This window comes from Mesoplodon mirus, assembly GCF_964341445.2.
Source record: "Mesoplodon mirus genome assembly, chromosome: 11".
In the NCBI taxonomy this organism is placed as follows: domain Eukaryota; kingdom Metazoa; phylum Chordata; class Mammalia; order Artiodactyla; family Ziphiidae; genus Mesoplodon; species Mesoplodon mirus.
This window is the reverse complement of record NC_138987.1, coordinates 91,120,404-91,408,761: the sequence shown is the minus strand read 5'-3', so window position 1 is coordinate 91,408,761 and position 288,358 is coordinate 91,120,404. Positions and strand designations below refer to the sequence as shown.

Genomic DNA, 288,358 nt, shown 5'->3' with positions numbered 1-288,358 from the left:
GCCACCTACTGATCTGGAGTGCTGTCTTTCTTCTGTCTCTCCTTGCTCTTAGTGTGCAGGGGCCAATTTTAGATTTCACCTGGGGAGCTCTCAACTTTGAGAACCAACAGACCAAATTCCCAGTTAACTTCATATTTGTCCTCTATTGGGAAACCAGATGGCTGGAGATGGGAAGGGGTGAAGTCAACATTACGGGGTCTAGTCTGTTTCCTGAAACATCTTCGCTGCATGGGAGACACAATAAATGCTTGATGAAAGGATGAATGGGTGAGTGACTGTGAGAACAAGCACTCTTGTACTGCCTCTGGAAGCCTGCTCTAACCCTTTTTGTGAAGATAACATAAGCAAACATTCACCCTCAATCCCAATTCAGTGAAGTAGCTATATATTTTATTTGATAAAATAAATTTATTCTTTCCTCATTCTTTTGCATAGAATTGGTACAATGATTATGGTAGCCTGAAAGAAGATACTGTGGTGAGCAGATCACCCCCAACTTCTTTAGATCAGAAGCACTCTTCCCGAATGTCTGAGTCCATTCAGGCTGCAATAACAAAATACCATAGACTGAGTGGCTTATAAACAACAAAAATTTATATCTCATGGTTCTGGAGGCTGGAAGTCTGAGACCAGGGTGCCAGTATGGTTGAGTGAGGGTCCTCTTCTGGGTGGCAAACTTCTAATTGTATCCTTACATAGTGGAAGGGGAAGGAAACTCTCTGGGATCTCTTATAAAGGCACTAATCCCATTCACAAGGGTTCCACCCTCCTGACCTAATCACCTCCCAAAGAGCCCATCTCCTAATACCATCACATTGGGTGTTGGAATTTAATATATGAATCCTTGGGTACACAAACACTCAGACTATAGCACCCCAGCTTCTGGGTGTGTTGACAGATTACAGCTCTTAGCAGAATTCCCACTCATTAACTTCAAACCCAGAGACTGTCCTCTGCTAAGGAGAGTCACCTTGACCACAATCACATGCTTTCCTGTGTGTGGCTTGCATCAAATGATCAACATCAGGGTATAAAGGCCCCACCCCCATTCTCCAATTTGGGATAATTCTGCAAGGACATTTCAGCACCAAATAACCCCATGGGATGACCTGGATATTGTGTGACTATATCACATCCCAGCTTTTCCTTCTGCCCAATCCTACTTTCTTCATTTCCTCACAGGTCCTAAGAACACCCCCCAGTAAACTTTCTGCAAGGAAATTCAGTCTCAGAGTCTTCTTTCTGGGAAACATGACCTGTAACACTACATTTTAAATTAATTAATTTATTTATTTATTTATTTTTGGCTGTGTTGGGTCTTCATTGTTGCGCGCGGGCTTTCTCTAGTTGTGGAGAGCAGGGGCTACTCTTCGTTGTGGTGCACAGGCTTCTCACTGAGGTGGCTTCTCTTGCTGTGGAGCATGGGCTCGATGTGCATGGGCTTCAATAGTTGTGGCACGTGGGCTCCGTAGTTGTGGCTCACGGGTTCTAGAGTGCAGGCTCATAAGTTGTGGTGCACAGGCTTAGTTGCTCCCCAGGATGTGGGATCTTCCCAGACCAGGGCTTGAACCATGTCCCCTGCATTGGCAGGAGGATTCTTAACCACTGTGCCACCAGGTAAGTCTGACACTACATATTTGTTAATTTTTAAATTCTTACTTCACTACAGCTGGAATTATGTCAAATCTTATCTATTTTTTCTTCCTCAAGCCCAGGCTAAAACCATGTTACTGTATTAAGACTAGTAGGTCTAATGTAGCAATTGAATCCTGCTATTAAGACTTAGTGCAACTGTTTGTACAACGACACATTAAAGTCTGGATTCCACACAATTTTTCAGAACCTATACATGTAGCTTAACCGCCTCATCCTTCACTCTCCCTTACCTTCTGCTCCTAGAGTCACTCAGATATTTCACTGTGAAGCTCACAGAAACAATGACCTCTGGTTGCAGAATGGAAAGAAAAAGAATGACACCCTATGGCCTATCTTGGAAATGATTTGAATGAGGGTGAATCTCATGCTTGTTTACAAAGGTATGATTTTAAAATTCATTTGTTTCTTTGATTTCTTGAGTACCATTTCTTCAAAGGTTCAAAACTTGAAAGAAGTTTTATACATCCTTCTTTTTCTATTCTTAGGTCTCTGTATGTAAAAGTGCCGTACTTAGAAGCATGTGTCAGATATATCCCACATCCTGTTCTATTTTCCTTGCTTAGGAAACCAGATCCTTCCAGAAAGGTGAAATAAATAGGACTGGTTCCAGACTCAATTGTGAAGTAAAGTTTGTCCATGATGAGCCTCTCCCCTTTTGTGGTAGACTCTGTCCCTTTGTTGTTTCTCTTCCCCAGCTCCGGGGCTCCTCAGCCCACTGCCAGCCTCCCATCCATCCCTCTACACAGCACCCCCTTCTCCTTTATCCAGCTTTCTCTGTCCTAAAGTTCTCTGAATCAGTCTGATGGCTTCCATGTTGCCTGTTGTCACTACAACTGAAACGTACCTGTTCTATAGCTCATCACCCAAGGCCAAATTTTCTCTCTAAGGAGGCAATTTTGCCTGACATTCTTGTAGTTGATTAGTAAGTATTTAAATGAATGAATGAATATATGAATAAATGAACTGTTCTCTAATAATGCACCACTTGGTACCCATCTTATCCCTCCACACCCAAGGTATACGTGTATTAATAAGGGCCTGATAAAGACAGTATGCCTTCCTTTGTAGCATGACCAAACTAGGTGAGTTGGGAGAGAAATCTCATGACAGGTGCGTGTGAGAGGATTGTATTAACCATATGTTTCTGATGCTTTGACATCTGGGGCCTTGCTGACCCTGGAGAGATTGCTCCTCCCAGAGCTAGCCAATCCTAGACGTAGTAAACAACTCATCTGCTAGAGTTTCTTTCATATGCAAATTAACAAGTCCATATTCTGTACCCATACCACCTCCTTTACTGAACTCTCACAAGGCTCTTACACTCTGGGACAAAATCTGTTTACCCTAATAACACCAGGGCCATGTTCAGGGCAACCAGGGACAGCTTCTATGGCCCAGAGTCTGCTGAAATTATTCAAACCAGCCAATCCTGCTTACTCTAGCTTGACTGTTCCTTCCCACAAAAGCCACAATGAAGGCTCTTGCCCATATTTCCCCCTTGTTTCTTCTGTCTCCTAACCAATGCTGGTGTTTCCCCATGTGACCATTTGTGACACGGCATGTGCCCTCCTCTTGGGAACTGTGAGTAACAAACTATCTTTTCAATGGCAATCATCTCCTGATCTGTTGGCTTCACCATACATGGATAATAATAAAGTCTACATTTAAAAAATTATTTCAAGGAAGGAGGGGGTGTAGCTCAGTGGTAGAGCACATGCTTAGCATACATGAGGCCATGGGTTCAACTCCCAGCCCCTCCATGTTTGATTGATTAACAAAAACACAAAACTTTAAAAGTTATTTCAACTACTTCTCCTGAAGGAAGCCTTTCCTTTGCCATAAGTTCTGACAATTGGAGAAATGACCATTACCCAGAGAAGACAGAGTAGCATTAAACCAAAAAATAAAAGTAATGACAAACTTACTTAATATGTATTATCACTCTGAGATCTCAAAAAATCCTATGAATTATTATTGTATTATCTTCAGTGAACTGAAGTTCTAAGATAGAAAGTGGTTTTTCCAAGGTCACAAAGCCACAGGCACGGAAGAGGTGAGACTCATATATAAACTTTCCTGGCATTCCTCTGACTCATGCCCTCCTCCCACTCCTGCCTTCTGTTGTAGTCTTCCAAACCTTCTAATAGATTTTACAAAGTTCTATTGTATAACATCACCACTTCCTTCATCCTCTAAGGAAAAATGTATGGCAGTCTTGCCAGCTAGGACCAATAAATGACTCCACAATGAAAAATAGTCGTGATATATCTAGATATTTCAACAACAATATGGCCTTGCGAAAATGAATCTAGAGTCTTAGGAAGATATTACTCAAAGACAGTGAAGATCTAGAGATGACAGAAGTTTATAATACTAAGTGTGATCTTTAGTGAATGAATGAGAACCTTTATAAATCTCTTCTTTTGAAAGAAGTTCCATTCTTTGGTCATAACTCCTGTACAAAGAACAAGACTGACTGTGAAGAAGACAGACAAAAATATCTTTCAGTTCTGGAGAAACATAAACTGAGAAGGAATAATTAAATTAAATACCATAAAGATAAAAAGGCACATACAAAGTACTATGTATAGTAAAATCACTATTTGAAGGTAATCAAGCAGAAAAATACACTGTAAAAATGTAAGACCTATTGTCAGAAGACTTCAAGTAAAATATTTGAAAAATTAACTCAATATTGAATAAAATATAGCTCATGGGAATTTATGTTTTAGCGTTTACCAGATTCCTATGATAGTCTGGAATCCCATTATTTTAAGCAAAGAAAGAGGGAACTTTGAAAAAGAGGGAAGAGAGAAAATAATAAAGTCAATCAAATGACTTGGAAATTTTTTAAAAAGGTGAAAAGTTTGGATTATGAGTATGGAGGAAAGAAGATTGGATAAGGGGCTTAAGACCAACCAGTAAGGAGTTAAAGGGACCATTTAGTGATGGTGATTGGCAGCTGTTAAAAATTTCCACTCAGTACAGGTAAGAAGAAATGAGCTCGTGGCTACTGGACCTCAGCTGGATATCAGGAAGAATTTCCTGACTGTAAATGTCAAGAGTTCTGGTTTGCAGTATCAAAGGGAGGCTTCTGGGATGTGCCTATCCCAGGAATATTTTTTCCAGCCTTAAGCAGGAGACTGTTTGGGTGGTTTTCAGTAGACCTGTGGATGGATGAGATGGGCTTCTCAGAATCTACTGGTCTCGTGTTGCCGAGGGGTGTACCATACACAGTTGTTTTCACAGAGTCCATGCCAGCAGCTGACTCCCAGCTCAGTGGCCATGGAGATTTCCCCCCAGGGAGGAACAACTAAGTCTTTCAGTCTCTGTTCCCCACTTGGACAAGTCCTTAGGTATACACTGTAGTTTTTCAGCTCTTCAGCACTTAGGTACTTTGCTTTGGAGCCAAGGGCCTCCTGGGAACAATGCCTTGTCTGTGTGTTCACAGTAACAGCCTGTGGGCCAGAGACACTCAGCCAAACTCTCCCACCATTCCACAAGGCCTGGATTGCACACTTTACCTGCAATAATCCACGTTTAGCCAGCCCCAGCTCGCCCCTGGGGCCAAGTTCCCCCCTCCTACCCCTTCTCCAACCTTTTACCTAATTTGATTCCCATAGCTCCTCTGCCACATTTATACCAACCCTCATGCAAGATGGTCTCTACCAGCTCCCATCCCACCCACAGTGAACGATAAAACATTAGTGGCTCATGGCCTGACTCTAACAGTAGATACCAAAGGGGGAGGTCCATTCTGCTGAGTTGGGTGGCGGGGTATTTATAAGGGGTTTGGTCTGCAAAGAGATGCCAGTCTTTTCCTATAACATGATGGCCTTTTATTTATCATGCAGCTGTTGATTTATATGGGGAGTTAGGAACTCGAAACAAGCATAGAGTTTTTACACGGTCTGTTTCTGCTGAGTTCAGAGACTTGGAAATATCATTTGACTTCTGGCAAAAAGACAATTTCAGGAAGGCGTTTAAAACCATCTTTCTGTCCTTGACCCTGAGTCATAGAGGGACATGGGCTTATGAGGAAAGCAGAGTTTCAACCCTTAGGCAACCCTACAAGAGGTTGTGTGTAAGTCGCGTGCAGTATACGGATTCAATATCAAATGACCCACCAGAACAATCTCCCTCTAGGAATGTTGCCCCTTCGTAGCAGTAGCGCAGTATTTCTCATAAAGCCTCCATCCAGTGGTATGTATGACAGTGCATGGGCCTACTCAGTATGAATGCAGAAGAGAAAATCAGAAGGGTAGAGGAAATTTAAAAGAAAGGGAAAGTAGAGTCAATGAGATTTTAAGGAACAAACTGGAACCGTGCGTGTGTGTGTGTGTGTGTGTGTGTGTGCGTGTGCGTGTACATGTATGTGTAAAGTCTGGTGATCCTGTTTACTGTCTCTGAGGTTTGGGTCACCCCTTTTTATTCGGCATAAAGTAGCTACTTGGTCCTACACAGAAGAAGCAGGGAGAAATCATAGTTCCATCTTTGACGTCTTTTCTTCTGATTCATGATTTTCTCTCTGAAAAACACCATGAGACTGATATTCAGATTTGGAGTCCACTCTTGTTTTTGAACTCTGAGATTAGCAAATTGAGCTATTTAATTCCTCCTGAAAGTCCTAAATCCATCTTCAATTTTTATCTCATGGACTCCTCATATGGATTTACTTGTTTCCCATTGATGTTGTACACAGAATGGTAAAATCCAAAATTCAGCTCCTTTGAATATGCAAGACCTTTCCAAAAATGTTTTTGGAGTTCTGTTCCCATGACTATATCTTAAAAAGCATCCCAACTCTGACCATCATATCCTCCTATCCCTTTACTCTTTTCTTTTTTTACACTGATACCATTTTTTCACCTTTAATATTGATAAAGATCAGAAAGCTTGAGAACACATTGTGTGGACAAAGTTTGGGTAAAACAGACTTTTGTTTATATTATTGGGGGATGAGAAACAGCTGGAAAAAAACTGGAAACCATCTAAATATCTATCAATAAGAGAATAGTTAAATAAATCATGGTCCATCAATACATTAAAATTCTGTGTAGTTGGTTAATAAACTATAAGAAAGTTTTCACACATGAAATGATACTTCATGTTAAGTAAAAGAGTCAAGCTGTACAATAATATACAATAGTGTATAATAATACTCTGTCAATTATGCAAAAGAAGAGGGTAAGTGCATGTATTTATATGCACATTTCCTATCCCTTTACTCTTAATCAAATCCAGTGGAGGTCAAAGAATTTTTATTCAACAGGAAATTAAAGGGACCAAGAGGGGAAACAAACCTCAACTTGCTTAACCTGTAGTCTCACACTTACCAACCTCTTCCCTTTCAGGAATCCATCACAAAAGTTTTGCACGTGCTCTACTGAGACTTCCGTTATGGGCAGTGTATCCCACACATCATCCAGAGTCTGGTAAATTGCCAATGCAGGCAGCTGAGACTTCTTTAGTTTGAAAAATGATATCACCTTCCCATTTTGCTTCACACCACTGTCCACCAGAATAAAAAGAATCTGCAGTTGGAGAAGTTTGGAAAAGAAAGATCTCTCTGAGGCTCTCGGGGGGAAGAGACACCTTGTGATTGTTGGAGTTTACACTGATGGAACTTAGGGTCTGTGCCACACAATTTAAAACTTCATTGACTTAAAATGAATTTCTTCTTATTTTGCATTGTTTTGGTTTTTTACCCCTTTGATCGGGTTTATTTAATTTTAAGACCATAGAACTGGAAGAGACTTTAGGAGTTAGGTAAGGGAGAAAGTATGGCCTATTGGCTAAATGTGGAGAATTCTTTTTAAATGTTACCTGTAGTACTTTCTACCTGTGTGACTTTGGGTACATTACTCAGCTTCCCTGAGATTAGGTGTTCTCATTGGAAAAATGGGCTTTTGTTGGGGGAGATTGAATGAGAGAATGGATTTAATATTTCTAGTACAGTTTTTAGCATATAGTAAGTGCTTGAAAACTGTTAACTACTTTATATTATTAAATCAAACCTTCGGCCCAAAGTGGAAATCTTCTTGATAATAGTCTAGAGAGTTATCTACGTTTAGTAACACTGAAAACTTCCAGTTCTAGGGAAACAACCACCAAAAAGTCAGCTTGTTTTATTACCAGACAGCCCTTGTCATCAAGGTCTCTAATTCAATGCAGTAGCCTTGAAGTGGTTGAAGTTTTAGTATTTCAGTAACATAAGCAGAACAGCACAAAATAGGGAAGGGAAAGAAATAAATATTTATTGGACATCCAGTGGGCACTAGATACCTGACAGGTGTTTTAGATGAGAAATAAGCCCTGAGGTCTAAAACTTCAGAGTTCATAGCAAGGAGTAAATAAATCGTGACTAATAGGTGATTTTTATTTTCAGTTTCTTTGGGTCTTTATTTTCTCTGCACCCATCAAGGCATAAAAAAAGAAATAGACTTAATGCTAATGGAAGATATGATTAAATACATCTTTAATAGTATAAAATATATCTTAAGTTTTAAATCAGAGTAATGGGATTTATTATGCCCCAGGTCTCACTTTGTTATCTCTTAACCTGATGTATTTTCCTCATTTATCTCACTTCCCTGGTCCCATCTCCCTTTTTCTAGTGTCTTGTTGCTGAATATTCAAAAAGGTATTTCCCAGTCCAGACTTACCTTCCCCTGGAAGAGCTTAGCTGCTTCCTGGTATCTGTGCAAGCTTTCTTCATACTCTGGGGAGGCCTTGTTCATCATCAGTAGAAGATGAATTGGAATCATACTATCAAATAGGCCAATTACAGTCTGGGAAATTGAAATGTATTGAAGTAGAATGAAAGTGAAAAGGAGGGAAAAAAAACATTAGTGACAACCGGTGAATAGGTACACTAGAACATAAATGAGAGCTGTCCATCCATCACATTAGTGGCAACTCCGCCAAGATGGTTCTGAGTGAGTCTCACCCTCTGGTTTACATGCAACTGTGTAGTTTTCTCCTCTCCACACTGAATAGGGCTGAGCTGAGTAACCAAAGGGATATTGCAGTAATGCTGGAGGGTGACTCCAAGGTTAGGTCATAGAAGACATAGTGGCTTCTGCCTTGTTCTCACTCATATCACTTATTCTCTTATACTGGTCACTCAAGCAGTCTTATGAAGAGATTCACATGGCAAGGAGCTAAGGCCTCCTGCTAACAACCAGCACTGACTTGTCTGTGATTGAGCCATCTTGGAAGCAAACTCTTCAGCCCCAGTCAAACCTTCCCATGATTGCCTCCCTGACCAATGGCTGCCATTTCACATGATTCCCCAGATTTGCAGCATCTAACCCTAGCCACTCCCAAATGGTTGACCCACAGAAACTGTGCGAGACAATCCATTTTTTTTCTGTTCTAAGTTGTTAAATTTTGGAGTAAGCTGTTATGCATCAATAGGTAACAAATACATCATGGAACATTTTAGTCACCTTTTAAACCCCTTTTCATGTTGCAAGAACAGCCAGATGCACTTACAATGTGGACTTTGCATGTTAGTAGTGTATACTTTTGAGTGCTTACGATGTGCTGGGCACTGTTTTCAGGTCTTTATGTGTAAGAACTAATTTAATCCTCAAAGTCCCAGTTTTATAAAAGAAGAAATTGAGGCTCAAGATCTCCTAAAGTCATGAAAGTGTTGAACTGCGATTCACAGCAAGCAGTGTGGCTCCAGAGTCCATGATCTTAACCAGCAGGGTGTACTGCCCCATACACAGCTGATGGCAAATCCTCAACAAAACCAATTCAGCCCTCAGCATGGTTGAATCAGACCACCTCAGGTCAGCCATAAGGGAAGCTCTTCAGGAGACCAGAGGCATTGGCCCTTTTTTGCTGATTAGAGATGGTCATTCCCCAGGACGTTGTCAGTGATGGAGGGGAGGGGACAGCTGTGAACCAGAGGGAGGAGAGAAGATAGAGTGTAAAACCCTGGCACGGGTTCCCTTCATTTCCCTTTCCTGAAATAGTGCTGCAACTGTCGCTATTTTAAACGAAATCCCATTCCTTTTCACCCCTCGCTTCTAAATACAGAAAGCACTGCTGTAAAACTAGCATGTGCACAAGAAGAGAGAGTGTGGTGTGTTAAGGCATCTTTGGGCAGAGTCCCAGGGTGGTGGGAAGGTGAGCAACTAGGTAGGATCCTTCCAGAAGCTACACACTACTCTGTAGAGATTTTTTTCAGCTCTACTGGCCAACATGTAGGTAAGGAGAATTCAGTGAGTTCTTTCCCAAAACTTTCTCCCTGGAGTTTCAAACCAGGTCTTACATTTTAAGTTTGGGAGATTGGATGCTAAATAATTGTCTCTTGTTCTACTAGATTCTGCTACTTAAATTTAGAGCATGCATCTGCTCTCCTAGAGTGGAGCTGGAGAATAAATCTTGAGAAGAGTCAAAAAAATCAAAGCTGAGGAGTCAAACGATATAGTTGTCTTAGCAGAAGGGATTGAACACAGCAGAAGTGATTAGTTTAATTCTAATAGATTAAACAGCTGGACTTTCACCTTGAAGCCAAGTATTGAGTGTGTGCCTTAAAAGTGCACAGGAGGCCAACTACATGGCTATGAATTTCTGCCCAGTTGCTACTGATACGAACCTTTGTACCAGCGACAGATGAGAAACAACTATAGTAGTGTGGGCAGGTCACCAGTTGAGAAAAACTACTTTTCGGAAATGTACAAGTCACAATAAAAGTTGAACTTGCTTCTCTAAAGAAATTATTTCCTAATTTCTTCTTGATGTGATTTGCTGTCACTACTAATATGGAACTTAACAAATGTCATTGGTCTATAAGATTAGAGATGGACCAGGCATCAGAGCTCAGGAAGGCTAGTCCTTGCGTCTGCCCTCGTTCACCTGCAGAACTCCAGGACCCTGGACCATAAGTTCAGGGACTGGAAGATCATCTTTTCTGGTCCCACATTCACTCCTGGCAGCTTTATAGACACAATGACCAGAATGATGATGGTCTAGGAGAAAAATGCCTTTTCAATTATTGCTGCCAACACCCCTGAGGTGCGTGTGTTTGGAATCCTGGCAGAAGTGGAAATGGAGTCACCATTCCATGGAGAAAAACATGGTGTGAGAGGTGGACAGGAACTTAGTCAACAGGAAAAGGGGTGTCTTCTGTCGAAGGCTGTGTGGGGCAATGAAAACACCACAGGACTCAGTCAGACAGACCAGTCATAAAAAAATCAGGGCCAGGGCTGTCACTGAAGCTCAAATTCCTAGTCATATGGCCTTGAGGAAGTTACTTCACTTTTCTGAACTCCCATTTCCTCTCCAGTAGAAGAGGAATAGACAATATGAGCTAATGCAGCATCAGTTAAATTTTCTGACTTAAAAGATGCCTTTTCCACTTACTGTGTAATCTTGAATGTTGTTTGGAACTTAAGAGTTCTCTATGAAATGGACATAATAATTTCCTCTCTTCTACCTCAAAGAATCTCTGTGAGTATTAAATGAGAAAATGGTGTGAAAGGGCTTTCTAAGTTCTAAAAAGCATGACATGCATATAAAGTACTGTTACTAGAGAACGCATAGCATTTCTGAGCTGATGTAGATCACTGGAAATCAACACTCCATCAGTCTATGATTTACGTACAGGAAGGCGAAAGGCAGGACATGCAAGGTAATTCTAGAAGCTGTAGAGTGTTAGAAGGCCAGCAGGACAGGTGGACCAGCACCTTCACCCAGGTTTCAGGCAGCATGCAACACCCAAGGAAGACAAACCCAGAAAGAAACCCGAGACCCCTTGAGGGTCTAGGCCAGACCAGGAAATGTTAGTTACTAGTCCACAAGGAGATAGGCACAGAAAATGGGAATAGGTGTATAAAAACTTTAAAGAAATTTTACGTCGTTGCGACATCCAAATACGTGATTGGTGGGCTTTGTTTTTAAACATTTCATTCGTCTATTAATTTACTTTTATTGTATTTTACAAAAGTATTGGCCACCAATGCTTTAGGAAAACAAAATGGACCTTCAGCATTTTTGCAATTGTGGCAAGCTCACAATCTTGCTGCCTTCACTGAACTCTCTCAGGTAACCAAACTCAGAAGTTTTTTTTTTTTTTAATTAATTAATTTATTTATTTATTTTGCGGTACACGGGCCTCTCACTGCTGTGGCCTCTCCCGTTGCGGAGCACAGGCTCCAGACGCGCAGGCTCAGCGGCCATGGCTAACGGGCCCAGCTGCTCCGCGGCATGTGGGATCTTCCCAGACCGGGGCACGAACCCGTGTCCCCTGCATCGGCAGGTGGACTCTCAACCACTGTGCCACCAGGGAAGCCCCAGAAGTTTTGAATTAGTCACCCCAGCACTGCACTCTCTCTTTCTTACTAGTCATGTGACGTCATTTAACTTTTCTGTTTCTTTCTTTGTTGTGTAAGGACAAGTCTATCAATCTTAAGGGTTGTAGAGGGATGGCAACATAAACAACTAGGTGTTCAATTAATGGTGGTTAATATTATTATTGGTCAAAAGATCAGAACTCCTGGAGGAAAGGATTTCTGCTATGAAGGCAAGTACCCTCCCTGACATAGGGACTTAAGGGTCTGCAGACAGGGGATATTTACCATAGGGTTATACTCTGTCACCAAGTGGAGGTTGTTTCTCTCAATGAAATGGCTTAACTTGGTAGCATCCATGCTTTCAATGTCTTCACTCTTTAAATCCAGTTGTTTGTTATCCACCTGGGTCACACAAAAAGGATAAAATTGTCACTGTCTTCATTCATCAATAAATGTTTCTAGACTATTTACCACATGTCAGGCACTAACTAGAGCTCTAAAGACAGAAAGGTAAATAAGAAATGTTCCCTGCCCTCTAGGAACACACTGTCCTGTGGGACACAGAGAAGTAAACAGAAACATCACACAGAATGCGGCTAGTGTCATCACAGACCCATTTGTCACCTAAGGAAGAGCAGAAAAACTCCCAGGAAGAGGCAGCTCCACAAGAATGGCTAAGACTTGTTCAGATGAATGAGGATGGGGGTGGGATTTTAAATAAAGAACAGTATTTGCCAAAGGCAAAAAGATGCGAGGTGCCCATTCTAGAAGCTGCAGTTTGTTTAGCTTGACTCTAGCAGTAGATGTTAAGTGCGGGTAGAAGAGAGACATAGACAGTGGGGTAGGCAGGGCAAATTCCCAAAGAGCCTTGAAGTCAAGGTAGGTAGATTAAACTCTAACCTGAAGGCAAGGGGAGACACTTACAGGATCAGATTTATGTTTTATTTATGTACCCTTCTAATGTGAAATAAAACATACATATAGAGAAAAGCACAAAACAGAAAATATAAACCTCAGTAAATGATCACAGAACAAATAACTGTGGAACCACCACTCAGGGAAAGAAATAGAACATTGCCAGAATGCCTGAAGCTCTCTGTGATCCTTTCTAATCAATAATCCATTAGTTTTCTGCCAAAGTGACCATTATCCTGACTTATGATGACCATCTTCATCCTTTCCTTTATAGTTTTACTGCTTAAAAATGCATCTCTTAATGTTATAGTTTAGTTTCATCTTTTTAAAAACATTATGTAAGTGGAAACAAACTATTTTTTGTATGTGTATCTCAATTCTTTTGCTTAAAATTTTGTTTATAAGAGCCATCCATGTTATTGCATTTAGCTATAGTTTGTTCATTTTCCTTGCTCTATAATATCTAATTGTATAAATATGCAAAGCATTTATTCATTTTACTACTGATGAAAATTTAGACTGTTTTCAGCTTCTGGTTATTAAAATAAGGCTGCAATGAACACTCTTGTTCATTTCTCTTGGTACTCATGTCTCTATATCTGTTGGGCATGTATCTAGGATTAGGATTTGATTGTAGGATATGTGTATTTTTGACATGTATTTTGATGTGTGTTTGGGAGACAATGCCAGACTATTTTCTAAAATGGACAATAATGTACATTTGCATCTGTACTGTTGGAAATGTCCCATTGTTCCACATCCTTGCCAACACTTGGCATTATCCTCGAATAATTTTGATAATAATGAATAATTTTATTCATTTTGGTGAATATCTGGTAGTATCTCACTGTGGTTTCACTTGTATTTCTCTGATTAACCAGTTGTATATCCATTTCTTTGAAGTGTGTTCAAGTCACTTGCCTATTTTTCTAATGAGTTGATCCTTTCTTTGCTGATTTGAAGATGTTTTATATATTCTGGATATGAACCCTTTGTGGTTTTATATTATATATCTTTTCTCACTGGGGACTTCCCTTTTAATGGTGACTGCATATGAACAGAAGGTAATTTCAATGTTGTCAAGTTATCAGCCTTTTCCTATAACTCGTGTGTGTTTTTGTTTCATTTTGTTTAAAGTGCTTTGACTACACCAAAGTTTTGAATATATTCTCTTATTTTATCTCCTAGAAACATTATTATTTTGTCATTCACAATGGATCTAAAATCTACCTGGGACTCATTTTTTCTTCCTTCTTAAAATGATGCTTAGATTCTGATTTTTAGTATTACTCTTCTCTAAAATACATGTTTAAATCTCCATATTTCCCTTTATAAGGCTATGGATGCCTTCTAAATTCATAAAATTTTTATGTATATTTTATTATCATTCAATTCAAAATGTTTTCTAATTTCTGTTCTTATTTTTTCTCTAACCTATTGGTTATTTAGAAGTGTATTTTTTAATTTCAAAATGTAAGATTTTTGGGTTATATGCTTGTTTTTGATTTCCAGCTTAATTTCTACATTTTATTTTTATTATTTGTCAACTTCTGTATATGTGATATGTGTCCTTAAAATTATGCATATATTATAGTTTTTGAATACAGTATTCTGCATATGCTCATCAGGACACTTAGTTAATTTATAATTCAAATTATATATATATATATTTTTTGTTTTGTTTTGTTTTGACTAGCTTATTCTCTCAATAGAGGAGTGTCAAAATCTCCCAGTATGATTGTGGACTTAACCATTTTTTCTTACAATTCTGTCAGTTTCTTCTTATATATTCTCAAGTCATGTATGCAGATTTAGAATTGGTAAATCTTCCGGGCAAATTAAAATTGTTGTCTTTATGAAGTGTCCTTCTTTATCCCTAGGGATGCTCATTGCAATAAAAGACTATTTTGTTCATACTAGTATACTTATACCAGCATTCTTTTAGAAGTGTTTACATGGCATATCTCCATCTTTTTACTTTCAACCTATCTTTATACTTTACATATGTCCCTATTTTTTAAAACATTGTATCTCTTGTAGAAAGCACATAGTTTTATTTTTAAATCCAGTCTGATAATCTTTGCCTTTTAATTGGATTATTTTTATATAATGTAATTACTAATATATTTAATTAAATATGCATTTTTCCATTGGTTCTGCCTGTTCCAAATCTCATTTTCCTTCATTTTTGGCCTACTTTGAATCCATTGAGCACTTTTTATTATGTCTTCTTTCTCTTTTCTTTGATTCAGAAGTTACACACGCTATAATTATTCTCCTAAGGATCACCAGCATGTGTTACAACATGCATACTTTACTTATCAGAATCTAATATTAGCTGGCAATTCTACCTTCTTCTTGGATAATGCAGACATTAGAACATTCTAATACGCTTTACTTCCTTCCAAATCAGTCCATGGCCCACACTCAAGACTTACAGGTGATTATTGTTCTGTGTGTTAATTCTAAGTCTCACAAGACATTTTTATTATTGTTATATAATCAATATACATTTACATTTATGCATATATTTACATTTTAGTTTCTCTTCATTTCTTCCTGCATTTTTGAGCTTCTATCTGGAAATTTTTTCCCTCTGCCCAGAGAACACATTTAGTATTTCCTTTAGAATGAGTTAGATCTGTTGGGTGACATATTCTTTCAGTTTGATTGTTTAAAATATGCTTATTTCACCTTTAGTTTTGAAGGTTATTTTTGCTGGGGGTAGCATTCTTTGTTAAGAGTTATTTTCTTTCAGTTTTTGAAAGATATAATTATTTGTATTCTACATTCCATTCTTTCTATTGAGAAGTCATCTGAGAATCTTAGTATTACCCTTTGAGCTTACTTTGAAGGTCATTTTTTTAACCTGATTTAAGATTTTTCTCTTTTTCTTTGACTTTCTGTTATTATACTATGGCATGGCTACGGGTAAATTCTATAGATGATACATATATATAATTATATATGTGTGCAGGTGTATGTAGTGTGTGTGTGTGTATATATATATATGTCTATGCGTGTGTGTGTATTTATATATTCATATATGATCGGGGCTGAAGTGACTCAAATCTGTGCTGCAGCTCTTCGGAGGCCTGATCTACTTATGGTTCATCTTTGATTTTAGGGTATTTCTCTTTAGGGTCCAAAGTAGAGCAAAGGATGTCTTACTAGTTTTACCTCCTACTTCCTCTTGTGGTCCCTGAACTCCAACATTTAATTTTCTGGCTCCTTGAATATTGCAAAAATGCTAATAAACCTCTCAGCCTCTCTGCTGCTCCTTCTACAACTGGCTAAATCCCCCAGATGAAAAGCAGTCCAAATACAGGGTTCATCTTTTTGGGTTTCCATTTTATTTTAGATCGTAGCCTAGACATTCCCCCTTCTCTTGCTGGTTCTCTAAGGTCTTTCTTTAAAATATTTTTTTTTGCTCAGCTTTTTCAAAAAAATTATCCTTAGTGGAAGGGATTGTCTAGTTACCTGGTCTGTTATCCCAGATTTGAATTTTAGAGCTGCCTTTCCATGATACTCAGGTATGTTGAAAGATAGGATGTCATATTGCCAAACATTTTTCCCAGAAGTTTCCCATTCCCCTCTCCCATCTCCTCATGCCCATAGAGACAGAAGATAAAGCTTCCATCACCCACAGCAACTACGCCTACAGATAAAACTGTCAGGGCCAGATCCTGAACAATTCTGCTTCCTGAAATAGTTTGGGTCACTTTTTTTTTTTTTTTTTTTTTGTGGTACGCGGGCCTCTCACTGTTGTGGCCTCTCCCGTTGCAGAGCACAGGCTCCGGACGCGCAGGCTCAGCGGCCACGGCTCACGGGCCCAGCCGCTCCATGGCATGTGGGATCTTCCCGGACCGGGGCATGAACCCATGTCCCCTGCATCGGCAGGAGGACTCTCAACCACTGTGCCACCAGGGGAGCCCAGTTTGGGTCACTTTTGAGATCTTTGGGCCACCAACACTTGAACACTCCTTAACTGTTTCCCTTTATCTGCTGTCTTATATCGGTCCTACCCCATCAGATCTTGCCCTGGATCAGAACCATCTTCTATTTTTCTCTTCTTTTCTTTGAGGTGGTCTCTCACTGGGTTAGTTAAAAGCCATATGAACCTCCAAGAAACCCAATGCACTCTTTATGGTTAATTTTATTAATTCGGAGTCTATTTAGTCATATCTGGGTATTTCTCTTATAATCCATTTGTGTTCAATTATTTGTTGAGTGCCTGCTGTATATTAGGTACTGAGGCCCAGAAGTGCTGACCTCACTCAGATGGCAATTTAATCACTTTTTTTCATGATTGTTTTTCACAACCCAAACTTATGAAATACATAATGCCGAGGTACAGAAAATGTTTGTCTTTCAAAAAAAGAATTTTGAAAAAAATTCAACGAAACCACAGGATATTTTAAAAGGTGAGCTCCTTTTGCATATTTAATTTTGTTTTAAAATTCACAAAGTTTCAGTAGAAAGTTTGGGGCAGAAATATAAAAGCAGGAGAAAAAAGTCTTCCTAGGTGGAGTCCTTGCCCACCTTTCTCCCATCCCTCTCCTCTAGTTGGTAGAGAAGAAAGTGAACACAAAGGATCTTAAAAGCTGCTTAAGGCCTGCTTTGCCACCTGACATGTCTCCATCCTAAGGCTTTGCTAATTGTGCAACCATCAAAATCGTCATTATAATCACAACCAGTGTCCTTTTAATCTTTAATACGTTAAAATACTTCCTGAATATTTTTCTGGAAACTTGCAGGTCTGGTGTCTAAGCTCAGGGGACAGAGCTGTGGTCTGAGCCAGGAGTTCCTCCCTTTCTGCTCCCTTTTCCAGGCAAACCCTCACATTTCCCAGAACAAGACGAACAGGAAACGCCAGCTCCTCCAGGTGTTTCTGGACTTAAGGAATGCTGTATACTGGAAGCACCGCGGTTAAGCGCGGTGATAACATTCTCTAAGAAGCAAACAGCTTTAATAAAAACCACCCTCCTGAAGCCTTTCCAGTTGGTTGGGCTTCTTTGAACGAAACATACCCGATTATTTTTCTATTTCTTAAACCAAAAAACTCTGGAACGTTCATGTGTAAGGTTCCTGGAAACAACATTTGAAAGGAATTCTTTCTCCTGTAAAGGGAATTTATTTGCCTAATGCACTGGAAAGAAAACCCAACCCTGGAACCAAGAGTGGGGAAAAATTTTTACATATTTTTCCAGTTTTTGGAAAGAATTTTCCTTGAAAAATCATATTATTTTTCTCCCCAAGCAAAGAGGCACCAGAATAAAAACAGTAAACAGTAAACCAGAAGGGTTGTCACCTTACAATATAATTTTGAGGTTCCCCAAGGGAATCAGATGTGGATTATTTTATGTTTCAGACACTGTGTCCTACCAATGGATTTCATCACTCCTTTTCTGCTTATTAGTATTCCAGCAATATTCCTTTGAATTCTGCTCAATTTCTCTAATTAACAAACCAACAGTTCATAAAACATATTAAAGTTATCTTAGTTTACACCAGTTACAATGTTAAATATCTGGGCTATCATGGAGAAATCATTTGTTTAACAAATGCCCTCATGTCTCTGGGTTTTTTTTTTTTTTTTTTACATCTTTATTGGAGTATAATTGCTTTACAATGGTGTGTTAGTTTCTGCTCTACAACAAAGTGAATCAGCTATACATATACATATATCCCCATACATCCTCCCTCTTGCGTCTTCCTCCCACCCTCCTTATCCCACCCTTGTGCTATGCGGCTGGTCCTCTGGGTTGTTTTTATAAGTTGCTTAGCTTACCATATACTTGGTAAATATATACTTTAGAAAAAATATTTAAAAATTTGACGTATCTTACTTCTTGCCTTTCTTATCAGTTTATTTTTATGCACTGGTTTCTTCTGATTCTCTGCTTGGAAAGGTGCATTTCTTATAATAGGTTTCCAAGGAATAATTGTGAAAGGCATGAAAGGATGCCTCTACTGTGTTTCCATCACTGTCCCACTGGGTCAAAGTTAGGCTAATTATACCTCTTTTTTGGCATGTGGGATATTAGTTCCCCAACCAGGTATCAAACCTGCACCCCCTGCACTGGAAGCACAGAGTCTTAACCACTGGACCACCAGGGAAGTCCCTATATTTCTTAAAATAGAAGTGATTGAGAATACCCAAAATGAGGTAAACATTCAAATAATATCTGAAATTCCAGTTTAGGACAGGCTCATGGCTTATTCAACATGGGATTACATCTCTGTTGGGGCAACATTAAGAGTCCTGTTGAGAGTGGTGAGGGTTGCTATCACTCTCGCAAAAGACAAGCTCTGTCCTCACACAGACAGGTTGTCATACACAACTTACTATTGCTCCATTTTACATTTTTCCCAATCGCATGTATATAGTTGGCCTGCACTATTTTGGCAGGTGATGCGTTCCATAAATATAGCATTTGTCAGTCTCTCATCTCTCCAACATAGTTGTCAACTCATATTCCCACTTATTATTTCAGCTTATTTCTAAACACGTTCTTACAGTGGAAATTTACTGTAGGGACAAATTCTGAAATTTCTTTGCCAAAATATGCCATGCCTAGATTAGCTCTTGAGAAATAATCCTGGGGTTTGATTAAATAATGCCAGGGAAATAGAGAAATGGTTTAGGAGAAAGTGTGTTTCTTTTCTTTTTTTTTTTAAGTCTTTAGAATGAGGAGCATTAGAGTAAATAGAATCTAGGTGTAAAAACATCGGTTTTCTTTATCCATTCATCTGTTGATGGACACTTAGGTTGCTTCCATGTCCTGGCTATTGTAAATAGAGCTGCAATGAACATTTTGGTACATGACTCTTTTTGAATTATGATTTTCTCAGGGTATATGCCCAGTAGTGGGATTGCTGGGTCGTATGGTAGTTCTATTTTTAGTTTTTTAAGGAACCTCCATACTGTTCTCCATAGTGGCTATATCAATTTATATTCCCACTGACAGTGCAAGAGGGTTCCCTTTTCTCCACACCCTCTCCAGCATTTATTGTTTCTAGATATTTTGATGATGGCCATTCTGACTGGTGTGAGATGATATCTCATTGTAGTTTTGATTTGCATTTCTCTAATGATTAATGATGTTGAACATTCTTTCATGTGTTTGTTGGCAATCTGTATATCTTCTTTGGAGAAATGTCTATTTAGGTCTTCTGCCCATTTTTGGATTGGGTTGTTTGTTTTTTTGTTATGAGCTGCATGAGCTGCTTGTAAATTTTGGAGATTAATCCTTTGTCAGTTGTTTCATTTGCAAATATTTTCTCCCATTCTGAGGGCTGTCTTTTGGTCTTGTTTACGGTTTCCTTTGCTGTGGCACATATATACAATGGAATATTACTCAGTCATAAAAAGAAATGAAATTGAGTTATTTATAGTGAGGTAGATGGACCTAGAGTCTGTCATACAGAGTGAAGTAAGTCAGAAAAAGAAAAACAAATACCGTATGCTAACACACATATATGGAATCTAAGAAAAAAAAAAAGAAAAGCTCATGAAGAACCTTGGGGTAACACAGGAATAAAAACACAGACCTACTAGAACATGGACTTGAGGATATGGGGAGTGGGAAGGGTAAGCTGTGACAAAGTGAGAGAGTGGCATGGACATATATACACTACCAAACGTAAAATAGATAGCTAGTAGGAAGTAGCCGCATAGCACAGGGAGATCAACTAGGTGGTTTGTGACCACCTAGAGGGGTGGGATAGGGAGGGTGGGAGGGAGGGAGATGCAAGAGGGAAGAGATATGGGAGCATATGTATATGTATAACTGATTCACTTTGTTATAAAGCAGAAACCAACATGCCATTGTAAAGCAATTATACTCCAATAAAGATGTTAAAAAAAAAAAAGATGCCTAGGGCTTCCCTGGTGGCGCAGTGGTTGAGAGTCTGCCTGCCGATGCAGAGGACACGGGTTCGTGCCCCCGTCCGGGAGGATCCCACATGCCACGGAGCAGCTGGGCCCGTGAGCCATGGCCGCTGGGCCTGCGCGTCTGGAGCCTGTGCCCCGCAACGGGAGAGGCCACAACAGTGAGAGGGCCGCGTACCGCAAAAAAAAAAAAAAAAAAAAAAGATGCCTAGTTGCTGGGGGAGGATTTGGATTGGAAGAATAAAAATAATAGCTAACCTATCTTAAAAAAAACCAAAAGAAACCCAACAATACACTTTTATTATCTTCAGTTTTGGAGGTCAGAAATCCAATATGAGTTTCATTGAACTAAAATCAAGATGTTGGTAGACCTCCCAGAAGCTCTAGTGAAGAAAGACATTTTCTTGCCTTTTCCAGCTTCTAGAGACCATAGCCATTCACTGGCCCCTTTATCCATCTTCAGAGCCAGCACCATAGATAGCATCTTCTCTCCTCTTGGACCTCCTGTATCCCCCTCATAAGCATTGTTGAGATTACATTGGGCCCACCAAGATAATCCAGGATAATCTCTTCATCCAGGATTCTTAATCACATCTGCAAAGTCCCTTTTGCCACATAAAGTAACATATTCACAGGTTCCAGGGATTAGAATGTTGAAATACTCATGTTTTCTCTAAAACATTATATGTTAACCAAAAACTAAATCAGATAATAAAAAAATATATATATATATTTTTGCGGTACATGGGTCTCTCACTGTTGTGACCTCTCCCATTGCGGAGCACAGGCTCCAGACACGCAGGCTCAGTGGCCATGGCTCACAGGCCCAGCCGCTCTGCGGCATGTGGGATCTTCCCAGACCGGGGCACAAACCCGTGTCCCTTGCATCGGCAGGTGGACTCTCAACCACTGCGCCACCAGGGAAGCCCAATAAAAATATTTTTAAGAAATAGAAAAAGAAAAAAAAATCGGTTTTCTTCAAGGTTAAATACTGTATAAAGTCACTATAATATGGTAGAAATGGTAGCTTTGGAGTCGGCCATGCTGGGGATGAATCAGATGTCTGTGACTCTTTAGTTGTGAGAGTCTAGATACTGGAATCAATCTCATGGAACTTTAGTTTCCTTATTGATAATGCAGGGATAATAATAATAATTTCATCAGAGTCTAGTGAGAATTCAATGGTAGAACCTTGGGAAACACCTGGCAGAGTGCCTATCGTAAATTAGGCACAAAACCAAACACATGGAGAGAGAGGCATGGACATATATACACTACCAAACGTAAGGTAGATAGATAGTGGGAAGCAGCCACATAACACAGGGAGATCAGCTCGGTGCTTTGTGACCACCTAGAGGGGTGGGATAGGGAGGGTGGGAGGGAGGGAGACACAAGAGGGAAGAGATATGGGAACAGATGTATATGTATGATTGATTCACTTTGTTATAAAGCAGAAACCAAAAAAAAAAAAAAAAAAAAAAAGCCATGAAATTCTAGACCTTAGATGAAAGTAGGTACCAGAAGATTGCAACTGGCTCATGTTTCCCAGTGTTAAAAAGAGGAGTCTTAAATGCAGACGTAAAAGGGTCTCCTCATGGGCCTACATAGAGTCCACAGAGACCAACTGGCAGGAGTCAGTAAAGACCATGTCCCTCATGTAAGGACATCCATTAGCTCCCAGACCACCCCTGCAGGACTCAGGAAATGACCATTGTTTCTAAACACTGGGATCATCTTCTGAAGGGCATGATCTTATTGTGTGATGTTTTCTGAATCTGTTAAAAGCAGAAACTAACCACCATTGTAAAGCAATTATACTCCAATAAAGATGTTAAAAAAAAAAAGTTTTTTCAGTGCAGAAATTTGAAATACACCACAATTTTAAAAACCCTAAAAAAAAAAAAAAAGAATAGTCTTGGTTGATGTTCTTTAAAAAAAAAAAAAAAAAAAAGTTATTCCAAACTCCTGAACAATAATCCTAGTAAAATTTGGACTGAATTTTTGAAAGTGTAAACTGAGAAAAAAAATGTTTATCTAAAAGCTGTCACCGCAGAAGCTGAACCTGTCCCAGACCTGCCAATGGAGTAGGGCAGAAGCCAGGGTGCTTGTTTTTGGTATGGAACATAAATAATCTTGTCCCCAGAGGTTCCAAGAGTTCACTCAGAGTAGGTCTGTCACTAGTGGGAAACAATAAACAGATTCTAAAGGAGAGCGAGCAGCTCTGGGAAGTCATCAACAGGGCTTTGTAAAGAATAAATTGTAAACAGAGGTAGTGCGTCCATTACAGGTTGTAAAGCCTGCAGAGACATTGGAAGCACCAGCACTTGTTTTTCTTCCCCACGTGTGTATCCTGGTGGTACTAGGACTTTAAATCAGGCTTTCAGAAGATCTATAACCAACAAACTGGGGAAGAAGTACTTGTGGATCTGTAGCTAATTAGAATTTTTGTACTGATAGGTTGCTATACATAGTTCAACAGTACAATGAAATGCATTAGTGTAACCTTCCATATCTTTTCTTTTTTTAAATTTTTTTACTGAAGTATAGTTGATTTACAATGTTGTGTTAGTTTCTGGTGTATAGCAAATTGATTCAGTTTTATATATGTATATTTTCATATTCTTTTCCATTATGGTTTATTACAGGATATTGTATATAGTTCCCTGTGTTATACAGTAAGCCCTTGTTGGTTATCTATTTTATATATAGTCTGTATCTTTCTCACCAAAGCTCTTCACAGAAGAGTTTGATTTCATCCTATTTTACAGTGCAAAGCTGCAACTGCTGTCCAGGTGGGGGAAGAATTGCTGAAGGGACTCAGGCATCTTCAGACATATTTTTAGGAGTGAGTAAGTTCTGAAAACACTTTCTGAGTGTCTTCTAGGTACCAGAGACATACTGTAGACCTTGGAATACAAAGATGAATAAGTCATGGTTTCTGCCCTTGAATAGCTCATGGTCTAGTGGGGTAAAAGGTGAGACAGACACAGAAATACATGACATGCCTTATAAAGTGGTAAATGAAAACAGAGACATGGACGTTTAGAGGAATAGTTAGGCCAATTTGGAGATTCCAGGGAGGCTTTCTGAAGGATAAGCTGCTTGAACGGATTCACTGGGATATGAGGAGGAGTTAGCTGGGTGAGGCTGTGACAGGGGCCCTGCCGGGAGCTGGCATTCTGAGCAGAGAAATGGCCTGTGTGACTTGGTGGAACTATGCTGTGTATAGTTGGGTATCGAGAGGGTAGAGCCCAGGATGGCAATGTGCTAGAAAAGGGAATGGAGAAGTAGGTAGTGCCACGTCATAAAAACTACATGTTTAAATATCTTGATTTTGCTCTCTTAAGACATGGGGAATATTGAAGAGTTTTTAAGAAAGCCGTGTCATGGTCAAATTTCCATTTTATAGCCATCATTGTGACACCAACCTAGAAACTTTAAGAAGTAGTAAAGGGAGATCTATGAAGAAGATATTGAAAATGTTTATGCCAAAGATGCTAAGAATCTAAGCAAGGAGTAAAATAGAAAGAGTGGAGGAGAACATAGGCTCAGTAGGGTAGGAGGTATGATTGGTAAAGGTTAGATACTGAATGAACACAGCCATTCAGTAAGACAGTGTTTTAGAGGGAAGAACATGGTTCAGCAGGTGCAAATGACAAATTCAGTTTTGACAAACTTAAGACTGCAGTGCTTATGAGGATATTCAAACAGTTATATCCAGCAGGCATTTGAATCACAGGAGAGGTCCAGGCTAGAGGTAAAACATTCCAAATCCTCAACAAACACATCAATCGTCAAACACGAGAAAGAATTATATCACTGAAGGATTACACATTCATTCAGTAATTGATTCCTCCACAGGCATAGTACAGAGGAATTTAAGGCAGTGAAAATACTGGGATACAGTAATGATAGATTCACGTCATTATATATTTGTCCAAAACCATAGACCATAGGACACCAAGAGTGAACCATGAAGTAAACTATGGAATTTGGGTGATTAAGATGTTTCAGTGTAGTTTCATCAGTTGTGACAAATGTACCACTCTGGAGGGGGATGTTGATAATGGGGGAGATCATGTATGTATGGGGCAGGAGATAAGAGGAATCTCTATGTCTTTCTCTTAATTTTGCTCTGAACCTAAAACTGCTCCAAGTAAATATTTTTTCAAAAAGTAAAAAAAAAAATTGTTCATTCACATATTCATCTATTCACCAAACATTTATGAGTATCTGCTACATGACAGGCACTTTTAAAGGCTCGGTGGTTGAAGTAATGAACAAGACAGTCTTTGCCCCCATGGAGCATGGATTATATAACCTACATTGGGAAGAGCATTGAGTCAGGCTGTAGTACGGGGGGAGGAAGAAAATATCCCAGGGAGATGAAAAGAAGAGGTGGACCAGGAGAAGGAGGTTCCTACGTCAAGGGAAGAGAGAATATTAAAGAGAAAAGAGAGGCCAACAATGTCAAATATGGCAGAAATGTTCAGTAAAATAAGACTTAAAGGGTATTCATTGGATTTGGAAATATGGAAGCCACCCTGAACTGGATGAAAGCAGTTTTAATGGAGTGGTACATAAACTAGGTAGTTTAAGGGCTTCAAGAACGTTGGAGACACTGAGTAGAAAATACATTTAAAAGACAGTTGGATGGGGAATATGAGATAGGTAGGATGGAGGTGAGAGCAGGAAGGACCTTCAGTCCAGAAATCTTGAAACTTTAACTTTTGCTCAGTTTCTCATTTCCAGTGGACTCTGGTCATTTTCACCTTGGTGTTCCACCAACAATGTAAACTCAGCAACAAAATAAAGCATCAGAAATCCCTATTTCTGTTATGCCCTCACTATTCCTAGGTACCCTGGCTTTAAACCTCGCCTCCTTTCCATAATTTTGATATCTAATCTTTGCAGGACCTGCCTTTTCTTCACTTTCTGCTGCTACGTCTTTGCTACAGATCCTTAGTACATGATCTATGTTGTCAACCTAATAAAAGTTCTCTCTACTCTTGTCTCTTTGCCTAACAATGTCTGACTCATTGCTGCCAAAATAATTTTGTGAACATATTTCTGTTCATATTATTCCCCTGTTCTAAAGGCTTGAGGGGCTGCCTAGTGCCAACCAACTTAAGTGCAAACCCTTTAAGCTGGTATTCAAATTTCCTCGCAATATGGTTCCAATCAAGCTTCCCTGTCTTTTATTCATTTTCCCAAAACATGTTCCCTGAGATACAGTCAAGTTGGCCTGATCACTGTTTCCCAAGTTTATTTTTTTTCCCCCATGTTGGCCATGAATTCTCCTCTATTTTGTCCAAATTTTGTCTGTTCTTTAATCCCAGTTCAGTTGTCTCCTTCATAATTTATTTTGGTCAGAATTCCTACCCTGCCTTTATCATTTGAACCCTTGTAATATTTTATCCATGGTGATGCTCTTTGTATTATAGATACGTGCATATTACGTTTACAATCTCTACTATATTTGTAAGATCTATGAGAGGGGGGAATATACTCAATGTGTTTTTATTATCATTATCTTGCATAGCGCACAGAGTAGTTGTTGCCACATGTTTGATGAATGTAAGTGAACTCTCAAAGGTATGAAAGTATAAAATTTTAGAGCTCACAGTGACCTTACTGATGATATGGTCAAACTCTTTTATTTTATAGATGAAAGAACTGAAGTGAAAAAATGTTCAGTGACCTGCCCAAGTCACACGGCTGGTCGGTGACAAGGCAGTGCTCCAAATCTTATGTCCTGACCCTCAGTCCAGGTTTCTTCTCATTTCATGACAGCTTCTGTTTAGGAAGCTTGAGTTGAGCCATTGTCCTTGTCATCATGGTCCCTGACTCAGGCAGCACCATTAGTGTTCAAGACCTAGACTCCTTCCTGGTCTCAGAAGTCTGTACATCCACAACTCAAGGAAAAACTGGGAGAAGGCTGGAGCTGCCCACCTGACTTACCAGACGAAAGAGGGAAATGGTGTTCCCAGTAACACTGTAGTGGGCCAGAACCTCGGAGGCAGTGCTGATTCCAAATGACACATCTTGGAAATTTTTCACCAGACTGTGGAATAGGGACACTGCTGGTACTTCTAAATCCTAAAAACGAGAAGAAAAAAACCCCACAGGTTGTTTTTGGAGGAGAGAGACAGAGAAAAAGACTAGGGAGTCGAAATGTGTTCACTCATATCAGAAATCATAGTGTCCAGTGAGACAACATTGACCTCTAAAAATGCAGCCTGGATTTGCAGCGACACTGTTGAATTTTCCAGGCTGGGTGGGTTAATAGGTAACTATAACACTGTGGCTAAGCCTGGGACTCTTGTCTGGCTTTACCATAGAACTTTCAGTTTATTAGTAGCTGAGAGGGGTCTCAAAATCATAGAGACCTGCAGAGTTGGGCTGCACTGTCATTGATATACCAGAGGGGACAAATATTTGGGGAATAATTTGTGGAAGAAAAAAGAAATGCAAAAATCAGAAATAGGTGCTGTCGCCATCATCAAGAAATCTAGAAACAATAAATGCTGGAGAGGGTGTGGAGAAAAGGGAACCCTCTTGCACTGCTGGTGGGAATGTGAATTGGTACAGCCACTATGGAGAACAGTATGGAGGTTCCTTAAAAAACTACAAATAGAATTACCATATGACCCAGCAATCCCACTACTAGGCATATACCCTGAGAAAACCATAATTCAAAAAGAGGCATGTACCAAAATGTTCATTGCAGCTCTATTCACAATAGCCCGGAGCTGGAAACAACCTAAGTGTCCATCATCGGATGAATGGGTAAAGAAGATGTGGCACATATATACAATGGAATATTACTCAGCCACAAAAAGAAACGAAACTGAGCTATTTGTAATGAGGTGGATAGACCTAGAGTCTGTCATACAGAGTGAAGTAAGTCAGAAAGAGAAAGACAAATACCGTATGCTAACACATATATACGGAATTAAAAAAAAAAATGTCATGAAGAACCTAGGGGTAAAACGGGAATAAAGACACAGACCTACTTGAGAATGGACTTGAGGATATGGGGAGGGGGAAGGGTAAGCTGTGACAAAGCGAAAGAGAGGCATGGACATATATACACTACCAAACGTAAGGTAGATAGATAGTGGGAAGCAGCCGCAGAGCACAGGGAGATCAGCTCGGTGCTTTGTGACTGCCTGGAGGGGTGGGATGGGGAGGGTGGGAGGGAGGGAGATGCATGAGGGAAGGGATGTGGGAACAGATGTATATGTATGACTGATTCACTCTGTTATAAAGCAGAAACTAATAAAAATAAATAAATAAATAAAAATAAAAAAAAATAAAAAAAAAAGAAAGAAATAGGTGCTGTCAAAAGGGCCAAAAAAGAAAATAATAAAAATAAGAGAAATTAGAGTGGAAGCTTAGAAGGTTTATTAACAAAGGCTTGTGTAGGATGTAGAGGAACAGTCAGTCCTCTTTCCACTGTGTGTTAGCCATCAAGATACTGTTCATGCTTTGGTCCAATTCTAGGACCCAGGCCTGCAAGACAGAGCAGGGAAGCCTATTTTGAGTGATGATTCCAGTCCTTCTATAACAAGCTGGCATTTCCCTGCTGTCATGTGACCTTTGTCCTCAGCAGCTCCAGGCAATAAACTAGAGTGAATGTATTTGTCCCTTACATCTCTAGCTAGAGAAGGAGATGTGCTAAGAGAAAAGATCATGGTTAGCCTTGCGTCTGGGGTCAAGCAGAGGGAGTTGGCACCTTGCTCATCCCAAAGGGTGTGTGGAGTTCATTCGAGGTCATGAACAATTGGTCATCAAGGCTTCCTCTTTTTTTATTCTGCTCTTTAGAATGGAATTGCTCGTGAATCAAACAACGACACCCGGTGGTCATTTAAGTTATTGCACCCAACTCCACTTCCTTGGCACTCCTGCCTGTCTGAGGGTGGCTGTTTTTGTCTACAGTTCAGATCTTTCATCACTGAAAAATTTGCTCCCCGGTCTTCCTACCCGACTTACATCTCATCAAGGCTATTTCCAGCTGTGTACACAGAATAGACAGGGTGATGATGAGTTGGAATTAATGAATGGAAACAAGACAAGAAGGTCTGCCAGGAGAGAGCAGGGGCTTGATCAGCTGTGAGAATCTCCAGATATTGCCTCCAGGCAAATAGAAAAATGCTGGAATGATGCCTTCTCCTTTATGGCTGCTTTTCTTAGCCAGGAAGCCAATCTGGAAGATGGAGGCTAACACCTTCAATATACAAAATGCCATCCTTATTCAACATTTCAGAGCAAATAAAGAGAAAGAAGCATAGGGGACTACTTATTTGGTAAGAGGCTCTAGACTGGAGGCAACTATTGACAAATGCGTTGCCTGATGATAGAAGTTGGGTTACTCTGGCCCCTGCCTCAGAAATTCAGATACTGTCTGAAGCTTCAAAGCATCCACAGATGGGGAGACCCAGTCGGCAGTCTCAGAACTCTTGAAGAAAGTGTGAGGAAGACATAATTCAGAGACTGGGAATGGCTAGAAATTGAGAGATCTTGATGGACAAGCTTAAATCAGACTCTGTACCCTTTGGCTGCTAAGGCAGTGTCATCTGGCCAGCAGGTGACTAACGTGGCTCCCTTAAGGTAGAATATTTCTGGTTCTTTGGAGGAACGACAGCGGGGGGTATCTGGACAAACCTGGAAGAAGCCTATGACAGCCACCTCAGCAGCAGCGACGAATTCCATGGCAGCCTGGACATCTGTGAGCCGCAAGGGTTCCCGGGCACCGGGACCATCTAGGCAGAGACAGAGGAGGGTGGGGGGAGAGAGAGAGAGACAGAAGTTTTGGGCGTACTGAGTAGCGAAGAAGCAGCTCTAAATCATAAGGGCATCTCTACTTTTTCTCTTCATACTAAGGCCAATGAGATTTAGGAGTGCAGTTATCATTCCAAGGCTTTATTTGTTTATTTTTTACTAACATGGGGAGGGGAGTCCCCACAAGATAGCCTATTTCTGAAGGAGAATGCCAGATTAGGTGAGGCAGATCTTTGTCCAGCATCTCCTGGGAAGTTTCCTAGGTTTGGAGGACAAATACCCAGAGCCCTATCATGCTCCCTTCCCTTCTTCCAACAACACTTTCACCCCATGGTGCTCTTTTCTTTTACCTGAGGATTCCTGAACTTCTGCAGCAACTTCCGGGGATAGTTTGCATGTGAAGAGACATAACAGATACAGGCGTCTGAACAGCATGGCCCCCGTTTCCCTGCTGCTGCTCCGGGCCCCGGCCGTGGTGTCTGCGGCTGCCGATTCAGGGCAGCCCACTCTTTAGCTGACTGTGGTGTTAGTCAAGCTCTGGGAACTTTGCAGCTGGCTCTGGGATGGGGGACCTTCAACTTCTGAGATACGAGATGGAGTTCAGTGACAGGGCCTCAGAACAAAATCAGCTAGAAGAAAGTCAGGTCAGTTCATTTAATTTTTTTTTTTTTTGGTACGTGGGCCTCTCACTGTTGTGGCCTCTCCCGTTGCGGAGCGCAGGCTCCGGACGCGCAGGCTCAGCGGTCATGGCTCACGGGCCCATCGGCTCCGCAGCATGTGGGATCTTCCCAGACTGGGGCATGAACCCGTGTCCCCTGCATCGGCAGGCGGACTCTCAGCCACTGCGCCACTAGGGAAGCCCAGGTCAGTTCATTTAAATAAAATATTCTATGCTGGGTATTGACCTATGCACTAGAGATACAATGATAACTGTGACCTGATCACCTCTCCCAGCCTAGATTGTTTATGTGAAAAATGGGCAAATGAACAGATCGTTTAAATATAAAATGGAAAGTGATTATAACATTGGGAAACTCACAGTGTGCTAGGAGAGGATGAACTAAGGACATTTTAAACACTGGTGGGGTCCAGTGAAGGCTTTCTTCCTGCTGGGGGTGCCTAAACAGAGTCCTGGGTAAATAAAATTTTAAGAAGCAACGAAGGTGGAAAGGGAGTTTCTGTAAGGAGCCAAAGCACATAGATGTAAACGTGGTGTGAGAGAGAGAATTATTAGTAATTTAGTATTACCAGAAAAGGGAATGATAAATCCAGGCAGAAAGGCACGCTGGGACCAGATCGCAGGGGGCTTTATATTCTAAGTGTAGGAACTTGTCTTATTTCGTAGGTGATGGGAAGCCACTGAAAGGTCTTATTCAGGAGAGAAACAGTGCCTGATGTGGCCCAGGTGCCTGTGGAAATTCGAGAGACTCTCACAGGCAGAAGGATATATAAGTCTCAAGCTTAGTAGAAACTTCTATATGATAATACTATAAAATAAAATAAATTGAGATTTCCTACCATTCCTATCCTGAAAGCTCATTGCCCATCGCACTGGAACAGGGGAACAAAACTGTTCCCAATGATGTAACACCACGTGTACAGTGCTCTGAGGAAACTCATGAATGGGAACCATCCGGTTACCATATTTGTTTGAAGGAAGAAAGCAAAGAAATGAGGGTCTCAATCGGATCATACAACTGTTTTATTCTTGTACTCTTGTGCTGTTTACAGTGTCTCCCAATAAAGAAGAACCCCAGTTGGCAGGGAATGTGATTAGGGACCTTCAGTGAACCAGCAGCAACCACAGGAGAATCCAGGGATGGGACGGAGATACAGGGACCCAAGGCACAAGGACTGTTAAGTGCTAGTTTGCCCACTTCCTGGCCTCTAGTTGCTCGAATGGGAATAAAAGAGGGAATATTAAATGATTGTCTATTGGGATGGAGAACTGGGGAGATCTGGCTGTGAGAGGGTATCAGAAGCGTGGGGGCAGGATTAAAGCCTGGGTTTTAAGCATCTTGCTCGGGGGACCACTGTGAGAGACAGTGTGGGAGAGGACGCAGCGATAAGAGAAGGTGGAGGTTGCTGGAGAAGGGGCTCAGCTGTGGTCAGGGAGGAGGGGCGGGGCTCTTCTGGGTGGCAAAGGTAGGGAAAGGGATGGGCAGGGGCGCTCATTCCGTCCAGTCCTTCTTGATGGACAGGCTCCACTCCCAGGTAAGGTGGTCGTGCTTGTCATCATCCGTGAAGAAGGATTTGTTGTGGTAAGTGCCTCGAGCCAGCATGCCCTTGGGGGCCTCCTCAGTTGGAGTCAGAAACTCATACTCCTCTGGCCGAGGCCCATAGCTGCCAACCATGAATGTTGCTTTATCCACTAGGAAGAAAGAAAAGTTCATTAGGGTGAAAGCCTGGTAGAGGGAAAACAAACACTGCACACTGAAGAATTTGGAGCACAGCTCACTGTGATCAAAGCCCACAGCAATGGTTTCCAATCCTGGCTAAACACCAGATTTACCTGGGGCAACTTTTTTTTTTTCTCTTAAAAACATTTTTTTAAAAAGTGGAGTTCTTTTTAATAATACACTGTTCTTTGACCCACTCCCAAAGATTAGTGATCTGCTGTGGGTCCCAAGAATCAGTGTCTTTAAAACACATTACAGCTGATTTTGAGATTCAGGAAGGTGGGGAATCAGTGCCCTAAATCCATGGGGATCAAGACTCTTTTTATGGAGATGTAGCAGATTATACCATAAAAAATGTCCCAGGTGGTCAAAAGGTACAAACTTCTGGTTATAAGCTAAGTAAGTCCTGGGGATGTAATGTACAGCATGGTGACCATAGTTAACAGTACTCTAGTGTATATTTGGAAGTTGCTGAGAGAGTTGATATTAAAAGTTCTCAACACAAGAAAAAAGCATTGTAACTATCTGTGGTGATGGGTATTAACTAAACTTTTGGTAATCATTTTGCAGTGTATACATATATCAGATCATTATGCTATAAGCCTCAAAATGGTACAATGTTATATGTCAATTCTATCTCCATAAAAAAATATCTCCAACTAGTTGAGACCTGAGTTCTGGCTTCAGCTCTGCAACTACCTAACACTTTGGAGCCTCTCTTTCTTTTCTATATAATGAACTTCAAGGGTCTTCTATCTACAAACTATCATTCTATGAACAGTTGGAGGAGATAAGGTAACAGCTGGGGATCAGAATGAACAGAATTCATGGATGGAATAATTAAATGAAAGGAAAAACCAATAGTTTGGTTAAAAAAATAGTGATGAACTGGGACAGATGGTAAAAATAGCCAACCAAAGTTATTAACAGGTAACTGGGATATATATTAAGAATAGTAGGCTGGGCTTCCCTGGTGGCGCAGTGGTTGAGAGTCCACCTGCCGATGCAGGGGACACGGGTTCATGCCCCGGTCTGGGAGGATCCCACATGCCGCGGAGCGGCTGGGCTCGTGAGCCATGGCCGCTGGGCCTGCGCGTCTGGAGCCTGTGCTCCGCAACGGGAGAGGCCACAACAGTGAGAGGCTCGCCTACCGCAAAAAAAAAAAAAAAGAATAGTAGGGATTAGAAAGTATAAGTAAAGGTAGGCAGGCAGGTGACATTTAGTTGGCTGTTGTTTTGAATAAGCTTGTAGGAACAGCTACAGACACCTCATCGACCTCTTGCCCGAGTGAAGCACCACAGTCTTTACGCCCAAAGGAAAATAATAAACTGAACTATTTTTTTTCATGAGACCAGGTATTGGAAGGATCAACCAAGGTCTTTCAGGTTAACAGTCTTCTGTGGCATTTGAGTCACTGAGTGGTTCTCTATGTCATGCAAATTGATCAGTGTCTTCCCTAGCCCTCATTGATTGGTTTGGAGGAACTGACCTACACATTATTGTTTCACACTTCTGGGGGATGCTGTGTGACACCTTCAGGTAAAAGGGAACTTTACAGGTCTTCCCTGGTGGCGCAGTGGTTGAGAGTCCGCCTGCCGATGCAGGGGACACGGGTTCGTGCCCCGGTCCAGGAAGATCCCACATGCCGTGGAGCGGCTGGGTCCGTGAGCCATGGCCGCTGAGCCTGCGCATCTGGAGCCTGTGCTCCGCAACGGGAGAGGCCACAACAGTGAGAGGCCCGCGTACCGCAAAAAAAAAAAAAAAAAAAAAAAAAAAAAAAATGCTAATAACCTGAAGTTTAAGTGTCAGTGAGAAGCAGAGTTTGGGACAGTGGAAAGTGTGGATACTTTACCTTTCACCCCAGTCCGGTAGGTGTGTTGAACATATTTCAGTCCTGACACAATATCCTTGTTCACCTGTAGGTGGGAAGGATCCAAGCGATTCAGATTAGAGAGGATCTTTCATTTTTCCTCATCTTTCATGCTGATCCTACCTAGCTGAGGCTTCTCTGAGGACAAAAGGACTGAAGATTTGATTCAGAATAAGTTACTACTGTCTTTTAGCGTGGTGATGAGGCAGACGTTGGAGAGAGGAGGTCACAAGACTCAACGTTACCAATCTGGTTGTAACTGTCTAATCCTGTGATTTTTGGTGTCAGGGATGGGATGGTTAATTACAACATTGTCTCAATATTCTTCATTACATTTCCCCTTCCTCAATGGTCCAGAGAATGGTCTTGATCTCCCCTCCCTGATATTACTGGCCAGAAGACCATCCTTGTTTTAGGTTACAAAGGTACCAGTGGAAATTATTGTGTAAATATCTGAAAAATCCTAACTTCAGAAATGATCCACCTAACATACGAAAAACAAACAAAGAGAAAAGTCGTAATGGAAAATCAGGTCTAGAAGATGACTTTGCCTGTAATGTAACTGTGATTGGAGTCTAGAGATGAGGAGATGGGTCACAGGAAAACATCCCCCTCATATGTAAATAATGGGTGAAATCCATTTGCATCTGGCAAGTATTTTGGATGGCTGTCATTTTCAGACGTTGTCTGAGATCTTGCCACTTTCCCGAGCTTTTCAAAGAAAATTTACTAAAGCAGAATGAAAATATAGACAGCCCAAGCACTTTGTTTTTCCATGATTCATTCTACCTAGGACTGAACTGGTCTCTCTGTTAATTTTATACAGTGGTCATGTTTATACAAACAAATTAAAGTGGGCATGGCAGCATTAGCTGGATGGCTTGGTTAATTGTTCACCGATGTAAGAATTAAAGCATCTTAAAAATAGTTTCTCCTCAACAATAGGTAGGACTCCCTTTTTGTTTTGGACAGAGTAGTTAAAGCAATCTGTCAGTGCTACATTTTGTTTTGTTGGCAATGAGGTAGCATAGCAGTGAATTCTGCCAGCTGAGGTTTGAAAGTGTCACTCAGTAAAATCTGTAGCATAAACCTACCAAAAGCAGACAGAATGAAAACAGCTTCATTGAAGAAACTGTGATGAAATGAAACTCAAACTTTCTAATTCCTCTGACCTCTACATGTGACTCATAGAAATAGGAAAAATGAATGCATCTTTCTAGAAGTCTCTAAGCTGGTCTTCTGGGCCTAGTAGAAGATGTGGTCTGGTGGTTAAAAGACCAAAAAACAGGAATGGTGGCAGAGTAGTAAATAAGGGCTTTAAAATAAAGAGACTCCTGTTTTTCTACTGCTCGATAGAGTGTTCATTTAATATAAATATGGTTGAGACAGACGAAAGAAAAGTATAAATATTCCTAGTTATTCTCTTCCTCTGCTTGCACATCCCTCCCAATTGTCTTTTCCACCCCAGGAAAAGACAGTTTACTGGGAGCATGAATAAAAGTGAGGGCCATGGAAATCCCATATACCACATCTCCTTGGGAGGCAGAAGGAAAAGGGGAAGAAACTCAAAGAACCATCCCAGTTTTGGGACAGTGTTGTTAAGTTTTGAGGAAGAAAGAGAAGAACTTTGAGAACAACTAAGAGAGTGAATGAAAGAGGATTCTAGGGTGTGTTGCTGGTGTTACGAATGCAAACTTTCCTGGACATTTTTCAAGAGACATCAGTAAAGATTTCAATCACTTTCCAATTACATATTTTCAGTTTTGAACTGGGGTTTCTTCCTCGATCCACGCTGGGACAGGCCACAGGGCGGTTCGACTTTATGTGGGTTACACATAGAGAGTGATGTTTCCCTGTTAGAGACAAGGCCAAATCTCTGAAGTGGATGGGACCTGAAAACTGCTTTCTGTGCCCACCTCCTCCATCGCCTTCATGTGTAATCCTGACTGCCGAGGACCCAACCCCGGCCTTCTCACCCATGGCAGAAGCCCATGCACCAGACCTTTCCTTCTCATCTTATTCACATCAACATTTTCTTTTTGAATTTTATTTATTTATTTTTATACAGCAGGTTCCTATTAGTTATCTATCTTATACATATTAATGTATATGTGTCAATCCCAACTGCTTATTAAATTGAAAAATTAAGGCAGTAGCATTAATGATTCGAAATTGGACTGATGTGAAACCCATTTGAAGCATATTTGGATACAATGCCTTACTAAACTCTCAGGTGCTTTAGTAATAAATACAGGAAACAAGTAAGTGACTATTATAGAGTGTCTATTATAGAGTAGGCGTCAACAAATATTTTCAGAAGGAAATTATTTTGAGGCATATTTGTATGTGGTGGGGAATGATTGTCCAAAGACCCTGAATCATATCCTGAACCTTTGAGAAAGAAGGGCTGGTGTGCAAATAGAGAGGGCAGATGGGGTCTTTGTTGGTGGAGCCCAAGCCCTGGAGGAAGTGACCAAGTGGGAGTGAGGGGCAACCAAGGCACATATAAGCAATTAAATGCAAACAGTGAATTTCTAACTCATTTGTTTTCAAAGTCAAGGTTACTTTTCTCCTTGATTTTGGTTGCTTGCTGGGATATGGGCCTATTCACTCTATGTCAGTTTATCTCCTATTTAGTTTTGCTCTTACTTGTTTACCTGCTCTACAACTAAGTTGTAATTTCCAGTTATTTATCAAGCACCACACCCCCTGGATTTATATATCTTTGAGCAATTATAGCTGAGGCTCTAGCTGTTCTATTCTCTTTTCCTATTAATTGATTCATTCATTTATCTATTTCTCAATGAATAGTCATGAAATATCTACCATTTACAAAGTTTTGCTTGAAATATTGCAAAGAAGGGATAGATAGTCTCTCCCTATCTCAAGGTGTTTAGGCTGAATAGGGGAGAAATGATACAAGTGGTATAATACAAAGTAATGTGTGTCTTGTGGATGTGAGTATTAGAAGGTCCCAGGAGAGGGATCCCATTGGCTTCAGTGATCAAGGGAGAGTCCAAGGGAAGGGTCCTGGCTGGAAGAAGGCATGAAGCAAAGGTGCACCTGTAACAGGTAGAGCCCAGGATTGGGGAGAGGACAGTCCAGGGAAAAAAAGAGAAATAAACAAAAAGTATGCCAACGTGATAATGCAAGAAATTTGATTTTTTCTTCCTCTGATTATAGGAAGGATTTAAACTTTATTAAAACATACAAAACGAGATACTTACTTTGAAGTTAATTTTGACTCTATATTCAACCCCTTCCTTTAGCACAAAGGTTTCTTTTTTGAGGGCTTCCAGATCCCCTGTAGAAGTGGATTTTGAAAGAGTTAATTCTCCTCAGAAGGACATTCACAAGGAGATGAATGAAGTTGAAGCTCCAGAGCCACTTGCTGGGCTCCTCAGAGCAACATGGTCCACATGGTCCTCAAGTCAAAGAATGTCTGAGATTAGTTGCTGCACAAACACATTTGAAATGCCTGAAATCTTGCAGCCAGATGTGAAAGAAAAGTGATAGAGCTTTTCCCCAAGTTTGACTGCAACCTTAAGAATATGTAAGACGTTATGGTTAAAGACTCCGCCCCCACCCCTCAAATAAAGAAATAGGAGAAAAATATTATATGAGTGCCAGCTATTTGTTTTTGTAGATTTGTTAGCATCTGTGGTGTTTTCTAGCTTTAAAAAATGTACTCATTTGGTTCCTTTTTATCATTCTAAAAAAATTTCACTTTGGTACTTAATTTTGCTTTTGCATTTGCAATTTCATATTATTTTTCTTAAGGAAAAGGAAACATCACTTAAGTTATAAAAGCTTCAGGCTCCATAAAACTGAGAACTGCCCCTAATTCCTGTACCCTGGTCAGAGAGGTGATCTTTCTCTGCTCCTCTCCCAATGTGATCCTGTATAATTTGACATTCGGGGTGACTCTGTGTGTGTGTGTGTGTGTGTGTGTGTGTGTGTATGTTTTGCACAGTTCTGTGCAGCTGCTTCACGTACAGAGTTGGTACCAGCATCCTATGTATACATCTGGGATTCACCTCCATAGCTCTTTTGTGACAGAAACCTGAATTTGGTTTTCTTGCTGCTGGGAAAAGAGGACAGAGACCAAGTTTTCCCTGCAACATCATCAAGCCCTTCTGAACAGAGCAGGTTTCCTTAGCGCCAATTCAGACCTTATCTTGCAAAATGATGGCTGTACCAGGTAACTTTATGCAATTTCACACAGGAAGAGGTCTGAGGTCTGATGAGAGAGAGAGAGAGAGAGTTTCTCTCTTGGAGATATGCTAGAACGTGGAGGTAGTTGAATGTATGCTGTAATGATTTCGGTTGAATAGGAAGTGTGTCTTAGCCTCCAATTTCCTCTCTCTGACAAAAAGCCCATATAAGGTAAACAGTGGATGTGTCCTGTGTGAGGGGAACCACCTCCTGGCTGCTAAGCCTACTGTTCTAGAGTCATGCTATATTCTGTCTCATGAGTCCATGTTTTTGAATCTGGTAATAATTGTTTGTATTTTACTAAGACCTGCCTTTCATACCCCCAACCCCTAGCTCAGTGGTCCTTTCCTCATTCCTCCCATTTGCCAGTTTTCCCCAAATCAGCCCCCTTCCCATCTCTCCTCATTTCCTCCAGACCTAAGTCTCAGGAAAGGACTTGACCCTTGTCACAATAAAGTGAAAGAAAATAACATGTTCATTTGTACATCTTTAGTGGGGGAAGTTGCTTCTTTAAAAGAATCAGAGCTTTAAGTTAAATAATGTGTATTTAACAGTGGAATTCCTAGCATTATTCAGGAGGTCTTAGATTGCTTCCTGTCTTCAGGTAAGTTCTGTAGCTGAGGTAAGGTCAATATTTTCTCTAATGTTTAGATGGTATAAATATTACCATTTCAGAAGCATACAGCTTGCTTCTTAACATTTCCATCAGCAGTCTTTTTACACAAATAGTAATTCTCCTGCTACCATGTGGAGATAAAAATCTGAAGTAAATATGATACAGGTAGATATATCCAGTACTTACACCTGACCCCTTTTCAAGTAGAGACAGAGACTGGGCTTTTCATTAAGCACAGTAAATACTGTGAAAACTATGATTTGCGAACTGGTCTCAGCATACCTTACTAGAATTCACTTTACCAGGATTTCTCTTTTTTTTTTGCTGAGACAGAGGACAAAAACCAGTGATGCTGTTAGGCGCCACTGAACAGAACAGATGTGTCCACTTACCAGTGAGGTCCATGGTGATTGGTCCTGGGGCACTTTCACAAACCAGGGTAAGACGGGTGACAGTGACATTGGGGGCTGTTGGGTCTGCAGGATTCAAAAGGGAATGTAAGCACAGAGAGAAGGTATTTACGCACTTTGTGTGTGTGTGTGTGTGTGCACATTTAAAGTAGGAGAGAGAGAGAAGATAAAAAAGAAAAGGGATATCTCCATCTGGAGGAGAAATAGAAATGGAAGTGGCAGATTCACCATGCTTGGTCTTAGTGGCCTTATAAATTCCAGTGATGCTATTTCTGCTTCAGGTACTTGTAGGTCCATCTCAATCATCAACAGCAGACATTTCCTGAGTGGCTATGTGTACTCTGCTGGTTAGTCGCGGCCCATCCATATCTTTGGGCTATGTCTTAGTCCGCCATTGCGTACGTGTATGTGGAAGAGATGGTTATTTAGGTAAGGAGTGAGAACGAGAAAGAGAAGAAAAAGAGAGAATGTGAGCAATCGTGGAGAGAATACAATTCTGAGTGGTAGTCTGACATTCCTTCTAAACCCTCCCTATGTGTTATTTTTATCTATTTCAATGTTAACTTGCACCTTATCTCCGAAGAAAACTTAATTATCTGGTCCATAACTTGATTCGGCACATAGAGATTGCACCTCACTCACTTAACCCTGGAGGCACTTGGTACACTTTCCTTTGCAACTGCTCCTGAGTAGCTGAAATGTCTGCCTTGTCAGTGCCCCTCCACCTGCCCCCCATCTCGGCACACACACACCTTCTACCACAGGACCGTCCCCCAGGAGCGTTTTCTTGTACTTAGCTAGACTTTCATCATCTTTGTCCATCTCCTGCAACTCCTTCAGGGACTTCTGTGGTGGAGGCTTGTAACTGAGCTTGCCATCCAGCTCCTCCTCCTCCTCCTCCAGGTGTGGTTCTGGGGCCTTTTCAGTCATTTTGATCTAGAGAGAGAGGGAGGGAGAGAAAGAAAGAGCGAGAGAGAGGACGGTCTATTAGCCAAAAGTCAGCGGATATGAGCGATGTTTGTGGGGCTGTTCTTAGCATTATTTTTGCCCTAATGAACTTGTGTAATTGTCAGTGATTTTCCAGATTTTCCCCTAATTCAGCCTCATTCTATTTCACAAAATAAGGATATAATGCATTCCAGGCTTTCCTTTCACATGCCTGAATGTTACCATACTGTGATGAGTCCCTCCTGCTCACTGAATGAAACTGACAGAAAAAAAGTAACTCTTTGGGAATCCTGTAAAACAAGGGAAACAACATAGCACAGCTGTCCTGGATGATAATGAGTGGCCCTAGCTCATATACTTATAGAAATTATCACAGTCCTCCAAATCCAGCCAGCCTTGCCAGTGTCAAAGTGCTCAGTGTGTACAATCCCAGTTATGATGGTTTCAAGTACATGCTAAAAAAAGTTAGCTCTTTCCCATTCATTGAATCTTTCTCTGAACTCCTGCAAGAGCTCAAAGGTTAACTCATGAGAAGTTGTAGGTCCCTGTGATACCTGCCTGAGTGTCTGATTGTTTTTCACCCAACACTGCTAATAATTCCTTGAGGGCAGGTACTAAGTGTTGTGTTTCTCTTGAATCTCCCAAGACACTGGAAGAGTTCAGCCATTTTATAAGCGTTCATTCATTGACTTAATAGGTTCCATATATAAAGATCTTCTGTTCTTTTGAAATGACACAAAATAGCAAAGGACTCTAAATCCTCCAGACAAATTGTAACTGTGTCTTTAGTACCTTCTATCAATTTCCACTTCCCTTTTAGTACCTCTCTACCCTCTCGAGATTTCCCCTGACTGACCTTATGCTCTAAGACCTCACCTGGGCATACTCTAGGGTCTGTCTTCTTCCATCATCATTTATATTTACTTGTTTTGTGTTAAAACATTGAGGGAAGATCTAATAAAATTATTCACATATAAGTGTTGATGAATGAATGATAAATTCAAAAATTATTCCTCTTAGGGCATGTATAGTCAGAGCTTTTCAGAGCTGAAATGACCCTTAGAGGTAATATATTCCAAACCCTAATTTAATCATTGAGAACCTTGAAACCCAGAGGTTAAAAGAATTGCCCAAGTTCACATAGAGGGGTGAGATGCCTTGTCTTAATAAATTAGAGGAAGAAATCTCTACTGGAAGAATTTCAGGCCCCATGGTTGGGAGCAATGGAGCTATTTGGGGAAACAAGGGAGATATTTGGAGAAGGAGATGATGTCCTGATTTCCTTTTGTTCTGCTCTGAGGGTAACTCTCTTCCCTGTCTTGGGTAAAGGCTTTAGTGCTGGAAGTGGCAGAACACTAAGTAAATACCTATCACATCTCATCCTGAGTGACTCTTCAAATCTCTATGAAGTCCCCTGAGAGTGAAGCTGTGTCTGGCCAAAGTCAGTTAGGGTCTTGAGTCTCAATGTCACTATTATTGGCAACAGGAAGAAAAATAATTTGGAAGTGAAGCCAAACAAAAGCAGTTTTAACAGAATAAAAAAAAAGGAAGGAAAAGAAATCATATCTCCTGGCTCATCAGTCCTCTTCCAGCAAAAGAACAAGCCAAACACTGTGACTCTTGATCAACTCTGAAAACAGTACTGCAATGCCCAGGTCCACTTCCTGTGTAGGCAGGAAGCATGTAGGCCTGTTCCTATGGCAACTCTTGCTTCAGCTACAGAACCAGCTCCACTCAGAGTTGAGCCTCTAGAGAAGATCACAATAAACAGAGTGACTAACTCAACTCATGTTACAAACAACACTCAGGGAAAGTGAATGAACTGGTTGGAAAAACAGTGAAGGATGCAGTGGGTGGAGGTTGTAGGTTGTGGGTAGTTTAAGGACAACCATTAAGCCACACATAAAGAGCAACCCAGAGGAGACTAATCAGATGAGACAGGTTCTCCTCTGGAGCCTGACCAGATATCCAGGGTAGAGGTCACATAAGAAACCTGCAGACAGAGCATCAGGAAAGCTATCTACAGATGAAAGCATCTCAGCCTGCATAGGCAGGACTTTCTGGAATATATTGCTTGGTTCTAACAAGTCATGTGCTTGAAGTTTGACCATGAGATGAAGACATCACAGTAGATCAAGGTGACTTTACTAACCTAGGGAGCTGTAATTCTGCACCCTCAAATATCAATTTTGAAAAGAGAGAGAGAGAGATAGAGACAGAGACAGAGAGACAGAGACAGAGAGACAGAGAGAGAAAGATCTGGTCTAGGACAGCATTTCCTAACTTCTCACAGTGTAATCATTGACAAGTCAATTTATCTGTCATCTAGAGCTTGATCTTTTCATTAGTGAATCTGAGACTTGTGTCACTTTTAAATTTCCTTGATTCATTACAGATACAATAATTGCTCTATAAAAATGATCCAAAAGGGCTTTCCTGGTGGCTCAGTGGTTGAGAGTCCGCCTGCCGATGCAGGGGACACGGGTTCCTGCCCCGGTCCGGGAACACATGCCGCGGAGCGGCTGGGCCCGTGAGCCATGGCCGCTGAGCCTGAGTGTCCGGAGCCTGTGCTCTGCTATAGGAGAGGCCACAACAGTTAGAGGCCCGTGTACCGCAAAAAAAAAAAAAAAAAGAAAAAAGAGCCAAAAATTTATTTAAAAACATTGAAGATCAGAGGATAATGTGGGATTACTATAGTCAAGAGGAGGAAATTCGGGACTACATGAAAATAATTTGGTCTAATTATATAGCATAAAAAAAAAGAGATATGAAGTCAGATGACCCCAAACCAGTTCACTCTGAAGAGCTGATTGGAAAAAAAGACGAAAATGTCAAAATATGGCAAATAAAGGACTGGAAACCACTTCTCAGGGAAAGGCCTTTTTAAAGCAAAATTAAGGTCACAAATATATGATGAGCATCCAGTATTTACAAGACACTGTACTTTAGTACATACTGATATTTAAGTTATTCTCCAAAGTGGAGAAAACATTGGAGGAAGAGCAATCTAGCCATATCAAAAAGCCCAGCTTGTTTGACTGATGGTTCTTAATCTTTTTGGAGATTACAAAGCTGTTTAAAAATCGGGTAAGGGTCATGGTCCTCATAAAAGGAAAAATGGAAAAAGCCCATGAAATTGTGCATGCAGTACAGGGGTTCATGGACTCCTGAAGTCCTTTGTAGATTCTACTGAAGTCCATGATTAAGAGTTTGACCTCGAAACTGTAACTTTTGGAAACAATGAAGCAGAGCGTTGAGTGTTAAAGGGGAAGCTTGCTTGTCTCTGAAGCCTGGCCAGACCAATGACACACTCAGCCTCAAGCCAAGGGTACTGTCTGTGAACCTGAAACTTTGGCTCTCTGAAGCAGGAGAAGATACCAGGTAACATCTGGATCTGACCACAAGCCCAGCAGAAGAGTGATGGTGCACAGGGGGCAGTTTTAGGGAAGAGTTCTGGGTCAATTTATTTGATTTTGGATAATTATTCCCTCACTGAACTAGGCCTCATCATGCATGAGTTTTCATTCTGACTTTGCCACTAACTAGCTGTAACCCTGTGAGCAAATGTTCCAGCTGCTGTGATCTTCCTTTCCTCATCTTGGGAAGTGAGGGGTTAGGGTAGACCATCTCTAGGTGCTTTCCTTTTCTAAGGCCTTTACTTGTAGTCAAGTGTCAGCTAAATTGCCATTCAATTACCTTATTTCACCGGTGTATATAAGAGACAACCTACCTCTGTTTTACTATTTCAAATTTATGTGAATTCCCCAAAGATCCTACATTTTCAATTTCACAGTTCATTTCCAGGGAACTTCAGATCCTCCCAAAGCCCCAACTGGTTTATATATCTTGACAATGGTTTCCCAGACTACCTGTGTGTGTATATTGAACTACAAATACAGTTTTCCTTTTTTTTTTTTTAAAATAATTTTTACTGTTTTTTTTTTTTTTTTTTTTTTTTTTTTGGCTGCACCGTGCAGCTTGCAGTATCTCAGTTCCCGGACCATGGCAGTGAAAGCCCAGAATCCTAACCCCTAGGCCACCAGGGAACTCCCTCATTTTTCTCTTTTCCATTTTATGGGTGCTGCTGAAGTGAAAATAGGAATTTTATGGAAATTCCAGACTTTTTTCTAATCTCATCATCTAAAGAACAGCTGGCTTTGTAATTGATGATAATAATTCTAACAGTTATCACACAAATGTTAACCGCTGTCATGAGGATTATCTCATTTAGTCCTCACCACAACCTTAAGGACGGCCGTTATCATCATTCCCTTCTAGAGATCAGGAACCTAAAGGTGAGGTAAGTAACTTGCCCAAGACTTGTTGTGTAAGTGGCAGAATGAATATGTGAGCCCGGGTGGCCTGACCTGAGGCTCTACGCTCTGTCGCTCTGTCGCTCCAGCTTTCTTTATTAAGAAGTAATAATGAAACTGGAGAGATCTGGAGAGCTCGGTTGGTCATTGTGGGAATCTCCCTGGGGGGTGCACAGGCAAAGGTAAGTGCTGCTTTGCAAAACTCTGCAGGGCGGCTTTAGCAAGTCAGGGAAGTGTCACATAAAGAGGGTTTCAGTGCAACTAGGCTCCATGTCCCCTTGCGCAAGTCACTAAACCTCTGCTCCAGTTTTGGTCTCTGCAAAATGAGATCGTTGCGTTAAAAGATCTCTGAGACCCCTTCATAATTCGATGACCCTAATGCTCCTAAGTTAAAGAAGGCTGTAAAACAAGAAAGGGAAAGAGGAAGTGGAGGTGAGGTTGGGGAGAACCCAGCCCATTGGCATAGAACATTCTTGTTGGGGTCTGCTTACCTCCCTCTGCAGCTCACCCCCACAAAGAGCAGGGTTGTTTTGTTTGTTTCTTTCTTTGTAGGGTGTTTTTGACTTTGGTTCTTTACACAGTAGAAGTGAAATGGAGAATTATCAATTTTATATTTCATAAGGCCCCAAAGCACATGTGCTTTTTTTTTTAATGTGCTCACCACTCTAGTTATCTATTTCCTGCTTCACAGATGCCTACACATGTGAATTTTCACAGCAAACCCACACACACCCATGTTTAGTATTCAGTGAAACAGTGCCAAGATTTAGATGGGCTGAGGCAGGAACTTAATCCTCTCTGGCTCAATTAAAATGACGAATTAAATTAGGGTGGGTACTCATGGTATGAGTATAACATAGCACAAGTCGGTGTCTTTGCTTACAAATTCAGTGAAATTTCCAAGACACTGAAAGTGAAATGCACTTGAGATTTTACCAGTCTCCAGGATGGAGCACACTCTTCTGGTTCATTAATGCAGTTCTAAATAAGTGGAGGGCAAGAAAAGGTAAAACTCTTGAGTTTAGATGAAACACATCACCTGGTTAATTCATAGAAAGATGACCCTGTATGTCTCCTGGGACTTGAACTTCGAGACCAATGGACCAGAAATTCAAAATGTGCATCCACGATTGACTTTTTATGGGACTTAAGCCAGTTATTAACCTCATTGAGCCCAAGTTTTTCCACCAGTAAAGTGGGAATAATAATCTTTCTTTATAGGATTGAAGAGTGGGAGAAAACATGAAAAGTTCTTGGACTATCCTGGTCAATAGTAGATGTTCAATAACACTCTATTCCCTTCCTCTCCTCCCTTCCTGGTGACGCTGTCTGTTTTGCTACAGTTTCAGCTTCAGCAAGGTAACTGACTGCCAGATCCCAATGCTTTCTTCTGGATCTGCAGTGTTGACAAGGTCATCTCCTTCCTTCTTAAAAATAGATTTTGTCTCTTTGAGGAGTACAAAAGAGACAAGAAGTTCTGGGAATTGCAAGGATTGTTTATGAACTGAGTCAGCCATAAAATAGGACTGTCACTATTATATTTCTTTAAAAAGCTATTTAATTTTAGATTCTATTTATTGCTCCCTTTCATAAGTGAAGTCAGGGGTCACTCTGTGAATGATGGGAAATGACAGGAGACACAGGCACAGCTAATGGAGAGAATTGCCTCTGGCTCTGGAGCAAAGCACAGTGGAGACTTAACTCATGCCCCAAAGTTGCCAGATCATGCTTCTAGATGCACAGGCCGGGAGTATTAGATAAAAGAGTAAAGTGGAGGGAGAGAGAGAGAGAAATGTGGAAGTAACAGAAGTAGGGGATTTCCATCAGAGAAGTACCTATGTGAGCATCAGCATTCCCTGTCATCTTTGTCTCCCAATATCCAGGATATGCCCACTTTCCCCAAATCTGGGGTTGTAGCTTTACAGAAGGTCATGGAGAGCTGGACCATCTCAGAGCCAGTTGAGGAGGATTTGGGTCTGCTTTGCTGTCTACGTGGTTATTTGGCTCATTTGGGGAGTCCAAGTTTATCCTTCAGGACTCCAGAAGCTGTCTTGGTTCTGGATTCCTTTCTGGTGTGTCACTATTCCCTAGTGACCTAGAGGAATTGGTGCTTCCAAAAAGCAGCTGAGAGCTGCTTTTTACCACCTCGGCCCCACCAAGAACATCTGAAACTGCAGTGCTGGATAAGAGGAACCAACCCAATACCTGAGAGGACAGTGTCTTGTTACATACAATAAACATTAAGATCAATCAGAGGAGGGTACAGATTCCTAGAAGCAGAATTCTTTAGCATTTCCCTTGAAATAATTAGTTCCCAAGAAATAATACGTCATTCCTTCCTGGACATTCATAGTACAGTTGGTCTTCTGCTGATACTGAGGGCACGGGACTCAGAGCATCCATAGATTTTAGTATCAAGGAAGAAAGGGGGTGGTCCTAGGACCAATGCCCCAGGACACCCAGATTCATATGCAAAAGGAGAGAGAACTCAGCGGATGCATTCAACTTTCCTGAGCCTCTACTGTGTGAAGTCACTCTACTTCCACAAACATTCATTTTAAATAATCCTCAAAGAAAACTGCATTAAGGCAGCCATTATTGGGCAAAAGACTACACTGCAACTACTCGATCCATTCACAGAGGTTTTAAATTAAGCATGAAAAGTTAGACAGAAGTAGAGACAATTTTTATAAGCACAAATGGTGACTATCGGCCCCTCTAAGAAAACCCAAGTGAATTTTTACAAGCTCTGGCTGTGGAAACCAGAGTGTGTGCAAACCAGCAGGGAGGGACCCAGTGATTCTTCATTGAATGGATAAATGTTGAAGTTTCAGGAGTAACATGAGACCCATTTCTGGGGATGCCAGTATGGACTCTAACCCAAGATCCTGGGTGACAATAACACTGACCCAGGAACAAGGATGCTCAGAATGTGGGATTAAAGAATACTTCTTCCATGCGCATTTCCTAAAATGTCCCTCTGAGGCATTGTAGCTACTGGTTCTTTTTTGCACCAGTGTGTGACCTTAGCCAAGTCACTGAACACTTCTGAGCCTTCCTGTCCTCTCAGAATTCAGATTTATAAATTTCTCATACCAGACCTGACACAAAGAAGGCCCTCCACTTACGTTGTTTCTCTTTCTCTATCTGCTAAATTTTTACTCCCCCCAAGGCACCTCTCTTCCTGCCAGCTGAAGTTTGGAATTTATTGCGCTCCCATGAATTGGTCGGGGCCCTCATCTTTGCATCAGATTGACTCTGCTGTTCTGAGTTTCCACTGAAAACAGAACCTTGACATTGCTCAGAGGATACTTCCTGAGGGACAAACTCAAGTTCTCCCAAATAAGGACCAAATTCCAATGCCTGGAAGATGCCAGCATTTGTTCGGCTATAACGTGGTTATTCCACGTGTGCTGGATCTGTGCGGTATGGATGGGGAATGAACAATTCCCTCAGAAGTCCACACATCTCAGGAAATAATAAGATGATCTTACTATGCCTGTGTCATATCTGGATCTGGGAGGGATGTTTCCTTATAAATGTAATGAAACAAAGCAATGGCAAAGGTGAATGATGGTTGCCTATGACTGAACTCTCTGGGGCCAGCACAGACCGCTTGATTTCCTTTGCTTGATCATTCCTGCACTGAGGCTCCAACATGCTAACCCCGAATTCAGTGGTTCTTGGTCTCTACGTGAAGGGGTGACTATGGGACCTCCATGTAGGAGCAATCTGCATTCCCCGACCCTGAGCAGAAGAACAGCTCAGAGTTTATCAGACCCATGCCACAAGTTACCCTAGGTCCAGAGTTTAATTACAGACCACTTTCTAAAACATGCTGCCTAGGACATCCTCTAAAAAGGAAGAAAGTATTTCAGGTCACACCTAAAGCACTTCTCATGGCTGCCAAATTCAGACCCTGACATTTTGAAGGCCCACTGACTGGGGGTCCTATCTGAGTCCACTTGGACTTTTCTAGAATGTATCTCTTAATAAATTGTTTGGTGTCTTCTGTGTTTGCTTTTAGTTCTCTCAGAGGTAAAGAGATGGTCTTTGGCAACAACAGCACTTATCTTTTTGCCCATCTCACTGGCTTTTGCTAATGGTAGAAATGCTATCCCTGTAGAGTGATGAGTAAATAGCCATGCTCCCCCCTGGATAATTAAATCCCACTGTACCCTAGGGGAGGCTTTCATTATGCATTTCTCTTATATCCCCAGAAAATTCTTCAGTGGAAAAGAGCTTAATATTTGACAACTTTGAACCTTTTTTTTTTCTTTTCAACCAGTCTCTTTAAAGTCTGCCTATAAACAGGAAACCACACATCTCCACCCCAGCAGAAACCCACCATCCACCAACGCGTTTCGTATCAGTTTGGATCTACAGTCTTTTTGCTTCTGAGCTTGGCGAGATGCCGGCTCCAACCTTGTAGGAACCTGGCCAGGCACGCCCGGTGGGTACACGCAAAGCCCTTTTCCAGGACATCCAGAATTTATCTCCTGGGCTGCAGCACTCACCCTCCCTCACCGAGGTGCCTCCCCTGAGTCACTGCTGCTACACCCGGCTCTGACTTCCCCTTCTCTGAAGCCTCCTAGTACTTTCTTTTCATAAAGTTTGTTTTAAAGAGGCACAACCCCTCTCAAAAAAATAAACCGTAGAGGACTGCAGTCTGGTGTAGAGATTCCTCCATTTGTCTGTGCTGACCTGTAGCCTCCCCTACCCTGAAGGTATTTCAACTTACATTCAGGGGTTCACGTCTCCGTCCTGGGTGCCTCTGTCTCTCAAGGCTGACTTCTGAGCACTGGCAGTTAGAACAGGAAGGAAGTTGTGAGAAAAAAAAAAAAAAGTTTTAAACCTACTTGAAGAGGAAACCCTGGGCTGTCTCAAATCCTGTTCCTTTGCGCTGTGTATCTCTTGATCAGCCAACTCTGAACAGCATTCCTGACAATTCATAGCACATGTGAGAGCATGGCCACCCATGTGAACACGGATATACCTGAGTGTTCAGACAAGGGTCCGGAGCTTATAACTGTGCGTCCTATGAATAATTGTGTGGATATGTCTAAAAATCAAGTCATTTCAGTGCGTACGCTTCTGAGGCAAGTAATCTAAAACCAGTAGCAGAAAATTCACATAGGCCTTACTTTGTATCACTAACTTCTGTTCCTCTGGGGTCTCTGCCAGCTTCCTTATCAGCCAGATATTTTGAAAGTTGGCTGGCAGCGAATGCAGGGTGCTAAGAAATTATGAATTTTAACTACATGTATTTAGCCCTAAATCTTGAAATTTGTCCTCAAACTGAGCTTTAGAGTTTTGTCGGTCATAATTTCAAGACGTAGCGTGTATTCAAGCACAAACCATCAAATGTTATTTATTGTAGTTTTCACTAATTTTTCTCTTCAATTAAAAGAAGCCAAAGCACTGTTTTGATTAAACCTAGGAATGCAGATTACAAAATAAAACTTCATTAATTCATAGTCTTCTAACTGAGAACTTGTTATAATTTAACAAGTGCTAAAACTGACTTTGTACCTTATTTGAGGAAATGGCTTGTGAAGTAATTTAAATGGGAACAAGTTGCAGAGGCCATATTTAAATCATTTGAGGGAACAGTTTTTAAAGCACCCAAGCCACATTTTCACTATACATTTCCATTGTTGTTGCCAATAATAAATGCTTATTTATATTAATATTTCAATATTCAGTATTTACATTGTTCTAATATGTTTAGAGCTGACTAATTATGCAAACTGACATTTATTATGAGAAACTGACATTTATTTTGTAGTCAGTTAAATGTAGTGCATTTTGTTCACTTCATTTAGTAAATTGATGCCACCAACTAGATCTTATCCTTAGTCAATGGAACTGAAATAAGTAAGGAGGTGGTGGTCATCTGATGGGAGAAAAGAGATTAATCTAGAAAAACATGAAAAGGAACACAGTATAGAATTAAAATTAATAAAAGTGAGGAAAACCAAATACAGATTTAGTCTATAAATTTCAAAATGATGTAGATAGAACATAGCCTTTGAAACAAAGTATCTGACCGTATTATAAATAAAAGCAAATATTAACTTACACAGAAGATAGTAAAGTTTGTAACTCAGAGCTCTCAAGAAGGGACATATTTCTTCTTTCAATAATATTTTTTGAGCATATAATTCCTCCTAGGTATTGTTCTAGACACTGCACCTAGATACACTGTTTATAAATACAAGGTATCTAGATACAGCAGTAGGCAACAGACAATCTCAAAATCTCTGCTCTCTTGTGGAATTTATGTTCTAGGGGAGACACACAATTGAAAAATAACATAGAATAACATAGGTAGAGTTACCATATGATCCAGCAATCCCACTCCTGGGCACATATCCAAAAAAAGTGAAAACTGTAATTCAAAAAGATACATGCACCCCAATGTTCACAGCAGCACTATTTACAGTAGCCATGACATGGAAGCAAACTAAATGTCCATCGAGAGATGAATGGATAAAGAAGACATGGTATATATATATAGAAGGTATATATAGACATAGTATATATATATATGATGGAATATTACTCAGCCATTAAAAAGAATGAAATAATGTCATTTGCAGCAACATGAATGGACATAGAGACTGTCATATGAAGTGAAGTAAGTCAGACAGAGAAAGACAAGTATCATATGATATCACTTATATGTGGAATCTAAAAAAAATGATACAAATGAACTTATTTACAAAACAGAAAAAGGCTCATAGATGTAGAAAACAAACTTATGGTTACCAAAGGGGAAAGGAGGAGGGAGGGATAAATTAGGAGCTTGGGATTAACAGATACACACTACTGTACATAAAATAGATAAACAACAAGGACCTACTATATAGCACAGGGAACTATATTCAGTATCTTTTAATAACTTATACTGGAAAAGAATCAGGTGTACAGAAGGATCTGTATACCTGAAACTAACACAACATTGTAACTCAACTATACTTCAATAAAAAACAACAACATAGGTAGAATAGATTATTTGGAACAAGAAGGATTTGAAAAATTGGGAGTGGTAGATTCAATGGTTGCCAGTACCCATTTCTCATGCTATTAGGGAAGCCATCACTATTCAAACAGGGCATTTTTTTTCTTTTAAACCCAATATGTCCTCACAATTTTTCTTAATGCACTGCTTTAGGCACAGACATTGGAAGGTATGGAAGCCCCTAAAAGTGTCTGTAAAAGAAATATGTATGTATGCAGTGTGTGTACATTTATTGGGGGAGGAGAGAGAATTCATAGCTTTCATCAAATTTTCAAGGAGGTCCGTGACCTCAAATGAATTAAGAGTTGCTAATGTAGAATAGAGCCTCTTCTTGATGAAATAATGATGGACTTTCAGTAAATAGGAGGACAATTGCCATATTCTTCTAAAATATCCTCCAGCATCACAGTCAGGGTTGGGATCCACTTGAAATTACCATTTCTCATTTTCTTCTGTTGCAGTTCATTTTTCACATGTATTTTTATCTGATGAGTAAACTGAGATTAAGAGATTCCGTCAAGAAGATTAACACAGCAGACACCCCCCTTCTAGCCCATGCTGACAAAGATGTGCTATGTACCAAGGCTCCCATCTCCATATCTGAGCTTCTGCAAGTGTACGAAAATGCCTGTCATGGTAGTAAGATGCTCTTACTCTAAGGACCTTAGGTCTGTAATGCCAAATGAAATCAACGGAACTGGGAAATTTGCACAGGAATTTCCGGAAAACAATCAAAACTTTTAAGTATTTTCCAGCTTTCCTTTGCTACTATAAGGATACTGAAATGTAAATTCTAGGCAAATTTTCCATGGTACCTGCGCCATGAGCCTGAAAAAGTGACGGATGACTGCAGACTGTTGAAACTTCCCCTTTCTGCAGAGACATATTTCGTTTTTTTTTTTTTTTTTAATTTAAAAAGCATAGATTAAGCATTCTATTAACCAGCATTTTAAAAGCACCTTCTAGGGACATCATATGATACTAAATAAGGCCTTCCACAGACTTAAACTAGATGCATTTGAAATAAAATAGATATAAAGATCTATATCTAAATAAATAGAAAAAAGAAAAGGAAGTTCTAAAAGTTGAGAATAAAGAGAGTTGAGATTGTCTTGGAAGTTACTCCCAAGGCTGTAGCAGACAACAGATTTAGCAGACAATCAATAGTGTGATGTGTCAGATGGTGGGAGAGTGGACAATTCAACTTTGGACTCTCTCAGTAATACTGCCCTGATCACATGTATATATTGTACTATTAGAATGTGGGCTAGCCGTGCTAGATGACACATGGAGTATTATGTTAATGCAGACACAGTATTTCAAGAAAAATGTTGGCTAACTACATACATTCTAGATGAGACCAACAAGCTTGGTGGGGAAGTGGAGGAGGGCTGACCAGAGGGAAAATTCTAGGAACTATCAGAATAATTACTGAAGAAACTAAGGATGTTTAAGCCAGGAGAAGAGAAGTTCACAGTGTTGGTGAAAATGCTATTGACATTGCAGAAATCACCAGCATCAACTCTAAATACATCCATCATGACCCAAAATTGTCTGAGCTCAAAACTAGCATTATTCTCTCATCATTCGATGGAGTAAAAACTTGAATGTTGCATTTCCCTCCCTTCCCCCCAAAGTAGACCATGCACTGCTAGGTCATAGCACAGGGCCTGGGGTCTAACGGCTTCTTGCCTTCAGAGGTGCCATCAGGATCTGAGTCTGAGGACTGAACTTGTTCTTAGGGAGTCTTCTCTTTTGGCATGGTGCTTTTATATTAAGCAGAGAAGAAGAAAGACAATTCAGAGGGCTCATCTCCCCTGCAGGGAAGAAATTTCTCTCTGCCAGTGACAAGTTCTGAGAGAGTCACAGAGTGGTAGGACCTGTCATTTTGGACCAGAGCTTTTACCTCTTCGGAGCAGTTCCTCAGAGCTATGTGAGAGGCTGACTCCCAGGCTAGAGTCCTCAGTAAGATCCCTGGATAAAATTTAACTCACAAATTTTAGGCTGTGCAAATTTTCTTCAGTCGACAGACATCTCAAAGGAACTCTTCAACTTCAGTCCTCAAAGAGATGTGGGATTTGCATCTCACCATTGCCTCCACCCACCTGCACAGACATATTTCTTGGAGGCTACAAATAGGGAAAATAAACTCTCAGGGAAGACTTTCTGCCCCAAGAGCTAGTCATTCTGCAATGTGTCCTTGAGGCCCAAACAGCACCTGGGGTGGAGGGGAGAGCTGCAGTTCAGGCAGATGTCCTGCCTCTGTGTCTTCCTGTCCTTGTATCCTAGGACAATGGTTTCACACCTTTGAGCCTCAGTTTTCTCTTCTGTAAAAGAAGGCTGATACCAAACTTCGGCGTTGCTGGAAGGGTTGGAAATAATGTGTGAGAAATCATATAGCAGCATCCCTACTTCAGAGTAAGTGCTCAATAAATGGACCAGCCTAAGAAAATCATCACCACCATCACATTCTGATCCTTATTACTGCAGAGCAAATGTTAGAATAACTAGAAAAGAGTCATTTTCATCTCAATGCTTATAATCACCCTGCATGCATATCCAATATTACCTCTTTTCCACTGCTGATCCAAAACAAGTGTGTAATTTTTTTCTGAACCCCTAGAGTGTGCACTGTTTATACAAATATAATTTACTACCTTAGTAAACACTGCCATGTATTATTTAGTGATTATTTTATGAATATTAGTCTCATTTCTCCACCCAAATACACATTGCAGGAGGAAAGGTCTGTGTTTTACATAACTTGTAGTCTTTGGAATACCCAGTGTAAGACTTGACCAAATCATGCCAGAATTGAAATTCTTTAGTAGAAGTATATCTATCTAAACTAGACAGAATTACCTACATTCTACCCCTGATTCCATCTCCTTCCTGTGGTGAGAATATTGCCTTGGGGAAGGATGAGGATGAGTATGGTCACGTGTTTGCAGGGATCAATGAGACCAACCTTTCTTTTTCTTCCTTTCTTTCATATATATGACATTTTAACTACATTATTCAGGGTTCCATAACCTTGGCATAAAGACTCATTTCTTAATTCCACAAACCCTTTATCTTTCCCAGTCCACACCATGCCACAACCTGTGCACAGGTACAGAGATAAACAAGACACAGAACTAGACCTGTGCAGCTAGTCCTAGTTGCCAACGATGTAATGGGGGAAAACAGAAATAAACAAATGGAAAACTTTTTGTGAGCTTAAGAAAAGTAATATACATGGGGTATTATGAGAGCACTAAGGATATCAAAGAAGGCTTCTTGGAGGAAGTGACTACAATGCTCAATCTCAAAGGATAGTAGGTGTTGGGTTGTTGACATGGGGAGGGTTGGAAGGGGAGGAGAAGGCATTTAAGGAAAGCGGAAACATGAGCAAAGGAGTGGCATCCTAAAATAATGTGGTACGTGCAGGGGATTACAAGGAAGCAGCTCAGGGTGGCTGGACCTCAAAGTGCACATTACATAAGGAGGAGAAGCATGCCTGGAACGGGGTAGGTGCAGGTCCAGGTCACAGTGGACCCCTTACACTATGTAAACAAGGAGCTTGGCCTTGATCCTGTCCGTGATCAGAGCCATTGAAAGTGAAGGAGGATCGATTTTGTGTTTTCCTTTGCAGTTTACTCTGGTAGCTGTGTAGATGGAGTCGATGAGAACAAAACCAGTTTGGAGACTGTTTAGGCCTGAACTAGAGACAGAGGTGATCAGATTCGAGAAAGATTTAGGTGCAATTGGCATGGCTCAGTGATGAATGAGATGTGAAGGATGAGAGTGAGGAGGAGGGAGGAATCACAGATGACTTATGGGTTTCTTGCTTGGATGAGTGGGTCCTTGGTAGGAATACCAGCTGAGATAGAGAACACAAAGGAATGAATAGAGGTATTGGGGGAGTAATGACTTGAGTTTGGACATGTTGAGTATTGAGTTTGAATGACACTGGGTCATTTCTAGGAAGTGATTTCAGACAGTAAGTGTGATGTATAAAACTGGATTTCAACCTTAATGATTTACACTTCATCAGGCTACGGGCAGTAGTTTAAACCAGGTTACCCAAAGTGCGGTCTGAGGATCAGCAGATCAGCATCACCCAGGAATTTGTTAGAAATGCAAATTCTTAGGCCTGATTTCAGAACTATTGTATCAGAATCTCAGGGGTTGGGGCCAGGAAGTTGTTTTAAAAAAACTCTGCAGGTAAATTTAAAGTTTGAGAAACACTGGTTTAATTATGTAAATGGATGAGATCTCCCATTGCTGAACTCACTTATTAGTTTTAGGAAGGTTTTAAAATATAGAGTCCTTAGGATTTTCTAATCATGTCATCTGTGCATAGAAACAGTTTTCTTCCTTTGTTTCCAGTCTTTGTGGTTTCTATTATTTTATGCCTGATTGCACTGGCCAGAACTTTCAGTACCGTGTTGATAAAAGTGATGAGAGCAGACGTCCTTGACTTGTTCCCGAGCTTAAAGAGAAAGCATTCAGCCTTTCATAATTAAATATGATGTAACTGTAGGGTTTTTGTAGATGGTCTTTATTAGTTTCCCTCTATTTCTAGTTTTTTGAGAGTTTTTATTATGAATGGCTGCCAGATTTTGTGAAATGGTTTTTCTGCATCAGTTAGTATGATCATAGAAATTTTCTTCTTTAGTCTGTTGATATAGTGAATTATGTTGATTGAGTTTTGAATATTGAACAAATCTTGCGTATATGGAATAAATCCCACTTGGTCTTGACGTATTAGTATTTTTATATATTGCTGTATTGGATATGCTAATATTTTAAGGAATTTTACATCTAAATTCATGGGCGATATTGGTCTGTATTTTTCCTTTTTACTGTTTTTGTTTGATTTTGGTGTGAAAAGTTTCATGTGGGAAAGGGTGAAGGGGTCAATTGTATGGTGATAGATGGTAACTAGATAACTAGACTTGTGGTGATCACTTTGTAGTGTATACAGATGTTAAACTATAATTCTTACACCTGAATCTTACATAAAAATAATTTTAAAAACTCATGAGGGTAAAACTGGCCTCATAAAATGAGTGGGGAAGTCTACCTTTCTTTCTATTTTCTGAAAGAGAATATTGTATTTTTAACGAAGTTATTGTTTCAAGATTAATAACGTTGTTCTGGAGAATCCCTTAGCATGGTAGGGTGTTAAGGGAAGGAGGGACTGGCCTTGTGCATTCCTCCTTCACATTTAGAGTGTTCCTCTCTAGGGTCCATTGTGCATTAGTAGAGTGGGAAGCTCAGTCTAGTAGATTCAAAATGTGAAGGAGATGCGTTTTTGACGTGTGTCTTCTGACTCACTGGTATTTTAAGAAACACTAAAGAAAGATTAGAGATTAGCACTTGTGTAAGCAGCTTATAGGACAGATAAAATCTTAATTACTTTCTAATTACTTAGTACCTGCCCTTTAACTCTTTCCCTATATATAATTAACAAGACTTTCCCATCCATCAGAAAGGATTAAGAGCCAAGGATTATAGAGCTATGGAACAAAGATTATTTTTTTAAAAAGTATTTTATGATATTTAGATTTAAAATGGACATATAGGAAGACTCACTCTCTGTGGTGCACAATTCTATAGGTTTGGCCAAATGCATAGAGTTGTATATCCACCACTATGATCTAGATACCAAATCATTCCATAACCCTTCAAAAATTCCTTTCATTTCCCTTTATAGTCAACTCTTCCTCTCAACCCCTGGCAGCCACCAATCTATTCTCCAGCCCTATAGTTCTGCCTTTTTGAGAATATCATAAATAAAATCAGACAGTCTAGAGTCTTTTGACTTTGGATTCTTTCACTTAGCAAAATGTGTTTAATATTCATCTATTAAATAACGTTATTACATTTATGTCACTCCATCCATCTATAAATCTTCTATTTCCCCCCCCCCCAACAAGGTTCCTGCTGGCTTTGTTTCTTTTGTCTGTGAAATCCAGGCCCCCCCAAGCTTCCTCCAGGAAATTACTTGGTTATTGATCACCTTGTTTATAGCTGTGTGACCCTATTACCTGATTGATAAGATCTGAGATAGATAACTGACCAAAAGTTCACCACACTAGGCAAGGCAATGACCAATGGAGTGACCTGGTAGAAGAACTCTGTCCAACAGAGGCAGGGGGTGTTGATTGACTGGCTAGTCTACTCCAATCCTCTAAGACTCGATAGAAGTAGTGGAGGCAGAGCAGAAAGAGCAGCCACTTGGAACAGGGAAACACGATGCACCTCCTGAAGATACCAGGTGACCAGGTCTTTAGAACTGCAGGGTCTTGAACAATGTTTCATTCTCCACATAGCCTTGCTGAAGCTGACTGTGTTCCTTGTCTTTCATACTCCTCCTTGTATCCCATACTTTTACTCTTGTCATCATTGTTTCTTTCTAGATGTTCAACATTTTCTTCTTCTGTCATTTCCTTTCTGTTTCAAGAACTTCCTTTATTATTCTTTTCAGGTATTTTGATGACAGGTTCTTTTAATCTTCCTTTGTCTGAGGATGTCTTTATTTCCTCTTCATTCCTGAAGGATCAATTCACTTGATAATAGAATTCAGAGTTGACAGTTCTTTTCTTTCAGGATGTGAAAAATGTGCCACTTCCTTCTGGTTTCCACTGTTTCTGATGAGAAGTCCTCTGTCCTTCACCAAAGAAATGGAGAATGTGGGAGGGTTTGACAGATAAGCATCAAGACATCCATGGGTCTGGTGTGTAGGAGTAGAGAAAGATGTGAAAAATAATGGAGACAAAGGAGGGAGTGGAAAGACCCATCCAGAGACAAAACACCCTGCTGCCTCTGCAAGGTGTTTGCTGTCTTCAGAATTCCTCTAATTTTGGTAAATACCAAGGGGAAGATTACTGAAAATAACCCTTAAGCTGGTTAGCTGCCTATGTAATCTGCTTGGGGCTTCAGGTTAAGAATCATTCCCTGCCTAGAAAGGATAAATTGATCTTCTTTCTCTATAATCTCATGGAGTACAATTCTCTTATAAGTAACAGTTTAGAGAAGCACACTGTAGTTCACTAGCAATGCATGAGAGTAACCAGCAACACAGGCATCTCGGTCCAGGTCTGCTTTGCTGTAGTGGAGTAGAAAGATAGCTGAATAAACAAGATATTTGCAGGGTTGGGCCTTGCTCCTGGCTCCCCTACTCACTTTATATACAATCTTGAATAAAATATTTAATTTCTTTATGACAAATTTGTCAAAAGAGCTTAATGATGCTGGCATATGAGTTAAGGTCTATTCAAAACTGTATAAAGTGATGTACAAATTCATATTAGTGGCTCAATGCAATTGGAAGATGGGTGTCAAGTGTCCCACTGAAGGGGATTGTAGTCTGGACCCTACACCCTGAAGTGTTTGGTGCGAAAGATCCAGCAATCAATTCTCAAATAAATATCATCAGTTAAGAGTTCCCAGCTATCACTTGTGCTCTTTCTCTGTCACGTATCACTGAATTTTAGGTTATTCCTGATTTGTGGTTTCATCTGTCTGAGAAAATGCATATAACACCGATTAGGGAGAGATACTGGTATTTCTCAATGGCACTGCTCACACGATCAATGTCTCCAATGAAGCAGGGGACACTGTGAGAATTATGTGATCATCTGTGTGTGTATATGTGTGTGTGTGTGTGACAGAAAGAGAGAGGAGAGAGAGAGACAGTATGCAAGGGCTTGTGTGTGTCAGGAAAAGGGAAGAATGGGGGGGTAAGGACTAAAGGTAACAATGGGGAAGGAAAAGAGATATTGAACTACAATCTGCAAGTCTCCCCTTGGAAATCAACACTTTGTGTGTGTTTGTGAATTCAATACCTATTTATGGACAGGAGAGAGCCCAAGTCAGTTTGTAAGAACATCCAATTAACAGAAAAGCCTGTCCCAGTCTCACCCCACACTCTTCCAGCTTCTTTGCACCTGGGCAGATGCTCCTAAGCCTATGATGATGCGCTTAGGTAGCATGAGGGTATTACAGAGAGATAAATCAGGATGCAAAGGCCCTTTATTCATCTACTGTGAAGAAGGCAACTGGACAGCTCATCGGAGAAACACTCAGCTCTGTGAGTATTTCTCAACTTCTGGAGAGTTTAAGCAGGATATAATCAAAGGGCTTTTGTTTGCGGGGGGAGGGGGGTTCGATTTGGCTCTAAAACAAAGAAATGGAAGAAAAGAACACACTGAACCTGTGGGCCTGGTCCAGGGCTGGGGATGGAAATGGGAGAAATCATGGAGGAAATACACCCAAACATCCTTATAATGCCATGTGACAAGCTAATAAGTGAAATTTGATTATTACAAGGTCATTGCAAAGCTTGATTACTAAATTCACTTAGAAGCAACCCAAAACTGACCCTCCCTTTTGGTGGCTCCATAGCAAACAGTTTTCTGGGAAAGGAGGGATCTGGGGCACTAAATGACCACAGAGCACACAGCTCTTTACTCCCAGGGTGTGCTTGAAAACTTAGTCCAGGCACCAAGAGGCTGATGTGGGAGCATGAGGATGAGGATCCCAGAACCAGTGGGGGAATGACCGCAGTGCAGCACAGGTGTGCTAAACCATCTCCCTCCGAGGTTAAAATGTTTGTTTGCTCCTAGCTGAAGCAAGGTACTTGCTGGATTTTTGTTTTTGTTTTTCTTATGGCTTTGGTTTGGGTCTTCCTTGGCTCTCCAAATTATTAGATTCTCTCTGCCTCAGCAGGACCCTGGGTGACGTTTATAGGTCCAACCACATCATTGGAGGAAATTGCTCCTTCGCCTATATTCTCCCCATCCTCATCCATCAACAAGGGAACCGTCTATCTGCCCATATCTTTGCTGAGAAAGAGGGAACTCGAAACCTAGGGCGATCATAGTAGCGTTAGAGAACCTGACTCAAGAACCTTCAGAAACTGTCCTTCCTTAGCTGGAATTTATGGAGCATCATCTGTAGCTTCCTACAGCTGAGCTCTGCTGCCTTGGGTCTAAGGCCACAGTAACCTCAGTTCCCTCAAACCTATGCCTTGAAATCTTACATTGCTGCATCCACTTTCTGCAGAGGAACAGCTTGTAATTTTCAAAAGCGGAAGGGCTAACAGTGTTTTAAAAACAGGGAAAACATTCTGTCTCACAAAGGAATGAATTACTTGGCACTTTGGGAGGCAAAAATGTGAAACCTCTGCTTGCAGCTAAAATCAAGTGTGATACTAGGTTCAGGATTATTCAGCTTCCAGGGATGCCCTTGGAGTTCTTAGGAAAGCGTGGTCAGGATAAGTTCAGCTGTAGGTGATACCTGTGGCCGACAGGACTGATTTCCAAGGCAGGACAAGGTCATATTTGTTCTGCTCATCCCAAAGATATTCCAGGGAAAACTGGAGGGTAAATCTATGACAAAAAACACCCTAGGGATTGGTTGAGTGTCCTAGGTACTCAAAAATGAAATATTGTGCTCAAAATGCACAATAAATGTAAAGACAGTTATTATTCATAGTGCAAATCCTGAGGGCCATGAGGATTCAGGGATTAGCCAGGCAACTGTTACATAACCCTTTCCAAGGACAATTCTTTTATGTAACCTATCACACTTGGAATTAGACAGGAACTCGATCCAAGCCTAGAGAAACTTGCCACTGCAATTTCAGAATTATATAAACATGCAAAAGAAACTCACCAGAGAAAAGGGGAAGTGTAATCAGGGGTACATAGAAGAAATTTAAGTTCTTTGGGGTTGCTGTTAGGGTTGTCAAAGGAATCCAAAGAAGTCGTCTTAAGACAGAATTTTGAGAGCAAAAATAAGTTAATAGTTGGGGCATTTGAAGGATGCAGAGGATTACCCAGCAAGTGCAGGTAGCAATTACCTCTCTGGTGCTTGACAAGGACCCTTCAGCGGATGGCCTGGAGGAAGGGGTGTGGGAGTCCAGGTGAACCTATGTCGAAACCATAAATTTGTTTGCAGGGTTTCCTTGTCTGTCAGAAGGTCTACTATAAAAAGGTTACACCTTTTTGAGTATTTTTCACCAAACACTCTACATTATTCCCTCTTATTTTCCCCATTACCCTAAAAAGAAGATACTATTTGATTCATTTTATAGATGGAGTGAGACCTAGAGAGGTTATGCAACTTATCCAAGGTCACATAAACAGTTTTGTGGAGCAGGAATTTGAGATTATTTCTATTTGATTCTAAAGCATCTACTCTTTACACTGTTTTGACCCCTAAAGGGTGATTTGACTGATTAAGGTTACCTTAGACCCTCACATTATAGACTTTGGGTCTAACATAGTAGGATCCCAGTTAGAGTTGCCAGATAACATAGAAGATGCCTAGATAAATTTGAATTTCAGATAAACAACAACAAGACAAGTTTCTAAGTATAAGTACATACCATGAAATATTTGGGATATATTTATACTAGAAAAAAAATCATTTGTTGTATAGCTGAAATTCAAATTTAACTGGTCTTACTGTATTTTTATTTGCTAAATGTGGTGATCCTAAGCCTAGTAGGCTCTCTAGATTAAACAAAGGAAAGTTTGTAGTTTCTTACTGCTTTGAAAGAATTGGTAAGTCCAAAAGCTTGATCTGAGGGAAATTCTCTAATTTTCCTCTGTGGCTTTGGCAGAGCTGGGATGTGTCAGCTACTGGTGGCCCAGTCAGAGAGTAATGCTGCTCTCGGCGGCCTGCCTAGCCATTCCCATGGTCCCAACCACACTTGGGAGAGGCACAAACTTTGCCTGTTTACCAGGGCGGGAGAGGGCCCGCAGCACAAGAACTGGATTCAGGGCATAGAGGAGCTGGCAGCGTATTTTCTAAAGCCACTGAGGGCTTTATGAGGTGAAGATCAGCTGATGCTTTACCTATAGTTTGACGGAGAAGGTCACAGGGTCAGGATCTCAGGACCCAAGGTTCAAAGTATTAGTTCTCTTTATTTATTTATTCACTCATCTGACAAATATGTAGATGGCATACCTACTATGGGCCGGGTACTGTTGTAGGTTCTGAGGCTACAGAAATGAACAAAGGGGCTTCCCTGGTGGCGCAGTGGTTGAGAGTCCACCTGCCGATGCAGGGGACACGGGTTCGTGCCCCGGTCCGGGAAGATCCCACATGCCGCGGAGCGGCTGGGCCCGTGAGCCATGGCCGCTGAGCCTGTGCATCCGGGGCTGGTGCTCCGCAACGGGAGAGGCCACAACAGTGAGAGGCCCGCGTACCGCAAAAAAAAAAAAAAAAAATCTTTAGCTTAGCATAAATCATGCTAATTTGTTATTACATGTTATTGTCACACGTAATAAAAATTTGTTATGTTCTTTTATTTGTACTTGAAGAATGACTATGTACATTTTTGTAGCTAAAATGAAAGCCTGGGAAAATTATATTGGATAGCTCCTTGATTTAGATAGGAGAAAATGTTGAAGATTTCTGAGAAATAGGTGGCTAGAAAACTTTATATCTGGATGTGGAGTTAAAGCACACATTTACTACTTAATCACCCCACACTGTCTTCTGTGTGTTTGTGTTTGTGTGTGCGTGTATTGGGATGTATTGAACACTTCCATGGTGTCAGTATACCAGGTTCAGAGTTTCCCCTATCCAGACTACTACACTGTCATCCCCAGAGCTAGGATAGAATTCTCTGGATCACATGAGAAGTAAATAAAATAAGGACCATAAAGAACAAAGACCATAAAAAATGTGTCAGTAAACATTCAGAGTCAGGTTATTTTACAGCTAGATGGAAAAATATGTAAAGCTTAAAGAATTTTTCAGTGCTGCAAAGACTATAGATATTCTTTAGTTCATTTCTCTCCCTTTATAGATGGTAGAACTGGTGATCAAACAGAAGGACATCATTATAATAAATTCACATAGAAAGTTAGTGGCAGATTTATTGGAGCAACAAATCCACCCAGATTTTTGAACTCTATCAGTTGCCAGTTTATATCCCACTCTACTGAGCGCCTCCCTTGATTTATACCACATTCTCTTAAAAATCCCTTTAAAAGATAACTTCTCCCTTTTGGTGTCAACACAAGATACTGAGCTTCTTTATCAAGGTGCTTTTCTCCCTACCTCCAGTTTATTGTCAGGGTCTAATAAGTAATAGTTCTCATACCTTGAAGGGTCTTCTTTTTTTCTCTTACTGTCTAAGGAGCCTGAAAGAAAACCATCAGCCCCCCAAGGACCGGCAGAATGAGTGACAATTCTACTTTGGCCCCTCCAACTTCAAACCAAGGTCCCACCACCCCACGCAAAGGACCCCCCAAGTTCAAGCAGAGGCAGACTCGTCAGTTCAAGAGCAAGCCTCCTAAGAAAGGTGTGAAAGGGTAAGACCAAGATTAAAGAGAAGACTTTCTATTGTTTTTTTCCCTCCATATGGCTGATTCACTTTGTTGTACAACAGAAACTAACACAGTATTGTAAACCAATTACACTCCAATAAAGATCTATAAAAAAAAAAGAGTGCTTTGGTTTTAAGAAATTAATGCTCACAATATTAAATAGACTTATAAACATTTCCAACCCCACCCTCTGTTTTCCTATCTAACAGAATCTTTGCTGAATCATGTTTTCAGTCCTGGAATCCTTTCTCTGTCAGCTCCCAGATCTACAGCCAGAATTAACATGGAAAATGGAAACTTCACAGTGACCTTCGACTTGACCTTTCAGACTTTTCTTGACCACTCTCCTTCATTGATGTAACCTGTGCTTTAATCTGGAACACAGAAACACTGGCCACTTCTAGAACATAACATTTATTTTTATGGCTTCAAATCTCTCTTCAGTTCTTTGTTTTCCTCTTTCTCTTCTTGGCAAAATCTTGTTTATTTTCAACACACACTCATGTTAATTTCTTCTGAAAGGCATTGCTGACTCCCTTAGACAAACATTATCATTACTTCCATGTTTGCATTTTGTACATTCAGCGATGGTAACTTGTGTTATTTTATATTACACTTATTTCTTGTCATCTGTTCCCTGAGACTGAGATTCCTCAGAGAAAATTTGTGTGTTTGTTTTTTTCCTTAACTCCCAGGGGCTAACACAGGGACATAGTAGATGCTTAATATGTACTTTTGGATAAACTAAACAAATGGATAAATTAATCATTTTAATGACTTTCATATTGCTTTCTCATTCCAATTTCTATTTTAAAAAGTGGAGCTTGACTAAATTGCCCCACTGATCTCTTTTTTTTTTTTTTCTGGCTCTCAATTGTCTTGAGTTAAATTTTTACAGAGGGGAAACTATCCCTCCTCTGGGACACATTGTCTAAAACCTGCCTGAGTGCCATTTCCTTTGCCCCAGCTCAATGCAGACAGAAGGGATTTCTCAAATACAAAAACTTAAACTTCTCTTTCTTTCTCTTTGAATCAGGAAACTCTTCACATGACTTATTACAGGATCCTTTGGCTCCGATATCAGCTAATTTCTCTTGCATTTTTTTCCACAGGTTTGGAGATGACAATCCGGGCATGGAAGGACTAGGAACAGGTGAGCCACCCAAAGATTTCAGTGAATTTTACCCTTGGACTTTCACCTTTTTTTCTACTTCAGGCCACATGGGGCAGTTGAAAGTTACCAGAAATACCTAAGGCAGCAGATTCGTTAAAGACCTAGAAAAGTGGGGTGTTAATTTAACTTCCTAAATAAGTATGTGTGTGTCCAGAGGCTATAACTCTAAAAGAAATCAGACTTGCCCCAAAGTTTAATAAATCTCCGTGTTTTGTTAAATACTCTTGAGGGCTTACAATGATGAATTGTAGTCTTTCACAGTAGAAGGATTCTTAGAGTGAGTCTAGACCAACTTTATTTTTCAGAAGAGAAATCTGAGACATAGAGGAATTAAGTGACAATCTGAGGCCACAGAATGAGGTACTGGAAACAAGGGTGGGGCCAGGAAAGCCTTTCCACTCTACAGGGCCAACCACTCCCTCACCTACTTCCTTTTTTCACACATCCTCTGGCATCCAGAACAGGGCCCTACATACTGAAAGTATCCTGTACAATATTTTTTAATTGGCTAGAATTTTTATTTGTTGGATAATGCATGCAAATTACTGCATATCCTTTTTAAAAAAATTATTTATTCTATTTATTTATTTTTGGCTGCACTGAAAGTATCCGGTACAACACTTTTTAATTGGCTAGAATTTTTATTTGTTGGCTAATGCATGCAAATTACTGCATATCCTTTTAAAAAAATTATTTATTCTATTTATTTATTTTTGGCTGCACTGGGTCTCTGCTGCTTCACACGGGATCTCTCTAGCTGCGGAGAGCAGGGACCGCTCCTCGCCGGGGTGCGCGGGCTTCTCACTGCGGTGGCCTCTCCCATTGCGGAGCTTGGCCTCTAGGGGCGCGTGCTCAGCAGTCGTGCCTCGCGGGCTCCAGAGCTCAGGCCCAACAGTTGTGGCGCAGGGGCCCAGTTGCTCCACGGCATGTGGTGTCCTCCCAGACCGGGGCTCGAACCCATGTCCCCTGCACCTGCAGGCGGACTCCCAACCACTGCTCCAGCAGGGAAGCATGTCCTTTTAAAAATTAATAGATGTGGGGCTTCCCTGGTGGCGCAGTGGTTGAGAGTCCGCTTGCCGATTCAGGGGACATGGGTTCATGCCCCGGTCTGGGAAGATCCCACATACCGCGGAGAGGCTGGGCCCGTGAGCCATGGCCACTGAGCCTGTGCGTCCAGAGCCTGTGCTCCAGGAGAGGCCACAACAGTGAGAGGCCTGCGTACCAAAAAGAAAAAAAAAATTAATAGACGTTATTTTTTAGAGCATTTTTAGGTTTATAGGAAAATTAAACAGAAAGTACAGAGTTCCTATAGACCCCCTCTGCCACCTTCCTCCCCCTGTACATCGTTTCCCTTATTATTAACATCTTGCATTATCGTGGGGCATTTGTTATACTTCATGAACCAATATTAATACATTGTTATTAACTGAAATAGCTTGTTCATTCTTTGTGTTGTCCAGTTCCATGAGTTTTGACAAATGCACAATATCCTGTATCCACCATTACAGGTTCTTTCAGAATACCATCACTAGCCCCCCAAATCTCTTGTGCTCTACCTGTTCATCCCTTTCTCCCCATAAACTTCTGACAACCACTAATCTTTTTATTGTCTCTATAGTTTTGCCTTTTCCGGATGGTCCTACTGTTGGAATCATATAGTATGAGTTCTTTCACTTAGTAATATTTATCTAAGCTCAAGCCATGTCTTTACATGGTTTGATAGTGCATTTCTTTTTATCACTGAATATTTCATTATATGGTTGTCTCACAGTTTATTTATCCTATTGATAAGCATCTTGATTGCTTCCAAGTTTTGGCAATTATGAATAAAGCTGCTATAAACTTCCTTGTGCAGGTTTTTGTGTAGCCACATGTTTCCAGCTCATCCAATACACTTTTGATAAATGGTGGCACTCATAGCAATCAGTGTCCTTTCCGGGCAACTCTCAGTATATCTACTTTTTCTTGTCTAATGCCACTCCTCGGATCTCAAATAGAATTTCTAGCCACTTCTATAAACCTCATATGCTACTCTTTTAAATCAAGTGCTTCTCTATTTTGGCCAGGTGTGTATAAGACCAGCAAATTCACTTTTGACTCTGGAATATATCCTTAACTCTGCCAACAGATTTGGAATAGTGGCAAAAGGTTTATACTGATGGAAATTCTGAAGTCTTTGATCTGGTTCTAGTCCAGTCTCTACAACTGTGTGATTTTTTTGCTGGGTGTTTAATCACTCTGGGTATCAGCCAGCTTCCCTGTAATTTGGGAACAATAATATCTTATTGCTGATGCAAGAGACTGGATGAGATGATGCCTTGAGATCACTTCTCAGTATGCAGTGGGATATAGGCATTTCAGAATGTAAAGGAGCTTAAGAGCAGTCAGAGAAGCCCAAGGAACACATCTGGATTGGTAAGGAGTAAGGAGACTGGATTTCCAGACCATGGGAATTTAAAGCACCCCTATTTCTCACTTTAACCCTTGGCCTAACTAGAATTCCACCTCTGTTCCCTCTTTAGTGGTTTTGTGAGACTCTGTGTGATCAGAGAGCTACACTCCCACAGGATAGTCCCAGTCAAAAGCCTTGGATCATCTCCCCAAAAAGGATGCAGAATAAAACCAACACAAATACCTTGGGAGCCTGTTCTGGGGGAATCAGAGCCCTGCAGAGGATTAAACAACTGGTCTGATCCTTCCTGGGATGAAGGGCCATTCTAGACAACTTCCCGGTCATCTGGACAGCATATGGAAGGGAGGGCTGGGGGGTCTCTGCCTGAAGGATGCCCTTTTGAGCAGAAGAGGCTCTCCTAGGGGTGAGATTGGCTTATAAGTTCTTCTTTTTTCCCTTGCAGATATCACGGTGATCTGTCCTTGGGAGGCATTCAGCCACTTGGAGGTGCACGAGCTCGCTCAGTTTGGGATCGTCTGAGGCACCAGAGGCTCTGCCACTCTCAACAGCATCTGCTGTAACTTTGGTTACTTCTGCCCTATTGATCTGCCAGAGTCTTGACATACAGCTGTCGGAAGTGGTTTCTTTGGCTTACACAGTCATTTCCCTTAAGTTACTACTAAGAGCTCTCTTAGTGTCAGACTCTCTCACGCAGTATAGTTTAGCTCAGAATAGCGGGTGAAATCAGCTTTTCATAGGGCCTTTCAAACATTACTACTTTTTCCTATCAGCTGGTTAGAAGTCTTCAGTATTTCTCTAAAGTTTAAGTCTTTCAAATCTGTTTTTGCTAGGCATTAATTATGATTGGTATTAGGCTTTTAAGATACCATTTATGTCACTCCTCTACCTTTTTCTTTAATAAAGGAGATACCTTGAATCTCATGATGAAGTTGTATTAAATGCTATATGCAAATATCTGATGCCCTGTTCTGAGACCCAATTAAACAAAGAAGGCAGAGTCACAAAGGAAATAAGCACAGTGCATGCAAAAGAGCATAGGATTAAGAGTCAAGTTCTGATTCTGCTTTGTAACTTTGTAAATCACGGCCTCTCTGGGTCTAAATTTTACTGGACTAGGTTATCCTTGAGATCTGATGCAGCTTTAAATCGTACAGTTCTGAGTTGGTGGCAAACTGGAGATTTAAACTCAAGACTCTGAACCTTCTGAGTGCCTTGATTCAGTTGATTGAAAAGATTTGTATCCTTTAAAGTTTAGACTCAGAGGCAAAAGATAGGTAGTGGAATCGGAAAAATAAGATAATGGTTTGCTTCACCAGTGGAGTATTGTCCAATGTAATGTGCACATAGCTATCTTTCCCCGATACTTTCAAGGCAATTGTGCAATTCAAGGGCTGCCTCTGTCTGACTTGGATGCTTTGGGTACTAGCAGTATTAACTTCTTCATTTCAGTTTTGTAATTTGTGGCAAAAGAATGGAGTAAATTAACTGAAAAGAGAGGCAGGATGATAGAGGGGAAAGAGATGTGGGTTCTAATCCTGACGCCATCATTTTGGGCAAAGATCTCACTCTTGAAATCCTCCAGTTTGCCTGAATTAAGTAATCTAAGGTTCACGGTAGCAATAAATTCTGTGACTTTGTCTGAGCACGGGAATGAGAGATGCTCAGCACTGGAGAACATTTCTTCGGAACATTTCTTCTGCTGCAGGCTCTGCACTCACTGTTTTGCACAAATGACATTGTTACCTTCTGGCCAGAAATCTAAAAGCCCAAGGGACACATCTGGATTGGAATGGGGTAAGGACACTGGGTTTCCAGATCATGGAAATTTAAAGCATGCCTATTTTTCATTTTAACCCTTGGCCCAACTAGAATTCCACTTTGTTACCTCCTCATGTTACCGAGTCCAAGCTCGTATTTCTCACTGCATGATAGGCCAAAAAAGGGGCAAGGAAGAGCGACTTTATTCAGAAAGCCAGCAGACCTAGAAGATGGTGGACCAGTGTCCCAAAGAACCATCTTGTCCAGGTTTGCATGCTAGTTTCTTTTTCTTTTAAATTGGGGTATAGTTGTTTTACAATGTTGTGTTAGTTTCTACTGTACAGAGAACTGAAGTGGAGTTCCCTGTGCTATACAGCAGGTTCTTATTAGTTATCTATTTTATACATATTAGTGTATATATGTCAATCCCAGTCTCCCAATTCATTCCACATCCCGCATTTCCCCCTTTGTGTCCATACATTTTTTCTCTACATCTGTGTCTCTATTTCCGCCTTGCAAACAGGTTCATCTGTACCATTTTTCTAGATTCCACGTATATGGATGCTAGTTTCTTTTCTAGAAAAAAGTGGGGGAGGTGTGAGGAGGTAAAGTGAAAAAGGTGATAAATTGTTGCAAATATTTTCTGGTCCTGGCCAGACTCTGGAGGGGATTGTTAATTTCTTCTTTCCTGTAGCCATTCACAGGTGGCCTAGTCAGGATGTTTCCTCTGAGCTTAAACAAAGGCATTTTTGCTTAACATTCAGGCATGGGAGCCAGGCTTCAGAGACGGGCCATTATGCATACTTTAAGTTATAGGTAACATCCCTTTAGTGATTAACTTGTAGCAAAAGCAATAAAATACAAAGGTTAAAGTAAAAGAAACAGATCCAGTATGGAGTCAGATTTGTTCTTCCCTATTACACTTAGTGAAAAATGAAAAGTATAAAAGAAAAAGTAGGGTATAAATTCAAAAGTGAAACCATGACATGCAAGGAGTGTAGTGGTAAGGATGTTTTCCCCGCAGCAGGAGCTCATGCCTCCACCCATGTGCCTGTTTTTGAGCAGCTTCTCCGTTTGGCAGCCAGAACCTTCAGTCTGCACTTGCTCATCCCAGTGGAAGGGTGTGCCTTTCACTTAGGGATGCCTGTGCTCTTCTCCAGCTGGGGAGATCTGTCCACATTTGGCTGACTTTGCAAATGTTTCCTAAACATGAAGCAATAATGCTGACACAATAGAATTCACCCAAAGGAACGTAGCCAATGGCCAGGATGGAGAAGGATCTAGAAACCATGCTACGTGAAGAACTGTTGAAGAATGCATAATATTTAGTCTGGAAGAGAAAATGTTCATTGTCAATAAATTTTTTAAAAGTTGCAATGAACAGATGGAGCAGACCTGTTTCATGTAGGATTCTAGTATTTAGTAGTAAGCTAGAATAGATATAATTTATTTGTTTCCAGTTTTATTGAGATATAACTGACATACAATAGTGTATAAATTTCAGGTATACAGCATAATGATTTGACTTACATACATCATGAAATGATTATCACAATAAGTTTAGTGAACAGCTGTCATCTCATATAGATAGAAAATTAAAGAAATAGAAAAAAATGTTTTTCTTGTATGAGAGAACTCTTAGAATTTACTCTTAATAATTTTCATGTATAACATACAGCAGCATTAATTATATTTATTATATTGTACCTTACATCCCCAGTACTAATTTATCTTATAACTGCAAGTTTGTATCTTTTGATTGCCTTCATCCAATTCCCTCTCTTCCCATCCCCCCACCCCCCTTGGTTACCACAAATCTGATCTCTTTTTCTATGAGTTTGTTTGTTTGATTTTGAAGTACATTTGACCTACTACAATGTTAGTTCCTGTTACGAAGCATAGTGTAGAATAGACATAATTTAAAGCTTATTCAAGCACTAGAATTTTGTTCTTTCTATTCCTAAATTCTAATTCTATCTTTTCTATTATTTTTAATAAGACACAAGAAAACCTTTATTACACAAATAGCACATGTGAAAGAGATAAAGGTGAATTATTATCCCCATCAAAATCCCGGGAGCAGAGATGCCGTACTCAAACAGAGTAACTGGGGAAATTTTAACAAAGGGACTGTTTACAAAGGCTTGGGAAGGATTAAGGAGAATCTACAAAAGGTAATAGAGTAAATTGGGGCTAGCAACAATTTGGGGGCTACGTGACAAACCTAGATCTGGAGGAACCCTAAGAGGTCAGCTCTAATCATAAGGAAGTGCACCCCCCAACCCCGAGAGGGAGGTGGTCTTCAGTAGTAAGATACAGCCAACCCACCGTGATCCCATGGGTAATCAGGAGGGGTGGGAGTGAGGCTAATTAATACCCCAATGTTGTTCTCCCATCCTCTACTTTTCTGTTGTTGCCTCCCATCGGATAAACCTAACTTGAAGTCAGGAGGCAAAGGAGCCCATTGGTGTGGTGAGTAGGGTTCACCTTCAACACCAAAGATCAGGTGGAGAAGGGTGGAGAATGGATGTTAAGGGGCAAATTGGACATAGCCAGTAGAGCAATGGTATCAAAGAACAGACACTCTTTGTCAACCAGTGATCTTTACTTAGAGTTGGGAAATAGCATGGTTACATTTAAAACCTCCAAAGTTGATTCTAATATAAACCCCAGAAGTGGAGGAAGCGCAATGTCAAATAGGAAGAACACAATAGATGAAAAAGAGCAATTGCAGAAGGGAGTTCTCGTAGAAGTTTAGGGTTTGGAGGATTTTTTTGAAAGAGCCACTGAGAATCTCTTGTCATAAACACATGCAGTTTGGACCTCACACCAGGTTTTCTGAAGAAGAATCTCCAAGGAAAAGATCTTAGAATCTATATTTTTAATATGGGTCCCCAATGCTTCTTAATTTGTGTCAGTTTGAAAACACTGATGTGGTCCAAGCCTATATTTTAAACATTGGGAATTAGCGAATTCTTAGCTTATTGCCATCCAGGGACTGATTTAACTGGCTCTGAGGTTGTAGGTAGATGTGCCCCTGGGCTGAACAGCTGGTGTTTGTCAGGTGGAGTAAAATAGAAGCTTTGTTCGCACCCAGACACTCCAAGGACAAAGCTAGTGGCAGAAGCTGAGCTCTGCTGAAGAGATAAGGTACCCACACCTGAGATCAAGGAAGACCCGCCCGTCTGCCCAAGCATAGGAAGCCTCCTTGGGGGTCAAAAAGGGAGGGAGCGCCACCCCATAATAAGTGTGGACATGCACCCACAGGCCTCTGCAGTGGGATCCATCCTAGCAAAAATTTGCGCACACATGTTGGGGAGTACCCTAGGGCAGGTCAGGTGTGAAAAAAGAAACAGGATCATTGGCCAAAGGTAAACAAAGACCTGGAAGAACCGTCCTATATAAGGGATTTAAATCACCTCCTTACCGCCCTTCTCATTAGGAATGATGCCCATACCCTTTCTCTCTGGGTGTGTATTTCTGCCTAGCTTCTGACTTTAAATAAATAAACTGCTTCTCTGTGGGCTCTCCCATACCTTGTGCTGTGTCTCTATTAATATACTTTGTACCTGTTTTTACAGTTTTTGCCTTCTTGAAATATTCTTACTTTCACTGGGGGTAAGAGCCAGGGGAAGTTTGCTTCAAGCCTCTTGCCCCTGGTGGTCTAGTGGCTAGAATTCCTGGTCTTCATCCAGGCTACACAGGTCCAATTCCCGGACAGGGAACTAAGGTCCCTCTTCAGGAACGCTCACTGCTTTCTCTCCGAGATCAGTTCCACTTGCCCCCAAAACATATGTAATATGGGTGAGAACAGGGGCTAATAGTCATGTGTTCTGACTCTCAGACCGTTGTGTGGACTAATGAGATAGACGATGCCTCCCTCCTCCACACCTAACCCAGTTAAGTGCTTCTGCAGTTGCAGAGAATGTCAGAGAGTCCAGAATCTAAGTGTTGGACAAATTCCAAGAAGCTAGAGCCAAACAGCCACCATTATTCCCAGGGGTGACTCCTTGCCATTGCCTGGCGTGGCCACCCTCCCTCTACAGCCTCTGTCACTCCCTGTCCTCATCTGCTTCCTCTGACGGGAGTAGGTAGACCAGGGAGAATGAGAGATTTTTCTGGGCAGGTGAGGCAGTGACCTTCACTTACCCTCCACCCCTTTCCTATTTGTTTGCATCCTTGGGTAGAGGTTGGGGTTGATGTAGATACCAACCCCCATTCCAGAGTTCCTAGCATTACAGTTAGAGCAGAAAACTGTATATAAGGAGAAAGTGTTCCTCTGGTGTACACACCCCAGGCAAAGAGACACAGTTGCTATTAAACAATTGCCACTCTGCTGTTGTAAAAAGATCAAGAATCACCATAAACTGAGGAAAGGAGAGCATTTTCTCAACAACTAGAGAAGCAAAGGGAAAAGATACACAGACAAGAATAATCAATAAGTCCAATATTTAGCACAAGAGGAAAAACAATCACACAAGACTGAGCAACATAAAAGCTAATATTATGAGAACTGAGCAGATATGACACTGAATTATTTCAAAGAGAGAAACAGAAGAGAACTTCTGTTTTATAAAAGGCCAGAGGGGAAGGCTTATACAGGCCATAAAAATTGTGTTTGTGTAAACTAACATGTGCTTTTTTTTTTTTAAACATCTTTATTGGAGTATAATTGCTTTACAATGGTGTGTTAGTTTCTGCTGTATAACAAAGTGAATCAAATATACGTATACATACATCCCCATATCTCTTCCCGCTTGCATCTCCCTCCCACCCTCCCTATCCCACCCCTCTAGGTGGTCACAAAGCATGGAGCTGATCTCCCTGTGCTATGCGGCTGTTTCCCACTAGCTTTTTTTTTTTTTTTTTTTTTTTTTTTGCGGGACGCGGGCCTCCCACTGCTGTGGCCTCTCCCGCCGCGGAGCACAGGCTCCAGACGCGCAGGCTCAGCGGCCATGGCCCACGGGCCCAGCTGCTCCGCGGCACGCGGGATCCTCCCAGACCGGGGCACAAACCCACGTCCCCTGCATCGGCAGGCGGACCCCCAACCACTGCGCCACCAGGGAAGCACACTAGCTGTCTATTTTACATTTGGTAGTGTATATATGTCCATGCCACTCTCTCACTTCGTCCCAGCTTACCCCTTCCCCCTCCCCGTGTCCTCAAGTGCATTCTCTAGCTCTGTGTGTTTATTCCTGTCCTGTCCCTAGGTTCTTTAGAAGCATTTTTTTTTTTTTAGATTCCATACATATGTGTTAGCATACGGTATTTATTTTTCTCTTTTTGTAACTTGAAATGAGCTGCTTGACTTCTCGCTTCATTAGGGCAGAGTCAGGCTGCTGAAAACTGAAATTTAAAAGCGAGAATCGTGTAGACAATTGTCCACACCAGTGGACACCATCTTCTTGAGGCAAAGCAGTCAGGAGCGCTCTGTTCTGCCTGGCCCTGCCACAGAGCACCTACTAGGTAATCAACTAATTCACTCGTCTTCTTGGGGCTCAATGTTTGAGGATTAAAGAAAGGATATTGGATGAAATAATTGCCAAGGACCCTTCCAGTATAAAACTCTAAAACTCAGGTAATAAATCTAAACATATTTCAAACATGAGCAAACCATTCTCTTTATGGCCAGAGGTCCAAGGCCCTGAGACTGTTTCCAGTTTTTTTCAGAATGAGCGGTTAACTACTTTCCTTTCACATTTCTCCACGGTCCCCTAAACCAAATCATGCATAATGCTGCCACCTGCTGTCATGAATGAACACTTCATGAACCCTGGGAAGACCATTTCTATTAGACTTTGGAATCCATTGAGCTAATTCTGAATTCATTCCCCCTTATTGACCAGTTTGAACTTGTTGTGCTACTTGGCTGTCCATGTTTATCATGTACATGTTTGTCTATGTACAAGATGAACATTAAAAGAGTATACAAGTGAATACAGTACAACGATAAGTCTCTTTTCTACCCAATGCCCTATGTCCATAATCCAATATGACTGTTGTCCTTAAGAAAAGGGGAATTTGTGGCTGAGTAGTATTCCATTAAATATATATACTACATCTTTATCCATTCATCGGTTGGTGGACATTTAGGTTGCTTCCATATCTTGGCTATTGTGCTGCAATGAACATTGTGGTGCGTGTATCTTTCTGAACTATGGTTTTCTCTGGATATATGCCCAGGAGTGGGATTGCAGGATTATCTGGTAACTCTCTTTTTACTTTTTAAAGGAACCTCCATAATGTTCTCCATAGTGGTTGTACCAATTTACATTTCTGCCAACAGTGTAAGAGAGTTCCTTTTTCTCCACACCTTCTCCAGCATTTATTATTTGTAGACTTTTTGATGATGGCCATTCTGACCAACGTAAGGTGATACCTCATTGTAGTTTTGATTTGCATTTCTCTAATAATTAGCGATATTGAGCATCTTTTCATGTGTTTGTGGGCCATTTGTATGTCTTCTTTGGAGAAATGTCTATTTAGATCTGCTGCCCATTTTTTAGATATTACTCAGCCATAAAAAAAGGATGAAATAATGCCATTTGTAGCAACATGGATGGGCCTAGAGATTATCATACTAAGTGAAGTAAGCCAGATAAAGACAAATATCATATGATATCGCTTATATGTGGACTCTAAAAAAAAAGCTACGAATGAGCTTATTTACAAAACAGAAAGAGACTCACAGACATAGAAAACCAACTTATGGTTACCAAAGGAGAAAGGGGAGGGGGAGGGATAAATTAGGAGTTTGGGATTGACAGATACACACTACTGTATATAAAATAGTTCATCCACAAGGACCTACTATATAGCACAGGGAACTCTACTCAATATTTTGTAGTAACTTATAAGGGGAAAAAATCTGCAAAAGAATATATATATATCTGAATCACTGTGCTGTACACCTGAAACTAACATGGTATTGTAAGTCAACTCTACTTTGATTAATAAATGAGAAAACAATAGAAAAGATTAAGAAAAAATGAAAAAAGGGAATTGGGACACAGACACAGACAAACACAGGGAAGATGGCCATGTGGCAATAAAGGTAGAGACAGAAGTTATACTGTCATAACTAAGGAACATCTGGTACTATCAGAAGCTGGATGAAGCAAGGAAAGATGCTTCCCTAGAGGTTTGAGGGAATATGGCCTGACCAAAACCTTCATATCAGACTCTAGCCTTCAAAATTGTGAGAGAATTAATTTTCCTTGTTTTAAGTCACCCAGTTGGTGACACTTTGTTACGGAAGCCTGATTTGCCTTTGTTATGGCAGTGTCATAGGAAATGAATATACTTGGTTAAGTTTTGAAAGGAATACAAAAGATAGTTATTTCTTCAGTCACCAAATTTTTTAAGCACCAATTTATGTCAGGTGCTCTTGCTAAGTGCTGCAGACATGATAAGGAACAAAACCAGACATAGTCTCTAGCTTCGTGGTACTTACCCTCTAGTTGGGAAGAAATACTTGAAACAAAATTGACATATAAAAATATTTCAACTGTGGTAAGGCCTGTAAGTATTTGTGGCACATAAATCTATAGGTGTATATAGTGGGGAAATAACCGGGTAATGTTGTCAGGACAGACTTTCTTGAAGAAATGACAACTGAAGTGAAATCTGGAGGGAAAATACAATTATGTAGATACTGGAGTAATGAAGGCGTGGCTGATGGGAGCACACCAGGCAGAGAGCAGAGTGCATACAAGGGCCCGAGGCAGGAGTGAGGCTGGCAACGGCAAGGAATTGAACAAAGCAATTAACAAGTGTAGGGAGGCAGTGGGAACACAGTGCAAGACCAGACAGAAACAGAAAATGTCAGACACTTTGTGTCTCATAGGCCATGCCAAGAATTAGACCTTTATTTATCCATTCTAAGAGAATGGAGGAGAAAGTCAAGGTATACAAGTTTAGTCTAAAGAAAACAGCTGGTAGCTGAGGGTGGGTTTGTACATGAATGTGTCCTGGGTTCTTCCCACTTAGATTATCCTGTGTCCTGAGAGCCAGGGAAGAGAGGCCTTAACCAAAGACCATGTTGCTGAAATCTGGGTGAAGAAATTAAGAGGACAAGGGAGCATGAGGATATTCAAACCCTTGGGTGCTGCAGCTTCAATAGTTCAGAAGGAGTGCTCCAGACACCCCCAATGTAAGCAGCACCAGCAACATCTGCATCTTTGGGAGCCGACATTGCCCCAAAGAACCCATCCCCCCTCAAGAGGGAGGAAAGGAAAATGGTACAAAAACTGTGGTGGTCAGTTTTATGTACTAACTTGGCAAGGCTACAGTGTTGAGTTATTCAGTCAAACACTAGGTATGGCTGTGAAAGTATTTTGTAGGTGTGATTAACATCTACAATCAGCTGACTTAAATAAAAGAGATCATCTTTGCTAATCTAGGTGGGCCTGACCTAATCAGTTGCAACACTTTCAGAGTAGTACTGAAGTTTCCCTGGAGAAGAAACCTGGTTGTGGACCTGCTTTAGAGTTTCTAGACTGCCCTAAAGATTTCAGTCTTGCTAATCAACTCCCACAATCACGTACATTAATTTCTGCCATAAAATTATTTATTTATTTGAAATATAGTTGATTTACAACGTTGTGTTAGCTCCAGGTGTACAGTGAAGTGACTCATATATATATATATATATATATATATATATTATATGTATATATATTATATGTATATATCTATACATATAATATATATAGATTCTTTTTTAGATTCTTTTCCCTTATAGGTTATTACAAAATATTGAGTAGGGTTCCCTGGGCTTTACAGTAGGTCCTTGTTGGTTATCTATTTTATATGTAGTAGTGTGAGTATGTTAACCCCAAACTCCTAATTTATCCCTCTGTGTTTATATCCTAGTTGTTGTGTTTCTGCGGCAGAACATTGGCTGATACAGAAATGAAGGTGTAACAGGTTTGGCTGATGAAGCACCTGCCAGGAATCTCAGAAATAGCTGGAAGGCATAGGGGAATGAGCAGCAGACTGCACTTCCTACTGTGATAATGGAGGTCCAAAGCAGAGAATTTGGTTTTGTGATCGTTATTTTGAACATGTTTACACTCAGGCTGTTAGGACTTCTGACAATGCAATTCACTTGCTGTTGGAGAGGTTTGGTTAATGCTTGAAGGTTAGGGAAGGTAAGCCTGGTTTCTGGGTGTGGTTGATGGCCATACTGAACTTTTCCTCAAAATATTTCTCTTGGTTCTTTATGCTGTGTAGTTTCTACCAGCAAGTCTAAGACAATTATAAAGCAAAATAAGGGCAGATTCTTTATAGAACTGGACTTATACTGCCATCTTGTGGATATTTAGATTTGCAATCTAGTGCTGACAAGAACAAATATGTAGACGAATAAATAAATATGCACATACTTTCTTAAGATATGTGAAGACTGGAAGAGACTTTAGATTATTCACTGATGCCCTCATTTTACTGAAGAAAAAGCCTGAGGTCCAGAGGGTGAAATGACTAGTCACTCATGATATTTTCGTTTGGTTAATCTGATGGGCAATTTCGATACATCAGCCATGTTCTCCTTTCAAGCTCAGTAATGAAGACTATGTAAGTCCCAGGCTGGACGGATATGAGATTTGGAGTGAGAATAAAGATAGGATGAGGTTCAGGAATAGGGATGAGGCTGATGGATGGTTCTTAATACATTATTTTCTTGTGAGTTACATGAAACATTTAAATAGCAACGTATTATAGTTTTTGTTTGTTTGTTTGTTTTTTGGCTACTTGCAGGATCTTAGTTCCCTGATCAGGGATCAAACCCCCGCCCCCTGCAGTGGAAACGTGGAGTCCTAACCACTGAACCACCAGGGAATTCCCTTAATACATTATTTTATTACAAAATTAGTGTTATAAAACCAGTGTAAAAATGCATTTCATAAAACTAAAGAGCTTATTCCAAACAGCAAAGTACCCATTATACTCTTTCTGTTCTCCACTTCCTAGAGTTGACTCCTTAACTGCTTCTATTTTTCACCTTCTTGTAGTTACCACAACTTTAAGTAATAGATTTATACCTTTATTTAATTAAACAACATTTAGAGACTCCCTGCTATAAAAGATGAGATATTAACTTATACCATTGGCTACTTTCCCCATCCATTCTTATTCCCTAAATTCAATCCTTAATATTTTTAGGTCTCATTGATTATCACTATAATTTTGAAAATATAGTTCAAGTGGTATTTCTTCTTCCATCAGCTTCAGTCATTGTCTCGAATCTTTGCTTACTTAGGATGAGACTGTTAGTGCCTTTATGCCTCCCTCTGACTTTCCTTCCTCTTTTCCCCATTCTGTCACCACAACTTTTCTTTTACATTCTCACAGTTTTTAGCATTAGTTTTCTGTTCACTAGCCCTACATGAACCGTATATATTTTTTCCTATATATTGATTCTAAAAGCAGAACTAATCAACAGCAGTTCCATTATTAGGACCATATAATTTTATTTGTTTCAAGCAAGGCCAAGTAGCATGCTTTAGAAAACATTCTCCCCTCCATCCATTCAATGTCTACATTTCCAGGCTGCTCAGTGGAACATCTCCCAGGACTAAGGTCAAAAGGACTCTCTTTCCTTACATGTCATCAATTACTTAAAGTCCTGTAAAGTTTTTTGTTTTGTTTACTTGTTTATTTCTCATGTTTTTCTATTTTTTTGGGGGGGGCAAAAGAATGATATGCCTTTGTCATACCCTCAAGTTTATCTGGCTTCATGATTATTTTGTTTATTGCACCAAGTCTTCTGACTGTTTTGGGGAAGTCACCCCTACCAGAGCTTCTGTCCTACTGGACCACTCTGGACTCATTGTTTTCCAATCTTGTTGCATTGCTATGTCATCCCAGACACACTCTTTTTTTTTTGCGGTACGCGGGCCTCTTACTGTTGTGGCCTCTCCCGTTGCGGAGCACAGGCTCCGGATGCGCAGGCTCAACGGCCATGGCTCACGGGCCCAGCCGCTCCGCGGCATGTGGGATCTTCCTGGACCAAGGCATGAACCCGTGTCCCCTGCATCGGCAGGCGGACTCTCAACCACTGCGCCACCAGGGAAGCCCTCATATCCATTTTAAGACAGAGTCTCTTAGATGTTTCGTAGGTCAAGCATCTTATGTAGTTCAAAGCTCAGGGCCTCAGAAATAGTATTCTTTCTAATCTCTACAGATTTTCTTAGTTAGGTTTTCTGGTAGAAACACACACACACACACACACACATACACACACACACCTCCTTTGTCCTCTAGTTTTATGTCTTCTTTCTTCATTCCACCTTTTCTTTCTCTTCTACATCTTCCCTTCTCTCAATAGTTACCTTAAACTCATGGAGTTTCATGACTCCTTCAACCTAAAGTGTTCACCTAGGTTTGATATATAATTGATATGGCCATATGGGTTGTTCAGATATTGATATTTCCACAACATAGGCAAGTAATGACCTCCTGAGCCCCCTAAGTGTTCCCTGCACCCACACGCCCTAGCCTCTTCTCCCCACAATCATAAACCAGGAGATGAATACCTAACATTGCCTGAGACCTTTAGGAACACACTCTATTGTCTGTGCCTTACTGGGTATTAAATATTTTTAATACTTCTTCTAAGCTCTTCAGTAGAATGCAGAGTCTGCAAAGCTCAAATGCCTCCAGGGGCCAGTACGTGCAGAAACTGGGTGAAGCTGCCTGAGCAGAACCAGAGACTGTGCTACATTTTACATGACATCGACAAGCAGTAGCCACTGGGAATTTGGGCCCAGTATTCCTATATTCTCAGAAGAGGAGTCAGAATATGAGTTGTAGTGTTAGGTATGAGAAGGAATATGGTGAGAAGAGTTTTTTTTTAAATTTATTTAATTGAAGTATAATTGATTTACATTGTTGTGTTAATTTCTACTGTACAGCAAAGTGATTAGTCACACATATATATATTCTTTTTTATATTCTTTTTCATCATGGTGTATCACAGGATATTGATATAGTTCATGTGCTATACAGTAGGACCTTGTTTTTTTATCCATTCTATACATAATATTTTGCACCTGCTCATCCCAACCTCCCAATCCATCCCTCCTCCAACCTTCCTCCCCCTTGGCAACCGCAAATGTGTTCTCTACGTCTGCGAGTCTGTTTCTGTTCTGTAGATAAGTTCATCTGTGTTGTATTTTAGATTCCACATATAAGTGATATCATATGGTATTTGTCTTTCTCTTTCTGACTTACTTCACTTAGTATGATAGTCTCTAGGTCCATCCATGTTGCTACAAATGGCATCATTTCATTCTTTCTTATGGCTGAGTAGTATTCTATTTTACTAAAGAAGATGTGCTACCACATCTTCTTTATCCATTCATCTATTGATAGACATTTAGGTTGTTTCCATGTCTTTCCTATTGTAAATAGTGCTGCTATGAACATAGTGGTGCATGTATTTTTTCGAATTCGAGTTTTTTTCAGATATATGCCTAGGAGTAGGATGGCTGGATCATATGGCAGAGCAGAGATTTTTTTTTAAGTGCTCTAAAAATAATTAAGATTTATATCCATGGCATTTAAAAATGTTAGTATACATAATCTGTGGATATTGCATAGAGTTTAAATTAGTTAAGGATTAGTAAATGTATGTTATAACCTCAGTTATTTCTTCTAACAGAGGTTACCACAACACACACACACACACACACACACACACACACACATGCAATTTGATTAATTTTCTCCATATTTTAATAGTCATAGTGCCTAGAAGAAGCACAACAAGTTGGGGTTAAGGCATCTGTAATATATCTTTTTCCCACAGTAAAAATAAAGTTAAAAGAATCATCTTATGATATTATTTTATCTAGGCAACTAACTGTACACTAAGCTACAAATAGGTGATTTGCCACTGAAGATTTAAAAGAAGGATCAGTCCCTGAAACATCTGCTCTAGGTTTTAATTTCTCCTACAAAATCTGTGCCTGCAGCTCATCGCTAAATCTCTTTGAGATGGATCATTTCAGACACACACAGGATATGTCTGGGACACCAGAACATCTTCAGAGAGAGTTTCCTACAGTCCACCCACCTCAACGAGCTGCATTTGAGCTGATGTGTCAGTATTTTGGCTCTTCCCAGAAAGCAATAAATCTTAGATGTTCTTTTATCAGGTACACGATGTCAATCAGGCTGCTTAATATGAGCCACTTGACAGTTGAAATGATGGCTTATGACAGAGAGAATGTTAATGTAAAATGTCAATCCAGGTAAACTGGAGCAATTATTTATTTTTATAAAATGTTCTGTGTGTTCATCACATTAGGAAAAGAAAGTGGATTGAATACCCTCTTTTCCCCATGGACCTAGCACTACTGGCCATTGATTATGTATTTGTTTGTTGTCCATCTGCCCCACTGGAATGTTAGCTCCATGAGGACAAGGAATTTACCTATCTTATTCACTGTTATAGTCATCTCAGCCCCTTGAAAAATGCCTGGAAAGAGAAGGACATCAATAAATACTTCTTGGGTGAATAAATCCAAGAATAAATGAATGAGATGATTTTGTGCATGTGAAACCATGCACCTCAGATTGGGACTTGAACCCATGCAGCCAGGACTCGAATCCGGCCAAAACCCAGATTGGGACTTGAAACCACATGGCTGGGACTCGAACCTGGCCAAAACCTGCAGTCTTCCAACTGAGATCACACACCTGGTTTCAGGACTTAAGGAAGCTCAGGTTCTTGATGTCTCATTGCAGAAAGAACTCAGTGAGAGACAAAGTGATAGGTAAGAAGTGGATTTATTTAGAGAGAAACACACTCCACAGACAGAGTGTGGGCCATCTCAGAAGGCGAGAAAGGCACCAGGGTATGGGGTTGTCAGTTTTTATAGGGGTGGGTAATTTCATAGGCTAATGAGTGGGAGGAGTATTCCAGCTATTTTAGGAAGGGGCGGGGATTTCCAGGAACTGGGCCACCACCCACATTTTGATCCTTATGGTCGATCTTGGAACTGTCATGGTGCCTGTGGGTGTGTCATTTAGCTTGCTGATGTGACCGTATACTGAGGCTCAAGGTCTAGTGGAAGGTGACTTGTCCGCCATCTTGGACCCATTTGGTTCTAATCAGTTTAAGTCATGTCCTCGGGCTATGTCATTGTTTCAGAGGTTGTGCCCTGCCTCCTTCCTTCCTGTTTCACATGGATGGTTGTGAAGCCGAATCTGGCCTCTGTACCCTGACACCGAATTAAATCTCAGAGACAGTTTTGGGTGAAGTAGAAAAGAATAGTTTTATTGCTTTGTCAGGCAAAGGGGGTCATAGTAGGCTAATGCCCTCAAAACTGTGTGTCCTGACCTAGAGGGGCTAGTGACGAGTTTTATAGTAATGGTTCAAAGAGGGTGTGATCAGCTCGTGGACATTCTTCTGATTGGTTGGTGGTGAGGTAAGTGGGAGTCAGCGTCATGAGCCTTCTGGTTCCAACTGGTCTGGGGTTTAGGCGTCTACGTGTTTGTGGGCAGCGTACAGTTAATTTCTCCCACCGGCTGGGGTTTTCAGTAACTGCAAAACAGCTCAAAGATATTGTTATGTATATTCCTTGATGGGGAACCAGGACCCTGCCCCAAGGCTACACTATTGTTTCTCTTGACTGTTTGTTTCTCCCTTGTCTCTGCATCTTCTCCCTTCCCTAATTAACGGAACTCAGGGAAGGTCATGGAGGACAAATGAAGCCTATTTCCTGTCGTCAAGAAATGGGAATGGATAAAGAAGATGTGGCACATATATACAATGGAATATTACTCAGCCATAAAAGAAACGAAATTGAGCTATTTGTAATGAGGTGGATGGACCTAGAGTCTGTCACACAGAATGAAGTAAGTCAGAAAGAGAAAGACAAATACCATATGCTAACACATATATATGGAATTTAAGAAAAAAAAATGTCATGAAGAACCTAGGGGTAAGACAGGAATAAAGACACAGACCTACTAAAGAATGGACTTGAGGATATGGGGATGGGGAAGGGTAAGCTGTGACAAAGCGAGAGAGAGGCATGGACATATATACACTACCAAATGTAAAGTAGATAGCTAGTGGGAAGCAGCCGCATAGCACAGGGAGATCAGCTTGATGCTTTGTGACCACCTAGAGGGGTGGGATAGGGAGGGTGGGAGGGAGATGCAAGAGGGAGGAGATATGGGGATATATGTATACATATATTTGACTCACTTTGTTATACAGCAGAAACTAACACACAATTGTAAAGCAATTATATTCCAATAAAGATGTTAAAAAATTTTTAACTGCAGGGTTTCTCTTAATTTAGAAATATTTTTCTGATAGTGGATATTTAAATACATAAAACAAGTGGAGGTATGTACAGAATATAAGTGTCATACTTATTTATCAATTTGAACACATTTCAGTGGGATCAATGTTCTCTTACTTTTAAAAGCACCTATTTTTTAAAATGCTACGTAAAAAACTCAATGGTCCACGGATTCTGAGATCATCCCTTTCTCTATCATATTGGAGGGGAGAAAAACTGTCTATAGGTTTATAATCCTATCCTCAGGTAAAATTTTCATATGGAACAATTTCAGTAGCTTCCAGGAGCACCCAATCTTGACACACCACTTGCTCATTTGTGCCAGCATCTGCTCAGAGTAAGAGGGGATGAAGGTCCATGGACTTTGAGAACCATGTTTTAAGAAACTCTCCTCTCTTGCTGGGTCAGAGTCACGGCAGCTTTCAAAGTTAATTCTTCATTAGAAACACCTGGGCTGGGGCAGAAAATGCCATCTAAAATGCCTGAAATTCTTTGTATTCAATAATTTCACAATTAAGCCCACAGTAGGCTTTCTGTCTCAGAATTGTTGATTGAAGGTCCAGCAACCAACTTGACTTTGGCTATGACAGCATTTTTTTGTGTTCTGCAAAAGATGAAGGAGTCATGCAGTGGGAAGGTTCAAGCCATCAGAATGGAGTGCTGCTTTCCCAGTGGAGTGGGAATCAATTCACTTCTCTCTGTCTCACCAGTTACTGTAGCTCCCATCCTTCGAGTGCCTCTTAGGTGCAAAGTGCTATCCTAGGCGCTTCACACTCCTGTCTCTCTTGATTCTCCACAAACCTGTCTTGTAGGTGTTATGATGACATAATTTATCATGAGACTTGAACCCAGAATTTAATGCCCCACAACTAGAAAGTAGTGGAGCTAGTTCTTGGTGAAATCTAAGTCTAAAGCCTGATGGTTTGCCTTTTTTCCTTCTTCTACTATGTGCACATGAATAATCTTGCAGTGGCAATTTTCCTGTTTTCCATTAATGAGGGCCACAGAGCACTTATGTCTTCACTGCTTCTAATCTGCATGTCTCTCATGGCTTCTTTTTTATTTCCATCATCTTTCCATTTTCAAAAACAGATACCATGCCATTTCTTATATTTTCCAAAAAATGTTATAGCCTCAGTCTTGATTCTTACAGATGTTCCTTGGAGTTTCAGGTCTGAAGCTATTGATCACTCAAAATTCTTCTTCTATTTAATTTTAGTGTCACATTGGTCTTTGGAATTTCAGGTTTCATGTTTCCTCTCTAAGTAGATTTCCAGTGGAAGACGGTGGCTTCCTTTACTGTTTTTCTAAAATTATGTAATTTGGGGGGATTTTGTTTTGCAAACATTGATAGAACATTTATTGTATGTTTGATACTGGTGTGCAGCTCTTACTGCAATATTAACCTAAAATAGGTAAAAACAGCTGTTTATAAATAAGAGAAACTGAGGCTCTTGGGGTAATTAATCAATGTAACTAACTAGATGAGAAGACAGTGGAGCCATGCCTCCAATCCAAGTCTGTTCGAAGACAAAAGCCTGTCCGTCAAACCATTAAAATCCACTGTGTTCTCACCATCACCCAAAACTTGTCTCAGAGCAATAGTTGACAGAGCACATTCCTGGTTCCCTGGTGCCTCTGTTCACTCCAGAGCCAATGGTGCCATGTTGATGTCTGCAGAGCACTGATCTGACTCTACTGTAAATGACTGTTTACTTCTGTCATCCCAACTTGACAGGATGGGTCTTTTTCACTGTTTTCTTCCAGCCCTTGGCATAGTGAGGGGCACGTAGCTGGGGTTTAACAAATATTTATTGAATCAATAAATGAATGATTCTGGGCTCACCAAACATATGCTCAACTTTGCCTTCTGTGCCTGTAGCTACCTGGGGGAATTTCCATCTGCTGCAACCCTGTCAGATCTCCATCATCAAACATGTGGTGGTTGTCACGTCGTTAACAGATATTTGTTGTTGATGAAGCTGATAAACTGATGTGGAGAAATAACTTCTCTGATTACCTACAGAAGTAGTGAGAAATGCCCTCGAAGGGACATCGTTATAACGGTACATTTTACTGAGATTATATTGGCTGTGTTGTCTCTTGTTGCAAGTGGCATCAACCCAATTCACACTAGCTTAGCCAAAAGTATATTTATAACTTTTAATATATAACTGGAAAATGGAGTGTTGAAGCTGGCTTCAGATCCTGATGGGTCCCAGAGCTGAACAATCTTGTTTCTGTTTCTGTTGGTGTGGCCTGTCCTTTCCCTTGATTTTGTGTGACTCACTCTGGTTTCATTCTGCAGAAAGGCTCTCCCCGTTTGAGCAAAAAGGAGGGACCCGGGTAGGAAGACCATAAGTCAGTGGTTCTCAAAGTGCTCCCAGCAGAATCAGCATCACCTGGATTCTGGTTGGAAATGCAAATTCTCAGGTTCTAACCCAGACCTATTGGATAAGAAACTCTGATAGTGGGAACCAGTAATCAGTGCCTTTTCAAGCCCTCCAGGTAACTGTGATACACACTAAAATTTGAGAAGCACTGGTTTAAGAATGGGAACTGGGTCCTGAAATAAACGGACTTCACCCAGTGACCTTTAATGTACAGAAATGGAGGAACACAGAGGTGGCCCCAAATGAGAGCTGTACATCTGGAATTCATCTGAGGTACATGGCACTCATTTGCGAAGAGCCTAATTCATTCACCCTAATTATGTCCTTACCCGTATTTTGAAGAGTCTTTAAAAAGAAAAGGATTTGGAGAAGATTTAGTGATGGATGCTATTTTGGTTAAAGGTTCCACCTTTAAGATGGGCAGAAGAACTGGAGGACAGCGGGGTCTGTGTTCCATGCAAGAAAGACATTCATGGTCAAAATCCCAGTGTTTCATAAGAACTTTGAGAGCTCTGCAGCTTCCCAATTTTACTTTTTGCTTGAGAAATGTTTTTTAAATGTTTTAAAAATTTAAGCACCATTTTTTTTTTTTTTTTTTTTTACTCTATAGCAATAGTAATCAAATTCTTGGATGAAAAAGTGTTGTTTGTTGATTTGGGGAGATAGCACAAAAACGGAAAGTTCGGGGAGAATTATGATCCACTCTGGAATCAGTCTTGAGGAAATAGAAATCTCAGTAAATGAAAACAGAAGCCACAGATCAGAGGAGGAGAAAACTGGCTAAATTCCTTGTATTTCCAGAAATAGAGCCTCCCCCAACCCTGCGGACGCCAAAGGCTCCCCGGGGACCTCAGTTCCCTTAGCACTAGCAACAAGTCACTCTGGAAGGCTGTGTTCTGAATTATCTCTCTGTTCAGATTTAACTGTTTTTATTCTTGTTTGGTCTTTTAATTAAAAAAAAAAAGATTTTCTGGACAGTAAAGATGATGACAGCAGCTTGGCAGTAGCTGAGCTGAAATAAAGGTTGCAAGAGCTAAGAGAGAGCTAAATAATAATTCTAAATAATAGAACAATTCAGAATGAAATAACTCTAATAATTATTCTGAAGAAAAATAACTCTAAATAATAATAATAGTAGTAACATAATAATTGCAAATACTCATTGATCTCTTATGATGTGCTAGGTCCTTCTGTTCTATTAACTCATTTAGTCTTCGCAACTACTGCCTGTTTTGCAAATGGAAAAAACTGACACAGCTTGTCCAACTCAAAGAGTATTTGAATATAAACCTGTGAAGTTCTGTCCTCAGAGCTTATGCAGTTTATCATTCCATAATGCTATCTCTTGAGAGAAAATGAATCTCATCTTAGCTTACAGAAGTTTCCCAACATTTCATGCTTTTTAGTGTTGGGAAGGCCACCACACGTAGTTTACCTTAGGGGCTCCTCCAGATGAGGATGGGATCCAACAACCATGTTATCCTCATCCTGACTCTGTCATTACAGCTAAGACATCAGAGTGGAAATGAACTTCTTACTGAGAAGCATTTCTATCTGTTGACCTTCTACAGGGGTCAATAGAGCTACCTGTGATTTATATTCTTTTCACAATTCCTTGAACTCTTCGCTGTGAAGGTTAAAGTCTCTTTCTATTGAAATAAATTTTTTTTTATGGGAAAAGCTAACTTGAACCGAATTTGGGGAAAAAAAAAACAACACGTGAACCTTTGGAGGCTGGATAACCTGCAACCTGACTGCTTCACAAAACAATTGACATTCACATGTTGAGTTTCACTGTTAATCTATCCTGGTTCTCCAAGACTGCTCAGAATGTTCACTGTATTTTTGATTTCACTGCTGGCTTAGCTGAAGAGCTTGGTTGTTCTTATCTGAGTGGCATTAGAGTCTAGCAAGATCTTACATCATTCTACAGGAATCAATTTATAAGCTTTGTTTAGTTCGAGATTCTAGTTGACACATAACTTTAGCAGCTACAGAATTACAGATAGCATTACCAAAAAGCTATTAGCTATTCTCTTAGAGATAATATTTATAAATGAAATATAATTACCGCCTAAAAGCGTGCTGTTTCCAGAGCTAAAAGCAATAAAGCTAAAGTAATAAAGAATTTACAGTTAGTTCTCCTGGGAGAAGGAGGCCTCCAGCAGAATGGAAAAGAGACTGGGGTGAGGCCTGGGGCCAGGAAGGGGAAAGTAGAAAGAAGAGAAGGGGATCACGAGAGGAAATAGGCTTTTCCAGACAGTGGGTATATTCCAGGCTGTGCTAAGAGAGCAGACACTGGCGCCCAGAGACACTGAAAGTCTTCTGCCCTCACTGGGGGGAAGATTTTTTAAAGTACTTTTCCAACCTGATAGAAACTTTCTCACGGGAATGCTTTGTTCACAGATGTTTCCCCCAGTTATTTCTCTTATTTTCCTGGATGACAGGATTTTAGAAACATTTAAATGAATGCAACTTCAGCAACCTAGATAGTATATAGCCGCTGTCCTTGATGTTTACGTTCAAGTCAGTAAATAATTATTGAGCAACTACTATATGCCAGATCCTTTTCTAGGTATTTTAAGAGATACCAAGATGAGCAAGATATGATCCTTGCCCTCAAGAAGCTTAAAATTTCAAAGGGGAGAGAAGACATGTTAGACCACAATCACTGATATTAGTGACTCTGCCAGGCATTGTTCTCAATGCTTTAGACATGTTAATTCATTTAATCCTCATAGCAGCCCTACAAGAAGATGGTGTTATTTAATTTAATTGCTGAGGAAACTGAGGTAGAACATTATTATATAACTGGTCAAATGTTACACAGCAGAAAGTAAGTTGAAAGGTGAGATAGCGGGAGATGAAATATTTGCCTTAAAGTCATACAGTAACTTCCGGGGAAGATGGCGGAAGAGTAAGACGCGGAGATCACCTTCCTCCCCACAGATACACCAGAAATACAGCTACACGTGGAACAACTCCTACAGAACACCTACTGAACGCTGGCAGAAGACCCCAGACCTCCCAAAAGGCAAGTAACTCCCCACGTACCTGGGTAGGGCAAAAGAAAAAAGAATAAACAGAGACAAAAGGATAGGGATGGGACCTGCACCAGTGGGAGGGAGCCATGAAGGAGGAAAGGTTTCCAGACACTAGAAAGCTCCTTCGCGGGCAGAGACTGCGGGTGGTGGATGGGGAAGCGCAGCAACAGGGGTTTGGAGGGCAAAGCGGAGAGATTCCCGCACAGAGGATCGGTGCCGACCAGCACTCACCCGCCCGAGAGGCTTGTCTGCTCGCCCGCCGGGGCGGGCGGGTCTGGGAGCTGAGGCTCGGGCTTCGGTCGGAGCGCAGGGAGAGGACTGGGGCTGGCGGCGTGAACACAGCCTGCAGCGGGTTAGTGCACCACAGCTGGCCGGGAGGGAGTCCGGGAAAAAGTCTGGACCTGCCGAAGAGGCAAGAGACTTTTTCTTCCCTCTTTGTTTCCTGGTGCGCGAGGAGAGGGGATTAAGAGCGCCGCTTAAAGGAGCTCCAGAGATGGGCGCGAGCCGCGGCTAACAGCGCGGACCACAGAGACAGGCGTGGGACGCTGGGGCTGCTGCTGCCGCCACCAAGAGGCCTGTGTGTGAGTGCAGGTCACTGTCCACGCCCCGCTTCCGGGGAGCCTGTGCAGCCCGCCACTGCCGGGATCCCGGGATCCAGGAACAGCTTCCCTGGGAGAACGCACGGCGCGCCTCGGGCTGGTGCAACGTCACGCCAACCTCTGCCGCCGCAGGACTGCCCCGCCTCCGTACCTCTCCCTCCCGCCGGCCTGAGTGAGCCAGAGTCCCCGAAGCGGCTGCTACTTTAACCCTGTCCTGTCTGAGCGAAGAACAGACACCCTCCGGCGACCTACATGCAGAGGCGGGGCCAAATCCAAAGCTGAGACCCGGGAGCTGTGAGAACAAAGAAGAGAAAGGGAAATTTCTCCCAGCAGCCTCAGAAGCAGCGGATTAAAGCTCCACAGTTAACTTGATGTACCCTGCATCTGTGGAATACATGAATAGACAACGAATCATCCCAAATTGAGGAGCCAGGAGTCAGTGCTGTGCCTCTGAGGTGGGAGAGCCAACTTCAGGACACTGGTCCACAAGAGACCTCCCAGCTCCACATAATATCAAACGGCGAAAATCTTCCAGAGATCTCCATCTCAACACCAGCACCCAGCTTCACTCAACGACCAGCAAGCTACAGTGCTGGACACCCTATGCCAAACAACTAGCAAGACAGGAACACAACACCACCCATTAGCAGAGAGGCTGCCTAAAATCATAATAAGTCCACAGGCACCCCGAAACACACCACCAGATGTGGACGTGCCCACCAGAAAGACAAGATTCAGCCTTATCCACCAGAACACAGGCACTAGTCCCCTCCACCAGGAAGCCTACACAACCCACTGAAACAACCTTAGCCACTGGGGTCAGACACCAAAAACAATGGGAACTACGAACCTGCAGCCTGCAAAAAGGAGACCCCACACAGTAAGATAAACAAAATGAGAAGACAGAAAAACACACAGCAGGTGAAGGAGCAAGATAAAAACCCACCAGACCTAACAAATGAAGAGGAAATAGGCAGTCTACTTGAAAAAGAATTCAGAATAATGATAGTAAAGATGATCCAAAATCTTGGAAATAGAATAGACAAAATGCAAGAAACATTTAACAAGGACCTAGAAGAACTAAAGATGAAACAAGCAACGATGAACAACACAATAAATGAAATTAAAAATACTCTAGATGGGATCAATAGCAGAATAACTGAAGCAGAAGAACGGATAAGTGACGTGGAAGATAAAATAGTGGAAATAACTACTGCAGAGCAGAAGAAAGAAAAAAGAATGAAAAGAACTGAAGACAGTCTCAGAGACCTCTGGGACAATATTAAATGCACCAACATTCAAATTATAGGGGTTCCAGAAGAAGAAGAGAAAAAGAAAGGGACTGAGAAAATATTTGAAGATATTATAGTTGAAAACTTCCCTAATATGGGAAAGGAAATAGTTAAGTCCAGGAGGCACAGGGAGTCCCATACAGGATAAATCCAAGGAGGAATACGCCAAGACACATATTAAGAGGTCAAAAATTAAATACAAAGAAAACATTAAAAGCAGCAAGGGAAAAACAACAAATAACGCACAGATAATCCCCATCATGTTAACAGCTGATCTTTCAGCAGAAACTCTGCAAGCCAGAAGGGACTGGCAGGACATATTTAAAGTGATGAAGGAGAAAAACCTGTAACCAAGATTATTCTACCCAGCAAGGATCTCACTCAGATTTGATGGAGAAATTAAAACGTTTACAGACAAGCAAAAGCTGAGAGAGTTCAGCACCACCAAACCAGCTTTACAACAAATGCTAAAGGAACTTCTCTAGGCAAGAAACACAACAGAAGGAATATACCTACAATAACGAACCCAAAACAACTAAGAAAATGGGAATAGGAACATACATATTGATAATTACCTTAAATGTAAATGGATTAAATGCTCCCACCAAAAGACACAGATTGGCTGAATGGATACAAAAACAAGACCCATATATATGCTGTCTACAAGAAATCCACTTCAGACCTAGAGACACATACAGACTGAAAGTAAGGGGATGGAAAAAGATATTCCATGCAAATGGAAACCAAAAGAAAGCTGGAGTAGCAATTCTCATATCAGACAAAATAGACTTTAAAATAAAGACTATTAGAAGAGACAAAGAAGGACACTACATAATGATCAAGGGATTGATCCAAGAAGAAGATATAACAACTGTAAATATTTATTCACCCAACATAGGAGCACCTCAGTACATAATGCAAATACTAACAGCCATAAAAGGGGAAATCGACAGTAACACATTCATAGTAGGGGACTTTAACATCCCACTTTCACCAATGGACAGATCATCCAAAATGAAAATAAATAAGGAAACACAAGCTTTAAATGATACATTAAACAAGATGGACTTAATTGATATTTATAGGACATTCCACCCCAAAACAACAGAATACACATTTTTCTTAAGTGCTCATAGAATATTCTCCAGGATAGATCATATCTTGGGTCACAAATCAAGCCTTGGTAAATTTAAGAAAATTGAAACTGTATCAAGTATCTTTTCTGACCACCACGCTATGAGACTAGATATCACTTACAGGAAAAGATCTGTAAAAAATACAAACACATGGAGGCTAAACAATACACTACTTAATAACGAAGTGATCACTGAAGAAATCAAAGAGGAAATAAAAAAGTACCTAGAAACAATGGACACGATGACCCAAAACCTATGGGATGCAGCAAAAGCAGTTCTAAGAGGGAAGTTTATAGGAATACAATCCCACCTTAAGAAACAGGAAACAGGAAACATCTCGAATAAACGACCTAAACTTGCACCTAAAGCAATTAGAGAAAGAACAAAAAAAACCCCAAAGTTAGCAGAAGGAAAGAAATCATAAAGATCAGATCAGAAATAAATGAAAAAGAAATGAAGGAAACGATAGCAAAGATCAATAAAACTAAAAGCTGGTTCTTTGAGAAGATAAACAAAATTGACAAGCCATTAGCCAGACTCATTAAGAAAAAAACGGAGAAGACTGAAATCAATAGAATTAGAAATGAAAAAGAAGTAACAACTGACACTGCAGAAATACAAAAGATCATGAGAGATTACTATAAGCAACTCTATGCCAATAAAATGGACAACATGGAAGAAATGGACAAATTCTTAGAAATGCACAACCTGTCAAGACTGAATCAGGAGGAAATAGAAAATATGAACAGACCAATCACAAACACTGAAATTGAAACTGTGATTAAAAATCTTCCAACAAACAAAAGCCCAGGACCAGTTGGCTTCACAGGGGAATTCTATCAAACATTTAGAGAAGAGTGAACACCTATCCTTCTCAAACTCTTCCAAAATATAGCAGAAGGAGGAACACTCCCAAACTCATTCTATGAGGCCACCATCACCTTGATACCAAAACCAGACAAGGATGTCACAAAGAAAGAAAACTACAGGCCAATATCACTGATGAACATAGATGCAAAAATCCTCAACAAAATACTAGCAGACAGAATCCAACAGCACATTAAATGGATCATACACCATGATCAAGTGGGGTTTATTCCAGGAATGCAAGGATTCTTCAATATATGCAAATCAATCAACGTGATACACCATATTAACTAACTGAAGGAGAAAAACCATATGATCATCTCAATAGATGCAGAGAAAGCTTTTGACAAAATTCCACACCCATATATGATAAAAACCCTGCAGAAAGTAGGCATAGAGGGAACTTTTCTCAACATAATAAAGGCCATATATGACAAACCCACAGCCAGCATCATCCTCAATAGTGAAAAACTGAAACCATTTCCACTAAGGTCAGGAACAAGACAAGGTTGCCCACTCTCACCACTCTTATTCAACATAGTTTTGGAAGTTTTAGCCACAGCAATCAGAGAAGAAAAGGAAATAAAAGGAATCCAAATCGGAAAAGAAGAAGTAAAGCTGTCACTGTTTTCAGATGACATGATACTATACATAGAGAGTCCTAAAGATGCTACCAGAAAACTACTAGAGCTAATCAATGAATTTGGTAAAGTTGCAGGATACAAAATTAATGCACAGAAATCTCTGGCATTCCTATATACTAATGATGAAAAATCTGAAAGTGAAATCAAGAAAACACTCCCATTTACCATTGCAACCAAAAGAATAAAATATCTAGGAATAAACCTACCTAAGGAGACAAAAGACCTGTATGCAGAAAATTATAAGACACCGATGAAAGAAATTAAAGATGATACAATAAATGGAGAGATATACCATGTTCTTGGATTGGAAGAATCAACATTGTGAAAATGACTCTACTACCCAAAGCAATCTACAGGTTCAGTGCAATCCCTATCAAACTACCACTGGCATTTTTCACAGAACTAGAACAAAAAATTTCACAATTTGTATGGAAACACAGAAGACCCCGAATAGCCAAAGCAATCTTGAGAACGAAAAATGGAGCTGGAGGAATCAGGCTCCCTGACTTCAGACTATACTACAAAGCTACAGTAATCAAGACAGTATGGTACTGGCACAAAAACAGAAAGATAGATCAGTGGAACAAGATAGAAAACCCAGAGATAAACCCACGCACGTATGGTCACCTTATCTTTGATAAAGGAGGCAGGAATGTACAGTGTAGAAAGGACAGCCTCTTCAATAAGTGGTGCTGGGAAAACTGGACAGGGACATGTAAAAGTATGAGATTAGATACTCCCTAACACCATACACAAAAATAAGCTCAAAATGGATTAAAGACCTAAATCTAAGGCCAGACACTATCAAACTCTCAGAGGAAAACATAGGCAGAACACTCTATGACATAAATCACAGCAAGATCCTTTTTGACCCACCTCCTAGAGAAATGGAAATAAAGACAAAAATAAACACATGGGACCTAATGAAACTTAAAAGCTTTTGCACAGCAAAGGAAACCACAAACAAGACCAAAAGACAACCCTCAGAATGGGAGAAAATATTTGCAAATGAAGCAACTGACAAAGGATTAATCTCCAAAATTTATAAGCAGCTCATGCAGCTCAATAACAAAAAAAGCAAACAACCCAATCCAAAAATGGTGAGAAAACCTAAATAGACATTTCTCCAAAGAAGATATACAGACTGCCAACAAACACATGAAAAAATGCTCAACATCTTTAATCAGTAGAGAAATGCAAATCAAAACTACAGTGAGATATCATCTCACACCAGTCAGAATGGCCATCATCAAAAAATCTAGAAACAATAAATGCTGGAGAGGGTGCGGAGAAAAGGGAACCCTCTTGCACTGCTAGTGGGAATGTGAATTGGTACAGCCACTATGGCGAACAGTATGGAGGTTCCTTAAAAAACTACAAATAGAACTACCATATGACCCAGCAATCCCACTACTGGGCATATACCCTGAGAAAACCATAATTCAAAAAGAGTCATGTACCAAAATGTCCATTGCAGCTCTATTTACAATAGCCCAGAGATGGAAACAGCCTAAGTGTCCATTATCAGATGAATGGATAAAGAAGATGTGGCACATATATACAATGGAATATTACTCAGCCATAAAAAGAAATGAAATTGAGTTATTTTTAATGAGGTGGATAGACCTAGAGTGTGTCATACAGAGTGAAGTAAGTCAGAAGGAGAAAGACAAATACTGTTTGCTAGCACATATATATGGAATTTAAGAAAAAAAATGTCATGAAGAACCTGGGGGTAAAACAGGAATAAAGACACAGACCTACTTGAGAATGGATTTGAGGATATGGGGATGGGGAAGGGTAAGCTGTGACAAAGTGAGAGAGAGGCATGGACATATATACACTACCAAACGTAAAGTAGATAGCTAGTGGGAAGCAGCCGTGTAGCACAGAGAGATCAGATCGGTGCTTTGTGACCGCCTGGAGGGGTGGGATAGGGAGGGTGGGAGAGAGGGAGACGCAAGAGGGAAGGGATATGGGAACAGATGTATATGTATAACTGATTCACTTTGTTAAAAAGCAGAAACTAACCATTGTGAAGCAATTATACTCCAATAAAGTTGTAAAAAAAAAAGTCATACAGTAAATCACTGTCAGAGCCTGGGTTATAATTCAGTTGGAGTCTTCTGATTCTCTGCACAAGGCTCCTTTTATTAAACTATGAAGTCCTTTTGTTTTTTCCTTAATAATGAATGGGACTAGAAAGGATTTCCACACTCCATCCAAGACTCCTGCTTGCTTGTTCTGAGAAAGCAATTAACTTTAACTCAAACTTTGTTGTTTTGAAGAGCCCCGAAAAGTATCCACTAAGGGTTTTATGAAACCTTAAGCAAAGAACTGTGTGTACTAATATCATTTTGAAAGTGTTTTCTGGCTAGAACTAATATAAACGTACATCTACTGTTGACTTTAGGAAGGCCTTCATATGAATATCGGGTTTTGAAGTTTATTTATTTAAAAAAATCACTCATTTATCTAAAAATATATGTTTTGGTTTAGCATATTGGAATCAAAGTTTGTTAGATAATGTTTTTATTGGGAAAACTGGTTTTATTTACATAAAATATCTAAAGCATAACTTAAAAGAAATACACTAATTTTAAAAACATCCTCTAAGCGATTATTATGTTTAGTGAAATAAGTCAGACAAAGACAAATACTTTATGTTATCACTTATATGTGTAATCTAAAAATTAAAACAAACAAATGAATATAACAACACAGAAAGGGACTCACAGATATAGAGAACAAAGTAGTGTTTACAAGGGAAGTGGGGAGGGGTGAGATAGGAGTATGGGATTAAAAGGCACAAACTACTATGTATAGAATAAATAAGCAACAGGATATATTGTACAGCACAGGGAAGTATAGTTATTATTTGGTAATAACTTTTTAAAAAATTAATTAATTAATTATTTTTGGCTGCACTGGGTCTTCGTTGCTGAATGTGGGCTTTCTCTAGCTGTGGCGAGCAGGGGTTATTCTGTGCTACAGTGTGTGGGCTTCTCACTGCAGTGGCCTCTCTTGTTGCGGAGCAAGGGCTCTAGGCGTGTGGGCTTCAGTAGTTGTGGCACTCAGGCTCAGTAATTGTGGCAAACAGGCTTAGTTGCTCTGTGGCATGTGGGATCTTCCCAGAGCAGGGCTGGAATCCATTCCCCTGCATTGGCAGGTGGATTCCCAACCACTGCGTCACCAAGGAAGTCCCTTGTAATAACTTTAAATGGAGTATTATCTACAAAAATACTGAATCACTATGTTGTACACCTGAAACTAATATATTGTAAATCAACTATACCCCAATACAAAAAAAAAATCCTCTCAGCATGTTAATTTTCCTAATTTATTTTTAGGAAATTGGCAGGACTGATTACCATCAACTGGGACCCTTAGACAAAAGTGAACAGCAAGTGGTTTCACATCAGTATCGTATTTTTGACCTGTCCTTTTCACCGTATCTGCTTTCTCAGTTCCTGGATCGCTGTATTTCCCCTCCAACCATGTACTTCCCCTCCAACTGCTGTGCTTTCAGCAGCCACTGAACCTTGACTATTTTCTATTTCAGTCTTTCACATTCTATGCTTTTTCAGTGTTCAAGGGGATAACTGCATGGATAAATCAATAAGTGATGAAGGTTCTGTTAGTTCTCTAGGTCTGTCGTAACAAAGTACCGCAAAATAGGTGGGCAGAGATTTATTCTCTCACTGCTCAGGAGGCTAAAAGTCCAAAGTCAAGTGTTGGCAGGTTTGCAGTCCTTCTGAAGGCCCTAGGAGAAGAAATTTCCTTGTTTCTCCCTGGCTTCTCGTGGCTCTCAGCAATCCTCAGTGTTCCTTGGCTCAGAGAGATCACTCCCATCTCTATTCCCTAAGTTCCATGTTCCTTATGCCTCCTCTGTGTTTTCCTGTCTGAGTCTCCTTCTCTCTTCTCTTATAAATTTAGGGCCCACTATAATCCAGTATGACATCATCTTAGCTAATTACTTCTGCAAAGACCCTATTTCCAAATAAGGACACATTCTAAGGTTCCAGATGGACATAAATTGGGGAGACACTATACAGCCCAGTACAATGGGTAAGTAAGACGAAGCAGGAGGGAAAGTCTGCTCATCCAAAGAAATATTGTTTAATTTGAGAGGAATCGCAAGGTTTCATCTGCCCAGAATTACTTCTACTATTCTATCATAGTTTCCCTTTACGTCTGATTAGAAATGTCCAATGATCTCCTTGAATCTGACACCATCTCCAAAAACCATGGTGACAAATGCCCATATGACTCAGGAGAAGAGGGACGGTTACTTTGCTCAGATTAGATCAACTTCACTAGTTATCTTCCTGAAGAGCAAACAGAATTTTGTATGTCTTGAAAGGAAATGATTGTTAAAGAGGGGAGAAGGCAACTTGAGCATAGTGAAAAGACTCTAGTCTTTAGTACCAGACAAAGCAGTTCAAGTCTCAGTACTGCCATGTACTAGTTTCCTAATCATGGGCAACTCTCTTTGCAGCCATCTCTGGGGAATTAGATTTACATCTAGGGATGGTTATTTTTAGGATTAAAGAAAGACACAGTAGGTATTCAAAAACTGTGTTTCCTACATTAGTAGTAGTAGAGCAAGGCTGCCAAAAAGGGATAGGCTGCTAGTTAAAGAGATGGCATCTAAAATGTATTTTACCTTTATACAATTTTGAAGAAGTTAAGCCTATATTCCATACCCAAGAAGGGGACAGTAGGCTACTTTAGAATGCTGAAACAAAAGATTCAGTATTTACTGGCATGGTCAGACCTCCAAACTCCTCATCCTTTGTATGCTGGATTCAGCTCACCCACATCTCACCTCTGGCAGTGTGCCAATGTTGGACCTGCGAACTCCCAGGGCCAAGACTCAACCCTTCCCAACGTGGCACAAATTCAACTCCTTTTCTCACAATAATTTTGTTGTGCAGAGAAGGTAATGTGTCAAAGTTGGAGTATTTCTCAATAGCCAGCCAGCTCTTTCAGAGAGCATCTTTCAGGATTGTGATCATATGTAAATTTCAGGTTTGTTTTTTTACCACCAGCTGGTAGGCCAACTTCTTTCTCACTGCCTTTCAATCCCCCCCCCCCCCCATTAGCCCCTGGTTTCCAAAATAGAGTGCTGGGGTGATCATTGGAACTTGCCATGACTTAAGCCTGGCAGGCTTAGTCCACAAAACCTATGAATGCATCAGAGAAACTTCTGAGAAGTAGCCATTCCACACCAGTTTTGGTCTCTGTATTTCTGTCTCAGTCTCCCTGGTGGATTTCTTGCCCCTCCTCATCTCCCCCCAACATCAGCACCATCATCACCACCAACTTGGCCCCATGGGCTGTGGCGCCGCCTCTGGCTTGTGGTAGAAAACGTTCAGGCAGAGATGTCTTTTTAGCAAATGCTCACTAGGGAGCAGCACATTGAAAGGTTTAAAGCCTTTGTATATACTTTCATTAGGTGGATCCCTTTAACCTTCTAAACAGTATTTTATTATAAAGGTGAAATGAATACTTTCGCATGAAGTTCTTATCTATTTTTTTCTTAGACTTTCAGGACAAAAACAGACTGGTGATAATACTGACCTGACACTGAGTGGTTATAGAGATTTAACTAGACTCTGTGGGACGGTGAAGTACATACAGTATTTACTTTGTAGAGGTCAAAATACACCTTATTTTTCTCATCCTCAATGACCCATATCCTTCCATTTTGAGGAAAAAAATCAAGAAAAATGTTCTGTCACATAGTTCTCTCCAATTCCTTCAGAGAACTGAAATATCTGCTACTGCCAACAGCAAAAGATTTTCTGAACAAAACAAAAACTTCTCCTTGCCAAAGGATAAAAGATAGTTGACCATTGGAAGAGACTCCAGTAGTGAATGGAAACTAACACAGCCCTAAATCCCTCTTCTTTTAGCATGATCCTTATAAGCTTGGGACCTTGAAGTGGAAGAGCAGGGGGTCATTGTGTTATGTTGTATGTACTACACCAGCCAGTGACACAGGTAGAAACTTATTTAAGAAAAAGGACTTCTATCACCTTTAAATACCTGAAAATAATCTTCTTTCTCTCTTTTTCTGATGGTCACACACACACACACACACACACACACAGTCACTCACACACACCCCACAAGTAGTTTTGCTTTAACTTGATTATGGAAAGGAGAAATGTAGAAGAGCTCCAGCCTATTTATCTCAGTTGAAGAATCAGTGAATCAGACTGTGACGGGTGGGTTGTAGTTAATTGGGATGAAAGCTCAAAATAAATGCAGTTTTCCATGAGTAGTGGTGAGTAGAACTTGTATACCCATATAGTTTCAATCCTATAGTACAAAAAGAAAAGAAGTGATGTCTGTACATGTAATGTTCTGGTAACATAAAGAAGCAATAAGAGAGGAAAGGTAAAAACTAAATGCCTCTGCAGTTGAAACTGGAAAGCAGTTAGGTAGAGAGCATGGAAAAACATCAAGTGTGAAACAGGGGTCAAGAAGGTAAACAACAAAGATTGGTCCCAGGATTTAGCTAAGTGGGAGGGAAGAAATTACTTTGGATTGGGAGAATTGGAGTCAGAAAGTAAGACGTTTAAGGAAAATGTTCTTTCAAAAAAGTTAGAATTAAGTAATCATAGTGCATTCAAAATACTGTGAATACATGTCATGAACACAAAAGAGGAGGGACAATGGGGTGAAAGGACATCTTTGTCCTTTGAGCTGGTTCCACATGAGGGTAGGCAGGAGGAACCAAGAACAGAATTGATGATGTCAGAGAAGGAAAAAAGGATGCTTGTGGCTGAGAGTAAAATGTTCTTTGTTCTTGAGATGAAATGGAATTTTGCACTGCTAGTTAGAAATTTACATGGCACAGGTCTCAGAATGAATTTTTATAAGTATTTTATTCTGTAGATGGAGTGGAATTAGATGACCTCCGGCTCTGATAGATCCAGCAAAAGCAGACCATAGATTTCACATTCAAGTTCTCACGTCTGATATGTGTTCCTCACTGTGGGATACTACATCAAAAATAAGTTTTGTCTTTTAATTCTCAAGGTTTTGCCCATCAAGTAATCATTTCCTGTAGTTACTTGGGACTCATTTGCCCAGAACTCACCTCTGAAAGCAGGAGATCCATTGTGGGACTCACACAACAAACCTTGAGTGTCTCTGAGATGGAGAACTCCATGGTCACATTCCCTTTTTTGCTTTCCTCTCATGGCGAGGCTCTGCTATGCTGCCAGAAAGCAGCCCTGCAAGTTTAACGTGGCTTATGGTGTCAAGAACGATCAGTTCATACAATCCAACTAGGCTATGACTTCCGTGACCTCACTGAAAACACCACACCCTCTTGCCACTCCCGCTCCCCACTCCGTTGAATCCTATTATCTTCTCCAACTACCATGGTGACAGAAAGTCCTCATGTTGGTCATTCTTTTGGGAAAATGGTTGTAATAAATATTGTGGGGTGGGTTATTGCTCTAAGGCAAGGTTTTTCAATCTTGACTTTTGGGGCTAGGTAATTCTTTGTCTTGGGGGGCTGTCCTGTGCATTGTAGGATGTTTAGCAGCATCTCTGGCCTCTACCTATTAGATGCCAATAGCACAAAATGTCTCCAGACACTGCAAAGGGCACCTAGGGGATAAAATCACCCTGATTGAGAAGCACTGCACTAAACCACTACCTTCCATTAATTATTCATTAATTGGTCCCAACAGTCTAGCAGGGCATTGAGAAAAATGAGAGGTTTCTAGAGCTCAGGAAAATCATCAGCTCAGGAAGTCTCAGGGAGTGGCTACAAAGGGTAAATATGCACTGGCTCTTATGAGGCAGAGGTAATTTCCGGAGAAGCATAGAAGACTGATGAAGGGAAGACAGAGATGAGGGGTATAGAGAAAGACAGCTGAATGGAAGAAGAAATATGAAGAACAATGTTGCTTTCACTCTAGGTCTTACACAGATAACCAGAAGGAAAACCACAGTCAGGAAACCAAGGATCTGGTCTCCACTCTGCTCACCTCTTTGTTTTTAGACCATGGGCTTATCCTTAGTTTCCCGATCTATAAAATGCAGCTGTTTCCTGGGTATCTCAGATTGTTGTGTTAAGGTAACACATAAGAACATACTTTGTAATTGTGTTTTCTTTAAAAGTGTCAAGAATCACTGTTTTTGTACAGCTGTGCCTCATGTGTAAGTCAGAAGGCTGAGAGGATGTTTCACAAGTCTGTAGAGGGCTTGGGGCTAAAGAGAGTCAGCTTCATCCTAGAGCAGAATCATGTAGTTTGGCAAAAACCCAAGTCATACTTCATAACCTAACTCTGGATTCTTGGGCATAGGGAACCGTTATGAAGGGCATTCAAGAGCGTATATATCTGAGTAGATACGATAGTAAAATTTAACTTAACATCTTCCATATAAAGGAATTTCTGTTAATTTCAATGTACACTTTTGGGTCTTCTCAAAGGGAAAACTTTAGTAAATGCTAGTACTAAGCCCACAATACTGTTTGTACTGCTTGTGTTCTATGGTAGAAAGAAGAATACTTGCCTGGCAAAAACTTTTTAAAAAGATAGTTTAAGTAACTGTATACAGAGGAATCATGGAATTTGTTCTCATATTTTATATGGAGAGCTGATAAAATCTTTCTCAAAACAATATTTTTTAAAAAAATGAGGATTGGCTGGTAGACAACAGGGGAACAAGTGAAACCACCAGGTTGAAAACTTAAGGCAAGAAAACCTTTTGGAACTTCCTAAAAGGTTATGTTGAGGATCAGCTCAAGTTTTAAAGAAAGATTTAGTGCTTATTTGTTCAACCCTATAAAAATAACTAAACATGTTTGCCTTCGGGAGACTAGACTATTGTACCCGGCCAAAAGGAAGAACGACATTAAATAAGATTAACCCAGTTCTTTCTGGAATACATATGTGGCAGAATTGAGAAGTGTAGGTAGAAGCACCATGACTGGATTACCCTCATCTTCTATTTACGTAGCAATTTAGACACCTTCCTTTCTCATTTTCAGCTTTTCTGTTGATCAAACTACAAATGAAAATGTGTGGAATATGCTTTAGGCTTTCTGCATCTGAAATACTTTTGGAAATTGCAGTCGAGCTAAATTGGATACTGAGAGCTTAATTATAGTAAAATCTGGTAGGGTAGGAGGTAGCCTTCAGCAGCTGAGATAGCAGACAGCTTTTTGTTTCTGTCTGGTCTTTGGGGATAAATTCAAACCTTCCTCTCTTATACCTCTCTCTCTTTTCATTCCCTCAAGCCAGAAAGCTTAAACTTTTTGCAAAACATTGTTACCTCAGTCATCTCATGCGTGATGATTAATCAGTAACCCCAGTTTAATGATACAAGGAATAGAATGGCTAGTTGCCAGAAAGACAAAGGTGACTTGAAGGATGTTATGAGGTTTTGAGGAAAATCAGTGCTCTAAACTGGCATTAGATCACTGCTTTATTTCTGTCAGATCCTAGGATTTCAATAAATGCCTCTCCAGAACATTATAGAGAGTAGAGTAGTGGTAACTTTCAATGGTGAGGTATATTAAAAAATGGGGTAGGCACCCTCAGAGTTTGTGGGTTCCCTATCACTGAATGATTTCTGATAGGAAGAAGAATTTCTTTCCCTGTTAAAGAAACACACAAAACAGATGGACAAACCCTAATGATTCCCACTTAACTTGAAATTGTATGATTTATATGTGGTGTTGGATTCTTAGAAGTTTTGGGAGAAAAGTACGGAAGCCATGTTTAAAAAAACAGGTCCATTTTATGTGATACAGCATGTTTGACGCTTGAGGACAATAAGCCCAACACAAAAAGACAAAAACTGCATGATTCCACTTATGTGAAATACCTAAGTAGCCAAACTCATAGAAACAGAGAGTATAATGGTGGTTGCCAGGGGCTGGGGGAGGGGGAAATAGGGAGTTGTTCAATTGATAATAGAATTTCAGTTTTGCAAGGTGAAAAAGTTCTATAGCTCTGTTGCACAACAATGTGAATGCACTTAACATTAGGGAACTAAGACATAGAAAAGTTAAGATGGCAAATTTAATGGTTTTTTTTTTACCACAATTAAAAATTTCAAAAAGCATTAAAAATTTATTTTAAACTGTTTGGCAAAGAAAAGGACTTTGTTTTAAAATTCTATCAAGAATAATTGAGTAGGAGCACAGAATGCAAAGTGTATAGCTGAGCGCATGTGATTATGTTAGTCTATCAGATAAGCTTTCAGATCAGAGAAGAATCACTAAATTTTGAGTACAACAAAAGAACAACAATTCTGCTTCTTCCTGTCGGTTAAGTGACTACATCATGCAGTCATTCAATAAATATTTACTGAACAAAGAGAAGGGCAAATCATTGTGCTAGGTGATGGGGATTCAGCGATGAATAAGACTGATTTCAATTTCATACCTCAGTCTACTGCAAATTCCCCTTGCTGAGGTTGTCAATGACCTTCTAGTGACAAGCCACATTAGAAGCATTTTTTACAGAGCCTCATTGATTATTTCCTTCTTCTTTAAGCTTTCTTCTCTATTGGCTTCCTTGACTTCACCTTCACCTGGTTCTTTTTCTGCTAAAGCTGTTTCCTCTAGCTACTCCATAAATATTGGTATTCTTCAGGGTTTTATCCTAGACCCTCCCCTTTATTCCAAGTACATACACCCTAGGAAAACTCTTCAACTAGCTACTGGCCTCCCAATCTTATCTCCACCTTAAACATCTTTCTCTGGGCTCCAGAATGTTACATCTTATACACTATTAGATAGCTCTACCTGAATGTCCCAAACTCAACATATTTAAAACTCAACTTACTCTCTTTTCTGATGTCCTTCTCTCCTTACATGCTCTTTATCGGGAAATGACATCATCATTAATTTAATTGCTCAAGTCAGAACCTGGGAGTCATTTTATATTTCTTCCTCTATGCTGTCCTCACCGAGAATGACCCAACATGGTCTGTTAATTTCATCTCAAATAATTTATAAATATGAGCCACCCTCTCCTTCGTTTTACTGTCATTGCTTGAGTTCTCATTTGAATTATCACATTTGAATTATTTCAATAGACATGTTAGTTTCCACTCACCTAGCCTTGACTTTCCTTAATCCATCTGACACATTACTATCAGAATGACCTTACCACACGAATCTGATTATGTCATTTTCTCTGTGCAAAATTCTTTAATAGTTTCCCATTACCTCTAGAACAAAATCTTTACACCTTTTCAGTGTCTTTTGAGTTCTCTCTCTCCTTTTCTTAAGCATCATCTCTTACTTATGTTACCTTTGCGTCCTACCCTCAAGCAAAATTGAACTCTTCAGTTTGAGACCGTCTCTTTTACAAGAGAGATGCACTTTTCTTAGCCAGTTGGAGTCATATTTGTAAGTGGCTCATGACTATTATTTTATTGATTTTAAAAGTACACAATTATATGATAACTCTCTTTCTGTTCAATGTTTCCATAAACCTAAAACTACTCAAAAAATAAAGTCTATTAATTACATGTTTTAAAAGTACACACAATTCCTGAAAACAGGAAAGTAATTAGTTTGCTTACCACTTATGCCTGCTTTATTAAGCCCCTTCCCTGATGATAGGGAACACAAGAACTTTAAGAAACTAAAGTAAAGATGACATTAGGGAAACACAGGCAGACACTTTTTTCTTGGCATCGTTAGTGCCAAGCATTACAGGTGAAGAAGTGGTGATCCTTGGGACACTCATGAAAATTTTTCTGTGGAGTGGAATAGATTCTCAAATGAGCCAGCATTGCCCTACCATTGGAAGCAAATGAATAATCTGCTATTTAAAGAAAATAAAAAGTAGTTAACAGATGTACATCTTCTAAGAAGAGAATCTTAATGACCATAACGTTACTTTTGAAAAAATAATCTTAATGCTACTGATGATGATGGTAATAATAGCAGCAGCGAACATTGGTTGAAAACTTACTCTGTACCAGGAACTGAGCATTTTTACCTCTGAGGCAGGTGTCATCATTATTATACCCATTTTCCGGATGAAGGTTCACAAAGGTTAAGTCTCTTGCTGAAGGTCACACAGCTCTTAAATAAAAGTATAATGAGAAAGCCTCTTTGGCATTATAGTTACTACTGCCTCTAAGAGAATGTAGAAAAAGAGAATTTTTTCTACATGTTCTACCAAACACTTCTCATTTCTTTACTCTGAAAGCTTTCCCTCATTTTAAGAGATCTGCGCCACTTCAGCCAAGATGGGTGACAGACCTTTGTCGTAGTTATTTAAAACCCAGATTATATGAGAGCTGTAGCTTCATCATCTCTACATTAAGCCACAGCAGGGGGAAAGCTACATGAAAAATGAATATCTGATAATAAGTAGTCTCTGCCTTGGGCAACATCTTCCCTTTGAATTTAAAAGATAGAGAAAATAGTATATCTCTGTTATGAATGTGGGGAAGGGAAAATTCATAAAACTCAGATCCCTTTGTTAGAGATTCACACAAAACAACAAAGGGAACGTGTAAATGCTTTTTACAGAACGGAAGCTCCTTTGCTGGCTTAGGCTGAACACAAAACGATGTTGTGGCAGGGTTGGTGAAGAGGAAATTAGATATTTTGAAGTTCCCAACAAGATAGAACACAACCAGACTTATACTGCCTACAAAAACCATTTGGCGCTAGTGGAATGCAGAGAAAGACTTGAAGGGGAAGGTTCAATGGATGATTCAGAGCCTCTCCCCTCTCTGCATCCGGTCACACCAGGGCAGTGGGATTACAGAGAGAATTTTCCCTGAGAAAACAAAGGTACGGATGTTCTGACTTCACATGTTATCGTGTTTTATTCTTTCCCAATCATGTTCACGTTTTATCCTAGAGACAGATTTCCGGGGGCAGCAAGGCAGGTACTGTTATCCGTATTTATTCAAGAAAAGGAATTCAGAGCCAATGAGGTTGTTTGTCCGGGCTATGTTCAGGGAGCTAATAAGGGATGGGAAATGTACTAGAACCAGGGATGCTTAGGCTGGTTCTGTACTCATTGCTCATGAGGTCAAAGCAAATAGAGGAAAAGAATGAACCTCAGATCTCCTCCTTCCAAGGTCTAGGTAAGGGCATGTGAAGTACAGAAACACACAGTGGAAGAAAAGACCATCCCAAGCTCACCAGAATTAACTCCTAGATTTGTGGAGTGATTGTCTTGTTTTGGGTTCTTCAGGAAAAGATCTTAATACAAAGATTTTAATGCAAGAAATTTGATTGGGAGGTGGTGACTCAGGAAAAGCCAGCTGGAGAGTGGGAAATTGAGAAAGGGTAGGGAAGTCAGTCAATAAAGGGTGCATTATCAAACCGGTTACTGCTGTTTGTGACTGGAGCTTAATTCTCCCAGGATGTTGAAAATGTACTTCATAGTTTGCCCATCCAAAGGGCGAGGGTTAAGAAATGTTGCAGAGGTGGGTGTAAAGGGAGAACACTGATTCCCCAACACTTCTAGCCAGATTTATGCAGGCTCTCACCTGCAGAGAAAGTCCTCAGAAAGTTGAAAATTGGCTGGTTTTCACTCCAATGATAACATCAAAAGGGGCGTGAGTGGGGACTGACAGCATCTACATCGTAGTACCTCCAACAAAGGTCAAGAGTGGAAGAGAAAGATTGGAAGAGTAGACATAGAAAATTCTCATTCTTGGATAGAGAAGGATACTGCCATTGACTGAGTTTTCTCAGTATCAGAGGTAATATCAGAAGAGCACTTTTTAAAATTTTTAATGAACCTCCCTCCTGCCTCTTCCTTAACCCCTGGCAACCACTAATCTCTTCTCCATTTCTATAGTTTTGTCCTTTTAAGAGTGTTATACAAATGTAATCGTATAGGATGAATCTTTCGGAATTCGATTTTTTAAAATCAGCATAATTCTCTGGAAATTCATGTTGTTGCACATATTGAGAGTTTATTCCTTTTTATTGTGAAGTATAATCTATGGTACGGATGTAACACACTTTAACTATTCAGATGTTGAAAGATGTTTGGGATTTTGCTAGTTTCTTACTATCATGAATAAAGCAGCTAGGACCATCTCTGTATAGGTTTATGTGTGAGCATAAGTTTTCATTTCTCTTGGATAAATGCCCAGGAGTGCAACTGTTAGGCTATATAATAGTTTCACGCTATTCTTTTTTTTTTTTTTTTTTACTTAATTGCCAAACTGTTTTTCAAAGTGGCTTTTATATCCACATCAGCAATGTATGAGTGTGGGATTACAGGGAGAATTGCAGTTGCAGTTTCTTTTCATCCTCACCAGCATTGCATGTTGTCATTATTTTGTATTTTTAGCCATTTTGATAGGTATGTAGGGATTCTAATTGTGATTTTTATTTTCATTTCACTAATTATTTATGATGTGGAACATATTTCCATGTGCTTCTAAATATAAAGCCTTGGTTGGATATGTGATTTACAAATATTTTCTCTGAGTCTATAATTTGTCTTTTCTTTTAACAGGATATTTTGCAGATCAAAGTTCTTGATTTTGATTAGATTCAATTTATTACTTTCTCCTCTTATGCATCGTGCTTTTAGTGTCAAGTCTGGGAACACTTTGGCTAATCCTAAGTCCCAAATATTTTATCCTATGTTCTTTTCTAGGCATTTTATAATTTTACATTTAAGCCCATGACCCATTTTTGTGTAAGTTAAATTTTGCGTAAGTTAATTCTGTATAAGGTGTGAGATATAGGTTAAGATTCATTTTTTGCCAATGAATACTCAGCTGCTCCAGCACCATTTATTGAAAAAGTAATGCTTTCTCCATTGAATTGAATTGCTTTTGCTTATTTGTCAAAAATCAACTGGACATGTTAATGTGGGTCAATTTCAGGGTTCTCTATTTATTTCATTGATCTTTGTGTCTTTCCCTCTGTCAGTAATATACTTTCTTGCTTATTTCAACTATATACTAAGCCTGAACATTGGGAAGAGGGATTCCTCCCACTTCATTTTTAATTTTCAAAATTATTTTGAAAAATAAAGGTCTAGAGTCTTTCCCCTTCTGTATAAATTCTAGAGTAAGTTTGTCAATGTCTACATAAAACTTTCTGAGATTTTGATAGGAATTTTGATAAACATATACATAAATTTAGGGAGGATTGATATTTCTTATGTGGAGTTTTCAAATCCATGAACATGGCATACTCTCTCCAAGTATTTAAATTTTCTTTGATTTTTTCCTCAGCATTTTCTCATTTTCACGTACAGCTCCCATACATGTTTTGCTACATTTATATCTATTTCATTTTCTTTTGGGCAATTGTAAATGATATGCATATTTTATTTCAGTTTCTACATTTTCATTGTCAAAATCATTGTCAATATTTTTGTGTCCTGATAATTAATCCTGTGACCCTACTAAAATGTTCTAGGTGGTTTTGTTTTGTAGATTCTTTGGAATTTTCTATCTCTACACGATGCCATTTGCAAACAGAGGTTGTTTGATTTATTTTTTTTTCCAGTTTGTATGGCTTTTGTTTTTTTTTCATGCCTTATAATTGTGACAGAGAAGAACAAACCTGACTCCATATTGAATCTATTTCTTTAACTCTGTTGCCTGTGCTTAGTCATGCTGGCTCTGCACCTTTTTAAATGAATGTTGCCTGTAGACTGATATGTACATGATAGCCCATTTTCAAGGCTCTGACCTTTAAAGGTATAATACTTTTCTATTCATATAGAGATAAAAAGTTGCAAAACAGAAAATAAAAATTGTCTTGTTGCAGGTTTATAGGAACATTGTGACCAGACCTACTTGGACAGCTGCAAAAACAAAGGATTCCTTTACCAAGAAGTCTGTAACAACCAGCCACATCCCCATCACCTTTTAGTATAAAGAAACCTGAATTCTAACTCAGGTAAGATGGTTCTTTGGGACACTAGTCCACCACCTTCTTGGTTTGCTGGCTTTCCAAATAAAGTCACTATTCCTTGCCCCCAAAACTCGTCTCTCAATTTATTGGCCTGTCATGCTAAGAGCACTATGAGCTTGGACTCAGTAACACTATTGCAGTGACTAAAACTTCCAGTTCTATGTTAAATAGAAGTGAGAGATCCTTGCTTTGTTTCTGATCTTAGAGGGAAAGCATTCTATCTTTCATCATTAAATATGATGTTAGCTGTAGATTACTTATTGATGTTCTTTATGAGGTTGGAAAAGTCGCCCTCAATTCCTAGCATACAGAGAGTTTTTATAATGAATGGAAGTTGAATTATGTTGAATTTTTTTGGTGTTAATTGATATGATCATATGATTTTTCCTCTTTAGCTGGTTGTTATGGTGAATTAGATTGATTAAATTTTGAAGATTAAACCAGCTTACATATATGGAATAAATTCTACTTGGTCATGACGGATTATTCCTTTTATACTATGTTTGATTAGATTTGCTAAAATGTTGAATTCCCAGAATTCAACACCTGAGAGTTTCAGATATGTGGACCTTATGACAAACAGATTTTATGTTTTCTGCCAGGCTTGGTCTGTCTTATTTGTGTGAAGAAAATGTGATTTTAGGAGTACAAGAAAAGGTTTCACCATACATGTTCTCATGCTTGTTGATGACTAAAAACTTTTAAGAGAGGACAAATTATTTTATTCTACAATCAAAAATAAACAGCTTGAAGTGCAAAACACCTATGGGAAAATACATCAGCAGATTTTAACCTTGGGGAAAGTAGTGATACAGACATCTCTAATTTTGCCCACCGTGAACAGCAACATGTACAAATGTTGGGCATTTACCATTCCTCCTTGGTATCCATTATCCCTGCATTTCCCATCCTCACTCTTTATTAACACACCACATCAAAACTCCGAGACCCATCTTCACAATGTTTAAAATCTTGTGTTTTTTTGGTTTTGTTTGTTTGTTTCTTTTTTTTGTAACATGGATGTGTAACATAAATAACGCCTATAGATCTGAGTTGTTCGCCTAGAAGTGAGATATCTGGGGGAGGAGACTCAAGCCCAATCTGTTTTTCCCTGCCAACAGTTTAAAAACCACTTTCCTAACTCATGTTTCCCTGAAAAATATGTAGGACAACTGCTTGAGGGGAGAGGAAATACTCAAGTAAGTCACTTTCTTTTTTGTTGAAATGATGTAGTTCCAAAAGTCTGGATGTGAGAGGCTAATCAAAGTCACTGCTACTGTCACTCTCTCTAATTACCTTTAGAACCAAACCAAAACAGAAGGTTATGCAGGACTAGAAAAGGAGAATGTCTATGCAGAAATCATGTTGATATCACTGTAATTAAAAATATGCTCCAGGGCTTCCCTGGTGGCTCAGTGGTTGGGAGTCCGCCTGCCGATGCAGGGGACACGGGTTCGTGCCCCAGTCCGGGAAGATCCCACATGCCGTGGAGTGGCTGGGCCCATGAGCCATGGCCACTGAGCCTGCATGTCCGGAATCTGTGCTCCACAATGGGAGAGGCCACAGCAGTGAGAGGCCCGCGTACCGCAAACAAACAAACAAACAAAAAAGCCCAATAAACTTCTGCATGGCAAAAAATCAAGAGACAAGTGACCCACTGGGGAAAAAACTGTTGCAACTTCTCTCACAGAAAAGGACTAATGACCCTAATATATAACAATATCCTAAATATCAAGGAGAAATAGAACAACTTGATTTTTTAAATGGGCAAAAATACAGATTTCTCAAAAAAGAATGACAATGATCTTGATGAATGAATATGAAACAGTACTGTTCAACCTTACTCATGGTAAGAGCAATGAAAATTAAAACCACACTGAGATACTGTTTCTCGCCATCAGTTTCACAGCATATTCTGTTGGTGTGCTCTGGGAAGACAGGCCTTCTCATACTTTGCTAGCAAGAATGCAAAATGATATAACTCTTATGTAAGAGAGTTTGCTGCAGTTTGTAAAATTCCCACTAAATTTCCTCCTTTGATTTAGCAATCTCACTTTTGGAAATCTATCATAAACATAACTTTTCAAAAATGAAAAATATACGCACAAGGTTACTCATTATGACATTATTTGTAATAGCAAAGACTAAAGAAAAAACTCACGTGGTTATCACTAGGCAATTGGTTGAACAATTAGAGTACAATCACACAATGGAACACTATGCAGCTTTTTAAAGGATTAAAGGTATTAGAAGACTGTGTACATTGAAGTACAGTCATCTCCAGAAAATATGGTAAAGTGAAAAGAGCAAGGTACAGAAGAGTGTATATAGAGTGCTCGTTTTTGTATAAAAAAGGGAAATGGGAAAATATATGTATTTACAAAAAGAAACACGAGGGAAATTTAGGGTTGATGTAAGAATTCTTTGAATATACCTCATTGAGTTTTTTTTTTTTTTTAACATCTTTATTGGAGTATAATTGCTTTACAATGGTGTGTTAGTTTCTGCTGTCCTCAGTGAGTTTTGAGTTTGGAATCATGTAAATATTTTACATAGGCAAAAATTAAGTAATGAAGAAAAAGTCTTTTGTATTGCTGAAATTTGAAAACAATAGAAACAAATGAATGTTACTATATACTAAGTTGGTGGAAAAATGTTACAGAGAAAAGATTTATTCCACCTGATCTTAGAACACAATGCTGTGACTGTGTATAACTTAAGGACTAAAAACTGCAAAAAACCTTGAACTTCATTATTTATTTATTTTTTAGTTTATTCTAGATCATGAGTGTATAGTTAATCTCATTAACATTCAATGACCTTTTGAATTTAGGGTACCTTATGTATATATTAAGTACTGAATTTACTTTTCAAAATGGATTACTTTTTTTTTTCTAATTAATTTATTTTTGGCTGCGTTGGGTCTTCATTGCTGCACTCGAGCTTTCTCTAGTTGTGGCGAGTGGGGCTACTCTTCCTTGCAGTGCGCAGGCTTCTCATTGTGGTGGCTTCTCTTGTTGTGGAGCACAGCTCTAGGCGCGTGGGCTTCAGTAATTGTGGCACATGAGCTCAGTAGTTGTGGCTCACGGGCTTAGTTGCTCCGTGGCATGCGGAATCTTCCTGGACAGGGGCTCGAACCCATGTCCCCTACATTGGCAGGTGGATTCTTTTTTTTTTTTTTTTTTCTTTTTGCGGTATGCGGGCCTCTCACTGTTGTGGCCTCTCCCGTTGCGGAGCACAGGCTCCGGATGCGCAGGCCCAGCGGCCATGGCTCACGGGCCCAGCTGCTCCGCGGCATATGGGATCCTCCCAGACCGGGGCACGAACCCGTATCCCCTGCATCGGCAGGCGGACTCTCAACCACTGCACCACCAGGGAGGCCCTGGCAGGTGGATTCTTAACCGGGGAAGCCCTTGAACTTCATTTAGAAGCTTAATTTTTGTTAAAAATAACCTGTATTATTAATTTGAAAGTATTATATGTTCACTGTGTAACAAAGCATAGAACTATGTTAATGTTGTTAGGAAATATTTGGGTATTATTTAGAATAAGAGATACAAATATAAAATCAAGGAGGTTAATATTAAATTTGAATGGTAAATATCAGTGAAATTCATATTTTTTCTTTATAAACATGTATTTCTTAACTCTGCTTGACAAAAAGACCTAAAAACAATGAAAACTCAGGAACAATGAACATACATAATGCCCAGATTGTGGTTTCTAATTAACATTTTCCACTACAAGGGTCAGGGTTCTTTAGAAAAATGACTAATTCCAGCTCTGGGACAGTAAATGTACAAAATAAATCTGTATATGTTAAGCCAGAATGCAAGAAAACTATCAAATCTTAATGATGTTGTATCAAAAAGACATAGAAGCCAGGTTGAAGGGGCTTCTACTGGCCAAAATAAGACCATTTTAGCGCTGCCTCCACCCATAGTAACTGCACCTGATTAAAACATATTGAATATGTAAATGCCATGAATTTGTGTGATATGAACCATGAAGACAAAGATACCAATGGGGAAAAAAAGGCACAACAGAAAACTCTTTAGCCACTATTGTTTGCTAACAACTCTTAATAGTGAAAACCAATACGTAAAGGATAAGAATTAAGTATTTATCCTTTCTAGTTATTATTTTTTTGTGTGTGGAGTATACTTGCTTTACAATGTTGTGTTAGTTTCTGCCATACAATGAAGTGAATCAGCTATATGTATACATATATCCCCTCCCTCTTGGACCTCCCTCCCACCCCTCTCCTCATCCCACGCATCTAGAAGCACAGAGCACCGAGCTGAGCTTCCTGTGCTTTATAGCATGTTCCCACTAGCTATCTATTTTACACATGGTAGTGTATATATGTCAGTCCTAATCTCCCAGTTTGCCTCACACTCTCCTTTCCCCCCTGTGTCCATATGTCTGTTCTCTATGTCTCCATCTCTATTCCTTCCCTGCAAATGGGTTCCTCTGTACCATTTTTCTAGATTCTACATATATGCGTTAATATACAATATTTGTTTTTCTCTTTCTGGCTTACTTCACTCTGTATGACAGACTCTAGGTCCATCCACATCTCTACAAATGACCCAGTTTTATCCTTTCTAGTTTGAGATCTGTTTCAGGGTAGTCGAATAGCCCAAGTGAATGAAGGCTAGTTCTCAATTGAAGAATTCCAGGTAATAAATGCAGAAGGAACTGGAGTTGGAAAAACACAATTTTGTAATCTCTAATTAAAAAAAAATGATTCAGGCAAAGGTTATCAATGATCGTGGTATCATTAGGGGAAAGAATGATAAGGAACTTTACTGATAAGGAAGTTTACCACCTGAATTTACTGACCACCCTTAATGTTATTAAGAGGAAAAATAAATTCTATGCTTCCTGATGTCATGCTATATGAATTATACAGCACCACTTAATTTTTCTTGTTTACCTCCCCAAAAAAGTAAAAGGAATAATTGAAACTGAATTGAGCCTTTACATTGAACTTCTAATCTAATGGAAATGTGGAATACGAAGGACACGTTAAATGATATAAAGAAGCTATCTGCCAACTGAAGTGATCGTGTTTCTTAAACAAGACAATGGCATTAAAATAATAGTAACATTGTTGAGACTATTCTAAATTAATAGACTTAAAAAGACGTTAGAGGTAACAATCAGATACATTGAGTAAGTCTGCTTGCATCTGATAAAAACAACAAACTCTAAATTTATTATTTAGGAACAATCAGACCTATTTGAAAATAGACTGGCTATTAGATGATATTAAGAAATTACTGGTAGTTTTTTAAAATATAAAAATGGTATGTCGGGCCTCCCTGGTGGCGCAGTCGTTGAGAGTCCGCCTGCCGATGCAGGGGATACGGGTTCGTGCCCCGGTCTGGGAGGATCCCATATGCCGCGGAGCGGCTGGGCCCGTGAGCCATGGCCGCTGAGCCTGCGCATCCGGAGCCTGTGCTCCACAGCGGGAGAGGCCACAACAGTGAGAGGCCCGCATACCGCAAAAAAAGAAAAAAAAAAATGGTATGTCTTTTGGTAAGAAAATGTCATTTGTGTTATCATTACTATTGTCATTACTATTATTTTGAGATTCATTCTAAAGTAGATAAAGATCAAATCTCCTGGAGTCTGGGATTCATTTTAAAAATAGAAAATCTTGTAATAAAAGAAGGTATATGGAAGAGAGGAAAAAAATATGGCCAAGTGTTGATGTGGGTACTTTGACCCTTTATTTTTGCTGTACTCTGTATTTTTGTGTTTGAAACTTTCTTTAAAATAGATATCACCCAGTAAGACTGGCCAGAACATGGGGACTGATACAAGAGGCCAGCAGGAAGCTAGGGAGCAGGGGTGGTGGCTGACCACAGGCCCAGAATGCTGCCTGGGCATGGGACTGCACAGCATGCAGGCTACTGAACATAAAGAGGGCTAAGCCTGGCCACCGCCACCAGGGAGAAAGTGAAGGGAATCGGCTGCCGGTGAGGCAGTGAAATACAGAGAAACACCAACGTTCCAGACAGAAGTAATCACTGGAAACCAGGCCAAAGCTGGTCTCAACAGACCACATAATTGGAGGCAGGAAGAGAACGTTGCCAAGCTTAATATGAAGTTTGCTCCTTGTTTGATTATTTCAGGATAAAATAAAATCAATGAGTAGTTATGTATTCAATCCATAATTGAAGCAAGTCACAGTTGTTTCTGGCATTTATTCAATGTGAGAGGAAAAAATGTATGATCGTTATTCCCTTATAATAATTTCTTATACTACATTGAAATACGCGATGAATACTTCTCAGATTCATGAATACTTCTTCTCAGATTCAAAACTCAGAATTCTGTTAACGTTTCTGTATGTTCCTTTTGCAATCCTTTCATTAATTTTCTTCTTGTTTTCAAGTCTCAAGACCTACATTTTAATTACAGAGCACATTGAAATACCATATAAATATCAGTAAATTTTAAATGATAGGAACAGGGACCCAACACAACACAAGAATTCTGTGCATTAAATAGGAATCACATGGACTGATGTGGCATGAAATTGACCTGCGACTAAAGATATTGGTTAAAATTACACTTGTCTTTTCAACAAAATGAAGCTGTCTGTAAAGAAGTTATAATGCTGTCTTGCATCCAGAAAGGGAAGATGATCTCTCTCTCTCTCTCTCTCTCTTTTTTTTTTTTATTTTTAAAATGGGAACACAGAAGTCTGAAGAAGAAGCTTTGCTGGTGTAAAATCCTTGTCAGGCTCAGCAGGCTTGTCAATTGGATTAGCATGTGGGAAGGACTCCTTCCAAATGTGCAGCCTCAGCCTCCATCTGCAAGACAGGACTTTTTATCCTTCCACTGGCTCAAATTCAGAAACGTCTTCCTCCATGGAGTGTTCACTTACCCATCTTGATCTCTTTTCCTTGCCTCTTTTTAAAATTCAAGGCACTATGAAGCCCAAGCAAATAAAGCTTCCTAAAGTTTTTAGGCTGGGAGACAGAGTTTTCCAGATGGATCTTATTTCTTTGCTTCATGGAAATGGAAAATTGCAGATAGCTTTTCTCTGCTTGAGAATGAGAAGTTACATATAGATGAGAAGAAAAAATGAGGGAGGGGAACCCAAGTAATTAGTCTGTTTTTATTGTGTTTAGAAATAAGGGATAGGCTCTGTTAAATATTTGTAGGTGTGTTCTTAGCCATTACACCCTCAGTGCTCCATTTCTGGTGTATTTACGTGGCTTGACAAGACAAAAATTAGAAAAATGGTTTTTCTCAGCTTGGTATGTGTAATGTTATACATTAATTTAAAATTTTATTTTGGTACCTGTATATGGTTTGGAAATATTGATAGCCTCACAGGCTTATATTAAACACACATATACACAAACATGCAAGGAGTAATCACATGACCTGTCTCTCATCCCTACATGCTACTCCCCTGGGAAAATCGTTTATCAACATGTTTGGATATGGCTTCTAGTATTTTCATCCATGTTTGTGAGTAGTATGCTTATTGGCTATTTCTTGATTTTTTTCAACTTAGGGTATTGTGTGATGGCTTCCTACTCTGGAAGATGAAGATTTAGTCCTTTTATATTATATCCTGCTCCCATGCACTTCCATTTCCCATCCTTCCATCACATTTATTCAACACATTTGGTTAGATCAGCATTAGGTTTAGATTATTAGAACCACATACATGTTGCTCACTGAGGCATTTGGTTCATGGAGGTTACATTTTTTTCTTGCAGGAGTTAATAATTGACTTGTTTTTATTTGCTCAGCTTTCTATGTACTATCTAGAAAAGACTTGAACCTCATGGTGCTTCTGAGGGCATGGCCTTTGGAAGCACCAACAGCAGCTTCATTTCTGGAATTTTCTGAGAGTAGCTCTCCAGCTGGCATGTATGTAGAGTCAATGGGGGAACCCTTCCTAGGAGACAGGATTCACAGGCTGCATGTAGCATATAGCTGCAAAGCCTTGGGATCTTACTGGGATGCAGAAAGGGATAAAAAGGCTGCAGAGAAAGAAGGGTAATAAGTGTTGCTTGGAGAAGTTGCATGTTAAAAATGGGAGAAGCTCTACTTATAACAAGCACCAGTGGTTCCATGAGAGATAATTTACACTAAATTCATGGCCAGGGTACTAAGTATATTTTCTAAGGGAAAATGGAAATTAAGACTTTTTAAATATGTGGGAATCGAGGGACAAAAAGAAGGCTTATGGAGATTGAAATGTCTCAAATGCTCTGTCTGAGAGAGAAAGCAGTGCGTATGGATAAATTTTACCCCCAGGATGCGGAAAGCATATTATGACAATTTACTTCTCAGTGGGCAGTTTCTTAGAAATGAGTTTCAGCTTACAGATTGTGAGCTTCAGACTGTTGTTCATAGACTGGATGGCACCCTGATCCACTGAAGGCAAGACATTTCTCCCTTTATCTCTTATACTTCCTGTCTACCATTCTTTCCAAGATAATACTGGTACTTTTGTAGGTATGGGTAGTCTTAAATTCTGGAATACAATTCTTCCCCCTAGGAATATACCCACAGGGGTCAAAGATTTGTTTTACAAGTTTTATGGGTATGAAGACAGTGATGTGATAGCCTGTATCCTATTCAATGTGACTGGAAAACACACGAGGTTTAGAGTTGAAATAACAACAGTTTGGGAGTAGCCAATGGAAGACAGAATCCAGAAGCACCAAACTGCTGAAGAAACCCAGATTAAGTGAGTATCTTCTGAGCTGAGCTAAAGAGAAAACTGATTTTGAATTTAAATTTTTTAGTGCATGAAAAGGATATTCCACTTAGGAATTTAATCTCTCTGGCAACTTCATATTTAGGCAATCTATGTTATTAATTTTTAGGGTATTGTATTATTTGGGATATTATTTATGTTGTCACATATAATCTTGGATGAATTATAGTGAATAAAGTTACTAGGGAATTTGAAATGAGAAATTCACATCCTTATTTTCTCTTCCCTTTAGATGGAGGGTGGATAATCAGAGTCTGTGCATTCAGTGGGTCATGTCTTTGTACTAGTAAGTAGGGTACTTTGCTTTAATCGAGGAAAATGATGCCACTCAGTCAAAAAGGCAGTTGAGTCTTCTAGTCCCCTTGAGGAAAGAGAAAAGGACTTTTCCTAGAAGGTCCACCTGTTCCAGCTAGCTCTATGCCAGCTTCTTGGCCTGCAATTTGGTAAGTTCATCAGATCAGCCCTGCCTGTTTTTGATGTCTGCATTTGGGGTTGGGGAAAAAATGGCCTACTGTGGTGTTAAAATCAATTTTGCCAAAGAACATTGTGCTTTACGAGAGAAATGAGCACCTGACTGACCTTAAATAAAGCTGACATTTTGAGTCTCATTAACTATAATGTCCTTGTACCAATTCTCTATTAACTATGGGATGGTGAGTCTTGGCATTCCCTCCTTTGCTAAGCTTCCCTACCAGTTGAGTGACTGTGGAGTAACTTGAGCTGTGGCACCTGTAGCTACCAACCATGACCACAATCGTAGGCTCTTTGGTAGAGCCAAGCTGACAAGCACATGGCAAAGTGGGTCTCAATCCTGGACTAGAATCCCTTGGGGTATTTAAAAAATTATGATGCCCAGTCCTACTCCCTAGAGATTTGCTTTAATTGGACTGAGTTGGGGGTCATAGTATCATTGTTTTTATAAAGCTCTAAGAGTTTCTAATTTCTAGAGTGTCTCAGAGTTGAGACCTAAATAAAATTAGAAGCTGAACAACAAATACTGTTACTGCCCCTGAAGCAGACAAGGAACAGGCTTCTCAGTACTAAGAATGTTCCTTTAATTAAGACTTCTTTTTTCTTCTCCCATTCCTTCACTCTAGTGTCCTCAAGGAAGAGGGGAAGAACTATCATTAATAATTTATAGACATTATATGTTCCAAGAGCAAAGGGTATAGTTTCAGGTGTTTAATCCTTATCCCAATAGTTGTATTTTCATCTAATTGAAGAATCAAACACTAAAGGTAGAATAACTTTTCTGAGACCACAATGGTAAGTGAAAAAATAGGATTAGAACACCAGTCAGTTTGAATTACTCCATTATTTTATTGCAAACTTATTTGGTAAATAGTTTTTAAAGTTTACGTTTTTGGGTTGTTGTATCTTTATTTAAATTCTTATTTGCAGCTGTTTTAAGAGAGAGGAATGGAGTAAAGATGTCTTTGCTCCACTATGTTTAGTTATAAGTCAAGGGTGCAATTTCACCCTAATTATTACCTCTAGTTCCCCAAATGCCAGAGGTGGTATAGTTCGGTAGTTAAAAAGGCAAGGGTTTTGGAGCCAGACTGCATTGGTTCAAATCTCAGCCCAGCTATCTTATAACCTAAGTAGTTTACTTAATGCCTCTCTGGCTCGGTTTCCCCATCTGAAAAGTGGGATGATATTTTTTGCTTTGTCCTGTTGATTGAATATGTTAGTTCAATTTAAGTGTTGAGAACAGCATCATAATTAATCAAAAGTCAGCTATTATCTTGGTATTGATGAGTAATATCTGAACTAGTGAAAGTACTGTGTTGCTGCAATGGTGCTTCACTAACATACTTTTAGCCAGAGTAGAAAATACTCTAAGGTCGATTCTAGACCCCCATTAAAAGTGTTTGTTCATTTAAAGACTTATAAGGAATTTTAACTTTCTTGAGCACCGTATTAAGTACTGATATCATTCTGTTTATTCCCTACAACAATTCTAGGACATATTATTTCCTAATTGTATATATTGGAGGAAATATTTTTGCATAGTATATTATTTAAAAGAGTTAGAGAAGAATCACTTATATAGTTTTTTTTCACATTTAAGTGTTAATGTTATTAATTGGATTATCGGAGTATTGACTTTAAGTATTGGAACATTCGTTTTAGTTATTGTATAGTAAGGTTTTCCCACTAATCCACCTATGCTCTAATCTTTTGCCTTACCCCATTGCTCATTTTTACCCCCTCAGGCAACAGCTGTTATAGCCTAGTAGGCTAAATAATATTTCCTAGGTTTAATGTGTTGTAAGCTACCCAAATATTTTTTCTTTAGGGTAGAACGCAAACTAAACCTAGTTTGACTGCAGGTGTTAAAACTTGTGGGTCTTGGCAGAATTAACAAATTCTTGATGCTGGTGGATAAGTGGAATGCTTGGAACTCTACCCCTTGGGTAGGTTTGTGGCTTAGGAAACTCAAAACCTGTAAAGATGGCCGCATGCCAGTCCTTTGAGGTAGAGGCTTTGAATGTTTCTATAGAACCTCTGTTGACCAGCTTCACGGCTCCAATGGCTGCCTGCAAAATAAATAAATAAGGGCTGATGTGCTGTACAAGTTACAACTACTGTAACTTGCTTATCATGCTGGTTTGAAAAGTAAATGTGTGCATTCAAAACTTGTTACATAGCACACTGTGAATTCCTTTTGAGTCTGGACTATTGTGAGAGAAAATAACTCAAATTTATCTTGGCAAGTGTACCAGTGTGTACCTGTGATTTGTAAAATTATTCTTATCTGCTTTGCTGCAACAGTGTCATTACCTGGGTTCCTAGCTATTCATTTACAATCAATTTTCATTATCTTCTGTCACCCTTTTCAAGATTACATGGTAATTACAGAAATATAAAATCATTCAAGTAGACTGAATATTTCTTGTTTATAAATTTATAATATCAGTGAGTAGATAAAAATATCTGCCCAACAGGAATTTACAGTTTAGATAACAGGATAACACATAAAATATGGACAACATACAGGGCAGTATATAAGTATTCAATGCCACAAATTTCAGACAAGACATATGATCAGATAAAGCTTCATGGAAATGGGATGGCTTGAAGGAAAAGCCCTGAAGAAGGTTTTATGTGTTTGGCGAGATTATTGTCATATGGGAATGACTTGAACTAAGGTATTGTCATAGGATTAAGTTAGGTATGATCGCTAACAATAAGTAGATATGTCAACTGGAGGAAAGGTTTGGGTTCAATTTCAGATCGCTTTTGAGAAAAACACATTTATCTGAAAAAAAGAAAAACAAAAACATTAATTGGAGAAGATACAGGCATCCCAATGTTCATAGCAGCATTATTTACAATTGCCAAGATATGGAAGCAACCTAAGTGTCCATCAGCAGATGAATGGATAAAGAAGATGTGGTACATATATACAATGGAATACTATTCAGCCCTAATAAAGAATGAGATTTTGCCATTTGTAGCAACATGGATGGACTTGGAGGGAATTATGCTAGTCAGACAGAGCCAGACAGAGAAAAACCAATACTGTATGATATCACTTACATGTGGAACCTGAAAAATAAAACAAACTAGTGAATATAACAAAGTAGTGGTTACCAGTGAGGAGAGGGAAACAGGAGGGGCAATAGAGGGGTAGGGGAGTAAAAGAGGTACAAACAATTAGGTATAAAATAAGCTATAAGGATATGTTGTACAACAAGGGGAATATAGCCAGTATTTTATAATAACTATAAATGGAGCATAACCTTTAAAAATTGTGAATTATTATATTTAAAAAATACATTTATACATTTACTTGCCTTTTTGATGAAATTCTATTCACTAACACAAAAGTCATGTTGAAGTTGCTCCTTTTATGTACTTTAAGAGCATATCTCTTATTTTAACTTGTGTCACTGAATGCTTATAGTGCTAATCAGTACTGATCTCTGAGATCATCCCTTTCTGGTAATGGTAGAAGGCTGAGGACTACATTTTCACTAGCTACAGTTTATCATCAACCCACTTTTTTGTGTTTGTCACATTAATGATGCTGGAGAGCTTATTCTCAATGCCACACGGTGCTGCTTACTTCCTTTTGCTGATAAACTAAAGTTCCATTGTAGGAAGTCATATGTGGCATTTGTTTGTTTTAGCTCTTCCTACTTCTAATAACTGAGTGGAGATGAATAGATGGGTATAAGAAGAATTGAATTAATTCTTAGGTTTCTGAGGATGGGCCATTTATTCTACTGCTCTGGATAAATTGTGACCTTATCGACACATTTAAGCTCCTGTCACAAATTGATCTGTTACAAATTCCCAGTTGTCAAAGTATTAAAATGTAAAATATATAAAGAAAAACCCCAAGAAACATAAATATCCAGATTTTTGCAGTACAATGCAATGTCCTTTTAAAAAAAAGTTTGTTGTAATTGTGCATTTAATTCTGACAGCAGTTCAAAACACGAAACCACATGTTTTCCTACCCTTCCCCCAAACCTGGGACTGCAGTACTAAAGAAGTATGCTAATTACTTTTACTATTAAAGTATGCTAATTTACTTTTACTTTCTCCTCTCAAAGTAATAGTAACAGAGACTTGATCAGTTCAGCCTTTCCATGACATTTTGGGTAGGGGTATGAATTATGGAAACAAATTGACTTAGTTTAAATCCTGGCTCCCCCTTTTTCTGGCACTCTTGACTTGGTCAAAATATTTAGTTTCTCAGTCCATCTGTACTGTTATCTGTAAAATGGAAATGATAATAAATATCTACATATTGGGATTGTTCTGAGATGCAACTAATGAATATATGCATTTAAAAAAGTGCTAGACACAAAGTAAGAACATAAATCATTATATAATTATGGTTAAACATTACCTATTTTAGTTTTCCAATATATATATATATATTTTAATCACTGAAAATTTACTACTATACAGGCTTAGAAAACTCCACCCTATAATATACACCCCTTTATGGAATTTGGTGGTTTTCCATTGCTCTGGATAAATAGTGCCCTTATCTTCAACTATCATCTAAAATGTATATTCTACTGGACACAAAGTCTTGCTTTGCTACATGACTCATAGCATTTTACCTTGTTTCCCATTTGCCAAGGAGGGAGAAGGAAAAACAAAAAAGGATTTTCTCCCTGCCCTCTAATCCTTTTTCATGACCTCCCACCCCCTAACCCTGCCACACACATAGACATACTGGCACTGATTTATCTTCAGGAGAATATAATAAGAAAACATGAATCAGGACTTTTAGTCTTCCACATTTGAACTTTTGGAGACAACTTTAAACAAATTTGGCATATGTTAGCCATATGTTTAAATGTCAGCCAAGTACTTAGATGTCTAATATTCGAACATAAACTGCAAAGTTTAGAATTGCAGTAGAAAATTCCCTTTTTGTTCAGAGCTGGACTCACACAGTGGAGTTTTATGTTGTATGATTTGAAGGGCACCAGACAGCCTGTTTCCTGTGTCCAAACAATATCCCCTTTGCCCCTCCTGTTCTCAATGTCCCTTCCTTTGCTGATTATTTTTGGGGAAAATGAGAAAGACTTGCATGCTAAAGCAAGTTGGATTACTTTCTGTCCAGGGAAGATTAGGAAGCATGAAAACAGCCAATACATTGGAACACTTCGGTTGAGTAAGAGAAAAGATGGGGGAAAAAAAGAGAGATGACCCTGAATTAATCTTTGCTCATATGATTCTCTTGCTTAAAGAGTTTCTGTTTTCACTTATTTCTAAAATTCTTTGAAGGTAGATTGGTTCAGTATATGATCCCCCTATGTTATCAGGTAAGTCATGGTTATATTTTTAAAAATGAAACCATCAAGGCTGTTAAGAACAAAACATCATTAGATAGATCCAAGGACTATGCCAATATAAACAAGGACAGGGACATTTTCCTTTGACAAATGATCTAACACTTAATGTCCATGATATTGAATGAAAAATATATTCACTGAATGGAAAACAAGGGTAGAGTAACTACCCACTGTTTAAGCATAAATTATACCTTTGTTTCTTCAAAAGTGATGCTGTTTATTTCTCTCTCTTGTTGCCAAATAAGTGCAAATATAGAAGGAAATTCACAAAGTATCTGCAAATCCCATATTCAGCTATGAGAGACTGACCTGACCAAATATCATGATTCCATATGTTTTATTTCCATTTGTTCTCTTGCACCAATAATTAAGAATGACAACAGACTAAAAATTTTCTTATTTCAATTTAGCCTTTGGAAAGCATTTGTATTTTGGTATAAGTGTTAATTTATAATATATCCATTGGTCTTATCTCTATATTAACCTGTTTTTTGGGGTCTTAGGACTTTTTTTTGTTTTGTTTTATTTTAACTTTAAGCTAAGGCTGTCCTGACTAGGATAGGGCAACCAGACTTTTTGAATCATTATGTTCTCATGTAGATAGAAGAGATTTTTAGTCAACTGGCTACATGTAATCTTTCAGCCACTTAAAGAAACACTGCCATACATAGGGGACTGACTCCATTAAGATTCTTAAGCCAAGGTGTGATAGACTGGCTTTGCTTTGGGGATATGAATTATTTATAAAATGAAGAAAGGGTAGACTATATATATGACCATTTTCCTAATTGTTTTGGGTATTATTGTAGGTCCTTTTCTTCTCTTGTGTTTCCCACTTAGAGAAGTTCCTTTAGCATTTGTTGTAGAGCTGGTTTGGTGGTGCTGAATTCTCTTAGCTTTTGCTTGTCTGTAAAGCTTTTGATTTCTCCATCGAATCTGAATGAGATCCTTGCTGGGTAGAGTAATCTTGGCTGTAGGTTCTTCCCTTTCATCACTTTAAGTATATACTGCCACTCCCTTCTGGCTTGTCGAGTTTCTGCTGAGAAATCAGCTGGTAACCTTATGGGAGTTCCCTTGTATGTTATTTGTCATTTTTCCCTTGCTGCTTTCAGTAATTTTTCTTTGTCTTTAATTTTTGCCAATTTGATTATTATGTGTCTCGGCATGTTTCTTCTTGGGTTTATCCTGTATGGGACTCTCTGTGCTTCCTGGACTTGGGTGGCTATTTCCTTTCCCATGTTAGGGAAGTTTTCGACTATAATCTCTTCAAATATTTTCTCGGGTCATTTCTCTCTCTCTTCTCTTTCTGGGACCCCTATAATGCGAATGTTGTTGCATTTAATGTTGTCCCAGAGGTCTCTTAAGCTGTCTTCAATTCTTTTCATTCTTTTTTCTTTATTCTATTCCGCAGCAGTGAGTTCCACCGTTCTGTCTTCCAGGTCACTTATCCGTTCTTCTGCCTCAGTTATTCTGCTATTGATTCCTTCTAGTGTATTTTTCATTTCAGTTATTGTATTGTGCATCTCTGTTTGTTTGTTCTTTAATTCTTCTAGGTCTTTGTTAAACATTTCTTACATCTTCTAGATCTTTGCCTCCATTCTTTTTCTGAGGTCCTGGATCATCTTCACTATCATTGTTCTGAATTCTTTTTCTGGAAGATTGCCTATCTCCATTGCATTTAGTTGTTTTTCTGGGGTTTTATCTTGTTCCTTCATCTGGTATATAGCCCTCTGCTTTTTCATCTTGTCTATCTTTCTCTGAATGTGGTTTTTGTTCTACAGGCTGCAGGATTGTAGTTCTTCTTACTTCTGCTGTCTGCCCTTTCTCTGCACCTTTTTAAAAGAATGTTGCCTATAGCCTGAAATATACAGGATAGCCCATTCTCAAGGCTCTTACCTCTAAAGGTATAACACTTTACCATTCATATAGAGATAAAAAGTTGTGGAACAGAAAATAACAATTGTCTTGGTGGAGGAACATTGTGACCAGACCTACTTGGACAGCTGCAAGAACAAAGGATTCCAGCACCAAGAAGTTTGCACCCCATCCCTTTTTACTATAAAAGAAACCTGAATTCTAACTCAGGTAAAATGGTTTTTGGGGAGCACTAGTCCACCATCTTATCAGTCTGCTGAGTTTCTGAATAAAGTCACTATTACTTGCCCAACAACTCATCTCTTGCTCTATTGACCTGCCAGGTAGAAAGCCATACAAGTTTGAACTCAGTAACACTGTTCTGCCTTTTTTTTTTTTTTTTTTTTTAACCACCATAGCATAGTTTTGTCTGGTCTGAAAATACATTCTAATAATGTATGAATATTCTAGTTGTTCCACATCCTCCTTGTTGATATTTAGTATTGTCGGCATTTTAAATTTTAACCATTGTGGTGGGTGTATAATGGATCTCATTGTGTTGCAGTTTGCATTCCCTTGGTTAACTTGCTGAGCTTCCTTCATGTGCTTATATGCCATTTGTGAATGTTTCTTAGTGAAGTGTCAAACATTTCCCTCATTTTTATTTTTTTAATTTAAAAAAAAAATTTATTTATTTATTTATTTGCTTGTGCTGGGTCTTAGTTGTGGCAGGCGGGCTTCTTAGTTGTGGCTCTCCTGCTCCTTAGTTGTGGCTTGCTGGCTCCTTAGTTGAGGCATGTGAACTCTTAGTTGTGGCATGCATGTGGGATCTAGTTCCCTGGCCAGGAATCGAACCCAGGCCCCCTGCATTGGGAGCATGGGGTCTTAACCACTGCACCCACAGGGAAGTCCCAAATTTCCCCCATTTTTAAATAGGATTGTCTTTTTGTCATTGAGTTGTAGGCGTTCTTTATATATTCTGGATACATATCTTTTGTCAGATGTATGTGTTGTGAATGTGTTCTCTGAGTTGGTTTGTCTGTTCATTTTCTAATGCTGTCTTGAGGAACAAAAATCTAACATTTTTTTCTATTGTTGTTATCACTTTCTACATTCTGTCTAAGAAATATTTGCCATAACCCAGGTTGCAAAGATATATTTTTTTCTAAGTGTTTTGTAGATTTAGATTTTACATTTTGGCCTATAAGTTTAGCATTTATGTTATGTCCATTTTGTGTTAATTTTTCTGTGTGGTGTAAGATAAGTGTTGAGGTTAATTTCTTCCAGGTGGATAAACAGCTATTTCACCAATTTTCATTGAAAAGATGTTTATTCCCTTTATTGAATAGTTTTATTTTCTTTCAAGTCAATTGACCGTGTAAGTGTGATTATTTCTGGACCATCTCTTCTGTTTGATCCTTATGCCAACACCACAATATCTTAATTACTGTACCTTAATAGTAATTCTTGAAATGACAGTGTCTTCCAATGATTTTTGTCAAAATCAATTTTATAATAATGTAGGCTCTTTGCATTTCCATTTAAATTTTAGAAATAGCTTGATAATTTTGATAAAATCCTTCTGGGATTGTAATTAGAGTGTATTCCAATCTATTTTGGAGAGAATTAATGGGTTAACAGTATTGAGTGTTTCAATCCATGAATTTGATACATCCCTTCATTTACCTAGTTCCTTAATTTCTCTGGGCAATCTTTGTAGTTTTCAGTATATAAGCCTTTAGATATTTGGTTAAATTTATTCCTAAGTATTTTGTTTAGATGTTATTGTAAGTAAAATTTTTGGATTTTATTTTGTAACTGTATGGTGCAAGTACCTAGACACAAATTGATTTTGCATATTGACTTGTGTAGAGAACTTGCTAAATTCACTTAGTAGTTGTTTCATAGATTACCTCATATATTTTTATATAAAAATTCATATCTGCAAATAGAGATAGTTTTACTTTTTAATGTAGTTTATATTTTTCTTGGCTTGTTGCATTATATAAGACCATATAAAGTACTGAGTAGAAATGATATATGGTAATGAGTAGAAATGATGAAAGCACATACCCTTGCTTTATTCCTGATCTTAAGGTAAAAAGTGTTCAGGGCTTCCCTGGTGGCGCAGTGGTTGAGAGTCTGCCTGCCGATGCAGGGGACACGGGTTCGTGCCCTGGTCCGGGAGGATCCCACATGCCACGGAGAGGCTGGGCCCGTGAGCCATGGCCACTGAGCCTGCGCGTCCGGAGCCTGTGCTCCACAACGGGAGAGGCCACAGCAGTGAGAGGCCCGCGTACCACAAAAAAAAAAAAAAAAAAAAAAGTGTTCAGTGTTGCACCATTAAGTAAGTTGTAGGTTTTTTATAGATATGACTTATCAGATTGAGGAAATTCCATGTTATTCCTAATTTCCTCTGAACTTTTTTCATGACTGGTACATAATTTTGTCAAGTCCTTTCTATATCTGTTGAGATGACCGTGCGGCTTTTCCTTTAACCTGTTATTGTGCTGACTTACACTGATTTACAAATGTGAAGCCAATTTTTCAGTCTTATGGTAAACACCATCTGGCTAAATTAATATGCTAAATTTGTTAAGGATTTTTATATATGTTCATGATACATATTGGTCTGCAGTTTTTTCTGCTTGTAATATCTTTGCTTTTGGTATCAGAATTATGCTGACCTCAAAACAGTCTGGGAATATTCCATCCTCCCCACTTCTACTTAAGGAGATTATGTAAAATTGGTATTATTTCTTTCTTAAGTATTTGATATAATTCACTAATTCTGGATGTGGTGTTCTCTTGGTGGAAATTTTTTTATTATTGCAGTTACCATAATAAGAATAAGTCTATTTAGATTTTCTATTTCATATTTTCTCAATTTTGGTAAGTTTTGTCTTTCAAGGAATTTGATCATTTTTCTAAGTTGTTAAATTTATTGGCATAAAGTTATCCATAAGACACCCTCATTATCCCTTTAACATCCATTTAACATCCGTGGCATCTGCAATTATTTTGTCCCTTCTGTAGCATAAGCCTGACAATTGGTTTTTCTTTTTTGAAATGTTGTGTGTCTGACTTACACTTTGATTGTTGAGGTATCCATTTCAAAGATGGCTCTTTCAAATAAACACAGTATCAGCCACACAACTAGATAAAGAGGCAGTAACCACCGCTCCCTCCATCCAGGCCCCTAATCAGGCTTCTTTGTTTTAGAGATTTTGGTTGATTTACATAGTTCGCCACTTGGGGTGCTTGTTTTTCTCTTCTTGTGCTTTAAATTCCCACTCTTATGTTTTAAATTCACCAATGAAGAGTGAACCTGCAAAACTCTTAGGCCTCCACCCTCAGCCTCAGTAAAAGAACCACAAGACCAAGCTCTCTTTCTCTCTACCCACAACCTTACCCTGTGGCCCCAGGCATATGCCATGTACTCTCCAGGACTGTGAGTAATAAACCTCATTCTTTTTTCAAAGTTTCTTGATGGTTATTGCTGAGGGCCTCTTGCAACTGTAACAAGAACCTGAACGGCCAGTCCAGCCACAACATTGGTTATCAATAGGCTAAAGCTGGCACAAACACCCTCATATTGTTCAGTCGGCAGTTAACTCACTGGTCACTTGATCATTTTGAAGTTTGTTTTTAAGCTTTTTAAGGGTGCTTTTAGAGTAGCTCTTAATTTAGCCCTGTATGTATTCAGCAAGGTTTCTTTGTTCTGGCTCGTTAAAATTTCTATGTCTTTCTGTACAGCTCTAGAATCTCCATTCAGATCATAGACCTCTAGAAACTAGTCCCTGGAAGACCTCACTTATCTTTGTCCTGTGCATGTGCATATTAGTATTTGGCTGAAATCTTAAGAGGAGTCATACAAAGATTTTTTTTTTTTTGGTAGCTCTCTTCTCTTTGATAACCTGCCCTATTCAGCCAATGTGGCAACATCAGTATGATTTCTGCCTTATCAGCTTATTGAGACCCATGGGGCCACCTTACACCTCAATCAGGAATGTGCCCCAGCCAATAAGGTAAGGTCATTGTTTGGTTCATCTTATGTATTTTCCTCTCTGAGGGATTTTCCTCTAGATAGATAATAATCTTATGCTGCCTATTGTACAACATCTGAAAATATTCCTCATATATTTTGTCACATTTTACTATTGCTCATCTTGGAAGAATTACTTGGGTATCAGTTATTTCATCTTGGGCAGAAGTGGAATTGGTTCATGGGCAGGAACAGAAGTTTTACTTAATGACTGTTTTTGAGCTACTTTGTTTCTATTAGATAACCATAGCTTAAAATAAGTTTATAATAGTACTTTATACTCAGTTTTCCCATATCATATAACTTAAATAAGCTTAAACTTCTAGGAGAATTTCCTTGCTTCCTTAGAAAGTGCTTCTCAAAGTGTAAGTTTAAGATGAGCATCATTTGGGGAATTGTTAGAAATAAAAATTTACTGGCCTCATTCAAGACCTGCTACATCAAAAACAGCGAGTTTGGGACTTCCCTCATGGAGCAGTAGTTAAGAATCCACCTGCCAATGCAGGGGACACGGGTTCGAGCCCTGGTCCAGGAAGATCCTCCATGCCACGGAGCAACTAAGCCCATACGCCACAACCACTGAAGCCCGTGCACCTAGAGCCCGTGCTCCACAATAAGAGAAGCCACTGCAATGAGAAGCTGGAACACTGCAGAGGAGAGTAGCTCCCAGTCGCCGCCAACTAGAGAAAGCCTGTGCACAGCAATGAAGACCAAACACAGCCATAAATAAATAAGTAAATAAATAAATAAATTTATAAAAAACAAACAAACAAACAAACAAAAACTGTGAGTTTGGGGAACATCTATTTGTGTTTTCTTAACAAGTCCCCAGTGATTCTAGTGTGCAGTAAAGTTCAGTTACTACCCTGTCAGGTTTCCGGCTATAGTTCTCCATACAGCGTCCTTTTTTTTTTTTTTTTAATTCAAGTATAGTTGATTTACAATGTTGTGTTAATTTCTGCTGTACAGCAAAGTGACTCAGTTACTTTTAATATTCTTTTCCATTCTGGATAGGATATTGATTGTAGTTCCCTGTGCTATACAGTAGGACCTTGTTGTTTATCCATCTTATATATACTAGTTTGCATCTGCTAACCCCAAACTCCCAATCCTTCCCTCCCCGACCCTTACCCCCTTGGCAACCACAAGTCTGTTCTCTACATCTGTGAGTCTGTTTCTGTTTTATAGATATGTTCATTTGTGTTGTATTTTAGATTCCACATATAAGTGATATGGTATCTATCTTTCTCTTTCTGACTTACTTTGTTTAGTATGATAATTTCTAGGTCCCTCCATGTTGTTGCAGTTGGCATTATTTCATTCTTTTTTTATGACTGAGTAATATTCCACTGTATATATATATATAAAAACCACATCTTCTTTATCTATTCATCTGTCAATGGACATGTAGCTTGTTTCCATGTCTTGGCTATTGTAAATAGTGTTGCTACGAACATAGGGGTGTGTGTATCTTTTTGAACTATAGTTTTGTCTGGGTATATGCTCAGGAGTGGGATTGCTGGATCATATTGCAACTCTTAGTTTTTTGAGGAACTTCCATACTGTCCTCCACAGTGGCTGCACCAATTTACATTCCCACCAACAGTGGAAGAGGGCTCCCTTTTCTCCACACTCTCTCCAACATTTATTATTTGTAAACTTTTTAATGATGGCTGTTCGGACTGGTGTGAGGTGATACCTCACTGTAGTTTTGATTTGCATTTCTCTATAATTAGCAATGATGAGCATCTTTTCATGTGCCTATTGACCATCTGTATGTCTTCTTTGGAGAAATGTCTATGTAGGTCTTCTGCCTGTTTTTTGATTGGGCTGTTTGGGGTTTTTTTGTTGTTGTTGAATTGTATTTTTTGTATATTTTGGAAATTAAGCTCTTGTTGGTTGCATCATTTGCAAAATATCTTCTCCCAGTCCGTAGGTTGTCTTTTCATTTCCTTTATGGTTTCCTTTGGTGTACATACAGCATCCTTTGTTCTAATTACTGGACTACTTGTTTAGCTTCCTCCTAAGTTCTGTGAAAACAGGAAATGTGTCTCATATTTACCTGATTCCATATTTACCTGATTCCATAACTTATGCTTGACAAAAAATTTTTAATACCTGTGCTGTAGTTGGGTCACTTGCTTTGCCTCCATTTCTTAGAACAGTTCTTTTTCCTTATATTCCAAAGCCCCATATGTCTTCTCCCAAGGTTTTTTTGGACATGAAAAATTGTGTTTTTTAATGACTCTAACTGGTTTCATTTCATGGGATTATCACACTTTATCTTTCAGGGAGAGAAAAATTGACTAAGAAATCTGATACGTTTATTTATGGAGTAAACCTGTTTAAAGAAACATTATCTTTGTAGTTTCAAATTTGATTACTCCTTTCAGGTTGAAGTAGATGGGGGAAAGTTCCTTTTCACTGGAATTCTGGCTTTAGGAACCTTAACAGATGAGTTTTGTAGCTAGACCAGGCCCTGGTGGAGAAAAGAATGCCTTAGGATATAGCTGTTTGTTTTCCTGCCTCAGAAGTAAGATCATAACATCCTACTGTCTCAGGGACTAAGAAAGTTAAAAAAACAAAAAAGCAAACAACCCCCCCACCAAAAAAAAAAAACAAAACCCAACCCTTTTGCTCAGTGTAATTACAAGCACATTGAAGTACGGATTGTGCGGTAAGGGTTCTAGGACTATTTCTGGCGCTAAGCTAAATTTCTATGGTTTCATTATCTGCAAACTAAACATGATATACCAGGTCCCTTCTACATGAAAACTATTTACTCCTACTTGTCTTACAGTTTCATTCTGTCTTTTGCATCATAAGTTTCTTCCTCTTGACTGGAATATTCCTGTGAACCTACAGATTTTTCAATGTCCTAAAATTTTTTCATCTCTTTTTTTGATCCACACACCTCTAGAGCCACTGCAAGAAGTAGCTTATCTTTCAGTTAAAAAAAAAAAATCTTTGTTCTACCAAGCATTCCATTAGAACTTTTTTTTTTTTTTTTTTGACCGTGCCCCATGGCTTGTGGGATCTTAATTCCCCAACCAGGGCTTGAACCCAGGCCATCGGCAGTGGAAGCATGGAGTCCTAACCACTGAACCTAATTCACTGAACCGCCAGAGAATTCCCCCATTAGAACCTATTGAAAACAGGAAAGGATGGGGTAGCATACATTTTATCATGAATCCTAATAAATCCTAAACTTGTTCTAAGTTTTAGTATTTACTATCCTTCTGCTAACCTCATAGCCTCAGAATTTTATGCATTGCTCTGGCATTTATCAGTTCTCTTTAAGAATATATATATTTAGTTTAAGGATATATACAATATAGAATGTATATGCATAATGTAGTATATGTTTAGATGCCATTAGAATGCTGCTTTCTCTATGTGGCCTATCTGAATGTCCAAATCTACCTTTCATCTTTGTCTTTTCTAAATCTAATCAGAAGCATTTGTTTTATAGGTAGACTCGTCACACAAATTTGTTTCTAATATCAGCAGATTCAGAAACACAGCTTGGGATCCTAGTTTGAAAATTTTATGCCTTGTAATTTAATATATGCCTATTTACTGCTTTGAAAAAAATAATCAGAGTGTACAGTGGTTAATCAAATATTCACCATTCCTACAGACATCTTAAGTATCATTTTCTCAATAGCAAATATCGAAAACATTAGCAGCAAATGCTTGTTTATGTCTGTGTCTTGTCTTATGTGAAATCTAGGCTGTATGAATAAAATAAGAGCTTTTACTTTTTCAGGCAAATCTGTTTTCAGTATAATCATAGAGAAATCAGTTACCATGACTGCAAGATTAGTTGGCCATTTATTCACTTATTAAATTACTGTTTAGCAATAGTCATTCCTACTTCCTGGCCCAGGGACACGATTTGACCTTTCATTTTGAATTGCTAAGTGAAATTATAAATTCATGTATTCAATTTCCTACTTGAAAACACTAGTTTTTATGTTTCCTTGGTTATCACAGTTAATTTTTTTGGATTGATTATACTCAATCTTGTTACATGAGCTCTTGGGGGTGGAGTCAGAGGTTTCATTGGTGTCACAAGAACTCATAAAAGTTAATTGACTGCGCACAATGGAAGCTGAAGTTTCTTTTCTTTGAAAATTATAGCATGCTGTTGAATGTCTGATACTGACATTGCTACCGCTCACATATGGGATTGCTTGAAATGAATTCAATCCAATCATCTAGCAATGATCAGATGCATTCTACTTATTGCTAAAAGAAACCCACCCCAATTAAGTTTGAGGTAGAATTGTAGTAGCTATTCATTTTTGCTCTGATGGCCAAAAATTTTTACACTAAAAACAATGCCTTTAGAAATGAGACATGCAATATTTTCACATTATTTCTGTCAATGAAAAAACGTTGCCTGCCATATCAGTAAACAAAGGATGTTACAGCCATCAAGCCATCATATTACAGCCACTTCAACAGTGAGCCCTGAGGGAACTCAAGATAGGAACAGGATGCCCGCCATCAAGCCCTCAGCCACTGCAGCCCAGCCACCAATGACCCTGAGGAGACTCAGGATGGGAAAACACAGGACGCTGGCCCAGATAGCTGAGGTGCACATCAAAGGAATGATTTCAGTGAGCCCAGACTTCTGTATTTTCCCATACACAGAAAAGGGCTAAATTCATTAACTTGAGACATCTGGTTTTCTTTAATTAACAGTAAGCTTTTGACGTTCTGATTACGTGGTCTTTGTTGCAGAAACTCCTGTATATCCTGGTTCGTCCCATACCTCTTCAGAGGAGTCCCTCAAAACTACCTGAGAGGGTGTGTCCCAGGCTTAAATCCTCAGTTTTGCCTGCCAGATAAAACATAATTCTCAACTTTTAGGTTGTGCATTTTTTTCAGTTGACATTTCAATTACTTAATACTTCTACTCTCCTGTATGGAGTCTTGTGAGGTACTTAAAGAAAGGTATTGGAATCTTTTGGGCCTCTGGAAGGCAATATAAAATTAATTCACTAAAATAAGACATACTATAATACAATATAACTCTCATAAACACTGAAAGAATGATAATGATCGAAATAGAGTCGATTTAGGTGATATTGGTACCACAAGAAGTAAGGAACACTTGGTGTGATTGCCTTCATACAATTTAAGGCTTTTATTTTCTGTGTATGTTAATCTCTTCTTTTGCAAAATGCCTTTGTATGTCATTAGACCCTTCTGAAGAACTGAAAAGGAAATGATGAATGGATAAATGCAGTGCTGCATATTACTTCTAACCACCAATATTTGTAAACTAATGCTAGTCTAATGTGTGTATACCAAGCACACTAGCTCAAAGGTTAGGCTATGGAATCATCCAGCATTCTAACTCAACCACTGTGACATTTGAAATATCACATATCCTTTCTGGTCTGTTTCTTTACTTATAAACTAAGGATGTTTAAGGAGATGATCTATGATTCTTTCTGGTATTTAATCTATTTTGTGTTTATCAGCTGTCTGTTATCCTTTCAGTCACAGCTGTGATCATTTAAAGGTACACAGTTCTTCATGACAACTGGGTTCAGAAATTTCAAGGATATTTGAATAAATATGCTAAATACATTAGACTTCAAATCTATCCTATTCCTTTCCTAATTTTGTTAAAAATAACAATAACAACAACAAAACCCTTTTCAAGCCAGAATGGCAACATTTACCAATCCTGAAAGCAGGATTGCCATTTTCCTATTAGATGGAGTTGATTATACAAATAAAATGTAACTAAGAGTCCAGTTCTGCTTAGAGCTGGTGATTATGGTAGTGGAATTTATAGAGAAAGGAAACACAAACTATCCTAAACATAAACCCCAGCGTTAAATAGAAGGGCTTGATCATCTGAAAGTATAAAGTGCCTCTCACTGCTGCCTTTATCCAGTGCCACTCTACCATTTATCTATTCTGGCATCTTAACTCTTTTACCTGAATTGTAAGCAAATTGAGTTTGAAATAGGAATGTAAAGGGCCTTGTGTTTAAGTCATTATGAATAACAATGGTTGGCAGGTTGCACTGATTCTTACTATTTTTTTTTTTTTTTTTTTTGCGGTACGCGGGCTTCTCACTGTTGTGGCCTCTCCCGTTGCAGAGCACAGGCTCTGGATGCACAGGCTCAGCGGCCATGGCTCACGGGCCCAGCCGCTCTGCGGCATGTGGGATCTTCCCGGACCGGGGCACGAACCCGCATCCCCTGCATCGGCAGACGGACTCTCAACTACTGCGCCACCAGGGAAGCCCTATTCTTACTATTTTTTAAAAAGCAGTGTTTACCTTTCCCCGATGTTTAGGAATAAAACAGCTTTCCATCAAATACGAACATACATCTGTGACCCTAAAATAAGGTGGTTTGAGACAAGGGAAAAGCTGCGGGAGCTGGGTAGTCTTCTGTTATTAATCAAAAGCCCAAATGGAGCTACATCTAGGTTACCCAGGAAAACTACAGAGGAAATTGAGGTTTCCTTGGCTCCCACGAGGTTCAGTCCTAATGACTGTGGAGAAGTAATAGTGCTAAGTACTTTCTTCCACACATGAATAACCTTCAATATTTGTATCACAATTTACTATCTTGAATAGGATCCTTGCAGTCCTCTTACCTTATAAAGAAGGTAGTTACAGTGTATAACTAGATGAGTGGAGTATTTAGCATGATTTATAACAAAATCTCTATCACAGGGTTTTTTTTTTTTGGAAGAAGTATTTATTTATTTATTTATTTATTTATTTATTATTATTTTTTAAACATCTTTATTGGAGTATAATTGCTTCACAATGGTGTGTTAGTTTCTGCTTCACAACAAAGTGAATCAGTCATACACATACATATGTTCCCATATCTCTTCCCTCTTGCATCTCCCTCCCTCCGACCCTCGCTATCCCACCCCTCTAGGTGGTCACAAAGCACCAAGCTGATCTCCCTGTGCTATGCGGCTGCTTCCCCCTAGCTATTTATTTTACCTCTGGTAGTGTATATATGTCCATGCCACTCTCTTACTTCGTCCCAGCATACCCTTCCCCCTCCCCATATCCTCAAGTCCATTCTCTAGTAGGTCTATGTCTTTATTCCCGTCTTGCCCCTAGGTTCTTCAGGACCTTTTTTTTTTTCTTCTTAGATTCCATATATGTGTTAGCATAAAGACAACCCTCAGAATGGGAGAAAATATCTGCAAATGAAGCAACTGACAAAAGATTAATCTCCAAAATTTACAAGCAGCTCATGCAGCTCAATATCAAAAAACAAAAAACACAATCCAAAAATGGGCAGAAGACCTAAATAGACATTTCTCCAAAGAAGACATACAGATTGCCAACAAACACATGAAAGAATGCTCAACATCATTAATCATTAGAGAAATGCAAATCAAAACTACAATGAGATATCATCTCACACCAGTCAGAATGGCCATCATCAAAAAATCTAGAAACAATAAATGCTGGAGAGGGTGTGGAGAAAAGGGAACCCTCTTGCACTGTTGGTGGGAATGTAAATTGATAGAGCCACTATGGAGAATGGTATGGAGGTTCCTTAAAAAACTAAAAATAGAAGTACCATATGACCCAGCAATCCCACTAATGGGCATATATCCTGAGAAAACCATAATTCAAAAAGAGTCATGTACCACAATGTTCATTGCAGCTCTATTTACAGTAGCCAGGTCATGGAAGCGACCTAAGTGTCCATCAACAGATGAATGGATAAAGAAGATGTGGCACATATATACAATGGAATATTACTCAGCCATAAAAGGGAATGAAATTGAGTTATTTGTAGTGAGATGGATGGACCTAGAGTCTGTCTTACAGAGTGAAGTAAGTCAGAAAGAGAAAAACAAATATCACAGGGTTTTAAAAGAAGGTAGGTTGGAGAAAATTTCTAGAGCATCTGAAAGTTTTATTCATTGCAAACATATTGTATAATAGTCACATTATACAAGACTACGGTTTTGTTAGCCAGTATAAACATGTGTATCTATATATCATTTCATGAATATTTATGTTAAACGGTGGCAAAATTCTATGCCAAGCCAGCTTTGCCTACATGCACCTATTTTTTTGCTCCTAGCTGGCAGACTATAATAGATGGCCTACCAGTCTCCTTCTGTATGTTTTGTGCATGATCCTTCTTGAAACAGTTACCCTTCTTTCAACCTGCCACCCCTGCGCCCCTCCACCAGCTCTCATACTGAGCTGGCTTTTGCTCAGGCTTCAAGATGTAGTTCCAGTGTTCATTCTGTGCCATGGAGTCCTGAGTCCTCTCATACCCATCCTGATGGATCAGGTGCTCTGTCTGTAATTACCTCTCTCAAAGCACAGCATTACATCAATATCAATAAAACGTTATATAATATCAAATGTTATAATTTGTCTTTCTCTTCCAGTAGACTCTGAGGGCAGAAATTTGTCTCATTTATCTTTGTACCTTGTATAGCACTGTGCCCAACATAACATATAATAAGAGGTCTGCAAACAAAATGAATAAAAATATCAGAAATAACACTTTTTCCCAGAGGGCGTATCAGAGGGGTGAAATTGTGGCCAGCATCAAATGTTCATACCACTGGTTTCTCTATGTATAATAGATGTAGTACTACAGAGGTAACTTAAGTATCTTCAAATGGAAACATATGGTATAAATAAATTGTCTAGGATTATCAAAGAAACAATATAATTAAATGCTAACAATGAGTTATTGTAATATAAGTTTTCAACTTTAAAAACTCTAATTACCTGTATTATTTGTGTGTATGTGTGTGCCATCTTAGCTTTAAATTAAAAAGAATCCTGGGCTAAGTATAATCTATAAAAATAGTGAATCAATATTTTTACACCTGAAACTAATATAATATGGTAAGTAAACTATACTTCAATATAAAGTAAAAATATTATGCTATAACTAAACTCAGAAGTTTGAACCAATGTACTTTTTTCAGCAGGTCCAAATTTACTCTGATTATTCTGGGAGAGACCCTCCAACTCTTAGTCATATTACTGCTATTAGATACTACTAGCATGAGATGGTGAACTGTCTTCTTTTCTCTGATATTCAAGCCATTTATGTTCAACTATATTCTTTAAAGGTTAAGATCAATCTTAGTGATGCTTCCTCAGTCTCTACTGGTTGAGGGCAAGATCAAAGAGCATGTAATACCATGGATGGAACTTCAATTTAAAATTATTTTGCCATTCCACCCCTCCTTCCCTGCCATTTTTTAACTTTAAAGAATGTGCCTTGCCAAGTGATTTGCCTTACAATGAAAGACAATTTTAAAGCAATTTCAAGTACATGACAAAATATCTAGAAAACAATTTCCTTGCTTGAAATGTGATTGTCTAGAAAGACAAATTATAAAAAACTGACATTAAAAAGAAAGATTTATTATTATATTTGCAAGTGTCAGACAGATTTCCATATCAGGTAGACTCTTATTAGGAATCTTGATTTCTTTCTCATACAAGTCTTTCAGAATGGATTTAGAGCACTTATAAATATTGTTTTATAGTATTTATATAATGTTTAAATGATGTTTATAATGTTAAATAATGTTTAATAATATACTCCTGATTTATAGTAGAGTTTACTTCCGTAATTTTTGGTCATAGTCTATTAGACTCAGATTTCAATACTCATCATTCATTTCATAATTTAAAATTTGATGGAATCATCCCTCCGTGACCTATATTGTCCTAGGCACTAGGTGAGTGGCCCCGGACAAAGGTGACCTTGTGAAGCTTGCAGCCATCTGGACTGAAGCTTTCTGGTCCAGAAATATTTCTTTAGTCTTCTCATTTTTCTGTCTTCGACAAAATCTTTAAAATGTGGGGCCTATGAGGACAAGTGATATCAGAGAATTATTTGCTAGTGAAAGGGGTGGGGATTGTGGGCTGCCCAGCACAGGGGGAGGAAATAGGAGAAGATGGGGAAAGTCAGTCTTCTTCCAGCTCCTTTGGAAGCACTCAATACTGTGCCTCTCTTCCTGGTTGTTTTTAAGATTTTCTCTTTTTTTGATTTTCAGCAACTGATTATGCCGTGCTTTGGTGTGATTTTGTTTGTATTTGTCCTGTTGTAGAGTTCAGTGAGCCCGAATTTGTTGGTTGATATCTCTCAGCTGACTTGAAAAATTCTTTGCTAATATTTCTCAAATGTTCCTTCCGTCTCCTCTCATATCACCTTTTGGAACTCCAGTGAAAGGTGTCAGACTTTGAGAGAATGTCCTACACGATCTATTCTTTCCATTCTTTTTCTCTCTGTGCTTCAGTTTTGACACTTTCTATTAAACTGTCTTTGCATGCACTAATCCTGTCTTCTGTGCTGGTCTACTGTTCAACTTATTCAATGAGTCCTTCATTTTAGATATTTTTCAGTTATTGCAAGTTGCAGTTCTAGAATTCCCTTTTAATTTTTTTAGATTCAAATTCTGTATTTAAATATTCCATTTTGTATCTAATTTGTCTACATTTTCCTTATCACATTGTTTCCTTTATCACATTAATTATGTTACATACTAACTCCTACACATGAATCATCTCTGAATCTCATTAATTTTTTAAATCTCTTTTATCACCTTTTCCTGCTTAATCACATTTTGGATGATACAGTTGTCAGGCTCTACACTATCATGTCTTCCTTTTAAGAGGTATAAATCTTGTTCTTACAGTCAGTTAAATTATTGGCAGATCCCTCTGATTTTAGCCTTTGTTGGAGCAAGTCTGTTTTGTTTTGCCCCTCCTTCTAAGGTGTGACCTTTCTGGGCTTGGAATCAAAGACTAGATTGTTCACCAAGGTCTCTGCACCTTGGTTTAGCCCAAACTCCAACCTCTATCTCCCCAGACCTGTGTGGTGTTCTCTGCTGGGCCTTTTGGAATTTTGCCCTGTGAGTATACAGCTTAGAGGTCAGCCATGGACCTGAAGGTAATTGTTAACACAGATATCTGGAGTTCCTACTCTATTGTTCTCTATTGTTTGAGGACACTCTCTTCAAATCCTACCTGCCCTGGAAACCCCAAAGACTTGCATCTTCTTGCCAGCAAGAACCACTGTCCTTTGTTTGGGCTCTATTTTCCTGCACTGAGGTTTGGAAGATGCCCTCCAGGAGAGCTAGGAAGAGCTTCTTCTCTCCTTCTCTCAAGGATTGGAGCTATGCTCCAGTTGCTGTTCAGTGCCTGCAAAGAGTTGTTTATATGTTTTGTTTTTTGTCTAACTCTTAACTATTGATGACAGGTTTTTTTTTTCTTTTCACTTTTTAAAAAGGATTTAATCAGAAACCTCCATCAAGAACTCTCTGAAATATGTTTTGCATTATAAAGTTTTAAGCATTCTTTCAAACCAGCTTTCTTCAAGTAAAAACTTGATGGCGTCATCAAAGCCACATTGATATAGAGATTCCATTATCCTCTTGCTTGGTAGGAAAAGGGCTTGGTTAAGCCTCACCAAGTTTGCCATGGACAACGGTATGTCCTGGTTGGCTTTTGATAATATAAATTATTTCAAAAAAATTTTGTCAAAAAGGCTTTTTTCATGGAAAATTCATTATCTTTATATTATTAGGCAATCAAATTCCTACCTTATCTCCCAAGAATGTTAAAGTGGGGAGTGGGCAGAATAGGGTAAACTTACTGTTTTTGGGTTTTTATTTCCAACCCATTAGCCCTGCCAATATGATTTTCAAACTCTTTGCTCTATGGTATCTTCTGTACAAGTTCAATGACTTTCAGTTCATTTGAGACAATAGATTTCATATGGATTTTCAGTCTCCTTAACCTCTGCAGCATTCATCATTAGTAACAACCATGCTATTCTTAATATTATCCTCCTTGTATTATTTTGAATTTGTACCTCTGATAATATTTCATTGGCTCCTTTACTTCATATCCTCTGTAGATAGAGGGTTTCTTTCCTCAAAGCACATTCTTTCTATATTCTCTCTAGCTATTTGAATAGACTCCTGTGGATTCAACTATCACCACTAAGCAAATGGTCTAAATTTGGGGTCCTAAACATTTTCTCAGGGTCATGCTTCAAACACAGACTTGCGGTACGTGGGCCTCTCACTGTTGTGGCCTCTCCCGTTGCAGAGCACAGGCTCCGGACGTGCAGGCTCAGAGGCCATGGCTCACGGGCCCAGCCGCTCCGTGTCATGTGGGATCTTCCCGGACCGGGGCACGAACCCGTGTCCCCTGCATCGGCAGGCGGGCTCTCAACCACTGCACCACCAGGGAAACCCTGTTTCTTTTTTTAAATTAGAGGTGGGAAGGGAATCTCCTAAATATGTTGCCATTCGTATAGATATTGGGGAACTAGTTCAATAGTTCTCAGATTTTAGCATACTTCAGAATGAGCTGGAATGTTTGTTAAAGCAGATCTTGGGGGCTCCACACAGAGATCTGGGGGGTGTGCGGGGAGCAAAACCTTTGCACTTCTAATAAGTTCCCCAGAGATGTTGATGCTGCTGGTCTGGAGACCACACTGTGAACCACTGATCAGGGTGATATATTAAAACATACAGTGTGCTCTTCACTGAAAAAATTGCGGGAATGTTCTTGAAATGCCGAAAAATATCCTTCACTTCCCTGTAGCCTAACAAAACAGAAGGTACCCGTATTGTACATCCTTAGCTCTGCCACACACACAGGGTGACCTTAAGTAAACCACAAAATCTATTTGTACTTAAGCTTCTTCTTACAAAGGAGTGCATGGTAACACTCCTATTCTGCAAGCTCTTTCCAATTTTTCTAGAATGAAAATTCTCTGACTACAGAATTGAAAGTATATAAGCCTTTTGTGAAGAACATTAACTAAGCTATAGTGATTCAGTTATATTTTCCCCCTGAAGCTATTATAATATTCTATCAGCAGCCAGACCCTGGAATAGTAACAACTGATATTGAGTGTAACTAAAACCAGAAGTTGACCTTGACCAGTCTTTTATGCCTTCTCTAGTACAAAGATATTGAATGTGCCTGACTGAGATTGGGATCTAGTCTCTCTCCTTCCACATCACAGGAGGCGAGGCTACCCAGGGGAATGGAGTCGTTGCCTTCTTTTGTCTGTGCCTCAGGAACACCTTAGCTCTTGAGACCTGTGCACATTCATTTGGACAGAATAGTCATCCAAAATGAATGAAATAATTTCCCTGAGGTCTTGAAGCAAAAACATTTCAAACTCGATATCTTTTTTTCAATTACAAAACAAGATTCATGTTTTAAATTCAACTATGTGGGATAAAAATATTTTTACTCTATTTATTTTCCCAAAAGATTCAAACTCTAGAATCAAAATGGCTTTTGGGGGCTCTGCCTATGCAGGGGTTGTGGATTTATAAAAGCCACATACTTTGAAGGCATTAGCAAGAACTAAGCATTAATTTTGAGCTTCTCTATGTGTTGATATGTGTGCAATTAGATAATTGTGAGCACTTCAATTTCACTTTCTCACTATTAGTTTCCACGCTTGTTCATTTTTTAATGGATGACATTGATTGATACTGTCTAGACAAAACAGTTGATTCCATTTCTCACTCTATTGTTTGGGGTGGGAGAGATAGAGCATTGAAAGAGGTCAAGTTCCCCATTTGGTACCCTTTCTCTCCATGCCTTGTAAGACAGACTCCGGCAGTATCAGGAAGTCACATCCGATGTTGGACAGCTCAGATTTTGAGTTTTCTGTTGTGCATCTTTGTGAGTTCTATATATTTGACTGACATTTGGATTACAGCAGTCAGGAGAAAACGATGCAGACAGTAAAAGACTGAAAAATTTTGATGAAAATCATGGTACTCTTAGAACAATAATATACTTTTAGGCACAAATTACCTTTTCTTGATATTGTGGCAAAAGTGTATTTATGAGTAGGATGAACATAGAAGCCATTTTGCCTGGGACAGTCTTAGTTTATGCCTATTTTCTTGGTAAACTTATTAATTATCCTCTCCTTTGCTCCAAAGTGCTTCAGTTTGGATGGTAAGCAAACTTATACTTGCTAACTTTATTAACAAGTGCAAACCATACTCAAAAGAATACTTTTTGGTGTGTTTTTAAAAAGTAAGTTGGAAACATTTCCTGTTTACTTGTAGGCTTATAGTCTCTAAAACATTGGGACAACAACAGGCATTTACTTCAGGAAATAATTAGCCTCTGATTCCAAGAGGGTCCCCCATAGACACACTGAAGGTATAATGGTCCCAAAACACAAGATGTGGCATCTGGGTGACACCAGTCCTTTCATCAGTGATGACTGGAAATTTATTACCGGTTGTTTCTATATCTGGAAGAAATGACTTGACATCATACTGAATACATTTTGGATTGTAATTTTTGCTGTCTTCAGTACAAATAAATTCTAGCAAGTAATTTTGAATTATTCAGGAAAAAGAAAGTGTTATGGGTTATATTTATAGGTAAGCAGGTCCATTATGTAGGAAGGGCAGAAAGATTTCAAGTGAAAGGGGTTTTCCCCCTGCTGTTCATTATCCATTTGTGTTTATCATTATCTACTTATGTTCATTATCTATTTAAGTCATAGTTACTATTTCTCAATACTAATAAACATCATAAGTTTGTCATAAAAATTATATTCTGACAAGAGCTTTTCTGGTTTCAAGTAAATGAAACATGTGGCACCAACTTTGTTCTCAGTACTTTCTTAGGTTCAAGAGTATATAAAGACATAATTTAAAGTTCAGTAAAGAAGCATGAGACAATTATACAGATGTAGATTCACAATAAACAGGACATAAGATTATGTGGCAGAATGTATGACTTGTAAACATTTTAAAGGCATTTAAGAGGAGGCAACTAGAGTCTGACTGCTATTTGGACCTTTGAATGATGCACAGAATACCTGTGCTTGGAGCTTATGTGTCAAATATCAACGCTTTACCAGCACTCACACTGAGCGCTTGAACAAAGTGCTGCCGAATTTGCAGTCCAGTGAAACAAATGGTGCAATAAAGAACCTCCTTTTTATGTATAAGTCAGTTACTCAGACTTAGGGGCCATTTTGCTCTTCATGGAACAAAGCTGCTCTCTGGAAATTCCGAGCACAGAAACAGAGAAGGAAGAAGAGATTGAAGTAATTAATGCTCTGAGAAAATCAGAAGAAATTGGATTGATATGACTGGCATTAAATAACACCATTTTGAAAAGTCCAAATAACTACCACTGTTAGAACTGTCTTTCTTAAAGCTACAGATTCAATTGGAGAGCAAGTGAGTATATGCTGGGAATTTTTTAAAACCCCCTTTCCCCTCAGGAAGATACTAAAACAGAAAGGAGCTTGGAACTATTGCTATTTTTGCCTTCCATGTTCCTAGCAGGATGAAGGTAGCTGACCTTGACCAGGCAAAGAACTTGGCGTCAGCTGAGTGGCAGCCACTAGGCTCCTTTTCCTCTCTTCCTAGAAGTACTCATTTTCCTCTTTTCATTTACCCACACCAGAGTAGTAAGTAGAAATTTTCATTGATGCAATTGTCATAAATAGCTATTAAAATAATGATTTTTCTTAAAGCATTCAGTAGATACTTGCTGAGAAAAAGGGTTGCTATTTGTAGCATTTCAGGCAAGAAGGGGAACTAGAAAAGGTCCTATTGGAGGAAGCAAGCCTTTGTTTGTTCTTTTATTTATTTTTCTTTCTCCTTTATTTTTTAAACATCTTTATTGGAGTATAATTGCTTTACAATGGTGTGTTAGTTTCTGCTGTACAGCAAAGTGAATCAGCTATACATATACGTATATCCCCATATGCTCACCCTCTTGCGTCTCCCTCCCACCCTCCCTATCCCACCCCTCTAGGTGGTCACAAAGCATGGAGCTGATCTCCCTGTGCCATGCAGCTGCTTCCCACTAGCTATCTGTTTTACATTTGGTAGTTTATATATGTCCATGCCACTCTCTCACTTCGTCCCAGCTTACCCTTCCCCTCCCCGTGTTCTCAAGTCCATTCTCTAACCCTGTGTCTTTATTCCTGTCCTGCCCCTACGTTCTTCAGAACCATTTAAAAAATATATATATATATTCCATATATATGTGTTAGCATATGGTATTTGTTTTTCTCTTTCTGACTTACTTCACTCTGTATGGAAAGACTCTATGTCCATCCACCTCACTACAAATTACTCCGTTTTGTTTCTTTTTATGGCTGAGTAATATTCCATTGTATATATGTGCCACATCTTTATCCATGCATCTGTCGATGGACACTTACGTTGCTTCCATATCCTGGCTACTGTAAATAATGCTGCAATGAACATTATGGTACATGACTCTTTTTGAATTATGGTTTTCTCAAGGTATATGCCCAGTAGTGGGATTGCTGGGTCATATGGTACTTCTATTTTTAGTTTTTTAAGGAACCTCCATACCGTTTTCCATAGTGGCTGTATCAATTTACATTCTCACCAACAGTGCAAAAGGGTTCCCTTTTCTCCACACCCTCTCCAGCATTTACTGTTTGTAGATTTTTTGATAATGGCCATTCTGACCAGTGTGAGGTGATACCTCATTGTAGTTTTGATTTGCATTTCTCTAATGATTAGTGGTGTTGAGCATCCTTTCATGTGTTGTTGACAATCTGTGTATCTTCTTTGGAGAAATGTCTATTTAGGTCTTCTGCCCATTTTTGGATTGTGTTGTTTGTTTTTTTGATATTGAGCTGCATGAGCTTCTTGTATATTTTGGAAATTAATCCTTTGTCAGTTGCTTCATTTGCAAATATTTTCTCCCATTCTAATGGTTGTCTTTTTGTCTTGTTTATGGTTTCCTTTGCTGTGCAAAAGCTTTTAAGTTTCACTAGGTCCCATTTGTTTATTTTTGTTTTTATTTCCATTACTCTAGGAGGTGGATCAAAAAGGATCTTGCTGTGATTTACATCATAGAGTGTTCTGCCTATGTTTTCCTCTAAGAGTTTTAGAGTGTCTGACCTTACATTTAGGTCTTTAATCCATTTTGAATTTATTTTTGTGTATGGTGCTAGGGACTGTTCTAATTTCATTCTTTTACATATAGGTGTCCAGTTTCCCCAGCACCACTTATTAAAGAGGCTGTCTTTTCTCCATTGTATATCCTTGTCTCCTATATCAAAAATAAGATGACCATATGTGTGTGGGTTTAGCTCTGGGCTTTCTATCCTGTTCCATTTATCTATATTTCTGTTTTTATGCCAGTACCATACTATCTTGATTACTGTAACTTTGTAGTATAGTCTGAAGTCAGGGAGCCTGATTCCTCCAGCTCCGTTTTTCTTTCTTAAGATTGCTTTGGCTATTCAGGGTCTTTTGTGTTTCCATACAAATTGTGAAATTTTTTGTTCTAGTTATGTGAAAAATGCCAGTGGTAGTTTGATAGGGATTGCATTGAACCTGTAGATTGCTTTTGGTAGTACAGTCATTTTCACAATGTTGATTCTTCCAGTCCAAGAACATGGTATATATCTCATCTGTTTGTATCATCTTTAATTTCTTTCATCAGTGTCTTATATTTTTCTGCATACAGGTCTTTTGTCTCCCTAGGTAGGTTTATTCCTAGGTATTTTATTCTTATTGTTGCAATGGTAAGTGGAAGTGTTTCCTTAATTTCTCTTTCAGATTTTTCACCATTAGTGTATAGTAATGCAAGAGATTTCTGTGCATTAATTTTGCATCCTGCTACTTTACCAAATTCATTGATTAGCTCTAGTAGTTTTCTGGTAGCATCTTTAGGATTCTCTACATACAGTATCATGTCATCTGCAAACAGTGACAGTTTTACTTCTTTTCCAATTTGGATTCCTTTATTTCTTTTTCTTCTCTGATTGCTGTGGCTAAAACTTCCAAAACTATGTGGATTTAATAGTGGTGAGAGTGGGCAACCTTGTCTTGTTCCCGATCTTAGCGGAAATGGTTTCAGCTTTTCACCACTGAGAGTGATGTTGGCTGTGGGTTTGTCATATATAGCCTTTATTATATTGAGGTAAGTTCCCTCTATGCCTACTTTCAGGAGAGTTTTTATCATAAATGAGTATTGAGTTTTGTCAAAAGCTTTTTCTGCATCTATTGAGATTATCATATGGTTTTTATCCTTCAACTTGTTAATATGGTGTATCACATTGATTAATTTGCATATATTGAAGAATCCTTGCATTCCTGGCATAAACTCCACTTGATCATGGTGTATGAGCCTTTTAATGTGCTGCTGGATTCTGTTTGCTAGTATTTTGTTGAGGATTTTTGCATGTATGTTCATCAGTGATATTGGTTTGAAGTTTTATCTTTTTGTGACATCTTTGTCTGGTTTTGGTATCAGGGTGATGGTGGCCTTGTGGAACGAGCTTGGGAGTGTTCCTCACTCTGCTTATTTAGAAGAGTTTGAGAAGGATGGGTGTTAGCTATTCTCTAAATATTTGACAGAGTTTTCCTGTGAAGCCATCTGGTCCTGGGCTTTTGTTTGTTGGAAGATTTTTAATCACAGTTTCAATTTCACTGCTTGTGATTTGTCTGTTTATATTTTCTGTTTCTTCCTGGTTCAGTCTTGGAAAGTTGTGCTTTTCTATGGATTTGTCCATTTCTTCCAGGTTGTCCATTTTATTGGCATGTAATTGCTTGTAGTAATCTCTCATGATCCTTTTGTATTTCTGCAGTGTCAGTTGTTACTTCTCCTTTTTCATTTCTAAATCTGTTGATTTGAGTGTTCTCCCTTTTTTTCTTGATGAATCTAGCTAATGGTTTATCAATTTTGTTCATCCTCTCAAAGAACCAGCATTTAGTTTTATTGATCTTTGCTATTGTTTCCTTCATTTCTTTTTCATTTATTTCTGATCTGATTTTTATGATTCCTTTCCTTCTGCTAACTTTGGGCTTTTTTTGTTCTCATTTTGCTACTTGCTTTAGGTGTAAGATTAAGTTGTTTATTTGAGATGTTTCTTGTTTCTTGAGGTAGGATTGTATTGCTATAAACTTCCCTCTTCGAACTGCTTTTGCTGCATCCCATAGGTTTTGGGTCATCATGTTTTCATTGTCCTTTGTTTTTAGGTATTTTTTGATTTCCTGTTTGATTTCTTCAGTGATCTCTTTGTTGTTTAGTAGTGTATTGTTTAGCCTCCATATATTTTTATTTTTTACAGTTTTTTTGCTGTAATTCATATCTAGTCTCATAGCATTGTGGTCGGAAAAGATACTTGATATGACTTCAATTTTCTTAATGTTACCAAGGCTTGATTTGTGACCCAAGATATGATCTATCCTGGAGAATGTTCCACAAGCACTTGAAAAGAAAGTGTATTCTGTTGTTTTTGAGTTGATATTCAATGATTTTAGAACAGCCATTGAAGTCTATTACATCATTTTTGTCTGTACTCTCAAGAAAAGGAGAGGGTATAACATTGAAAGAAATGTAGATCTTGGAAAGTTAAGTTGACCAAAGCTCACCCAGAGGGGAGCAAGTCAGAACAAACTATTCTCTCAACATTTAAGCTAACAAACTTCCGTTTAGGGAGTACCTTCCATAGCTCAGATGCACAAAATTTCTCTGTAGAAATACTTACACAGAAACTAGGTAAAGCTAATTTCCCACTGTTTCAAAAGCTAATACTGCCTTATAGGATATTCAAATAAACATTTAGTAAATACATCTAAATTATTGGATATCATTTTTCTCCATCTATTAAAGATGGTATTTATCTATAAAGGACCAGCTTTGAATTCTCAACAAACAGAATTGATCTAAATTGAAACAGACAAAAACCTGGTATGTAAGCCTCACTCAGACCAATTAAATCCATCTCTGGAAAATGGGAATAAGACCTTATTCCTGGGAGGGCATATATATTCATTTGTTACAGCTGCCATAACAGCCGTAACTGTCACTCAGCCAGTTTGTACCACTGGCTGCATGACAAACAACAAAAATTTATTTTCTTATAGTTCTGGAGGTTAGAATTTCAAGATCAAGGTGCGTTCGGCTTCATGTTCTTCTGAGACCTCTCACCTTGCCTGAAAGTGGCCTCCTTGCTGTGTCCTAACATGGTCATTCTTCTATCTGTGTTGTCTGTGTCCTAATCTCTTATAAGGACACTGGTCATATTGGATGAGAGCTCATTTTAATGACCTCATTTTACCTTAATTACCTCTTTAAAGGCTCCACTTCCAAACATAGTCACAAATCTAAGGTACTCAGGTTAAGAGTCCTACCTATGAATTTGGGGGGGGGGGCAGGGAACAGCACAATTCAACTCAGAACAGCATACATGGATTAGAGGTCCTACTTCAGAGGGTCTCTGAGCTACTTAAAGGTACTGCACACCTGGGAATATTTGGAACAAACTTCATGTAATTCTTCATTTTGCTAATAAGAGGCTGAGTCATGAAGGCAGCCTCTATTAGAAGTCAAAAGCCCTGAGCTGCAAAAAACTATGGGAAGGTAGAAACCTACAGGATTTGTCAATGGCAAAGACAGCTCTTTGACTGGTAGTTATATGAACATAGATGAGTAATTAACCATTACTTTCCTTATTTGGGAAAAATGGGCATATCTATCTCATAGGTTATTTTATAGACCAACTATAATATTTGAAGTGAGAATATAGTGATTGACAGATAGCAGTACTCAAATATTAGTAAATACAGGATAGTTCTCCCTCTGCCATGTATTAACTGTGTATGTGTATTTATTTTCTATTGAACAAATTACCACAAACTTAGTAGCTTAAAATAACGTTAATGTATTATCTAACAATTCTGGAGGTCAGAAGTCTGACACTGGGCTAAAATGAAAGAGCTAGCAGGGCTGTGTTCCTTTCTGGGGGCCGTAGGGGAGAATACATTTCCTTGTCCTTTGCAGCTTCTAGGGGCTGCCTGAATTTCTTGGCTCATGACTCCCTGCCTCCATCCTCAAAGCCAACAATAGTGGGTTGAGTCCACATCTCTCTGACCCTGCTTCTGTCATTGTCCCATCTCTTTCTCTGACTCTAGCCAAAGAAGGTTCTCTGCTTTTAAGGACCCATGCGATTAGATTAGACCCACCTGGACAATCCAGGTTACTTTCCCCATCTCAAGGTCCTCTACTAATTGACACCTGCCAAGTCCCCTTTGCCGAGTAAGATGACATATTCACTAGGTCACAATAATGAGGGCCATTATTCTGCCTACCATGGCATCCTTGAACACATTTTTCTCTGAGCCAATTCTTTTTTTTTTTTTAACTTTTTATTTTATATTGGAGTATAGCTGATTAACAATGTTGTGATAGTTTCAGGTGCATAGTTTCAGGTGCACAGCAAAGTGACTCAGCCATACATATACATGTATCCATTCTCCTGCAGACTCCCCTCCCATCCAGGCTGCCACATAACATTGAGCAGAGTTCCTTGTGTTATACAGTAGGTTCTTGCTGGTTATCCTTTTTAAATATAGCAGTGTATATATGTCAATCCCAAACTCCCGAACTATCCTTTCTCTCTGAGCCAATTCTTTTAGAGTAAGATGGACATATTATGGTCATGGCTCTTACTTTGAGAGGTTTGCAAACATTTAATACATGATTTTCTATTTGAGAATAACAATACTACAATGAATAAGATTTCTTATCTTTATTCTATAGCCATATGGAAAACAAAAACTGATTATTGGAATCATAAACAAAAGTCCTATCATTTCTCCTTACACTCTGATAAAATTCTTACTTTTTTTTTCCCTTCCACATTTTACCTCACTGATTCCCTTTTACTTTAGTGCTTTAGTGATAGAACTCTCTTATATACCAAGTTCAAGTTCCAGTTATTACTTTTGAAGTGGACCACAATAGCTACCATATCTTTTAATTAATTAAAAAACCTCATTTTCCAACTGTTCTACACAAAACATTTTTTTTTAAACTTGGACATGGTTTTTATATATTAGATACTAAACTTGATACTGAGATTAATGCCATATTTTAAGATTCCTGAAAGCCACAATTTATTGAGGTAGTACTAAAATGAACTAAATATATAATTTGGACATACACATGAATATTTTTCTTGGTATGTTACTCTTTTCCAATGGGCATGTAGAGTCCAGTCCTGTTCAATGAATGAGAAATAAGATATAACCAATATGTATTATACTTTAATCTGTTATATTCATACAATATAAAACAGTACTTCGGAATTTGGATTTTTATGCTCAAAGATATAGGGGTTTAACCCTTGATCTGCTAAATATTATTTACTAGCTGAATGGCTTTGGTAAAGTACCACCTTATATAAACCTTCATGTCCTCACCTGTTAAATGGTGGTACTATTCTAACTTACAGGTTTGATTTGAGGATTAAATAATGCATGAAATATATTTATCACAGTGTCTAGCACACAGGAAGAACTCAATATTTAATATTGTTATGTTATTTTGTTTTCAGCTTTCCAAATGGCTGATATGAAGAAAATAGGACAGGGGAATAATTTAGATTGATAATAATAAGTGAAAATGAGTTTTCTTTCCTATGTGAAGACCCAAAGACATTTATAGGAAGCAGACATGGTGAGTAAATTAAGAATATATAAACCGTTTCCAGGTATCTCCTCTCTCCCTCGCCATCCTAAATGGTTTCAGCTTTTCTTTGTCAGTTTCTTCCTCTTTATTGTCTACCAAAAGAAAATCCTGTGAATTTTAGGTTTGTGCTTTGAGCTTCTACAATGCAGAATCTGGAGAAATGCGCAAATGGGAGGAGAAAGAAAGAGAGGAGTTTTTAGCTTTTTTTTTTTTTTTAGGATTTGAGTAGAAATGTGCCAGACTATACGGGGAGTAAAAAGAAGAAAGAGGATTTTAGAACGCATTATTGTGGATTATGTATTCACGTCAAGATGTTAAGAAATATAATTAAAACATTATTTTGAAATTGTTTTAGTTAAAAACATTGATTTGCAATACAGCAAATGATGATAAGCTAGGGTCACAAAACAGCAGATATTGAGAGAGAAAGAGAGAAAGGAAAAGAAACAGACTGAAAGAAAGAGTGGGTACGAATAGGGAAAGTGAAGGAGACAAAGCAAACTGCTTATTTCCAGATTCTGACTGAGGTCGGTCCAACCCTGCAGTGTGAGTAAGGCAAGACCACAGATCAATTTACTAACCTCAGATTTTAAAAAATCTTAACAACTGGTTTATTTTGGGTCCCATGGAAAGAAGTGACTGCCTTTACTAACTGGGCATGTTTAAGCTGGTGGTTTTGGCTCCGTAGTCATGGCTAGAATCAAGGGTCAGAACCAAGCCTTGATCGTGACTGAGTGGATGCAGACATGTCAAATAAAAAGTGACATTTTCATCTTGGAGAGATATCACGGATTATATGATCCCGAGGTTTAAATTTTGGTTTTGTCATTGGGCTATAATTCTACTTCTGGTATTTTGTCCCTTTACTTTCACTCTTTTCTGGGAACAATGGCAATTTTCATCCAGAGACTGATCTTGTATTCAGGTAGCTGATATCTGATGTCTCTTGTTTATGATTAGATGCTGGTTTGATTTTTTTTTAATGTCCCTCGCCGCATCTTCAGAAGCTCATTAATATAGAAGGTAGAAGCTGTAGTAACTAAAAACCGAGGGAACTACAATTCTTACGCTTTCAATTTAATACAACATACTGCAAATGAGTACTAAGGTTTTAGAAGACCCTGTCCTCAGGGCTATGGAAACCAAATTCAAACAAGGCACAGCTCCTACAATTAAATGAATGGTGATCTGGTCCACGAGACTGACAAAAACATAAATCACAACACAAGTCAAAAAAGGATCATTGTAAACCAAGTAATCTGTTAATACAAAGAAGAAAAAGGAGAAAGATCAGTGAAAGTTTCATTGAAAAGATGATATTTAAGCTGAATCCTTAAGATTAGGTTGTATTTATTTTTAATACTGTCTATAGGTTATTTTTCTTATCCTAAAAGTTACACATATGCAGGTTACTTGACAAACACCCAAACTAGTCAGTCCTCCATAATCCAGTAAAAAATAACCACATTAGCACTTTATTTCAGTATTTTTCTTTTTATGCATAGTTTTAACATGGTTGAGATTTATCTGAATTATTTATATCCCACTTATCTTTTAAAAAATGTCATAAGCACTTTCTTGAATTTTTTAAAACTTTGTCAATAATATTCAATGTCTATATAAAATGTATTTGCCTATACTATAATTTTAAATAAATCTCATTACTGGATATATAAGTGACTTCCTCTTTTCTTTTGTTGTTGTTTTTTTGTTGTTGTTATGAGACAGTGCAATTACCTTAATACCTTTGGTATTAAGTCTTTGCTGCATTTTTTTTTCTTTAAAATAGTTTTCTAGAAGTAGACTCTTGAGTGTAAACACTTGGAGGTATAAAAGGGCAGAGACAGAAATAATATTCTAGGTACAGGAAGCAGCATAATCACCGGCAGGCTATTTCCCTGGTTTGAAAATGACTGTGGAAATATAAACTTCATCTAGAAAGATGACTGTGAAATGTAGAAATGATTTTCCACATAAGTCCTATGTTAACATGTGAATATATGAAAACAGAAACAGAGCAGAAGTCTGCAGACATGTTTTAAATTATAAACAGCCTTGTGTTCCCTGAATATAGTAACAGAGATAAGATGTCTCCAAATGGGAGAAAGGAAATTTACAGCTGGTCTGGGTGGGCAGAGGGTTGGAAATCATAAGTAAAAAGTGATTTTAAGATCAGGGAATCTGCTAGTTACATGACTTGCTAATAGAGGAACTCCAGAGAGCTAAACACACAGTATCCAGAGGCTCTGATTCAAAAATCATGAGAAGAAGAGCTCACAGTGAGGCACCGGCCAAACAAAATTCACACAGAGAATCTAAAGAAGATCTTATGTTTCTAGGGATGAAATGGTGGGACTAGAAGAGGAGATGTGGACTGAAACAACCTAGGCATGGACCCTGGATGCCATTTCTTTTGGTTAGAACAGAGGGATCACAGGAAGAACCTAGGAGGAATTTCTGGAGTGCTTTTATAGGGAGCTGAGCTTGGCTGCTGAGTGACAGGAAACCAGTGCAAATCTACCAGGGATATTTTTACCAGGTCAGGAAACACCAGTGTGCCCCAACCCATCCACAAAGAATGGAGAGTTGAGAGTCCTTGCCTACCAGCTGGCGATGGCCATAACAGAGGAAAACACTAGGCCAGGCTATGTTCTTTAGCCAGAAATAGTCCCTTTTCACCACTGGCTGACAGCAGCAAAGAGAAACACCTCCACCAGCACACTAGCAGTTTCACAAGGAGCTCCATTTTGTTTGCTTCAATGGTTTAGAAACAAACAAACAAAAATACCCAGTGCTAGGTCCCCATTCACCTAGAACTAGAACCTCTCTTTCTTCTAGGGAAACCAGTACATGTTATCTGGGTGCAGCTGATCTTTTCTGCAGCCAGAGGAGTTGGCAGTAAACATGATTGTGAGTAATTAGAGTACGCAACCTATCGAACACAGTGAATGGTTTAAAGATGGGTCTAATACACACATCAGGATAATCAAGGTCTCTGAAATTTTTTTCCCAGCAGAAAATATCACCAAATACTCTCTTTCCCCTGGGCTGACCAGTAACTATTTTTTTCTGTCTTGTGAATAGAAAATGAAGAGAGATAATTCCCTGGATTCATCAATGTCTGAAGCCCTTATCCCTGACACTTCCAATCATGCTTAAGCTAGATTGCATAGTTTCCGTCAGCTATGACTGAAAATGTAATAATACAAGCTGTGTATTTCTTACGTGCCACAGAAATGAGTTTGTTAAAGACGAGGCATATATATTTGGAAGACTCTGTGAAGGAAGAAAGTAAAATATATTGTACTCCCTTTTGAGCCATTATGTTAAAGTTCCTGAAAATCTCCATGATAGAAGAACTTGCCCTGGAAAAGTTCAAGGACTTTGTGTAACAAAAATAAGACTAGATGGTCAAACACACTTACAAGTACCTATTAAGTTAAAAAAAATCAAATTTAACACTGAGTGGACATAATATTGATTTTTAAAGTAAGTTTTTGTATAATGGATATCAATGAATTTCTATATACTATTATTTGCTTGCTAGACATTTTTAGGTTTATCTCTCCTCTACACTTCCAATAAAGTAGTTGTAAATTTGTTTTGCTTTATTGCATACTAAGAAGTATGAAATCTAAGCCTCCTTCCAAATGGTCAATACTTTCTAGATTTTATAACTTTGAGTTGTTGGTGCCTAGATACAAGATCCTTCCTGTTATGCAGAATAATCTGGATGTTTGAGATGCAAAGAGCTTCAGATAACATTTGTAATTATTTCTTCATGACTCTCGCAGTACCTGGGTTAAACACTTTTCCCTTTTTTCTTTAAGCTATAGCACAAATCACCATTCTTTCCAGGTATGATTCGGCGTTGGCACCTCCTCGCAATCTCTGGAGTGCATTTTTTTTCTCTCTGCAGGGTAATGTGCAGAGGTAATGTGCAGAGGTCCTTGTTCTGATGTCCCAGGGTGTTTAACAGTTTAAATATCTACAGACTGCTGGGAGACACTGACCTCTTGGGATACTGCCCTGGAAGAATCAGAAATTAATGTATCCATCTCCTTCCCTGATAACTTGGATGCATTTCTGCCCAGTTTAAGTAAGAACTGCCCATTAAAGGAACCTAATATGTTGATGCCAAGGCTATTTTGAGACACTGTCTGTTCTGGATACAAAAGAAAAAGATGAATAGATAGAGTTTGTTATTCAGGTGTCTGATGGTGGCCTTGTTCTTTATACCATTTTAATTAAACAAGTATTATTATGAAGTTGGTGGGTTGGCAGTCCAGAATATAGTTTAGGTTTAGTCTTTGCAGAATTCAGATACAGCAGTATGGTTTGTGGACAGGTGCCCAGTAATTAGAGTTGGCGAGAAGAGTTCCAATCTGCTTTAATTGCTCATGGTGTTTTATGGTCATGATCCGATCATTTATCAGCATCATTATTTGTCCAGCATAATTTCTGTTCCCCACTTTGAGCTGTGATTTTAATGGATTGTTTCTAGCCAAGGTGGTAGCTGGAGACAGCATGTTAATTCACTATTAATTTCAACTGGAAAGATAATCACAGCAGCACATCTCTCGTTTGTTTTTTTTGTCATTATCCATGAGATATCTGGATGGGTAGTTCTTTGCCTGCTTTGTTCTCACATATCCTTGGATTATATTCTTTTTTTCCCATAAAAGCTTTCATTTGGTGCACTGGTTGACTTGGGTGCTTCATATTGACTATTAACTATAGATTAGGTTAATAATACTAAAAGAGCAAAACTAGAAACCCACTTATTGCAGAAAGTCAATATGAATATGGAATGTCCCAATTTTCCATTAAGAATAGTTTGATAAAGATTGCATAGATAATTAAATCTCAGTTTGCCTATTACATGTCTTAATGTTTTCCTATTTCTATTTTTTCCCCAAGACCAGTAGAATGAGTTGGCTAGAGAAACTAGCAAAATGAGTTTTAAAATTCAAATTTTAAGTGATATCATTTGGCTTAAGGACAGAGGCTGAGCAGATGAATGAAAGCTGGATGCCCCTTCTCCTGAGAGAGATGGAGAAGGACCAGCATATTGCTAACTTGGCTGTGGTTGCTGTGTTTATTATATGTTTGTACTGCTGACTTAAGTACCTCATACAATAAAATGTAGCAACAGACAAGAGTTGCTTTTTAATCTAAAAAAGATTCCCTGTTTTTAGTTTGGCACTAAAAATGAGCAGGTGGCATCACTTTTATGCAGTAGATGAAGTCTGGAAAATGTGTTTGCAAATTAAATTTTTATTTTAAAGAATCACTTATTAAATTTTCTGGAGGTGGACAATTTTTAAGGGGGATTCTGTAGTGATTTTTTAAAGTAAAGCCAGCAATTCTTTTTATAAATTCAAACCATAATGTTTCCATGTTAAAATAGTATAGTATATCAGGGGCCAGGAGAATGTAACTTGCATTCCAATCCCATCACTCTTTCATTACTTTGCTGTAGAATTGAGAGGATTGCATTAAATGATTTCTAAGAACACATTCATGTCTAAAATTTAGGATTCTGATTTCAATTTTTTAGTGACTGGATTTGTTCAAAATAAAGGAGGATTAAGACTCAATAGATGTTAAACTATTTTAAAGCTGTACCATCCAATAGGGTAGCCACTAGCCATGTGTTGCTATTGAACTCTTAAAATATGATCGGTCCAAATTGAGATGTGCTGTAAGTGTAAAATACACAGTGGATTTCAAAAACTTAGCACAAAAAATTGTGCAATATCTCGAATTAATAATTTCATATTGATTGTATGTTGCAATGATCATATATAAGGATATATTGAGTTAAATAAAATATATTAAAATTAATTTCATGTGTTTCTTTTTTACTTTAAATGTAAGCCTTTTTAACTTAAATAATTTAAATTTAGGCAATTAATAAGAATCTAATAAATTTAAAATAGAAAATTGTAACTTCCATATATGGCTCTCATGTTATTTTCATTGCACTGGACTCCTTTAAAGGGACAGAACATCCTACAAAGGGACACTCCTGAAGAGCAGAGAACTCTCCATTATTGATGGAAAGCCTTGATGATGTAGAAGACATTCTTTGAAGATGGGATGAAAACATTATTTCCTAAAGTATAGTTCACAGAACATTAGTCCTGTAAGGTGCAGCCCCATAGCCAAGTGAGTTTAGGCAACACTTATTGAATTACAACATTCATTAGCATAATATCAATACTTGAATGGATGAATGCATTTCTTATTTTAACATACTGTGTTCCAATCATTTGAAACATAATTCTCTTTTTTTTTTAAATGATGGCTAGTAGCCGTCTACAGACTCAAGAAAGTCGTTATTGTGGGAAATGCTGTTGCATTAGCTGATCACCAAGTTCATTTTGTCTCCCTTATGTTTATATAAACTGTATGCATGCTTCTTTTCTACAAAATCCTTCCCCTATTTTGCATAAAATATTTCCTTTCACTTTTCTAGGCTATTTGAAATATCACCAGTTGGATATGTTTGTGTAATGAATCATCCTCTAAAAAATTTCCCGATTTGCCCCACTCCCCAAAGAAAGTATATATAGTGAAGTGTTCAAGGGGCAGGAGGACACCAAAATGTGTGGGAAAGATGAGAGGATGCAGAAAAGATATTTATCTGTTTTTGAAATGTTATTTTTAATGTATTTCTCACGAAGAAAAGTGCTATGTTATCGATTAATAGGCTGTCATGGACAAGCTGGGGAACCTAAATGTGGTTTATAACTTTGTTTGCCAGGGAAATTGCATTTAGCATATCAAAAAGCCAACTTACAAGCAAATGTTAGGAACATAAATTGTAGTTGGACACTTCCAGTATATAGATTGACTCAGAAGCTCAGGGAAGAGAAGCAATCAATATCCTGTATTTATTTCAAGGTCCTACCTTGTTTCTCTCAATAAGCTCTTGGCTTCTCCTAACAGTGAGAAGATGAAGAGGATGACAAAATAAAAGTTTTTATGGCAATGTTTATAGGATCTCATAAATCATAAAAGCATCAAGAAGGCATCAACAAGCACTTCCTTAGATTACTAAACAGTGAGGTTTTATTCTTAAAAATACTCCTTCATAGAATAAACCAAATTATTTTCTTCTCTCAGAAAACAGGTAAAGATTAGACAGAAACATGTACATACACACACTCCCACACTCCATAAGGCCAAGCACTCATCTGTATTTCCCAAGGAAAAATAAAAGGGTCTTTGGATTCACAAGAGAACAGAATGGCATTCCCTTGAAATGGGTCTCTAGTGACTAAAGGTACTTGAGGCCAGGGAGCCTGAAATGATATAGGAGCATGGAGAATTTAAATGAAACTATTATTTTAAAATAAAATATTGATACTTTATTAAGAATGGAATAGATGCAAAATAAAAACATCTTCTGAGATGTTGAACATTTGTTTTATTTTTTTATTTTATTTTTTTTTGGATTCCATACATATGTGTTAGCATACGGCATTTGTTTTTCTCTTTCTGACTTACTTCACTCTGTATGACAGACTCTAGGTCCATCCACCTCATGACAAATAACTCAATTTTGTTTCTTTTTATGGCTGAGTAATATTCCATTGTATATATGTGCCACATCTTCTTTATCCATTCATCTGATGATGGACACTTAGGTTGTTTCCATCTCCGGGCTATTGTGAATAGAGCTGCAATGAACATTATGGTACATGACTCTTTTTGAATTATGGTTTTCTCAGGGTATATGCCCATTAGTGGGATTGCTGGGTCGTATGGTACTTCTATTTTTAGTCTTTTAAGGAACCTCCATACCATTCTCCATAGTGGCTCTATCAATTTACATTCCCACCAACAGTGCAAGAGGGTTCCCTTTTCTCCACACCCTCTCCAGCATTTATTGTTTCTAGATTTTTTGATGATGGCCATTCTGACTGGTGTGAGATATCTCACTGTAGTTTTGATTTGCATTTCTCTAATGATTAATGATGTTGAACATTCTTTCATGTGTTTGTTGGCAATCTGTATATCTTCTTTGGAGAAATGTCTGTTTAGGTCTTCTGCCCATTTTTGGATTGTGTTGTTTGTTTTTTTGATATTGAGCTGCATGAGCTGCTTGTAAATTTTGGAGATTAATCCTTTGTCAGATGGTTCATTAGCAAATATTTTCCCCCATTCTGAGGGCTGTCTTTTTGTCTTGTTTATGGTTTTCTTTGCTGTGCAAAAGCTTTTAAGTTTCATTAGGTCCCATTTGTTTGTTTTTATTTCCATTTCTCTAGGAGGTGGGTCAAAAAAGATCTTGCTGTGATTTATGTCATAGAGTGTTCTGCCTAGGTTTTCCTCTAAGAATTTTATAATGTCTGGACTTACATTTAGGTCTTTAATCCATTTTGAGTTTATTTTTGCATATGGTGTTAGGGAGTGTTCTACTTTCATCTTTTATATGTAGCTGCCCAATTTTCCCAGCACCACTTATTGAAGAGGCTGTCTTTTCTCCATTGTATATTCTTGCCTCCTTTATCAAAAATAAGGTGACCATATGTGCGTGGGTTTAGCTCTGGGCTTTCTATCCTGTTCCATTGCTCTATATTTCTGTTTTTGTGCTGGTACCATACTGTCTTGATTACTGTAGCTTTGTAGTATAGTCTGAGGTCCAGGAGTGTGATTCCTCCAGCTCTGTGTTTCTCTCTTAAGTTTGCTTTGGCTATTCGGGGTCTTTTGTGTTTGCATACAAATTGTGAAATTTTTTGTTCTAGTTATGTGAAAAATGCCAGTGGTAGTTTGATAGGGATTGCACTGAATCTGTAGATTGCTTTGGGTAGTATAGTCATTTTCACAATGTTGATTCTTCCAGTCCAAGAACATGGTATATCTCTCTATCTGTTTGTATCATCTTTAATTTCTTTCATCAGTGTCTTATATTTTTCTGCATACAGGTCTTTTGTCTCCCTAGGTAGGTTTATTCCTAGGTATTTTATTCTTATTGTTGCAATGGTAAGTGAGAGTGTTTCCTTAATTTCTCTTTCAGATTTTTCATCATTAGTGTATAGGAATGCCAGAGATTTCTGTGCATTAATTTTGCATCCTGCTACTTTACCAAATTCATTGATTAGCTCTAATAGTTTTCTGGTAGAGTCTTTAGGATTCTCTATGTACAGTATCATGTCATCTGCAAACAGTGACAGCTTTACTTCTTCTTTTCTGATTTGGATTGCTTTTATTTCTTTTCTTCTCTGATTGCTATGGCTATAAATTCCAAAACTATGTTGGTTAGAATGGGCAACCTTGTTTTGTTCCTGATCTTAGTGGAAATGGTTTCAGTTTTTCACCATTGAGAATAATGTTGGCTGTGGGTATGTCATATCTGGCCTTCATTATGCTGAGGTTAGTTCCCTCTATGCCTACTTTTTGGAGGGTTTTTATCATAAATAGGTGTTGAATTTGGTCGAAAGTTTTTCCTTCATCTATTGAGATGATCATATGATTTTTCTCCTTCAATTTGTTAATATGGTGTATCACATTGATTAATTTGCATATATTGAAGAATCCTTGCATTCCTGGGATGAACCCCACTTGATCATGGTGTATGATCCTTTTAATGTGCTGTTGGATTCTGTTTGCTAGTATTTTGTTGAGGATTTTTGCATCTATGTTCATCAGTGATATTGGCCTGTAGTCTTCTTTCTTTGTGATATCTTTGTCTGGTTTTGGTAACAGGATGATGGTGGTCTCGTAGAATGAGTTTGGGAGTGTTCCTCCCTGTGCTATATTTTGGAAGAGTTTGAGAAGCATGGGTGTTAGTTCTTCTCTAAATGTTTGATAGGATTCGCCTGTGAAGCCATCTGGTCCTGGACTTTTGTTTGTTGGAAGATTTTTAATCACAATTTCAACTTCAGTGCTTTTGATTGGTCTGTTTATATATTCTATTTCTTCCTGGTTCAGTCTCGGAAGGTGGTGCTTTTCTAGGAATTTGTCCATTTCTTCCAGGTTGTGCATTTTATTGGCATACATAGAGTTGCTTGTAGTAATCTCTCATGATCCTTTGTATTTCTGCAGCATCCATTGTTACTTCTACGTTTTCATTTCTTATTCTGTTGAGTAGAGTCTTCTACCTTTTTTCTTGATGAGTCTGGCTAATGGTTTATCAATTTTGTTATCTTCTCAAAGAACAAGCTTTTAGTTTTATTGATCTTTGCTATCATTTCCTTCATTTCTTTTTCATTTATTTCTGACCTGATATTTATGATTTCTTTCCTTCTGCTAACTTTGGGGGTTTTTTGCTTTTCTTTCTCTAATTGCTTTAGGTGTAAGGTTAGGTTGTTTATTTAAGATGTTTCTTGTTTCTTGAGGTAGGATTGGATTGCTATAAACTTCCCTCTTAGAACTGCTTTTGCTGCATCCCCTAGGTTTTGGGTCATCGTGTTTTCATTGTGATTAGTTTCTAGGTATTTTTTGATTTCCTCTTTGCTTTCTTAAGTGATGCCTTTGTTATTAAGTAGTGTATTGTTTAGCCTCCATGTGTTTGTATCTTTTACACATTTTTTCCTGTAATTGATATCTAGTCTCATAGCACTGTGCTTGGAACAGATACGTGTAGCGATTTCAATTTTCTTAAATTTACCAAGGCTAGATTTGTGACCCAAGATATCATCTGTCCTGGAGAATGTTCCATGAGCACTTGAGAAGAAAGGGTATTCTGTTGTTTTTGGATGCAATGTCCTCTAAATATCAATTAACTCCTTCTTGTTTAATGTATCATTTAAAGCTTGTGTTTCTTTTTTTTTATTTTCATTTTGGATGATCTGTCCATTGGTGAGAGTGGGGTGTTAAAGTCCCCTACTATTATTGTGTTACTGTCAATTTCCCCTTTTGTTGCTGTTAGCATTTGCCTTATGTATTGAGGTACTCCTATGTTGGGTGTGTAAATGTTTACAATTGTTATATCTTCTTGGATTGATCCCTTGATCATTATGTAGTATCCTTCTTTGTCTCTTGTAATAGTCTTTATTTTAAAGTCTGTTTTGTCTGTTATGAGAATTGCTACTCCAGCTTTCTTTGATTTCCATTTGCATGGAATATCTTTTTTCATCCCCTCACTTTCAGTCTGTATGTGTCCCTAGGTCTGAAGTGGGTCTCTTGTAGACTGCATACATATGGGTCTTATTTTTGTATCCATTCAGCAAGCCTGTGTCTTTTGGTTGGAGCACTTAATCCATTCATGTTTAAAGTAATTATTGATATATACGTTCCTATTACCATTTTCTTAATTGTTTTGGGTTTGTAATTGTAGGTCTTTTCCTTCTCTTGTGCTTCCTGCCTAGAGAAGATCCTTTAGCATTTGTTGTAAAGCTGGTTTGGTGGTGCTGAATTCTCTTAGCTTTTGTGTGCCTGTAAAGGTTTTAATTTCTCCATCAAATCTGAAGGAGATCCTTGCTGTATAGAGTAATCTTGGTTGTAAGTTTTTCCCTTTCACCACTTTAAATATGTCCTTCAACTCCCTTCTGGCTTGCAGATTTTCTGTTGAAAGATCAGCTGTTAACCTTAGGGGATTCCCTTGGACGTTATTTGTTGTTTTCCCCTTGCTGCTTTTAGTATTTTTTCTTTGTATTTAATTTTTGATAGTTTGATTAATATGTCTTTGTGTGTTTCTCCTTGGACTTATCCTGTATGCTACTCTCTGTGCTTCCTGGACTTGATTACCTATTTCCTTTCCCATATTAGGGAAGTTTTCAACTATAATGTCTTCAAATATTTTCTCAGTCCCTTTCTTTTTCTCTTCTTCTTCTGGGACCCCTACACTTCAAATGTTTTTGCGTTTAATGTCCCAGAGGTCTCTGAGACTGTCCTCAATTCTTTTCATTCTTTTTTCTTTATTCTGCTCTGCAGTAGTTATTTTCACTATTTTATCTTCCAGGTCACTTATCTGTTCTTCTGCCTCAGTTATTCTGCTATTGATTCCTTCTAGAGAATTTTCAATTTCATTTATTGTGTTGTTCATCATTGTTTGTTTGCTCTTTAGTTCTTCTAGGTCCTTTATAAATGTTTCTTGTATTTTCTCTATTCTAGTTCCAAGATTTTGGATCATCTTTACTATCATTATTCTGAATTCTTTTTCAGATAGACTGCCTATTTCCTCTTCATTTGTTAGGTCTGGTGGGTTTTTATCTTGCTCCTTCATCGGCTGTGTGCTTCTCTGTCTTCTCATTTTGCTTAACTTACTGTGTTTGGGGTCTTCTTTTTACAGGCTGCAGGTTCGTCGTTCCCGTTGTTTTTGGTGTCTATCCCCAGTGGTTAAGGTTGGTTCAGTGGGTTGTGTAGGCTTCCTGGTGGAGTGGACTGGTGCCCATGTTCTGGTGGATGAGGCTGAATCTTGTCTTTCTGGTGGGCAGGACTGCATCCGGTGGTGTGCTTTGGGGTGTCTGTGACCTTATTATGATTTTAGGCAGCCTCTGTGCTAATGGGTGGGGTTGTTTTTCTCTCTTGCCAGTTGTTTGGCATAGGGTGTCCAGCACTGTAGCTTGCTGGTAGTTGAGTGGAGCTGGGTCTTTGCGTTGAGGTGGAGATCTCTGGGAGAGCTTTTGCCATTTGATATTATGTGCAGCTGGAAGGTCTCTGGGGGACCAGTGTCCTGAATTCGGCTCTCCCAACTCAGAGGCTCAGGCCTGACACCCGGCCAGAGCACCAAGCCTCTGTGAGCCACATGGCTCAGAAGAAAAGGGAGAAAAAGAAAGAAAGAAAGAAAGAAAGACAAAGAAAGAAAGGAAGAAAGAAAGAAAGAGAAAGAAAGAAAATAGAATAAAATAAAGTTATTAAAATTAAAAATAAAAAACATTAAAATGTAATAAAAAAAAGAAAAAAAAAAAGACAACACTAGGATGAATGGTAAAAGCAGAGATATACAGACCAAATCACCCAAAGAAGCATACACATATACACTCACAAAAAGAGAAAAAGGAAAAAAAAATGTATATATTGTTGCTCCCAAAGCTCACCTCCTCAATTTGGGATGATTTGTTGTCTATTCAGGTATTCCACAGATGCAGGTACATCAAGTTGATTGTGGAGATTTAATCCGCTGCCCCTGAGGCTGCTGGGAGGGATTTCCCTTTCTCTTCTTTGTTCGCACAGCTCCCGGGGCTCAGCTTTGGATTTGGCCCCGCCTCTGCGTGTAGGTCGCCTGAGGGCGTCTGTTCTTCACTCAGATAGGACGGGGTTAAAGGAGCAGCCTCTTCGGGGACTCTGGCTCACTCAGGCCGGTGGGAGGGAGGGGCACGGAGTGCGGGGCGAGCCTGCAGCATCAGAGGCCGGCGTGACATTGCACCAGCCTGAGGCGTGCCATGCATTCTCCCGGGGAAGTTGTCCCTGGATCACGGGACCCTGGCAGTGGCGGGCTGCAGAGGCTCCCGGGAAGGGAGGTGTGGAGAGTGACCTGTGCTTGCATACAGGCTTCTTGGTGGTGGCAGCAGCAGCCTTAGCGTCTCAGGCCCGTCTCTGGGGTCCGCGCTGTTAGCCGCGGCTCGCGCCCATCTCTAGAGCTCCTTTAAGTGGCGCTCTGAATCCCCTCTCCTCGCGCACCAGGAAACAAAGAGGGAAGAAAAAGTCTTTTGCCTCTTCGGCAGCTCCAGACTTTCCCGGACTCCCTCCGGCCAGTTGTGGCGCACTAGCCCCTTCAGGCTGTGTTCACGCAGCCAACCCCAGTCCTCTCCCTGCGATCCGACCGAAGCCCGAGCCTCAGCTCCCAGCCCCGCCCGCCCTGGCGGGTGAGCAGACAAGCCTCTCGGCTGGTGAGTGCCAGTCAGCACCGATCCTCTGTCCGGGAATCTCTCCGCTTTGCCCTCTGCACCCCTGTTGCTGTGCTCTCCTCCGTGGCTCCAAAGCTCCCCCCTCCGCCACCACAGTCTCTGCCTGCGCAAAGGGGCTTCCTAGTGTGTGGAAACCTTTCCTCCTTCACAGCTCCCTCCCACTGGTGCAGGTCCCGTCCCTATTCTTTTGTCTCTGTTTTTCCTTTTTTCTTTTGCCCTACCCAGGTACATGGGGAGTTTCTTGCCCTTTGGGAAGTCTGAGGTCTTCTTGCAGCGTTCAGTAGGTGTTCTGTAGGAGTTGTTCCACATGTAGATGTATTTCTGATGTGTTTGTGGGGAGGAAGGTGATTTCCACGTTAGTCCTCTGACATCTTGGTCTCCCCTGAACATTTGTTTTAAATAGTTTTCAGGATGACTTTCTTTGATGTTCCCTCCTTGCTGAATTCCCAACTGAAAGATATATTTCTTTTTCTGTTTAACATTTTTGAGATATAAATTCCCATACAATAAAGAAGCTAATTTTAAGTTTACAAATCGATGAGCTTTAGAAAATGTATGTAGTCATATAACTACCACAGCAATCATAATATAGGATAGTTCTGTCATCCTAGAAATGTTCCCTTGAGACCATCTGTGGTTTATTCCCACTTGTTACAATTAATGTAGTTAAAAATATGATTACGCTTAAAGCTACCATCTAGCTCTTATTTTCTATTTATCCCATCTGCTATTTGTTCCTTTAGTTCCTCTTTTGTTCTGCCTTCTTTTGATTTGTGTATTTCTTATGATTCCATTCTATAAACACTATTGACCTATTACCTACATCTCTCTATGTTTTTGTTTTTGTTTTTAATGGTCATTCTAAGATTTATAATATACTCATTCCACTTATCACTGCCTACCTTCAAATAATATAATTACATTTTATCAGTCTTTGTTCCACTGTACATATGTGTTTCCATCCACTACCCCCTACCCTTGGCTGCTTTTAAAATGTTCTCTTTTTCATTATTTTTCAGGAATTTGATTTTGATGTTCCTTGGTGTGTTTCCTCTGCTTTTTTTACTTGGTGTCTACTGAGTTTCTTGGAGCTGTGAGCTTATAATTTGAGAAAGTTTTCACTGTTATTTGTTCAAATACTTTCTTCTATCCCACCATCCCTTTCCTTTATTTCTGGAATCTAATTATATGTGTGTTAGATTGCTTGATTTTGTTTCAGATGTCACTGATTCTTTGTTTATTATTGTCTTTTTCCCTCTCTTTGCTTCATTTTGGATTGTTTCAAGTACTGTGTCATTAAGTTCACTGGTAATATTTTTTAGGACCTCATCTGATGTTAATCCTACTCAGTGTTTTATTATTTCAGATACTGTATTTTCCATCTCTAGAAGTTATAATTAGGACTTGTGTATAGCTTTCATTTCTGTCCTCATAATGTTCATGTCTCTTTCTACCTTCTTAGGCATATGTAGCATATTTATAATAACTGTCTTAAGTTCCTTGTTTGCTATGCTATCATCTAGCATTTCTTGGTATGTTTCTATTGATTGATTTTTCTCCTATTTATGGGTCATATTTTCCTATTTCCAGCATTCATGGTAATTTTTGACTAGATGCCAGACATTGCAATTTTTGTTTTGTTGGGTGCTGACACCACTTGTTTTATATATTTGAAAGTTGCTAAGACAGTAAACCTTAAGTAGTCTCACCACAGAAAAGAAAAGGTAATTATGTGAGGTGATGAACATGTTAACAGACCTTATTGTGGTAATCATTTGGCAATACACACATGTATCAAATATCATGTTGTACACCTTAAATGTGCACAGTGTTTTGTCCATTGTATCTCAATAAGGCTGGGGAAAAAATAGACACTGGGTTCTAAGCACTAACAGAAAATCTTCCTTCTGATTCTATTTTTAGACCCAACAGTTATGTAGTCCCAGAGTACAGTAATGTCCAAACCAAAAAATTTATTCTTAATTTTGATCACCCCTGGGAGTATCATTATTCCAGTCACAAAGAAGCAAGTTTACCATCCTTACTACATGGTAATGCAGGGTGAACATAAAATTTACATGAAAATAAAGAGCAAATGCTCTCTGACAAAAAAACAACAACAACATGTTATAACAGGAGTAATTATATTACCAGGCTCAAATGTTAAAATACCATGGTTCTAGAGCATGAACAAACAAACAGACCAATGAAACAGAACAAACAGTCTCAAAATTGACCCATATATGTGGGAATACAGAATTTGCTAAATGTAGCATGTCAAACCTATGGAGAAAAAAATATTTGTCTTTATTTTTTCTCAGACTGTCCCAATAAGTTATTAGCTCAGGACAACTTTACTCTGAATTCAACTTTACTCTGATTAAATTTGGCCAAGTGAACTGACTAGTTTCTTATCCTCAAAGTGAGCATAGGCTGTTTTAATAAGAAAGCTTGGTTGGTACCATACTTAGAATGCAAGATGTTGTGTTTATCTTTGTATATGTACTATTACACATATTATTTAAAAGAAAGGTCCTAATGGGTCTTTTCTTTCAGTGCTGTGAGGCATATGAGTACAAACACAATATATAGAAAAAAGTCTTGACTCTTGAAAGAAAAGCAATTACCAAAAAGCGAACGTTGGTAGTGGTAGTGTGATGATAACAACTCATCATTATTGTTCAAGAACACACGTTTCCATCATTAAAAGGCTGTGTGAAAAAAACCGACTTGTTTATAATCTTCATTTGTGGATAAACCTAAGGCATGAGAGGAATAACTAATTTATATTTGTGCAATCTCATGTTCTTCTGTAATTACCACTTGGTACTTTTGCCAGTGGTTCTATGTTTTAACAGGTCTGGATTTGTATGCATGTGTCTAAGGAAGATGCTGGTGTTGGTGACTGTGAATTTCACTTCCTTAGTGTTTGACCTAAGGTAGCATCCAGGTGTCACACTAGACCTCCTTAGGAGCGTGCTGTTAATGGGCACTGGCTGAGCTTCATCTCCAAGTATAGTATGAGAGAATGAAAGAGACTATGTTTCTAGAAGAGGACATTTTAAAAACAATTTTACTCTGCTTTCATTTTCCCTACCCTTGTCTAAATGGACTGAAAATGAATTACAGCTAAGTTACCTACTTGGTCCTTTAAGATGTAATTACCTAAACTTGTAGTTTTATGAATTTTTGATATTTTTTCTTACTTCCAAATCCTTTATCCATTTTCTTTCTCTTAATCCCTTCTCTCTGTTTCCCTTCCCTTTTCTTCCTGAAGAATGATACACGTGGCTCTCCAAACTCTTTTAATTACTATACTTACCATCACCTTTCATGTCTCATCTTTTGGTTCCGTGCTATTCTTTTTGCCTAGGTATTTTCACCATCTTTCTTTCCTGGATAACTTGTACATACAGTTGGCCCTTGCACAACATAGATTTGAACAGCATGGGTCACTTCTATGTGGATTTTTTTTTTCAACAAACATATTGGAAAGATTTTTGGAGATTTGTGATAATATGAAAAACCTGCCGACAAAACTCATAGCCTAGAAATATCGAAATAATTAAGAAAAAGATATGTCATGAATGCATAAAACATGTAGATACTAGTCTATCCTTACGTAGGCATAAGGTGAGTGATATTTAATATAAAATTAATAATGTGTTAGTTTTCTTACCATTTTATAACATTGTTTTCAAAAAATTACATTACAGTACAGTATGCTGCTCTCTCCTAATTGAAGAAACTACCTGTCAGCCTATCGTCATGGGTAAGTGTTTTTTTAAAAAAATGTGAATGTTTCCAATACTGTATTATGAATATGACTGTAATACTGTATGCCATACTATTATAACCATTCATTCATTAGTGTATAGGCTAGGCTATTGTGAAGTAATCATTTTGATTACACTAGGCTACCATAAAGCATTCTTATTGCAGCTTCCTCGTTATCAATGCATGAAATAAATATGAATTTCTTTTTCACATGGTCTTTCCATTTTTGACATTTACTGTTAGTAATACGTATAACATCTACAGAGTTTTGTATCATATAAGACAATATTGCTGTAGGTACTGACAGATGAGTCATCTTGTAAACTGATGATGTAAACTTATGGTATGGATAACTACAGTACAGTACTGTAAAAGTATTTTCTCTTCCTTATGATTTTCTTAATAACATTTTCTTTTCTCTAGCTTAATTTATGTAAGAATACAGTATATAATGCATATAACATACAAAATATGTGTCAGTCGACTGTTTATTTTATTGGTAAGGCTTCTGGTCAACAGTAGGCTATTAGTAGTTAAGTGTTGGAAGGAGTCAAAAATTCCACACAGATTTTCAACTGCGTGGAGAGTCGGTGCCCCTAATCCCCCCCATTGTTCAAGGGTCAACTGTATTCTTCAAGGTTCAACTCAGAAACCATCAAATGGACTAACATGTCAAGTTACATGCCCAGTTTATCTGTAAATATTTGTTCATGAATGAATGAAAGCATAAATGAAACAAGTCTTCCCTACATTTTCTCCTTCCTGTGTCTTCATCCCACAGCTCAAGAACAAGACCCATATCTCAGCCTACTAATATACCATAGTGGATCATAGTATGGGCTCTACTGTCTGACTTTGCCTCTCTGGGTTCAAATCCCGGCTCTGCCCACTAAATAGCTGTGCAAACTTGTTTTCCCTTGTGGCTCAGTATCTTCACCCTTACAACTGTGATCATAATACTATCTCTTGCATGGGGTACTGTGAGAATATGATGAGATAATACATAAGGTGCCTAAAATAGCACCTAAGCACTCTAAAAATGTAGCTATTATTATATTCAAGTGGTTCCAATTACCTGACCCACCTCCACAGGACCTTCACAAGAACAGAGCTGTTCAGGTGCTTCTTTTCTATATCACATTCACTGATTCGTCAGCTCTGCAATCCAACAATCTCTTGAAGTCTCTCCTAAAACTACAAACTTTTTATATTATCACAAGAAAGGCTGCCTGAATGTGACAGAATGTGAAAATTATGCTTTTTATTATGTTCACATAAAATAGTCAGTTACACTGAGCTGTCCAAATGCATTGGTGAATTAAAGCCTCCAGCTCTTACAAATTTTTATACATATATCTATGCATTTATAAATACACACACATGTAAAAGATATATATTTTCTTCTAAAATAAAGTGCCCAAATCTTGATATATGGGGGCATAATAGGGAAAAAAGAATCATAAGTCTTTATCAATTATAGACTGTACTTTCTCAATATAAGAATCTGTTTTATACGCATTTATTCGGGTATAGTGAACTCTAATCACTCATTCTTTTCTGAATTCTCCTAAGTGAATTAATTTATCTGAAATATTAGAAGCCACATAGCCAACTTAATGAATCAGAGGCTGGTTCTTCTTACTGTGCCTGCCACAAAGCCTGGGCTCCCCAACGGAAGGGTAGTTAAGCCTCATTCTTAATTTTCCTGTTGTTTTGAATGTTGTCTTTCTTCTAAGATGATAAGCAGAGAGAGAAATGAACCAGACACCTCTAATTCCGAATCCTCTATTAGCATTCAATAAAGTCAGGGCTTGGTGAAAGGATTCCTTTTGTCTTTACATCACCCTGGGCTTGGTGAGAAATGGTCCAGGAGTATTTGAATTGAGGGATCCTGCTGCCTTTGTTATAATTAAATCTTGTTGGAGCCACAGAAGAAGAATTAGGGTGCAATGATCAATAGATCAAGGAGAGAACCAACTCAAATTGAAATGAAACTCTCTACGACAATGGAAGACTTTGTGAGAGCATGTTTGAATTTAAGAACAAAACAAGGGTTAAAGAAAAACTAGATGATTTAAGATAATTCCGAAAAATCCTCATTTCAAATAGAAACTAAGGCTCTATTCCCTGGTCCAACATCTTAGGTACTCTTCCTGTGTATTCACTGTATTTTCTGTTATCTTAGACTTTTAGGGTGATCATTTGTAGACTTTGACAAGGAATGGAATTTAAAAATGTTTTTGAAAAGACTTCCACCTATCGAAGCAAGGTGAAGATGCCTAAAAATAGCTTAATATGAACACAGCCATTTCAGAATCTGGTGATTACATGTTCAAACTGCAGTAGAGCATATTTTATTCAAGCAGGCAAAAGAGAGATTGTCAGCACTGAAATTGCATTAAAACACTCTATAACTTCCCAACATATGGGAGGCTGGGACCAGTGGGAAGCCCAGATGTTTCCCAGAGTCAGAACAAAGAATGGAGTATTTTCTTTTATTTCGGGGGAGAAAAAGGGAAAAAGGGCAAGAAAGTGTTTCCAACTACCCAACCCACCTGAACAGGGCCTTCACAAGAACAGAGCTGCCTAACTGCTGATTTTGGTGAGCATCTTGTTAATGGCTTGCTTGACGTGCGTGGTGGAGCTGCGTCGCCTTGTCTTGCCCTGGACCATCCTCCGGCGACGTACCTCTCTACACAGCTCGTAGAATATCTCAGTGATGTTCCCTTCCCCGGTACAGGCAGAACACTCATAAAAAGCACATGCCAATTCTGTGGCCAGCTTCTCCCCTTCTTCTGTACTAACCTGTCTGGAGTGGTCCAAGTCAGCTTTGTTTCCAACCAAGATGAGAGTCACATTCTTGGGCTTTTTGATCTCATCCAGGATGTTCTTAAGTGGCAACACTTCCTCAAAACTTCCTCGGTCAGTAACGTCATAGACCAGCACAAAGCCTTCCCCCCATCGCATGTGTCCTTCCCTCTGAATGGTGTCTTCCTGTTGGCAAGGAAAATACGGCAGTCGGGAGACCTGGCAGTAATTGTCATGGATAGATGCTGCAAATGCTAACGGTGATCCCTTAATGACTATTCCTTATATTCAGTGTCATTAAAATTTCTTGGTAGTCTGCCTGCACAAGCTGACCTTCTCAATCAGTTTGGAGTAAAAGCATTACTTAGGGAACTAGACATTTTCTAACTGCATAGAACCTAACTTTTGGCTTCTAATTGTTTCTTGCCACATCATTAAGTGTGTAATCCCAAGAACTATAAAGAAATTATACTCTTAGTTGAGCATATTGCCTCTGAGACTTTTCATCACAAATAAAGAATTGACCAATAGGTAACAGACAAGTAGACCTTATCCCATCCTTTGAGATCAGAATTAGAGGCACGGCATAGTGAAGTGGTTTTGATTTTTTTTTTTTTAATTTTTTTTCTCTCTTCAGATTAGAGACAATTAGCCCCCAGGACAGAAAAACAGTGAAAAATTGTATAGAGAGTCAAACTCAAAGCCAGGGGATTTTGGCTTCTTTTTGTATCTCAACACCCTCCAAATATTATGCGGTCCCAATAATGACAGAACCTCATTTGCAGTGATTCTCAAAGTGGGTGATCCCTCCTTCCTAAGAAGGTAGCATGTGTGATTTGAAAATGCATTGCCTTTATAGGCTCAAATGACTTCTGCAGGAAAGTATTTCCCTGCTGCCTCTCTTTAGAATCAGTGCTGGAAGGTGAGAGCATATATAGGGAGCAGGTAGTGATGAGAAGGAAAACTGTATAATTAGCTGCAAGTATATTTCTTGGATTAAATACTTTTAACTCAAGTCTTCTGGGGATCCCAAGTAACTGAAAAGCACCATGAAATCCTTCAGCTGCCTAACTCTCATTCTTAGTGGTCATGCCTAATCTTGGGAACCAAACCTACCTATGAACTTGTTTATAATTTCAGAACAACTGGCTACAAAACAAATTTATATTAGTTTCATTTTAAAATAAGTTACTATTGTTCAATGATGCGGCTCAAATTTTCAATCGGATGTGGTGAGGTCTGAAAAGAATATTACAGAAGGGATTCTTAAAATAAAGTATTCTAAAAAAAGATTCTAAGGTCATATAAGTTTAGAATATAATATATAGTAAATTTCTTACAGATTCCCCTTATACATAAACATATTAAGGCTCTGAGAACTTCTCCAGTAATGATATCTGTTTAACTTTATCACAGCGTTACAATGGGAGTTTGGGGAGATCTCTCCAACTCCCCAAAATATAGGTGGGCAATTCTATTCTAGATGATATTATGTGAATGTTATGATATTTTCAACACCCCTTTGGAGTACTGGGTAATTTACATAAGGATGCATATGCAAATAAGTTAATACTGTTGCAAACAAGTTAATATTGTATTTAAAATAACTAGATAATTAAAAAGTCTTTAGGCATCATTACTTAATTATAGAAAAATATCTTAATTTTGTTCACATTATGCACATCTCATTTTTATTTGATCCAGAAAATATTTTAGCTTATTCCTCATTCACCTGGCCAGCAGTATCTAGTATCTCCATGGTGACAACTTCATCATCAATGGTTGCTTGGTGTCGGTAGGTTGATTCTGAGGAAAGGAGCAAAAAAGAAGGTGAAAAGGTAAATAAGTGCATGATTTAATTTGATGATTAGAATTACAAATTAGTCACAGGAGTATGTCTGTTTTTATAGCATAACGGAATGTGCATCCCAGGAAGTCTTTGCCTCTTATTTTATTCTCCTATGAGGCCAGCTTCCTGATGCTCTCTTCCTTCTAGAATGAGGCCTCTACATCCTAAAATGAGAAAGTGATTCCCACAAGTGCATTCTACCTTGATACTCCTAAAAATCCAGTTTCTGGAATCATGTTAATTCCTGTTCCAGACAAGATGGCATATAGACAGAAGCTGTTGATTTCTATCTAGACCTCAACCCTAGGAATGTAATAAGCATTAGAGGAAAGTGGATGGCTATCCATGTAAAAAATGACTGTGTAAAGCTATGAGGGACCCTTGGGGCAGTAGAAGGTGGTTGGACCCCAGTGACTGGGGGTTGGTGAGGAACAGTTACCCAACATGGAGGAGGGCTGGGCAGCATGGAGGGGAGAGGGAACAAAGCAGAGTTCATGTTGCCTCTTCAAGGTAGAAAAATGGCAGCAGTTCAATACCAGCTGGAGGCTGGTAGGATAATAACAGAGTAGTCCCCAAGCTCTGCTGGAGTCAGGAGAAGTTAGCAGGGGCAAGAGCACTAGGTGTCTGGGTGTGCCCCTGAATATGAAATGGAAAGCAGAAGTTAAAATGGTGCTGCTCTATATGAAAACTAGAACAACTGCCATAAAGCACTCAGTAGGTGATCAGGTTGATGAAGTTCAGGTTGAAGAACTCTCCCTGAAAGCACTAGTAAATGATAAGAAGGAAAATGTGAAAGTAAAATATAAGAGATATGGATAATAGAAATAGACATGCTATTTTCTACTATAAAATGAGCCTCAAAGAGAGAATAAAATACATAGAAGAATGGAAAATATTTGAGGCTGTAGTGACTGAGAATTTCCCAGGATGAGAGACATTGAACAACTTCATATCAAAAGGACTGACAGTATAGAATGGATAAACAACAAGGTCCTACTGTATAGCACAGGGAACTATATTCAATATCCTGTGATAAACCATAATGGAAAAGAATATGAAAAAGATGTATATATGTATAACTGAATCACTTCACTGGACAGCAGAAATTAACACCATATTGTAAACCAACTATACTTCAATAAAATAAATTTTAAAAAAGAACTAACAGGACACAAAAGGAAAGAAGTCCCATGTATCAACCTGTTACAACAAAATGTAAGGATATCAATGACAAAGAGGAAAACTTTAAAGGATCTAAAGGAAAAAAGCACATCACCTACAAAATCATGTGATTCAGATTGACCCTGGGCTTCTCATCAGCAAAACTGAATTCAACATCCTAATGGAGTCATGCAAAGCAATGAAACTACAACAAAAGCAATCCAGAATTACAGGTCTAGATAACAACAATATATCAGGTTGGAGGAGGGGGAAGAGACCAGAGGCAGGTTTGAGTGAGCTAATGTACTTGTCTTACTCCAAATGATGACATGACAAAAAGGAAGAACTAAAAAAAGTGAGCAAATTATTCAACTCAACTGTTAGAAGAGGAAAACAGAATAAATCCAAGAAGATATGAGGAAAGAAGTAAAAGAGAAAACAGTAGAAAAAATTAGATAAGGTTAACAAAACCAAAGCATGGTGCTTGAAAAATGAAAAAAAAAAAAAAAAAAAAAGGTGGGTGGAGGAAAGGTAAAAATCTGGCAATACTGACTAGTAAATTAAGAGAGAAGGTGCGATCAAACAAAACTTAGCATAAAAAGGGGAAATAATTACACATTCCAGTGAAATAGTAATAAAAATAAAATAATATTATGAACTGTATACCAAACAAATTTCAAACACTTGATAAATTTTGTGAGAGAAAAAAATACACAGATTGTTGCAATGAGAAATAGAACACAAGTAGATCAATAGTGGGTAGAGAAATTTAAATGCTGATTGTAGATTTCTCTTTGTCATAATGAAATAACTACACTCAATTGGCTTTATAGGAGATTGCTATTAAACAAGCTGTTCTAGAAAAAAAAAAAAAGAATAGCTACCCATTACACGAACTCCAACAAGAAGTATTGCAAAAGTAAAATGAAGAGAAAAGAGAAAAAAAATGTAGGCTAATTTTATTCTTAAACATAGATTCAAAAATTCTAAATAAAATATTACCCAGTTGAATCCAACAGTGTAATAAGAAAAGTACATCATAAACTAGTAGAGTTTATTTCAGTAATGCAAAGTGTTTATAACTATTACTGCAATTAACACGTTAAAGGACTAAAGAAAAAAACCCACATGATTACCCCTATAGGTAGATCTACAGCATGATAAAATGTATATAAACTTAAAGTATATGCATATATAGAAAAATATTTTTTTCAAAAAATATGTAATAGCTAGCACACACTGCTTATCATTTGAACACGAATGGTTCTAAATGCTTTACTTATGTTAACTCATTTATTCCTTACAAATATTTCATGCAGTATGTATTACTATCAGATCCATTTTATGTGAAGAAACTGAGACACAACAACATTTAATAAGTTGCTGAAGGTCACACAGGTGTTAGGTGGTAAATGGTACAGTTGAGACTGGAACCCAGAAGACTGGCTTTAGGAATTTAGGCTTTGAACCACTGTGCTAAGTAGCAACCATATTAGATTATGTACCTATGGGAAAGAGGAGGGCAATGATGTCAGAAGAGGGGATGTAGGAAAAATAAAGTGAAATAATATAAAGGCTTCACATACTCATGACATGGTGCCAGGAAAACAGCAGCATGATTAACTTAAGTATTAACTCAATTAACTCAATTATTTGCACTTCAAGTACCCAAATCACTAACCAAGCAACTAACTAAAACCTAGAAGTTTCTTTCTCATCAGGGTAGCCAGTAAACCAGTGTTTTTATTTCATTTCCTCTCTATCTGTCTCATGTTTCTGACTTTCATTTCTTCAGCTCATCAACTATTTTACAGTTCTTTTCTGACCACATTTTTAAGTAACTTTGTTGTAAATCAAATCTCCTACTCAAAATAGAAACCACAGAAAGGAAACTTAACTAAGGAGCATAAGCTAGCCAAGCTAGCCTTTGACCTGCCATCAGTTGTGTGTAATGATCATTGCCATAGGCATGGCCCATTGCGAATGTATTTTCTGAAAAATAAAATTTTAAAATGAAGTTTTGTTCGTTTTGTTTTCTTTAGACTCCACATATAAATGATAACCTGGCAATGGACATTTAGGGTGCTTCTATATTTTGACTATTGTAAATAAGTGTACAGTTCACGGAATATAGCCAATAGTTTATAATAACTATATATAGTGTGTAATCTATAAAAAATTGAATCACGATGTTGTACACCTGAAACTAATATACTATTGTAAATCACTATTCCTCCATTTTAAAAAATGAAAATGGGATTATGTTCAATAGATTTTAACAAGTGTATTTTATGTTACTGTCATTTTCCTATAACACATAATCCTTATGTGGTATGTACAATGATTCTCAATTCTAGATCATTCCAGCCCCCTACTCTTCTATGTTAAATGGGAGATTATTGTTTTGTCTAATTGAATGCTCTAAAGTACTATTTACAGTAACTACTCATCTAGAAGTTTTCTCTCAGTTATTTCCTTTTCATCTTCAGTGCTCCAGCCTGAAGAGGAGAGGCCAGAGGGCAGCACACAGCTAGGATCCATGCCCTTTTTGTTTCTCTCTCCACTGTTCTGCAGTGGTGACCTTTGCGCTGCCTTCCCTTTGAAAGGACTGGCATCAGCCCTGGAGCCTGGAAAACAGAGTTCTGGGCTCTAGCCCATCTCTTTGCACCAAAAGTTGTCTGACAGACAGGGACATTTTTCTCAGTTGCCCCCATGATAAATAGGATATGTATTTCAACCAGAGAAGGTCACAGTAGGGGGGGGAATAAAATATAATGAAAATGGTATGAAGTTGTGCGATTCTTTGGCTGTTTGTTAACCGAAACAGAAACGTTGAAAGGCAGGAAATGAGGGAATGTTAGCCACAGACAGAGCAGCGGGTGGCAGCAGTGATTTCATCTAAGCTGAACACTGGTTTCATGCCATTTGAAGCATTTTTTTTCTTTAAGCCCCTTCTCTCTCTCATTAGGAACCCATGTCTACATGTAAAACAGTGGAAACATTGCTTACAGAGGCAAAACGTTGTACATCCGTGTGCTAGAATTATCCTAAGATAACTCTAAAAAATGTACTAAGTACTTTGGAGTGAAACTCTACTATTCATTCTAAAACATAAGAATAAATGCGTATGTGTTTGGAGGGTGGAAACACTTTTCTTTTTTTCATACTAACAGAGAATGATAATTTTTAGTCTTTTTTCTTGAAGGGTAGGGAGAATGATTGTTTGAGAGATACTTTGAAATGAACCAAATATTGTATACTGTAAGGTCAGTATTAGTTTCAAGATGGAATTAGGCATATTAAATATATATATATATATTAAACATATATCTGAAGTTCACTGTATATGAGAGATACATGATTTATAACCTATATTCATTACCATTTTATAAACAAGTATATTTTGTATACTAAAAGAAACTGATGCTCAAAGGGATGTTTTGTGTGATTAATCCTTTCACTAATTTAGCTCTTCTGCAAATTTCAACATATTAATATGGACATTTGGCTAGTACAGTAACAATGACGGTTAGTAATGTTGATTTATACTATAGTGGGAATTGTACTAACTGGAGTTCTATTGCTGGTCTAACCACAAACTAGCCATGTAATCTTGGATAAATTTACTTCTTTGGACTTGCTTCCTTATTTGCCAAATGACGATCTCAAAGTCCCTTGCTGTGCCAATATTAAATAGTTCTGTGAGTTGTCTGAGCACCTCTGCTTTAGTGTCCAGTTGAGAGCATTTGTTCTGGGTGTGTCTCTCTGTTAGAATGAGCCTTTCCAAGCAGAGGGAATTATAATACAGGGAGGAAGAACCAATCTCAAAATCAAAGTGGCAGTGTGTCCAATATGTCTCCCACTTCCTACCCTCACTCTTGTCTGAGCCTTTACTAACCAAGTAGAGACACCATAATCCATTCAAACACAGAGTAGGGTGCCTCCTAGGTAGCAGTAGTCTCTCTCTCTCTCTCCAACTGCCCCCAACAAGCAGAAGTACACGTACACACACAACTGTACACGATCTAAGCCTTTGTCTGTGTTCTCTACCATGATCAGCATTTTCAGAAGGTAATATGACTCTCAGAGGTAGAGATTCAGTTCTTTTTTTGGAATCTAATCAGAACACAGAAGCTGTCCTGCACCCAGAACACTTGCCACCTCCATCAATCAGGGGTTTTTCCTGGTTAGGTGGTCCAAGTCCCAAATCCTATAGGCTTCAGTGGTGGTTTTCGAATGCAATTCACAGACCAGCTCTGGCCTCTGACAAAGATTTCACTGGTCCATGGCGAAATGAGAAAAATGTAAGGAAAACTAAAATTGTCCAACGTAAGGGATTGAATTTTTTCTTAGATTATATCCTTCAAAACACTTGGAGGCTAATAATATTTCCTTCTTTTATGAAATGTAAGTGCCACCAGAATGTGAATTTAATTCTCCCTCACCCTCTGAGCCTGCATCCCTAATTGGAATTCCTGTGATAGTTCCTCTCCTTAAAAAAAAAAATCTAAATTTTGGGAATCACTTGCTACTTTCTTTATAGAATTATCTGAAGCAAGAATTATCTGTAGCAAGCATTTTCTTTATAGAATTATCTCAGAGCAATAGATGTTCCCGTGTTGTTAACATGTTGAATAGTGTTCATAGTCTTCAGCTTCTCATGGAGTGATAATTCTGTTGAAAAAAGGCCCCATGTTTTTGAGGAAGGCTGTGCATTCAGAATTCAAAACTGTTTTTTGCAAATATGCCATTTTACTTTCTAAGGTAGCTTTCCCTTTGGGTGGTGGTTTTGAAACTCTATAATAATAGTATGAAGTTACATACAGGAAATGCTTGGTTCATCTTGAATCAGATGGATTGGAAACTCCTGTAGGCTAGAACATTAGTGACTTCTAGTACATGAGTGTACACACACACACACACACATCCAGTTTCCAGGGTGACTGAATGAAAGCCTCACCTGGGAGTGAGTCATCTGTCTGATACTCCTGAAGTCAGATGAGCACTCTTGTTGCCTAGCAACAGCAATCCTTTTGGAGCAGCGCGGTACAAGGTCACTCAATAAAATTTCATTATTCTTAGTGAAGGAAGCCCGAGTTACAGATAACTGATGCAGGAGATTTCTATTAATAGCTGTCATCTTTCAGAAGGAATAAAACCAAAGGGAAAATGGTTCACCCAAGACTAATTAAAAAGTAACATTAGTTACTAGAACATATTCAGAGAGAGCTCAAATATTTTATGAGGTCATTTTTTAGAAGCTTCATCTTTCGTTGAGATGTACTGGTACAGCTAAATAACATTAGTATTTTTTATTAACTCCCATAAATTATTAGGATTCTCAGGAATTATAATCTTTATAAAACTTAGATAAGTAATAAAAATATAAGAGGAGAGTAAGCATTTACTTAGGTGGGGCAAACAATAGATAATGAATGATTTTTTCAAACCAAGTACATTTTTAGATCCACATATACCATCTTAAGATTAGATTGTGGCTATGTTAAAACATGTCAAAAATTATTGATGTTGAAAAACTTTTTATTTAAAAGCAAAAACAGAGATGATTAATGAATGTAGAGACATGCTGTTCTCTTACATTAAAAGATTAAATATCTTAAAGCTGTGAATCTTCTCAAAGTAATTTATAGTTTTAATGCAATTCCAATAAACATTATGTCATGTTATGATAGAGTTTTAAAAACTGACCTGGGAGAATAAACTAGAGATAGTAGCCAAGATAATTCTGTAAAAAAGTAAAGGAGGAAGGCTTTCTCTACTGGGTTTCAACATGTTCTCAGGAACATACAATTAGCAAAAGAGTGTGGTACTGGCATTGGATGTGAAAAGCAAATCTAGAACTGCATCCTCACATACATGATCCCATGTATGAAAAAAAGGCAGCATTGGAAGCAGTGGGGAAAAGTGGGGATTGTTCCATAAATAATAGGAGGACAGTTGGTCAACTATTTGGAAAAGATGTTGGGTCTTCACCTTTTACTTCTCACTAAAATAAATTCTACAGGTTAAAGAGTTAAAGATTAGATAAAATATAAGATCACTCTCTATCCCCTCCCTTGTTCAGTTTCCCTTTGTAATGCTTATCACTATTTGACATGTATATATTTGTTTTTTGACTCTTCTTTCTTCATTAGACTGTAAGTTCAACCAAAGCCCATGTTTTCTCCCTCTGCCGATTGATTTATCCTCAGCACCTAGAATCATCTGACACATAGGAGGCATTTCATACATACTTGTCAGGTGAATGAGTGAAAGCAATGAAAGGAGGCACAAGGGGAAAGAAAGCCCCCTTTTAAACGGAATGTGTGTAACCTTGTAGTATAAACACAAAAACAAAAAACAAACCAGGAATCACCTTGCCCCACTTCATCATTCTGAGTAAGGCCAGCTCGGTCTGGGACACTGTGCCTGGTAATGAAATGATGTATGCCTCTCCCTCTTCATATGGATTTCAAAGACGTTGACCTTTACAAAACCAACTGAGGTCCTGAAGCATAATAAACAAAAACCCAAAGGCTTAATTCAGAGTCAAACCGTAGCTTATTTGGAACCCATGGATTTTCAGTGTTATTTTGAAGATGAGAACTAAGTAGATTACGAATAAGTACTCTGCTTTGGACCATGAAAAATACATGTGACGGATACCTCATCCATTAACACTACTGCTACTTTCAAGATCTACAGATATCATTTTCACTGCTTCTTTTTTTATTTTTAAAATAGGCTTAAATCAGATGCATTGGAGAGAAGAGGGTGAGAAACATAGTTTATTTATACATTTTCCCAAAATGAGCGTTCACAAGTTTTATATTACTGTTATCCTCCCCTTCCCATGCCATTCTCTCCCACACCCAGTTAGCCACGACCACTGCATCCTCTTTTTCCCACTAGAATGATGCTACGTTTACTGATGGAAGAGCATCAAGTTGTACCCATTTCCTTCTTGTCTCTGGTTTGACCTGATTTCATTCTATGCATTAAAATTCCACAGGGTTCTAAGCACAGATGGCATGCAACACACATCCGTCTTCTTACAGGGCTTCTTTGCATGATTTGATAAAGCACTTCCCAAATAGCTGCAAGATGCTTAAAAATGTTGCAACAGAAAATGTCATTCTCTCTTTTGGGTCAAAACTTTGATCGGAGAGAAGGAGGAAACAAAATTTGACCTACCAAGGGTGGGATCATATTCCCAGATGAACCGTTTGGTCAGAAATCTCACTACAAGAGCTGTGGGAAAAAAGAACAACATTTCAATCAAATTTGTTAATTTTCTTATAGTTCTTACCCTCATCAGGAAAGAGAAATAGCCCATACAACTATATGTGTTTTATGTTTCCTGGGCATATAAACCCAATATAAACCCGATATATCGATTTATGTTTATTCAGATATTTTTTACATTTCATATTGTGGCCTAAAAATTGGTGTAATGTTTTAATGGTTTGTTGTGCATTAATGAACATCTTAGCTTTGTTCCTTTAGTCACAGAGTTAAAAACATCACAATGTGAAAATGCGCACATATAGTTTTTAGCCAAACAATGAATTTAGCCATAAAGCATTACAATATGGATGTCTAAAGTTTGAATACTGATAATGATTGATAAAGACCAGTTAAAATGTGATGCTTTTTACTGTAATGAAAAGATATTTGTATTATAAAAAATATTAAAAATTACAGATTTTATTAGTGAATCATTAAAGCTTCTCAAAAGTAAGGCCAATGAAGTACTTACAGTCAGGATCAGCATCTGGAACTATGCTATTCACTTCACTTGCATGATCTCCTCGACCAGCACTTCACCCCTGAGAGGCAGGTACTAGGATTGACTCCATTTTTCAGATAAGGAAACTGAGGCTCTGAGAGGTTAACTCATTTAACTAAGCTCACCTAGCTAGTTAGTGGCTGAGTCAGGATGTGAATTCAAGAGGCTGTTTCCGAAGCCTGTAATTTCTCCATTGTCTAAACTGAATTTAAGGCCAAGGCCATCTGGCTAATATTTAACTAGAAGGTGAGTCAGAAAAAGAGCGATGCTTGAGAGAGGTGGATTCTATTGTCCTTAAAAAACCGATGGGACACAATGCTGAACATTTTTTTATTCTTGTATTATAGTTGAAAACAATGGCTTTTAATCTTTAAAAAAACTTTTTTTGGAGGAGAGTATCACAAACAGTTTAAAAATAGAATGTAAGCTTTGGACCCTTTCCCTGGAAAAATGTATATACACACAGTCTAGTATATAATTTCAGCAGGCCCACCAGCCCTTTGAATACCCTTGATGGTCTTCCTGGGATCCCACTGACCTTAACTAAAGAATCAATGTCTACTGTATTTTATCATTTAAAAATGTCTATTGTGGTAGTTTTACTGAAATGCCCTTTATGTAGTAGTCTATAAAGGTAATCCTTGGAGAAACAAGACTATTTAGTTGAAAGTCACTGTCAGTCTCTCCTTTGTCTGTTGCCTCTGTTAAGATCAACAGGGTATATACCCCTCTACCGCAGTGGTTTATATGAGAGATCCCACTGCAAATTGCAATGAAAACCTCATAAAACACACTACAAGTAAACGTGCCTTGGCTGGAGACTGAAAGCAGCAATGTTCTTTCTAATTACAGAGTGTGAGGCCAGATTTGAGCCAAAATATTTTCAGTGCCTAAAGTAGCAAGGCCACTGACCCTCTAATACTTCCCACAGTGAGTGTACTTGTGGTTTGATCTTCAACTTGCAGAGTCTGTCACTGTCCACTCTCTTGAGACTGCCTTTTTTTTTTTTATGTAAGAAACTGTAAGCCCTAGACGGATATTCTTCTGTTTTTCAATTGTCAGTGTTAGTATACATAACTGCTTGCAGTATTCAAAGAGTTTCACATTTTATCAGAACATGGAGTTTTAACTCAAAATGTTGTGACCTAGAAAAATTCATTTATCTGACATCTTCAAGGCATGAGCTATTAAAATTAACAAAATTTTTTACATAACTGAAGTTTGAAGTACCCCAGTTCCCAGACCATTTAAATTTAATCATTTCTCAAATAAATCTTTATAAAATGTTTTAGACAGGCCATTCGCCTTTCAAAACCAAGTATACCGAGTAGAACTAAATCACTCTTAAACGTCTGGATCTTAGTTAAGAATCTTGATTAGTGTCCTGTGTAGTTATGTGATGATACTTTTAGAAGCTGTAGAGTCTTTGAGGCAAAACAATTCTAAAGTGCTAGGGCTTGCTTTTGCATATTTTTAATTTTTGGTTATATAAATATATTTTTTCATAGACACGCATATATAACTTTTTCCTCCCTGAAATACCATGGCTTTCTCTTTTTGCCACGGTTTCTGAGACTACCTCTAATAATCTATCTATAAATGTACTTTGTTACTTTTATTATTCCAAAGATGGATAAGCCATATTAACAAGCTTGTTAGAATTTTGTCTAATATTGGAGTAAGTTAGTTCTGGGATTTGGTTTTAAACAATTTGTTCCAAGAATATAAAAATGATTCTGGTGCACCTTTGAGTTATCCTTTTGTTGTTGATAACGTCATTCCTGCTGACTCCTGGGTTTGGGGCTTAGTTTCAGATTGCCACCTTGCAATGGGCAGTGCTGCTTGGCTTAATCAATGAAATCAATCTACACATTTTTATATTCTTTTTAAAGGGATCTACATCTTTATGTCATGGTTATTTTAACAAAGGAATCATACATTTAAAAAAAATTCAATCTACTTCAAATGCAGTAAAAATCATCAAAAGCCATGTTGAAAAATGGACATGTCATATATTCATTTTTTGAAAACATGTTTTCATCTCTCACAGATTATTCATGGAAAAGACAAAAGCATTTTGTATATTATTAAGTTTTCAATAATATCATAATGTAAAATTATTAGTTGAAGGAATGAAAATAATTTTACATCTTTGGAAATGATATCTGCTAAAGGCTCTATTGCTATTTAAATTGTCTGAGGTGTGTAAGTGACATTCACCATTTATTGATGCAATTACAAAACTTCACCAGTATTATTTCGTCCCTAGTTTTATTATAATTTTATTATGAAATATAATTTTCATATGGGATATATCTTACCAAGTCTCACCTCCTCCACCACGACTACTCTCATCACATGGTTTTACCTCTTAACAATAATACAATTGCTTTCTCAGTGGTGTCCCTATTTTAACTGCACCCCCCAGTACTCCCTTAAACTACTCTCCACACAGCAGCCAATGATTCTGTTAAAACTTGAACCATCTCTCACATCTTTTTCCCCAAATGCTCGCTGACCTCATCTCATTGAATAAGTATTTTTCGAGTGACTCCTCTGTGCCAGGTTCTGTTTTAGGTGTTTGTAATAATCCAGTAAACAATTGAGACAAAGATCTCTGAACTTACCAAGCTTATATTCTTCTAGGAGGAGACAGTTTTTAAAAAATAAAAATAATAAATAAATTACAATAGTCTGTTAGAGGTGTTAAGTGCTATCAGATAAAATAGGAAGAGCAAGGTAAGGGGGATTCAGCATTGGGAGATGAAGGTGTGAGAGTTGTTATTTAAGATTGGGTGACCAGGGTAATTCTTGATGAGAAGGTGATAGAAGAAAGAGATGAGGGAAGATATGTGGGGGGAACAGTGCTTCAGAAAGAGGGAACAGCCAGTGCAAAGGCCCTACAGCAGGAATGTGTGCTTGATATGCTCAAGGAATATTAAGCAAGCCAGTATGGCTAAAGCAGAATGAGCAATAATAAGTATAGTAGTTGATTAGTTTATTTTCTGTCTGTCATGATTATCAATGTAAGCTAGTTTCCAACAAAACGGAAAATTCACTAAATAGAACTTAATTGAAAGAAATATTATTAAAAGTGACATCAAGATAATAAATAAATAGGATAAAATTCTGTTTATAAGCAAGAGTTAGAAGGGAAAATTTCTATATTAAAATAGCCATACTATTTCTAAAGGTTAACAAGACTGGGCTAGTTTTACAAAATAATTGCTGATGTCATTATCACGATGAGGCAGACATCTGAAGTACCAGCTTTAATGATTATAATGATATTTTTAAATGAAAATTGATTGGATGTAATCTGTGCAATAAACCAACTTTTAGAAAGAAATGAACTTTTCAAGGTAAATGAAAACTAACACACATGATATTCTTATACTTTAAAAAAATTTAAGAGATATACTCAAGAGAGATTCAGACAGAACTTTCAAAGGTTACTTTTTAGACTCATATTCTTAAAAAAAATCCTGTTATGTATGTCATTATTTTTCACTTATACAATCATGAAATAACCTGATTAACAATCTGTATAATATAACTGTGTTGTAAGATACTTAAGCATATGAGACCCCCTAAATATTTGTGATCATTGTCTTTTCTCTAGGTCTCTTAAAGATGTATCCTTATTATTAAAAATCTAGTCTTTTTGTCTGAAAGGAACTTTTATCTCTTTACTGATGCATATTGAATGTGTTCTCAGTTAAAGCAGTTTCCAATTACCTGTCCTCTCCAAACTCTGGTTTTCTCATCTATAATATATGGATAGCAATATCACCTTGCAGCTCATAGTTGATTCTTTTGCTTCTCCTGGATCCTCATATACCTCTGCAACATGAATTTCAATCATTTCCCATAGCACTCCTTACATCACCCCACCAGACTGATTGTACTCCTTACTAACATCATGCATATTCATCTCTTAATGCCTCTAATCACATTTCTACTGCTGCCTTGAAAGTCCTTATCTAACTAATAAAATCCTAATCATCCTTCAAAATCTAGTTCAAATATAACCTCCTTTATGAAACCTTTCCTTTCTTTCTGTATCAGTTAGCAATTGCCATGTAACAAATACAACCCCAAACTCAGTAGCATATAACAATAAGCATTTATTATGGGAAAATTATCATGTGCTTATAGAATCGTGGTCAACTGATTATCTTGGGAAAAAATCCAGCTGAAAAGTGTTTAAAATAGTTAGGTCAGAATTTTTAGGATAGGAAAAGAATTTCTGCTTCAATTGAGAGTACTTCAAGGAACATTAATTTTCACCTGCCCATTTTGACTAACTTTTGAACTTGCCTTTGATCCTGGTAACACACCCAGTGAAAACCCTTAATTTCACATAGTGCTAAGATGGTGCTCATTATCTCCTACATTCATATCATAATGAAAATTTATTATGAATATGTATTAAGTGATGTATATGGTTTTTATTCTGTAACCTGCAAGACTTTCATACAAAATATGTTTATTTTTAAATTGTAAGACCCCGTAACTTTTAAATACTTTAAATGACCTTCCACAAGAGTCTATTAAATTTAGAGCAATTATTTCATGAAGAGTTTTAATTATTCTGTGAAAAACAAACAAAAACTTTTGTTATAGGAAAAGAAAGCAGATAATCAGAGTCCATTCTGGGTTGTAAGTATATTTACTGTCCATTATCTGAATTATTTTTCCTATTTTTTTACAACCAAACTTCTCGATGTTTAATACAAATGTTAAAGCTTAAAAACCATGAAAAAACATTATAATAAACTTACACAGTATCCCAAATGTGAAACTTCTCAAAATTATGATGCATAGAAGATAGAACATCTCTCTTTTCCTCTTCTTCCCATTTCTACTTCATTACACTACTTACAGTGTAACTACTTGGCCAGCAAAAAATGTGAAACAATGGTATACATTACCAAGCTTAAATGGGTGGCAAAAGTCAACACTAAATTGCTTTCAGTTTGAATTTTATGAGTGATAGGGAAAAATGTCACAATAAGTAAAATATTTGAAAAATAATGAAAAAGAGAAGGAGGAAAGAGTTTAATACCACTTGGGAATGGTTTCCTCACTTCACTAAGCACAACCTCAATTTAAACGATATCATAAAAATTATAATGGGAAAACAGTAAGAAAAAAATAGTGCAGTTTTGTCGGTATTGTTATCCACCTTCCTTTATTGAGTGTGTGCTATCAGGTCAGGTGCTGTGCTATATCTTTACATGTATATGTTTACTCTTCATTGCCCCATAGCATGGAAAATATGCATGTGATTATGTATATGGATACACATATTATAGGTATGTGTGTACCTCAAGGAAGAAATGGAGGCTCAGATAATTTACATTTCTTCCTGAAATATGTGCCCACTCTTGTCTGACACCAGTGTGTCACCCTCTCTTATTTAGTGGAAGCCCCTCTTTTTACAGATGAGGAATTTGCCACTAGAAAGCTGACAAGTCTTATTGGTACACTCCTCTATTGTTACTAGCATCTTAATTTGAAAAATTTCAGGGAGAAAGTTCTATGTACTTTAGAAACAGGGTCTATTTTGAAGAAAATATATTGTTTAGTCACCCAAAACTGCTTTTGTGACCAAAAAAGGGATCAAAACCCTGGTAAAAATAAAGGCTTGAAATGTCTCTAGAAAAAAGTGAGTTTCTAGACGCTTCTGAACATTCCTGGGCTTCTTTTCTTGCCTTTGTGTGGGGCACTGACCCTACTCCTTTCATTTTGTAATGCATGGTGTACTAACACAGAGAGAGAAAATGCAATCATCCTCATGGTATCATTTGGCTTCATCAGAACGTGGTTTGCTGTATATTTCTTCAAGGTTGCTTTCAAGGTTAATAATTATTATATTAAATACATTGCAGAGATCCTTACTCATTTTGAGTGTCCCGTAAATAATTTCAGGCTGATTTCTTTTTTAACTTTGCACCCTGGAAAGTCCAAAGAAGCTAAAAACTAGTCAGCATATTAAGTAGGTAACCCAGAATGGAACTAAATCAATGAAAGGGAAAAAGAAAGATGTATTTAGAAAGCAATAGACTCATAGATAATGTAACTATTCACCAGAGCATTTCTACTTGTGGTAACCAGTGAAGGATCACCTCCTATTTCAAGTCTTCCCTGGCCTTCCCAAGCCGTTAATCACTCCCTATGTGATGTGAAATCATCACTTGTTTCTTCTCTATTATAAAACGTGCACAGCTGCCTTGGAAATTATTCACTTATACTACCTTATGTGTCACAAATTGTGAGTGACCTGAGATCAGAGATTAAGCCTTGTTCACCTTTATCTCCCATGGCTGGCATACTGCCTGATACATGATATGTGCTAATAAATATTTGAAGAAACCAATGAGGAAACAATTAAAATCTGGATAAATTATTTGGCCCCCGTATTACTGCTGTACTCAGGTTGGTACTCTAGTGTGTTTTTATTATCTGAAAACATCTTCTTTACAGCAGAACTTCCAGTGAATATATGGCACCACTTCTCAGGTTCAATGTCTACTTCAGATGTCTATTGAAAACCTGATTCATCAACCTACAGGCTCCTTCTCTCGGGCCAGAGGAAACCACAGCCCCAGACCTCATACTACTATCAGCCCTAAGTTTAACTCCAAACCTTCAGTGGTCATAAGCAGCAGAGAAATAAAAATGAGCCTACTTACAGAAATAGAGCGAATTCTACCTTAGACCTGTGGAGATAGTTTATTGCTGAATAAATTAATTTTGTAGAACTAAGTACCTATTTAATAACTATATGAGCTGTTGGATTAAAGTGTATATACTCTTAGAAAATACCGTTAAGTAGATTTTAGTTATGATTTAAATAAAGACACTAATGGAATTTCTGGAATGCTAACTATCAAAAGGGTAGTTTGTATTGAATATTAACTACAAGCTTATTTATTTCTCATAAACACTCTCAAAAGTAGGAATTAATGTTCCTATTTTACACATAAGAAATCTGAACTGAAAAGTAAATAAACTTGTCTATTTTGCAGAGCAGTCAAGTGACAGAACTGATTGAACCCAGGTTTGTTTACTTTAAAATGCATGCTTTTTCTAATGTCCAATATTTACCACTATATTTTACTATTTCTATGGATATGATTTAATTCTGAATGGTTGGAATTGTTTTCCCTATGAGCTTACATCTGACAAAGAGGCATGCTTTGAAGAGTGCATTTTTTGTTCATGACTAGATTTCTTCATCCTCAGTGGAGGAAATATCCATGACCAGAAACCATGGCAACACAGAAAGAGAATATGAATTTCAAGATGCAAGAAAGAAATTTTATATAAATAAGATTTTTGTTTTTCTCTTGAAAAGGGAAAAGGTCTTTAAAAGATGGAGCAAAAGAAAAAAACAAGTGTGCAATGATACAGACATAAAGTAGTATATGATAAGCAACTGTTTTCTTACTAGTTTCCTCAGTCACTAACAAGTTCCTTCTTTCAACAACACAGAATAGAATGTCAGGAAACATTTTAGGCAGTGAAGAAGACAACGCAGAAAATAAGACACGGTTCCTATTTTTGAGGAGTTGAGAATTTGCACTTTTGCATGTTCCAGGAAAAATCAAAAGACATGTGGGTAATTTAGAATACTGTCTAAGTCCTGTTATGATGCCTGGGTAAAAGAAGGAAGGCCAGAGTGAGGTGAGTCTAACCGATTTAAGTGCCTCAAAGCCAGAAAACCTTCTTGTGTTTTCCAGAAGAGAAAGTGTAATAGACAAAATCAGAGTAATATGTATAAAGTGTCAATCCTATGATTGTTTCTGTTCCATCTTTGAGATGGATGGGGTTTGGCTAAAATATAAGAGGAAGTTCAGTTTTACCTTTTTCCTTCCCTCACCCTGACCTCAATCATCCTTCTGTCAAATCAAGCCTCCAGATAAAATTTCCCTATTCCCCACCCCCTGGATCTAACACTTCTGGTCTTTTGTACTTTATTCCTGGGTCTCTCTTCAACCACCAAGCCCCAAGTTCATGTTCTTCCTTTTAGCAGGCTTCTCTTTCTCTGACTACACTAGCCTCCCCCAAGAAACATGGGCCGTTGTGCCTCAAATCAAGAACTGAACTATAGAAATCTCAGCACCAAGACTTGATCTAGAAGGACCTGTGGGGGACAGCACAGCTCTTTGAAGTTTGGGCTTAACAGCTGCAAGTATGGCTGAAACCAAGAATGTGGCACTTTGGAATCTCAGGACCCCTAGTCAAAGCAGACTAAAAGCCCTTTCTTCACTGAAAGAGGATGGAAATAGGTTGCCCTGGATGTGAGATGACAAAAAAACACCCAGAAATTGTGTGACTTGAAATGTCAGATTTTTTTTTAATTTTTAATTTTTAAAAGTTTTATTGAAGTATAGTTGATTTACAATGGGCTAATTTTTGCTGCACAGCAAAGTGATTCAATTATACATATATATTCTTTTTCATCCTCTGAAATGTCAGATCTTAAGGAGAGGGGCTCAGAGCAAAGATGTGTGCACAGAAATCAGATTTCAGATTTACTGATATCTAAATTTAATATTTTCAAATGCTTCTTGTATGGCTCTCTCATTAAGTCTTTCTCTCCTCCCCACATATGAGAGTTACACACATTTATTTAATCATTAAATATTTATTTATCACTGTGCTAGACATGAAAGAAAGCAAGACAGAGGATTCCTTAAGCAAGATCTTTGAAATGACTTCATATTAGACCTAAATTGTGAGCTAAATCTTGGATGAGTTGAACTTGCTAACTTAGGGAGAGTACAGCAAGCAAAGAGCATCATGTTCAAAGGCCTCCCATGAGTCATGGGAGACCCTGGTTCATTTAGGAATCACATGCAGTTCAGCGTAGGTTGAGTGGTGTGTGGATGGAGCTATGTAGGGGGTAGGTTGTGAGGTTCTTCACAGCCCAGACTATGAAGGAGCTTATATGTCACATTGACGAGCTTGGATTTTACTGTGAAGGCTATGGGCACACAGAGGTTCTGAGTAGGGAGATGGCTCAATTTGAGCTGGTTACCTATGGAAATTATTCACTGATTAGATGTACAAAGTGTGAGAGAGGGATTGGTCTATATGGAATAAAAGTCTGAGTTATTCTCTGAGGCAGAATATAATGGAGAAATGAGTTAAGTGCAAGTGAGGTTGGATTTGAAAACGTTGAACATGAGACATTAATGAAAACATCCATGTAGAGAAGTCTCATCTCTCCATCCATCCACCCATCCACCCACCCATCCATTCATCCATCCATCCATCCATCCATCCATCCATCTTCTATGCTTCTATTTATCTACCCATCTATCATACATTCAACATTTATTTATTAAATGCCTGTCATGTCCCAGTCACTGCTAAGCACTGTCCCACAGGCAGCTGACATCATAGCATGAAGCTGGAGAGAGTTGATCATTGCTAGAATGATACTTTCTAGTGATTGGCAAATGCAGTGGGCATAGTTAAGATGCTCAATGTAGATAAAGAAAAGAGGACTTAGCACAGAAGTGCTATCTATCTTCAATGTCATCTCATGATGACTTCTCTTGATTCTTATGTTCTCTTCCTTCTCAACTCCTAAAATTTCTAGCTGAACTAAAAAATTTAACAGATCTAGTCAGGGGACAAAAATTTGTTCATATAGCCATAGTTTCTGAAGCAGTCCCATCCCCCATCCCCTACTCCTTGTTCTAGTTCCTGTGATGGTCAAAATAAATTGACATAAAAAACATTCAAGCCCCATAAAAACATGGAGATTGAGCAATTTAATGGAAATTTTAAATTAATGAAGTATAAAAGTGGATGCTTTATAATGCCAGAAGTTCAAATGAGATGTAAATTAGTTCCAGATGGGGGTCTAAGGATTGCTTTTAAATTATTGTTTATTTAAGCCTGAACATTTTGACTTGTCCTGCATTCTGACAAAAATATCACTCTGAGAAAGAGTTACAGAATTAAAGTCAGTTCTCTGTGCAGGAAAAATTTTAAAGATAAATGGTGTAATCTCCAAGAATTATTAGGGAGATGATTTATTTTGTATCTGAAAACCTAGCCTTGGAGTCTAGCTTCAGTGCATTTCAAGTCTTGAAAATTGACTTACTTTGGTATGGAATGGTAAGGTAAGGATTTGGTTTTTGAAGGTTAATAAGTCAAAAGCTATGGATTCTGTGCCCAGGAATTCGAACCACTTTTATATAAGTTGGAAATTATTATTCATTTTAATCATTATTCATTTTAATTATAATTCAATTTAATTATAATTTAATTATAAGTGGTCCTTAAGAAATAAATTACCAAATTTCCTAAGCCAGAGTTTTAAATTTAATAATTTATAATTATTTTCATTAAAATAATATTTTATACCAAGCCATTATATTTAAGAAGAATTATCTGTCTTGTATTAAGTATTTTTCTAAATTTTTCAAGAGATTTGGATATAAGATTCTAATTTTTAATTTTTACTCTTTTCTGGAAGAGGAACGTGTATGGTGTTAACGTCTGAATTTCTTTTCCTATGCTTATATTACGATAACGCACAAGAAATTGGCAACTGGAAACATATGGAATTCGTTGGAGCATAAAACTGATTCAGAATGACTAAATATCCCAGGCAAGCAGAGGAATACCTCATATGATCCCCACTGAATGCCTTCTTTTATAAAGAACCAAGGATCTTATAAGTTATTCCTCTCACACGTGGCCTCTGCTCCAGATTCATTTTGCTTCCTGCCTATATGGGCACAAATGGATTTAAGAGGCTATGTCTATGACTCTGGTCTTGAAGACTTACCTCTAGCAACTGGGTGTCTCCATTTGTAGCCCCATCACCACTCCTATTGCTATCTTCATAACCTCATAAGATAAAAACAAAACATGGAGCCTTAAAAAAGTTAGAGTTTGTATGGAGAACTAGAGCTTGGCAAAATAAGACTGTAAATGAGAGGAATTGTTAGAGATTGGGTTGGAAAAGGGCCCACACTATGGACAACTTATAAGCCAAGCTAAGATATTTCTACTTATGCTTAAGATGATGAGAAGCCATTAAGGTATTATAAACACAAAGATGACATGATCATCTTTTTGTTTTATAAAGGCCACTGCTATTTCAGTGCCAAGGTAAGGCTGGAGACAGGAGGACTAGTTAAGGAGCTATTCCAGTACTATAGAAGGAAAAATTCACTCCTATCCACCAGTAAATATGTCAAGTCATAATTGGAATTATACAGTATATAGTCTTTTCAGTTTGACATCTTTCACTTAGAAATATGCATCTTAATTTCTTCTATGTCATGTCCTGCCTTGAGAGCTTATTATTTCTATCTATTGCTGAATATTCCATTGTGTGGGTATACTACAGTTTATCCAGTCACCAGCTGAAGAACATCTTGGATGCTTCCAATTTGGGGCAATTATGTTTTGGCCATAAATATTCACATGAAGGTATTTAGGTAGACATAAGTTATCAGATAGTTTGGGTAAATATTTAGGAGCACAATTGCTGGATTACAGTAAGACTACATTTAGCTTTATAAGAAACTGCCAAACTGTTTTCCAAAGTGGCTGTACCATTTTGCATTCCCATCAGAAATGAACGACAGTTTCTGTTGCTCTGTATCCTTGTCAGCATTTAGTATTGTCTATTTTGTTTTGATTTTTTTTTGTCATCCTATTAAGCGGGCATTGTTATCTCACTGTTGTTTTCTTACAATTCTCTAGTGACAAATAAGGTTGGAAATAATCTTTCATGTAATTGTTTGCTATCCATATATCTTCTTTGGTGAGGTGTCTGTTCAGATCTTTTATTTCTTTGAAAAAAATAGACTTTATTTTTTAGAGCAGTTTTAGGTGTTCTGCCTTGCCATCCCTCCCTCTCTCCTAACTCCTGGTTACCACTAATCTTTTTATTGTCTCCATAGTTTTGCCTTTTCCCAGAATGTCATATAGTATGAGAGTTCCTGTTGCTCCACATCATTGCCAGCATTTGGTGTTTTCTGTGAGATTTTGGCCATTCTAATAGGTGTGAATGGTTTATCATTGTTGTTTTCATTTTCAAATCTGTAATGACATATGATGTGTAATATCTTTTTATATACTTATTTGGCTTCTGTGTTTTGTCTTTGGTGAGGTATCTTCAGATATTCTGACTATTTTTTAATTGTTTTTTTTATTTTTGAGTTTTAAGAGTTCTTTGTATATTCTGGATAGCAGTCCTTTATCAAAATATCCTTTGCAAATATTTTCGCTCAGGCTGTGCCTTGTCTTCTCATTCTCTTGACAATGTCCTTCACAGAGCAGAAGTTTTTAATTTAGAAGTTTTTAATGATTTTCATCAATCATTTCTTTCATGGATTGCACCTTTGGTATTGTATCTAAAAAGTCATTGCTATACCAAAGGTCACCTAGATTTTCTCCTATGATATATTCTAGGAGTTTTATAGTTTTGCATTTTATATTTAGGTCTATGATCCATTTTGACTTAATTTTTGTGAAGGGTATAAGCTCTGTATATAGATTTTTTTTTTCATGTGGACATTCAGTTGTTTCAGTACCATTTGTTGAAAGACTATCTTTGCTCCATTGTATTGTCTTTGCTTCTTTGTCAAAGATAGTTGGCATTATTTGTGTGAGTTTATTTCTGGTCTTTATTGTGTTCCATTGATCTATTTGTCTACACTTCACCAATGCCACACTGTCTTGATTACTGTAGCTTATAGTAAATCTTGAAGTCAGGTAGTATCAGCTCAACTTTGTTCTTCTCTTTCAGTATTGTGTTGGCTATTCTGGGTCCTTTCCCTCTCCATATAAACTTTAGGATTAGTTTGTCTATGTTCACAAAATAACTTGCAAGGACTTTGATTGGGATTGTAGTGAATCTTTAGGTCAAGTTGGGGAATGTTGTCATCTTGACAATATTGAGTCTTCCTATATATAAACATGGAATTTATTTAGTTCTTGGATTTTTAAAATCAGAGTTTGGTAGTTTTCCTCATATACATCTTATACATATTTTATTAAATTTCTACCTAATCATTTCATTTTTGGGGTGCTAATAAAAATGATATTATGGAGGCTTCCCTGGTGGCACAGTGGTTGAGAGTCTGCCTGCCGATGCAGGGGACACGGGTTCGTGCCCCAGTCCGGGAAGATCCCACATGCCCAGAGCAGTTAGGCCCGTGAGCCATGGCTGCTGAGCCTGCGTGTCCGGAGCCTGTGCTCCGCAACGGGAGAGGCCACAATAGTGAGAGGCCCGCGTACCACCAAAAAAAAGATATTATGGGCTTCCCTGGTGGTGCAGCAGTTAAGAATCTGCCTGCCAATGCAGGGGACACGGGTTCAAGCCCTAGTCCTGGAAGATCCCACATGCCACGGAGCAACTAAGCCTGTGCACCACAACTACTGAGCCTGCGCTCTAGAGCCTACAAGCCACAACTACTGAAGCCCGCACTCCTAGAGCCCGTGCTCCACAACAAGAGAAGCCACCGCAATGAGAAGCCCTCACACCACCATGAAGAGTAGCCCCCACTCACTGCAATTAGAGAAAGCCCATGCGCAGCAACAAAGATCCAACTCAGCCAAAAATAAATAAATTTAAAAAAATGATATTATGTTTTCAGTTTCAAATTCCACTTGTTCATTGCTGGTATAAAGGAAGACAATTGACTTTTTTTAAATTTAATTTTATTTATTTATTTTTATGCAGCAGGTTCCTATTATCTATTATATATATATATTAGTGTATACATGTCAATCCCAATTTCCCAATTCACTCCCCCCCACCACCCATTTTCCACTCCTTTGTGTCCATACGTTTGTTCTCTACATCTGTGTCTCTATTTCTGGGAAGACAATTGACTTCTGTGTTTTAATCTCATGCTGCAACCTTGCTATAATCATTTATTATATACAGGAGGTTTCTTTCTTTTTGTCTCTTCTTTTGGACTTCCTACATATATGTGATGGCATTATTTCCTTCTTTCCAATCTGTATACCTTTTATTTTCTTTCCTCGTCTTATTGCATTAGCTAGAATATCCAATACAATGTTGAAAAGGAGTGGTGAAAAGGTCATCCTTTCCTTGTTTCTGATCTTAGCAAGAAAATGTCTAGTGTCACACCATTAATTATAATGTTAGCTGTTGGGGTGTTTTTTTTGGTAGATATTCTTTATTAAGTTATTCCTCTCTATTCCTAGGTTGCTGAGAGTTTTCATCATGAATGAGTGCTGAATTTTGTCAAGTGCTTTTTCTGCACCTATTATTGTGATCATGTGATTTTTTTTCTCTTGCCTGTTTATGTGATAGTTCCATTAGCTTATGTCTAGGTAAGCTAACCTTGGCTATAATTTTCTGTATTCACCTGTCTCTCTTGAGATTTCAGGATATGGTATATTGCTCAGCAACTTCAATTTTTTTGATTGGACCAAAAAAAGTAATGGATTTTGTTTTGTTCAGCTTTTTTGTTGCTGTTGTAAGGATAAGAGTGATGATTTAGAAGCTCTTTACATTTCAGGGTTGAAATTGGAAGGTTGTTTAGATATTTTACAGTATAAGTAGGTTTCAGAGCTTCTTTATCTCACTGTTATTTCTGCCTTTTCAGTATTCTCTCACTCTTCTTTCAGCTCAGCCATATGTGATATATATTCTAGTATTTTTCATGTGTGCAATGCAAAATGGATTTCACTGACCTACATTGGCATCATAGGACTTAGAAACAGAGTTCAATTAACAAGTATTTAATATTTCACCATTAGTTTTATTTAGTTTTTTCTAACTCTTTCAAGTTACTCATGTTCACCTAACTTTAGACATATACACATATATATGATTACATACTCTTAATTATCCTCTACTAAGAAATGTGTTAAATTTTTTCATATACTCATAAACCTACATGGATTATCTTTTAGTCTTAATAATTCCAGTCATTGTTTTCTTCAAATGAGCAAGTTATACTTCAGCTTCACTTTGCTAGTCTTATTTTCTTTTCAACGCAAATGACACAAAGATATTCTCTCTTTTTTTTTTTTTTTTTTTTGGCTACTGGCATCTCTGCCTTTATTTTTTCTCTTTCTGTTTTCCCTTTCTTCTTCTCCTCCTCCCCTCCACTCCTCTTTCCTCTTCTTCTCCTTCAACTCCTTCTCCTCCTCCTCCTCTTTCTTCTTCTTTTTCTTCTCCTTCTTCTTCTTCTTCTTCTTCTTCTTCTTCTTCTTCTTCTTCTTCTTCTTCTTCTCCTTCTTCTTCTTCTTCTCCCCCCTCTCTTTTCCTTCTTCTCCTTCTCCTCCTCCCCCTCTTCTCCATCTCCTTCTTCTTTTTATCTTCTTCTTCTTCTTTCTCTGCCTTCTTCTCTTTCTTCTTTTTTTTTTAATTTTATTTTATTTTTTTGCTTTATAACAAATTTAATCAGTTATACATATACATATGTTTCCATATCCCCTCCCTTTTGCGTCTCCCTCCCACCCTCCCTATCCCACCCCTCCAGGCGGTCACAAAGTACCGAGCTGATCTCCCTGTGCTATGCGGCTGCTTCCCACTAGCTATCTACCTCACGTTTGGTAGTGTATATATGTCCATGCCGCTCTTTCACTTTGTCACAGCTTACCCTTCCCCCTCCCCATATCCTCAAGTCCATTCTTTAGTAGGTCTGTGTCTTTATTCCTGTCTTACCCCTATGTTCTTCATGACATTTTTTTTCTTAAATTCCATATATATGTGTTAGCATACAGTATTTGTCTTTCTCTTTCTGACTTACTTCACTCTGTATGACAGACTCTAGGTCTATCCACCTCATTACAAATAGCTCAATTTCATTTCTTTTTATGGCTGAGTAATATTCCATTGTATATATGTGCCACATCTTCTTTATCCATTCATCCGATGATGGACACTTAGGTTGTTTCCATCTCCGGGCTATTGTAAATAGGGCTGCTATGAACATTTTGGTACGTGTCTCTTTTTGAATTATGCTTTTCTCAGGGTATATGCCCAGTAGTGGGATTGCTGGGTCATATGGTAGTTCTATTTGTAGTTTTTTAAGGAACCTCCATACCGTTCTCCATAGCGGCTGTACCAATTCACATTCCCACCAGCAGTGCAAGAGTGTTCCCTTTTTTCCACACCCTCTCCAGCATTTATTGTTTCTAGATTTTTTGATGATGGCCATTCTGACTGGTGTGAGATGATATCTCATTGTAGTTTTGATTTGCATTTCTCTAATGAGTAAAGATGTTGAGCATCCTTTCATGTGTTTGTTGGCAGTCTGTATATCTTCTGTGGAGAAATGTCTATTTAGGTCTTCTGCCCATTTTTGGATTGGGTTGTTTGTTTTTTTGCTATTGAGCTGCATGAGCTGCTTATAAATTTTGGAGATTAATCCTTTGTCAGTTGCTTCATTTGCAAATATTTTCTCCCATTCTGAGGGTTGTCTTTTGGTCTTGTTTATAGTTTCCTTTGCTGTGCAAAAGCTTTTAAGTTTCATTAGGTCCCATGTGTTTATTTTTGTCTTTATTTCCATTTCTCTAGGAGGTGGGTCAAAAAGGATCTTGCTGTGATTTATGTCATAGAGTGTTCTGCCTATGTTTTCCTCTAAGAGTTTGATAGTGTCTGGCCTTACATTTAGGTCTTTAATCCATTTTGAGCTTATTTTTGTGTATGGTGTTAGGGAGTGATCTAATCTCATATTTTTACATGTCCCTATCCAGTTTTCCCAGCACCACTTATTGAAGAGACTGTCCTTTCTCCACTGTACATTCCTGCCTCCTTTATCAAAGATAAGGTGACCATATGTCCATGGGTTTAACTCTGGGCTTTCTATCCTGTTCCATTGATCTATCTTTCTGTTTTTGTGCCAGTACCATACTGTCTTGATTACTGTAGCTTTGTAGTATAGTCTGAAGTCAGGGAGCCTGATTCCTCCAGCTCCATTTTTCGTTCTCAAGATTGCTTTGGCTATTCGGGGTCTTTTGTGTTTCCATACAAATTGTGAAATTTTTTGTTCTAGTTCTGTGAAAAATGCCAGTGGTAGTTTGATAGGGATTGCATTGAACCTGTAGATTGCTTTGGGTAGTAGAGTCATTTTCACAATGTTGATTCTTCCAATCCAAGAACATGGTACATCTCTCCATCTATTTGTATCATCTTTAATTTCTTTCATCAGTGTCTTATAATTTTCTGCATACAGGTCTTTTGTCTCCTTAGGTAGGTTTATTCCTAGATATTTTATTCTTTTTGTTGCAATGGTAAATGGGAGTGTTTCCTTGATTTCACTTTCAGATTTTTCATTATCAGTATATAGGAATGCCAGAGATTTCTGTGCATTAATTTTGTATCCTGCAACTTTACCAAATTCATTGATTAACTCTAGTAGTTTTCTGGTAGCATCTTTAGGATTCTCTATGTATAGTATCATGTCATCTGCAAACAGTGACAGCTTTACTTCTTCTTTTCCAATTTGGATTCCTTTTATTTCCTTTTCTTCTCTGATTGCTGTGGCTAAAACTTCCAAAACTAGGTTGAATAAGAGTGGTGAAAGTGGGCAACCTTGTCTAGTTCCTGATCTTAGTGGAAATGGTTTCAGTTTTTCACCATTGAGGACGATGCTGGCTGTGGGTTTGTCATATATGGCCTTTATTATGTTGAGGAAAGTTCCCTCTATGCCTACTTTCTGCAGGGTTTTTATCATAAATGGGTGTTGAATTTTGTCGAAAGCTTTCTCTGCATCTATTGAGATGATCATATGGTTTTTCTCCTTCAATTTGTTAATATGGTGTATCACGTTGATTGATTTGCGTATATTGAAGAATCCTTGCATTCCTGGAATAAACCCCACTTGATCATGGTGTATGATCCTTTTAATGTGCTGTTGGATTCTGTTTGCTAGTATTTTGTTGAGGATTTTTGCATCTATGTTCATCAGTGATATTGGCCTGTAGTTTTCTTTCTTTGTGACATCCTTGCCTGGTTTTGGTATCAAGGTGATGGTGGCCTCGTAGAATGAGTTTGGGAGTGTTCCTCCCTCTGCTATATTTTGGAAGAGTTTCAGAAGGATAGGTGTTAGCTCTTCTCTAAATGCTTGATAGAATTCGCCTGTGAAGCCATCTGGTCCTGGGCTTTTGTTTGTTGGAAGATTTTTTATCACAGTTTCAATTTCAGTGCTTGTGATTGGTCTGTTCATATTTTCTATTTCTTCCTGGTTCAGTCTCGGCAGGTTGTGCATTTCTAAGAATTTGTCCATTTCTTCCAGGTTGTCCATTTTATTGGCATAGAGTTGCTTATAGTAATCTCTCATGATCTTTTGTATTTCTGCAGTGTCAGTTGTTACTTCTCCTTTTTCATTTCTAATTCTATTGATTTGAGTCTTCTCCCTTTTTTTCTTGATGAGTCTGGCTAATGGTTTATCAATTTTGTTTATCTTCTCAAAGAACCAGCTTTTAGTTTTATTGATCTTTGCTATCGTTTCCTTCATTTCTTTTTCATTTATTTCTGATCTGATTTTTATGATTTCTTTCCTTCTGCTAACTTTGGGATGTTTTTGTTCTTCTTTCTCTAATTGCTTTAGGTGCAAGGTTAGGTTGTTTATTCGAGATGTTTCCTGTTTCTTAAGGTGGGATTGTATTGCTATAAACTTCCCTCTTAGAACTGCTTTTGCTGCATCCCATAGGTTTTGGGTCGTCGTGTCTCCATTGTCATTTGTTTCTAGGTATTTTTTAATTTCCTCTTTGATTTCTTCAGTGATCACTTCGTTATTAAGTAGTGTATTGTTTAGCCTCCCTGTGTTTGTATTTTTTACAGATCTTTTCCTGTAATTGATATCTAGTCTCATAGCATTGTGGTCGGAAAAGATACTTGATACAATTTCAATTTTCTTAAATTTACCAAGGCTTGATTTGTGACCCAAGATATGATCTATCCTGGAGAATGTTCCATGAGCACTTGAGAAAAATGTGTATTCTGTTGTTTTTGGATGGAATGTCCTATAAATATCAATTAAGTCCATCTTGTTTAATGTATCATTTAAAGCTTGTGTTTCCTTATTTATTTTCATTTTGGATGATCTGTCCATTGGTGAAAGTGGGGTGTTAAAGTCCCCTACTATGATTGTGTTACTGTCGATTTCTCCTTTTATGGCTGTTAGTATTTGCCTTATGTATTGAGGTGCTCCTATGTTTGGTGCATAAATATTTACAATTGTTATATCTTCTTCTTGTATCGATCCCTTGATCATTATGTAGTGTCCTTCTTTGTCTCTTCTAGTAGTCCTTATTTTAAAGTCTATTTTGTCTGATATGAGAATTGCTACTCCAGCTTTCTTTTGGTTTCCATTTGCATGGAATATCTTTTTCCATCCCCTTACTTTCAGTCTATATGTGTCTCTAGGTCTGAAGTGGGTCTCTTGTTGACAGCATATAGATGGGTCTTGTTTTTGTATCCATTCAGCCACTCTGTGTCTTTTGGTGGGAGCATTTAGTCCATTTACATTTAAGGTAATTATCGATATGTATGTTCCTATTCCCATTTTCTTAATTGTTTTGGGTTCATTATTGTAGGTCTTTTACTTCTGTTGTGTTTCTTGCCTAGAGAAGTTCCTTTAGCATTTGTTGTAAAGCTGGTTTGGTGGTGCTGAACTCTCTCAGCTTTTGCTTGTCTGTAAACGTTTTAATTTCTCCATCAAATCTGAATGAGATCCTTGCTGGGTAGAGTAATCTTGGTTGCAGGTTTTTCTCCTTCATCACTTTAAGTATGTCCTGCCACTCCCTTCTGGCTTGTAGAGTTTCTGCTGAGAGATCAGCTGTTATCCTGATGGGGATTCCCTTGTGTGTTATTTGTTGTTTTTGCCTTGCTGCTTTTAATAGGATTTCTTTGTGTTTAATTTTTGACAGTTTGATTAATATGTGTCTTGGCGTATTTCTCCTTGGATTTATTCTGTATGGGACTCTCTGTGCCTCCTGGACTTGATTAACTATTTCCTTTCCCATATTAGGGAAGTTTTCAACTATAATCTCTTCAAATATTTTCTCAGTCCCTTTCTTTTTCTCTTCTTCTTCTGGAACCCCTATAATTCGAATGTTGGTGCGTTTAATGTTGTCCCAGAGGTCTCTGAGACTGTCCTCTGTTCGTTTCATTCTTTTTTCTTTATTTTGCTCTGCATCAGTTATTTCCACTATTTTATCTTCCACCTCACTTATCCGTTCTTCTGCCTCAGTTATTCTGCTATTGATCCCATCTAGAGTATTTTTTATTTCATGTATTGTGTTTTTAATCGATGCTTGATTCATCTTTAGTTCTTCTAGGTCCTTGTTAACTGTTTCTTGCATTTTGTCTATTCTATTTCCAAGATTTTGGATCTGGGAAATAGAATCTTGGATCATCTTTATCATCATTATTCTGAATTCTTTTTCAGGTAGACTGCCTATTACCTCTTCATTTGTTAGGTCTGGTGGGTTTTTATCTTGCTCCTTCTCCTGCTGTGTGTTTTTCTGTCTTCTCATTTTGCTTATGTTACTGTGTTTGGGGTCTCCTTTTTGCAGGCTGCAGGTTCGTAGTTCCTGTTGTTTTTGGTGTCTGTCCCCAGTGGCTAAGGTTGGTTTAGTGGGTTGTGTAGGCTTCCTGGTGGAGGGGACTAGTGCCTGTGTTCTGGTGGATGAGGCTGGATCTTGTCTTTCTGGTGGGCAGGTCCACGTCTGGTGGTGTGTTTTGGGGTGTCTGTGGACTTTTTATGATTTTAGGCCACCTCTCTGCTAATGGGTGGCGTTGTGTTCCTGTCTTGCTAGTTGTTTGGCTCAGGGTGTCCAGCACTGTAGCCTGCTGGTCGTTGAGTGAAGCTGGGTGCTGGTGTTGAGATGGAGATCTCTGGAAGATTTTCGCCGTTTGATATTATGTGGAGCTGGGAGGTCTCTTGTGGACCAGTGTCCTGAAGTTGGCTCTCCCACCTCAGAGGCACAGCACTGACTCCGGGCTCCTCAATTTGGGATGATGTGTTGTCTATTCATGTATTCCGCAGATGCAGGGTACATCAAGTTGATTGTGGAGCTTTAATCCGCTGCTTCTGAGGCTGCTGGGAGAGGTTTCCCTTTCTCTTCTTTGTTCTCACAGCTCCTGGGTCTCAGCTTTGGATTTGGCCCCGCCTCTGCGTGTAGGTCGCCGGAGGGCGTCTGTTCTTCGCTCAGATAGGACAGGGTTAAAGGAGCAGCCTCTTCGGGGACTCTGGCTCACTCAGGCCGGAAGGGAGGGAGGGGCACGGAGTGCGGGGCGAGCCTGCAGCGGCAGAGGTCAGCGTGACGTTGCACCAGCCCGAGGCGCGCCGTGCGTTCTCCCAGGGAAGCCGCCCCTGGATCCCGGGACCCCGGCAGTGGCGGGCTGCACAGGCTCCCGGAAGGGCGGTGTGGGCAGTGACCTGCGCTCGCACACAGGCTTCTTGGCGGCGGCAGCAGCAGCCCCAGCGTCCCACGCCTGTCACTGGGCTCCGCGCTTTCAGTCGCGACTCGCGCCCGCCCGTGGAGCCCCTTTAAGCAGCGCTCTTAATCCCCTCTCCTCGCGCACCAGGAAACCAAGAGGGAAGAAAAAGTCTCTTGCCTCTTCGGCAGCTCCAGAGTTTTCCCGGACTCCCTCCCGGCTAGCTGTGGCACATTAGCCCCCTTCAGGCTGAGTTCTCGCCGCCAGCCCCAGTCCTCTCCCTGCGCTCTGACCGAAGCCCGAGCCTCAGCTTCCAGCGCTGCGCGCCCCGGCGGGCGAGCAGACAAGCCTCTCGGGCTGGTGAGTGCCGCTCGGCACCGATCCTCTGTGTGCGGATCTCTCCGCTTTGCCCTACCCAGGTATGTGGGGAGTTTCTTGCCTTTTGGGAGGTCTGGGGTCTTCTGCCAGCGTTCAGTAGGTGTTCTGTAGGAGTTGTTCCACGTGTAGCTGTATTTCTGGTGTATCCGTGGGGAGGAAGGTGATCTCCGCGTCTTACTCTTCCGCCATCTTACCCGGAAGTCACAAAGATATTCTCTTGCTAGCAATTTCTCTAACAGTAAATTGTGAGACAAGACCAATATCTAATATCTAGAAATTAATGAACACAGAACAATGTTTCTATGTTGCTCACTAGAGTATTTTATAAGAAGATTTCACTTTATAATTACCTTTGTTCTGAAATAAATTAATATCAAAAGCTCACCAGACGATTGTCATGTTCATTTATTTATTATATACATGATCCTAATATGTGTGTATGGCTGATAACGCTCATGTGGTGTAATTTGAGTGTCAACTATGGATTATTTGGTGGTGAATTATCAACTAGTCTCTTTTTCTATTTTAATTTTTCTAGCATCTTCTCTGGATAATAAAAATAATATTTGGGGTCTAAAGGAGGACAGAAGAGAGGGAGAGTGGGGAGAGAAGAAATTAAAAAATGTAATACGAGTCTCTCTTGTTAGATAAAATTAGGCTACTAAAAAATTCGCTGGCGTGTAAGGACATTGATTGGAGGCAGAGACACATCAGAAAAGAAGTGATATGATCTGAGTGCTCTGCAGATAATAGACTCTCGGGAGTAGGGCAAGGGAGGAAGCAGGGAGAACAATTTGGAGGTTTTGTGATATCTGAGATCATGGCAGCTTGGACCAGGGAGGAGCCATGGAGGTGGTGGGAAATAATCAGATTTGCTTTGGGACTGGCTACAGAGTATGAGAAGGAAAGAAGGTTGGAGGGTGACTCCAAGGTTTATGACCTAAGAAACTAGAAAGATGAAGTGCCCTTTCCTTACATGGGGAAAAACTATGAGTAGAGAAGATTTTAGAGGAAAGATCAGGAGTCAGCTTTGAACAAGATAAGTTTGTGATATCTTTAGGACATGCAGTGGAGATGTGAAGAGGTAGAGGATATAGGCATCTGGAGTTGAGGACAGAGATCCAGGCTAGAGATGTAAATTTGCAAATACGTCAGTATAAAGATGGTATTTAAAGACACGAGACTGGATGACGTCACCTGAAAACCATGTAGATATAGGAGCACCCTGAACTCTGGGGCACCTCTAACTTTTAGCAGTTGGGTTGATGAGGTAAAAGCAGTGAAGGTGACTGGGAAGGTGAAGTAGGAAGAAATCGTAAAGGGTTTAGAATCATGGAAGCTATGCAAAGAAAATCTTTCATGAAGAAGAGGTTGATCAACTATTTCAAGGTTGCCAGTAAGTAAGAGGAGGACTGAGAATTGGATTTGGCTGTGTGAAATCACGGATGATGGAGTGGTATGGATGGCAGCTTGATTGGAGTGGGCTCAAGAGAATACAGAGGAGAGGAAATGGAGAAGTAGATGTAGGCTTTTAAGCTATTATGAAAACGTTCTGAATCACACAAAAATCACAGAGATGGACCCATTTCAAACATTTATCAGTCATCATTTTGTTTGACGATACCATTTTTTTTTTTTTTTTTTTTGCAGTAGGTGGGCCTCTCACTGCTGTGGCCTCTCCCGTTGCGGAGCACAGGCTCCGGACGCGCAGGCCCAGCGGCCATGGCTCATGGGCCCAGCCGCTCCACGGCACGTGGGATCTTCCCGGGCCGGGGCACGAACCCGTGTCTCCCACATCAGCAGGCAGACTTTCAAACACTGCGCCACCAGGGAAGCCCTGACGATACTATTTTTAATCACAGAAATATAAGATGTTCATTTACCATTTAGTAGTTTAAATGTGGAATGCCACAGAAAGAAGAGTAGAATAAAATGAAAGAAAGTTGTAAAATGAAAGAGGGGGACAATGTTGTGAAGCATTTACTCAAGTGGTTTTTTTTAAGAAGATTTCTTGGATTTTTTCCCATTCTTTTTTCCCCTTTAAATTAGACCTTGACCTTCACTCCCACAAGGGAAGGTAAGCCAGAGCACAAATACAATACAAAGAGAAACCAGACAGTTACTCCTGGATTTTAGCATTCCAGTGACCAAGATTTTGACAGTAACAATTAGATTCTAGACAGAACCCCTTGTCTATCCCTTTGCCCTCCAAACACCCCCATCCTTAGATCCCTGAGGTAAGCACTCTTTCTAGTCTAGGAAGAGAGAGGTCAGAGAGAAAAGTAAGTGAAAGAAATTCTGAAGTGGAGCTATATCCCTTTCCTCTTTGACTGAGCCAGAGATGTTGCAGAAGGGGCACGGAAATTCCTAGTTAGCTTTAGGAGGTTTAGAACAAAGGGAAACCGCTCCTCCGCAACCTGTCTTTGTCCTGAAAGCCCTCTCCAAATCCCTCGTGACTAAGTAGGAACAGTAACAGTAGCTCATGGGATGAGTGGGCAGATGCATCTCAAACAGGGTCACAGAGCCACTGTCCAAGTAGGACCCAGAGCATGTACAAAAGCTTGCTCCATGGCTCGGAAAGTGCCGCAGGTGTGTCCTCAAGAGCCAGTGGACCTGAGCACATCCTATAGTCTGATGAGGGGATTTCAACAGCAGCTGTGCTCAAGATCATCAGCACAGAGGGATGGCCCTGGCTGAATACCAAAACCAGCAGACACCTTCAGGGACAAACAGTGAAGAACTTCCAAGGCTTGATGGAAGCCCCTGTAACTTCCACTTCACACAAGGGAATAAATAGGCAGCAGCAAAACCCCACAGTGGACCATAAGTCCACTACAAAAAATCTGAAGTTTCAGCATAAACTCATAAAAATTGACTATTTTAAGTTCATTCAGAACACAGAATATGATTGGAGATTGAAATTAGGTAGTTTTAGAAAAATGTATACCAACCACCCGAGCCCACAATTACACAGAAAGTGTGTTTACAAGCTCTTTGGGAGAAATTGTGGTATAGGGAAATACAATACACTTGAAATGGTAAGAATTAGATTTGAGTCCCACCTCTGTAACTTTCCAAAGAATTTCAAGCAAGGTAATTATGCTCTCTGAGCTCTAGTGCTCTTATTTGTAAAAGGAGAACAAGTAAATATATCCTACAAGACTGCTCTGATTATAAAATGCCACATTACATACAAAAGTGTTTTAAAATGTATAAATGTTCCAAAATAAAGGGTAAACAAATTGACACCAGATTCTGCAATGTACCGGGCTCCTTGTACTGGTAAATATTATATGTATTTTGTGTTGTATTTAACATATTATATGTAGCAATTATATGTAGCTATTATATTAGTTTATATTACATTATATTTCTGGCTTGTGTGGGAGAGCCTTATTTTACTGCTATTGCCTTGGCATAATTTTTAAAAATGTAACTTTTACACTCAAAAGTATTTTTGGTTTGGATGATAACTAACATGGCCACCCTGTATATACTTTCCATATCCTTGCAAGGTAAAGGAGGTATTTTTATTTTCTTTTCATAGGTGAGGTACCTAAAGTTTAAATGGCTTGAGCAGTTTTTCTATGCTCTCACAGCTGGTTATGCTACTCTATGGAAAATCAAATCTAAGCCCACCAGCTTGAAAGGTCAGGCTGTTGTTCTATCTACTGTGCCCTCATGTAAGGTACAGTGTTACTCTTTGGATTTACCTAAGAGCTATGTGTATGTAAACAGAAGCAATTTCTCTGAGGCACAGAGGTTGGGACCCACTTAGACTGAAGCAGCAAGTCAAAAGCAGAGTGAAGGCTAATCCTTGAATTCCTGAGCAGGCAGCTTCCCAAATCCTGTTTACCTTTAGGGATTTGGCCTTTGCACTGGATTGGCAAACAGTACAAAAACATGAAGATTAGCTTTAAGCAAATCAACTTAGAAATATTACATTAACAACCCTCTCTTCAGTTTTCTTTTCTTTTTTATTTTAGTCAAACATTCTTAAAAGAAAATCTCTATCTCCCTCAAATCTGCCTTTTCCTTGGTATTCTGAAGCTTTTAATTGTGTCCAGTTTGTAAATCTAATTTAGTGAAACCTCAAAAAAAAAAAAAAAAAAAGGTTATGTTTACTTCAGTTAAGCCTGGAGTAAGGTTATGCCAGATCTCATTTTGACAAAATGAATTCACTATCCTCTGGTAAACATTGGTTGAAAGTTATAATTATACTGGTGACCAGAAAGACTCTCTGGCTCTGGTTTACAGAATTATTTGACCTTAAGTTAATATTATAAATCAAAAAGATGAAAATCTGGGCCTGAAAATGACAGAATTCATAGTGTAAAATTTGCTCAAAGAAAAAAACATTTTGCAACATTCTTTAACTAAAACTGTCTTCACAAGCCAAATGAGATGAATATTTGGAGGAATGGTCTTTAGTTAATTCAAACTGAAATAATCTGAAGAAAGATGGAGGAAAAGTGGAATCATTTTATAGCTGTAATTGTGCAGGTATATTTATTTTTCAGAATGGTGAGTGCATAAATTAGCATTCTCTTATACAGACACAAGACGGGGGAAACTGAAACTTTGACAAAAAAATACGTGTAAATGTAGAACCTGTATCTGAAATTATGCCCACTGACCCAGAATACCTCTATCAAAATGTGATGAACTATTTAGCAACATTCAACAGCAAACAAAGTATTGCTCCAGAATAATTAACTGAAGAAAAGATCTGAATACATTAGATGGTAGACTGTGAGAAATTCATGTATTAAAATGCTGAACAAGAGAAACCACTGAATTGTTTTTTACTTGGAAAAGTGTACGTTCATAAAATTGGGGCTGAGCCTTCTACCTTTTCTATACAAATGTGTCTCTGGAACCAGACAGCATGTCTTGGAGTCTTGATGGATAATAGTTGTCTGTGTACATGAAACATGTCAAAGATGTATGTAAAGTACATCAGATCCCCTCAAAATAACGTGGAGGTATGTCGGGATATGAGATCTCCTCTCAAAGAGAGAGAGGTTAGGTAGATCCAGGAAAACACTGCCAAAGTTTTGTGAGTGCAGTATCTTCTTAGATAATTGAACTGAGAGGAAAAATCCAGAGGGAGAAGTTTTCCAGAAGACAAGGCTACAGGTACATTCAAAACAAATTGCAAGTGAATTGTAGGTAATAAAGTCAAAGGACACAGAAGGCTAGGCAGACTGACCATCATGGGGACTTTGGGGGTTTCCAAAAAGACCACCAGAAATGCTAACTGGAATAAAACAAGAAGAGGTGAATAAAGAATGTAGAGACCCAAACCAAAAATGACCTAAAAAAACCAAAACACAAAACCAGCAAATGATGGGGAATGCCAGTGATGTCAGCACAAGAAGCTTCATAAAGACTAATCTTAGTGTATTAACAATTTAAAGAAAAAGCTTTATGTGAGGTGACTTGATAAATCAACCATTGATGCCAAGGGCAGAGGCACTGAGGGGGCATGAAGTGAATTAAAGAAGGTCACTTTTATTAAAACTACCAATTCCATAGGTATTTAGAGATTTTTTAAAACTCATATATTCCTGCTCCAATATTGTGTCTATTTAGCTCTGAAATGTTGGTCTCTACAGTGAACATCAATGCTCTGGACAATGGTTCCATGAAACTCATTAGTGGTCTTTAACTCTTATTATTGTCCCTAAAAGTAACTGAGAAAAACAAGGCAGTGTTTGTTTATTTGCTCTATATTAAAATCTAGAAATTTTTCTCCTATTTTTTTTATTAATTCATCTCAGGCTTTCCTTATGTAAGCTGAATTCTGACACTTAATTCTTAGCATTTCATTAGAATATTAAAATGTATCATTATTATTTAAAGCAAAAAAATATGTATCCGCATCTATTATAGAAAAAGGAAACACCATGTTAGGCACTGTGAGTGGAGGAGGGGAATGAAATATAGACACAAAACAGAACTTACACCCAGGGTTTTGAAGTTCTGACGGGTTGGTGGATGCTCACTGGTAACAATAATACAGGGCAAAATGTGACCTGTGTTACGCATTGGCGGGGCAGAGTTCTCCTCTGTAGAAGAGCATGGGAGATTTAACGCTAATGGAAGAAATTCCAGTTTTAGTAATCTATCCCCAAAGATGTTTTCGACAAATACAGAAAGATATACGTACCTAGATGATTCCTATGTCAGTATTTAGCCTATCTGTACTGAATATTAGGCATCTTTACAGAATTTGGAGTTAATAGGAAATAAAATATTTAAAAGACAGTGTGTATACATACTTATGTATATGTGTATAAATGATATCTAGGGCCAGCCTACAGACCCTTACTATCCCCTTCTGTGCCTGTGACAGACATTACTAACTGATCATGGCATACTTTGCTAGTGCTCTCACCATGGCCTATGATCCTTCCTTCTTGACATATTGATCCTGAGAGTTGCTACCAATTGACTGAGGCGATGCAAGATGAGTGCATTTTATCATCCAGGATATAGGCACATTCTTGTGCCATGCTCCTCGGATCTGCTGTCGTCCTCGGGAGCAATGAAGGGAAGGCAGTGCAGGTGGAGATCTGAGGTTTCTCACTTTTGCTTCTGCCACAGCAGCTCCTCTGGTTAACATTTTGCACTTCAAAATAAGATTTCTTTGGAGCAATGGATTTGTTACTAAGAATTTGAAAAATATTAAGACTTTCCAATGTGGTCCCTTTCTGTCTTTCTACAATCTTCCTAATTGATAAAGACAAGATCCCTGATATTAAACAGCTGGTTTCTGTGGAAAACACAGTTTACGGATGACCATATAACATGCTTCCAAGCACACCAACAAGCAAACTATCTATTCCATCCGTGAGATACTTTGCTGTAAATACCACAACTATGCTTACTCTTTTTATTCTTTTAAATTTCTTGATATTTCATTCACATTATGGTATTTAACTATGTCAAAAATGAGTTATTTTTATTGTGTAAGTAAATTTAAACTTGTGCACTTTCATGCTGCAGAGCAACTAAGCCCGTGTGCCACATCTACTGAGCCGGTGCTCTAGAGCCCACGAGCCACAACTACTGGGCCCACGTGCTGCAAATACTGAGGCCTGCACACCTAGAGCCCATGCTCAGCAAGAAAGAGAAGCCAGCACAGTGAGAAGCCCGCGCACCTCAATTAAGCGTAGCCCCTGCTCACCACAACTAGAGAAAGCCTGCAGAGCAACAAAGACTCAACACAGCCAAAAATAAATAAATAAAAATAAATTTATAAAACAAAAACAAAAACAAAAAAACTCGTGTGCTTTGCAGGAGCAACTAATTATTAACTGATTTTATTTTTTAAATCCAAAAATTATTTAGATCAAACTATCTTTTGTTCTAATGGCTTTAAAGATAAAAAGTGGCCTCTAACTCTCTTATATAGGTTAAAAGTTAACTCTCTAAAGAGTGTAACTTGCTACAATTATTTTGGAAAAGAATGTGGCAATAAATACTAAAGCTAAAAATATGCTAAGTGTCCATCACCGGATGAATGGATAAAGAAGACGTGGCACATATATACAATGGAATATTACTCAGCCACAAAAAGAAACGAAATTGAGCTATTTGTAATGAGGTGGATAGACCTAGAGTCTGTCATACAGAGTGAAGTAAGTCAGAAAGAGAAAGACAAATACCGTATGCTAACACATATATATGGAATTTAAGAAAAAAAAATGTCATGAAGAACCTAGGGGTAAAACAGGAATAAAGACACAGACCTACTTGATAATGGACTTGAGAATATGGGGAGGGGGAAGGGTAAGCAGTGACAAAGCGAGAGAGAGGCATGGACATATATACACTACCAATCATAATGTAGATAGCTAGTGGGAAGCAGCCGCATAGCACAGGGAGATCAGCTCGGTGCTTTGTGACCGCCTGGAGGGGTGGGATAGGGAGGGTGGGAGGGAGGGAGACGCAAGAAGGAAGGGATATGGGAACAGATGTATATGTATAACTGATTCACTTTGTTATAAAGCAGAAACTAACACACCATTGTGAAGCAATTATACTCCAATAAAGTTGTAAAAAAATATATATATATGCTTATGCTATGACCCAACAATTCCACTCCTAGGTATTAATCCAATGGAAAGGATTAATCCTTTCCAATCCAAAAGTCATGTACAAGCATTATTTTGGTAGCAATATTCATCATATTAGTCCCAAACTGGAAATCCTCCAAATGTCCAAGAGTAGAATGGGTACATTGTGATGTGTCAATGGCTATAACGCTATATAGTAATGTGGATAAATCTTGCAAACATAAAACTAAGTGAATGAAGTCAGACATAAAATGGGTTGTCCTGTATACTTCCATGGATGTAATGTTTAAAAACAGGCCAACCAATCTATATGCTGGAAATGAACTTAGCAGTGACTGTTGGAGGCATTAGTGACTGGATGCAGGCACGAGGGCACTTTCCAAGGTCTGGCAAAGTTACGTTGCTGACTTCCCAGCTGATTTCATTGGTGAAAATTTGCACAGCTTTAAACTTATGATTTGTGCATTTTTCTATATATAGCTTATACTTCAATAAAAATTAAAGAAACAAAGTAATAGTTAACCCACCACATCCAACCACATCAAAAATAAGATGGCAAGCTCAGGCTTTATAGATAGTCAGATCTAGGCTAGGATTTAGGTCTAGGGGTAACTTGCCATGTGATTTGGACAAGTCACTGAGGTTCTCTGTCTCATGTTCGTTATCTGAAACAGGGCAAAGAATATCTAACTCATAGGATTGTTATGGTTACATAACAATCACATAACAATTCAAGACTTTCCAAGCATGGGCTCTAGGCATGCGGGCTTCAGTAGTTGTGGCTGGCGGACTCCAGAGCGCAAGCTTAGTAGGACTGAGCCTATAACAATCATAGGATTATTATGGTTACATAACAATTACATAACAATTACAGAGTGCTTCCCAGGTACAGAGCGTCCAATGGCATAATGAATAAAAAAGAACGTAGTAATAATGTCTAATATATCATCACGATATAGTAATAATGACATCTAATACTTACAGAGTGCTTCCCAGGTACCCAGGTCTGTTCTAGGGACTTAATTTTCTCCTAAAAACCCTGTGGGGCAGGGCCTTTACTTGACAAAGGAGGAAACTGTAGAACAGACTTTAGACTCATCCAAGATCACACAGCTATTAGGGGGAAAAGCCAGAATTAAAATTCAATTGGGCTACATACTTAACCACTGTATTATCTTGTATAATAAGAACCTAATAAATGGTAGTTATTACAATTACAAGAACAAATCCTGGCAGAGATATGGGAGGTTATAGGGAAAAATTGACTTTGGGCTAAATTGCCATACTCCATGAGGCAAATGGTGACTCTGGGGTTAGGCTTTGAAATTCTGTGTTAACTAAATAAATAGCTGCTATTATTGTTATGCAATTAGCAGACCTAATTTGAGACAGAAAATGAAAGTTTACTTTGTTTACAAATGCCATATTATCAGAAGAAGGTTAATGACATGCTCATCCTCAGCCCATTAATGCCTGTTCCCTGAGGTTATACACTCCAGGGAAGCAGGATACCTTGTCAGGCTACATCTAAAATCCGTCTTGGCTTTTGTGGAATTCCAGATAATTTTTTTGCCTCTGTCTTTTCAACATTTTCTGTAATGAACACACTTTATTTCACTGTGGAAAACTCACTTTAAAAATAAAATGAAGTACAAACAAAGACCAATCTCTGTAAGGCAATAAGAACCACATGTCTTGTAAATGGAAAACATGCCGATTTCCCCTTTGTGTCTTGGAAGCAACTTGCCAGACACACAGTCCACAGCTTTGAACCGTTTACATAAACACACTCAAGCCAAGGGTTTGCACGCAACAGTTAAATTGCACCCACACTGGCATCTGATAGACTTGGAAGGGTAAAAACTGGTATTCACTTCAGTTGAATTCACCTTAGGTGTCTCTTACAAACCACACACCAGCAATATTTGTAGTAGACTGTAACATCCCAAGTCACTTTGAAAGAAAAGCCTATTAATGCTGAGGTGGGGGAGTGCTAAGTGGTAGCTAAAGGTAAAATAGAGTGTCCAGGAATTGAGTGATGCAAGAGGATCGTTAATCCACCAGAGGGCACTACCAGTAAAGACAATAATTTCTCAGGAAAAGTGTCCATCCCTCCCACCCCCCAATTGTTTTTTTTTTTTTATATATATAAAGATGTATGATGTTTATTTATTTATTTATTTTGGCCACACGGCGTGGATTGCAGGATCTGAGTTCCCCAACCAGGGATTGAACCCATGCCCTCAGGGCCCTCAACAGTGAAAGGGAGGAGTCCTAACCACTGGATGCCAGGGAACTCCCTCACCCCCCAATTCTAAGTAGAGAAAGCTGATGGGATTAGGTCAACCTAATTCCACTTTTATTCTGCTTGCTCATTCTGCATAAATCAGGTGAGGTCTTTCCTCCCTGTGAAGGGATTGATGGACTATAGGTTACCTTTACTCTTATGACTCAAATTGCCGTCATCATTTGATTGTAAACATGTCATTTTACAATAAATGTCGAGTGTTTCCCATGGGCTAAGTCCTGAGCTTGTCACCATGACGATAATAAATTAACTACAAGAGCACACTCTTGCCTGCAGGTTGGAGATAAATAGTTTCTGAGATAAGCAAGAGGCACATGAAATAACCCAGGAACTAAAAATATTAGAAGGTTGGTGTTATTTTGTTTTGCATTGCTAATTACTGTTGTTGAGTGATGGGAAAATTGGCCAGAGTCATTTTGGAAAGCCATCTGAGGAATGCAGAAAAGGATGTACTACTAGAATAGGCAGAAAGGAAAGCAGAAACCAGCATTAGCAAAGTCACAGAAGTAGGAATTTCATTACTAATGGAAACGAATGCCTTTCGTTTAATATTTCTGGCTGTCTACATTGATTTAGAAAACTTCTAAATGCACCAATTCACCTACTTTAGAGACCAAGTGATACATCTGTCTCACCTACTGTAATAAGTGGGCTTTTCATGTTTTCTGAAGCTGTTATCTATAGTGTTTTATTTTCCCTAACAGAGTAGACTCGGAAGCAAGTCATCTCTTAGAGACTGAGGTCCTCACTGTGTCCTGCCTGATCCTGGACAAAGTAGGGGTTTGCGCCAAGAACAAAGAACACATGACATCATCCCATTTGTGCCACTGAAATTCAAGTCATGTAGCAGTGCCCTAGGGGTGGAGTTTTTTTTTTGTTGTTTGTTTGTTTGTTTGTTTGTTTTTGCGGTACACGGGCCTCTCACTGTTGTGGCCTCTCCCGCTGCAGAGCACAGGCTCCGGACGCGCAGGCTCAGCGGCCATGGCTCACGGGCCCAGCCGCTCCGTGGCATGTGGGATCTTCCCGGACCGGGGCACGAACCTGTGTCCCCTGCATCGGCAGGTGGACTCTCAACCACTGCGCCACCAGGGAAGCCCCCGAGGGGTGAAGTTTAACACTGACAACCTGAATTGAGAAAACCAACCCAGCTGGAACACCTCCCTGTGGTTTCCCATGTACTAGGAATAGAAATTTGCAATGAACAAATATAGTTTTTAAAATTTAATTTTCCCATAGTATTGGAAATTTAATAGAGCTTTTTTTGATTGGAACCAGATTTGCACACATATTCTTAGATACTAAACCCTAATACAATTGTATTACTATTTGGAGGAGAAAAAATGATACTTTTGTCATAGTAACTCTTCAGAAATAACACTGCTTTTCACTTATATTAAATTCTCTACTGTTTATGTTATGCTACTTGGGAAAGTGCTATTTTCTTGTTAAATTAATATGTGTGGACAAGCATTTACTCACCACACGTCAACATGACCTCCTTATAAGTCATCACTCCTAATATTTATGGTCTAAGAATGAGGTAGTTTGGGTGAGTCACAGATTTATACTTAGCTCAGAGATTAAGAAAAAAATTAACACCACAATCTCCCTTAAGTAATGGAAAAAATTTGACTTGTTACACATTTATTTTCTGGGTTAGTGTTTTTCCAGCAAGTCCACAGAGCCCTACGTTTAGCCCAGGTTTCTTTATGTTTTCTTGAAAGGAAGAAAGGGGGGAGTTGTGATGGATACTTAATTTTAAATTTGATTACAATCGTATGCTACTTTAAGAGAACATATCTAACCGTATCTAACCATCTAATGTGATGGTTACTATACTGAAAAATATGAAGCAGTGGTACAGACTTTGAATATTACAAATGAATGAAACTGAATTAAATTTCCCAAATAGCAGGGCCCCAGACATGTACTTCACTTACAAAAGAGATCCTTTACTCACTCTTTAAACATTTGCTTATCCAGCATAAAAGAGGGAGAGTCTAGTGTTTATAAATTGAAGGGAGAGCGATGAAATTCAGAAAAATGCCAACAAGGTCTATGAGAAAATAATAGGGAACCATAGTCCCTGGAAGACTATGGAATAGTCTTAGTAGGAATAATTAATATTAATTATTAATTATATTATAATTAATAATTAATATTAATAATAATTAATAATTGTTAATAGTAGGAATAATTGAATAGCATTGATAATTTACAGAAAAAAAACATTCATGGTGCATTACTTTTGGCATCCTATCATCTAAATAAGATGTCTAGAATAAATAAATTCACTGAAGGCAAATTATAGGATTCACATAAATTTTACTAATAGTTACAAATTATCGTCTCTGGTGATTTTTCAAGATAGATATTGTTATGGGTTGAATTGATATTGATATTGAAGTCCTAACCCCCAGTGCCTTTGAATATGACCTTATTTGGAAATAGGGTCTTTGCAGATGATCAAGTTGAGATGACATCATTAGGGTGGGCCCTCATCCAATGTGACTACATTCTTATAAAAAGGAGAAATCTGGACACAGAGACAGACACATACAGAGGGAAGACAGTGTGAAGACACAGGGAGAACACCGTCTGCAAGCCAAGGAATGTCTGAAGCTACCAGAAGCTAGGAGAGAGGCAGGAATAGATTCTCCCCTACAGCTCTCAGAAGGAACCAGCTGTGCTGCTGACACCCTGATTTGACTTCTCACTTCCAGAACTGTAAGATAACACAGTTTTGTTGTTTGAGCCACCTAGTTTGTGGTCCTTTGTTATGGCAGCCCCCGGAAACAAATCCAGATATATATTCCTGAGCCCTGTCTTTTGGCTTGTCATTTACCACTGAGTCTCCCTGGCCATCGACAGAGCACAGAAGTTGTGTCCAGATTGCCCTTAGATTCAACCACCTGATCCAGTTCTGGACCATGTCACACCGCCATTCAGCTAAGGCAAGTTCCTTTTAGAACTGGCCAGAGCAAAGCAATCAGGAGGGCGAGTCTGTTGTAAAAACTCACATATTGCATTATGAAGCCAAACAAATTCTATTTTTATTATTATTCCTCATTAGGAAGCAGTGGCCCCCAATAATTAGAAAAGAATCAGGGGTTGATTGTATTTCATTTTCTTCAAGGAAAATTTGGCCAAATAGCTAGAGTAGTCTGATTCGTGAAAATTTTGCAGAATGTAAAACACACTGGAACTGGACTTCCCTGGTGGCACAGTGGTTAAGAATCCACCTGCTAATGCAGGGGACACGGGTTCGAGCCCTGGTCCAGGAAGGACCCACATGCCACAGAGCAACTAAGCCTGTTCACCACAACTACTGAGCCTGCCCTCTAGAGCCCACGAGCTACAACTACTGAAGCCCATGCACCTAGAGCCTGTGCTCCACAACAAGAGAAGCCACCGCAGTGAGAAGCCCGGGCACCACAACAAAGAGTATCCCCTACTCGCCACAACTAGAGAAACCCCGTGCAAAGAAACGAAGACCCAACACAGCCAAAAATAAATACATAAATAAATAAACTTACAAAAAAAACCCCCACTAAAACTACAAGAAGCTACCATAGACATCCACTGATGGCCAGAAGTCTTCTGGTGCTTCCATAATGTGGCAGTTCATTGGTCCCCTGCCCAACAGGGTAATAATGTAGATTAAAACTTGCCTCAGTCACACTCAGAAATCACATTTATGAACATTACTTCTGATGTTGTTTGGGTCAGATGAAGACTTTAAAACTTGCATGCAAACAGAATTTTTACATTACAGTTTTTAAGATATATTAAACTTCAGAATGGGTCTGCCCTAATATTTGATGAAGGAGCCTTGGAGAAGCTAATTTAAATGCAATGATAGTATCACACATTTTCCATTTTTGAAATATAAGCTACACATGCTTAGGCATTTAGACACTGATGTCACACTGTCTTGATCCTTGCTCTACAGAGACTTGGGAAAGAAACTGAATAGTATATGTATAAAATGACTGGTTATGATGAGAAACTCAGCTAAGACCTATTCAGACCGCATAAATAAATAAATAATAAAATAAAGAGGCCAAATAAGGAAACCTAAATGAAGAAAATATAAAGCAAAAAGCAAAACAAAACAAAACAAAGAAAAAACAAACAAAAAGGAAAGAAAGCAGGCATTGTATTTAGAATATATAAACACCACTAAGTTTTTTTGTCCTTCATTTTCAGAAAAGGGTCTATGATGCATTGTAACTATCAGAAAAATATGCACACACCTGGGGCCACTTCTGTAGGTGTGACCAGAATCTGCCTGTTGGAAAATAAAGGATGAAAAAACATGAAATTAGAGAAAATGACACATAAAAGGACAACTTAAGTTTCCAGCAAAGTAAATATATGGCTAAGTTGATCAACCCTCCAGCAAAGTCCTCCTGGGCTGCGGTTTCACAGGAAAATGAGGGTGGAGAGGATCACAAAAGTCTTGGCTCTGATCTACCCCCATGGCCTACTGACACAGGCCCAGCTCCCCAGAGCATTGGGGTCACACTGGAGCAGCCGCCAGAAAAGCTGCTTTCATTAAAATTGAGTAGGAAGGAGTACAGGCAGTGGGGCTGGGCAGAATAATAACTGCCCAGTCTTCTGGGACCTGGAAGGGGTGAGGGCTAAAGGGAGGAGAAGGTTCCTGAAGCACTGGGTAGGACACGCTTGGTAGAACCTAACGATCATCTTGTTCTAGCATTTAGAGCTTTTCTCCATTCCTGGGGTCACTGCAATTTTCCGGGGGACTCTGAAAGCAGCCAGTTGTTAAGCCAGGGTATTCCCCACTCAGGCTATGAAGGGGTTCATGCTACAGAGCAGAATTCCTAACCATTTTCATGTCATGGACCATTTTGGCGTAGCCTGTAAATCAATTCTCAGAATAATATTTTATAATATATATAACATAAAAAGTGTAATTACAAATAAAACCTAGGTTGAAATACTACTATTAAAATATTTTAAAATATTGATGTACTGTTTTAAAAATATTAAAAAAAATTTTTGATATAGCAATTACATGTTTCTTTGTTAACATTTTAAATAAGATCTAGTCACGAGTTTAATTAATAATTATCTAAGAGTTATCATAATTTCAAGTAAATTATGAGTATAGATGACATTTTGAAATATCAGCAGCAACTGATATGTATGACTGAAAATATCTGTGGTATCTATTGGTGACAGTTACCAGTATTGCTAACAACACTGTGCTTTGTATCAACATTTGTGATGGAAGGAAAGGCTAAAGTTCACTTAAATGAAATTTAAAGGTTAGTGAAAATGAAGATGAAATGTATTCCCATACAAGTTGACAGACCCTCTGAAGACTGCTTGGTGGGTCTGGACCTCAGGTTAGAAACATTGCTATAGAGGTTTACCCATCCTGATACAGAAGTTTACCACAAATGCCACATCAGTTTTCGAGCAGTTGTATTATGATTACCTACTTCAAAAAAGTGTTAACTTAATCTCTATCTTTCTGGTGATTAAGAAGTCACTTCCGTGTACCACAAAAAAAAAAAAAAAAAAAAAGAAGTCACTTCAAAATCTTACAGTATGACCAAGAGGTGACAGTGTGAGGATCAAATACTATTGGCTTGTAGGTTGGAGGAATGTTAATGAAATCACTGGGTTCAGAAAACAGATAATAGCTTTGGTATTTTCTGTCTAAACCAAGATATGCAACAAATTCTGCAGGAGTGGATGACATTATCATTGCACCATGTGTCCTGGGGGGGGGAATAGTAGAGCAGGGTATTCATTACAGTTAATAAAACAGGATAATTAAAGCCTAATGAGATTCTGAAGTCAGGCAGCATTTCATTCAAATCTCAACCCCACCGCTCATATTTGGCAACTGATTTTAACTCTCTAAACTTCAGTTATCTGAGCTGCCAAATGGAGATAAAAGTAGTGCCCGTCTCAGAAATATTAAGGGATTACATGAGATAATGCACGGTAATGTATTAAACCAGTGCCTGCCGTAAAGTATCCCTCGCCTGTGGTGAAATGAGAAAAGAAGGACCAGCTACAGATTAATAAACATCTCTCACCCTGTCTTCCCTTTCAGCTTCTTTTCTTGGACCTGCTCTAGGGTCTTCCCTTTAGCGGATGGGCTCTGTTTTTCATTCTGACCTCTGGATCTCTTCGGTTCAAGAAGGCAGGAAAAAGAAAAGAGGCCACTTATTGCATTTGAGGAAGATGCACAGGACATACCAGAATAGCTTAAAAATATTTGCAGTCAGCAGATAAGAGTGTAGGTCTGGTATCAGCTCTAAAATATTTTGTAATTTGGGGAAATAGTTTACAATCCAGCCACCCCCAGTTTTGCTTTGCCAAAATGTCAGCAGGGACATGCAAGAAGCTTGAGAACTAGCAAGTAATTTTTCATACGAATTCCCACTAGCCGGGGCTGACCTGAAGGATATAATTTATGGCCATTCTTGGGAAACAACCTTTTTCCTGTTTCATGAAAATATGGTACTAAAACTGATCAACTGCTTCCTGTCCCTAAAGTGGTAGCTCTAAACTTACCAGGAGTGTCCCATTTTTACTCTTTTTGGTTCCCACCTTATACTTAAGGATGCAAAAAGTAAAAACAAAACCACAAAAAAGAGCTCTAACTCCAAAACACACAAAGATAACTGATGACTAGGAAATGAGAACTTAGGCTGCTTATTTCTGGAAGCTGGGCTTTTCTTTCTTATCACAGTGAAATTCAAATGATGGCATCTGCTGATGGGGAAATTTTGCTTTCCAATTTTTTTGGTCACTTTTTTGGAATGTATTTTCAAACTTAGAAAAAACCTACAAAAACAGAATAAATAACTCTCATATACTCTTTATTGAGATTCACTCACTGTTTACAATTTGTTCCATTGGTCCTATCATTCTCCCTTTCTCTTTATATAATATATAATATATATAATTTGCATTTTTCTTTACCATTAGAGAGTAAATTGGAGATATTGTGCATCCTTACCTCTAAGTATTTCAATATATATACTTAATAAGGATATTTTATAATGTAACAAAATAATTACCAATATCAGAAAATTTAACAGTGACACAATAATGTTATCTAATCCACAGTCCTTATTCAAATTTCTTCAGTTGTCCCCATAATGCACTTTATATTTACTTTTTTTTCCTGGTCCAGTATCTAATCCAGGAGCAAACATTAAAATTAGTTATTATACATCTCTACTCGCCCTTAAATTGGAATATTTCTTTAGTCTTTAAAAAAATATATTTCAAGCCTTTGACATTTTCAAAGAGTACAAGGCATCTTGAAGAGTATACAGTTTTTGAATATGGACAAACTAAAATGTCCCTCAACTGGATTTGTCTACTATTTCCTTGTGACTAGATTCAGCTTATGCATTTGGGGGCAGAAATACAACAGAAGTGACAGGGTGTTCTTCTCTGTGAATCATATCAGAAGACACAGGTTGTTGATTTGTCGCATCATTGGTGAAGTTAACTTTAATCACTTGATTTAGGTGGCATTTTCAGGGTTCTCTACAGTAAAGTTGTTATTTTTCTGTTTGCAATTAATAAATAATTTGTAAGAGATCCTCTAAGACTATATAAATATCCTGATCTTCAACAAACTTTCACTCATTAGTTTCAGCATCCATGGATGACTCTTACCTTAATCAATTAGTACTACAATGGTTCCCAAATCTGTCATTCTTTCTACACTTATTAGATGGTATTCTACCGTAAGTTATTGTTTTTATCAACATAGACTCATATATTCTTATTTTATTCAAGGTTGTAATCCATTACTATCAATATTTTGTCCCAGAATTGTCCAGCAAGTGCCTTTTCAAGCTGGCTCCTGTGTCCTTTTGACAGGCCCCCATCATTTATTTGTTGTGCACAACAATAATAGTATTTCACTCTTTTGCAAAATTTGCTGCCTTGCTATACAGAAATAAATCTTTGGTTCTTACATAAGAATGATTCATTTTACTTTTACAGGAAGGAGAATAATGATTAATGATTGATTTAACTATATATGTATTTTTTAAAGTATATATTTGGCTTTTCAGGATTTGTGGTTTCTTTATGTCAGTTATTGATTTCAGACACTTCTTTATATTTATGGATGCAAGAATAAATCAGGCCAAAGCCAAAACAAACAACAAAAATTCTAACCCAGTTTATCTTCCTGAGAATGGAAAAAGAGAGACTTGGTGGCTTAGAGACTTAGCCAAGGCCTTAGACAACGAAGGAAAATTGTGATATTCCATTGTTCACATAAGAAGGAAGAGAGCAGTAGAGACTACCTTAAATGTTGGAAAACGAACAGAGAGAAAAATGCTCATAGCTATTTTTCTTTGTATAAATCTGCAAATATGTTTCATTATAATGGCGGATATACTCTCTATAGTTGAGCGGTTTTTTTTTGTGGAGTTCTATATATATATAGTAGCACATTTATGTCATTTTTGTTTTAAATCCTTTCCTTGATACTATACTGAAAGAAATAGTGTTAGATTGTGTGGATTTCACTAATTCTCAGTCTGCAGCACTGTGATCCTCGTTGGGGAGCACAGTAACCTTGTTGGTCCCAGGCCACTTCATGAGCTAGAATGCAGCACATGAGGATTGAAGAGATGTGCAGATACCACTGAAATATGGCTCTTTAAAGCCCACATATTTGGAAAATTTTGTAGAGCCTCCATCCATAAAGAAAACGTAAAAGAACCATACAGTAGAAGGTATGCAGAATTTGGAGTGTGACCTCAGAAATGTCCTTTAACCTTTTAATCACAATTTCATCATCTATAAAACAGGTATGATAATAATACTTACCTTACCTATCCCACAGGTTATTATAGTAAAAAAAATCTGTACAATAAAATACTTGGCATGGACAAAGAGTCATATTAATTATGATCACACTTCATTCAAGGACATTTGAGGACATTATATTGAGTGTTGGAAATTAAGAATCCATTTTCACCCATCACATGGATGGTAGCATAGTGGAGATGAAAATTTAAGAACTGAGTTGGAAAAATACATCTTGGGATGCTCAGTAAGCATTAAAGCCTAAAGGGATAATGCTTCTTACAAGTAGAAGCATCACTGAATGTTCCAGTCTATCTGGTATAAAGTATGCCACTGCATCACACAGCAAAACCTTCATATATGGGCAATTGTAAGGAAAACCTCATAGTCAATGAAAGTATATTCTTTGGAGCCCCTCTATCTCCCCTTGAAGTACTCTCCTATCTCAGGGGTAAGCTAGTTACTGAAAGCCCCTTGTACAGTGCACAGACCTGCTCTCCTTATGCTCTGGACCTTCTTTCTGCCTTCTTCCCATTTATATTTTGCCTCTTCAGGAACTAGCCAGATTCCCTTCACTCAGTGTGAATGGCTGATGTACTCAATTAATTCTTCTAGAAATACATGCATTTTAGAAGAGATTTTAGGGATTCATTCATTCATTCAATAGATATTTATCAAGCACCTATTCGGTGTTAGGAGTTTGGACTCTGACCATGCAGAAGAAACATACAATCTCTGCACTCATATAGTTACAGTTTGGTGATGGAGAGAAATAAACAATCAATAATGTCAATAACAATCATAATAATAACAGCAAACCATATTGTTGAGCTCTTACCAATTGCCAGGCACTGTTCTAAGTGTTTTACATTAAAAATCCTCCCCCCAAACATGGACGTATATGCAGTTATTATTCTCATTTCAAAATCTTAAAAATTAAGTCTTGTGAAGCTTAAGTAACTTTCACACAGTTACCACCTGGCAGAGGCAGAATTTAAAACCAGTCTGGCTCCAGTCTGTCCTCCTTGGTAAAGAGAGTAGAGGGCATCATAGAAGCTTACTCTAACCCCTGCTAGGGGTAGAAATGAAAAGCTTTCCTGAGGAAGTGTTGAAGAAACTGAGATTTGAAAGATGAGATACTATCCTAATCAAAATGAATCTCATGAAGCTTTAGGGGTCCTCGCACAGGACAATGGCAGCGGGATGGGAAGAGGAAGGTTTGAGGGCAAAAGAATCCGAATCTCATAGTTGAAATGTTTAACTACTCTGGTTATGCACAAAATGGACCAAGGCCCATACATAACCCTGATAAGGCATTGCCACCAGGATAAAACATGGGTGGGTCAATCAGAATAAAGGAAAAAAATCAGGGGATCAAGTCTTCCAGCATACCAAAGCTAAGATATTCCAAGCTAAGAAGAGTGGGACAGCTTGGGTTTATGAATACTAACTACACAAACCAAACATGCAGAACCAAAAGCCCATTGGTCTTTTCTCTCACACTTAGCACTGCTTCTAGGGCAAAAGAATAATATTAAGCATGCATGACGCATTAAAGGAAAAAGGGGTAACATGGATGGGAGTATTGAAGTGGGAAAAGCCAGCAGAGAAAAGTTTTTCTTTCTTTCCTCATGACAATCTCTTGTTCTCAAGGAGAGAAAATAAAGCATGAACAGTGAAAAAAAAAAACAACAAATTTACTATACAGTTATAGCTTTATATTTCTGGGCTCTTGGAGATTATCTAGTCCAATTACCTTATTTCACTAATGTGAAAATGAACCCAGAAATGAAAATCTTGCCAGCTAATTACTGGCACCATGCATAATGGAACCCAGGACTCCTTATAATGTAGTACCAGACCTTGGAGTCCTATAATATACATCTGTATTGTGAAAAATTTAAATTCTACCATTAGCAGTAGCTTCACAGAATAATATTCATGGTAAGCCTAAATTTTTGCTAAGAATTTTGACAAACATTGCTGAAACAATACCAGTTATTGTTTTCTCTTGAGCCCCTGGCTGTGTTAATGAGGATCCCTAGCTTCATGGTGACATGGCAGTTCTGCCCTTTGTTGAAATATGACAGATGTAGGTGGAGATGAGTGCTTTCTTTTTGCTGTGAGCCAACAATGCCAGAAGCGCTGCACAAACTCAAACAGACATTACCCTTGCCTTGATATTCAGATAGCAGAAAGGAATAACATAGTAGGAAAAGTGGATGACTCAGGCTGTAGGGAAGAAGGGATGGGAATTTACATTTATAATTTTATTTTGTGACACATTGAGCCATTTTTCCTAGATTGTATTTCAAACAATGCCAGCTAATTTTAAGATGGATATATAGATTTGAGATGAAAAGGACACAATGACCCCAAGGAACTAAAATTCAACATGGATGTGAACAATAAGGCTAGAAGGGGGAAATGTTTCCACTAGAGGATAGGACATAAATCTGAAACAGGGGAAAGAAGGTAATTTAATAGTCAGATGGTCTCTGATGCAATTCCACATCTGCTCCGTAGAAGTGTACCCTAGGGTCCTGCCAGGAATACAGAAACCACCATAGATCTTTCAAACAGAAGGCATTTAATAGAGGGAAATTGTTACCCAAAACAGTGGAAGAACCGAGAAGCCGGTCAGGAGACGGGGAGGCAACAGCAGAAAGCTATAACCACAACTAGAGGTGATGGGACAGCAAGAGGAAGCAGAGGGCCTAGCATTTGAAGACTTCCAGAAGGGGCTGGAGTCAGTGGAGACTGCCCTGTGGGAGATGGGCTCATGGAGGGAGGGGCTTTTTTGAAGTAATGAAAGCTCAAGAGGAAATGTTGATACTAAAGGAAACACAGCAAGGAGCAGAGAGAGAAAGAGGAAGACATATGGTGGTTTTCCCTCCTTCCCGCCCTTCAATCTCCTGTCATTGCCTCGTACTGGCCAAACATACCCGGGAGGCAAAGGACATGGGGGCCTAGGAATGTAGTTCCTTTTGAAACAGAGAAGAGCAGAAAAAGGGCAGAAATGAATCTGAAATTACTCAGTTTGTTGACCAGAACACATAGCAGAGTTAATGAAGTCTGACTCTAGCAGATCCCGTTCCATTGATCTCTGAGCCAATCCTAAGTGAAGCAAGTTTTCCATTAGGACCTCTGTTGCCATGGGGTCTGGATTCGTCCATCCTCCTCTTTAGTGCTTTTGAAGTAAGCGCCAAACTCATTGTCTATTTGCCAAACTTTAGAGTTTCCCTAAACAACCAAAGGGTTTGATCTATTATAAAGTCAACCTCCAGCTCACCACAAGAGTCTACTCTGATCCTGAAGCGTTTTTCTGAGACTCTGAAAGCCTGTTAATAAGCAGCTCTTATGAACTCCCTCTTCTAAGGGATGTGAGTAAGGCCTAAACCCTTAAATTTGGATGAAGATATTGATCCAAAATGAACAGATCATCTGGTGTCTTGGTGCAGCCACCTATGAGATGTTCTTGATCACCACCAGTGTGTCCCCAGGCTCTGTGTCCCCACCCACCAGGTTGGGTCTCTTTGATATGGTCAATAACAGAATTTCCCTAGCAGCACCATGCCTTCATCCAAAGGCTACCAGCCTTGGGGGCAATACAGCCTCGGTTCAGTTCTCTGCACTTGGATCACACCTGGTCCACTAAGCAGTCAAATTGAATTTTCCTTCTCTGTCTGTCCTTCAGTAATTTGCCATCCATGAGAGAGGTTAATTAGCACAAAATAGTCAAAGGTGTATGAGAATACGATAGAAATAAAACTAAATTTCCTTGGGAAACATGACCTTTTGTCCCTGGAGAGAATCGAAAAGGGTGTGATTGAAGTTTTCCATTGAAGTGCTCTCTTCATAAAGCCAGGGTGCCACGTTGAAAATTTAAATATAAGAGCAAATAGCAAATAATCTTCTTGGCACTGGGGATCAAGGTCTCAATCTGCTCCACCAGAGCAGACTCTGAGCTAAGTAAAGAGGAGGAATGAAGTGGCCCGAAACCCCCAGTGGATTTGAGGACACAATCAGCTCCTCAACCACTTTTCTTCTCCCTTTGGCAGTTGAGAGCTGAAGATGAGAGGAAGGCTCCTTGCTTCCCTGCTGAGCCCTGGTGGCATTAGACATGGCAGGGCAGCAGCCACTCGAAGACTGCAAATTACAGCCCTGTGCCTCTGCATGCAAACTGTCCCAGTACCACTCAAGAGACTAGATTGGAAGCCCATAGACCAACCCCTTCTTCTAGCCAACAATCTTTAACGTCTGCCAAGACCTTTTTTCACTAAAATAAAGTTGCTCGGCCTCCAAAAATAACATCTGTTGCTCAGAGTAACATTTTCAAACAACATAATAAACTGTACTTCCAGAAAATATACACTCTGTGTCTCCCTAAGGGTCCTCGCAGGATGGATGATGCGGGATTCTGGGCTCCCTCCTTCCATGCACCGCCTGCCCTTAGGCAAATGGTTTTGCTGTCATGGGTGGGGCTAAGAGTTACCATGCGGAAGGTGCCTTCATGTACAGCATGCAGTGACCAGAGAGGCTTTAAATAACAGCCCTACCCAGATTTGCTATGCAAGCTTTCACAAGCAGAATATTTTCCTTCTAAACTGGGGTCATGGTGCCCTGAAGTTAGTACCAGGGAGACCCAAGAAGGTTAAAAAATAACAATAACCATAACACTCCCAACTTGGTACATTTTTAGATTCCCTGAAAATTAACTTTGCTTTCAGGGATCAGCTAACGCCCTCTCTCCAACATCCCAGGATTACTCTGCAATTTGCTAATCTTAGAACCATATCCTCTCCATCTCTCCCTGTCAATCTTTAGAGATAGAAGGAGGTGCTTTGATCATGGTCTGCTCCATGACTATAATAAGCTCCTCTGACCATCTCCTAGTGTAGGTCACTAATTACAGGGAAACTGGGAGAGGATATGGTGATGTACAGTCATTAACAGCACTGGAGATAATTCAGAGCACTCATTTCTGTATGCACAGGGTGGAGAAGGACTTAGATCCATGAAAACCCATCATTTGTAATTTGGGCAATAATTCCAAAGACATTTGTATTGTTATTAACCTTTTCTGCCTTGGAAGAACCCTAACCCACCCCCAAGACAAAGCCTGACTCTTCTGGAGCAGCTGTTTTCAAAGTTCAGAATCACCAGAATCACCTGGAGGGCTTGTAGCATAGAGATTCAGGGACCCCAACTTCGAAGTTTCTGATGTGGTAGGTCTAGGGTGGGGCCTGAGAACTTGCATGTGCAACATGATGCTGATGCTGGTGTTCTGTGGACCACACGCTGAGAATCACATTCTGGAGGCGCCAGCGTATATGCTGGTATCTAAAATAACCCTTTAAATGTGCCTCAGAAACAAGCAGCCTCTTGAGTTGATTCTGATGGCAGCTGGAATAGAAAAAGGTGCTTTTAAAAAGGTGGATAATGGATATAAACTTTTAAGATAGATGATATTGTTATATAAATTACATCCAAATAATATTTTTTTCATGTAGACTTCAATTTTTAATATTTTTATAAAGACACAAAATCACCTGGTATCTTTTGTTTGTTTGTTTAATCTTTTTACACCCCTCGGGCTATAAAAGTGAATAATGTTTTAATTGGTTCTTTACCCAAATCGAGGACAAAGGCTTTCAGACTGGCAACACAAATTTACAATTTGTCCTTTGAAAGCTGAATAAGAATTAGAAATTATACCCTGAGAGAAGGTAAGGTCAATTTTAGACCTCATTTTCCCCCTTCATTATACTTGCAAATTTGGTTTATGATTGTTTCTCATCTAATTAACCAGTTAAGCTCTTAGCCTTTTTTGTTGTCACACACAGAGCTCCAAGCCTCCACTTCAATAGTACACTGCACCAAAACAAAATGTGTACAATTCCCTGATCTCCTAAAAAGGCTACATTTCCTGAGATTTACATGCTGTTTTCATGTTCAATATTAATGATGTGGATGTGTCCCCTCTAGCTTCAATCATCCATCACAAGCCAGAATGAAGTATAAGTTCAGTCCAGCCTCTGCCTCACTCAGTCTGCTTGCCTACTTAGCAAGCAAGCAACCCAGCAGTGAGCGTGTCCTGTTCCGAGTCTAAAGACTCAGCCTCCATCCAGCTTTAATGCTCATCGGTTCCAGAACCTCGACGGAGCCCTTGACTCACCAGACTTTTTCCATTGTAAACTGGAGCCAATAATCAGTGCCTGGACTACTTCATTGGGTTGTTTTGATGATCAAAATAAGAATGAGATAACATGAGTGAGTGCACTTTGGAAACTTGCCTTAAAAAACAGCAAGGTTTCCATCTTCTTGGTGTCATGTTATGGGTGCCCTGTATTTGCAGTGATGGATTGTTAGTTCGCCCTGGTCCCTGTTCACAGGCTGCGTTCCTGCTCCAAGTGAGTGGTTTCTCAAATGTATTCTTGGAGACTGATGAGAGAGGATGACAGCTCCACACCCACTCAACCACCGTGGCAGTGTTAACATTTCACTGCTGCGGTAAGGGTAATAAAGTCACTTGCAAATACGTGATCCCTCTTAACCCTTAAACCCTGTACAGTTAATATTAGTTCCCCCAATTTACAGATGAGTAAACAAAGGTGCAGATTCTTATTGTCTTCCCAAGTACAAAGTAAGGGACAGAACCCAGCCCTCTCAAAAATCCATGGTCTGTCCATCACTAAGCTGCTTTTCTTCTGGGAAACCAAATTTAAATAACTAAATGAACAGGTAGGTAGATAGGTAGGTAGATAGATAGACAGGTGATAGGCAGATAGATGATACATAGATAGATAGATAGATAGATAGATAGATAGATAGATAGATAATGGATGGACAGACAGACAAGTAGACAGATGGCCCACCAAAGGGTGTGTTCTGTTGATACACTAAAGTTTCCTCCTTTGTTTGAGAAGAACATTATTTTAATGACTTTTGGGAAGAAACGGTTTGATTTAGTTTACAAATCAAAGGGATACCAAGGCAGGGAAATTAAACAAGAGAATGGGAGTTACCTCTGGTTTGCCAGTGAAATGAACCATAAGCCCAGACTGTAATCAATAAGGCTTGTAGTGATGAGGTTTAAATGGTTTCAGCTCATGACAGGTTCAATAAGTGCCAACCTATAAAGACAGATCTATAGCGTTCCTTCTAGCTATAAAGGGCTCCCCCTTAAATGTGTACAGATTTTTATTGTTATGAGTTTCTAGTCAGTCATTGATGTGACAGGAATTCCTGGCCTGTACTAAACTTCCTCTTTTAATGATTAATCTACACTTCTTATAGAGAGCAGGAGGTGGGAACATTAACAGAAGCCAGACACCACATAAGCAATGAAACAAGGAGGGCACACACCAACACATCCTCCACTTAAAAGTATGTGTGTGTGTGTGTGTGCGTGTGTATGTGTATCAGAGATCTCAGCGCAGGAATTCTGAGGGGACCAGATATTAAGACCCAGCTTGCAAAGTGTTTTGTATTTTTAATTGCTGTAAACCCCATCGAATATAAAGTGAGACCTACATATACAGAAATGGCAATCATAACTGAATTCAACTACTCTAATGATAATAAGACTTAGGACCACTTTAACATAAAAATACAACTTTACTTAAATAAAATTAATGTTCTAAATCATTTAAAAATAAATATTAAAAGAGTGAACCCTAATGTAAACGTGGGTGACAATGATATATCATTGTATGTTCACTGATTGTTACAAATGCACCCCTCTGGTGTGGGATGTTGAAGCTGGGGAAGGCAGAGGGGGTGGGGTTTGGGAGTTTATATGGGAACTCCCTGTACTTTCCATTCAATTTAGCTGTGAACGTAAAACTGCTCTAAAACATAGTCTATTTTTAAAAAGAAACATTCATAACTTTTTCAGGTCACACTTTCTGGAGTTGTAGCCTTTAGGATCCCTGCTATTAAGGGCATTTCACGAACATGCAAGGGCCAGTGATTCCAGTCTCTGAGTGAAATATGTTGATCTGAAGGCTAGACTCTAGTTGAACTTTTGGTCACAGACCTTTGTTCTGGATGAATGTGTTTTGTAGAGCATACGATGGGCAGCCACATTTTAAGGAAGCCTGCAGAACTCTGCAGTGTTAAGGCACTCTGGGTCAAAATGACATTTCCAGCTCTCACTGAAGGTACAGCTTTCCCATATGCTCTGCCTACTAACTACTTTAGCTCCCCAAAGAGAAAATGACCCTAAACAATCACTTTTTAAAAATCAAAATCACTTCCCTCACAACCAGGGGAAGTAGAACCCTATCTGACTGACTGTGAGCCTAAAGCTCTGTAGACAACTTAAGGGAGATTTAGAAAATCTCAACTATATGCATAGGTTATTATTCTCTTTGATTTACCAACACAGAGGCTTTAATTGATGTATTTATTGTTTTATCACTGCATAACATGAATGAAGATTTGCAGGTCTCTGGCTTATGAGGATCACTGCAGTGTGATGCCACTGTCTTGCTTTGGGATGTGTGTATCCCTCTGTTTGGGAAGCTGTAATCAGAGCTGGTGATTGGAGCTGAAGTTTGGCCTTCTTGCTGCATTTGTATGAATTGATTAATACTGTTATTTTTTACTCTGCCTTGTGGGCTTCTGATTTCTCCCCACATAACAAGACCTTGAGATCATAGTACTTATGATACATGGTAGACATTGAACAAATATTTTCATTGAAAGACTAATGAAATAAATGATGAATAAATGCCAGGTGAGTTCAGAGACCAGATAATTTGAATGATTTACAGGGTTTATGTAAGAACAGCAGATAAGGCTGGCCTCTGGATTGGAGTTAGACTGTGGGAAATGCTGCATGGCCAGCAGAGAAGCCTAGGGGAGAAGGGGAATCGATAAAGCGTTCTCAGTGGGGCAGGAACACAATGAAAACAGGAAAGCACACTTTAGTAAGAATGTGGTTAGGAGTGACGATGAGCCAAAGTAAACATCTAATAGACACACCTACAAAGCAATTGTTCTCTCATTTAATTTTATATTGTTACTAAATTATTTTGAAATGCATTTTAGGTTAACCTGAAAAGATCTTGAAATTTCAATAAAATTATTGTAAATTATTCTGTTTCCTTGAGCTCATACAAATGAATATTTTGTAAGTGATATATTTCCACAGGAAATAATATTAACACATTTGAAGAGTGCAACCTACCTAAAATAATGGGAGCTATTGGTTAAGCATCCTAACGATAAAAATTATGTTAGTAATTAATAAAATAATGATTTGTAGCACTCTAGTTTTCATGAAGTATTTTAACATGTATAAGACCTAACACTTTTTGTTTACTTTTTAAAGCTATATAATAGCATTTTAAAATTAATTTTTATTGGAGTATAGTTGATTTACAATGTTGTGTTAGTTTCTGCCGTACGGCAAAGTGAGTCAGTTATACATATACTTATATCCACTCGTTTTTAGATTCTATTCCCATATAGGTCATTACAGAGTATTGAGTAGAGTTCCCTGTGCTATACAGTAGATTCTTATTATTATCTATTTTATATATATAGCCAGGACATGGAAGCAACTTAAATGTCCATCGACAGAGGAATGGATAAAGAAGATGTGGTACATATATATAGTGGAATATTACTCAACCATAAAAAAGAACAAAATAATGTCATTTGCAGTGACATGGATGGACCTAGAGATTGTCATAATAGCTTTTTAAAAATAGCTTTATTAGAAGATTATAATTATCACACCACAAAATTCACCAGTCTAAAGTGTACAATTCAATGTATTTTAGTGTATTCGCAGAGTTGTACAACCATCAACACAGTCTAATTTTAGAATATTTTAATCACCAGAAAAGAAAACCCAGGCCCATTAGCAGTCACTCTCCACCCCACCTCACCCGCCCCCAGCCCTATGCAACCATTTATCATTCTGTATCTACAGATTTGCCTATTGTGAAAATTTCATATAAATGATATCATACAATATGTGATCATTTGTGCCTGGCTTCTTTCACTTAACATAATGCTTTCAAGGCTTATCCATGTTATAACATGTATTAGTACCCATTACTTTTTATTGTGGAAACTATACCATTATGTAGATATACCATTTTGTTTATTCACTCATCAGTTTAAGGATATTTGGGTTGTTTTCATTTTGGGGTTACTATGAATAATACTGCTGTAAACATCCATGTACACGATTCTACATAGACATATGTTTTCTTTCTATTGGGTGGGTATATAGCTAGAAGAATTGCTTGGTCATATAGTAACTCTATGTTTAACATTTTGAGGAACTGCTATTGTTTTTCCAAAGGGCTACACCATTTTACATACCTATCAGCATTGCTTGAGAGTCCCATTTTTTTTTACATCCTTGCCAATATTTATCACTATCTGTGTTTTTCATTATAGCCATGCTAATGGGTGCAAAGTGATATCTTATTATGCTTTTGATTTGCATTTCCTTAATGGCTAAGGATGTTGAACATCTCTTCATGTGCTTATTGATTATTGTATGTCTTCCAGGGAGAAATGTCTATTCAAACCCTCTGTCCATTTTTAAAGTGGGTTATTCATCTTTTTATCATTTAGTGTAAAGTTTCTTTATAAAATTCTAGATATAAGTCCCTTATCAGATAACTTCTTTGAATGTACTTTCTCATTCTCTGAGTCATCTTTTTCACTTTCTTGATAACATCCTTTGATGCATGAAACGTTTTTAATTTTGGTGATGTCAAATGTATCTATTTTTCCTTTTGTAGCTTGTATTTACATGTCATATCTAACAAGCTACTCCTTAACCCCAAGTCACAAATACTCCATTTTTCTTTTTTCTTCTAAAAATTTATGTTTTTAGCTCTTATATTTAGATTTATGATCCATTTTGAGTTAGAAATTTTATATGGTGTGGTACATGTCCAAATTCATTCTTCTACATGTGGATGTTCAGTTGTCTCAAAACCATTTGCTGGAAAGACTATCTTTTCTCCATTAAATTGTTCTTGATACTTCTGTCAAAAATCAGTTGGTCATAAATATGAGTTTATTTCTGGGCTGTCAATTCTGTTCCATTGATCTATATTTCTATCCTTATGCCAGTAGCACAATTTCTTGATTACTGTAGCTTTGTAGTTAGGGAATGTGCATCTCCAATTTTGTTCTTCTTTACCAAGATCGTTTAGCTATTCTGGATCCATTGAAATTCCATGTGAATTTTAGGATCAACTTATGAATTTCAGCAAAAATGTCAGATGAAATTTCAATAGGGACTGCAGTGAGTCTGGAGAACAGTTTGGGGGGGTACTGCCATCTTGCCATCTTAGCAATAGAAATTCTCCCAATATACAAACATGGGTTATCTTTCCACTTCAGTATTCTTTAATTTCTTTCAGCAACATTTTGTAGTTTTCAGTGTACAAGTATGGCACTTATTTTGTGAAAGTTATACCTAGGTGTTTTATTCATTTTATGCTATTTTAAATAGAATCGTTTTCTTTATTTCATTTTTGAATTGTTAATTGTCAGTGTATAGAAATATAACATTTTTGTAACTTGATTTTGTATTCTGAGATCTTAATATACTCATTTAATACTTCTAGTAGATTTTTGTGTGTGTGTGAATTCCTTAGGTTTTTCTGTATACAGGCTCATGCCATATGCAAACAGATATTGTTTTATTTCCTCCTTTCTAATCTGGATCCTTTTACTAAAAAATACCTGTAAGTTGCCTTTTATATTTATCTATGCAGTTACCTCTACTGATGCTCTTTGTTTCTTCACATGGTATCAAGTACTCCCTTGTGTCTTTTCAATTCTTCCTGAAGGATTTCCTTTAGTATGTTTTGTAAGGCAGATATATTAGAGACAAATTCTCCCTCAGCTTCTTTTTTTTGGGGAAGTGTCTTAATCTCTATGAAGCATAGTTTTGCTGGATATTGACTTCTCCATTGACAGCCTTTTTCTTTCAGCACTTTGGTTGTCTTTCCACTGCTTTTTGGCCTCCACAGCTTTGGAGTAAAAGTTAGTTATTACTCTTATTGAGGATTCATTATATACAATGGATAATTTTTCTCTTGCTTCTTTCAGAATTCTCTCTTTGTCTTTGCCTTTTGAAATGTTGACTGTGATATGTATAGGAGTGGATCTCCTTGAGTTTATCCTGCTTGGAGTCTGTATCCTACCTGGATGTGGAGACTAATTTTTTTTAAATCAAATTTGTGGGGTTTGGGGGTCATTATTTCTTTAAATAATATTTCTGCTTCTTTCTCTCTTCTACTCTGGGATTCCCATTATATGTATGTTAATATTCTTAATTGTGTCCCACAGGTCCCTGAGACTCTATTTATATTTATTCTTTCTTTTTCCTTCCTGTTCCTTACACTGGATAATCTCAACTGACCTATATTCAAGTTCACTGATTGTTTCTTCTGCCAGCTAAAATCTGCTGTTGAGTCCTGCTAGTGATTTTTTCTCATTTTAGTTCTTATAACTTTAAAACCAGAATTTCTATTTGGCTCTTTATTTGTAATTTCTCTCTCTTTATTGATGTTCTCTATTTGGTGAGATATCATTTTCATACTTTCCTTTAATTCTTTTGACATATTTCCTTTAGTTATTTGAACATATTTGTAAAAGCTGATTTAAAGTCTTGGTCTATTAAACCCATGATCTGGGAACACTCAGGGACAGTTTCTATTGACTGCTTTTTCCTGTGTCTGGATGATACTGTCTTATTCCTTTGTGTGTCTCATAATTTTTTGTTGAAAACTAGACTTTTAAAATAATATAATGTGGAAACTCTGAAGTTAGATCACTCCTTCCCAAAAGAGTATTTTTGTTGTCATTGTTGTTATTATTTTTGTGTCATTGCTGTTGCTGCTGTTTGTTTGTTTTATAAGTTTCCCAGACCAATCTTGTAAAGTTGTATTCTCCATAGCATATAACAGCTGAAGTATCTGTTCAGTTAACTTACTAATCAGCTAGTGATTGGTCCGAGACTTCTTTAAAAGTCTTGAAAAAATAAGTCTTCCAACCTTTTTTGTCAGACTTTCCCTGTGTGTTGGGACATGATTTCAATGCCCAGGCAGTCAGTTTATAACTCTGCCTTACACTTCATTTTCTACTTGCACAGAGCTTCAAGATTGGATAGACATGAGAGGTTGAGGCCCTCTCACATCTTTTGTGGGCATGCATATAGCTTTGTACATGAATACAACCTTCTAGATCCCCAGGAACATGTTAGAGCTTTTCAAAACCCCCTATGGATGTCACATTTCCCTTATCTTCCTTTTAAGTCTCTAGTTGCTTGTCTGTAATATTAAACAATCACTACTGATTTTTTTTGACAAATTCCCTGGGGATAGGGTTTTACCTCCAGCAGGTGTTCTGAGTCAGATGAAATAACAACAACACCCTGAATGGGCTTTTCCCCAGGCTGTGAAATAAATCAAATGGTGACAATGCTCCATAGGTAGAACTTTTTGTGGAGGTCCAAACCCAACCTGACTGCCCCTCCATTGACTCCAAGGCTGCCATTTTTCACAGTTACGTGGCTGTGAGGCTGGTTTTCAAGGTTACTGTGCAGAGTTGGGAAGAGAGTAACAATAGCAGGTCAAGTAAAAATGTCACAAACCCTATAGTTCTTAATGAGGTTCAGCAGTTTTTCCCAAATAAACTATTATCAGATTTTTACAAGACTTCAGTTAATTTCCTGTGGTCTAAAAAGTTGATTTTGATGGCTTTGCCAGTGTTTTCATTGCTTTTATGGGAGGGTGAATTTACAGAGATCCTCATTCAGCCATTCCAGAAGTCTCCTACCATTATTTATTCTTAAAGAGAAATGTAATTTGATTGAAACTTTTCATACATTATAAGTGATTCTTGATCTTTGTTTTCATCTAATTTATTTAGGTGATTACACATTTTAGTTCAAAATTCATGAACTTATGACATGTGGTAGAAACCTAAATCTTCCTACTTTTTTCCAGTCCCTTCTTTATATCACATAGTTCCTCATATTTTAAATAATATTAAATCTCCTAAGTGATCCTCCTTTCTTTCCCCTTATTTTGATTGTGTTTCTTATCATTGGTACCCAGAACAGAACACAATATTCCTATGCTATCAGACATTTGCAGAACATAGGAGGGCTTTTCCATCTCCCCATAATAGGTATTATGCTTATATTGCAGTTGTTTTTCAGTGTACACACTTGCTTGAGTATGTGAACATGCACAGATCCATATCAGCTTGAAATAGGACACTGAACAATGAAAATTGTAAAATAGATGCTGAAAAAGTTAGTTTTTCTCTGTTGGAGGTCAGGTACTTAGGTATACTGCAATTTGAAAATGGTCAGAAGGTTAGTCAGCTGACATCTTTCAAACTGCCTACCATGATGAATAAATACTTTAGGAAATACTGGAACGAAAAGGAGTCCACTCATCTTTCATGATTATAAGGATATAATTTAAAATACCAGCACACACAAAATTTTACTTGGTACTTTCTTTTGTATTCTTTAAAGATATTTTAATTAAAAAAACTCTACATTAATCTAGTTTCTTCTTCTGGGTAATGCATTGCCTTAGAGAACTTTTCTAATAATTGATCTTTCAATAAAAGAATACACTCCCATTAACTAACTACCCCTCACACCCCTTAAGTACCAATAATACAAACAAAAAGGGTAAACACATTTATTTGTAAACACATTTATTTGAGGGTGGCTACACCTTTCTGATATCTTATTAAAATGTTACCATAATGTGTGAAAATGATTGATTTTTTTGAAAACGTCATCACTTAAGTTTTTTGCATCTAAATGATATATGGGTGTGCATAATCCTTTTGTTTACTTTCAAGTAAATTTAAGAATATATTTTGGCATGATAAGTTCTAATTTCTTAAAAAATTTTAAACTCATACAGAAAAATTCTCCCTCTGTAATTTAGCTGACTTGTTTATGAATTTCTTCTGAAATTCATACCACTGCTTAATAGAGCACCTCACATTGTATTTCTTTCTGATAAGTCCAATGGCTCCATGTTTGATCATGAAAGGCAGCAAAAATAATCACAGTATTTTAAAATTAAAGACACTTAAGCTGTCAGCTTAAAGGAACATTTGTTATCAGTCTCCTAGCCTATAAACACATTGGCTACAGCTGAAAATCTAGAGTAGAGACCAAATATATACATATATATATATATATACACACACACACACACAATATATATATATTGAAAGACAGAACCTATAAAGGACATGAGGAATAAAGAAGCAAGAGACAAAATGAGAGACTAAAATTGTGATCTCTCTTGATTCCATCTCTTTCTTTTCTACTTGTATCATCTATTACTTTTGCTGCTTAAAAGCATGATATTACACTTTACTGTTTTGCTGTATTAACCAGAAACCCAGAGCACATAGAACAAAGGGAGCTGGAAGCATATATTTAGAAATTTACATGCTATCATCCCCAGATCTGCCCTTTTCAGCTTTTTTTCCCAAATAGTTTGAAACCCTTCCCTGGGTGACTGAGGGAACAGATTTCACACTTTTACTGCTATATTGGAGCAGGAAAGGGGAAAGCTAAATTGTATAATGGAGGGATACACTGCAATTCTCTCATTTTGACTATGTGTTAAGAACTTGATTCTATAATGAAATAAGTTCAAGAGTAGCTTTAAGCTCTCTAGAAGCTCACTAACTACACTCTTCTTATTCATTTCAACCATTCTTCTGACTGAAACATTGTATTTTCCCACTCCACTTAAAATGACACCATTGGGTTTTCTGCAATATTTACTGTTATGTATTTTGGGAGACTGTCGTAAAAATATGAAGACTGGGAGCTTGGCAGTAATGAATAAACTTGATCTATACTCTGCAAAGTTAAAGTACAAGAAATGATCAATACAATATCAAGGAAGGTACACAAGACAATATCCATCTATTTCTTTTCTTTTTTTTTTCATTAATTTTATAAACTGTTGTTTTATTTGGGGAGAGAATATGCTTTGGATTCATGAAGGCCTGGACTTGAGTTCCAAGTTAATCTCTTACTGTGTGATCTTACACAAGTTACATATTATATTTGAGCCTCAGTTTTCTCATCTGTAAAATATGGATAATGAAACCTGATGTGAGGGCCAAATCATAAACATAAATTAAATGACTGCATTGAAATGAAAGTTTGACTCCTACAAACCTCCAAGACATTCATCTAGGACATGTGCATAGCAACATTCTCCAAGTTCCTCAATTTACATGGAGATTTGGTAAAGGGACCAACCTATTAGAGATGTGAAACAACTGTGCTCTCCTGAAGAAAAGTTATTTACTGGTAAATAACTGTTTTCTTTTCTGAAATTACAGTTGTGTTAAAAATCAGGTCAACTCTTTTATCTCAGAAGAGGTGAATGCCTACAGTAAAAGTTTCTTAATTAATTACTAAAAGTTTGTGTTGAAATTATAACTCTGCTTTCTCTAGTTAGTGTGTTGCCTAAAACACAATTATTTCCCCATGCCCCTGTTAAATGAAGATTTTGGACATCAGAAATGTGAAAGGAAAAGACAGAAGGGAAGGGAATTCCCTGGTAGCCCAGTGGTTAGGACTCTGGGCTTTTACTGCTGGGGCCCAGGTTCAATCCCCGGTCAGGGAAATAAGATCCTGCAAGGCATGCGGTGCAGCCAAAAAATAAATAAATAAATAAATAAAAAATGGAGAGAAAGAAAGAAGAGAAGGGAAGGCAGAGAGCAAGAGAGAATGTGTGATTATGTTGGGGGAGGTGGTGAGGAAGAGCGGGCGGTAGGAATGAGTGTGTATGTGTGTTGGCCGGGGGCTGCTGAGGGTGGCTACTACTTAGCTATCCTGGGACCAAGGTAAACCCCTCCATTGTCCTAGTTAAATTTGTATTATATTAATTAAATACAACTGCTTCTAAAGACAGCAGCAATTTTCTCCTTACCGCTCGGCCATAACATTTTGCAATCTCAAAGGCACTTTGGAAGAAAAGGATCTCCAAAACCAATGTAGTTCAGAAGGGCTGAAAGCTAGGGCTTGGCACTGCTTTTACCTAACTAACATGAACTACATTAAGGACTCTGCGATCAATCACTGTTCAAGTCCAGGATGAGAGCTCTGTGCCTGCTCAAATGCAATCTTCTGCCCACCATGCTACAGTTAAATGTAGAGATTTTCTGAATTTCCATCAAAGAAATTCTGAAGTGTCTGGCTTATTCCACTGAATGCATTATCTTCCATATTTAGGTTTGCTTCGTTCTCCAAAAAATTGTTAGGAAACATTTGCTTGCTGCCACGTAACATCCAAAAATATCAAGGTATTAAGAGAAGTGTGAGAAAATGCCTACGGGTTTTCTTATTCCAATTGCCATCTCTGAAAGCCACAACAGAGTGATTCATGGCTTTTCGTGGAGAAAATTACCAATGAACAGAGAAAGCAAAATGAGGCACTGAGGGATCCAAGGTGGGCAGTTCCAGTTATAGTCACACTTTATCGCAGCTTCTCCACTGCACAGCGGGAGCTTCAAAAGATCGTTTCTGGACTTTGCATGAAGCGCCTAGGACAGCACTTCACAAGCTTGGACACAGATCTTGAGGGTCAGTGGCCAGGCCAAAGTTGTAATGTAATGCAAAGCAGATGTGTTGAGTTTAGTAGTTTGGGGAAGAAGAAAGAAGTGACATGAAATTCACCCATATGAACCTATCTGGGGAGACTTCAAGGGCAAGAAAATTAAAGAAAAAGATAACAGTATTTCTTAGCTAGGGTTTAACTTTTTCTAAACTGCAAAGTCAAAAAATCTCATGGAATACTGTCCTTTCCAACAGAGAGGAATGTCATTCCACATGAAACCTTGGAATTTTACTGCAAAGGGCTGATATAGGAAGTGAACAAAGGTCTGAATTATCGAATTATAAATAAAGATGGATTAGGAGTGATAAATTAGGAGTTTGTGATTAACATAAACACACTGCTATATATAAAATACATAAACAACAAGCACCTACTGTATAGCACAGGGAACTATACTCTATATGTTGTAATAACCTATAAGGGAAAAGAATCGGAAAAAGAAAAGCTATATATACCTATACATGTATAATTGAATCACTGTGCTGTTCACCTGGAAATAATACAACATTCTAAATCAAATATACTTCAAAAAAACAACAACAACAGGAAAAAAGATAAAGATGCAGCCCTATTTTCAGTGTGAAATGAATCCACAAGGCATATCCACCATGGATCCTGAGAGCCCCTGCCTTGGGCCATTCGGTCCCTCAGGAGCCTTCTTCAAACTACTCCTTCCTGTCCTGGAGTGAGAGGTGGGAGAGCTGGGGCCCTGAGTGGGGAGGCCTGAGTTCCTGGCTGGGACTCTGGCAGGAAGAGGAAACCTGCCTCTCTGCACAGTCCTGACAGCCCAGCTTCCTGTAAGTAGTAGCTCCACAGACTGTGGTCAAGAATGTTCAAATGAAAAACTGCACGCCCTTAATGCAAATCCAGTAGATCATCCCCAACACCCTGTAACTGGAGGCACAGGCTTTGAGACTGAAGTCACACTGGCTGAAGGTGATAGGAAGTAGGTGGAGCCCTCCTGTCTGCTAGGAACTAGGTGACTGAACCGCCAGCCGTTCCTTGCACTACTCATAAATATCCGAGGTGGCTGTCTGCCTCTCTCATAGGTGAAAGCCTCACTCAAGACTCCATGGTTGGGGTGGGGGACTTCCCTGGCGGAGCAGTGGTTGGGAGTCCGCCTGCCGATGCAGGGGACACGGGTTCGTGCCCCAGCCTGGGAAGATCCCACATGCCGCGGAGCGGCTGGGCCCGTGAGCCATGGCCACTGAGCCTGCGCGTCCGGAGCCTGTGCTCCACAACGGAAGAGGCCACAGCAGTGAGAGGCCCGCGTAACGCAAAAAAAAAAAAAAAAGACTCCATGGGGACATATCTTCCCCCTCGGATGTGGTAAGGGACGGAAGTGGAGGCCCCTAGCTTTCCAAGTGGAAGGCAGAATTTGTCAGTATTCTTTACCAAAACTGGGGACTAAGACCACACAGCCAGGTTGCTCCTCGTCGTTAGGCAGACCATGGATTATAAGGATATTTCATAAATTCCCAGCCTCAGTTCTTCTAACATGTACAAAATGACTAAGAGTGACAATTCTACTGCATCCAGACATTCATTTTTTCCACTTATTCTTTTTCCCTTGGGAAGAAACCAAACACAGATATCAATAGCTTTAAAAATTTGTTTTTGGTTCACCTTCTGCATCTGAGACTCTGGTTTCATTTAGAACCAGCACACACAGAGCAGGCCAAAGAAAGCCTTCAACACTCGCAAGGCAGTGGAGGCCCAGAGTGATTCCCATAAGGACTGAGTCATGAGGATTTAACTCAGGAACCCACCCTCCAGTAAGGGAGTCTTCTACATCCTGAAGAATCTTAATGATCTGAACAATATGTGAAATATTAAGCTAGAACCCTTTTATGAAATTTCACATCCGATTCAAAAGTGGGCATGGGGTTTGTTTCCTTGCTCGTGTCCACAGGTATGCCATTTATCGAGAGGGCTAATAGCTGGGCTTTGCAGACTTAAAGACAGAGCACTAAGTAATTGTAGGGACACAGTGGAGGGTGTTGGGAGCCAGGGCTGCTAGGTCTCGAATCCTGGTTGTGCCACTTACTTAACCTTCTGTCCTCAGTTTCCCCATCTATAAGCAGGGATACTGTTAACTATTTCATAGGGTTGTTATGGACTTAATTAATGTACATGAAATGTTTAGAACAATTCCTGGAACATCAGAAGAGCTCAATAAATGTTAGATTTTATTATTATGTCTGGGTGAGCCTACTCTTCATCCCACATAGGAAGAAAGGAAATGATCCAAGCCTGCTGGGGTCGCCCTTTAAGCTTACTTCCATGAGGAGAGAGTAGAGAATGGAAAAAAGAAGGGGAGAAGTGAGGTCACACGTACAGTCAGGTGGAAAATGCCCTTGGGAGGTCGTTGCAAAGGTGCGGCCAAATGGCTCTGCTATTCACACAGTCAATTCCGGAAGAATGTCTTTATGGCCACCAGGAAATTCAATCATTTTCTCTTTTATACTCGGAAGAATTAAATTTCAGTTCATGAGATAATTTTATCTCAGAAGAAGAAAACAACTGGCAGATTAATCTTGAAAAAGTTCTGGCTTCTTGCTAAAAGAACTATCCATCCACACAAAGTCCCAAGAGTTAACCATAATGAGATCAAAGAATAGCTGTTGCATAGTAAGAATTTCAGAGGTAAAAAATAATCAAATATTGACTCCAAGATGTAAGATCACATCATAAGGTACACGGCTTAGTTCTTCTCTCCTCATCTAAAGCCATTAAACGATATATAATTCCAGGAAAAGTGAGTCAATTGCTAAATTGCAAAACATGTACTTTCTACATATACACGTTGATTCCAGAACAACATCAATGTCGAGTGACATAAACTGTTCGTCTTGACTTTCTGACTTAACAATAATGATCTTTCACTTCCTGATGACCCCAAAATATTTTACAGACATTATCTCATTAAGAAAGTAATAAAGGGAGATTTGTGTCCAAACATTATGAAAAAGTGGGATGGAAGCTATGTGGGTTGGAAGACATAAATTGCAATGAATGTAATAATAATAACTTGAAATATAATAATATAATAACATGTAATAATATATAATGTAATAATAACTTATATCAATCATCTTTAATGGTTTAAAAAATGCCTTTTCAGTCATGATGTCATTTAAATTTTAACATAAACCTGTGAGACAAGTGGGAGAACATAATAATCTGTGATCAAGAAAGCACTAGAGCATTCAAACTGACTCATCAACTTAGTTTAGAATTTTAAAAAGTAAATGCTAAATAAAAATAATTTTGTTTACAAATTTAAACGTGTAATGGTATACTTATTCCCCACTTTGTTTGCAACTCAAAAATTTGTGTCATCTTCCTGAAATATATGCTGATAAAGAAAAGCCTTTCTTTTTAGCAGCCAAAAAAGTGTAAGCATCTATCTCAATTGTTAGTGAAAGAAAGCCAATGAAGGCATGAAATATGGTATTCGATCCAAACTTGTGGTTCAGGTGTACAATTTCTAACCTAGGAAGAATATTTTCCCTGATGTTATGTAAAGTTTTATGCCTTACAGCATGTTTATTTTACAATCTGTCATTCTGAGATTTCAAAAACTTAGAAAGCTATTAAGATGTTTTCTTTTCTTTAAATAACTGACCTGCATATATCATTTTAGAAAATTTATTTTATTACAGTCTATCCTAAATCCATAAAAAGCACAGTTCTTACACAGGCTCATGAATAGTGTAGAAAGAAAAAGCTCATCCTGAATAACCCTTAAACTCACACATTTCAGGATTAGCCTGCCATGAACCCAGCTGGGAATAATGCCCAGTTTTATTTCAACTATGTATCTCTTCATCTTCTCTGCAGAGCCTAATGAGGAGCCTGTAAGCAAACACTTAATATCTCTGTCCTCCTATCAGATTTTTGTAGGAAGCCGAGTAACTTTTCCAAAAGTAAAATGTGTGATGTGAGTTTATGGAAATCCACTCTATACCGCTGTCACCCCCCAACTCCCGTAACCAAGACACCCAAATCAAACCCAGGGACACTTAACAGTCAGAATATGATGCTGAGCACAAATCAGGGAAGGGAAGAAAGGGGTGAATCACAGCACCTTTTATCCCATTTCCTCACCCACACCAATAGTCTCCAAAGGGATGTAGGGAGAAAATATTCAAACTTCTGTTTCTATTGATTTTAATCTCATCTTTTAAAAATGTCTACATTTTAATTTTTTTATAAGGCAAATAATATATCAGTACCATAGTGACAGGTGGTTAAACCAAAGGGGCCCAGTCCAAATAAAAGGGAAATATGTTCCTTTGTGTATAAGACTAGTTTTGCAGGAAAGCAGGTGTTATTTATCCTCAAACGGAAGTTGTTTGCTTTTCTAAACTATGGGCTTGCTTCTTCTTCAAAAAAGAAGTATGACCTGAGACACTTTTTTTCTAGAGAAGATACAATAAGCCAGAATGTCTGAAACTTTTTAATCCAGTAAACTTTCCCTACGCGTGCTACGTGATCATACGGACCTAATTTATCAGGAATGCACAGAGATCCAGATCATTATTACAAGCTGTAAACCTGGGAAGAGAGTGTGTTTGAACTGATGAATTTAATAGCATCCAATGACAGCAAATCATAATGACAGAGGGTGTGTCACAAAAGCAGTCAGAGGCGAATTATGAAAAATGCATATTACCAAGTCAGTTTGGGGGTGACTGTACTTCTTACTTCTTAAGTGGGCCCACCCTCAGGAGTTCTTTCAGAATATGAACCAAGGTACTTAAAATGTCTCCCTTAACTGGCATGATTTGAAATACCACAAGGAAGAATGGAGGCAGGCATAAAATGATATTCTGTTTTAGATGTAATTTTATTTTCCCATAACCTAATATAACACTCTGATGGAAAGTGACAGAAAAGCAGCTCCAGTAATTTGTCAAACACAGAACAAACACTGCACAAAGAGCCTCCATATAATTCCCCCAACACTTACTTTATTCTTAAGCAGGCAAAGTCTTAGGGAAGGGTGCACGCCCCTGATAGTTTTTTTTCCTGGTGGCTATGTTTATATAATATTCATTTCCCCCCAAACATTTAGATCTTATGTTGATTGCCACAATTGCTAGACTAAACGCAAATTGAATCCAAATCATGCAATGTTTCAACAAGTAGAATATAGAACACAAAATATTTAATTTCTTTGGTCCAGGGGTATGTTCTATATTCCTAAAATAGTGTCCGTTAACAACCTAAACCTCAAATGCATTCCTTAAAAAGGAATAGTATGAGCTGAGAGAGAATTCTGTGAGCTATAGCTTGATATTCTAAGACTTTCATTATAATCTCCATGTTAAAAACTGTGCCTCTTTCTTCCTTTTCGTAGGGAGGGGGAAAGTCTCGAGTAATTAAATTACCTCAGTTTGTCTGATTATTTTTCCGTCTATATAATCTGGCCCTGGAGGATTCAACTGGAGGTTTCCCCTGCATGCTTATTAGAGGAGTTCATACGTACTAGAGAAAAGAAGTTGTATTGTTTCCAGATAGGTTGCTGAAATTCCAGAAATTGAGTTAAATGAAAAAGAATTTAATCTTGGTGACTTGATCTTGGGTTTAAAGGACTCAGACATACTAAAATAATCTCTACCGATCACTCTTTTCAATGGAAACTAAGACTGATTGAACAACATACAGGAACTTTCAAATACACATGTAATATTATATTTACAGTTCTATAGAGTAGATGTTAGTTGTTCCCATCTTACTGGAGATAAAACTGAGTCTCAGAGTTTAAGTAACTAGCCTAAGGTCATGGAGCTACATGATTGCAAAGCACATTAATCCCAGGGCTCTCTCTTCTACTTCACACTATGACACCTTTACTGAGTTGGTTCTAATAAATCAACAACTTCAGTAAAATGCCTGTTCAGAATATTGTGGTCAACAAACACAATATAGTCACAGCAATGAGTCCCAACCTGTGTAAACCCCTGCCCCACACATCTTCTTGAATGTAGAAACTGTGACTGGCTTCGAACCAATGGAATATGGCAAAGGTGATGGGACGTCTGTCCCATAATTATGATGTTACATAAGACTGGGATGAGAGGGACTTCCCTGGTGGTCCAGTGGGTAAGACTCTGCGTTCCCAATGCAGGGGGCCCGGTTCAACCCCTGGTCGGGGACTAGATCCCACATGCATGCCACAACTAAGAGTCTGCATGCCACAACTAAAGACCCCCCCATGTCGCAAGGAAGACCCCGCATGTTGCAACAAAGTCCCTGCGTGCTGCAACGAAGACCTGGTGCAGCCAAAATAAATAAATACATACATACATACATAACATATTAAAAAAAAAAAAAGATTGGGATGAGAGAGTTCCTTGCTTGATTTGAAGAAGTAAGCTGCCATGTTGTGAGAAGGCCATGTGGCGAGGAAGTGTGGGCACCTCTAGAGCTGAAAGAGGACCCTGGCTGACAGCAAGGAAACTGGGATCTCAGCCATACACAGCTACAAAGAAATACATTCCATGAAAATCCTAAATGAGCTTCAAAGCAGATTTTATCCCTAGTCAAGCCTCTCGATGAGAATGCATGCCAGCATACTCTTTGATTGAGACCCTTAGCAGAGAACCCATTTAAGATGATCCCAGACTCCTGACCCATGAAAACTGAGATCATAAGTAGGTATTGTGTGAAGTCACTAAACGTGCAGAAATTGGTTATACAGCAATAGAAAACTAGTACAAATATCATCTGTCTTCACAATACATGGGGCCTCCGGCACACAAGGTACTACATTAAACCCCTGTGAAGTTTAAAGAGTTAAACGGCTTCTTCTATGGTAATGCACTTCTGAAGGAAGTAAAGTCAGTCTCCTTAATGATATTCATCTGTGCCAATCTGTAAGGCACATCCCATCCACCCCCTCAAGGAATGCTGATGAAACATGAGCTTTTAAAAGTTTCTCTCTATGGCATGCAAGAGTTGCAGAAGCCATCAGCAGCATATTGGCATTGCGTGTTTCAACACGAATCCATAGGCTCTGAGGTTTGGTTTGGAAGTCAGAATTCCTTGATTTCCAAGATGGTAAGGTAACTCAGAGTTAAAAGTGGTACCCCTTCTTAATCTCTCTTCCTTCACTTCCTGTCTTCAAATGTGCAATAAATGTGCTCTCACTTCTGGGAGTGATTGTCACCTTGATCCTCGTGGATTCTTCCCTTTACCATATGATGCTGTGAAATTCTACATTGACACTAGCAATTAAGTCCAGTGCAGCAGTTTTGCGGAATGCCTACAGGCCTTTATGTGCTGAACGGCCAGTGTCGTCATGGGAGAATCTTCTGTTTGCTTCGATAAGGGTGACAACATTCCTGAACGATCAATTGTCAGAAACAGAGGCCCGCTTCACGCTATTTCCCTCCCTGAATCACCATTTCTTGCCACAATAGTTTTAGAGTTGTCTTACTACTCTAAGAGCATCATATATTAATTTGACAGCAAAGATGAGCACACACAAAAAAGTAGTGAAAACAAGCATTCATTCCCTGAAGCTACAAATTAGTTGCTCCTGTCTGTTTTGAAGACGTGTAGGTCTGATTAATTCAGTATTTGGAAAACACTGCTATGTGCTCTCATTCTCAGCTATGATAAGCTAGGAGGGAGTTATGTAATGAGTGAGAGGTTCAGTGATGCAATTGGAAAACAGACTTTGAGCCTTCACTGTGGGCAACGAACTGAGCTGGGTTCTGTGCTGGGCGATGGCCCTCAACATTGGCTTCTCACCGAAGTAGGAAGGGGAACTTTAAAAAATGCTGATGCCTGGGTCTAGGATGTGGCCGAAGATTTTTTTTTTTTTTTTTTGCGGTACGCAGGCCTCTCACTGTTGTGGCCTCTCCCGTTGTGGAGCACAGGCTCCGGACGCGCAGACTCGGCGGCCATGGCTCACGGGCGCAGCCGCTCCGCGGTATGTAGGATCTTCCCGGACCGGGGCACGAACCCGTGTCCCCTGCATCGGCAGGCAGACTCTCTACCACTGCGTCACCAGGGAAGTCCCGAAGATTTTTTTTAAAGCTCCCACGTAATTTCAATATGCACTGACAGCTTGAGAGTCAGTGGGAAAGGGGAGCAAAGTGAGTATGAAGCTCCTCAGGAAGCTTGCAATTCAATTCAATTTAATGAATTAAAATTTGAACCCTCAATAAACAATCAAAACACTTTTCCTTGGACTTCCCTGGTGGTCCAGTGGTTAAGACTTGTGCTTCCACTGTAGGGCATATGGGTTTGATCCCTGGTTGCGAACTAAGATCCCGCATGCCACGTGGCAAAAAAAAAAAACAAAACTAAAAACACAACACTTTTCCTTGAGAGGCTAAAGGCATTTGACACCCTCTTTTCATCTTCCAAGTTTCTTTTCTCTGACTACCAGGTAATCTCCACCTTCGGAGGCCTAGCTCTCCATGTCTTCCTCTCCTTTCTGACTTCTGACAGCATTCTGTCAGAAGCAACTCCAACCTTTTTTTTGTGAAAAATGCATTAAAAGAACTCATTTGTTCCCATTCATTCAAAAAATATTTATTGGGCTTCCCTGGTAGTGCAGTGGTTGAGAGTCTGCCTGCTGATGCAGGGGACACGGGTTCGTGCCCTGGTCCGGGAAGATCCCACATGCCGCGGAACGGCTGGGCCCGTGAGCCATGACCGCTGAGCCTGCGTGTCCGGAGCCTGTGCTCCGCAACGCGAGAGGCCACAACAGTGAGAGGCCCGCATACTGCAAAAAAAAAAAAAAAAAAAAAAAAAAAAAAAAAAATTATTGAACAGCTACTCTGTTCTGGGAATTGTGCTTGGCACCAGGATATAAAACAATATAAAACAAAACCAGTTAGTTCTGGCCTTAATAACTAGAATCTAGTGGGAAGACAGATGGGCCTTTCAACCATCAGCAGACTTTTTACCCTTTTCAAGGTAGGTACAAAGTGCAGGAGGAAAGTTACCAAAGGAGACCTTAAGTCTGATTATGGAAGTTGAAGAATGTTTCACAGGTAGACACCAAGCTAAGCCTGGAAGGATACATATTACTTTGCCAAGTAAACAGTCAAAGAGGATATCTTCTTGTGGTTAGAATGAAACACGTAAATAAAATTATAGAGGCATGAACAAGAATTGTGAAGACTGGATTATCTGCTGTGAGTTTGTGAGAACAGAGGGCACATGGAACAGAAGCAAGGTGTCGACCAGCGTCATCATGCTAAACAAAGCCTTAATTATTTATTGGTTCTTGGGAAGTGTCACACATTATGTGTGTGCACTTTTAAAGTATATTCTTATTCAAATTTCATGAGACATATATACACTAGGTATAATTATTCTCATTTACAGATGAGAGAACTGAGGCCCAGAAAGGTCAAGAGCATTGCTTCAGGTTTCAGGCATCAGTGCTAGTTCTTATCCAGGTCTTACTCCAGAGCCTAAGCATCACCTGCTCCACGTAAGGAGAAAGTGAGACGGCTAGGCAGGTACCCAATTTATAACTGTGTAATCACTTGGCCTCCAGTGAGAGCTCTTAGTCATTTCTCATCAGCAATTTCTCCTTTGGAGTTAGGACACTAATAATCTCTCCCCTTAACAATCCCCTCTCACATTGGTCTTGGCTGTGACCTAGACATAAAGATTTGTAAAGCTCCCCTACCTAAATCTAATGTGCACCCAAAGGCTGAGAATCAATTGACAGAGGACATGAAAATGGGTAAGGAAGTTCCTTAAGGAACTTGCAATTCAATTCAGTGACCATCCACCCTGGGAACCCCTCATTCCCCTAGATCTCCTCAGATGCCACTACCTTCCCCTGGGGGAAGAAACTTCATTTAGTGTCAGGAAACCTCTTAAGTGTGTATGAAAGCGATGGCATCACTTTTGAGCAATAATAAGGTATCTTAGGGGAAAATTCGGAGGTTGGACTCTCTGGGGAAAATAATGATTTTAAAGATCTTCCTGTATTATTATCAAAGTGTGGTCTCTGTTACCACAATTAAGAAAGTACTAGCATGATGACAACATCGAGAAGTGAAATGATTGATTTTTTTCCTGTTCAGCTTTGACAGCCATCCATAGTGTCTGGACGTCTGCTGAGCCGTGCACTCAAGCCAAAGATTAACCCCTGTGTGGGAAACATAAAAAAGCAGTGCACATTAAATTCTAAAGTTTTAAATCTTTGTCTGAGGAGGAAAAGGTTAGAAGGAAAATTAAAAATCGTGATATCAATCTGATATATTATTTAAAGAATCTGTCTTAGAGTCAAAGAGATGAGGGAGAAGAGAAGAGGGTGGAGAGGAGGAGAAGAGGAGGAGGAAGGGAGGGAGGGGGAAGGGGAGGGAAGGGGGAGGGGGGAGAGATGGAGAAGAAGGAGGGGAGGGGATGGGGGAGGACGAAGGGTGGGGGGAGAAAGAACAGGGGAAACTGCTCGATTCAGGAGAAGAGGAAGAAGCAGAAAAGAGGAAAGATCAGAGGCGACTTTGTCACAGCCACATGGGATAAGTGACAAAGAACAGGCCCTGCGATTAATGAAAATAAGCTGCCGACGTACAGGACCGTGCAGAAAATAACAAAGCATTTAATTTTACAGTGACAGTTGCAGCTCTGGGGATTTCCCGGAGATTAATGGAGCAGCTGGGAAGAGTCGATGGCCCTGGGGACAGCCACAATGATGCCAGTCAAGGAATAATACCCAGGAAAAGCCTCTTGTTAACTTCGCTATGAAGCAGAAAATGGAGGAGGACTTGGGTGCTTGCTTTTGCTTTCTTCTTTTTCTTCCTATTAAAAAACATTAACACAGGGGACAATTTGGTTTCAATTAAGATTCCTACAGAGATCATTAGACTGCCTATCTCCTCTCTCACTCTTCAAGTCTCTTAACTATAGGTAAAATGTTTCCACTACCCCAAGCTAAATTGGGAGTTATGACCAGGATAATTTTTGAGAAGGTGGGAAAGAAGTAACAATAGAATTTATGAAAATTGGGATTTCAAGAGGTGGTAGAACCCGCATTCCAGTCAGCAAGTAGGATTAAGGCACCATGATGAATCCTAAGTAAAAGGCACTACTCTTTTTGCAGAGCAAAGCTTACAACGAACCTGAGAGTAAATGTAGTATTTAGCACAACCAAATGCTAAATATGAATATATTAGCATATATTAGCATATATGACCAGCCATAACACTGTTAGCTCTTAAGTTTGACAATGTTAGGTACAGATGGGAATTAAGGTTATATACATATACTGCTTTTTCTTGGTCTTTTGGCTATTTTTAGCAGCAAAATGAAATACTCTGAGATCTTAGTTTCTTTTCTGTTTTTTTTTTTTTTTTTTTTTTTTTTTGCGGTACGCGGGCCTCTCACTGCTGTGGCCTCTCCCATTGCGGAGCACAGGCTCCGGACGCGCAGGCTCAGCGGCCATGGCTCACGGGCCCAGCCACTCCGTGGCATGTGGGATCTTCCCGGACCGGGGCACGAACCCACGTCCCCTGCATCGGCAGGTGGACTCCCAACCACTGCACCACCAGGGAAGTCCTGAGACCTTGTTTTGCATTGTACTAGGGGAACTACATTGAAGTAAGATTTTATCATAATTTTATAAGACTGCATATTGTTTTCCTCTGCATTATCAGGAGATAAATGCCAAAGATACAGGAACCTAGAAACTTTCTTCCCACCAGAGTAAATAAGGATAAAGAACACCAAGCTGGCTTCTAGAGTCACAGAGCTAGAATGGGTTCTTGGACACGCAGTAGTATTATTATAAGGATGAGAACTAGATATCCAAAGAGCTGGATAACTTACTTGCCCAAGGTCACAAAGTTAATTCGCGGCAAAGTCAAGACCATAACTTCTGCCCCTCCTTCACCCAATCCAATGCTCACATACTTCCGCCAGCGTTTTCTTTTTCTCACATGGCCAGAGTTAATGCCTTCTCTGAAGAGATATCTATCTTTCACACTCTAACAGAATAGGCTTTTGACAAAGGATAAGAAAGCATATTCTGCTCAAATATCCAAGGTTGGGTAACCACTGCTACTTGGAGAAGGTCACAGTGTCTCTAGAGATATATTGAGGAAGTTACACAAACACATAGACAAAGGTTTTGAATCTATTAACATTCTTCTTTGGTCATCATGCATGAAGAGATGCTCAGAAAGGAGGCAGTACAAGTACATCACTGAAAAGGGAACGGTCTTTGGGATCAAGTCTTGCTCCAGCACTATAGCTCCTACTCTGAACGTGTCATTAATTTTTTTCTGAACTGCAGCTTTACCAAGAAATGAAGGTATCCTTTACACACTTAGTGTGGAGATAAAAATGAGATACCATTTAAACTGTATTTAGCACAGAATGGGTACACATAATGTGTGCTTATACCAATGTCATATTAAAATTGTATTTAGCATGTAACGGGTGATCAATAGTAAGATGTTATTTGCTTTTCCTTCAAAGGGCTTTTCCAGCCCCAATTACAGTTCTTAGAGAGAAATAAACGTTCTACTTGAGAGAAGGAGGAATCTATTATCCCTTCCATAGCTCTCTGCTCTCCACTGGCAGGAGTTAAGAGAACACCCCACCCCCACATGTCCTTTCAGAGTAAAGAGATCAAGGGATCTCTTGACATCAGTCACCAGAAGAAGCCAGGGTATCCCACACTGTCCCTCTTCCCGATAAGTCAAACAGAACTTTCTTTGTTGATGGAGATGTTCTGTATTTGCACTGTGCTACCAGGATTACTGAAATAGTCTCCTAACTGGGGTCTCTGTTCCTACGTTTGTTTTCAATCTCTCTCCCCCAGTGCACATTGTATTGTATTCTTAGTGTAGAAATTAGAGTAGTGTTATTAAAACATAAGCCATATCATGTCATTCCTCTGCTTAAAAAATTCCAATGGTTTTTCATGTCATGCCAGTAAGAGTTAAAGTCTTTACAGTGACCTAAGACCCTATGTGGTTTCACCATACTCAAGAATCTCCTTGACCTATTTCTCTTCCTCCACTCCTCTCTCTCCAGCTAAACTGGGCTTCCTTTTTGGTGTCCTTTCAGACACCAGATCTTTGCACTTGCTGTTCCCTTTGCCAGGAATGTTCTTTATTCAGATGACCATATGACTCACTTCCTTCAGATCTTTGTTTAAACACAGTCTTCTTCCTGACACCTTCTCTGATCCGTCTATTTAGAATTGCAATCCTCAACACTCTGTTTTTATTCCCATCTTTATTTTTTCCCATCACAGCTATCATACTCTGACATAATGTACTTTGCAAATATTCACTTTCTTATCATATCTCTGACCCTTTATAATGCAAATTCTATTGTTCTTAACTATTTTGTTTATTGCCATATTCCCAGAGCCTCAGACAGTGACTAGTATATAAATATTGATTGAGTAAATGATTCTACAGCTAGACTGTTAGGAAGAAAGGGCTTCTGGGAGAGGAATTTACACAACCTTCACAATAAGTGAGGGTTATGAAGTGAAGAGTTCAGTAAATTCCATCCTCAAAAATTTATAAGGCAGAAAGCCACAGTTTCCTAGTTATCACCTATTTCATCAAGGATACAGACCAGAGATCTTGACATTAAAAAATCCATATGATTTCTTAGACTCCATACATCTCCACATATGCTCTTTTCATAATCATCTATCTACTTCTTAATATTAACTTTAAATGTTACTATTCTTAGTACTAGAAAGACAGGGAGGAGCTGGAGGTGCATTATGTAGAGTCTGGCTTAAGGATTAGATTAGGGGGTTCAAAGAACTGCAAGAATTAAAGCAGCTGTTGACACCTTAAGTAAAGCCTGAAAGACCTTCGATCCACAGGGCCTACGGTAAGGTACATAGGAGAGCATGAAAAGGCAACTTGGGTCTACAATTGGTCCTCAGAGGTTAAACAGTGGGAAGACCTTTAGGCTGCTCCAAAACCTGAAAGCAAATGTCACTGGTCATGGGTTATGTACACATCATAGTCCAGGGTTGTCCAAAGGTGGTAAGATGTTCCTTAATTTTTAAGTTAAACCAGGTTCTGGTACTAGAGCCAAAGAGAGTTTTTGATATTCGGAACATCCAGGTTAAATGGCTGAAAAATATAAGGATAGGTAAAAACAAGACCAAGATCCCTGGTTGAAGACCCTGATAATGGACAGAGCTAAAGATAGGAAATACAAAAGAGGGAATAAAGGCATCTGGAGCAAGTGTATTCATTTTCTGTGACTGCATAACAAATTGCCACAAACGTAGTGGCTCAAACACCCTTTAGTATCTCATAGCTTCTTGTCCCACCTCACTGCTCAGGGGCTCACTGGGCTGCCACCAAGGGATCAGCTGGGGACTGTGGTCTCATCAGAGGCTTGACTTGGGAAAGATCCATTTTCAAGCCTCCTCGGGTTGTTGGCACAATTCAATTCCTCATGGTTGTGGACTAAGATTTATTTTTTTGCTGACTGTTGGGGGGAGGAGGGTATGTGTTAGAGGACTCTGAGCACCTAGGAGTTAACCATAGTTCCTTGCCACACAGCTGTCTCACAACAAGGTATCTTACTTATTCAAAGCCAGCAAGGGGAGGGTGTCTCTCTCACTCCAGTCTGCTAAGACAGAGTCTTATGTAATGTAACTTAATCACAGAAGTGACACCCCATCACCTTTGCCATTTTCTATTGTTTAGAAGCAAGTCACAGGTTCTACCTGAATTCAAGGGGAAGGGACATGACTCATTAGGGGTCATCTTAAGGTGTGTCTGTCACACTCACACAAGCATCGTCATAGGTCTCCAGATAATCATATTTGAGTCACAGGCCACTGCCACACATGATAGCATCAATCTATGTGTAGCCTAAGAAATGACGTATGGAGTCTAGATGTGGAATTGAACATTCTCCACAGTAAATCTTCCCTCTCCCTCACCACCCTCATACAATCAAGCATTGACCTCTGTTGATTATGCCTTCCTGAAACCTCTTAAATCTGTCCACTTTCTCTTTAAAGCCCTCACTGTGGTGTCAAGGCTGTCACCATCCCTTGCTGGGACTGTTGTAGTAGCCTCCTGGTTGGTGTCCCTACCCCTCCACCTCTGCCCCACCTCCCTGTATAATCTGGTCCTCACAAGGAAGCCAGAGTACTTCTTCTAAAATATAAATTTGATAACATCACTCCCTGATTAGAGCTCTTTACTCATTGCCCTTCACGTTTTGGTTAAGTTACAAGCTTCTTAACATCATCTGGTTTCTGCTTACCTTTTTTTTAAAAATAAATTTATTTTATTTATTTTTGGTTGTGTTGGGTCTTTGTTGCTGTGCGTGGGCTTCCTCTAGTTGCAGCGAGCGGGGGCTACTTTTCGTTGTGGTGCGCAGGCTTCTCACTGCGGTGGCTTCTCTTGTTGCGGAGCACAGGCTCTAGGCGCACGGGCTTCAGTAGTTGTGGCTCACGGGCTCTAGAGTGCAGGCTCAGTAGTTGTGATGCACGGGCATGCTCTGTGGCATGTTGGATCTTCCCGGCCCAGGGCTCGAACCTGGGTCCCCTGCATTGGCAGGTGTATTCTTACCTTTCTAGCTCCCCTTGAGCTTCAGGATCCAGCCAAGTTCACTCTTTCTTTGTTTTTCCAAAGTTTCACGTTTCACGTTTTCTCTTGCTTCTACTCTTGACACACTGTTTCTACTGCCTGTTACTTTCCCCCAACCCTACACTCCATCTTTACCCAACCAGTTTGGCTTGTTTGTACTCATCTTCAGCTCTGCAATCTCTGATCCCCCAAGCCTAAGTTAAGTGTTGCTTCTGTGTTTTCACATAGAACCATGTACTTTTTATGCTGGCACTTACTGATTTGTCATGAACTGTCTTGCCTGTTAGCTGCTAAATCCCTGAGACTAACACAGTGATTCAACCTAGTGGCTTCTGAATAACTGTTGAATGAACAAATGCCAAGTTTTCTTATAAGCATCTCTCTTGCCACTGTCCCGGATGCCTTACACTCATTTATTTTCCAGTGTTGAAAAATATAGAGAGATAACTAAATATCACCGATGCAATAACTTTTCATTTTGAGATAAATTTGGACTTACAGGAGAGTTATAAAAATAGAGAGTTCCGTACACCCTTCACCCACATTCATGTAATGATAATATCTCATGTAACCATGGTGCAATTATCAAAACTAAGAAATTAACATTGATACCATACTATTAACCAAACTACAGATTTTATTTGTATTTCGCCAGTTTTTGCAATAATGTCCTTTTTTTTCTCTTCCAGGATACAATCTAGAATGTCACATTGCATTCGGTTATCATGTCTCTTTAGTCTCCCTACACTTTGTGACAGTTCTTCAGACTTTCCTTTTCACAGCCTTGACACTTTTTTTAAGAGTACTGGCCAGCTCTTTGCAAAATGCCCTTCAATTTGGGTTTGTCTGGTGTTAATCCACAGTTAGATTGAGGTTATACATTATTGGAAAGAATTCCACAGATATGAGGTATCCTTCTCAGTGAATCATACTATGTCGATATGCCTTGTACCTAGTGATTATTATTTTATTTAGTTGTTTTCTTATTTAATTTCCCCCTTTAGTACTCGGTTAAGGTGGTGCCTGCCAGGTTGCTTCATTGTAACATTACTATTTTTTCCTTTGCAGTTAGTAAATGTTTATTTTAGGGGAGATCTTTTGAAACTATGCAAGTGTCCCATTTCTGCTTAAAACTTTCACCCACGAAATCCATCCATGGTTGCCTGCATAAATTACTTCTGTGATGTTATAGTGTTCTATTCCTCTCATTCATTCTATATGTATTAACTGGAATTGTTTTGTAAAGAAGACTTGTTATTTCTTCCTCTTTGTTTAGCTGGTTGTTTGTTTATATCAGTGTGGACTCAAGGAGAGCCATGTTATCCATTGGATTATAATCAATACTATTATTGGATTTATGTTGTTATTTACTTTGCTCAAATTATTCCAACTCTGGCCATTGGGAGCCCTTTCAGGTTGGTGGATATGTTTCCCTCCTCTCTCGTTTTCCAGCACTTTCTTACTTTCTGGTGCCACAAGATGTTCCACGTTCACCTTTCACTTGCCTACCCCAGCCCTGGAACCCCTTCTCCAAGGAATTCTGGTTCCTTTTAGTGGAGAATTATACCTGCCTCTCTGCCACCGTGACAGTCTTATCTGTGCACTCATTCTCATGCTCCCCACACTGAAGTCCCCTCTTTTATTTCCCTCAAAGAAAGACACACTTAAAATGACAGTTTTAGAAACTCTGTGGGTCCAGGACATAATAATGGAGACACAGCAATACAGTGTAGCAGAAAGAGCGCTGAACCTAGAGCTGGGAGATGTTTCTGATCATCTGGCATTTTGACTCTGGGTCTGGTTTGGAGAGAAAAGTACTGTAAGTACGGGAAACTATAAATACCTTTGCAAGCGAGAGAAATCTGCCTACGAACACTTGGCTATTATTTCCCCTGCATTCATTCTCCTGTTCCTGAATTTCAGAGGTAGGCAAACGGCTCAGGTTATTATGCTATAAAAAGGCATGAATCGCGGAAAAGAGGCTTGCTTCTTTTTATTCTCAACTTTCCCACCCCTCCTCCAAGATAATTTGAATCTGAGATTTTTGCTTTGCCAACAGGAAGAAAGGTACGTACCTTTACAAGAACAATCAAAACAATGACTCACAAACTCGGTGCAAGGATTTAAGGTTATTTCCCTGTTTTGAAAAGCTTCAGAGGATTATGCTAAATTATACGCTGAAGGGTGAAAAAGAGAGAGTGTGCAGCTGGACTTCCACAGCTTGCCTGACACACACTTAGAGGATCCAGGCTGGTCTCTAAACAACAAACCCTGACTTCCTTCAATGGCACATTCCAGGCCTGCTGTGAAGGAAGGAAAGGCAGAAGACATTTCAGCAGGATTGTAAATGATCCTTTCGAAGTCACTAGAAACAGATCTCTTGAAACACCCTTTTCCTACCCCCCTCACATATGGTCTGCTGCTCCTCAGTTCCCCAAATCTATACATTCTCCCCTCAGAACCTATACTTTTGAAAATAGGTTTTATTAGACTGAGTGTTTTTAATAAGAGAGAAAAAAAAGTTTTCTGATCTCCTGAAAAAAAAAATGGTGTTCAAGTGAAATCTGTATGAAGAATGCTTTACTCTTTTACTAGTATTTCACTAGCTCAGATTCATGCACAGTTTATGCAGTCTTGGTGTCGTTTAAAAGCCTGGAGCCCATCTTTTCCAGGAATGCTTCACATGATGTTCTCTAGGCAGTTGCCAAGAAGGAAGTTCTACTTCGCTTTATTTGTTAAAGCAATTCTGTTGACAGCAGGATCTCTTGCTATGTCCGTTTTTCACACTCTGGTTGCTGCAGGATCCTGGGTTGCTTGTCTGACCACTGAGAACTTGATGAAATCCACAGAGAAAATCGTACCGATGATGTTATGATTTCGCCACCAACTCGAAATCCACTACCTCTGCAAGACCAATTTCCGGTTGCCAGATGGCATGTGGTAACGTATGTCAAGGAGTCACCCCTTTACATCCATCAGAAATGGAGAGAGTTTTTGGTTTGCTTTGGTCTTTGAAACATCTACCTATATTATCTTGCAGAATACACTTCGTGGAAAAGTTTAATGCACGGCCCAGAAAGCTAGAGAGCCTCTCAAATGAATGCTTGCCAAGTGACTTGGGTCTAACCCTTCTGCACATCATTATCGTCCTGGCTAATGAACAAATAGGGGATGAAATGGAAAAATTCTAATTAGCCACCTGGAGATGGTGGCAGAATTGAGGAGATTCCCACACTGCCTTCAGGTGTGTTGCTTTGGATAAGGTCCAGGATGGCTGAGGATGAACCTAAGGTGTCAGAAAAGGCATGAAGTGCCAACACTGAAGGATCACCTCCCCTCCCCTTCCCACCTCAAACCTAAGGGGTGATGCCCTGAATGCCAAGGGTGCCTAATTAGGAAACAAAGAGTTGGATCGACAGAGGTCATTGGTAATCTCTGAATAGGTTTTGCCCACTCATTTTTTTTTTCCTGCTAAGTAGGTGGCTTTCACCCTGCCCTACGAATGACTATGTATCCTGGTTTTGTAGCCACCCATGGGAAAATCTCCACTTACCTTGTTAATGCACAGCAACGTTGGCTGTGGGTTATTTATTCATTTTTCTCCTGTTGGTTTAGTTAATTACCCAAATCTATTGGCATTTTTTGGTCTCAAATTGAACTGGGGTCAAAAGAAAATCAGTTCAGGAAGGTGGGAGGAGACAGCATTGGCTGCCACGTGGCACCAAACTGAGGCTCGCAGCTACCCAGAAATTGCATCACTGATGACGAATACACTGCTCATACGCCATCCTCCTCCCCAGAAGGTTCACAGCTTCAGTTCCATCCTACGTTCTTGTCCCCAGATCATGGCTTAAATTGGATAACGTAAGGCGAAGAGCCACTCAGTCGGATGGTTTTGGGTTTTGTGCACTGTGAGCCACATTACAAGCTAAATGGACAAGCACATGGAAGGGATGCAGCCATCCACCCATGAAGCTCAGTGGGCTGCAAACGTGCCCCATCCAAAGCTGAGTGTGTGAGCCCTGACTACCTGAGGAATACAATCCCATCACTCCCCGCCTCCTTTCAGGACACTTAAAATCCGAGAAAGGGGGGCTGTTCCTCCACAAGTTTACGTAAGTGAGACCTCTCTAGTTAACGATTTGGTGAACAGGATTCATCTTAAGACAAATGAGAAAGAAGCCCAGGAGAAGAAGGTTGGCACAAACATGCTAGAAAATGACACCTTGTCTTAATCATTCTTTTCCCCTGAGCAAGTATTTCTCAAACAGATGCAACCCCACATAATCAATACTTGGGCTGGATATGTTTCCCTCCTCTCTCGTTTTCCAGCACTTTCTCACTCTCTGGTGCCACAAGATGTTCCACGTTCATCTTTCACTTGCCCACCCCAGCCCTGGAACCCCTTCTCAAAGGAATTCTGGTTCCTTTTAGTGGAGACATATTAGCAACACTGCTCAAGTTTAAAACCCTGGTGGAAAGTTCAATCATGTCTCCTCTGCTACCAAGACTGTGGACCTTGCACCAAAAATATTCTAAGAATCAATTCAAGTAAACACATTGAAGGGAAAGCTTTTGATGATTTGTGAGCCTTTGGTTTACACTAAAAACAAAACCCATGCCACTTCTCTGGGCTGAGAAATGGTTTCCAAAGACCGTTAGAAATGGCGACTCTCCAAGTACTGTCAGTAATTCATTCAGAGAGAGGTATTTTGTACATAACTATACTGCAGAGGAGAGGTTATTCTTCAGCATTCACAGCACAGTTTATATTTTAGAAATACTGTGTAATCTTTAATTGTTGCTGCTGAAACAGAACAGTCCTAGGTGAGAAGGAGAAGAGAAATAAGAAAGGTCAGGAATGAGGGAGAAAGGTTCTAATCGTAAAATAACCAAACCTCCTCATGGCTGGCATCTTGAGGGATCACAGGCCTACTGGACCACAGACCAAGGGTGTCAATCTCATGTACAATAACAATCGCTCACATTGGCTGAGCACTTATTCGTTGTCAGGTGCTGTTCTAAGTATGTTCATAGATTCTTCCACTTAATACTTACAGTGACAACTGAAGCAGGCTTTTATTCTCCAAATATCTATTTAGCGCCTATCATGTGTCAAACGCTAGTCTGGGGGCTGAGGCTATTGCACTGATCAAAACCCACACAAATTCCTGTATTCTGTAGCTTACATCCCAGCGCAGCCAGGATTTGAATCTCAGAAGTCTGGCTACTGGGCTGTAAAACCATCATAGTTATTAGTAGGTGTCACAAAATGCAGCCTCTTTTGGAGACCAATGAGAATCTCTTAGATCACAAAGAGTTAAATGTGAAACACCTGGGAGAGATGTGCTTTCTGGGACTGATGTGGCTGGTTTGCTCTTCTCGATGGGGATAGAAGGAGCGGGGCCTGAAACTGAAAAGAGCTGGCATTTGGATTCAGCAGACCCAGGTTCAAGATCTGGCTCTGCTATATATTCCACGGATGCTTGGGGCAAGTTGTTAGAAGAGAGAAATTATAACAAGACCTACATTCTTTGTGTTGTGGTGAGCTATTAAATGAGATAAGAGAAATAAAATACTTTGCAAAGTGCCTGGCATTGTAGAAAGTAAACTATTCTTCTTATTTGTTTCTTATGGACCCGCTAACCCAGACAATAAAATATCAGAAGCTGATTGAAGTCACCTTGGAATGTCAGCCCTGCACTGTATACATGCCTGACTGCATGGACTGAGTCAGAGCAGAGGTCTCTAGCCCATCTGTCTTCAGTGTGTGTGTTCACGGCCATAGGCAGTGCGGAGAGAAAGAAGGCACAGCATCCTGTGTTATCCAGGGGCACCAAAACGGAGCTCCCTGTATCAAGGAGCCTGTGTCTTTTATCCTGTGTCACCAGCTTTGCTTGCTTTAGGTCTCTGTCCTCAATATGACCAGGTCACCCAGGGCCCATGGAAAGCAGAGATGCCTAAAGATCACAAACCGCTTTGTCCACAGGGATGTCTCTTGGTCTGGCTGCTCCATCCCTGGTGCCTCAGTTCTCTTTCCTTTACAACCCCTGGATCTACTTCCTTTGCTCTCTATCTTCCTGTCCTCTCTCTTAGTGAGGAGGCTTCTATTGATCAGTCCATACAGTCTGACCTGTTAGCAGCCTCCTTTGGGTGTAGTTCTCAAAGGCACCCTCCTTCTTTACCAAGAGGGGTGCAGGACTCAAATCCCCTTGGGTCAAGCCCACTCAAGTGATCGCTCAATGCAATTCTCTAAACTTGGAAATTGACCAGTTATGATTCTTCAGGATATGGATCATCCCCATCCATTTGGTCACCCTCAGGGCTGATTTGGGTTCCATTCCTTAGTTTCCACAGAGGATTCTGAACGTCAGGGTAAGGGGGCAAATGTACGCACAGACTCAGAGACCTCATTCTGTGAAATGCATATCAATTCTCAGCAGGCTTTAGTGTATGAAATCAAAGCTTCTGGGAGCCACACTCCATTTTCATGAATAATAATCCAACTGATCACAAGTTTAGTGCCCTGAAAAAAACACAAATTTGCCATCTTACACTTCCGTAGGTTAGAAGTCTGACACAGGTCATCAGTGCCTCTCTGGAGGCTCTTAGGGAGAATCCATTTCCCTTCCTCCTCCACCTTCCAGAGTCTATCCATAATCTTTGGCTAAAGGTTCCCTTCTTCTATCCTCAAAGCCAGCACCATTACATCTCTGTGACCATCCCGTCTTAGTCACACTTCCCCTTGACCTCAGCCTGGAAAGGTTCTTCAATGTCAGGGAATCATGTGATTAAGCTGGACTCACTTGGAGAACCTAGGATAGTCTCCCCATATCAAGGTTCATAACTTCAACCACATCTGTAAAGTCCCTTTTGCCCTGTAAGGTAACATAGTCACAGGTTCTGGAGCTTAGGACATGGACATCTTTGTGGTCATTATTCTGTCCATCTCACTCCTCTCTCTGGCCTCCCAAGGGAATTCCACATGCAAATATATTCATGGCATCCTAAGGTCCTCCATATTCTCAATCCATTACAGCATCTACTCAAAGACCAAAAATCTCATCAAAATCTCATCAGCTCAAAAGTCCCAAATCTCATTATCTACTTCAGATAAACCAGGAATGGCTGAGGCTCTAGGTGGCAACATAAGGTAGCCTTTTTCTAATGTGAATGTTTTGAAATAATTCAATTGTTTTTATTTCTATAGTTTACACATTTTGTCAAAGGTTTCCACTCCTGATGGCATTCTGAGGCGTTTATTGAAAAGACCATGAGTGTTCTTTTTTTTTTTCCTGCATGTCCCACTATGTCTATTGTATGCCATTACAATCCCCCCATTCTGATTGCAACTCTCTAGTCCCAGGGTAGAGCTAGTTATATGTTTCTCTTGTATTCCTATATTCTAGATTTGCCACATATGGAGGAAAAAGTTAAACATGAGACTAAATAGAGACTAAGTATTAAGCCCATTCGTATCTCAAAATTTTTCACGTGTTTCAAATGTAGAAACCACTGCCATTTATAATTGGTTGAGGTTCTGATTTTCTGGACTAGCACTCTTAGCCAACACACACACACACACACACACACACACCACACACACACTCACATACACATACTCATCAAATAACAGTGGAGATTTTTCAATTATCTAATTTGATCTAATGGCTAGTCCAGTATCTTCAAAATGTGGAGCATGAAGAATTCAGTTTTGTTTCCAACTTTATCGATACATCTTTATAGAAAGAGCATTTCAAGATTAAAATGAACTTGATATTTCTTGGCAAGTTCTTTCTTTCTGTTTACATGTGTCCCTCAATAAAATGAAACCCTTTCACTGTAATAAAATTACTCTACAGTAATTTTTAAGCCATTCAAACCAGAACATGTTAGAAATAAAACCTATCGATATTGTGAATGCTATTGGAACTGGGCACAAGGTACACAGGACTAAACAATAGTCTTGGCTGAGCACACAGACAAAGGCATTTGGGGAATTACAATGAATATTCTGAAGGTGACCAAATAAGATAAAAGTGTTCACTTACTAACTATGGCAATGTTACATTGAATAAATAAAAGATAATACCAAAAAAATCTTCTTCCATTATGCCTTAAATAAAACACATTTACAAAAGCCCATGTTTTCTCATGATGGTTGGCTTGAGGAGTTTCTTAATTTGTACTGAACAGAATCTCCTTTTGACTGACTCTGAAAAAATGACCTAAGAAAACAATATGTAGAGTTTCTGCTTTGCCATCAAGGCTGTTTACACCAATTATACAACCAAAATAGCACCACCAGAATGTCATTTTGCATAATGAATTACGGAGTCAAAAACAATCATCAATAATGATGACAGTGGTCCTTTGCCTTTATAAGAAGCATCGTATTCTTCAATAATATTTATTGACCTAGAAGTCTCCAGCAATAATTAATCATGAATTATTCATAGCAGATAAAAGATTTCCAGTTATCTGATGGGATCCAATCTGCCCTCATAAAATGTTTGAAGCCTTCTGGCATTTTGCCCTGGGTAGGGGCCCAATTCTTCCAGGTATTTGGTTCACAAGAACATCTTGCATTTCAGTGGAGAAAAAAAACACCGTCTTATTGTGATAAATAATGAAGCAACTCTCTGCAATCCAATATTTTTAACACACCCCATCATTTAAAATTTTTGACTTGACTATATATTTTCCTCAATGTTGACATCTTAGGACTTTCACATTTTTAAATAGCTTCTGAGTTTTGGTTTTGGGGCTCTTCCAGGTCAAATTATTAATGTATCCTCCCTTCCCACTGAAGATGTTTAACACGCTTTGCATTTTTCACATATTCAGTGCTAAGCTCGCCCATCTTTCTGTACAACTTCCGCCTTTCTCCCGTAACACCTCCTTCGCATACAGCTGCGCCTCGAAAGCCCAATAAGTGGTTTCAGCATGAAATCATAGGCAGAATTTGGAATAGAAATATTATTTTAAAAACTGAGCTGAAGAAAAGTGTAATATAAAGCTAGAAGATCTCTTGGTAGTTTAAGCACCGTTTCCTCTGTTCTGGTTCCTCCTTTTCCCTAGTAATGGTTCCAGTGAAGTAAAGTACTTTTCATGGATACTGATTAACCGAAATGAATGTTCCCAAGTAACAAGGAAGAGAAGACAAGAGAGGGAGAAGGGAAGAAGGCAATCGCTGAGCATCTACAACTCTGCATTTTGTTGGAAATTTTCCGAGTACGGTGGATAAAAGCACAGACACCAGAGGCAAACCGCCTGGGTTTGAATCCTAATTCTGCTAGAGTCCCGTCTCTACCTGTAAGGCCCTGGGCAAGTTATTTACACCCTCCTCAAGCTCCTCATCTGTAAAGAAGGGATAATAACAGGGCCAATTCATAGAGGAGTGGTTATGATTATGTAAGTTCATATGTGTCAAGTCTTATAACAGCGGTTGGCTTATAGTCAATGCTATAAACATTAGTTAATTATTGCAATTGCTGGTTATCATCAGATCTCATATGGGTTTGGCATGCAACAGCCCTCATAGAAGATGGTTATTATCTTCTGCATTTTATTGAAGATGAAACTGGGGTGCACTGAAGTTAAGTAAGCTGACCACACACACAGTTAATATATGGCCTGTCAGGCTCCAAACCTGTGTTCCTGCCACTGAAGGGAAATGAGGACTGAAAAGCTGGCTCTGGGGAGATTTAAAAGGGCTTTTCCTGCAACTGAATCAGCAGGATGCCCAAAGCTCTTCACCCTCCCTAAGCATCAATTAGCTCCTATCCCTTTCATTTATTGCTTGGTTGTCCTTTTTCCCCTCCTAATTCCAATATTAATGACATATTTGCATTGGTATGAAGAAAACATCATAATTTTGAAAGATAAGAAATGAAAGGGAACCATTAAAATCTCACTGAACGTATGGTATTTCAGTCTCCCACTGCCTCCCTCAAAGCTTCCCCAAGTATTTCCCACTGATTTCTCTCCCTCTTGTTGACTCTTATAGCATTTATGGCCTGAACTCAACTGCTAGAACACTGTCTTGTGTACAGTTTAAGATACTAACTTGCACAGATCTCAAAAAATAAATTTCTGATAGTAAATAGCTTATTGAATTTCACCTTTTGAAAACCCATGATGAGCTTCATTTGAATAAACCCCCTCTGGCCAAGGATTGACCAATTTGAGTCTCAACAAGAATAACTACAATAAATTAAAATGCAAATTATGATGACGTACAACAACAAAAAACATGAGGATGAGGGTGCAACACTTTTGGAGAATGCTAAGGAACCAACTTATTATTTTGACAGCTGATAATAGAGAGTAAGAATTAAACAATGTTTCTGTCTTTTCTATATAAACTGAACCTCACAGTAGCAACACAGTTGTTAAGAGGAAGTTTCTCCTTATAAAAATATTCCCGCTAATAAGTAAAGAATGAGATGGAACACTTCCATCACCACAGAAATTTCTGTTGGAAAGTGCTGTTCTAGAAAATCTACTCTAGACAATGAGCTTCAATTGCTACCAGACATTGAGTGACAGAAGTACACAATAACACCTTGCAAAAAACCAAAAAAACAACACTAAAAAACCTGAATAAAATGAAGCCTCTGGGTCTAACCACCAATTTCCTGTATTTACAGGAAATACAGGGGACAGAGGACTGTGTTACACAACACTCTGGGGATCCAGATGGCAAATTCCAGTTTGCGGGACACTGCTTGGAACAAATGATGCACTTTTCTTAACAAAAATAATACCCCCAAAAATTGATGGAGGAGGAAACTGAAACCTCATCAATTCCATGAATTCCATAAATTCCATATGTAAGACACATATCAGGGGCTTCCCTGGTGGCGCAGTGGTTGAGAGTCTGCCTGCCGATGCAGGGGACACGGGTTCGTGCCCCGGTCTGGGAAGATCCCACATGCCGCGGAGCGACTGGGCCCGTGAGCCAAAATTACTGAGCCTGCGCGTCTGGAGCCTGTGCTCCACAACAAGAGAGGCCGCGATAGTGAGAGGCCCGCGCACCGCGATGAAGAGTGGCCCCCGCTCTCCACAACTAGAGAAAGCCCTCGCACAGAAACGAAGACCCAACACAGCCAAAAATAAATAAATAAATAAAGCAAAAAAAAAAAAAAAAGACACATATCAAACAAAATTACAGTCCATAGCCTTTATTAAAAGCCTGTTTCAAACAGACTGTAAAATAAATAATAACTAATTTTAAAACAATTGAAGTCTCTCCTTCTGTATCGCTGTTGTCTTTTCAAAAGGGTCCTGAGCCTGAACTGAGTCAAAAATCAATCATTCTAATATTTACAGCTTAGTTTTAACCATGTCCTACAATTGATACAGGGTCTATGTCAGTTTCCTGGTTTTGATAATGTATTGTGGTTACGTGAGGTGTTAATCATTGGGGGAAGCTAGGTGAAGGGTACACAAGAGCTCTCTGTTTGTTTTTGCAACTCTGACAATTTTCTAAAAATATTTCAAGATGCAAATTTGTCAAAATCAATCATTGTGCTGGAAACCATCACCAGCTGATTTCTAGTTGCAAGTCATAAGGCCCAACAAAACACTAAGGTCCCTGAGACAAGGATAATCATATAATTCTCTGGACTTCCCCCCAAATATTGGCATGTTATTAGGCATATGGTGGGAGGATGAAGAGAGGGGAAGAATTGGGAACATAGGAGGAATTTCATAAATATTTGTAAATTGATAAGTGGGAGACATTAAGAAATCATGGGTTAAATTTTGGGACTCAAGGATTTAAATGTATGGTTACTGTGCTCTTGGTTTCACCTCTTTTGGAAACTGCTAGAAAAATAGTTTCCAATTATAAAATATGTGAATGGAAAAATAGTCCCAGGCATTGGAACAGATAACCATTACTCACACTACTAAGTGTGGTTGAGTCTTCCTTTAAAACATCTAACTCAACACACGTTGCCAAATGACTAGGAAGCTGGCTCAGTTATTAGGTTCAGTTGTAATTTACAAGATCCTTAATGCAAAAAGAAGTCAAATGCTTTTCAGACAGACAAATATTCACAATTTTTATTCTTACTTTTTAATTTTTGGCTTCACCACTTAAGTTACTGTCCAACGGCATAAAGCAAAAGAGAACTTTAAAAAACATTTTTTAAAAAAATCTGGAAATGCATCACTGAGAAAAAGATGTTATCTTTCTATCCAAAACAGTGGAAACTTATGAACTTTTCTCAATATCGTAGTTCTGTCTACACAACCATTGCATAAGTTTTATAAATGCCATTGTCAGCAAGCAACTGAAAATTGTTTTTTTCCAAATGTTGGAGAAAGAACAACTATCTTATATTAATTAAAGCTAATCTACATTGGCTTTAATTGACTGATGGAGCATTGTATTAATAAGCTCAAGTTTATTAGGTTCAATTCCTATGTGGTCTACTTAGCTTCTCTCGGTAGCATATTTGGTACCATGGTCTTCGACCATGTTTAACTCCCAGACTCTTAACACTGTAGTTTAGCCCAACCCACCCCTACTGTTGCCAAATAGCTCAAAGTATCATCTTAAAATCAAAGCTCAGCATGTCACAGTTGTTGAGGCTTACAGTTTATTTTTTTTCAAACAAAACTTATCTTACTATGAAGCGAATGAAAAACTCTAGTCTTAAGGAACCACAGAAAAAGCTCACATTTGCTCTGCCCCAGTAGAGTAATTTTTGGCCTAGTCTACTCCTGCTAGAATGTTAATTTCATGAGTGCAGAGACCCTGTCTGTTTTATTTACCCTTGTATCATTGGTACCCATGACAGTGCCTGGCACTCAGTGTTTATTACATGTAGCTCACAAAAAGCTATATGCTTTTCCAAAGCCGAAAACACCTACTTCAAATGGAAACTGAGTACTTAGAAAACTTAAACAGTGGTTTCCAAAATGTGGTCCTCAGACTAGCAGCATCAGCATCCTCTGGGAATTTGTTAAAAAATACAAATTCTCTGGCCTTACTACAGACCTGCTGAATCAGAACCTCAGGGGTGGTGACCTGAAATATATATTTTAACAAGTCCTCCAGGTGATTCTGAGGCATGCTAAAGTTTGATATCTACCGGTATAATCTAAGGAAGAAAACTCTTTCCCAAATTTAGCTCTGATTTGCATCACATAAACTCAGCTATTTCAGCACAGAAACATACATATCCTGGAATGATTCTCTGGAAAATGACTTTCTGTAAAGACTAGATATGTGGGCCAATAAAAGTTGATCACTGTTATGCACTTTATATAGCAAGATACCTTGAATTGTAAGACAAGAATGTGTGTAAGCCTTCCTCCCAGACAACCTATTTTATGGCAAATTTAAACAGAACTTATTTAATGAACATGGAAGTAACGTGATATGGTGTTAATGTCCCCACACCAAGAGTCAACGACCTTTGTTTTTCTTTACTAGCTGAAAATTATCCAAAAAACTCATTGGGATTCCTTATCGTTTCAGTGAGCTAAATAATACCAAAGTGGAAAATTCTAGGATTCAGTAAGAGCATCCAGGGCCTAAAATGTTCCAAAACCAACATATTTCTAGATGACAGAAAGAAGAGAAGGATGATACACATGCTGTATCCAAAAAGCTCCTGACAAGCCAGAAGAATAAATTAAATTTAACAAAACAGTATTTTAGAGGATAAAAATTAACTTCTACACCTGAATGAAACATACACATACTCAGGTACAAGTTTGGGATGATTTGACTCAGCAACAGCATATATTTAAAGAAAAAGACTTCATTTGCAGTATACACCCCATGAGCCAACACTGTACCCACTGTCACCCTGAAAACAACAGTGACCTTAGAATGTCTTAGCAGAAGCAAAGTGTCTAGTATCAAAACCACAGCTGTGCTCTGATCTGGTCTGGGCATCCCACATCTGAAATGCCTGCATTCATTTCCAAGCCCTACACTTCGTGGAGTGCACAGCTGGAGTGGAACAGCAAGGATGATGCTGTGACCAGAAACCGTGATCTCTGCAGAGCAAATGAAATCACCGTGAGGAACCAGACAATGGAAAAGAAAACTCAGGCATGGGTGGAGGCATGCTGGTTTATCTTCAAATACGTTAAGGGCTGTCATAAGGAAGAAGAATTTAAAGTGCTCTGTGGAACTTGAAGGGGTTAAAGTCAGTGAGTAGAAACTGATGAACAGCCTTTGGTTGCAAAGAACGTAAAGTAACAGACAGGAAGACTTGTGATAGTTTTATGTGCCAGTTTGTCTGGGCTCTAGGACCCAGTTATTCAATCAAATATTACTGTAGGAGTTGCTGTGGAGGTGTTTTGTAGATATGGTTAACATCTACAATCAGTTGACCTTAAGCAAAAGAGATTAGCCTGAATGATGTGGGTGGACCTTATCTGATTACTGGAAGGCCTTTAGTGCAAAAATTGAGCTTTCCCAGAGCGAAAGAAATTCTTCCTCTAGCTTGCAGCATTCACTCCTCCCTGACTTTCCAGCCTGCCACCTTTCTCTACAGATTTCAGTCTTGCCAGCCCAAATAAATATAGAAAGACGTAATGTGTGTGTGTGTGTGTGTGTGTGTGTGTGTGTGTCCTACCGGTTCTGTTTCTCTGGAAGACTGTAACTGATACAGTTGCCCAAGGATAGAAAGGTCTATTTCTTCTCATGCTGAGTTCCTGTTACCAGAGATATTCAAGTGCAGGAGAGGAAACCACTTTGGCAACAATAAAGAGACCGTTTAGAAGATATGATTCTTGATGAAATTATATAGCATGTATAGACCACAGACTCTAACTCAATTTATTCCCTTTATTGAGGAACCAGTCTTCATCTGCTCTGGGAATATAATAATGAGCAGAAATAGTTACTACTCTGCTTTTTTGGAACGTACATGAATCCTGTACTATGTGCAAGCTATGCTAGAACACAGAGTTGGCACTCAACAGATACTTGTTGAATGAATAATTGAATGAATGAATAAAAACATAGTTTAAGATTATAGGGAAACATATAGATACATATATCTATATATTTTTTGAGAAATGTTTCTATCAAAAATATGTAAATGTTTTGAAGCTTTAATTTTTTAATAAGGATAAGATTTGATTATCAAAAAGTTCTATAACATGCCATATTTCCTTCTCCAGTAAGGCATAAGTCCAAATTATTTTCCTTAACTCTTCTCCTTTTTTGACCCCCTTACATATGGAGCCTAAAAAAACACCCTGACTTAATGTCTATTCATTTCACACATTTGAAAGTGCAAATTCCTTCAGCATAGAATCTACAACCTCTGGATAGTCTGTAACGTTATACACTCAGTGGAGGAACACTCATAGTCAACTACTGACCTGAGCGTGTTCATCCAGCCTCCAGTGACGGACAGCCAGGAAACCGACCATACTGCTTTTCCAAACACGAATGTTAAGGAACGCAGGGGAAGAACTGCACGGATTTCAATAATAAAAGCATGATAGTATTAGGACAATATTTATATCACACTTGTAACTTTTCAAAGTACCTTCACAGCCTATCCAACCTGCATCACTGTAAAAAAAAAAAAAAAGCAAATAAAAGTATCATTTGATGGATGAATAAAAAGAGAGAGTCATGGATGGGATGAAGGTGAAGGTTAAACCTCAATCCTTTCACTCGGTTCGGTTGGGTACTTGTTTTTTTCATTAGATCATACTGACAGAACATGGCGCATCATATTCTTTTTTGATAACAATGGAAAATGTACCCTTTAGTAGAAGATGATTCATCAGTCTTCTTACTCTTGATCTAAAGCTATAACAAATGGAATACTGCATTATAGGGGAAATTTCCTACATATACAGGTTGCTGAGAATCTTGGTTGTATTGAATGGCAACTTACCCCGTACTCCCAGGGGGCTTTGCCATGCATTGGTAATTCACTGATTACTGGAAATTTCTTACAAAAATAAAACTCTTTAGATTTTTTTTTTACAAAATTCATATTATAAAATTCTAATGATTATTTCATTTCCCAATAAAAGGTGTTTGAAAGGAACAGGGTGATACAAAATGAAAACCCTTAGTAGCAAAGTTGCAAAAGCCTTGCACAGTCATAAACTGGGATTCTAAACTTGGCTGCGGCTCCAATAAGTTGGGTGATCTAGGTAAGAATCTCTCTCATGTGTATGTATAGGAGCCTTACCTATTTGCTTATTCCAGGCTGAAATTACCTATTTCAGGCTGCCTTGTCTTCATAATATAACTACTTTCATTTTTAATGGGATGGAAGAAATTATGGCTGTTTTTCTGAAACCACATCAATTTTTAAAGGCAGCTGGAGCAATAGGGATGCGTTTGCACTGGAATTTTGGCTTCAAGGCCAGTACCACCTTGAAAATTTGGCTGATTTCCCCAAACCCATGAGTTGGAGAAATACCAGAATAAAAAGGGGAATTACAAGGATGATTTACAATTTTCTTCACTCCCTCCCTCAAATTTAGTCTTTGTCCGTTGCCAAGAAAATAAGTCAAGATCAAAATGGAACCAATTGGTAACTGATAATTAAACTACAGCAAAACATTTCAATAAATAAATTAGCCATCAGATAAAAATTAAGGACAATTGAATTTTGATAATACATCCCAGCAGAAAAAAAGCAGAGACAGAGATATGTCCTTCTGACTTTGAAAAACAGCTCTTGATTTTGTTTTGTTTTCCAGTATTGTTTCTTTCCTAATTATATTTTTCTTGGGAGAAAAGCTTAAGAATTGGCCACTGCCAGCCTACAAAAATATTTACCCACCAATAAACAACTGATTTTGATTCTTTTAATTTTTCTTTCCTCTTCTTTCTTTCCTTTCCCTTTCTTTTTCTAAGTACTTATAAGCACGATTCCTCATCTTTGTTTAGCTTCCTGGGCATGCAAGAAAAGTCTGCATGACTAAAACCTAGCACAGAAGTCTGACTTTTTGTACATATCCATAGGTATACACCTGCAGTTTGAAAAGACCCTTTTATTCCGCTTGGGGTGGAAGAATCAAATGAAAATAAACTCATTTCGGCTGTTTGTCTCTTTTTGCTTTTCTATCTTTGCAGGTAAAGGAAGGTATAAATGCTTGAAAGCCACAGGTAACCACATCACCGTATTTTATGACAAGAGAACAGCTATTTTTCCAGCATTATCCAAACTTGTCTCAATGCCACCTTCCTCCCTTTGGCCCAGTCTATTAAAAAACAATTACTTCTCTAACCACCATCTACACAGGAACCAATGGACCTGATTTCCGGTAATCTTTAAATTTCAACAACCACTTAGGAAAGCCTTCTTCACACACACACACACACACACACACACACACACACGTTTCCAGGAGCTGTGGAACTTCTGTACCCACCTGAAACACAGCCTGCCCCTCTTTTTACCTAAACAAATATTTAAAGAAAAATTACCATTAATATTATACTGTATAATCTTAGAACAAGAATAAACAAGAACTTGAAGAGCTGCTTGGCAACTTAAGTAGGTAAAAAGTGAGGTACAGGACCATTGCCAGTGCTCACATTCATGTGATGCACACAGCTGAGGCTATTTCCTCTGCTTGTGGTCCTGAAACTGGACCCAAAGCCTAGGCATTATTGAAGCCACAGATCAATTTGCTATATCTTCCTGAAGAGTCCATTTTAGTCACTGATTTGGGGATAACATTGTTTTTATGTTCAAACAAACATAGACATATTGTGGATCAATATTAAAATTTGCCTATATTTCTATAAGTAATAAAACATGCAAAATAATTACATGATTGTAATGAGATGCTTGCATGACCCAATCCCCTAGATCTTTCTCCTCCTTCTTTTAAAAGTATTTTGAAGACAATGTTTAAGAAGCATCATACTACACCATGAAGTATAAATGAAGGGAACGAACTGGTATAGCTACTTGGGTAAAGAAAAAGTTCCAAAACACAAAGCTGAGCTCTAGAGCACAAGGAAATTGACCTACCTAAGTTGCTATTGATATTGTCTTTGTTTAATATATATGAGATCTCATAAACATAACTCAGCCATAAAGAAACATATATGTTAAAGCAGTATCTGGTGCTCATTGGAAAAGTCACATTTAAAATCAGAATTGTCCCTGCCTGTCCCACTTGAAAATAAAATGAAAAAGTCTTTTTAAAACTTTTCATAATTGAGAGAGAGGGGGAAAAGCAAACAAGAACAAGAAAAAGGAAGAAAAACGAAATCTCTCTGTGCCAAGGGAAACTGTATCACATGCTTGTTTGTGTTTGGCACCCAATTCATAGCCCAGCCATCTGAGTCTATGAACTTAAGCCTTCACGGACGAATGCGTCAATTGGCTTTTGAATCAGAGAATAGCATTACTCCATTAACTTTGAGACTATCCCTTTCAAGAAATATATTTAGCTATGGCACACAATATTTCAGTCCTAAAATGAGAACGTCAACTGTGAAATGCAACTGAAAATTTCAGTTGTTTTTCTCTCGACACCTCCTACTTACTACACATTCGAATAATGTGAATCCAGGAAGCATTTACATAAATATGGTGTGCATTCTAGGTTTTATGGCAGGTCTTTCTGCTTTCATTACTTGGAGCCTGCCACATTACAGGCTGGCACACATGAGTAAGGAAATCTATGCCCTACATGCCGTGTTATCACTGGCTGCCTTACCCTTAGCCAGAGAAGGGAAACGTTTACCCTGCTGGGGCAAGAGAAGAAGCAAAGGGCTGGGAAAACTTGGATCTCCACTTTGAAGATTCCACACAGTGTTCCCCGTGCTGAACCAGCAAGCTCGCCAAGCCAGGAAGATCACTTGAAGACAGAACTGCAAGAACTGCCAAAACTAGACAGAAGGAAGAAGAATCCTCCTGATATAAAAGACCCTGTAAATACTGCAATATACATACACATGTACACATACCCGACATGTTTTGTAATGAACACATTATTAAATTTCGCCTGTGCTGACGCTTCTAATGTCAACCTGTCAACCAAAGACTTCTGGTTAACGTTAAATTCTGTTTTAAACATAGAAGGCTTATCTGTTACCTGGGCTTAGGAAACCATCTACCACATACCAGAAGCACTTTCAAATTTAACAGTGTTAATTTATTGATGACACCATAATACTTCTGGCTGTTTTTCCAAGATTTCCAAGATATTAGCCAGGAGAAGTATTGTTATGATCAGCAGCGGTCAAGCTGTAATTGACATAAACCAGACTCTGGATTTAAGACAAAGAGAGAGACTGAGAAAGTGTGTGTGTGTGTGTGTGTGTGTGTGTGTGTGTTTAGGGTGTGCTGAGCAGCAATACAAAATTTTTTCTTATAGGCTTTCTGACTTTTACTGAAAACCCAAATATCCACTTGAATGTAGATATATCTTTGATTGTATGGTTTCACTAGACAACTTACAAGTGAAGAAGAGCATACCTTGAAAAATTGTAATAATATAAACGAATATACTTGAGCACTTAATATGTGCCAGGTACTGTTCTAAGAGATTTGCGTGTAATAACTCAGCCAGCCCTAACGACAACTCTTTGAAATAGGCACTATTACATCCTTCATATAATTGCAGAAATTGAAAATTTAAGTACCTTGTTAAAGTTGCTAAATTCACACAGCTAATAAAGTGTAGAACTGGGAGCCAGACCTAATAGTGTGACTCCAGGACTCCTGTTCTTGACTCCATTAGCAAATGGCCAATATGGTCTTATTTACCCCAAATTCCAAATTGGTATTGAGTGTGCAGGAAAGCAGATGGGCCAGGTAAGGCTTGAAGCCTCTGAAGCAATTCACACAGACCCAGGTTCAAATCAGAGACACTCAGTTTCTACCACTCCAAGATCACAAGCTGCCGCCCCTTCTCAGGAATGTTTGGTGAGAAATGGATTGTTTGAGCCCACGGGTGGATCATGACCATTTGGGGGAGGCATTTGAGTAAGTGAGGAGCCGTAGTTACATTCCAGCAGGTATAATTTCTTGCAGACTTAAAAAAACAAAAATTACTTATAAGACAAATTGAATCTGTACAATAGGAAGGCGAAGGTGGGATACAATGATTAGGCAGAGATAGCCATATTAATTAAGAACTAGTATAAACGTGAATTCACAGTCTGGTTTCAAAGTTGAGAGATAAGATATGGAGTACTCTATGGTTGTTTTCACTGAATTATGGGAAAAGGTCTCAGAACTGTCTCCCATGCATAAGTCAAACCAGTCTACTTTATAAACGGGAGGTGTGGTTACAAGGTCTCAGGAAAACAGTCTCATGTTGAAATAGGAAAACACTGTCTGTTTATAGATGACAGACAAAAAGGCAATTGTTTAAAGGCATGTGGTCTATCACTGTCATTTTCACCTAAATGAAAATAAACACGCATGGTAGAATGTATATAAGGTGGACAGGAAAACCAGTCCAAAGAAGAGTCATTAATCAAGAGTCATCACATTTTCGAGCTGGAAAGGACCTAAATGAACAAGTTCAACTTCTGCACTTTCCATAAATTAAAACCAAGGTCAACAGAATGTGGACTCTGTGTGCAGGTGTCATCTTCAGCTCTGGGCATGAGGGCTTTCCCGTAGGGAGAGGGTCTGCAGTGAGAGGACAAGAGGATGATATGTAGAACCTGAGAGCCCCAATCTTTGAGAGAAGTAGGCCAATAAAAAGCAGCGCATGAAGATGGCTGCTTAGGGTCAATGGAGAGGTGGCGGGAAAGCCAAGAAGTGTGACGTCATTGGAGCCTGGGAAGGAAGGAGTTTTAGGAAAGCGTAAGTGGTTATGTTAAACAGTAACAAGAGTTCTAAGAAGACCAGAACTGAGAAAGATTCATTAGATCGGTCATTGATCTGTGGTGACCCTCACAAAAGCAGTTTCAGCAGCATGATCACAGTGGAAGATTGCCATGCTTAAGCAATGAATGGGAAGTCCCAAAAAGTTAAGACAGTGAGGGCAGAGCCCAAGTTCAATAACCCTGGAGAAAAGAAAAAGATGGAGTAGTGGACAAAGAAATGCTCAAGGGGAAAAGGTCAGTAGAGAATGAGAAGAATCCTTGAAGAAATAATTGACACAACTTGGGGGAAGACAAAGGAAACTGAGGTCTAACTGATGGATCAGCCTTGACAGGAAGAGATACCCAGTTTGCTCTGAGATAATACAGATGAAAAAGGGCAGGTATACGGTACATAGAGTTAAGTGGTTCTCTCCACTGGATTTTTATTTTTATGTTTCACTTTTCAAATGAGGCAGAGTTTATTTTGGTAAATGATATAAGGTTAAAAATTCCCCTTCCCTTATTGCCTGTGTTAAATGTTGCATGCATGAATGTTAAACACTGAGCTCTAAGTCTAGATCCCTCGGTTGTGAAAAATTTAGACCAGCTCTTGTCAGAACACGTCTTCCCACACACGGCATCGCCTTGATCCTCCACTCACTGGGACAGTTTCCTCATTCTCCAGAGCCTTCCACCAGCTACAGAAATTGTTCTCACGCCATCAGGAAACACTGAGGAGATTAATAGGGAGGAGTTTAACCATCTTCGATCTCCTGAAGGCTGGCAGTTTCTTAGCCTTGTCAACTATCTATTTTTTTTGCTTGGTTTCTGCCAGAGGCCAGAGCAAGTGGTAAGCAGGAGAAAAGGGTGTCTGCAGAAAAGAGCCCTCTTGAGAAAAGAGCCCTCTTGAGAAAATAAAAAGAAAAAAGAGAGAGAGAGAGACAGAGAGACAGAGAGAGAGGAAGACTTAGAACTTAGAATAGGGAAGATTTACTGCTGAAATTATACCACAGAGCTGGTTTGGAAAGAGAGGCTGGTCACAGAATTAAAAGCTGCTCATGCGTGTTTGTTTAAGATTATGTGGATGACTTGTACTGGATGATCCGAATGGGTTTCCCTCTACAAACACACACCTACTAGGTGTCTGTTTGAGTCCTTTCCTGAGAACCAAGAGCTCAATGGGCAAAGTCAATTATGAGTCTTTCCTCCAGTGAGAGATCAAAGCAACGTTATCTGAAAAACCACGTTGCCCTGATATTTCAGCAACATGTACTTAACATTTAATTATAAAATCTGAGATCCATTTCTCAAATTGGATTAGATACATTTTCACTTCCACCATTTCACCCTTCATCTTAAAGGTCTGCAAACCTTTACTGAGGTGTGAAATACAAAAGCCTCTGGATTACCAACATGGGCCACAACTGGATCATTTGAATTCACCCCAGAGGTTCCGGCAATAGCTATCTTACTTGAGGTCACACACGCCCCAGCTTACACCAGTCCTCCCCAATTTTAGACGTGTTGGGTGATAATACAATTCTGTTTCTTGTAAAGATATATTCCCTCGGCAAGCATGTATTCAGCACCCAACACATGCTTGACACTGAGCCAGTTGCTGAAAATATCAAGACTGATGAGATATTACATTGGCCCCTCAAGATCTCATATAGAGAAAAAAAGAGCCAATGTATTTTTTAATTTCTACAGTCTGATTTCTTTGGAAGTTGAACATCCTTCCTCAGAATACCAAGACCTGTGATGTATCCACTGCCTTGTGTATTACCAGCGGAGCTTCTTTACCATAAAGAAGCAAAAGAGGACGTAAAAGCTGGTTATGCCAAATGAAAATTTCAGATAAAGAGAAAGAGGCTTCATCTAAAAGAGCAACACAGGAGAACAGGAGAGAGAGACACACACACACACACACAAACAACCACCACAAAAATCTTACCTGACTTGCCCACGCCTGCTCTCCCAAATATTGCCAGTTTGACCTCTGAACTTTTAGCCATGCCGGCTGCTGGTAGACAATTCACTGTGGTTCAAACTAAAGAGCTGAGAAGATCTTTTTGGTTCCAGCCCTTGGTTTCACCATATCATTGTAAATCAGCAATCCTTCAACAAAAGAGATTTGGGAATTCATAACTGACTGGAGAAAGAAACTCATATTTATTAAAGCATCTCCTATGTGCCAGCACCATTCACTCGATCAGCGTCTTCCCTGTTGATCTTCACCACAATCCTGCGAGAGGGTTCTAACAATATACTGTAAACCCTTCAACTAAAAAGTGATAGATCCAGGACTTGCACATAGATCTGTTTGGTTCTAAAAAATGCATTTTTACACAAGATAGCATTTTCAAAAGTACTTTCTCAAAGAATGTTTTTTGTTAGTAATTGATAACAAATACTTGCCTGTGAATACATGTATTTACCATATGTCTGTAAACATCCAATATACATACACACATGGGGAGAGTCACATTTAGAACTGTTATTTCACTTTGGGCTGAATAATACACATTCATATTAGTGTATCCCATTGTAATATGATTGAATTTGCATTCCAAGGTTTAAATTTTATCTCCATTCACACTAGATCACATGGTTGAGTCATGTGACAGATACCCATGTTCCAAAATTGATACATAACATCTAGATAATATTTTTATATTTTTCTGGGCACAATGCCCTGGTACACAAAAGATAAATGCCATGGGCTGACTTCTGATTCCTTTTCTATGACAACCTCAAGTAAATTAATTTATGGTACTGTCCTGACACTTGGGAAATGACATGATATACAATGTAAGCACATTTTATATAGTTGGGTGCTTTAGGAAGGACACTTAGGTCCTTGGTACCATGGAAATGTAAAATTGGAAAAAGCCTTGGAGTCAACAGAAAAATCCATCCAGCCTTCCTTTATGATCAGACAACCATCTAACAACCATCCTGGGTCTAATTTATCACTTCCAGGTATGGGGGGAGGAGAGAAGCATTATATCAACTTTTTCTTTTCTTTCACTGAGAGCCCTTCAAGTAGCCAAGCAGCTATTAGGAACCTTTGCCCCATTCTAGAGGTCTACTTTCTAGGAAAATGAGACCCAGTCATCTTTCCCGGTTCTTCATGGGACATCTGTTCTTGTTTATGTTTTTTTGACCCTCACCTTCCCTCCTCACCATGTGCAGCTCTCTTCTGTGGTATTTGCCATTTTAATCACTCTAAAAATGTGGCATCCTCTGCATTCGCCCCTTGAGATATGACCTGACAAATGACCCAGGAAAAGTTTCATACGATTCTTCCTCTTCTTCATCTGGCACTGTAGTTATATTTCAGCACACTCATATTAAGGCTCCCATTTTTCACGTGAATTGCAGGCTCCCCTCTTCTGAACTTCTGCTATCGATGTTTTCAACCTAAATACAAGACTTCACTTTCAAGTCTGTTATCTAAACACATGAACTGTTCCTGCCAGAGTTTTGGCATCTACAAATTTTCAAAAAGAGCTTTTCCAGAGAAAGAAAATAGTAAAAGTCCTTCTGAAAAAGTGTTTCTACAAAGACGTTAACGTGTAATCGTCTCCTTCATTACACATCTAAACTATGGACCTGTACCTCACAAATTTTGTATTTGCTGATTTCCACAGTCCAGAGCTTCCTCCGAAGGACAGAAAGGTCAACAATGACATTGGCTGTTGTTTACTTCATCCCAATAATGAACAAACTCCCTAGTGATCATTAATAGTACAAAAACCAGAAGCTTTTACATCTGTAATTTGTCCAGTCCCACACTTTTGGCTAAAGATAAAAAGAATTTCATTATTTGTCATTTTATATGCATTCATTACGAAAAGGCCTCGGGTAAGCTGGGATGAAGTGAGAGAGTGGCATTGACATATATACACTACCAAACGTAAAATAGATAGCTAGTGAGAAGCAGCTGCATAGCACAGGGAGATCAGCTCGGTGCTTTGTGACCACCTAGAGGGGTGGGATAGGGAGGGTGGGAGGGAGACGCAAGAAGGAGGAGATATGCAGATATATGTATGTGTATAGCTGATTCACTTTGTTATAAAGCAGAAACTAACACACCATTGTACAGCAATTACAGTGCAATAAAGATGTTAAAAAAAGAAAAAGATACAATCTAAAAAAAATTGAAGATCAAAAAGAAAAAAAAAAAAAGAAAAGGCCTCTGTGCTTAAGGCTCAGTGGTTCAGCACAGAAGCATCACAGAAGCATAATCTATCGAGATGTATTAACTAAATAAATTCCGAATAAGAATGGCTAGCATTTCTTTGAAATATAGAACATGCAAGTGTCTGGAGCTTGTATAAACAATTTGTTATTTCATACAGAACGGTTCCTTCCCATGCACATAAAAATCCAAATAATTTACTATCTGATTTATGCCTCAAGAAAGTAGCCATCAAATGTGGTTTAAAAAGAAAAAAACAAAACATTTGTTAAGTTAAAATTTTCAGTAACTCCCAAATGGCCTCAGAGGCATAGGAATGTCACAAAAGAAAGAAAAATTGTGTAGGTTAAAATTTTCATACATAACCTAATAAAGATGCAGCTAGTTATTGTAAATCTTAGGTTGTGTTTAGAAAAATCCCTTAAAGGAAGACACAAAACTGACATATATCCTTCAACATTTTCTCCCATGAAAACGTGAAAAGTTACATTTGATAAAGATAGAAAACAAAGATAAATGTGTAAATTGTTTTAATAAGGGACCTGTTGCCAAGTCTCTGATGTTCAAAATAATTCATGATCCAAGACCTTCCATAACACGGATCGAAGAAAACATTTTTTTTCATGTTGTTGTGCAGAAATATTCTGGCTGGGTCTTGAAGCTGCCGTTCACTTTTTACATGGACAGTGCTTTATTAGGACAAAAACTTCTCAGTTCTAATCACCCCTAAAGCTAAAATCACACTTAGGTATTTAAGAGATTAAAGGTTTTTCCTAAACATAAAGGTACCAAAAGAAAGCTTAGAAAGAAGAAGAAAAGAAAAAAGCAAGACTCCAAATTCTGTGTCACATTAATGCATGCATTGATTCATCCCACATTTATGCTAAATGGCCACCTTCAAGGAGCTTACAATTCAATAAGCCTATGACATCTAGTTCACCAATAACCCGATTTTCATATTTATTTAAAAATAATGATTTATCCATAATAGATCAATCCCAAGACTATTATACTTATCAAGGTCCATGCTTTCTAGTTCCTTTTGGAAAAAAAAAAAGGAAGCATCTTTATACGGTAATAGTTTTGTAACTTCTATATTTATGGTCTCATCAAAATAAAGTGCAGGTGTTTAGGGAAGCAAAGAATCTAGTCTGATCGTGGGAATGAGATTCTCTTTGGGCCGCTCCTTCTCTAGCTCTGAAATCAAGTTTTCCTGGTCTCATTGTCAGAAATTCTCCCTTATCTTATCACAACGCAGCACGCACAGGAATGAGGATGATTGTACGAGACCCCTGGCTATACCGTTGCTCGGAAAGCAACAGGTATCCTGGAATGATAAACAAACAAGCGCATCGTGGACTGCAGGTCACTTGCTCTCGACCTAGGGAGCAAATGCAGCCTAAGTCAAAAGAGCATTCTCGGTCACAGCTCGGACGGAGGGCGCTGTCAAGCTCTGGGCGCCGGCGCTCACATCTCCCTCTCGGTGACCCACAACCCCCGCCTGGGAGGACCCAGTGACCAGGAGGACCGCCCCAGAGGCCGAGCGTTCGGGGGCTCGAAAGGGTCTGCAGGAAGCAATCCCGAAAGAGCCACCTGGGCACGTGCGTGACACTCACCTGTTCATACTCTCCAGGCCCGGGAGAGCCGCGGTCCCCTTGCAAGTTCGGAATCGGTCCTCCGGGACCGCTAACCCTCCCACGCTGCGCAGCCCAGTCTGCGGGGGGCCGTTTCCCAGCTGCTGGGCTGCGATCGCTGGTGGGAGCGGCGGCAGCTGCGGCAAGTGCTGGCGGAGCGGCCAGGATCTCCTCGCCGCCACTCGCTCAGACTAGCCGCCGAGGGACTGCGGCAGGACGCGAGCTCAGCCCGAGAGGCCGCCAGGATGCTGCAGTGCGGCGCTCGGGCGCCCCCTACCGGGGCCAGCGCCCGGCTTTTCCCGCGAGGCCGCCCCCGGCTGGTGAGTACGAACATCCAAATATCCGCCTTCGCGCTGCACCGGAGACAGGCTTCCCTTTGCCCCTGCTCAGTTCCCAGTCTCTAGGTTCCCACAGAAGGACCTCTTTCCTTAGTCAAAACCTTGCGTGTGAAAGCATTACTAGGTGATGTTTTCTATTCCATACTTAAACCACCCTCACAACGTCCCTTAGAGACACGTTTAATTATCCCCATGATACCCGAGAGGAAATTTAGAATAACTTGTCCAAGGCTAGTAAATGGTTGGAATGAAATCCAGACCGGATTGGAAACTGAGATGCTAGAAGAGACATAAATAGTGAATTCAACTGAAATTCATATCTGTATATTTGAGAAAGTTCCAAAAGCTTCACACTGTCCTTACAAGATCGGCATTTACAACGTTTGAAGTCATGGTCCATCATCCTCAAAACCTAGCAAAGGTGATTAATAGTCGTGCTGTGCCTTTCACATCGCTCATCTCATTTGGTGTTTTATACCCTCCCTTGAGGTAAGCACTAGTATTTAAAATTATTAGCCTTTCAGAGACGAGGAGGTGAGTTTCAGAGAGGTGAAATCATTTCCCAAAGACTAAGAAATTTTGATTAGAGGAGCAGGAAACACCTACGTTATTTTTTTCCTTTGAAACCTAGGTGTTCTTAGCAAGATACCAGGTGGCCTCCAGAAAACCACCGCATAGAGCAGATCGGGATCTAGGGCTAAGTGAACAGTCTTCAGCGTGTCCTTGATGGAAGAGATGTAGCCAAGGAGGCAGTTTCCAGGGCCGGCTGACCTGGAAAGCCACTGCAGACGCGAGTTGTGGGCCACGCTGACCGGAACAGCTGGGTCTGTAAGAATTGCCTCGCCGTGCAGGAGTAGTCCTGCAAATTCTTGGAGAAAGCTCAAACACTGTTTCCTCTGTGACTTTCCTGATCACTAATCTGTCTCCTGCCCCCGCAAACACACGACCTGCTTTAGATGACCCGATTCTATGTCTCAGCTCCCTGTGATCTATCATCGCCTTTGCATTGTATTCACTTTTATTTCTCAGTCTTCTCCATGAAAACTTGCATGTAGGAATACAGCATATGCATCTCTGTATTTCCAGGCTCTACGATCATGCCTGGCACATAGTGGGCGTTCAAAAAACAGTTGTTGAGTGAATGAAGAGAAAGAACAAGTTGGGACCATGTATGTTGGATTTATTTGTACCTGCTGAATTTGGGACAGAATAGCTAGTAAGTAGATGAACATTTGGGTCTGAACTTCAGGAAAGAGGTCTGAGAGAGAGAGAGATTGCGGGGTCTCGGCATGCAGGAAGTTTTTAAAGCCTGCGATGTGGAAAGAATGGTCCAGGTAGATTATATGGAATTTTATAGAAATCCAATTACATGGAGTTTTGTGGCACTGAGGTGTTCAGGTCTCACGTGGTACCCATGGAAGCAGTTAATACAAAGATCTGTATCTATCTATACCTGTACCTATATTTCCTTCTTACAGAGACTTAAGTTGAATTCCTACTTTGCCACTCTTACCTAACTGGAGTTATTGAAGGGGGTCCAAGCCAGGCTCCTTCTGTAATAGCTCCTTGGGAACTTGTCTACAGAACTTAGGCAAGTTGTCTCCATCCTCCTACTTAGCACATATAGGCCAGCATTGCTCTGTCAATTAGGGAAGCACTTGCAGGCACACCTGGAGCTCTTGACGTGCTGTACCCAGAGAGGTGAAGTAGCTACATTGGAGCCTGACGCCCATGGTGTGATATCTTCAGTATGTAGCCTATATTCTATGGGAGTGTTTCCTTTGTCTCAAAAGTGGCAAAAAAAAAAAAAAAAAAAAAAGAGCCAGTCTCCCTTATGCTGACTGCTTCATGGATCAGAAAGAAGGACAGAGGATATTTTTGCACTTAAGGATCCACAATAATTGCTTGCTGGGTAGCAATAGCCCTGAGGAGAGGTCTTGTCATCCTCTGGTCCCTTAGCCTGACTTCAGGCCTAAGCTAAAACTTCTAACACAAAACTAGTAGATGAATCATCAGTGTAAGCCCAAAACACATTACAAACTGGAATTGTGTGTGTGTGTGTGTGTGTGTGTGTGTAGTTGCCAAATCATGTTCATTGTAAATAATTCAAGTAGTTGAAAGAATACAAAGAAGTAGAAAATCATACTATCCAGAAATAACCATTGTTACCATAAGAGACCTTCAGGATTTTGTAGAATGTAAATGAATCAATGGGTGGATATATTAAATGGCATGTAGATATGCTAAGTGCAATCATACTCTTTTAATAAATAAATAAATGTAATTTTTAATTTAAAATACACTAAATTAAGCAGAAGATAAAGAAATGAAGGTGAACCTTAAAAGATGGCTGAATTTTAGATGTTAACTGACCTCACGAGATATTTTATCCTAAAGATTAAAATTATTAATTACACAATAATTAGATCTGAGTTAAATTTATTAATTACACAATAATCAGATCTGAAGTTAAAATTATCAATTACATAATAATCAGATCTGAATTCATACGTTTAACCATATATTTGTTTATATTTAAATTTACATGGTTATTTATATATTTATTTTGTTCATATTTAACCATATATTTGTTTTAGTCAATGTCAATTGACTTTTTGCCATTTACAAAGGAGGAAATTAGTCTCTTATTATTCCTCTCACTTCACCTTCCCTTCTCCTATATTTTTACTTCTATAGTATTTTTATCAATATTTACAATTTTGCA

At 38.8% G+C, this 288,358-nt stretch overlaps 4 protein-coding genes across 5 annotated transcripts; 1 reads left to right on the top strand and 3 right to left on the bottom strand.

Annotated features, from left to right (window-relative positions):
• Positions 1–6,136: 6,136 nt before the first annotated feature.
• ERP27 (endoplasmic reticulum protein 27) lies at positions 6,137–31,189 on the bottom strand (the record flags this gene model as incomplete). The annotated part of the gene is made up of 8 exons (XM_082635334.1): positions 6,137–6,184; positions 6,993–7,190; positions 8,322–8,447; positions 12,249–12,365; positions 26,734–26,871; positions 29,440–29,537; positions 29,907–30,041; positions 31,075–31,189. 8 exons carry the CDS (start codon positions 31,187–31,189, stop codon positions 6,137–6,139), a joined length of 975 nt encoding a protein of 324 aa, XP_082491460.1.
• Positions 31,190–31,240: 51 nt separating this feature from the next.
• ARHGDIB (Rho GDP dissociation inhibitor beta) lies at positions 31,241–49,165 on the bottom strand. Its single transcript, XM_082634785.1, has 6 exons — positions 49,069–49,165; positions 39,819–40,002; positions 39,049–39,132; positions 37,053–37,129; positions 33,808–33,871; positions 31,241–31,927 (listed from the first exon to the last, which is right to left on the bottom strand). Exons 2-6 carry the CDS (start codon positions 39,994–39,996, stop codon positions 31,728–31,730), a joined length of 603 nt encoding a protein of 200 aa, XP_082490911.1. The 5' UTR covers positions 39,997–40,002; positions 49,069–49,165; the 3' UTR covers positions 31,241–31,727.
• Positions 49,166–63,537: 14,372 nt separating this feature from the next.
• Positions 63,538–67,809, top strand: PDE6H (phosphodiesterase 6H; the record flags this gene model as incomplete). Its single annotated transcript, XM_082635836.1, has 3 exons — positions 63,538–63,671; positions 64,799–64,839; positions 67,716–67,809. The coding sequence occupies 3 exons, from the start codon at positions 63,538–63,540 to the stop codon at positions 67,790–67,792; spliced, it is 252 nt and encodes an 83-aa protein (XP_082491962.1). The 3' UTR covers positions 67,793–67,809.
• Positions 67,810–172,057: 104,248 nt separating this feature from the next.
• On the bottom strand, positions 172,058–285,504 carry RERG (RAS like estrogen regulated growth inhibitor). 2 transcript variants are annotated; one of them, XM_082636330.1, is made up of 5 exons: positions 285,278–285,504; positions 281,412–281,575; positions 183,829–183,885; positions 175,357–175,430; positions 172,058–173,810 (listed from the first exon to the last, which is right to left on the bottom strand). In XM_082636330.1, the coding sequence occupies exons 2-5, from the start codon at positions 281,470–281,472 to the stop codon at positions 173,403–173,405; spliced, it is 600 nt and encodes a 199-aa protein (XP_082492456.1). In that variant the 5' UTR covers positions 281,473–281,575; positions 285,278–285,504; the 3' UTR covers positions 172,058–173,402. The 2 variants fall into 2 exon arrangements, with proteins under 2 accessions (XP_082492456.1, XP_082492457.1); XM_082636331.1 differs by lacking the exon at positions 183,829–183,885.
• Between the last annotated feature and the right edge of the window lie 2,854 nt (positions 285,505–288,358).

Coding starts and splice junctions, on each gene's coding strand:
- ARHGDIB (XM_082634785.1), bottom strand. CDS start 39,996: ATGACTGAAAAGGCCCCAGAACCACACCTGGAGGAGGAGGAGGAGGAG. Junction 37,130..39,048: donor AATCACCATGGACCTCACTG/GTAAGTGGACAC, acceptor CCACTTCTACAG/GGGATCTGGAAGCCCTCAAA. Junction 31,928..33,807: donor CTACCGGACTGGGGTGAAAG/GTAAAGTATCCA, acceptor CTTTCTTCCTAG/TGGATAAAGCAACATTCATG.
- RERG (XM_082636330.1), bottom strand. CDS start 281,472: ATGGCTAAAAGTTCAGAGGTCAAACTGGCAATATTTGGGAGAGCAGGC. Junction 183,886..281,411: donor AGCAGGCGTGGGCAAGTCAG/GTAAGATTTTTG, acceptor TTTTTCCCACAG/CTCTTGTAGTGAGATTTCTG. Junction 173,811..175,356: donor TACTAGATACTGCTGGCCAG/GTGAATGAGGAA, acceptor CCTTGCCAACAG/GAAGACACCATTCAGAGGGA.